The sequence below is a fragment of the Lepisosteus platostomus genome, chromosome 2, assembly GCF_059453375.1.
Source record: "Lepisosteus platostomus isolate fLepPlt1 chromosome 2, fLepPlt1.hap1, whole genome shotgun sequence".
In the NCBI taxonomy this organism is placed as follows: Eukaryota; Metazoa; Chordata; class Actinopteri; order Semionotiformes; family Lepisosteidae; genus Lepisosteus; species Lepisosteus platostomus.
In genome coordinates, this window is record NC_142612.1 from 19,392,662 (window position 1) to 19,681,019 (window position 288,358).

General features: G+C 37.1%; 1 long non-coding RNA gene across 1 annotated transcript; it reads left to right on the plus strand.

Moving 5' to 3' along the window:
* The first annotated feature begins 10,930 nt into the window (after positions 1–10,930).
* LOC148676121 (uncharacterized) lies at positions 10,931–160,338 on the plus strand. Its single transcript, XR_015940857.1, has 4 exons — positions 10,931–11,058; positions 11,571–11,632; positions 159,948–159,974; positions 160,266–160,338. It is a non-coding gene; the product is annotated as an uncharacterized LOC148676121 (long non-coding RNA).
* Positions 160,339–288,358: the final 128,020 nt, after the last annotated feature.

Below are 288,358 nucleotides of genomic sequence, written 5' to 3' on the forward strand. Positions count from 1 at the left end.
ATGATCAGGCAGGCGAAACAGCCCTACACAGCCCTGCCGCAGTACACGGATATAATCATATCATTATTAATTTCTTGAGATACGCAATTCCATATTATATTCCCTTTTAATCAAATTCTAAAAGTATGCTTGTTGACTCCGGTATCACGTTAGTTAAAGACTTCGAAGCTTACAATGTTTAGGGAGAAATGGAATACCGGTGTGTATTTTTTTCTTTAAAGTACCGAGACCAGCCATATACTGTATGTTTATGTTAAGATTTCCCTTCAGTGGTAAAATTAGATATGAATATTCAATACTTAAACGGGCACAGTTAAGACATTGAATATACATATACATATTGTATACATTACAGTTTGCATACGGTAATATGTTTATGTTACGCGATTAAAAAATAAATAAATAAAACTGGAAGGTCCAGCACCACCATTATGTTTATATGGTTGTTTTTGTTGGTTGGTTGTTATTATGGTTATTAATAATACGATCTATAGTTGAAATCTGAGCCTAAATAAAAAGAAAAAGCAACTGATTAGGTTTATGAGCAATCTAATTACTTATTCGTTTAAAACGCTATATAAAATAAAGTTTATTATTAATTTGCTGGACAGAGCGGTGAACATTATTATGCATAAGACAAAGATAACGATCCTGATCAGTTTAGAAATCTGTGTACGCTGTAAGGTTTTTACTTCTTAAACGTTTAAAATACACGTTTTGAATAGAAAGAAATCCTCTTCCTGGTACAGTATGTATAGCAAACCAGCACGTCTTTTTTCTCCAATCAGAGGGGTGTCAGATAGTGTCAGCCAATCACCATTCTGCGTTGGGTAGCAACGGGTGACTGTTCTCAGGCGGAAGATGTAAACAGCTTAATGTTCGTGTTAAATAATTTTTTTAATTCAATTAAACGGGCACAGTTAAAACATTAAATATACATATACATACTGTATACAGTACAGTTTGCATACGGTAATATGTTTATGTTACGCGATTAAAAAATAAATAAATAAAAATGAAAAGTCTAACACCAGCTGGATTCGAACACACAACCTGCCAGTTGGTAGTCACACACCTAGACCAGTAGGCTACAAGACAGCTCGCATGATCAGGCAGGCGAAACAGCCCTACACAGCCCTGCCGCAGTACACGGATATAATCATACCGTTATTAAATTCTTTAGATACACGATTCCATATTATATTCCCTTTTAATCAAATTCTAAAAGTATGCTTGTTGACTCCGGTATCACGTTAGTTAAAGACTTCGAAGCTTACAATGTTTAGGGAGAAATGGAATACTGGTGTGTATTTTTTTCTTTAAAGTACCAAGACCAGCTATATACTGTATGTTTACGTTCCAAAATTAATATCGTTTATGGCCTTCACACGCGTTACAGTATGCTCCTATTCTTTTTATGCTCAGCTACTAAGATTTCCCTTCAGTGGTAAAATTCAATATCTACAACGGGCACAGTAAAGACGTTTACAGTAAGTCTTTCTACGACAGACCAACGGACCACGAGTGCCCCTGTCGGTCAACCAATCACGCACCGCGGTACCCCGTGTCATCATACCTGTGGTACGTGTCTGTACCGCTCACTTTGAATGGCTGCATCTGTAGCTTTTATTCAATGGATGTTCAGCCTGAGCTTTTTTATTATGTGAAACCTCAAAAGGCACTCACTGATCAACACAGATCAAAATATTGTATATTATTTATTTGGACATTAGTAAGTAGTGTGGTGCAGGTGTAAAGAATCTTAGATAATTTATGTGTACAGAAGACCAGTCATTGAGGAAATTCAAGAGTAATCTTGTTACTGTAGCAATGTCTAGCTGCCACAGAACTGTTCCTGTGGGACCATCCTGAGGTGACAACATTCTAATGGGACAATATATGTCCTCATCATGTTTGAACTGCTTTCTTGCAATATAGGAATGTGACAGTTAAACTTGCCAGATTTGAACCACATTATGTATCTTTGAGATGAGATTGGATCATACACTGTATAACATCTACTGTAGAGCAGTACAGAGACTAGTGAACAGGCACGTGCTTGGTGAGGATCTGTGAATCTAGAGGAAGAATGGGTTAAAATCCCACAAGACATGCATGTACAGCTTATATTGCTTCCAGTGGTGGCCATGCATGCATACAACTCTCCTGTGACCGTCACACCACACTCCCTGTTGGTGACAAATGGCATGATCAGTATAAAGCATTTTCTGTTCAACAAAACATCAGTGCATATCCTGCAAAGAAGATTTTAAGATTTTCTTGCTCATCATTGAGTGAATCTGTTCCAATTCTAAGTGATTATTGTTCTCGTGCCATTTAAAATGGAAACAATAAAAATGGTCAAATGCATGCACAATAAAGTAAATTAATGAAAAAATAATATATATCTTACACAACAATATATGTGGATACTTGTGTTTTTAATAAGTGCATTTTACTTAGGGTCTTACTGTGCAAATGTAAACTGTTTGGAATCAAGTATCTAAATTCTTTATATATGCATGTGTCTCCCATCTACTCTCACTGTTTTAGGAACAGACAATTAAAGTATTTTAACGTCACTAGGGATGCAGGACAAACTGTGTATTTTATTAGCTTGTCATGTTTAACAATGAGTTGATTGTTAGTGAGTTCGTTGTCACTGTTTCCTGTAATGTCTTATGATACATTAATACTTTTTAAGAGGGACTGTCACCTAAAATGCCTTGAGTAAAACAATGTTAAAAGAAACATCTTTTAACATAAAATGGTATGACATTTGTAAACTTGTGTCAGTAGAAGTGCACATTTGATTTTCCATGGGTACTGATGAAAACTTGTGATAACTTCTCGTAAAGGAAGATGACATTTGTGTGCCATTTACTGGCGATAAATCATTTACATTTAGCTGTATGAATCTGCAGTTGGATTTTTTTTAAATAAAAAAAAATCTGACATTTCTTTTGAGTATGTTTTAGAACATTACTCAGAGAATCAATGCATTTGAACTGGAGGACTCATTCTCCTACAAATTATTATGCCTGAGAATAAAATTCAAAGATTGAAATGGAGTCAGAACATCACAACTCTTCAATGATAGACACTGTATATATAGACCAGTCACAAATGTCTTTGTACCCTAACGGCTGTCCTTAAACACTTCTGTGAGAATATGGCAGTAACAATGTATTTCCTTTCCCAGAACTCCCTTCTAGATTATATTTGCTGGGAATGGAGAGTTTTACAGCCCACAGCTGGTGATTTGGTCCCAAGAATGATTAAATGCGATGCTGTTTATAATTTCATAGAAATGAATTAATTCATTTTATAGTTACCTTGTATGTATTTAAATAGAACATCACCTGCAAACTGTATATATATTGGATAAATGTGAAGTGGTGTGAAACCATTATCATAATTCTGTGTCTTTTTAATCTAAAATCCTAAGATCTTGGTGAGAAATTCAATAATATGTTTTTCATCTTTTAGTTTTTAATTTATTTTGTGACTGACTGCCGTAATTTAACACAGCTCCCTACTGTCTTTCCTCTTCAAGATGCATTGTTGCTCTTGTTTCATTTGCAGGCTAAATTTCCTCTCTGCTGACATGGTTTTATGGTGAATCAGCTCATTAACACCTGTGACACAGGATATCTGGTAATGAATTAACCCCTAGTGTTAGGCTTCATGTCATAGAGTCAACCATCTTTTCACATACGGAAGAACCCTCTTGTATCTGACATATAAGTCAGTTCAACATTTGCAATGAATAACATTTTTTGAAAGGTTATTTAAATTCAACACAGATAATGAAAAAAAATAATTGTACACAGTTTCTTAAATATTTATAATGTATATGATAAATCTCAGATTCCATATGGAACAGAGTCCAACAGAGTTCTGGATATAGATAAGATCACTTCATTGGTCATATACAATTTCTTGTATTAGGAATTTGTCTTTTCGCATACCCCAACTTGCTCTCCATGAGACACACAGACAGGGAGAGAGAAGCTTGGGGTCAGTGCAGGGTCAGCCATTTATACGGCACCCCTGGAGGAGTTGGGGTTAAGGGCCTTGCTCAGGGGTGCAACGGAGTAGGATTCCTCTGCCGGCAGTGGGATATGAACTGGCAACTTTCCAGCCACAGGCGCAGATCCTTAGCCACAGTGTACCATGATCTTGTTTGATTTTACAGAGCTGCACACAATACAAGGGATTATTCATTATTCAAGAAGAAAAATACAAGAGAAAAACATTCTAATTAAGTCAACTTATGGTTGCATTTACTGTAGTTCTCTATCTATAAAAAAACAAAAATAAATTAAAAAACTTAGTGGAAATGGTGTGTGAACACACTGATGTTAACCTGTCTTGAAGTTTAATGAACATATTGTGGAGTGTTAGATACACTAAAGTTATAGCTCTTTTCATGAATGGTACAATTAAATTCATGTTGTGGTTCATTTTAAAAACATTATTTTTCACGGACTACTGAAACTACTGCATGTATACATTTTCCTAGGGTATTATTATTAACTTAATTTGTTGCAAGAAAGAAAAGTAATAGAAAATTAACTAATGAGCACTACAGTTTAGCAAAAAAAACATATTGTTGGTAAAATGAAAATCAATAGTAATGATTTTGCAGACAAAGCATTGCTTTGTGTACAAAGTTGGAATGTTATTACCATAACCTGGGGTATAAACTACTTGAATGGAAGTACTTGTGAACTACAGTCAGTCAATAATGAGCTACAATTGTTTTGGAAAGAAATGTCAATAATGAAAGAATGTTTCCTTTTCTCCTTCAAAGAAGCTTCACACAGCAGTTCAATAAATCCAAAGAACTCTTTCCTGTCTCAGTGGTTCAAATGTTTTCATTTATTTCTTTCCATTCCTTTCATTTTGATTTTTGATATTTTAGAGCTCTATGTTGTGTTTTCTTATAAAGACATTATTTTTTAATTATATTTTATATTGAATGCATTTTTTTACCTTTCAACAAACCTTACAAATAGAGATTTGCAGTTTCTGCAAAAAGAGGCTTGTATTGACCTGATAGAAAATTAATCATCTTTAGAAATTTATAATAGTTAAGAGATGCACAGTATGATGAATGTTTTTCAGGATAATACATTTCTTTTTGCTTGACATTTATGCTCTGAATTCAATTGTATTATTTTTGAAAGAATGAAAAAGAGTACAGTGCGTGATACAGAAGTTGCCAGAATCACCTTATCACCTTAAAAGCATCTTATCACTTCCTGTACTGCTACTTTGTGTCCAACCCTTTTTCGGTTCTTTCTCCGGAACACTGCACCACTATAAATTCACTCACTCCCGACTTTACTGCACTGGCTTGTTAGACAGGCTGCATTTCCAACTTATGTGGGTGCTATAAAATGTATCAGATGGCCAGAGTGAATGTACCAGAATGACAGAAGTAGGGTAACGACTTGGCAACTGTGTTTGCTTAAGTTATGCATATAATGGCCAGTGCTGGACCCTCTCCTTTTAAGGTCTTCTAGCCATCCTAAAGCCAACAATACAGCAGACAGTGATCTTCGAGGAACTGTGTGACACACTGTTTGAATAGATGCCCGTCAATTACCACACAGTCAGTGGTGACATGGAGGTGTGTGGAGGTGCTGAGATACTGGGAACAGGACCTGAAAGAAAGGGATAAACAGGAAACAAAAGAGAGTGGTAGGAAAGACAAAACACTGTGACATCTGGCAATCTGCACAGAGACAGGGTACGTAAGTAGCCCCTAGGTTGTTTATGTCTGCATTCCTGTAGTGATAAACCAGATATTTCTACCCCTCATTCAAGTCTGGTCAGAAATGTAAAAACTCCAGCCAATGGAAGTACAGAGGGGGGCTCTGTCCTCCTCTGCTTTGTTTTGTTACACATGGCCAGGGCAGGGGAAGTCAAATGGAGCATATTATTTGGGACTGTTGGGATGAAGGGAAAAATAGAAACAAATGAAGTACTGCTCTCGAGTTTTCTTTCTGTGGTGTGGTGAAATGATGTATGCCAGGATATCAGATAGTGCTGATTCGGGAAAGTGGTGTTGCTGAAATTCTTTTTGGGAATGTGACAGAGAGTAGGAGCTTCTTCTCATAGCTGGCGATTACAGTGTTAAGTACAGTAGTTTTTCTGTGTGTTTTTCTTTGAGGATATCTTTTTTCCAAAAAAAATTTGATACAATGATACATACAGAATTGGTATAGCTGTGAATAGCAGGCAGAATTGTTATAGCTGTGAATAGCAGGCAGAGTAAATATTATATGAAAACTACTTGTCTTGTGCTGATCTTGAGTGTTGCACTTGTGGCTCTGGGGAATGGGACAGGCTGTGCAGGAAGAAGGTTCTAGCACCTGTAAAATTGCCATGTGCTGTTGTCAACTACAGGTTCCTGCAAGTTGTCACTATTGTGATATGAACAACAGTGAAATATGGACATTAACGTCATTTTGGAATTAAGATTTTTGCTGTGTGTCAATAATAATATGAACAGTAATCTTAGCTGAGAGGAACGTTTGAGTCTAAACAAGTTCTATTTTGTGTTACAAAAGTAAATTATTGCATCAACTATAAAAAAATAATTACATTGTTCATGAACTCTCTCTCATTGTCATCCTGTATCTATCCTATCATCCAAACAATATAGAAAGAATCATATACTGTACAGTAGAATTCAGGATGTATTTGTTTGAAGAGTTTATTTAGAGCTCAGAACAGACCTCTCACAGTATGGAAAATAGGTCCTATGTATGTAGAAACCTGAAGACTGCAGAGCACACAAATTGCATTTTTTTCCATCTGTTACCAGTCTCATTGAATATTAACAACTTAAATAAAAAAACACACCTTAACGCAAATATTATCTACTGAAAAATATAGTTAACTGTAAAATGAAACACAGACTTGACAAATTTCTTGCAAAATCTGTGGGATTTATCATTCAGAAGACTGACACTACTGTTCAGCTTCTTTGCCATGTAACACTATTGCTTTCTGTGACACTACTGATTTAAATGAAGCATTAAAACTGTTTTTTTACCATATTTATTTCATTATTGTTACTGATATTTGTGGCAGAAACAGCCTTTTTTAAACATCTTATTTGGAAGTTCCAGACTTTAACTATGGATCGAAATGATGTGCAATATTAACCCAATAATGGGATTTACATTTTATGTAACACATCAGTGATCATGAATGATACAGTTTAGAGGAGTATTAATGACTTTTGTGGAAGCCTGTAACTATAGCAGTTAATTTCCCTAAAGGAATTTTTTGTGGCTTCAGCCCTTTGGGCACTGGGCCCAACTCCCAATGCATGTCATTAACTATGAGCTACTGGCCTCCACAGCAATCGTTAACTCTTAATTACAGCATTGTGAATTTAGAATTCTTAGAATATTTAAAAAGGAATTACAAGTGAACTCCACATTCCATAGGCATTGTCCTTCTATCATTGTACATATTTTAAAATATAATGAAAATGTATTTATGCATCAGACCAAATTATTTAACACACTGTGTTTCCTGAATGTTCGATTCAACATGTACAGTACAAGGCTTGTATGACTGAATGTTAATAACTTACAGATAATGCCCAATAGTTATGATTTAATGAATGTGACAGTAGGCAATTCATTTAGTTGCTGCTTCATTTTGCTGGTTAATCTACTGATATGTGTATAAATGTGGTACCAGATGTACTAATATTTCACCACATTAAGAGGAAATATTAAGCAATAACATAATTAATCTTTTGTTGTCATAGCCATATAAAATTGGAAATCTAATTAGAATGAATGAGAAAAAAAAAGTATGTGGTGTAGTTCAGGAGGTAGCTTTTTGAACGTCTATTTATATCTTGAAATTCTATGGAGTCTTAGCTTTGTAAACTGAAGGAATTTACTGAAAGATGACTGAAGAAAGAAATTCATAAACCCTGTATGCACTGCACTTATTAAACATGTTCAAGGATTACCTGCTTGAGAGCAGCTGTGCTGTACAACTCCCATATTGGGAGTTGTTTGGAAGTTCAACTAGAAGCTTGATTTTAAGAATAAAAACCATAATATTGTTTTTTTCCCTAAGTAATGAAAAGAAAGGCTCTGTTTTCTGGCTTTGTTTTGAGGATTGCTTACTGTGCTTTACAATCCTAACTACTGACCTGGTTTTCTTTTCCCACATCATTTATATGTGTAAATATTTTATGTATTGTGTCAAATAATCATAAAACATCAAAGCCTATTAGGTTTTGCATCTCTTTCTTGCATGTCTTAATCAGAAAAAGGACAATGTGAGCAAAATGCAATGAATGTTGGTTGATCTTGCATAACAGCAGGCCCAGAGGCACAGCAAAGCACAGGGCTGTAAGCTAAGTGCCTTCAGCTGGAAATGTGGCAACCCTAGCAGAGCCAACACCCTGGAGTGTCTTATAAAATAAGTTGCTGTGTTATAGAAATGAAGATGTGTTGACTGTTTGTATTTAAAATGTTTGTTTCGCTCATTAAATTCGCATACTCACAGTAATAGTTCCATTAAATGAAATGAACATGATTTTTTTCAGTGTTAAATTGTATCTGAAAAAAGATCGTACTATGAAACCAATAACAGGTTTTAGAATGATTTGTGTCCCGAGTTAAGTTTTTACTAATTTGAAGAAATCCCTGGCTTCACTTCTTATTGGCACTTACTGTATATAATTCACTTATTCAAGGGCTGGTCACAGTATTTGACAAACTGACCAATAGGTGTCACTACCTGCTGTATATCAGCTCATATGAAATGCTCTTTTTGCAATAACTAAAAACACTCCTTAGCAGTAAGCACAACTGCTCACTTACTGCGATATCTTTGATGAAGATGCCTGAAAATAAGAGAAGCTTGCATGTAATATGTAATCATTTCAGTACCTATGATTAACTGTTCATTCCTGGTTTGGACAAAACGTTTTTCGATTTTGCCCTTTGTCCACTTTCTAGTCACAGAAAGTCCCAGTCCACCTTTAGAGGTCATTCAAAATGACTTATTCTTTATTGTTGACTTCTTGAACAGTTATTGATCAATTGAGAAAGTAATGCGCTGAAGAAAGGCAACTCTGGTCCTTGGGTAAGTTGGATAATGAGACATGTTTTTCCAAATAATCCCAAAATTAATTTAACCAGTCACCTGCTTAACCAGGATGTTTATGCTTCTTTTTTCTTTTTTTCCTGTTTCATATTCTGCTAAAGGTTTATGTATAATTAATAATTTTTTATTAATGTGTTAATCGTTTCTCAATTAAATTGTTTCACATCTTTGGAAACGGATGATTAAATTATTACCTATGAAGCCCCTGTAATAGGGCCAGGGCACCTTTTCAGTATAATACATTACTTTTGCAGTGTAACATATTTTAGTTTTCCTGTTTTCTTTGTTTTTTAAACGTTAAACTTATTTTGTTCATTAAAGTGTTCAGTCTCAGGATTTAAGTTCTAATGAAAGATATTGACTTTAGAAAATCTAAACAATATTGTAATATAATTGTAATATACAAAATATACTTTTAATATAAATAATGGGACATCATTGAAAGTGGTAAATATTTTTGCAAGTCACTGTTAGCTGACCATCAAAAGAAATATATCACTCTATAGATGTATGCTTTTGGAAAAATAAGATGCATTCTTTTGAATAATTTGATTAATTGATAGTTCATGACTGATTGTGATATACTGTGCTATTTTTGACTGTTGGGTAAGCACTACATCACTAATGTAGTGATGGAACACAGGTGATGAAGGGATTTAACCTGTTGAATGTTCAGTCTGGTGAAAAGTCACAAAAGAAAAATATAGAAAAGATCCAGTTATCAAGAGAGCAATGGCTTTGTGCCATTGGTATTTTGGAGACTAGACTAAGTGCATAGGCAATTACTGCCTGGAATGTTTTCACAGCCACCAAAGTCTAACCTGGAAAGATTTATTGCCAAACACGGTCTGTGAATAATATTCCATAATCTGGAAAAAGTTCCAATGTACTGTAAGTGAAGATAATTAAAATGAAATCTCCTATGGTAACCACTTCTCCTTTCATAAGGTAGATCATTTCCATATCCAAACCACGGTAGCTCATTGTGCCACAGCTACATTCCAGGTGTACATTTACAGTGTATAGATGGATGGACTGGAACATTTGGGAAACAGTACCTTGATGTACCTTCTTATATAAGACGGCACTATAATTGATAATGTATTTCAATGTGGTTGGCCGCAGACTACTCCTAACACTATGCCTAACACTAGAACATTTTTATACATAACACATAACAGATCTATATACTGTACAGTACTGTAGGTTCTGACACGTTTAATTCACCTAGGTTATGTCACATTCCTAAATTCTGTTTACTGTGTAGTACTACAAACTCTATGCCTTCTCATCTTCTATCTTTTCTGTTTCACTGGAATGCTGAGTATACATTAATGTTGTATACTTTACCATCACTCTCTGTAAGCCAAGGTTCAATAACTCTAATAACATCAGTCCTGACTATTAGTATACACTAACTATACAGTGTTGCATAATTTCCTTAAGGCATGCTATTGAATATCCTTTTGAATTATTTAAATATTTGGTTAATATTTAGTGCCTGCCAATGGGTTTTTGTTGCATAATTGTGATGTGATGTGATCTGGTTACTTGTGTGAATGTTTAACTAGTTAAAGCTAAAATTTTAACTTTAGCACTGCCTCTAATACTAACCCCTACCCTAGACCTCAAGTTAACTGCACTGTAAATGATTGTTCTTACAGTATATGTATCTGTGTATGCAGTAGTGATAAAAAGTGAGGAGTGATATAAACCTAGTAATTGAAGGATGGGGTGCAGTGTCAGCATGTGAGCTACCGAGGAACAAGCAGAGGTTAATTTCATCTGAAAAGTAGAAATAAGAAAAACAACATTTCACTTCTTCAGGTGTGAGAGAACAGGTTTGCTGGGATATGAATTAAAGGAGAACAAAAGAAGACCATGTGAAAATTGCCACTGCAGGTGAGAAAAAGTGTCCAAACGAATGAAAATCTGGGAATTACTTCCAGGTGAAGTGTGAAAAGATGAGGTTTGTAAATGAGTTTTAGAGAAAGCTTATAAGGTTTATAGAAATCAGTCTAAATGGAAGATGTGATCTTAGTTTCGGATCATCTTTATCTTCTGAAGACTTTCTGGAATAAAAGTGCTGGAAACATGGAGACAGAAAGGTCAGTGTAATCATGACTTGGAGAGGTAAATAAAAAAAATGAAATGGAAAATACTCACTGCTCTGATGTGTCTCTTGAAAAAACAGTCTTCTTACTATCTTGCCAAATGCAAAAAATTAAAATCACTTTTAATTAAAAAAAAGTAACTTAAAAAAGTTCCAGCTGACAGTTATCCAATAAAATAGAGAATATTTTACACATTTATAAAGAAAGTGACTATTTTTGGCTCAGGCGACGGCCAATGAAAAAAGAGCATATTTTATTTTCCAAAACCAAACCCTTAAACTGCTCTCATTTTTTTTATAGGAAATATCCTTCACACTGCATTTACAGGGCAAAGGCAATTCCATGGGAATTCCTCCTCTTAGGTAAGAGGAAAAAACTGTATCTGTCAGCTTCATTTAGTATTTTTCTACAAGGCAATTCTTAAGTTAAGTTACTCATGACATGTACAGCCTTGTGGTAATGTATGCATATCAATGCTGATATTCTGAAATGATTATAGAAACAATATAATAATTATAAGACTAAGCTGGGTAAATATTTGGAAAGCATGCAAGTAGCAACGTACACTTTAGGCACAGGTTCTTATGCTTCAGGTGAAATAAATACAGACTAACATCACATTCTGCATAACTTTTGTTGTGTGGAATTTAGTTTTCCAATTAAATTTTGAAGAACTATAAATATTAAAGGAATATTGCACCACTGTTTTTTACAGGGTCATTTGATTTAGGTTTTCTCATTTTTCTCCACCTTATCCAAAGGCTGATCGATGTAAAGCTTGTGCCATGTAGTGAATACATTTATAAAAAGAAATGGCTGGATTTAATGGAACAATTAGACATTGGGAAGTGCTTTTATGGCTTCTAGGAGTCAAACAAAATAAAAAGCGATCTCTGCACATGGATAAGTATCAAGCCACTCAACATACACTTTTATAAATACAACAACAATAGGTCCACAGCAAACCAAAAACTCTAATAGTATACTGTATACAGAAATAGTATAGAAAGTCTTGACCCTCATTGCACATTGTACTTTGTTGTTTTCCAGCTTCCCTCCCCCTTAGAATAAACACTACTTAATAAGCTCTGCCTGAACGAGTTGCCTTCAGGATTTGCACAATGGTTGGTTAAAAGTGGTTAAATGTTCATATTGAACACACATGTCTTTGTAAGGTTGTATACACCTGTCTGTGTGAGTTCCCAATAGACCTTGCTTACTTAGCAATATGAAGACAAAGGAGCTTCCTCAACAAGTAAAGAACAGAGATGTGGACAGACACAAGTGAGGTAAGGGATATGAAAAGATTTCAAGGGCACTGAGTATACCACAGAGAACTGTTAAATAAATTACCAGGATGTGGGAGACAATAAAACTACTTAGAATCTTCAACAACCAGGTCATCCTCAAAACTCAGCAGCTAGGCAAGAAAGACATTGGTCGGAGAAGTAGTCAAGTTGCTGAAAACAAACCCTTGAAGACCTGCAGTCCAGAGTTAATTGCAATGAACTAAAAGAAGCGTACTTACTGTAGTTCTACCCATGGTAAGCATGCAGCTCTATGCTAAAGTAGTCCACAACAGTAGTGCTAGACCAATTGCAGTGAACTTGGCCGCAGCACTGTACTAAACCTATACTAAATTGTAACAAACCCAAAGTAACAGCTGCTGCTCTCTAGAGGTAAAAACCAACTTTTCATATGGTTTGAACAACTTAGTAGTGTACTAAGCAGAACGCTGGATCACATTAGATTGTTCCCGAATATAGTGGAAATCATATTGTCACTATGAATTGAATTTTAAAATCCGCTGCTTGGGAAATTGTTGTAGTATTTAATTAATATTTCTTTCAAGGTACACCACATCTATTATAATGAAGAATGAATAAAAAATAAAGAATTAAGTTTATTAATATGTGTGATAATTAATAAAAGTGTCATTTATTAATAATGAACTTTAATGTATATCTTTATTAGTAGCTGTATTACAGCTAATGCATGTAAAGCCTTTAATATGCTACAGTGCATTTTCAGATATCTTGGGGAGTGATGAGAACTGAAATTAAGTAAATACATATTTAAATGGGGTGTAAGTCTTAAATCTGTTCTGGGTGTAAACTGAATAAACGTGTTGTCTTTAAATTGTGATGGGAAATTGTGATGGGATCTGTGGTTTGCAGGGAAAAGCAAATATATTGAGGAGTTTGGGGTACAGAGAACCAGTTGTGTTGCTAAGTATAAGGCAATGATAAATAAAAAAAAACTCTTATGAGCATCTTTTTAAAAGTGATTTATGACAGTTCTTCAGGACACTGTCACCTCTCTGCCCTGCAGCTGTGTCCAGTAATAACAGTGTTGGAACAGCCGGAATGTATCCAATGTCTTGGAGATGGAACCGCTGGCTCATCCCAGTCGATAGGAAGGCTGTGTAAGGCTACACGTGCCACAGTGATAGTGACTGAATTGAATTTTTGACTATTGACTTAATGGACTGATTCACAGACCAAATGAGAGGCAAGGAAAAATTCAGAAAAAGTAATAATTTTAAATTAATGTGGCCTATTTACTTATTAACTTACTGATCAAATTAATTGAAATGTTTTGATGCAGAGCCTGCTGCAGTTCCTGCTAATTAGAACAACAACAACGCTGACCTCTTAGCACCATACTAAGTACAAGTTCAGCTGGTCTCTAACTTTGCTCTGCACATTTCTTTGTTGCACTTGAGCTCAGTGATGGAGTACCATATTAATTAGTCAGCAACTTAGTACACAGCTTCTAGCTAAATCCAAAAGTTTGTTGCAATTGACCCACAATGTCTCAATTGAGATGGGAGAGTTAGCTCAGGTTCTCCGCAAATCTGGGGTGTATGGTACAGTGGGGGTGGGGGGAGCCACATTTGGAAAAAAGCTTTGATGAAGTCCTGTCTTGAATATGCAAAAAAGCATGAAGGAGTATATGAAACAATGTGGAACAAACATTGTGACATAAATGTCACAAACTTCAGTTATTAGGCTTTAATGCCAATTGTTATGTAGAGCAAAATAAAAACAATGCTCATCACTCACAAAATGCCATTCCCACATTGAAGCATGGTGGTGGCAGCATAATGTTGTTGGGTTGCTTTTCATTTGCAGGGGTTGGTAGGCTTGTCAAAATAGAGGGCAGAATGGATGAAGCAAAATGTTCCTAGAGCAAAACCTGGAGCTGTCTGCAAAGGATCTGAATGGGACAGAGATTCAGATTTAATCAGGACAATCATCCCAAACACAAACCTAACGCAACCCTTGTGTGGCTTAAAAAAAAGTATTTGAAAGTCCTTGAGTGGCCCAGTCAAAGTATAGGTCTACAGTAAATCCTATGGAAAACATGTGACAGGAATTGAAGATTACTGTACACATCCACTTGGATTTTCTGTTTTTCATGAAGTTTTCTTTTAAAGTAAAAATGCCCCATAAATTACTTAAGTATGTTTTGTTAATTGTACAAAAAATCATGTTTAAATGTGTTGCAATCGGGGGGTAGTAATGGCAAAAAGTCCAAGGTGGGTCAATACTATCTACACCCACTGTACAGTATGTGAATTAATCTGCCCTGGTATAAATGGCTGATCATTAAATCAGGATTACAAAGATATTAATAACATAAAGGTTAAAACACAATCACTATAACATTTGTTATGGGCAACCATTTTAATTAAATCAGTATTCTGCATTCTCAACTTTTACATCCTTGAAGACTAATAAAAAAACAGTTACTGTTATTAACTGAACTTTCTCAAACCTGTTGGAATAATAGACTAGTTCTGAAGATTTGTAATGTAAAGGCTGAATTTATACTCATCTGACAACATACTGGCCAGGTGTGTCATTGGATAGTTGAAAATACTACTGAGAAATGGGACTGAGCTGGTTTCATCACAGTTGTATCCAATCTCCTTTAGCTGGCTTAGCACCAAAACTATACTCTCAGAATAAGAAAAGAGAGGAAGTATTGCTTAGCTTTGTGCTAAAAATATCTCTCAGGAAAGGCTAGCGCTGTGCTGACCTTGGCTTTCCAACTGTTTGAGCAAAAGGTTTGGTTCCAATTGAGTGAAACAGAATTTGGGAGAAACAGTTTGTTCACACCAGAGTTCAGTGCGACTGCTAATTCATATATGTACAGTACTCTGATATTTAGGCTTGTTGATAAAAAGTCCAACTGTATTAACTTTGTTGTTCAGTCAAACTTACAATTGGTTCATGAGTTGCAAGATTTCTCTCATTGCAGGGAAAGCCTTGGGCAGAATTCTGTTTATGTATGGAGTCACTATCTCTCCAAGCCTGGTGTTTCTTGAAGCTCAGACAATGGTGGTAGCAGCAGTCATGTTGTTTATGGCTTTACAATACCTTTGAAGCCCAGTAATCAGGGATTGGCTGTCATAATATCAGGTGTAGTGATTTTCCCATCCCGCAAATTCTTCATTGGTTGGTAATAATTTGATAACTGAGAGAATACCTCATTTAATGTCGGCTGGGTAGAAGAATGCTTCTTCACTTCCTACACTGGCTTTGTTCCTGACCTCAACAGGCGATGACTGCATCAGTGCTGCAATATGCTCTAACAACGAGCTAGAGCACTGCAATTATCACTCCACCAACTTCCACCCATCCCTCAAATATACAGTTAACATATCTTCCACTACTCTTCCATTTCTGAACATACAGTAATCCATGACTCTCTACTTCTATCTATTACAAACCCACAGATTCAAACAAGTATCTCTTGTATATCTAATTTCACCCCACACATACAGAAATAAAAATGATCTCCCTTTTTCACAGTACCTCAGGCTCTGACGACTTTGCAGTGACGACATACTGTAGCCCTCAAAATGCACTCGTTTTTCATCAACAGAGGATACCCCAGATACCCCACCCATGTTATTGACAAGGCTCTCACCCGAGCATAAAACACCCCTGGGATCATCAACTCAATTAGGAACTCTCAGCCTCACAACCAATTAATTAATTTGCACTTCACACCTCTCTTTACCTCTCTCGACTTCACACTACCTGAGTGTCCACTCTGCTTCTCTCCTGTTGTGGCTTTCTCTCCAGTCTCAGCATTTGTTCTCCCATTTTTTATTAACCACTGCTTTTCTTCTCTTTCTCACACCCAAAGAAGACTCCGCAGCCAAAACGTTGAGTTTCTTTCCTTCTCTTTTCTGAATGGAATAAACTTTTACTTGTTCCTTTGCAGCCTATGCATGCTGATGCAGCTACTGTACCTACTTGAACTACCTCATTTAATGCTCCAGTCTAGTTGTTCTCCCTTGTTTTTGGAGACTAAGATGTGTGAATGTTGGGCACTTCATTACTGGATCAAAAATGGATTCAAATTAATAATGTTCAGGTTTCTGTTTGAGTCAGACATGCTGTTTGTCATGGAGGCCGATCTCAGTTGATTCCTAAAGACTTGAATCAAGGTTCAAGGCAACAGAAAGAATTATAGAAATTTTAGGTCTTAGTGTACTAATAAGCCATATTGCTACAATGTTATCTATTTTGTCAAAATAATAGAGTGCTTTACTATTATCTGTATTTTGTTGAATATCCTCAAAGAAGATTGCATGACTCCTTAACTGAACTGTTCGTTTAAAGGAAAATAAATGTGGTGAATAAGTGTCAGGCTATTTCATGAAGCAAATTTTTTCAAGTGTTGTTGTGTAAGTTTGGCACTGATAGTAATGGCAATCGTCTTAGCAAATAAGACCACTTACTATGTTCATTGTGGAGCTGCCTAATACTTTACGAAGCACCTGTTTGTCCTTTTGTACTTCAACAAATTTTTTCTTGGAAATAATGATAGCATTTCACATTCAAAAGCTTCATCCCTGCCACCTGCTGTGGAATACAAAATACCCATAAAAAGTGAGTTTCATTATCATAGGTTGCAAGAAATTAGAAATCAGATCAGCAAGTCGGCTAAGGTCAGATTGCCATTTGAAAAAAATGTGGTTAGAAATGTAGCTTTACTATATTATTATCTTACAATTTTCTTTTCTTACATTTTTTTGACTAATTTCTTTATAGTGAAAGCAATCTTTTCTAATTGTCTCCCAGAAGAGTAATCTTATATTATTCACATCTGAAGCTGTGAAATTCATTTCAACAGGGTAAGGTAAATTGCACTATTTCTTTTAGAGGCAATGATTTTCACCCATTTGAGGTTCAATGTATATTCAACCATGGCCACCGTCGAACTAATTTAAATCTAAAAGAAAATGAATCTGACCCATGATTTTCACGACAAACCTACAAATCATATCACCCCTCTTGCTCTTTGCATATATAAAAAATGTTATTAGTTTGCACTTGACAGCATCTTGCCAAAGAGGGTTAGAGGATATAGATAATGTATATAAATGTGGCATTTATAAGCCTAAGTCAATTTCATCCACTCATAGCCTTACATATTGATTCCACATACACCTTCAGTATAACCCTTTTACAGCTCTTGACTTTCTGATTTCACCTAAGCTCATCATTACATACTTCTGAGGCAGTGCTGAGACTCTATAGGAATTAGGTTGGTTAAAATAATCTAGTGGATCTCTGATGATTCCTGTGACTGAATGGGTACTGTGAGCATGAATGTAGGCTGGGGCAGCCCCAGAACGTTGGTGAGGATGGGCATTTGCATTTGTCCTTGGTTCTCCTAGGAACCCTTTTCTACCTCAAAATTGGATTTCTTCTGCACTTAATTTTTTGTTGAATTTTTTTGCATATCAAATGTTCTTTATATCCCAAGAGCTTTTCATTTTCTGCCTTTTTACTACTGAGCATGTTTAAAAAAATAGCAAAGAGCATGCAACAAGAAAATGGTGGCAGGCGCTTGCTCCCTAACCCCAGATGGTTTATATAACTTAGTTCAGAAAATAAGAACAGTTTTTCACTGAAAGCCCACTTCACTGAATAGTTTTCACGGAGACATTATAAGAATACAGAAGCAAGAGTTCCTTGTTTTTCCCATATGGGAAAAGCTTTAGTTTAAGTTCCTCATTGGTTTAGTTAGCAGAGTCTTCCAAGTGACAGAAAACATACAGTTCCTTTCTGAAGTTGCAGGGTTTTCTTACTAATATTAAAAGAAAATTCATGTTTCCGTTGGAATGATACATTCACATTAAATGGTACAATATTATCCACAAGCTACGGTATTCATTCTGTATACTAATACTGTGGTAGATTAGAAAATCAATTTACAGGTTTAACAGTCTGCCTAAAGCACATGGCGATTAATGCCACCAGATCAACAGATATTTCACTCTGCATGATTTTTCTCTTTTTCTCTATAGCTATATACTTCAATTTTTAATTAAATACAATTGACAAGGAATAAAATTGAAGCTGTCGATTTCTCAGTTTCACCAGCTGTCGTTTTATTTTCTTTAATAATTACAAAAAGATTTTTATTTTATAGCAGAAGTATTAATTGAGAATTTTATATCACTTTCTTTTGTTAAGGAGTTATAAGATACCATATTCATAGGCCTTTTATCACCACACTTTGTTACAACCTTTTTCTGTGGTGAGAGAACAACTGAAAGGTGTCATGTAATGTAAGAGTGCAGTAAATTTAAGAGTTATGACTGAAGCTCAAATGGCTATTTTTTATATTTTGTTTCTCTTTTTCCAAAAAGGGTGGCAAACTTATTACACTATAAAGCTGCTGTTTCTCTGTCATTAAAATTAGTTGAGATAGTGTATGTGTCCTTGTTAGTTAAAAGGTTGTCTTGAACCTTTGGATAATGCTCCCATTCATTACCAACACCAAAAGTTTCAAGTAGGTTGTCATGTAATCCACCTCAAGGGTACATAATGGTACATAAAGAAAGAAAACAGTCTAAACTAAAGAAACAAAAGCTAGAAATATGCAGAAAACATCACAAGAAAGGCTAAGGTGCAGTACATTGAGGATTCTGGTTTTAGAGTGTTACTTCAGTCACCTCACAGTACTGATCACACAGCACCAGCTTTCCATTTCTTCGAGCAGATGAAGGAAAACCTCCAAGGCCAGAACTAATAACAACAAAGTTCAAGTGTAAAGGGTGCAGGAAAGGTTCAGGGCACTACCCTATATCATTTCATTATAAGGATATCCAGGATCTTGTGAGATGTTTGCAGAAGTTGTGTTGATCTGAAAAATAACCTAATTGAAAAACAGAGCAAAACTCCTTGATGGTGAAGTGCATATGGTGGGCTTGTGTAACATTTGATGATTCCCAATTAGAAATACTGTAATGCAACGGGGATCAGGTGGGCGCTCTTGCCACATTAGGTTGGCCCCACACCAACAGGGGCTTGAACCTGGGACTCCCGTGTCACTCCACAGGGACCCAGCCCGGTGAGCTAAAGAGAGTTCTCTCTCCAGCCCAGTAGCTGTAGTCCTGTTATTACAGGGAAGGGCGGTGACATTACCGCTCTGGTAAGCCGGCTCTTACACAGTATGTCGGCCATATGCGTTACACTCTCCCCCGCTTAACTCGCCGTCCCTGGTCCCATGGTCACATCCACAGTGTTCTTCGAAGCAAGCCATATTATTATCATAATTTCCTAGATCATTACAGGATTTCTATTAAGCTCTGACAAATTAACTAAGAAAGCAGTCATTAGCTATATCTGCTATTTCAACTCTGATTATTTTTCCCAATGTGTATGATGACAAAATGTCTGATGATAACCACTTCTTTCATTTAACGTACATTAGTGACTTCATTCTAAAAGACTGCATTAAAAAACTGCATTCTAGTGAATTTGGTAGCCTGCAGGATTCCCTGACCACTGTGCCTTTTGAATGTCTTTAATGCACCTGACCATATTGATTCTGAATCTATTTACATAGGTAACATTACTGTGCCTTAATACTCTTTTTCATACACAGTACTGTACCCTCAACAGTTCAGTTTTCAGTACCATTTTCTTTCTGAAATTCATGGATTCATAAGAAAACCATTGATTTGGGCATACCATTCAGTTTGTTTCTAGGGTCTGAATTTGTTTCATTTAGGTAGTGTGCTGTTTATACCAATGTCATACCATCCAACATAAGTAATCACAACTGGGTTTCAAGTTCATTTTGGAGAAAGCCTGTCTTTTGCTTGTCTTTGGATGATCTGCAATCCTAGCACCAGAGAACCAGCAATAGTATTACCAGCTTACCTACCAGCTTATGTTGTTTGCAGGGTTCCGAAAGACAGTCTCAGACAGCAACCATTTTTTCTTATATTTTTTGTAATTTATACTGTCTGAACATGTTGTGAGTGATCTCTGAATTTCAATCAGGATGGTGTCCTGGGAGTCCAAGTATTAACTATTGTATATGTTTCAGATTCAGAAGTGGAGCAAACGTTTTTTTGGCAAAATGAGGTCCTGTAAGGTGGCATTGTCTTGAAACAATGCTGTATTCTTCATCTTTTGAAAAATTGGGACTACAGTGATGTGAAAAAGAAAGTTTAACCCTTATGATTCTGTCGTTTTGCATATTGACATATCTGACCTTCATTTAGTCCTCAACTAGCCTAAACAGTAGATAAATCAAAACTCGTGTGACAGATAACACACACACACATTTTACTTTGTCATTATTTATTAAACCAAAACAATCAGCCAACATTCAGTAGCCTTGTGTGATAAAGTAAGTGCATGATGTCTGAACCCCCCTGAAGTAGCAATGAACTAAATGTTTCCTGTAAGAATTTAACAGTCTCTCACGTCGCCTGGGAGTAATTCTGGCCCACACCTCTTAAAAAAGATTTTTCAGCTCGGTGATGATAAACGGCATTCATGAAGAGCTCTCTAAGCCAGTTCCTGTTGCCATGCCATTGTTTGGGTTCTACAGGTTGCAGGAAAAACCATTTTGCCGGTTATATTTAATTTTGACAATGGTGAACAACCTTACTTTACTCTGTGTGTGTACCCACAGAGCAAGCAAAGCTATTCCCAGTTTCCAAACTATTTCAAGTTTGTTTTCGTTTGAAACCAGATTCATTGCCTTTTTTGAGATAGTGAATTGCTTGTGTATGTGCATTATATGTGTGTGGATACCTCACAGTGCCAAGTGATCTGTAAAAGGAGTCTCCAGTCACAGCCTGGGTACGAATGCCAGCCCGTGCTTAGTCCCATGGGAAAAATCCTTGTCCAATAATAACATTTAATTGATATACTACATTTGACATTTTTATTAATTTTATTTATCACAATATGTTAACTATTACATTTATATTAAAAATAAATATATGTCTGTTTCACAAGCAGAATTACCCAGCAGGATATATAAAAATAATTTATAAATTAGGACATTGCGAAGTTGATGTTTTTTTTTTTCAGGTTAACTTACATATTGAAATATTCTGTATTTGCCTTAATGTTAATTTAAGTGAAAAGTAAATAGAGCAGAACATTTTATTTAAGTGAATGTAAAAAATATATTATATTGTTGTGGCTTTAAAACCATACAGTATCATGCTGTATTTAAGGACGAATAAACAAAAACAACAGTAAAAAACAAAAGAGTTTGTTTCTCCTGTGCTGCTGTAGTGGAGCTGGAAAAAAAGTGCTTTATCTCAGGTAATCATTGTTAATCATTTCCTGCATCAGTTTTGACTAATTTTAGCTCATCTGTTTACAAAACTGCTTTAACTTGGTGACATTTAAGGAGTGTTGTGCAGGACTGTTCCCATGGTTGTGGCCTCACTTCTGATAAATAAATTTGTTTTAGTAAGGGTCTCTGAGAAGCCTATAAATTAAATAAGAAAAATCTGTTGATAAATTTATGTTATTTTATATTAGTCAAGCAAACAAAAACTAACTTAATCCACATATGGATTTATGACAGATTACTGGAAAAAGGTCGAGATCAATGTATCGTTCAGTTTTTCCGTTGCTCTCTATATTCGCTTGGTCAAGACTTGAGTACATTAGCAACGGTCACTAAGGGGCAGGGCCCTGGATAGGTCAATAGCAATTTTCTCATTTTTGTGGTTTCAGTATATTGCACTCAAAACAGAGAGTGTGAAATCTTTCAGGTTCAATTTCTTCTCAAGTGTAGCAAACTTGTTGAAACTGCCATAGGAGAATTAAAGAAAACTAGTCATACTGGTCCTTTGACCACTAGAGAGTAAGCCCACAGCTGTACCACCCTTTCAACTCACAACTGGTATCCTACTGAAGCTAAGTAAGTGTGAGCCTGTCTAGTGCCTGGATGGGAATCACTGCCCTCACTGAATCTCACACTGCAGGAGAGAACTCGGAGAAAGTGTGTCATTTTCTAATTGTTTATCCAATACAGAATCATGTTTGCCTTGTGATCCAAGCAAGCTCCCACATGCTCATAACAACTATGTACAGGAGGCTACAGTAGTGGGGTTGACATGCTTTTCCCCCATTTTCCAAAATATATCAAAGCGTTTCAGGGTTTTTCACCTGCATGAAGTTTATTTTGTAGAAAAAGTAAGGAAAAAACTGAACTGTAGATTGTTTAAGTAATGGATTTGGAAAATGCATAAGGTAATGCATTTCAGTCAAAGAGAAAACACCTCACTAATTTAAAATAAGGTGTTGTATTCAGATTTGAAACTCCAGCCTCATTGTTCTAACTTTGCGTGTTAAGTGTTGTAAAATCTGTATGTCTGGAAAATAAGTTTTTTACAGTCAGTCTTGTTAATGTGTTTTGGTAAAAAATTACATCTCAATCTCCAAAGTCACATGGATTATGAAATTTGAGACTTTTGATGTTGTTCATGTATGGGAAGTTACAGGACTACTTCTACTTCTGAAGTAGGATTGTCAGATTTGGTTTTATTTTCACTTTGATCAAAATCATAAACAGACAAGATTAATTATTAAAAGTGATAGTTTTGTGATTAAACCACTTTTATTAACCCTTTATTCTTTACCTGATCATGTGTAAAATGTTTCCTAGTTTGAGTGTTTTTTTTTAACAAGCTTTTCATTTTCTATTGCAACAATCATTACAACAAATATAGTGAAAATAAGTACGTCAAAACGTTTCCGAAAAAAACACAGGTGACCAAGTTATATTAGATGCAGTTGTAGAAAATGGAATACCATACCACAACCAGCTAAATAAAAATATGTATTTAACGTTTGATGTTCAGAAGCATATTTTATATTTAGCTTTTTTTAACATTGATTTTAAAAAGTATAAAAAGTATAACTTTTATTGTAGGAAGCTCTTGTTTTCACAAACATCTAATGTACCACAAGTGCCAACTATCGATTGCCTTTGGCCAGTGAATCACAATGATGAAGTATGCCGCAGTAAAGCGCAGCCACTATAATGCGTTATGGGGTTTTAACACGCATTCTGAATGGCTACATCTGTATCTTTTGACCTAGGTATGATGTGTTCACAAACCTGAATGCTCTTAACCAAACTGACAAAGTTTCTGATTTTGTATACAGGTAGAAGCATTTCCTAAAGATCAACTAATTATGCGCACATGTTTAGCGGCACTTGATTCCAATTAATGTACCTTCTTAACTGATATTAAAGCAGTAAGGATGCACTTTCATTTTCACACAAAGCTCCGCAACGTTGGGTGATTGTTTGTTTAATAAATAATGACAAAGTGAAATTTGCCTGTTATGAGATTAGATTAATCTACTGTTAGGACATGCTAAGGACTTGGTGAAGGTCAGATACTGTATGTCTTATTCTGTATGTGAAATCACAGAACCTTAAGGGGGTGTGCTTACTTTTTCACATCAATGAACCTCCATTTCCCATTCCATTTGGTGCTCTGCTGATTTGGGATGCAAACCTTAGTGAATTTGAAATATGTCAGTTCTTTAGTGTAAAGAGGCGGAAACTCTTTTGCGACAGTGGAGAAAACCTCTGACTATACTCCCTAATCCACAGCGCGTGGGAATGCACAGCTACAACACCTGAGGCTCATCAGGTTTGCTATTTAAGATCCCCACGAGATTGCGGACGTAGTTCAAGCCCTGAACTAGCATTCTAACGAAACGGCTACTAAATTATTATTTTCCCTTTAGTGTATATAGGGAAGAAGTCATGTCTTATGATACGACTACACACCGGCACATGCTCCCTGACTAAGGAAAAGAAGAGCTCTGCCAGTGCTCAGGCAGTCCACCCAAACCCACACGATGACATCTTTTTTTCCTTCTCTCACCTTCACCTCCTGCCCTTTGCCCTACTCTGAAGGACTACCCTGTACTGTATGTTTATAATTTCCTCAATAGTGTTGGATCAACTTTGTCCATCCTTTTAATTGTTTTCAGGTGCCTGGCACATGAGATGTCAGTCAATTGCAAGGCACACGGTAATATAGGGACAATTTAGAGACACAAGTGTCATAACCAACATTTCACTGGAATGTGAGAGGAAACCAGTATTCCCATGCCATGCCCATGCAGACAGTGATAAAACATACAAACAAAAAATTCACACAGAAGGTAATTCAGTCCAGATTCGCAGAGAGGAGCCAAGAGCTCTGATATAGCAACATTAAGCATCACACCAGCATGCCTCCCTTGTTTTGAAAACTGACTTTGAAATTGGTTTGGATTTCATCAGCACAGTAAAATGAAACAGTAAGCTATGCAAATGATAATTACAATAATGAACAAAATACATGTTTCAAAGGAAATGGACTGGCATAATTTTATTTAACAAGCTTTATGAACTTTCATAGCTGCATCATATGCATTGAAGCAAACTTTTTAATTCTACCATTACATTCTCATCTACAAATGCCATTAATGATTAATGCTTGGGTATGTGATGAATAGAAAGGGTATTTGTCAACATGCTTTTCTGATTATGCATAAATATAAGGCTGGACAAAAGATGAGATTATTAAAAGTAGCTCTTGGCCGATGGTGTTTTTTTTATCAAACAGATAATTTATGTACATGTGTCAATTCATATGTCTTTAATAGTAGAAGCACTGGCATCATGGAATTATTGAATTATTAATGCTCCTTTAAATGATTTTTAACAGCTTTAGTGATATCACTATTGGGTTAATATTCTACCGGCAATGCTACTTAATAATAGACACTTAACTATAAATTAGCATTTCACTGTCTAACCTTGTGATGTGACTGGCAGAACCTGCTGAAGTGCTGTAATTCTCATGCACTACAGGAGGCATGGTATTATCCAAATCCCAGCGGTACTAGAATGAATTGATGAAATGACCGGGAAGGCCTAATTAAAGCTGTTCAGCTCAAATGTATTGATGTATTACATCTATTATACCTTGGTTCGATAGGTCTGCCCTGTGAGTGCTGCCACAGCCAGTAAAGCAAACTAAACAAACTGAATAAATAATGCTGAAAGCTGAAGGAAAAGCAGTAGGGTCCTGATAGCAGGACAGAATGTGACAAGTGAACCTGTAGATTTATGAGTCTATAAACTTATATGCATATTCTATGTGCCTACTGTGCTGGGGAAAGAATTTCAGGTGCTTGCTTTAAGGCTTCAGATGCTCCTTGCAGCTACATAATCTACAGTGTAATCTTTCAATTATGAAGAAAATGTAACATCTCTTTTTTCCGCCTTTTCTTTTAAGGCTATTTTTCAAAAGGACTGGGGGATTCTAATCTTTAAGCATTAGCACACCACCACTAATGAAAATGACTAGTGGGATCCAAATATTATTAATGTAAGTAATGTATGAGTCACTGAATTATGAAGACTACAATATAATGGAGATGAAGCTAATAGTGGAAGGTATTGCTCTCAAGGGTGATATGGAAGGTCACAAATTATGTTGCCTAAAGGCAAAAGTAACCCATGGAGGTTCTACATTGCAAAAAGTAGATGAATGTGTGTTTTATCCATGACTATGTGTATATACCCTGGGTTTTGTTAAATATAGATATATTTTATACAGATTTGGGGTTATGCCAAAAAAGACATGTTCCACTTAAACTAAGCAATACTTCACATGCTCTTATTGTCAGTGTACTTTGAAATAAGTACTGTATGTGCTTACGGTACTGGGTCACTATCTCTTTGTATTTCAAACTAAAGTTTTCTATGTATTTAAGACATAATGCAATTTAAAAAGTGAGAGATCTTAAGTGAGAGAAAAAAGGAACAGTTTTTAATTGCTAGAATATGTTTTGTTCACAATAAATGTAAAATGACATTTTATGCATGTTTCATTAAACATGTGGTTTAGTAGTGTGTGGATAACACTGCTTAAAGCAACGTTTCATATATATATATATCTAAGGAATTGCAGTACTCTAGAGAATGTGCTGCAAAATATATTGACTTCTATTGACCTGCAGTTTGTCATTGTATTTTATTGTAACTACTGTACATTTTCCACATGGATATCATGAATGTTAATAATTCTGAAGTTCATTGTTTTCTTGCTGATACATTACAGTACCATTTTTATGGTACAGGTGTCAATTTGTACCGTTTTGTATTGTATCTACCTGAAATCATGTAGTATGTAAATGTGAAGAAAAATGTCAGAAAAAGACACCATGTGTTGAAAGTGTATATAAAAAACATGTCAAAAACCTTTCAGCTCTTGCTTTTTATAGCAAATATTTGCTTAAGTTTTCGTATTTTAATATAGTGTCCTGATTTCATTTCATTTCATATCTTTTCAGACAGTATAGTTTTTAATTTAACAATGTGGGGTTTAAGCAAAATTGTTTCATTATGTTAATCATGATGGAAGAACAATAGAATGTCACTGATATTCTTTCATCTGCTGTGGAAAGACTTGGATTTGTTTGGTCATTGAAAAGAGCCACACTATGCTTTCACATATATATTTGTTTCGTGGAGTGTGGATTTCATATTGACCAAGGTTTTACACCTAATATGGAATGGATAATACAGCACAAATATAGACCTGGTTATAAAAGATTATCATAATGTTTTCCACACATTATTTCCATTTAAACAGCAAAGTAAATGTAATGGGAATGTATCACTTTTGCATTATATCGCATATTAATTTTTGTAGAAACAAACACTATTCAAAGTATATTGATAATTGACTAATTGCCCTGCTACTGTCCAGGTTACTGTTTGATGCAGGGTAAAGTTTCTCACAAGGACCAATGGGTCATTGAGAAGCTAAGAGTGCAGTGTGGTCATGATTGTTTGACAGCTGAGAGATAAGAGCACTACCTCATGTGCCAGGCCTCTGAAAACAACTAAATACGATTGACAAACTTGATCCAGTGCTCCTCAGAAATGATAAACATGCAATACATTCCCTCAGAGGAAGGCAAGGGGCAAAAGGTGAAGGACAGAGAAGGAAAAAAAAGAGTTGGAATCTTCAAATACCCATTGGAAGCTTTGGAAACATAAATAAAATGAGTGACAAACGTATTGTTTTCCAAGGTGGAACCTGTTTCTTAAAGGTTGGTAAATAAAAAGGGCAAAAATAATTTTATCTGGACTCCAGTGGCTAAAACTGTGTAACTGTGCTGGTTCAGAATGCTATAGATTGTTGGCTTCTGTGTTATCAAATGACTCTGACTGGGATTGCTGGTTCACAACTGGCTGGCTGCCACCAAGGTTTGATAGCATTAAGTGAACTAGGGTATTCGGTAGTCAACTTACCATGCAACTCCAGCCACCCTGATTTACTGTAAATTTGTAATCTAGCAGCATTGTCAGTAAGAAAGGCATACAGTAAGTCTTGTAATCGATGCTAACACTCCTGTCTGATGTAGTCCCTGAATAATAACAAATAACTCTAGCAATGCATTTTTTTAGGAAATCATTCTTGGTTCCTCTTTCTTCTATGGAGTCAGGCAATTTTGTCAAATTTTGTCAAAGTGACAAATTTCAGACTTTTAAAATGAAAAAGACTGAGCCAGTTTAAAAAATCTTAGAATTTGTGCTAATTATTCAATGGTTATTTATATAATTATAAAGTTTGTTGTAATCTTTGATATTTTCTTTTGACATTGTTATAATAATGTTTGGGATAGCTTTAATAGCAAGCAATAATATTGTTCATTTTTTAAAATTCGAAAGGAAAAGAAAAAAGACAGTGTCTTGGCTGTGGTGTCTTCTTCAGGTGTAAGTGTGAAGAAGGCCCTGTGGCTGAAATGTTGTTTCCCTTTTCTTTTCAACATGAAACAAACCTTTACCTGTTCCTTTGCACCCTATGCATGCTGACACAGCTACGTATGGGAACTTTTAAAATTAGTTTAGTGATTTGCTTAGACTTTTGAATTCAGATTTTCTTTATCAACGTTTATGTTATATACAATAGTTGTGTTATTTAATGCGTAAGTGATACAGTTAGAAGTACAGGTTTCTTCATATTTTCTGTCAAATTTATTATATGACAAATTCATAAAAGATTATTATTTGAGATAAGTCAACAAATGAAAAGAAACACTCTCAAATCATGCCTCTAAACAACTTGATAACCTTACAAAGATACATGGCATGATGTGTGAAGTTATTAATCATTCACAAAAATTGGGAAAAATGAGGCAATGTCATTGCTTGAAATGGCTGGATTTAACAAATGCTTCTGGCATTTTAAGATTGATATTTCAGGACTAACTGAAAGATGTTTTTAAGCACCAAAGAGAACAGATGTCAAAAACAAATTCTGGCTTACCATACCCAGCAGTAAGATTTGAAATGTTGGGCAATAAATAAAAAGAATTGCTGAAGTATAAAAAAATAAAAGTTTTATCTAAGGTCTCTAAACAGTTCAGCATGTGCTCTTGCTGCATGCAGGTATAATGTCTTCCTGAGACAAGTTGTCTGATGGGATCATCTTTATTTGCCAATCACTTGAGCTCTCTCCCAGTGTACAAACACACTGTTTATTAAGCAAACTGTGACTTGCCCCTTGGGGCATTTGAACAAACCAAAACCAGTAATTTTTACTAGCAGTGTTACTGGAGTAATGGTGCCCTTTCATACTAAGATCAGACCTCATATACAGTACAGTACATTTATCAACACAATGTTTTCTACAAATGTTAAATGCGCTGTTTTAGTTTTGTTAGTTTCGCACAAATTGTAGATTTTGCAAAGCATTTATACTTAAGCATCTGTCGACTGGAAATCATGTAAAAGGCCATTATTGGCTGAATAACCATTTTGAAAGAATGTGACTGCACGTCTCTGCACTGTAAAATATTTTTTTCAATTTATTTTTCAAATGTTTTTTTCTTGATTTCAGAATTTTGCATGTTTGAAACATTAAAGCAGTATGTTCCACTGACTCTCACTTTGAAAATTATGTTATATAGTAGACATTAAGACTTCACTTGAACAGAACATATTTTACATATATTTTATCACAGTCCTCCTAGAAATATTATTCTTGTGCATGATCTATCTAATCTGAGCTATCTAATTTTATAGCTATATATAATTAATTTTAACAATGGAGCAAAATTGTTCATTGAAATAATAATTATTTTCATTTTGTCCCCCCGACATTTATAAATCTAATAAAGCAGACAGCTGGAGAATTTTGACAGAGAACATTTTGTAGACATGTAATTGAAGTTCTCTGAAGTGCAATATTGTGGTTTGTAATCTAATTAAATGAAGTTCTGAATGGTATTAATAAGGGTAGGTGTAGTGTTGGCTAACAAATCATTTAATAAAAGTCCTGAAAAACTTTCACACTGAAAACTGTACACAGCATTAACAGGACTTGCAAGCAGGAAAGTATGGACTCTTACAGTAAAAGTCCACACAGGTCTTGGTTCTTTTTAACAAACCAGAAATGAAAAGGAGGCCATCTTTCAAACAAGAACATAAGAAAAATTCTGTTTTGTGTTGTAGTCTTACATCTCTCTTGTGTCTAACTTGTAGATTTAAATTTAGGGGAGGAAGTTACTATACTTACCCTTACACTCTACACTGTCTTCATTTTATTTTATTGTGATCAAGCACCATAACAATTATATAGATGCTTTTGTCTCACAAAACCTGGTGTCTTGGTTTCAGATATTTTGCAAACCACGGAACATAGGTGAAATAACACTTATGATAATGATTATTATGAAGATTTTCTAAAGTAATACGAACAACCACCTTTATATGATTTTGGACTTTCGTGTAACATTAAGGCGTTTAGGTAAAGCTAAAGTAGAAGAAAAAAAATTGAATATAAGAAATATACAGTACAATAATAAACAAGAAATAAAAAAGTAATAACTAAAACTATGACAGACACCAATCTGAATGCATATATGTTTATTTTTATTTAAAAGGATAGTTGTTATTCTCACAAATCCTTTTGACTCTTGAGAAGTATGAAATACGTGCTGTATAAAGGATTAATTATAATCAAATAATAGATAGGAAATGGGAGCTTATTGAATGAAATGATAACATAACCTTTCTACACTTCAACGATAAGCACCAAAACTGTATTTACAATGTAAACATTTATTGAGGATTAACTTTAAGTAATTTTGTAATTTGTTGAAACCACCTAAAAAAGTATGTTATCTGCAAATCCAATTTGCCAATTTCTGTAACAAACAAACAGATTTGTTGTTGAAAATCAAGTGTGATTGACAAACATACGGTGATGGCCGTAATTTAACTTCAGTACCCTAAATGATCTTTAAACATGATCTCAGAAGCCAGGCAAGATAGGGCCTGATTAGTACTTGGATGGAAGAATGCTAATGTAGCGGTGAGGCTTATTAATAAGGCAGAATTAAGTGTTTCTGAGCTTTCCCAAATTAGGCCTAATTTCTCTGTTCATCTCTGTGGTGCAGCCACAGAGAAAGAATTCATGCAAGCTGATTTAAGATGTTTTCTTGTGATAAGAAACCAGCTCCCAAAGGGGGATGCACTTAGCTAAGCCTGGCTATCATGATCAATGGTCATCCATTGGCGCCTATCTGTCTAGGGAGTGCGAGTTGGACATCTGGATTGCATTCCTAAGTGTCAGGAGTAAGTGACTCATATCTCACCTTGATCAACCAATCAGGGACTGGTAGGGCCGAGTAACCCACGTGGGACTCTGATGCCCATGGAACTTTCAGCCAATCAATGAGCTGAAGTTCCTCCAGGTAAAAACAGGCAACACAGAGATTCAACAAGATTCAGAAGGGATTCTGGAGAGGATTCTGTGGACTGTTCTAAAGGGAATTCAAAGGAGAATTCCAGGGCAGGACGGCCCAGGAGCAGAAGGCTCCCAAGGGCAGGACATCCTCGCAGCGCGCCTCCTGACCATCCTGAGACTCAGCCCGGACAACCACGGAACGGCCAGTGTGTCCGAGTGCCAGAACTTTCCTTTGTTCTAAGAGTCTAGAGTGGAGGTTGCCAGAGAGTAACCAGCAGCAGGCCTCGTGAACAGGTCGGAACTGTGGACAGCTGAATCACTATTCAGAACTAGCTCTTCATCATAAACGAACTGGTCCTCTTCCTGACTTGCTGGGACCCACAGTCATCTTTTCTCCTGTGCACAAACTGTGCTAGTTAAACAACACCAACTAGTCGGTCAGTGAGCATCAGCAGCGCACCGTCGCAAGCCGCACAGCACAGCCTGGCACGGAGCCAGAGAGCGCGGATTGGACAGCAACAGCCTGCAACTGTTTCTTTGTGCCCGCAGGAGATCTGAATCCCCAAAGATTGGATGAGTATTCAACTTCAGTGCATTACAGCTCGAGAATTCAATTGTTATCCCAACCGGTTGATATAAATTTAATTCCTAAGAGTTATGTACTTGTTTGAGTATCTAATGTAGAAGTTATAACTAAGTTCATTTACGAAACGGTCTTAATGAATGATATACTGAACGTATGTCCTCTTGATATGTGTAACACTTCGTAACTGATTGAATATATATCTTTTGTATTCTGATAACCCTCTCGATAAGATCTGTTAGTTTAAGGCATATTCTATGTATTAATAAATGTATCCTCGTGTATTAGTACCTGTGTGAGTGCGTTGTTTGAGTTATGTCGCATGGTTGGACTCTAAAGCCATCAAAAGAATCAACTTTGTGATTTACTGCTACAATTAATAATTGTCTCAGTAAATGCCCAAACCCTACAGAACTGGTGCCTTCAGAGAGCCACTAACATTACATATTTGGCGTCCCTGAAACGGCTATGAATCACTACACTAAGGAAAATCAACCAAGTGCTAGACATGCTGGATCAGTAATATGCACTCTTAACTCTTTAGGAGGCACCACCAAAATTCCATTAGAACATGTGGAGTTTCATTCCACACTGACTGAATTTCTTTTCAGCATGGAATTAACCTCTACTTCCTCCTCGGTAGCCTGTATACTGATGCAGCTTCCTCACAAGCCTAAAGGTTCCATTGGTACTATTCATAAGAGTAGGCACACTAACCCTCTTGTACATAATTCCTATTCAGTCTTGTGCAATTGGACTACCTACATTTCTCCCAAGATGTAATAGAAAACCTTTTCTCATGCCTCATCCTGATCAGGTAGATAGCTGCTGGCATAGAATGGCTGAATTGAGTTTCTTTCTGCATATAAAATGAGTTTGAATTCTTCCTGATGAAAGATACTGTACAAATTCAATGGAATATAATTATAAGTTTGTTTAGTGTTTCTCCTTCTTCATGTTTTGTTTTAAGATTTTTTCTGATTTTTCCTAAACTGTTTTGTTAAAAAAGCTGTGATATACGTAATGTATTTCTGTATTACATTTATTTCATTTCTTCATACAGAATCTACTACATAGTACAACCACGAATGCAATCTGGTGAACAATCTGGAATCAACATCTTATAAGGGTAGAGACAATGTAGACAGGCAAGGTCATTTGAAAAACCAAAACATTTTTTTTTGTAAACTGACCTTAATCTACAGTGAACTTTTTGGCCATTTTATAAGGTTGGTATTAGAAGCAGCATCTGAATCTGCGTTCTCATGCTCTAAAAAGCATCTGTCACAGAAGTGAAGGACCTATCCATTTGGAAGAGCAGCAGTTATGGAACATGTATCCCTCAAAGGGATCACTAGCACCTGGCACAGTTAAGCACCACATGGCATGACACTGCCTAAGACACTTGGGTTTACTCAAGTACAAAAGAACAGCTTTAAATACTATAATGATAACATAAAATATGCACGATAAAATTAATTGTGTATCTTATCTATTTTGCTCTGCAGCAAAAATGTATTTCTTACTTTAGTACCATTACCAGAATTTTTGTGTCGTCTTATTTTATAGAATGGATTTAAAAATCATTACAAATGTATGCAAATGAGGCTGACTCACAATTTGTAATGCTATTACATCAGAAAGTAATACACCTTACAAAGCCGCAGCTGTTTTTGTTCTGCTATGGCTTTAAAACTAAATAATTGATGAGTGTGTATGTTAATTCAATGTATTTAATTGGATACTTGAAAGTTATATTAATATTTTAGTAGGAGAATATTTTTTCTACTATATTTCCCAGCTTTTCTTGATAAATCTTTTACATTTCCTGAAAGACTTTTCTGGTACAATTTGTTTTCTCTTGCTCCTGGGTGTACTTTAAGTTACTTTAGTAAATGGTTCCTGCTTTTTAGCCTGCAGTCGGTGATACCATAGTGGTAATGCAGCATTAGGTTTGCTTCCTAATTATGTATGTTTTGAAAGAAAAAGATAGAAAACACCTCTGGTCATTTTAAATATTTTATTGGACAGTATCAAATGTACTGGTATAGTGTGCCTTTCCTCTGTTCTGGAAGAGAATGTGTTAATGCAGTTGATTTGCCTATTTGCAATAAACCTGATTAATAGCACCATGCTAACTGCAGTCATAAAGCTCTCTGTCAATTTCTGCTGTTTATTTGGTACTATTTATCAACAGGCTTATAGATGCCTCTGATGTTATTTTCAGCTTCTTACACTTTATGAAGACTCTATGCACAGAACATTCTGTTTTAAAATGCAGAATATTTTTTTCTTTTAAGCTCAAGCTTAGTTTAATTGAATATTTAAGCATATAATGTAATATATAAGGTCTACCTTTAATTTAAATACTGTATATAAAATATCTTATACCTACCAGTTTGAGTGAAGTCAAAGGAAAATTTAAAGGTTTCAGAAAAACATCTGAGCACATAGACCATAATACCCTGAAAGTTTGTGTTCCAAATAAGCAATTATAAATCATTTTTTCTGTTTTCAAAAAAAAAACATTTTAACACTCGAAAACAACAAAAACAAAAAAGGCTTCTAACATAAAAAATGGGCATCTGACCATGCTGATACAGTTTTTACGATTAATTCCCCTATTTATTAAATTAATTAACAATATGTAGATCCAGTAGTGACATTTAAAAAAAATGCTAATTATTTTTCATTGTGAGAGAACAGCAATGAGAGTACCACTATCACAATATTTTTTGGCAAATAAAATGCTGTGGTGTTCTATTTTCAAAATAAGCACATGTACAGGCAAACTGGGAGATATTCCTCTTGGCTCCTGACCAAGACAAAAAAAAACTAAACAAAAATGGAATGGCTGGAGATAGCTGATAGTAAGTGAAATTATTTTGTATAAAGGTTTAATAAAGGTCTTCAATTCATGTTATACGACTACAGAACAATCACTATTTTGTGCTTAGTGCCCAAATAAGCAGAGCTCAAAGAGAAACTTAGGAAAAAAATCTCCCTATGGAATACATAAATACAGTTAAAAAATATTCACAGTTCAAATATTAAATGATGTAATCAATAAAACATATTCTTTTGCATGTGTATCAATGCATAATAAAACTGCTGTGGAGAAGGCAGTTAATTAACTTTGCCATTCGTTCTTTCCTCTAGATACACTGCTATTGGGCATGGCCCATTTGTTTTGATTCCGAATGAACTTAATGTGACCATCTTCTATTCAGATCACATGACATCAATTCAAACATACACACAGGAAAGTTAAACTCCACATAATACTTTATAAGTATTTCTGTTACATTTGTTTTTGTTTCATTGTGGCTTTAATTGTTCTAGTTTTGTTCTAGTTTTCGATTACTACGAGATGTTTTGGAATGCGTGGGCTTCAGAAAGGAAAACATTTTCTATGACTGAGTTTCTGTAATTTGGAGAGAGCAGGTTCCTAGCAGCTAGCTAAGCAAGCAGGAATCTAATTTCTTAGCCTTTTCCATACCACCCACCACTGTGAAAACTTTGAAGAAAGAAACAACAATGTTATTTGGTGAAAATCATCTGAGGGTGGGTCAGTAATCTCATAGAACAAGGTACATTAGCCACAAGGTTTATATACAACTTTTAAATAAAGTCCACCTTGACTTAAAACTCAAAAGTCCAATGTACTTGATCCACTTCTTCTTTAAACTGTCTATACTAGCAAATCATTTCAGTTGATTCACTCTAGCAAAACTTCTGTAGTGCTTTGAAGCTTTATCATATGCTGGTTGAAGTTGCTTTGACAAACAGAGAAGTATCAGACTTTTTGTAGTTTCTTTGTTATGAAGTACCAGCACATCTTTCCTGAAGTTTTCTGTCCTTTTCAACTTGAACAATAACTCAGGTTTTTCATGATGTTTCCTGCTGAAGGTTGATTGCAGAACTTCTTGGATGCTGCCAACCTGTTTCACTTGTGTGTGCACTTCATTGACTCTTAGTTGATCACTGTGCCCTGGTGATGTATCTTTGTCTCATCATCTGTAATAAGATGATCATGAAAGTTTGCTGGAGCCCTCGTTCAAGTGCTCTAGGAGCTGTTTACGTGAATCCTAAGTTTACAATCCCACCAGTAGTGAGAGACCTAAAACAAATACAAATGCTTGCAGATAATCATTAAAAACTTATGTAATCAAATTTTTTAAATTATTTTGGGAGATCAACCCATATGCAGTTTGTTTACCAGACTTGGGCAGGGATGTGACAGCCCTGTGCAAAGATTTTGTCAGATACACTTTTTAAGGGTTGTTCTCAACTAGCCAAGGAAATAAGCAGGTAGTTGTTTTGTTCAGGGTAAAAATGAAAGAATAAGCATTGGAGTGAAAGTGCTGTGATGAACCTAACCTTTTCAATGAATTTATTGACTCAACCTTGTGCTTCATGCATTTACAAGAAACAGGCTGATAAAAAACTGGTAAATCACAAGTTGTTTTTTTCCTGTCTTCAACTACTGTGTACCTTTGTTAAACACTTGAAGTGTCAAAAACCAGTTAAGTAGATACTGTACAATAACAGTCTTTAGTTTTGCTTATCAATTTGTCCATTCACAGCTATAAAAACACTCAAGATGTGTCATGTTTACCCAGATGTAAGGATGGCTCATGAAGCTATTTTTATTTTAAATGTATGTACACACTACACAAGAGATTCTATATTTAAGGACATTAACCTGGCATTTGCAAAGTTAAGCTAAAATGACTGTATACAGTATATTGGTTTACTTCACAGTCACAGCATACTTGGAGGGTGGCTGATAGATTGGACGTGAATGTAGTGAGTTTTGTCAAATCTGAACATATTTTATATCATTTCACAATGTTTGACAAATGGGAACAGAGTTATTTGTTTGCAGATTCCTTTTATGTCACAAGAAACTAATATTTTCTTGCTGAATGCATCTGTTTAATAATCTGTAGACCATGAAAATCTACGAAATATAGAAGCTTTAGTTATGATGTGGAAATCAAGGATTTTATCACTGCTTAATGTACCTAACTTTCTAAACAACATCTTATAATGAATCATTCACAATGAAAACAACGATAGCGTAATGGGAGTTGGTCCAGGTTCCCGTGAAGCGTAGTTTAGGACCCTATGCAGATGGTATAATCCGGAGGGGAATGAGAAACACAGGGAAAATAGGACTAGGATAGGGGCTGGAAGAAGTACAGGGGGGCTGTGGAGAAGGACAACAGGGAAAACATGATGAGAAATCAGGACGGGATGACAGACAGGGGGGCATGATGACGGTAATCCGGTGCTCAAGGGGCGTGGCGCAGGCAAATAAGTCCAAAGAGTCCTAAAAGGGAAACCAGGGCGCAGTACAGGGTCCAGGTACCGGGAGAACCATTCAAGACAGACTAAGTTAAAATCTGGAACGGGATCCGGAGCAGGAACAAGGGATTAAAAAATCCGCTCCAAGACGCAGACTCAAACGGTCAGGATGCCGTTCTGAAGCCTATGCCATTGGGTCTCTCCTGGACCCACTGGTAGGCTGGCTTCTGGGCTTCTGGATGTCCATCTTCCAATGCTGAACCAGGAATAGCAGGAGCACCAGGCTTAAATAATAACAGGCAAAACAGGGGGTACAGTAGGTGCACGTAATCAACTAAAATACGAAAGGGTCAGAGCACCCTTAAGAGGAGGGATGACGATCGTAACAGATAGTAACAAAAATACATACTATAAAAACAAATGTAGTGTATAAATGTTGAATGGTAAAATAAAATTAGAAATTATTCATTGCTGTAGGGAGTGATTAGGATGATGGATACAGGTTACTTTATTTGGTAGCCAAAGTTCAAATCAAAGAATTTGTGATTTTTTCAAATAGTTGAGTTGAACAAATACAGTGCAAAGTGAAATGCTACAACTTATTACCTTCTTCTTGACATTCTTTAAAAAAAAAACTAAAACACATAATTAAAATGCACATAACTACTGGTCTGATGAACTTCCAATGTAGAACTTCATTCCAGTAGCTTGATGTCTTGCTATAACCTCAGTACTACATGGGAAATGGTGCACTTTTTCATTCACTGCTCTGACACTTTCACCAGTGGGAACCACCAATGGCCAAGCTGCAAGGCCCACATTGCCTTACTATTAAATTAGCATTCATCAAACATTTCTATCTGTGAACACTATAAAGTAACCTGTGCTCTGAAAATCCCACCCATCACATTTCTGTAGACACCTTTGGTTATTGAAGCAGCAAGTTAGTAAACCAGCACTCACCGCAATTGGCTACAATGAGTTCTGGTTACTGTCAGCAATGTCTTAATCTACTCTCCAGATGGGAGTCTTTAGAAGTTAAGTACTGTAGCTCAGAGGATCTTAGAATATTCCACTGACCAGACGGAAGCAGGTAGAAATCAGGATTTTGAAAACTGGTAGATTATTACTTAATTATAGTCTATTCTGCCATATAACTACATCAGAATAGCCACCAAAATCTAGCTTTAGAAAATAACCCTTGAAATCTCAACATAGTGTTAACTTAAATACTTCTTAGGTACCATTCACCTGAAGGCCCATCAAATCTTCTAAATTGTAAGAGGTCTAATCCAAAAAACCCACAAGTGTTGTCCCAAGAGCCATTTTTTTCTCAAATAAATAAATATTAGAATAAAAACATTGACAATATTAGAATTAGAATGAAGACATTGACAAGTCATCTTTAGGGAGACAGATCATTCAAAGCAGCCATTAAAGTAAATGACAATGTTTAATAAAACACATGAATGTGTCTCTAAATGTTAGATCTCATTTTTATAATGCTATACATTTTAAATTAATTGAACAAAAACTAATGAAGCTGTTTTGGTACTGTCTTATAAGAAATTGAATTATGCTTTTGTAATCCATTGCAAATAGCAATTAAAGAGGGTATTAGTTCCCTGTTTTGTTGCAATCCATTCAGAATACAAAAACAAAGCAAAAGACCAACACGGTCTCCTTGAACAGATTGCTTTTGCAGCCTAGTCCCACCCTGGAGGGTAATAAAATATTTTAATGCAAGTAGCTAATTAAACTGCTAGATAGTGAGTGACTTTAATTTTTGTTTTTGTAGCATCGCTGTCTTGCAGAGCTGAAATTCTGAGTTCAAATCCAGGCCTCTGACACTATGTATAAAGTTGGTATAGTTCTCCCCCTTTTTGCATGACTTTCCTCCATGTACTCCAGTTTTGTCCCACAGTCTCAAAACATACTCCTAGATTAATTGACGTCTGGGAAAATGGGTGTGAGTGTGTTTATGTCTGTATGTCTGCTTTGCAAGGGTCTGGCCCCTGTTCCTTCGTGGTCCTAAATGTGAACAAGTGGTTAGAAAATGGATGGATAGATACATACGGTATAAATGACACAGATCTGCAAGAAAGTAAAATTTTCTGCAAATTCAAAACTTTTAAGAATAGTTGACTCTTCAAGATAATACAAACAATAACAACACAAACAATAAAGATGCAGAAATTAAGAGAGATAACACAAATGACATACAAAATAAATTGAAACATTTTATTTCTCAATGGCCTGTGCAACAGCAGTGAAACATGCTGCAGCCGAACATGAAACTTTCTTAGGACCTACATGGACTAAACTGTTTTATCATTATCATATACTGTAGGACATTACATCAACCTTACTTTTGGTTAGCGTTATTATTAGTATTAATATTAGTATACTTTCTATGGCTTATGCATGCCATTGTATGCTTTCTAAAAACCACTATCATGATTGCTGTTTGTGTGTTTTACACAGTATATATTTAAGAGAGAGAGAAAGATGACATCAGTAAGAGCTGGAAAGTGCTCAGAGACAAATCAAGTATCTTAGTAGATTAAAAAATCAAAGCTAAGAATAATTATGTTATCAAACAGTTATAAAAGAACTAATTGAACAGTAAAATACAACCAGCTCAGAAGAGTGAAGTTAATTTCAAAGTAGCTTTACTTAAATTCTACTGAATCATCATTTTGGCTATTTTTAACAAAATAATTGAAATCTAAGGCTTTTGTGCCCAGCTTGCAAATTTTTTTAAATCTCTTGATGAATCCAAACTTCTTCCTGTAAGAACATGTTGTACCCAGTGCAGAAAAAAAAAATCATCAAAAGGTCAACACAGAACCATGAGATTTTTCATTAGGGGTTATTTGATTATGATTATTAAACACAAGAGAAGAACAAACCAATCTGAGTTTCCTTGGTACAGGTTAATACTAGACAGAGGAGAAGAATCTGCATAAAAATATATAAAAATACAGACCTAATATTTGCCAATAGACAACAGTTCTTCCACAACTGTACAACTGAATTGAAAACCTTTTTAAAGGTTTCTATAGTTTTCCGTTTCAAAACTTAAAGAAAAATAGATATCAATGCAGATTGAATCACATTGTGTCCTGTAACACAAACTCCTAAAAATAATTAAAGTAACAATCACATTTTGGGAGCTACAAGAATAGTGTTTTTTTTTAAATAAAAATAACTTGGAAGCTGAACTGTAAGTTGAGCAAATATCCACAATACCCATCTATATTAAGAAAGCCTGTCCAAGTAAGGGTTGTGCCCCCTGGGAGCTTTCCTGGAAGCATAGGGCGTAAGACAGGACAAGATCCTGGCTGGGATACCGTTTATCTGCTTATCTCTCTGCCAATATAAACATAAACACTCTGTACAACAGTAGTCGCTTTCATATATTCAGAGTACAACAACATTTCTTTACTTAATATAATGTCTTTCATTAAAGTTTCATTCTCAATGCACTTTACAATAAAAAAATACTTATATTTTAAGTACATTTAGAATTAAATATAGTATATAAATATAGTAATATAAATATAAATATAGTCAGAAATATAGTAAATTAATAATATGTTAATAAATCAATTATATAGTAAATTAATCAGAATTAGAGCGCAAGAGAACATTCCACAGCAATGGAGCAGATGTTCTGACAACACTGTTTCCCCAATGTTTTGAGGTTCGATGTTGGATCTCAAAACATTGGGAATCTTGAAAGAAGGATGCAGTTCATAGAATGCAAACAATCTGTAGGTGTGTAAGGGCTTCATAATTCACTGATATGCTCAGGAGTCGAACAAATCAAGGCCTTTTGCATTTTATTCTGAAATGTACAGGGAGCCAGTATAAGAAAATTAAACAGGTAATACTGTATAGGTCCATGCATTCTATTTCCAGACTGTAAAAGCATGTTTGGATACACCAGCAAGCACTTCATTACAATAATGAAGCCTGGAAAAGGCAAAAGCACGCATTAGCTTGTCTACATCAGATTGAGAGATAGAAATGGATATGCACATTGTTACAAAGATGAAGGAAAGATACCTTCACTTCACCTTCATTGGGAACATGAAATTTAAATACAAGATATTAAAGGCTTAGATCAATAATGATACAAGGATTCCTGAAGTAGGCACTTGGACTGATTTTAGGACCAACCAAAGTAGTCAAAGATGGTGGAGTTGATAAGGAGACGTAATTAGCTTAATTTGAGTTTTATTAAAGTTACAGAGTTAAGAAATAGATACAAGAAACCTTCACACTTCATCTAAGACACTGATTCCCAATCATAGTCCTTTTGGTTTCCCGTATCTACTGTCTTTTATTCCAGTTGAGCACTAATTCACTTGTGTTAATTCACACCTTTAGTTGATTCTGCTTGCTAATTAGAAGACAATTTTTTTTGTTTTTACATTTCAATCTGAGTCTCAAAAACACCCAATTTCTAGCATATTGTTTCCAATAATTTCAGCACAATTTTAAGCAGTCTCTCCTCAACATGCTTACCTTTTTTTTCCGTCTAAAGAACTCTTAATAGGTGACCAATTTATGATGAGCAGACAGAGGTGGTAATCAAAATATATCAAAACATTTTCCTCATTGAACTATTTTTTCTATTGTAGAGACTGAATTGGTGTTATTTCAGGCAGCACACCTGAATGAACACTGTTTATACTAATTGCAAATTCCATAATGTTTAAATAGCTGAAAGCAAATTTAAAAATATGCCCCAGGGAGAAAATTGAAATCAATTAGCCAGTGATTAAAAACTCAGCTGAAACAAAACTCAAAAGATACAGGAGTCCCCTGGCACAGTGTTGGGAACCAGTTATCTAAGCAGGTTCACAAAGCAGATCAGGATTTTTGCAAGTATAAATTTGGGTGTTATCAGTATAGAAATGAAAACAGGTGGCATACCCACTAAGAGTCTGACCTGGTGGTAACATTCAGCTAATAAGCAGGATTGGACCAAGAACTGAGCCCTGTGGAATGCCAGATGTGTCCAGTTTTGTAGGGGATGAACAATGCCCTCTTTGGAAAAAGTAGATTTTACCCACAATAAAGCAGTTGTAGTAAAACTAAGGCCCTCTTTAAACTATTCAACAAGAACATCTCACCAGGTTAAAAACTGCAGGTTGTGAACACTCCAGATGGTGAGCACCATCTGAGATGATAAGAAAAAGTCTAGAAAAATGGTTACTGAAAAACATGAGAGAATTTTCATCAATTTAACAAAGATTACTAATAATATATTTGACACCCAATACAAAATTACAATGGTACTTGACAGAAAAACCTAATATAATTTCCCAGAAATGTAAGTGAATCAATTTTAAGTGCAGCAGTTTGCGTTAGTGCAGCCTCCTACACACTGATGGCAAGCAGGCGTTCAACACCTGCTTCCAATTACTAGACACTCAGTAGCCATCTTGGCTCAAGGCCCCCATCACGGTTTCAGCCAAGATGCTGGCTTCATATGGAGGTCTCTTCTCACACTCTCACACATAAATGCATAAATAAAGTGTCAGGTTTCTTCGGATGTCAGAATAATATAATCATTAATGATTAATTTCATTGTGTTGCACACTTGTTGAGTCAAATCTAATATAGAAGCTTTTCGGCTTCAAATTCTCTGAATAAGAGTGTTATTTTGTTTCTAAGAGGAAACATCATTATATAATTTTAGGAATATTGTGAATATTGTGTCTAGAAATGAATGGGTATAAATCTCTGACAAGTATGACCTTCTTATGAAAAGATAAGTGGCCTTCTTCAAATGCATAATTATAGTAAGTATTTTTAAATCTCTAATATATAATGTGAAGCAAAGCTGAGCCTTTTATTTAATCTATTGTTTTTATAATCAACAGAGACAAGGGAGGTTCCCTAAAGGGATTATATTAGATTAATGCACAAATATATCCTGGATGAGTTTTTGCAGATGAGCTGCCTTCATGAAGACGTTACTAAGATACTGACTGTATAAACATGTGCTCAAATGGCAGGAGCAAGTGAAAACAAAGGACTCCTTGATACATTCAGACATTAAGAAAAGCATCTATTCACCATTTTGAGGAATTTGCCCTCTCAAACAGCCGTACTTCAATTCACTTAGATTCATGAGAAATTACATTAGTTTTCTTGTCCAGGTACATTTTTTATTGGACATAATATAGTTTATTTTTTGTACTCTTCATTTTTTATTTCCAGTCTGAAATCCATCCCATTGTTTATGTACACAGATTTTATGTCAGGTCTAATAATATGACAGTATATGTGGGAAGTTCATACGGTACTAACAAAATTTTATATTTTTACTTTTTCTAAATTTGTCTCAAAAAGAGTTTATTACCTTGTATATAAAACTAGAAATCCTCTAGTAATGTGACCCACACTCACAGAGAGCTGTATGCATCTTGCAGGATGTTATTATGTTATCGTATTGTACTCTATAGGAAGAGATCTATCTCTGAAGACCAATCTTTTTGTCTTGAGTTTTTCACTACCCTGTAGCACACTGTTAAATGTTAAACTTAATTTGTTACAGTGTTTACATTGATTTTTGTTGTCTTTACATGAATTCCAACCAGGCAATCATTATTTTTAGAGCAGCATTTTAAGAAGTTGTAGACTACAGTATGTAGGCAAATTGCCCAGACCACCTTAAACAAAGATTCAAAAGGTACTGGCATCTGTTACGAAGCGTCTTTCATGACCTTATGCAGACAACACAATCTGGAAGGGAGTGAACACACACGGGGAAGATGAGAAACTCGGCTGCTAGAGGAACCGGGGAGGGCGTGACAAAGGTGCTCTGGGGGGCGTGGTCCAGGTGAACAGTCCAAAGGGGAATCCAAAGGGAAGTCCAGTGCAGGCAAAGGTCCAGAGCCGGGTGATAAATCCAAGACAAACAAAACAAAGTTAAAAGCCGGAGCGGGATCCGGCGAAGGGTCGAGGGGGGGGGGAACGGAACCACACGCTCCAGGTCCCAGACTCGGCTGGTTCAGGAAACCAATGCAGAGCCCAGAACAGAGTGAGCATCTGGCTTTTAAAGGTGGGCTGGAACAGGGAGCAGGTGCACAAAATCAAAAACCGTTTCCCATTTGGGAAACAAAATATGTTTGGCAAGAACTACAAAACAGGGGACCCCCTGAGTGGTTCAAATAGTTAATGCATTTGATCATTTAGTGCAGACTGAGCTCTATGATCATGGGCTCAAACCTGGGTCTTATAGCCAGCACTCCCCAAATGGTGGTGTACAATTGACTAAGCACAGCCGAGGGGAGGCTGGGTTTAGTTGGCCAGGAATCTGTGTGATACAATGACCACTGAGACCTCCTGGGAAATCACAGGTATGTAGTTGGTGAGGGGCACTGAAATATGAATGAGGCAGCAGAAGTGGAAGCTCAGTAGAAGTTTATTTTAAACTCAGAACAGCAGTAACCTCTTTTCCCAAAGGGTTGTGAAATTATTGAATAAACTACCCAGCCATGTTATTGAAGATGATATTCTGGCTTCCTACAGTATCTGAAAGGGCTGGATAAGACACTTGCCACTAACTACCAAACAGGATAGATGGGCAGAATCGCTCCCTCTCATTTGTAACCTTTACTATGTTTGTATGTATAGGAAATGGAAATGTCATTCTGTCTATTAGAAGGAACACCATTACATTCTAGGATGGAAGACTAAAAGCAGCATTTGCAATGAAATATGAATGTTTCTTTTAATTCAGATATACCTCCATGTCCTTGGTCAAAGTTATCTATGTCAAGCTGATGAGCTCTAATTACAGTGAAACAGCAGTTTGTGGTTACTAACTTTGACTTTATATGTGAAAAAAGGCTAAATATGAAGTCATAAGACAGTTCTGTCTCCTGTAACATTGTGGTTGCATAAAGAAGTAATTAATATTCATATCTATCTATCTGCTTGCCTGTCCCTTCAAAAGCAAACCTTATGAAAAGGCAGAATTTTCATCTACCAATACCCTTGAACCCAGAATGAATATGAATAATAATATTTGCAATGGTGGTGTTTTTTGGCTGCAAGTTTTCATAAACTTTAGCACTATTAGAACTTTTGTTTAGCATACCTGCAATATTTTCTTGTTTCAGACTAATAATAATTAATAAACTATAATATTATTGTCAAACTACTGTACTGTACACCTGAATATTGAACTTGGTTCATGTACGTTTTAGGCACTCAAAAAGCAATTTAATAACAACACAAAGTAATTGATAAATGTAGATCTTTAAATATTAAATATTGGTGGTTGAAAATATGATAACATTTTCATTACTTAGTGTGCACACACAAAGTTGCACAAAACAAGAAATAACATCAGCTATCAGCAAATGTGTATTCACATTAAGAGAGGTTAGAAGGTACGTTTAAATGTTTAATTCTAATTATAGTCAGTCTTTAAACAAGTTTTAGTATAGCCAGTGTATAAAAGTTACATACAGTAATTACACTACCCCAGTTTTCAGGAAATACCCAGCAAAGTCACAAAATTTCCTTTCATAATCAATTTAATGATGGAGAAATTAACAGACACTAGCTGACAAACCAATATTAACAAATACATATTACAAATGTATATACAGAGACATTTAGCAAAATAACTCATGCACAAGACTCAGAACATGCAAAACTAGTATTTTAAGCTTATATTTGATAGAAGTGAACACTTGCACTAGATCCCCAGCGATGACTACCCCAATGTGCTCAGAGGTAGACATACTGTAATTTTTTATAATAGTAGGTGAAAAGGTTTCATAAACTATATAAAGTACCACTAGTGAACCTAACTACTGGACAGAAAAATATACTATAAACAGCATATATTGTGTCCACCCTTACAGTAGGTGTGACTGGTTTTATTGTCTTTAGACAGATGAAATCCCTACAGAGCCAACACAGAGCAGTGATCACAGAGCAGTGATTAGGACCCTGGACTCCTTATCTGAAGGGCTGCTCCTTCACATTCATCCACAAACATTGTTCTGTTGAATAAAGCACCTTGCTTTGTTTTTGCTCCAGTTCACCCAGCTGTACAAATACTACAATTGCTGGGAATAGCACTGTGATGGACCTATTTTTCCATCTATACAGGGGAAGTGCCATATTCTCAATCTGTTTAATGTTAAAGAAGTCAGGGTGAGCTCCTGTGTGGTGAGCCTTAAGGTCAAGTGTAAGCTTTGGGCTTGATGGAGCCATTGTGAGTAGTAGAATTCTACAACAGCTGTCATTTCAGCGCAGTTCCAGGATTTGTTATCTACAGTAGGGCAGGTTATTACTGCAAACAAAAGGACTGCTGAAACTCTGTGAATTTTCTTAACATTCTATTATGTAGAGAATGGTATTAGTAGAAAATATATTTTAAAATCCTACTTATTCAATTAACTGCAAGATTAGGGAAGTAAATAATGATATGTAATGGAAGTGATAATTTATGGTATTTATGGCCCACTTCAAGTGCATTAAAATCAAATCTGGACTGTCATAGCACATGAGGTAACACCCCTGCTGTAGAGTGTTCTGAAAAAGTGGTCACACATTCTGCGTGCCTCCTCAGCTGCCCAATTCCATTGTGTTAAAGTTGGAAACCACACAGAGATTGCTCTTTTGAACAATCTGATGGATCAGCTCACTCAATGTCCTCTGGTAAATCATGCAAATGTTGTTACAGGAGTGATGTGGCAGGCTTGCATTCCAGCCTTTCCAGCATCACTATGTGGTTATTCGGTGCCTATATATTTTTTATTTGTTCTCCAAGACTATGTCTATTTCTACATCAATTGCTTAATATTTAAAATCTGAGTACTGAAATCCACGACTATCGCTTCAATCTGTGATCGCACTCCTGCAATCTTTGTTTTAATGAGTACCGTCTGCTTCTCAATTTAGATAATTTAGGAAGATTGAATTATATCAGTTTTCTTAATTGGAGAGAGAGATGTGCAAAGAGCACTGTAGGTCCCCTTTCAAGTCCTTGCCATCTTGGACAGCACACAAACAAAAAGATAATAAAGAAGATAGGGGGAATACACTAATAAAAAAAGGTGGCAGGCAGCGATAGCACTAACCTCATCCTATCATCCTGGTATGGCAGTTATGTTATCTCCATTCATTCTACAACAGTAACATCTGCCTAACAAAGTGACAACTACTGACAACTTTACTTACATGTTTCAACTGTATACTGGGCTTGGCATCACTACAGTTAACATTTCATAAAAATATTATATAATACTGCCAATTTTGATAAGGAGAAGAATCTGAAATTTCTAGGATTTAGACATTTTTCATCTACAGATGAAGCCATTCAAAGTGCGCGGAACAGACACATACCGGAGGTAATTGGCCACGGCGTCGCGCATTTTGACGCAAGATGACGCGGGGTACCGCGGTACGTGCTTGCTTGACCGACAGGGGCACTCGTGGTCCGTTGGTCTGTCGTAGAAAGATTTACTGTAAACGTCTTTACTGTGCCCGTTGTAGTATTGAATATTCATATGGAATTTTACCACTGAAGGGAAATCTTAGAAGCTGAGCATAAAAAGAATAGGAGCATACTGTAACGCGTGTGAAGGCCATAAACGATATTAATTTTGGAACATAAACATACAGTATATGGCTGGTCTCAGTACTTTAAAGAAAACATACACGAAACATGGTTTCATTATTACCAGAATCGGTCTTGAGATATTTTTAACTTGATTTACAGTATTTGAGAGGTATGACACCGATACTACGTAAATACTGCTCACGTATATGTTTCTAGGTTTATATTATGCATTTCATACGGTCAAATTATTTTTGAGCAACTGATAAGAAGCGCGAAACGCTATGCCCAGGGCGTTTTAGTTTCGTTTTGTGCGGGGACTCTGCTTTAACTATATCGCCGTGGATTGATTAGAGATATCAAGTACATACAAGTCATTTTTTAAATGTTGTAGTTCGTCTTGTAAAAATGTTACAAGTACATCATCTGTCAACAATTACACAGGTTTTGTTTCCATATTGCGGATTTTGTTTACGTAATATTATTTTCTAATTTCACGTTGTGAATATATGATTTGGGCAAACAGAGCCGCAAAGAAGTACATTATGGGTTGTTGTTTTTTTTTGCAGTTTTATCTAGAACAAGCGATGCTTAAACCTTTGTCTGATTCTTGTGAAACTATGCACACGACAGTTACCTAGGAGTTGACTTCAGTGATGTCACTGATGGGATGTTTCTAAAAATCCATCCACTGTAAAACGTCTTCTCCAGTTGTCCTGCATATGTATTCGCTAATGAAGCTGTGTGTTCTGAGCCTGGTTCTCTACATTTCTGTATGAACCAGCTTAGATGGCTAAAGACAGCTTGTGTTTAAATTGAGTGTAAGGTAATTTATGCTTCTAAGGTCATGGTCAGCATTTATTATTGTACTGTGCTGTAAACTTGTTCTGTGCCTAATTACATTATTTTATAGCTTTATCAAATCTGTACATTGTCTGTCGATAATGTTTCTGTAGTGCTTTTTCAGCACTCAGCATGTGACCGCGCCAGGTGGCGCTGTGGGTTAGGTTCCTGACTCCCATGTCACATGGTCTGTGATCGAATCCCATGTAACTATGACTTTATTTTTTAACAAACATTTCTTTGAAAAAATGAAACGTTTCCCTTGGTCAGAGATTAAATAAAACCTCACTCGCACCAAACAAATTTATATTTCTAAATATCACAACATGATCGAATGTAAGTCTTTTTAATAACAATGAATAGTCACCTATGCGTTACAAAATAAACATTTATATTGATTTGAATCGCGTTTTGATTTAAATCTTAAACGCATGTTTAAATATATGTGTTTAAAGGCGATATACTGTATAAAAGCGCTGATTCTTATGGAATGTGTTCCGCCGGGGATTCAAAAAATTTATTTTTTTTAATCGCGTATCTAAGGAAAATTGCAGTATAACTTTGTTCATGCACAAACAGTGGCATGTTACATTATTAATTTGGGTGTCTCCTTTTGCCAGAAAGCTCTAAATTGCATTTTGAGTGCGGTTTTTGACTTTTTCTAAATTGTAACCCATAAATAAAGCTGATACAGTTTAGACTTACTGTATTCGAAACTGTATTACAGCAGCACATTGGACAATGCAACGTAAATTGCAAAAATGCACTTGGAATCTGTCCAAGCCCTACTACAAAAATTATTTAAACTGCGACACTTATCATTCATCTTTAAATAAACTTTATTTTATATAGCTTTTTAAGCGAATAGGTAATTAGATTGCTCATAAACCCAATCGCTTTTTCTACATAAACACAGCGTGATTGCTCTCTGAAAATGCTTTTTCTTTATATTTAGGCTCAGATTTCAACTATAGATCATATTATTATAAACTTTCTTGGAATAATGTCTTTTATGTAAACCATGTTTGCTATTAATTCATTTAGGGCTAGAATACGTTCATTGTCTTCCAATCGAGTTGAGTTGACATTGGAAGCTTGCCACGCCCAGACTGTTACACCAACACATTAGCATGTTAAAGCGATTTCATTGAGGAGCCTAGCTTTTTAACTAGTAAGTACTGTACTTCCTACTTTGAAAATACCTGTGAAACTGGTTTAATTCGTCACAGCCAGCACTCCCGCAGAGAGGGGGGTTGTACTCGTTAATGTCCAATGACATACAAGTGGAAAGATTACAGATTTTAATCGTCTTTTTTCTGAACCAGGGAAAATCTGATCAGGTTCAGAAAAGGTTGTTTTGAGTGTCTGAACATTGTCTCTTTGCACCTGTAGTTATTTGCAGCTGGGAAAGCTAATGATTATCATCTGGGAATGTAACTGAGATTTTTTTCTCCATAATAAGCAGCTTTGCAGCAGGTTATTTGTTTTCAGTGCTTGAGAGGTATTGGAATGCTGCAAGCAAACATGCAGCTGTAAAGTTGAGCAGTTTTTAATGTCATGCTCTTAAGAAATAAAGCCTTTAGACAATTAGGAGGTACTGGTATTCACAAGGTAGAAGGTGGTGTTTTCAGAGGCCTAAAGGGAAACTGTTATACCTAATGATTAAATACTTGATGAGACATTTTTTTACTGTATTGTTTATGTATGATCTGTGTATCTCAGCTGAAAACCTGAGATAAAATAAGATGTATGCATCTAAATAACTGGACCTCAAATAGCAGACCTTATGAGCAATACTGTGTGTATTTATTTTAAATATTTATAGCTCCTCTGGAAAGTTGTTGGGGGAAAAAAAAAACTGATGTGCTGAAACAGTACAATTAAACACGCTCTGCAGAAAAGGGGATGGTTGTTAGGTCAGCTTCAGTTTTACACATACAGTACACATTTGATTTCATTAAAATTATGAGGTACCCTGTATCTGCAGGACTCAAGAGGCTCTCAGTCATATCACTTTGATGTCTCCTAGATGTTCCTAGATTCTTATTGTAAATAAAAGGAACAGCATACAGTGGGACTTTTTCAAAAACGGGGAACAAATTTCAACATCTGACTGCACCGAGCACACAAATATTGGTTCTAGGCTCCTGAATCACCTTTGGTCCCTGGATCATTGCTTTTAACCATTTACACAAGGTTTTTACTGTAAAGCACTTTCACAGCTCAACATAAATGGACCTTCTGGGGCACAGGCTTTAAAGGAGCTTTTTTAAAAAAACAGACTTTGCATTTCCTGTTATAAGCTATTCTTTTAGCATATGACAAGCATGCCCTTATTATGGCGATATCCTCCTAAACATTGGAGAAATAACTCTAGAAGTTCAATTAAAACAGAAATGCTTCAAATCACTTGGGATACAACAAAAAAGTGGCATATTATAAAGTGTGTTAAAAATGTAGTTAGTTTGTTTTCATACCTTAGATTATAATAAAACCTCACCATTTAACACCAACAGGTGTTTTCTTGAAGTCTGCTAGCTTCAAAGTTTATGGTTTGGCTTTTGTGTATAATGATAGTGAACTGCATTGGAAATGTAGGAAAGTAAGCATTAATAAGCAGGAAAATTAAACCAACAAACATCTAAAGTACTGGACTATATTGCAGATAAACTACCGATCTACCTTTTAAGCCTGTACAACCTGCAGAACTCCAGCTTTAATTGATTGGACTCAACAGCCTAAGTTTTAAGGTTATCCTTACAAGTGTGGAAAAGCATGGGCGTAATGTTGCAGCCTTCACTGTTGTTTTAGAAGTTGTTTTTTCCAGCTGTACATGAACATTTCTGTCTTGAGTCTTTCTTAACAATATGGTGTAAACAGTGTCTGGTTTCTACTGTGATTATTATTTCATTACTGAAGTAGCCTATTGATATTGGCACAGTAATTTTTGTTGTTATGGCTGTTTTCATATTCGTAGTTTTCTTCTGTTAAAACTTAAAATCTCTCACATTAAATTGGCTACAAATGCAAGAATTCAACCAGATATTCTTACTTGTGCAATGTATACTGTTGCATTGCAGTAAGTTAATGTAGTTAGTCCATAGTCAGCAATCTAAACTTTATTGTTAAGCTTTAATGAGTGATGTTGTACCAGTAACCTTTAGAAATACTATAGTACTTCACAAATGCTTTGTGTGTTTGGAAATCTTTTGAGTAAAAGCCTTATAAAAATAGGTTTAGTTTTTACAGGACATCACAAAGAAATAGGATGGTATAATTCTTATAATTGCTTAGTGATTGTATTTGGAAGATTATGGACTAAACAGACTTCAGGGATGCCAGTGGATCATTGTGCTATTTGGAATTATTCCAAAAATCAAGTGACCTCTTTGCTGTAGTATTTGTAGTATTATTTATTTAGTATTAATAAAGAATATATTTATTAAAGTCGTGCGATGTGTAAGCGGGATATGTAAAATAATGTAAAATAAAGTTTTTTATTATTGTTATAGAGAAACATGATCAGATTTTCCCTGGTTCAGAAAAAAGACGATTAAAATCTGTAATTTTTCCACTTGTATGTCATTGGACATTAACGAGTACAACCCCCCCTCTCTGCGGGAGTTCTGGCTGTGACGAATTAAACCGGTTTCACAGGTATTTTCAAAGTAGGAAGTACAGTACTTACTAGTTAAAAAGCTAGGCCCCTCAATGAAATCGCTTTAACATGCTAATGCATTGGTGTAACAGTCCGGGCGTGGCAAGCTTCCAATGTCAACTCAACTCGATTGGAAGACAATGAACGTATTCTAGCCCTAAATGAATTAATAGCAAACATGGTTTACATAAAAGACATTATTCCAAGAAAGTTTATAATAATACGATCTATAGTTGAAATCTGAGCCTAAATATAAAGAAAAAGCATTTTCAGAGAGCAATCACGCTGTGTTTATGTAGAAAAAGCGATTAGGTTTATGAGCAATCTAATTACCTATTCACTTAAAACGCTATATAAAATAAAGTTTATTTAAAGATGAATGATAAGTGTCGCAGTTTAAATAATTTTTGTAGTAGGGCTTGGACAGATTCCAAGTGCATTTTTGCAATTTACGTTGCATTGTCCAATGTGCTGCTGTAATACAGTTTCGAATACAGTAAGTCTAAACTGTATCAGCTTTATTTATGGGTTACAATTTAGAAAAAGTCAAAAACCGCACTCAAAATGCAATTTAGAGCTTTCTGGCAAAAGGAGACACCCAAATTAATAATGTAACATGCCACTGTTTGTGCATGAACAAAGTTATACTGCAATTTTCCTTAGATACGCGATTAAAAAAAAAAAAATTTAAATCCCCGGCGGAACACATTCCATAAGAATCAGCGCTTTTATACAGTATATCGCCTTTAAACACATATATTTAAACATGCGTTTAAGATTTAAATCAAAACGCGATTCAAATCAATATAAATGTTTTATTTTGTAACGCATAGGTGACTATTCATTGTTATTAAAAAGACTTAAATTCGATCATGTTGTGATATTTAGAAATATAAATTTGTTTGGTGCGAGTGAGGTTTTATTTAATCTCTGACCAAGGGAAACGTTTCATTTTTTCAAAGAAATGTTTGTTAAAAAATAAAGTCATAGTTACATGGGATTCGATCACAGACCGTGTGACATGGGAGTCAGGAACCTAACCCACAGCACCACCTGGTACGGTCACATGCTGAGTACTGAAAAAGCACTACAGAAACATTATCGACAGACAATGTACAGATTTGATAAAGCTATAAAATAATGTAATTAGGCACAGAACAAGTTTACAGCACAGTACAATAATAAATGCTGACCATGACTTTAGAAGCATAAATTACCTTACACTCAATTTAAACACAAGCTGTTTTTAGCCCTCTAAGCTGGTTCATACAGAAATGTAGAGAACCAGGCTCAGAGCACACAGCTTCATTAGCGAATACATATGCAGGACAACTGGAGAAGACGTTTTACAGTGGATGGATTTTTAGAAACATCCCATCAGTGACATCACTGAAGTCAACTCCTAGGTAACTGTCGTGTGCATAGTTTCACAAGAATCAGACAAAGGTTTAAGCATCGCTTGTTCTAGATAAAACTGCAAAAAAAAACAACAACCCATAATGTACTTCTTTGTGGCTCTGTTTGCCCAAATCATATATTCACAACGTAAAATTAGAAAATAATATTACGTAACCAAAATCCGCAATATGGAAACAGAACCTGTGTAATTGTTGACAGATGATGTACTCGTAACATTTTTACAAGACGAACTACAACATTTAAAAAATGACTTATATGTACTTGATATCTCTAATCAATCCACGGCGATATAGTTAAAGCAGAGTCCTCGCACAAAACGAAACTAAAACGCCCTGGGCATACCGTTTCGCGCTTCTTATCAGTTGCTCAAAAATAATTTGACCGTATGAAATGCATAATATAAACCTAGAAACATATACGTGAGCAGTATTTACGTAGTATCGGTGTCAAGACATACCTCTCAAATACTGTAAATCAAGTTAAAAATATCTCAAGACCGATTCTGGTAATAATGAAACCATGTTTCGTGTATGTTTTCTTTAAAGTACCGAGACTAGCCATATACTGTATGTTTATGTTCCAAAATTAATATCGTTTATGGCCTTCACACGTGTTGCAGTATGTTCCTATTCTTTTTATGCTCAGGCACTAAGATTTCCCTTCAGTGGTAAAATTCCATATAAATATTCAATACTTAAACGGGCGCAGTTCAGACATTAAATATACATATACATACTGTATACAGTACAGTTTGCATACGGTAATATGTTTATGTTCCTAAATCAATCTCTTTTATGAGCATGTGAAAGGCATGGTGAATCGATTCTCAAAAATTACTGTACTTTTTCATGATTGGAAACAAATGTGTGATTGCGAAATGCTGTGGTGTTACTTTTACAAAGACGGTCAATGAAAAAAAGAATGTTGACCAGGGCAATACTTTGAGTTTACACTTACAGCTTGTCCAAGGTCATTCATTATTAATACTATTAGTAATATCTTCGTTAAAGACTTTGATGGCGACAGCTCAAACATGAGAGGTTGAGCTTTATTAGCTCCACCTTGCGGAAATTCCTGATACTATTATTTTGCTCGTGGTATTTACCGGTAACTCGCGGTAGACTGCGTACAGCGTACCGGAAAATAATGAGGTATCACCCGTGCATTTTGAATGGCTGCATCTGTACATCATCAAAAGTTTTAAATGACATGTTGTCAGAAAAACAGTCCACATGGCTTTGGATTTTAATAACCAAGAAAAGGGAAGATCAAATATTTTGTTTTAGGATCCATTTAAATTTTTGTTTTGATAAAGCTAGAAAAAAAAAGGTTTATTGCCAAGGTTTATTGAGAATTGTGAATTTTTGTTAAGGGCTGATTTTCAAAGCAGTACTTCAAAATTTTAAAATGTAGATTTTCAGAGTTAAAACAACTCTAATCCATGTTTTAGCGAAACCTTTTATTGCAAAGTAGACATTTAAATAAAAATACTCAGAAGAGCTTAGATGAGATAGACTCAGTAGGACTGAGGTGGTAGGGCATTTCAGTGCAAAAGCTAGTTGTGAAAAAGCAGCATTAACAGAGTAAGTCACTGAAGGGTAAATGTAATCCATGGTCATTATCTGGCCTAGGCAGGTGGATAATTGGCACAGCAGACAGTATAAAACTTGTTGGTAACCCATCACTTGTCACTAAGATTAGGGAGCAGTTTTACATTTTCTAGTATTCCTGATTTCTATTTTCCTTAATTTTTTAACTTGTTCTGGCACATTTGTAAACAACTCATCACTGGTGCACTTTCAGGAAATATAAAAACTTCAACTCGAACACAATTTGAGCCATATAAAAATATAGCAGCCCGACAGTGTCTTAAGATTTTTGATGAACTGTAACTAAAAGAATAGAAAATGGAGGTGCATATCAGGAATTTTCAATATTTAGGAATTAAAATGTGAATTAAATATGAATTAAAAAATATGAAATGCATGACAATGAAAACTGAAAACTGATTTATATTCTTAAATGCACAATGTTCAAATGTATTAAAATCTTTAAAATATTTAAAAAATACTTCAATTTAAATCCTCTAGTAATTTTAACATTGTCTGGTAGTTTCACAAGCCCTGGAAAGTTTATAGAAGCTTCTAAAAGTCACTTGGATTGCCAGTGGTTATTACAACAGTACTTAGCACCATAAGATTATGGGGCATGGGAGAATTTCCAAAGATGATAATAATAATAATAATAAAAATAAACTTTATTTTATATAGCACCTTTAAAGATGGCTTCTCAAAGCGCTTTACAGGATGACAACAGCAATAAATAAGAAGAATACAACAATAAATAAGAAGAATACACAATATAAAACACAATTACAAAATATAGAGGACACCATGGATGGTGGTACTAAGAAGAGCAGAGGGGTAAAGAACGGAACCAGTTAAGTAAAGGCTTTTCTGAAGAAGAGGGTTTTGAGTCTGGATTTGAAGGAGTTTAGAGAAGGTGACTTGGGCAGAGAGTTCCAGAGCTTGGGGGCATAACAGGAGAAGGCCCCGTCACCCATACAATGTAGACGGGCTTGGGGGACAGTAAGGAGAGCATAATTAAAAGAACGAAGGTTGCGAGGTGGGGAGTAGGGTGATAATAGTTCAGACAGGTACTGAGGTGCCAAGCCATGCAGAGCCTTATAGGTGAGCATGAGGATTTTAAAGTCTACATGGAATTTGACCGGAAGCCAGCGCAAAGAGTAATGTGAACACTTGCACTAGACCTGGTCAGGATTCTGGCTGCTGAATTTTGGACATACTGCAGTTTGTTCAGAGTAGGACTGATTAAACCTAATGATGCTAACCCAATACCTAGAGTAAACAAGGCCAAAAAAAGAATTTTGACAAACTATAGCAACATTAGGATGCAATGTCTCCAAGACACCGAACACAATCAAGTCTTTTGTCTATAGCACAGAGCTCAGAGAATTCAGATAAAACAGAGGTTTTTATCATACAGTAGGACCAAAAAGTGTGTTACAAAATGATGCTGTTCTTTCCCATTGTTACTGGCCATACTGTTAACACCACAATTTCAGGGCTTAATTTAGAAGTAATTACAACGAGACATAACTACTGTAAAATGGTTGCTTGTATCACACTTTACCACCTTTCAGCTGGGATAAAATGGGGCTTCAAGGGTTTTAACAAGAACAAGGAAACACAATTACATTACCCCAGTCTTTTCATCACTCCTCTGGATTCTTATATGATACTGAATGGATTTCAAGGTTCTATTTACATACCTGTACATAACCTTAAATGTTCTTAAATGGTCTAGCCCCTACATAATTTAGTTACCTGGCACTCACATAGATACAAACAAGACCACTACACACTTATGACCAAATTTTCTTTATTGCCTTATTTGAATTATGCTCAGTGAACATACATGAACATTAAGGAACAAGTAATAGGTTTATTATGAAAATGAAAGGGGACAAAAACCAAAAATAAATAAAAGAAAGATATATAGGGATCAAATTTAAAAGCAAACCCAAGGAGAAAACAAAAGACCAGGAAAGTGCTTATATCTAAAGGCTAGGAGTACTGAAAACAAAATACATGAGATAGAAGCTATATTAGTAGGCAATTATGATGTTATTGGAATCACAGAAACATGACTGACAGAAAGTAATGAAAATGGATGCAACATTATTAGATACTGTTACAGAGAGACAGGAACAACAGAAAAAAGGGAAGTAAAGCACAACATTTCAAGTCAATAACACAATATGTTAAGGCTCAGGCTGGAATATAGCCTTGAGGAATCAATGGTTGCAGAATCTTTATGGATCAGGCTCCAACGTTATAGTTTTAAATTTATGCTATACCTGTAGATCACCAAATACACATAGTAATTATAGTTCAACACTGTAGTATGAAATTAAGATTTTTAAGTATGTACAAAAGACAAAATGTTTTTTTTTTCTTTACGGGAGGCTACAATTTCCCCACATGGGTTGGTAAAAACCTACATGTGGAAAAAAATGGAAATAGTTGACATGGTTAATGATGTCATGCTTTCAGAAGTGTACGTGCTGTATGTTTGTCAAGCACCTACAAGGGGAAATGTTTGTATTGATCTTGTCTTTTCAAACAAACAAGTCAATCTAGAATCAAGACTGAGGAAAACAGAGGTGTGAGGACAATTAGGGAACTATGATCATTATTAACGGTGCACATTGAATTTTACTATGAAGCTTACAATTTCATAAATAGGACAGGATACATACTGTATTTAATTGGTTTGAGAATGGATGGCTAAGCTTTAAAATTGATTCTGATTCTGCTTGAAGTACAGAACAAACAAGAATAAGTAAATCAACAGCCAAAATGCAATATCCCAAATGGCTCAACAAATAACTGAACCATTTTAACTCTGAACAGAGAAGATAATGTACATATGTGATCCAAATATTTGGAATCCTCAAAGACATTGTCAAAGTCTGGCCAATGGTCTCTTGGTGGAAATACAAACCAGAGGACACATGTGGAGTCTACTTCTTTATGAAAAGGCTTATGAGAATATTAAGCAATCTGCCTGGCCTTGTTGTTGAAGATGATACCATGGCTTCCTTTCAGAAACAGCTGGATGACATTTTTGAATCAAATAGCTACTAAATGGAAGTTCTTTAATGAACTTCAAGAGGGATAACGACAAATAAAATCATTTCACTAAGTTGTCTTTAATCACAATCTTTACCAACTTTTGCTATATATATTTTGCAAACATCACATCTCACAGTTGGTTGGATTCATATTAGAACAGGGAAATACTCTGCACCTTGCATTAGCTTCAAGATTTATTTGTTTGTACTGTACATGGGCCGTATGCCAAAATACAAAAATCAGAAAGAAATATGTATATATACCCTACAGATATATTCTACCTGTCTCTCTGTTTGTCTTGAGTATAATTCAGAACGTGATAAAACTTTTTTTTAACTAAAACAATGACAAAGATGGGATAAAAATAAAATTCTCTGCATGTCTCTGGATAACTTTTTTAAACGGATAAAAGTAAACACCTAAGATAGGTACAAACTCAGCTGTGTCCTTTTATAGATATTTGCTGTGGATCTCCAGATCTTCTCAAATAAATTTTGGATTGAGTATGAATTTCTGGTTTCTCACAATGGGCCTGCTGTTTTGTTTTCCTCTGCTCCCGCATTTTCTTTTGCATTTCCCATTACTGAAATCCCTGACATCAAAGACTCATTGCAAAGGACTCTCTACAGTCATGATATTCCCTTCAAAAGCAATGCAAGACTTTTTTCTCCATCTACCTTTCTGAGGTCCATACCAAATAAGCTTTGTCATCCAGCATACTGTACTTCCCCCTCCAGCTATGATATCATGCATCACAGCAGCAGGACTGCAGTTATCAAAATGACCCCCGGGCTACCCCTGATGCCACCTTTAGGACCATCCATTCAAAATCCCCCCCTGTTTCAATTTCTCTTATCATTACCTGGTTAGAGTCTGTCTCTGTTTTTTTCTGCTAATAGTTTATTATCCCCACTGCTACTGATATTCCTGCTTCCTCTTGTTTTCCTCATTCTCCTGCATCAATTTAATTACTACTTGTCTTAAACTCTCATCTGCTTCTATACCCAGCATTCAACATCGCCCAATTGAAACGTCTTTTATGCCTCCGTGTCTGGATCTCTCCCTTTTGGCCCCTGCTGCTCCTTTTGCTACCTCCTTAGCCCTAGGTCGATCTGTCATCCCACCTCTAGCTCGGTTGTCTGGTGTTCTATGGCTTCTAATATCTGCTTTTCCTCCTGCTACTATCCCTGCTATCCAACATTTTTAGTACCTTTCGCTCCATGTTCCTTCCATCTAATCTGCCCCTTGTCTGTCCAGTGTTCTATCTTATCATCAGGTATCCTATGCTTCTAATGTCTCCCTTGCCTAGATTCTAACTACTCTCCATTAATAAGAAAGGTCTCATTGTGTCCTGTTGGTCCCTTTTTCACCCCCGGTTGCAGTTCCGCGTGGGCTCTTGCCCTCGCCACCCCACACTGTCGGTTTGTTCTGCAGCACCTGAGCACGAACCCAGGTCTCTGGCTTAACGCAACAGGAAACCAGCTGAATGAGCTAAAGGAGACCTCCCTCAGTCCAGGAGGCTGAGGTCCCTACTACGCACAGGGAGGGCGATGACGTCATCGTGCCCAAACTAGCTGTGCTACACCTGCACAATTTCAACAAAAATCTGGATTCTCCAATTCACGGGGAATTATTTTGAATAGGCGTGACCTTCTTAGCAGCTCATCAAGGTATTCTTTTCACCTTCAGAGATTGTCACTGGTCTTGAGAAGCATACACCTGAACCAATTCTGGCATTCTGAAGCAAGCATTCTGGCAGCTTTCCATACTTTGCTTGTACATTCCTTCTGTCTCAGTCTCTAAATTGGGGGTTTTGGGATTCACTTGTTTCTCTTTGTAGTTCTGACCCTCCTTTTCCTATGGCCAAGAGGCTTAGCCTTAACCAAGTAAATTAAGCCAACATTTCCATTCATCTATTTTCTAACCCTTTCATCCAATTCAGGGTCACAGGGGAACCAGAGCCCATCCCTGCAAGCAACAGGTGCAAGGCAGGGTACACTCTGGACTGGATGCCAGTCCATCGCAAGGTGGACAAAAAGACACAAACATGCTCTCATTCACACCTAGGGCCAGTTTTTCCAGAAACTAATTAACTATTTGTTTTTGGACTATGGAAGGGAACCAGAGCACCTGGAGCTAACCCATGTGAACAGGAGGAGAACACACAAACTTAACACAGACCCGAAGGTCTGGAATTGAACCCAGGGTTTCAACTCTGTAAGGCAGCAAAGCTAACCACTGCTCCACTTTAACACCCTAAGACAAAACTTATCATACATATGTACTCAATAAACATTCACAAAATTATTCTTGGATATCATTATTCCTCATTAAATGGAAGTTCCTAGCTGAACCTAGGTAAGAATAATGAAAAAGCCAAGCTCATTCAGCTGTTATTAATTAAGATTATGACCAACTTTGTGAGATAGATATATAGCAAAACACCTCTTCTTGCATTTTTTTCCATCACTCCTCCATCCCATCTCCAACTTTGCATGTACTTTTTTGTTAACTTCTTTCTCTAAATGGTGTTCCAAGCCTCCTTGTCCTATGACCAGGAAGTTCCATCTTAAACAAGTGGATTAAGCCAAACTTTAATTTACTTAGATAGTAAATTAGAGTAAACTTTAATTTACTCATGGGTTACATGAATTTAATTAGTGCCCCTTGTTTGTAAACTTTCTTATGTTCTTACATGTTAGAAAATTGACATGCGGTTTGAATCAGTTAAATTTATGTGTTCATGAAAACTTCATGAAGAACAATTGGTAAAGAATATAGCACTTTCTCTATATTAGATGATTCCTTTGTCCTTACATACATTTCAAATTAGACCATCAGTCAAAGCCGTCCCATTCAGATCAGTGGAGTTAACCCAGCTACTTGACAGCTGCTGTTTTCTTTTGCTTCTTTTGAGTTGGCAAATCCAGTGTCACTAAAGGCAAAGATATCCATAATTTTACACTTTTAGATAGTAAGCATTTAGTCTTCGCATGCTGCAGACAACACATCAGGATTTCTATGACTGGTTTCATCTTAAATGATTGCAGTGCCCCTCTAGGTCTTCTAATGGAGTGATCCAAATCAGTGAACAATCACTGAAAAGAGCATAGTTCTTTACTGCTATTAGGACAGAAAAGGTTTTCATTAAAAACTCTGAGTTTAGTATTGATCCTTAGAAAGGAGGAATGCTGGGTGCAACTCTCTTTCTACATAGCATGTTAAAAGGCTGACCATTTTTATTTCTGTTTAAATCTATACACACATGTCTTGAAGCTGATTGACCTTTCTATGCACATGGAAAAAGCTTAATTCACTTTCTGCTGGAGGAGTATATTTATTATTGGTTTAAAGTTTTTAGTTTTCTTCTATTGATATTTTAAAGGGCCTTTCTTTGATGTTTACAGATATTTATGCTATCAAATAACCCCACATTTGAAATTTACCTTGAGGCACTGTTTGGTGGCTATTTGGACAAGGAAGTATGTATAACAGTGCATTTCCAGACTCTGTAAAATGTTACATTTAATGTTATACAGTATATATTTCTTACGGTTTTAATATTTAAATGACAACTTTCAATATAACACCACAATCTCCATTTTTATTTCAAAAGTAACCTGTTAATTTCTTATTCATGAGTTTATTAGCATAAGATTAAATATATTCAGCGTACATATTAAATTTTCAGCAACAATCTGTTGAAATTAAAAAATGAAAAGCAATATTACCTCACTCAAAAACAATGACAACATAAATGTCAGATTTAGTTTTTGGCCCTGTGGGTGAGTTTACTGATGAAAATTAGTTTGTAGGAGAACTGTCAGTGAGACAAAGTCAAACTTCTCCTAGATACTTCAGTTTTGGTTGTGAACCTAACTGTAGAGGAATAACTACTTTATTGGTCCCAGTTGGACTATATATGGATCTGCTCCCCTTAATAGGGTCTATGAGTCTAATTTAATTGGGTGAAATTGTAACTTTCATGGCTTCAGTAGACCGGTACTTTCGCTAGCATCTCATTAATGCCAAGCACTCAGCCCTATGCACATGTTATCTGGGATTGTATAGGCATACTGTCAGATAAGGCTTTTCAAAGGTTATGTAAGTGTGATATAGCACCTTGTCGGTTGATCTTAACACTCCAAATTGTCTCAGAACAGCAATGTTGTACATTGAAACACTTTTGGAACAAAACATTTAGTTAAATATAACTTTTACTGTTTTCACAAATGTTTTTGCTAACTTTTAAAGGTAGTATCATTACAAAAAAAAGTAATCTTCCCCAGGGATCTTGATTAGAATTATCCCATTGCACTTTGTTCAAATGTGATTTAATTTCACCTGAGCTGTATGTCAAATTCTCCATCTTTTATTCTTTTTAAGGTGCACTATCAAATCTACAGTGACAAAATCCACAAAAAGCAAATATATACTATTTATTATATTTTATGTGTGCAAGGTTCCAGGCACCCTTATTTCTTTAATGGAGTTAGTTAAATGTCCAGTGAAAGTTTAATTTATAACATAGCCTTCCTACCCTACTTACTATCGAATATATCTTTATTTCAAATTAAAACAGCAACACAATTCCTTAACGACTCTATCTGATAACCATATCATATAATAAAGTATAATGATAAACATTTTCCATAGATTGTACTTCTTATTCATAAAATACAAAAAGTTTAATGACAAGTCGTTTGGTAAAGTTAGAAGAAAATCTTTAAAGATTTAAAAATAAACTGATCAAAAACACTTTAGGAATAAACTGCTATTTATGCCATTTAAGAGCTGACTTTCTCATGTAAATGAGAAATGGATTAAAACAAGGAAGTGAGGGAATGGGCAGATTATCTTAAATCATTCACAGTGTGACAAACTGCAGGATAAAAACCTGGGAGTCCTTTTCACAAAGCAGGTTTAACTAATGCAGAATTGTCTCAAATTATCCAGATAGAATAACCAAATAACTGAGATCAGGTTAACTCCACTTTCCAAAGGCAAATTCTGGTCTAAGGTATATGGTTAAGTTATGGTTAAAGCAACTCAGGCTTACATTATCTGACTAACTGCATGTTCACACTGCACATCAGTAGGCAAGGAGGCTTAAGCCTCAAATCTGCACTAGCAAAACCATGGAGAAAAAAAAAACTTGCGTCTTCATCCATGAATTATGGCTCTGTATGGAAAAGTATATCTGTTGTAATAGAGAGGACCATACTGTGGCTGCTACAAAAGCCAGAGAGCATACATAGCAAATAATCACCAAATATTGAATGTTGAAGTTATTGTATTATGTAATCCAATTAAATATCTCAAGATAAAATAAACTATGAAAATTGTGCAAGCACACCTATTGGCATTACTTAACTTACATTATTACCATTGAAGTGGTGCTCCTTTTTTGTGTAATTGTACAATATTGTTTTTATGCAGTAATAATTTATATATTTAGAGTTACTGGACCACAGTGGGAGGACCTGGCAGAAGGTCAAGATAAAATACAAGAAAATCATCCACAGTAGTACTGTACAATACATTATAGTGCAATCCTCTGCATGAAAATATTCTCTAATGTTAGCTAACAAGAAGAGGCTTGAACAGAATAAGACTGTAAGAGGAGGAATTAACATCATCAACACAAGAAAGAATGTATTGTATCTAGGTGAGGCTTCCCCACCCCACAAGTTGCAGAAAGTCTTAAATATTCAAATTCAAATTCTTTAGGCTGGAGATTTATTTATGCTTTTTATATTTAAGTTTTATTTTTTAGCTGTACATTGATGCTGTGAATTGATTTTCTGTTTAAAAAATCAGCTTTGTCTGGCCCTGTGAGGTATTTAATGAGGTTGTCTGTGCAGTTCAGAGCACCAATTTTATTGGGAAATACTGCAGGAAATGTTCAGAAATGTTCGCGGAGCATAGGTACAGAAAACAGAAGCTATATTTACAGTGGATAGAATTATATTAGAATATTACCAACAGTTGCATGGCATACTGTCATCTTACTGAAGCGCTTCATTTTACTGAAGTTGCAAACACAGTAAAAGACGGCACCAGTCACAAGGATTCTCAGTCCTATCACTGGGTCTGAGTTACTTTAAACACTGAACTATGGCAAGCAGTATTAACAATGGGCTTAAAAGATTGTGAATGTAAAGTATACTCTGTTTGCTATAACAATATCTTTCAAATAACAATTATCAACAAACTGTAAAGGACTATCTCTAAAGTTTCATTTTCTCTACAAAGCTCTTATGTCAACTGGATCCCTTAAGAAAAGTGACATCTATTTTTGCAGGGGACCATTTGGTCTGTTAGTCAAGATTTTAACTTCGAATTCAGGTTAAGTTTGACTTACCCTGGACTGGAGAAGGCTAAGAGTTATAGCAAGGGTATGGTGATATAGTCAGAGTAAAGGGTATGTTGCAATCGGCAATTTGCATTAAAGCGCATTGCTGCCACCAAGGGAAAAAAAATTGCCCCCTTATCTCGTAATTATGAGAGAAGTATCTGATAATTATGAGATAACAAATTACCTCGTAATTATGAGATAGCAATGATAACTTCAGTGTACAGTATATACAACATGTTACGGTTTACTGAACGCATCTAGAAGCTACTGTGAACTTGGCTGGCACTTGGTGTAATGATCGTGTCAATGTTCAGCGTTGCAGATTTTGTACAGATTTACTTTCGACTGGGGCTTAGTCATAATGAAATATTGCACTTTTTAGCAAATATGAACAGAATCATTTATAAGCATGATGATCAGTTTTGTGATCAGTATTTACTCTGGAGTGTATTCTTGGCAAAATCATTTATAATTTGGGGGATTATGATTATTAATTTTAATTATTTATTTCTTGACTTATTTCTGATTTTCTCCCTTTTCGTAACCCCCATTTGTAACAATATACAAAAGTTTCCTTCAATAAAACTAAAACACATCATGCTTCGAAATAATATTTTACCACATTTTTTACAAGGTGGTTAATACTGTACAAAATGGATAGAGATAATATATAGCCCTCTTTATTGTTAATCAATTCAAAATACATGTACAAGTAGTCATATTTTATGTAAATTTTTTGTCAGTGATCTTCTCTCTCTATTCATACTCAAAATCCCATGTAATGAGGACGTTTTATCTTTTGTGAATAGACTGGCTTTAAATCCTTAAATATCCTCTCAAAGTTCAATTGTAAAATGTATATTGAAATATATACAGAGGCAGGTTTAATTCTTTGGATGACAAAAGATAATTTTGCACCAGTAAAGATGATAAGCAAGAGTATAAACCAGCTGTGTTCAGCTAATAACAAATAAAATGATGACAAAGAGAAAACGTAGCATCTCTGATATGAGTGACCTTTATCTAAGCACTAAATAAACAAAAATGAAACGAGGAAGCCATTTCAAAGTTGCTGACAGGTAACACAAAATAACCTTGAGTAAAAATTATGTTTGCCTGTTTAAAGCATGGTATTGAAAATTGACCTCCATAAAATATTTTGTATATTAGAACAGGCCAAGGCGTATATCTTTCTTTACAAAGATGTATAGTTCTTGTCTATACTAGACTGTCATCAGAAGGCTGCGACATAGATCACTGTCTATGTTTATGTCAGAAATTGCTTATTTAAAAAGTAATACTCTCATCTATACAGACCCGAGCTTCTCTTCATGGTACAGTAAATATCATACTTTATGGATCACAACCTCGACTTCATTGTAGGAAATGTTTAATTCTAATTTATCTATTCTATTTAGCTTCTATGTTATGGTCATCTAATACTGGTGCGAGCTCTTTATTGTCTCACATAAACCTTTTAACAAGTATCTTATTTCTATTTAAAGAGGGGATTAACGCCATTTTCTATTCTTTTCATCAACTCCTTCCAGTAATGACCTGGAAACAACCTTTGTTTTTATCTCTTAAATCATTTAGCCCAATTAACTTTTATTGCTGTTACTCTTTAATGCTTATGGAATAATGAAAGCAGATATCATGTTTTAGTCCCTAATTTTCTCCTTCTTCAATGTTTGTCTAACAATGTAGGGTTCTGTTAGAAGTGAACTAAAAAAATCTACAATATATACATGTTATAAAAATTAATAATAGCAATATGGCATTAAATGTCATAACCTTAATATAATAAAGACTGGTCATATTGATTGGATTTTGTGTAGAGTTTAATGAAAGAAATTTAAGATTTTATCTGAAAATGATCTTTTTATACAGATTTAATGTACTGTATAAAAACAATTATACCTTTCCACTTAAGTAATGGCATGCTATGATTAAAAATTAGAATAATAAGTACTTTATGTGTTTATGACAACTGATAAAATTCAAATTTCTTGTTGACATTTGTTACACATGCTAAAATAAGTGCTACAGGGGACAATATTGTTTCTGAGATTTTGCAATGTGCCCAAAATAAGACCCCAACGTTCTTATTTTGTTTTACTTTGTTCACTCATTTCTAAAAGTTGTTTTACCATTAGAGAATTGCAGTGAGATGGCCACAATAAGTTGAAACTTGTGTATTCTGAATTGGATGCCAGATATTCACAGGGATGATGCACTCATCAAGATGTATGTAATTATGGTAGCTTGAAAAACCCTATAAAACTACACAACATGCCTTTGGCATGGAAAATTTCCAGAACCCCTGTTGAAAACCCACTGAAACCTGAGAAGAGCATATCCTGTAAACCCCACTCAAAGCCAGATTTAAGACCAGAATCCTTGAGCTGCAAGTCAATACTGAACTAACCTTAGTATGTAAGTTTATATTACAATTGAGATTTTCCTAAATTTTATAGTACACAATTTTTTTTAATTTTTAAGCTGGATACATTGTATATTTGTATACTTTATATAATACAGTGCACAGTAGCAAAGTGGTTAGCATTGCTGCCTCACACTGCTATGGCCCTGGGTTAAATTCCTGGAGTGTTATCTATACCCAGTTGATGTGTTCTCCCAGTGTTTGTGTGGGTTTGTCAAAGGCATCCTGTTAGGTTAATTGGCTTCTGGTAAAATTGTCTCTGTGTGCCTAAAATTGTCTCTGTGTGCCCTCCCATCCAGGGAGTAGCCTGCCTTGGACCACTGCTTGTCAGGTTAGGATCCATATCCCCCATGACCCTGTATTGGATAAAGCTATTAGAAAATGGATAGATGGAAGAATGGATGTATTTCAGTGTTGGGACATGAATTGTGAACCCTTTGTGGTACTTGGTATTCTCAGATGTTTCAGATATAAATATTTCAGATATATTTATATTTAAATCATCATAAAAATCTCAGTAAAAATGAAGATAACCTAAATAAACATATAACACAAGGACATCAGATGTATTTAGATTATTTAATTAACAAAACAATCCAACAGTAAGTATCCTCCTGTGAATAAGTACGTGAACCTTTAAATGAAGTTTTTGTGGAAATGTCAAATGGACATTTCCTGTAATTGTTTATTAGTCTGTTCTGTCAGCTTTTAGTTATTTTGCCTACACCTCACATGACTGCTTATACAGTAAGTCTGTGACATTTGAGGTTTTCTTTGTAAAAAGCATGCTTTTGAAGTAAAAACCTTTGTAAGATCTCTTGCTTCAGGTCCTGCCATAACATTTCAATAGGGTTTAACTTGGACAATCCAAAATGCTAAATTTCTTCTTCTTCAGCCACTCTGAAGTGGACCTGCTTGTATGATTATGGCTCATTTTCATCTCACGAATGGCCCTATATTTTATTCCTGAATAATCTAATGCAAAGACAAATTCATATTTTCATCAATAATGACAGAACCCCCAGGTTTTGAGGCACTCAAGCCATGCCAAACCATGATACATGATAACATGATGCTGGATTTTTTTGCTGTGGCCAAAAAGTTCAGCTTTATACCCATCTGCCTGAGAACACTCTGTCATTACCATCCCGTGATGAAGCTGTGGTGTCCACAGACTTCATCGCCTCTCTCCTGCTTGCCCCGCTGGTTGCTGAGGAGACAAAATACTTGTAGCACCGGATTGCAATGAGAAGTCTTTCTGTATCAGCTGCTGTGGAATATTTACGTCATGTTCAGTTTCTCCTCAGCAATCTTGCATTGCATTGTCAGTCCCTGTCCTGCCAGTCCTGCATGCCAGCCCTGTCTCTAGCCCACACTTTCCCACTAGACTTTGCTTTAGCCAGCCACCCGCTCTTGTCCTGTTCTGCCGGTCCTGACTCTGCACTGGACCTGGACCTCAGTGTGCGCATCATTCAGCCCAGTCCCAGGTGCACCTCCCCAGTCCTGCCTAACACTGCCTGCTCAGCCTGGTCCTTGGAGGAGACCCCCCATGAAAAGCACGTGCTCCGTACAGCCTGGTACCTGGCATGCCTCCTGCACCGCTCCAATAATATGCACCTTGTCCTGGGCTGGGTCTAGGTGCAGACCAGCCAACCCTGCCCTGTCCCTGGTTTTCCTTCCTGCACTTCTCCCAGCAAAGCAGAGTTCATTCTAGAGCACATCGACCACTCCCCCTGGACTGTGACACTCTTGATCTTAGGTCTAGAATATCATGGTGGTGTTACACATTCTTCCAACGGTTGTATAAATTGTCCAGATGCTCTTTGGGGAACTTCAGACAGATTGCAATGTTTTGTTTGAAACATTCATTTCTTTCTTGTTATTCTCCTGTGAAAACCAATCATTCTGTATTTTCCTGATGACTGGGGTATGAACACTGACATCAGACATTGATGACATTGATAACATTAAATGTTACTCTTGGGTTCTTTGTGACTATGTGGTTCTTCTTGGGGAGATCTGGACAGGACAACCAGTCATGGGTAGAGTCACCATGGTCTTGAATATTTTCCATTTGTAGACTGGCTAACAGCACACGGTTGGAGACCCAGATGTTTAGAAAAGTTTAGGTACCCTTGTGATCACATGTTTCAATTCAACTAATTGTGCAGCTCATTAAGGTTTCATTACAAAATGTATCATTGCATTGTTAAGCACCTTGGGGCAACCTTTTTGTGAAAGGCACTATATAAAAATAAATTGAATTGAATTGAAATTGAATTAAGGTAATAATATGCACCTAAATTAAATTAAATTCTTTGTTTTAGTTTTTTGCTTTGAATGTGTGTAAGAAGTTATGTACAATATGTGAAAAGTATGCTAGGGTTTTATTGTATTGCATGTTGTTGTGACTGTTTTGTATATTCATCTTTTTTGTTTCTGACTGTTGTTCTACTGAATGACTTAATCCATTCAACCATTTTCTAAACGCTTTCTCTAATACAGAGCTGGAGGAGAGCCAGATCCTATCTTAGCTAGCAACGGGCCAAAGGTATAATACACTGTGAATGGGATACCAACATATTGTAAACATATTTGTTGTACCAATGTTGTTATACATTGCTCTGAAATTCCATTAAAGTTGAAATCTGAAAAGATACTATATTTTTTATAATTGGAGATATTTTCAGACTGATCAGTTTTAATAATGTACCACATGCTTTTCAGGTTGATGAACCTGTACTAATGTATCATACACAAGAGTAATTGCTTTCAATTAACTTAAGGTCATTTGTTAAACTAATGATACAAGGCAGGATTGTACATTAATTTGATCCAAAGAGTATGGTATTTCTTCTGACTGCATACCTGAGATCTATGATGCACCTTTTCTATAAATAGTTGCTCTTCAAAATGTAGAAGCTATGAACTTTCTCAAAGAGATGTTTACAGCTACGGTATTTACAATGATGTCAGAAGGATAACCACTTTGCAGCAGAAAATCTAAAGCATAGTTGTTAAACAGCAAAAGCACATTAAAATAAATAAGTACTTAAAAGTAATGAGTAATCGTTGCAACAGAAAAGAGGCTTGGACTAATTTGATACTTGAAGTGTTTATCAAATTTATGATCAAAGGCTGACCATTTAAAAGGTTCTGATGGTAAAAAAAAAAAAGCAGGTAGCAAACAAGAGAATTAAGTATACTGTCACCTCTTTCCATTTCACCTTCAAATAGTTTTAACTTGAAACATATACTGTATAGCCTGTTTCAGACAAAATAGAACTGTGCACAATAGCACAACCTTCACTCACATGGATGTCATTATCTGAAACTACAGTTGTACTGTCACTAACTGCATATCACCATCCCTAAACAAAACACATCAAGGTTTAGAACACAAAGCATTTTGCGCTTCAAGTGTTTGCAACAGAATTGCAACTGGTGAGTTTCTCTATAGAAACCGATAAGTTCTAGGGGAGAAGCTGGGGATGTTCCGCCCCTTCCTCTATCATTCAATTTTCTCTTCCCTATTTAAACCAATACCACACTAACATACACGTCTAAAGATTTGAATTCAGGTCTTTTGAGATCGGAGTGTTAGACCTGTAATGGATCGCATGCCTATTCTCTGCCGTTCTCAGACCACCTTTCTTTCCTCCTGCACCTTGAAGATTCTCTAGTTGGTCGTTTTCGCGTTAGTTTGTCTACTTCCTTGCATCCAATTTAATCCACCTTGCCAACATTTCTTCCTCCATTTAGCCTCCCGCATTCTGCCGCTCCACTGCTATGGATTTGCCATCTCGTCTTTTAAAGGACTGGCCTCTTTCAAAAATCCTCAAATCGCTCTTTAACAGATCTATTCCTATTTCACCTCAGACCGTTTTGATATTTTTTTCTCTACTCTTATACGATTCCATCCCAGATGAAACAGTTCTTCCTTCTCCCTCCACTGTTGTTTCCTCAGCTCCACCTACTGCAAAATGGGCAGCTCCTCCTCATTCTCTCGGCTCTCCACTTTCGCCTTTTCCTCCTGCATAGCCGCCGATTTCAGTAGATAATATTTCTATTTAAATTTCCCAGCAGATTTCTCAGATCCTCCAATCCCCTTTGTAGCCGGCATTAAGTCCCATCTGCTTAAATTTCAACTTTCCCCCTTTCATCCCCGCCTGTCTTTCCCCCTACCCGACCCTGTTTTAGATTTCACCCTTAGCACAGTTACCACCTTAGACTCTATGCTGCTCTCAGGCCACCCTCATTTTCCTTCCTTTTTTCTGCCACCAGGACCTTGAAGGTGAAGATTTCTCATAGGAGTGAGATGAAAATGTCAGCTCTGAATGCAACTACTCAGTAGTAGAATCTGGAGATCTTTGCTCTTAATCCTGGAATCCACATCTTCTCACGTTTAACTCTGGGCAAATTTATTTGGAATTTCTCTATTTTCAGGAATGTCATCTGTTCTTTCCACCCTCTCGAGCACCAGGAATGGGCTACTACTGCTGATCTTTGTTTGTTACAGTGGTTGTTTGATTTATGCCCAATTAAATTGCTATTCTAGCTGTTTTCCAAGTGCTACAGGATCTTCCCTCTGGGATTCAGCTCTGCCTCACATTTCAGTCTCTTAATGTACTCTCCTCGTTTCTTTAGAATTGGAGCTGCCACCTACACTGCCCGAGCTATCTCGGATATTCAGCTTATTTAAACATTGAGCCATTGTCCTCCTCCACAATCTACCTTCACATCAACACCACTCTCTCAGGCATTTCAGCTACTCATTATCTATTGCTAGTATGCTCAGAGTAGGGACATCTGTTCCGCCGGGACCACTAGAGGTTTTCCCCTGAATTGGCATGAAGGGCATTTTTCCTTTCCACTGTGCTCACACATACAGTAGCTTGGGTGTTGGGAGTGAAAGTGTTGGTCCAGGGTCCATCTTTGGGGGGTAAATGTAGTTCACTTCCTAGAGTGCAGGATGGCAGCACTACCTTGACCCTTTCTGGGGAGATTCTGAAACGTAAGCCAGAGGGGACCCCTGGGCACATTATTTGCGGTAACTTTAAGTCTTGTTCCCTCGGTCCCCTGAGGGCTCATCCCAGTTGCGAGGCATCACCTCAGAGCGACTCTCAGGGAGTCAGGGAATTTCTTTTGCTTCCTTCTCAAGCAGCTTTCTCTTCATTCTCAACCCCTCGTGCAGCGCCCCTCAAAGTGATTCCCCCAGTCAGGGGTTCTTTCCCTTCCCCCTTGAGGGATTCATTCCCAGTCGTGAGGCAGTGCCTCTCAGCAAGTCAAGGGGCTATCTCTTCCTTACCTACCCCTGAGGGTCTAGCTCCCAGTCGTGAGGCAACGCCTCTCAAGTGACTCTCCGCGAGTCAGGGGTGTTTATGTTTTTTGAAAATACAGTTTTTACAGTCAATATGTTTTTGCAGAACCTTCTATATTTTGTAGCTATATCTACGTTACTGCCATTTTAAGCTTGCTTTTAGTCAGTAAGTAGCGGCCACATATTGCATTTCTTAAAAGAATATATACAATTTAAATATGTAATAAGAGGCATTAAAATACATAAATGTTATTATTTTATATAATAGAATCATTTGTTCTGTTGCTGCTTGGTATAGATAGGATATATAGGAGATGCCATTAAACTAACATATTAATTTTTTCCTCAAGCTTTCTGTCTAAATGCTGAATCAAGATAATAAAATCACTGTACTGTAATGTTCAACAAATAACCAGGCTACCACTGGAGAGACAAGACTGGAAATTATGGGCAAGCATATAAAAAAATATTTTATACCGTTTCATCTCAGAAAAGCAGCTTGCTGAATAACAAGTGAGGTATTACATTAATGAATTAAGGAACAGGTGACTCACTTATATGTGCTTCAGTTAGTGTTTCATTAGCACATCGTTAAAATTAACTCTTAAAGGTGATATAACTGCTCAGAGGAGATGACACCATGAGTGATGATATTATCTGCTCTTCCTTACGCCATTTTCTTTTCATTTTACTGTTCAAGGTTTTCATAATGTGCCATTAGCTCTTAGATGCATGACTAAAACCCAGCTGCCTTCCAAGAATCATGATGTAACGTATATTGTTTTGAAGAAAAGAAATAGCTAAAGCTAAAGTGAAATAAATTCTTAGAATACGGCCACATGCCTTAAGTTATTTCATTTATGTGGAAATGAAGTAATTCTGGTTCAGTAGAGAAACACATTTTGACTGAAGGGCTTTAATTGCTTTGCTGTGTATATAAAGAGTTCATTTGAACAGACTGGAGCTCTGAATGCTCTCGTGATGCAGACTGATTTTTTTTTAGATAGCTTATGAACAGCTTTGATGAAGCTTTCCTTAAAACAGGTAAATTTTCTTTTCTTATTCAAAGCACTGTAATGAGGTGCTTTATGCCACTCTTTTTTTTAAACCTTTACAGTTCATAGCATAGCAAATACATGAATACCCTACTTGTACAGTTTCTTTAAAAGTTCATAAAAATGTCTATTGGTTCAATGCTCAGCCTGGTCTTTGAAAGTTCTTGTGAACTTGTCCCTTTTCCATTCCATTTGATCTAAAAGTCAACAATTTAAAAAAAAGTAAGATACCCAGAGGTTGTATGGCACAGAATTAATTCTGTTTTATGTCTTGGACAGTGGAGGAAACCTGTAAGAGGGATTGTGTGTCAGTGTGAAGCATATCATAATTTGCATTAAAATAAACAAATGTTTTTTCATCTCTTTCAGAACAAAACACTGACAGGTATTGCATGTTCTAAAGTTAGCAAGTTGTTTTAAATTTAGATTTTTTTTCTAAATACTGTATACAAAAGTATTTGGTTAGTAACCAAACACGTATCCCCCAAACAATCACTATATGTTGTAAATGCATGTTAAACATGACAGGTGTGGGGGATGTAGTGTCTCACTTGTATGTTTTCAAGACAACTGCCTTTTACTGCAGTGTATTGCATTGCATTGTCACCACCATAAAACAAGTTATTCCATATCAGTTAGCTTTGTACAGTCTTGAACATTAACATAAAAAAGTGTTGTAATTATAAGGAGCATCAAATTATTGATGTACTGTATGCAAAAATTTAAAAAGTATATCTCTTTTGCAAGTGATATAAAAAGCAAAGTTCTAAAAGATCCTGTTTATAAAGTCACCAGAAGGTTTAATGAAGACATATTAAACAATTAATGCCGGTCTATATACCTATTACAAATGGGATATAATATAATGTAGCTAAATGTGGAAATAACAGCTTTCCAACTGAACATTAAAATGTCTGCTTCCATTTAAGACTCATTTATAGGTCTTTACCCATTAAGAGTGCATTAATACTGCAAGTGGAATTGAAGGACACTGTGGAAAGTACTCTTCTAAATATTAAGTATGGGTGTCACTTAAAAATATACTGTCAGCAGACAGAAGGATTAGTTCCATGTCAATTTTATCACATTCAACTTAATGACGAAGAAGAAATCATAGTGAGTCATGCACAAAATCTCTAATTTTGAAAAGAAAATGTTTGCAATTAAATAATTGCCTGTTCTGTGTTAGGGGATTTATCATTGCCTGATGAAATTCTGTAACCTGGAGTTCAAAATTGTTAACAATTTAAAATGACTTACGAAGACTATAGTCATGACATCTATCCAGTGGAAATCCATCCAACAAAACCACAAGTTCTGTATGTTTGATTTTGTGTTAACAGCTATATTTCATAGCTTTGTTCTCGGAGTTATCCTTTTTATATTATAAAATATATAGCATTTGAACATGATTAAGAGTTCTGATATCTAATAAGACTCTAATTTCAAGCATGTTTTTGAAAAAGGATGTCTATCATTCTGTCATTTCTTTCCACAGACATATTATAGGGAATTAATCAATAAGTACAACTCAGTTCTGAAGGTGTCTATACTGACAAAGGTACATTACCCCTTTTCCTGTGCTACCCAATGGAAGCCCGTTTCCGCCAGGGAGTAAAAAAAAACGTGCTATGGTATCTTGCAATTGCGACTTTGTATCTCAGAATTCTGACTTTAAATCTCAGAATTCCAACTTTATATCTCACAATTGCGACTTTATATCTCGCAATTGCAACTTCATATCTCAGAATTGCGACTTAAAAACTCAGAGTTACAACTTAAAAACTCAGAATTGCGAATTCAAATCTCAGAATTACCGCTTTATATCTCACAACTGCGACTTCTTATTTCACATTTGCGACTTCAAAATGGCCCACATTTCATTGTCTGTCCTTTTGTTATTATAACGGATTCAGGTTCTAGGGCTTGTGCCCTTGCTGCTCCCACCCTAGTTCGTGCCATACTGCATTGGCTCGAACCCAGGTCTTGCCAGCTGAGCTAAAGACCTTCGTTTTTAAGTAAAAAAGGAATTGTACCAAAATTATTTTGGATAGATTTCCAAAATGTTATTGTTAAACATTTAAAGGTAAATGTTAAACTTAAACATTTTGATATTTTATATTTTCATATTTAGATCCGATTTGGATAAAAGATATGTTCTTATTATTAATCTGATAATTATGTTGGCGAAATACTTCATAAACAAAAGTAAATGGTCTAATACTGCTCCCTCTATTAACGGTTTTAAAGCACAATCACTTTTTTACTTAAATTCTATTAGAAATTTAAAGAATCAAAAGGCAAGACATACAATGGAAATATGTAAAAAGTATAAGTTTCAGCTTTTATAATTGTGAATTCCTCTGGATATGAAGTGTCTATTTCTGTATCTTTTTTTCATATTCTGTCTCCTTTTTTGCATTTCTTGTGTTTAAATAAAAACTTTTTTAAAAAGCCCACCGTCCACTATTCCATCCGGGTACTATGGAAGCCTCACTGCGGAAATGAGATTCCATAACAACTAGTGTAATTTGATTTTTATGAGGGCACTATACAAAAGTCTTCAGGCCTATGGATCCTATGATCCTGTATGATTTTTGAATATAGTGTAACAGAACGGCTGACATACAGGTTGTACGATCTGGTTGCAGTGTGGTGACAGCACCGCCCTCCCCTGTGCATAACAGGAATGCTGGCCGCCGGGGCTAAAGTGATCTTTAGCCCAGTTGGCAAGCCAATGCAGTGAGGCATGAACTAGGGTGGGAGCGGTGAGGGCACAAGCCCTAGAACCCGAATCCATTACAATAACAAGAGGACAGACAATGAAACGCGGGCCATTTCAAGGTTGCAAATGTGAAATAAAAAGTCGCAATTCTGAGTTTTTAAGTCGCAATTCTGAGTTTTAAGTCATAATTCTGAGTTTTTAAGTCGCAATTCTGAGATATGAAGTCGCAGTTCTGAGTTTTTAAGTCGTAATTCTGAGTTTTTAAATTGCAATTCTGAGATACTGTATAAAGTCACAATTCTGTGATATAAAGTCACAATTGTGAGATATAAAGTCGCAATTGCGAGATACCATAGCGCATTTTTTTTACTCCCTGGCAGAAATGGGCTTCCATGATACCCTCACTCTGCATGTGGAATTGATATTTTATTAACTTCATCCATATTAACCATTTTCAAAAGAAAACCGCATCTACAGTATATCTCCATGACTTTCAAATCTACAATTACTGTCTATTAACCATTCCTAAAACAGTATAGAACCTGTGTTGCAGAAAAGGAAGCAAACCCCTTCATGCACCTTTTTTTACAATTTAAGAAAAATCATTTTCACAAATGTTAGTCTCGTTATTGTCTCCTTACAGATTTTATCCATTAGGATTGCTGCAGGTGAACAACTGGAAAAAAAAACTACATGAATCACATCATAGGAAACCTGGGATAATAGATGGTTCATCAACATTTGAATATACCCTTAATTTTTCATTTGAAGCTGGAATCAAATATTTAAGCAAATACTTCCCAGTGCTCCTCTATATGCAAGAACAACCATTGCTCACTTGACTAAAACCTGCAAGCTTCCCTTTTGGGTGTGCATAAGTAAAATTAATCTGCTAAACAGGACAGCCCAAACATGTTAGAAGTCACAGTTCTGGTATTTTACTGAAACAAAAAGTTTATTTCAGGCAATTTAAACGTATAGCCACTCAAAGACAAGAAGAGGTATAAATAGGGGAGTAGTATGACCATAACCTAAAGTAAATTGTGTGTAGTGATTTATTTATATTGAGAATTTATAGCTGTGTCATTATGAAAAGCATTAATCCTTGTCATTTGCCCCCACCCTCAAGCTCTGTTGTGTCTACCAATCAATTTTTATTGCTTTTCACAGCAGGTGTATATTTCCCCAGTCTTATTTATGTCCATGTGAAACGGTAATTTATATAAGCTTCTGTATATTAATACAGCTTATGTCTGACACAGTAAAAAACTGAAATAAAGATATTTACTTTTATATTCGTATTATCAGTGTACTTTCTCTCACTAATAAATCACATTAACCTACTATGGGTTCGTGAATTATTTAAATCACTGTTTAAGACTTTCGTGAAGCCATCCAGAAATAGATTACAAAATGAAAGTAAAATAAAGGACGGAGTCACTTCCTGCATCTTGTTTTGTTGAGCAGCCTGTGGATACACCTTACCCATCACTTTACTGAACTATTATGTATTTGAGCATTGGTAAAGATAGTAGTGAATGGGCATTTGATTTCCAATTAGTTAATGTTTTTGGCAGCTAGAGAACCTATCACAATGGATAACTCTACTTTTGAGGCTAGATATTTCATCTTTTAATGCACATGACCTTCAGGTTATACAGTAGGGGATGTCTGAGTGCATAACCAGCCTCTTATCCTTGATTACCATAGCTTTGAAATGATCGTCCTTGCCATAGCACATTCTTGGAAAAGCAATCATTTTCTTCATACACATACGGCGAGCTTAAATACACTTTCGAACAGAATAAAACAAATTGAAAATGGGAATTTGAAATTATATATAAATAATAGCTGGATACAAAACTGTGTACATTTATCTGATACTATCATTTGAGCATGTGAGAATACAAGGAATTGCTAAGGACTTCGCATGAATATCTCATGTACCATTCACTAACTTTGCTCAAGACTGCCAATCATGCACAGTACATGCTTTGGACATGAACATAAAATAGAAATAAAGTTATTCTTTAATAATTTAATGTACTATATACACGTTCAGAAAATGTGGATGCTTAGAATTGGCTGTTAGTGTTTAATCAGGATATTAAAACTATAGAGGTTCCCTGAGATCTGATAAAACTTATAATAAAACTTGATTAATTTCTCATTCTATTAATGCTGCATCTACAGTAACTATGGGACTAACATAAAGCTGTACATTCTACCTCTTCCACACATGGTTTTTAATTAGCTGCTTTTCCTGGCAGCTTTTCAGGAAAAGCAGCACAGAATACAATATGTTTACAGGTGACGTCTATCCATTTGTGCAGTGGAGAAACCTTATCCCATGGGCTGCTTTGTGTACTTTCAAACAGAAATCCTTTGTGTAAACAATATAATGCTGTCTAGCACCTAATTTTATACACAGTCTTCGGTAATGACAGATTTATACTGATGGATAAACTGAGATATTAAGCTGTTCAGACACACAAATATTTTAACTTTATTTTTGTGATTAGATTTGCAACTTATTTAAACAGTTGCGAATTGTCGCTGGTCCCTATCAGGAAACCTCACTCATGTAGCTCAAAAGCTAGTAGTCCCCTGGAGTAAAACTAATTTAAAACAGAAAGGTATTTTATTCTCTAAGTTTTAAGTATAACACCACATTTTCTATAAATCTTTATATACATTCTATCGATAACAAAATGGCGATCATCTAACTCAGTACAAGCTCTCTTTTAATATTGAAATCCATCCCCCCTTCCCAGCTAATTAATTTCTTGAAGGCACAGTTAATAAAAAAAAACAAGTAATAGGTTTATTCCATGCTGAAAATAGAAGAAAGAAACCACGATTTTCTGGCTGTGGAGCCTTCTTCGGGTGTGTGACACCACACGTCTAAAGAAGGCTCCACAGTCGAAACGTGTTTTCTTCTCTTTTCAGCATGGAATAAACCTATTACTTGCTCCTTTGCAGCCTACTCATGCTGACGCAGCTACCCACCTGAACTACGTTAATAAAGAACACAGTATGTAACCTTGCTTCACCAACAAGCTACCAAAACACATTTACACACACATCAATGTTTCTTTTTTTTCTCTTTTTTTAAATCTTAATTTATAAATTATTCCTTTTAATTTAAATAGGATTTCTGGGATTGAATCTTTGAGAGCTGCAATTGACCAAATAAAAACATATTTATAAAAGTTATTTAATCATATTTTATTGTGAATACATATTTAAAATCTGAAACTGAACCGCATTTTTCCCCGATAATTTTTCCTCAGCTTCAAATATATCATGGAGTAGATATTATATAAATACACATAAGCGGCAATTTTCAAAAAGCAGAGTGCATTTTTGTTTTAAAAATTGAATATGTACAATAGAAATGCTTGAGTTAATATTTTCACACATACTAAACAATGTATCCTGAAAGTTAGCTTTTTTCTGTAAAATGCTGTGTTAGGTTCTGCTTATTCATAACACTTCAATTGTATTTACTGGTTTTAGAGGTCTTCCCTTGCATGAAGTAAAGAGCCCATAGAAACAAGATAAAGGTAATTAGAAATAAAGAAATAATCAGTCCATTAATCTAGTTTAAACATTTATTAAATTGAATATATCATATCCAACTTCAGACCATATGAGTTTGCAAGAGAATTCTTTAGTTGGGTGTTGTGTTTAAGGCATGCCAATATATATTTATTATGTAAAATGATGTATTTATTCACAAATATAAATGAATTATTTAGAGGTTTCAATTTGCAAGATGCTTAATACAAAATTATTTTGTAAAAATATATTACCTTAATATTTATATTTCCTTAGGCTCACACATAAAATCCAGTTCACCAGCTGAGTTGTAGTAATCATTTGAATTCAACCTTCATAGGCAGTAAATTTCCTTACTTTAATCTAAAACTATAAACATGTGAGTGAAAGCCTTTACTGTATGAGGAATTTGTAAGACATTTTTAGACATATTGTTTTCTGTGTAATTTGAGAAGTTAGGGTTAACACATCTGGAATTTGAAATGTGTTTTTAGTCAATTAAAACAGTTTCAGTATTAAGAGCATATGAGAAAGTTTGGATCAGGTTTTGGTTTTATATTATATGCTTTTTGTTTGGAAAGCCTTTGTAGCCTTTTCTTGTCTTTTTGTTTCCACTGATACTGTTGACTGGATATTTTATTGATCAAAAATAATATGTATTACAAAAAGAAAATCTTACCCTCTCTGCCAAAAATAATGCAGCTAAAAAATATTTTATAGCTTCAAGAGAGTTGTTGGGAATATTATATTTTGCTAAGATCCTTATAGCTGTGCTGTATATTAAGACAAGACTATTTCTGAACAGAAACATTATTCATCATAGCAACTGTGAGTACAATACTTCAGAGTATCAGTACGAATAGTGAATTCATGGTACAATAGCCTTTCTTTTGAAAAGGAGCAAAGATGTATGTAGAATTAGATTTATTTGTATTCAGGAAGATGAAACACGCATGAAAAATTATTAGTTTTTTTTTATTACATTAATGCTTTGTCTTATTTTTGCAATTAATGTATTTTCTATTCAGAAGAAAAAAGAACAGACCTGTGTGCTTTAGGATTGTCATAAAGAAAAATACATTTTCCTCCAGCCTTTTCTTTAATTTTTGTTTCTACATTCCCTACAGTTATTGAAGATTATTTGGTTTCCTAAATGTGATGAAGAAATCACATTGCCTTAAGAAAAATGGGCTAAGCTTGTCCTTTGGGCTGTTTTCTGACAGATATAGGTGTTCATAAAAGGAACAGAAGCTCAAGTTAATATCCTTTAGAGTGCCGATATGTTCTTCTTTTTTATTGGCAACAAATGTAATGTGCCTGGAAGCGTTCAGTTGGTGAAACTGATAAGCAGGGGGGTCCCAAGGCATAACTAGATCCAAAGGTACATTATCTAAAACTAAGCATAGAATACAGTATTCTTCGGTCAAGTGGAATTAAAACTTTCATTTGATTTTCCTAAGGACAGACATCTGTATTCCAAAAAGGAAAGTGATTTGTGTATTCCTCTGCATTTTTTTTTATTAATCAAAAAATATATATTCCTTTTCTCATGGAAGTGCCCTTATGCAAGATACCAGTGCCCTCTATTTTAATACATACATAGCAATGATTATTTAATGGCCAACTAGGTATTTAGCAGAAATGGTTTTGAAACTTGTTTTAATAACTGAAGACCTACACTAACCTATTGGTTACAGAGGAAAATCAGCATTTTCTTCTGTAACTAATCCGTATTGTGCAAATTGGTTATTTAAGTTGGTTTGCTGAAAACAAGGTTTAAACAGAGTGTGTTGAATAAACAGCACTCATGACATACAGTGGATTCAAACATGAGCTCCAGTGTATAAACCTCAGACTTCAGCCGACATATAATGTTGTCTCATGGCCTATAAGGTCTTTTGTGAGATTAATTCTGATATTGAACCGTTTTTAATGACATTACAAACTAGGAAGTGAATTAAAAGTTAAACTTTATTTTCCTGATGTTACACTATACAGCAGAGATACTCTGTATAGTATAGTTCAGGAGCGATTGCCTGCATGATGTACTGTCATCTTAATTAATTTATATTTGAAATTATTTTCAAAGACCACTCAGTTAAAACATGCGTTATCACTTAGTTAAACTACTTTTCATTTCGCATACATTTCACAACTGTGCCTTTTCTGGAAACAGCTCCCTGCACATATTTGCAATGATTTAACTTCATACAGTATATTTAACCATATAAAATGATATGATTAAATTGTGACACCATTGTATACTTCCCATTTGGTTCTGCGATTGCTTATTTCTTTCCTATAGAATATACTACCTAGAGAAATTACCATCAGAACTAGGCTTGTGATGCACCATTATTATATGTTTTCCCCCTTTCTTAATCACATTTCTATAATAGCACCACAAATGCTTTTCTTTATTATTATTCTTATTGTAGGTGTTAATCAGCACTGATTTTATTGTTCTCATTCACAGAGATGTTAGAGACAATAACAACTAAATATCTAAAGAAACATGTGGTACCCATCCAGAAAGCTAAAGAATTCAAGTGTTTTCATTTTTTTTTCTTGTACAGACTCTTGAATGTATTGAGAACAATGGCTGAAAAAGGGCCTGATCATAACATGATGAAAAGAGTACAGCAATTGTTTTTATATATTGAAGAAAAACATACTGTATAATTTGATTTGGGTCAATTTAATTTTTCATTTTGCAAGCTTATTTCAGAAATTGTGCTTTTTTGGGTCTCCAAAAGAAATTGAAAACAAACTTTTGACATACAAATCTACATCATTAACAAACCATCTTATTTTAAGCAGTAGATCTTCAGAAAATCTAGAGTACTGCAGGGGCCAAGCAAAGCATCTTTCTCAAATGTGAAGAAGTCAGGGCTCGAGACTCAATTTCATGCTCTGTAGACGTGTGTTGCTCCTTGAAATCATTTTAAGTCAGGGATTTCAAGGTAACTGAGTCTCTTGGAACTCTTAAGATATGTGTCTATCTTCCTTTCTTAGTCATCTTCCCAATGGATTTGTGGGATTAATAAGAGGAAAGTGGACATAGTAAACATATATGGGCATTATAGATGCTAATCTAATGATTAGATTTAAGGAAAGGTCAGGTAAGACAGGACGATTTACCTTGAGCAATTAGATTGTAGTTTTTTTGAGAGTTTGTGTATTAAATGGTAATTTAACTTAGTACTACATTATAGAAAGAAATTGAAAAGATTTCATTCTTAATATTTGAAAAACATTTTGATTTAACATGTACATGTGTCCTCACAAAGATATTTGAGGGGTGTCAGGGGAGAGTTTATGCTGAGACAGATGGACTCACTCTACCTTGAAGGTCAAAACCAGGGGGTTCATTCTGGGAAGCCTTTGTTGCAGCTCAACTAGCAAAGCAGCAAAGAGTTACCTGGTCAAGGACACTGAGGAGGATGCTTGCCTGACACTACTGAGCCTCCTGCCCTCGAGGGGCACAAACCCTAAAACCCCTGGGCAGAGCTGGTGTCCCCTAATGATCCTGCAAAGCTAATTCCTTCAAAGAGGGCTCCAAAGGACAAGTTGATCAATTTCCAGATAAGGTCATATGTGAGAGGCAAGCTTTTAAAACAAAAAAACCCTCTTTATTTAGAAACCTTATAGGGATCACAGTTTTAAAGCAGTACAGGATTCATATGGCGATACTAAGGAAGGCTAAGCAAGTACACAAAAAGAGAAAACAATAAGCTTTCTGATTACAAGAGTCGTAAAAAAACAATTTTAGGTATAAAGCCAAAAGCTTTTTCCTAGTACCACTGGCCCTAATATAATCCTAGTCAGAACAGTCTGACCTTTAATCTAACTAAAATAAATTCAACCTTGAGTAATAGATGAATCTACTACTAAAGCAGTACAGAGAGAATTTCCCCATTTATATTATTTTACAAGTCCTTTCTCTCAACAAGACCAAGAGTTCATTTTTTCTTTTGCAACAGCACTGGGGCTCTTTTCAGGTCTTGATGTTATCTTCTGCCCATTTAAGCAGATCTTCAAGAGTCTCTTCCTGTTATGCTGTTCTAGTTTTCCTCTCAGTGTTCAGAGCAGTATCAAGTGGAACAGGGGACTGAGGCACACCACTGGTGCTTCTGATCTTCGCACTCCTTTGACATGGGGCATGTTACGACTATGTACTCCGGGGTATCTTGTGGGGGTATAGGGTGCTGCTGCTGTGTGCTATCTGGTCCCTGTATTTGCAGAGTAAGAGCTGTGTCCTCATTCTCTGACTTAAGTCAAGCCCATTCATGGTAGGCACTGGACTCTGTCGAGGCTGCGTCTTGTCTCCTCTCCTGTTCGTGATTTTCATGGACAGGATATCAAGGCACTGCTGAGATTTAGACTCCAGGAGTGTATCCAGTTTGGAGACTTGAGGGTTTCATCTTGGCTGTTTGTGGATGATGTTGTCCACCTTACCTAGACGTTTAGGTACCTAGGGGTCTTGTTCACAAGTTAAGATATGGGGGATTGTGAGATTGACCAGCAGATTGGTACAGCAACCACAGTTGTGTGGACACTGAAATGAATTGTGGTGGTTAAGTAGGAGCTGAGTTTTTGGATGAATGCTCTTGGATTTCCAATCAATCTATGTCCCCCCCCCTCACCTATGATTAGGAGCTTTGGGTATTGACCAAAAGAATGTGATTGCGGGTACAAGTGGTGAAAATGACGTTTATCCATAGGGCTGATTGGCTTACTCTTCAAGATAGTGTGAGTAGCTCTGTGATCTGGGTGGATCTTGGAGTAGAGTCAGTGGTCCTCAGGATTGAGAGGAGCTGAAGGTGTACTAAGCATGACCCATGGAGAAGAGACCGTGGGGCAGACCCAGGACACACTGGAGGAATCTCAAATGGAGTGCCCAGGAGGAGCTGGAGTCAGAGGTTGTTGATAGGAGGTCTGGACAGTCCAGCTGAGTTTGTTGCCACTGCAACTCTCACTAGAAGTAAGCAGTTATTACTTAGATGGATAGATGATAATTTGCAAAGTTTTGCTTCACATCACTATTTTTATTTGATTTTGTGATGATAATTGATTTAAAAGGTGATTACTGCACAATGGCAATATCTTAATACAAAGGCGTTTCATTGTTTTCCACATTTAAATATTTTGTATTTTGTGAACATATTATTCATGGATACAATTAAATAAAGTTAAGTCTGCAAGTATGTTTGTCTAACATCAAAAATATGTTTAATGCAAGACTTTGGTAAAATGCATAAATTCAATCAGGTTTACACTATCAGTTAGCTGTCTCACTTAATGCAATTGCAGATTAAGGGATATGTACTGCAGTTGTGCATCATTCTGCATGGATCAAGTAATAGGTTTATTCCATGCTGAAAAAAAGAAGAAAGAGAACACAACGTTTCGGCCGTGGAGCCTTCTGCATGGATATTTGTCTTGGTCATGCTACATTACTGAAGAGAAGGCTGGTCATTTAAGCCATAGAGATACAGTACTGTTAGCTTGCATAAATTAATATATATAACATTTGGACAGTATTGTCTGACTGGAAGCTGTAGTCAGGGCACATTAAACTTATGGCAGTCTTTATTTTCTTCTTTTTACTGTTACACATTGTTTGCTATGTGGTGATCAACATGTTCCTTTCATCTTACCTTCACACATTATACCTCTACATGGGTGTGGCACAATGGATAGTTGAAAAGACTTTGTGACAATCTAGAGTACATTTGAACAGATACTGAACATAAAAAAAGACATTTAAAGTATACAGTTTTTGGAAATCTATTAAAAGATTTTGGCTTCATTTTGAAAAATTTCTCATTCATTACTAACTGAGATACTTTCAAATGACTTAGGTGGCGTAGCTTGAATAACTTAAGGACAAACATAAATCTACTGTACATGCACATTTTGACTGTAAATATTTGTAAAATTATCAGTATTTCCAATGTGCAGAAACATGGTTGCCTTAACATGGGTAAAAAAACTTTGAAATACAAAATAAAACGTGTAATCTAAATGTTTTTGCAACAGTTCAACACTCAAAATAACAAAGAGAAACAATTAACGTTACATGGGGTTTATGACTCCAGCTTATTTTAGATATGACAGAAATCAGGACAGTGTATAAAGTACAAAATAGGTCCATTTTACAAGCTCTACTGCTCAAGTTCTGTGAAATTGATGTCAGAATGGGGCATTTAGAAAAAATGCAGCACAGAATAAAATCCTGTCCTGGAGCTTTTACAGAAATATTAGGAGGTAGGGTGAGTATAAGAGAGGGCAACAAGCACACTGCACAACTAAAAATACATTATAGAAGCGAAGGAGGATAGAGGAGGAGAAAAAAAAACAGACTTAAAGACAATTCCTGCTACACAATCTGGATTGTATTATTCTATACCATGTGTTTCTTTGCAAAATTATTATTTTTCTGAAATGGAGCAGCAATAGCTATAGGAAAAGTAAAAAAGAACGGCAGAAATATAGAGCATATTCTTGTAGGTTACAATGCAAAACAATAAGCAATGAGATAGTACTGTACATTTGCTAAGTGCTCTGTTTCTTAGATTTGTCTTATTATTACAATTATTATTAATATTAGTAGTAGTAGCAGTAGTAAATCTGTGAAATTATTGGGAAATCACCAAAATAATGTGTTCAGAGTGGTAGATTTGAAATAACAAGAAAAAAGAGATAACTCCACTGGTTCTACAGTGGAAGATTGTCACTCTCTAATGACTCCATTTTCCTGTATGGATATTTTTAACATGCTTTTGAACACCATTCTCCTATCAGTAAACCTAATGCAAAGTTAATTATCTTCTTTGCCTTTAACAAGAAACATTAATGAAAATGGACATCTGAGTAAACAAGTTTATGTACATTATAAGAGATGCCTTCAACCAGTACATACTGTAGATTACATAAAATGATTTCTGTTTTGTTGAGTCAATCACGATTTTGTATTAGATTATAAATAATCTGCCCCACATAATTATATCAATTAGGAGAAGTGCTTTTTATCTGAGTGTTGTAAAAATCATTTTACAACAGCACACATTCTAAACAACAGAAGCCAAGAAAAACATGAGTGAAAAATCACAGATAACTGACTTGTGTCAAGAGTAAAACTAAAATATATTTTAAAACATTTAAAAAAGTAGGCTCTTGCTCCTCTGTGGCCTTGTATTAGATAAAACTGTAAAAAAATGAATGTTTAAAGAAAAGAAAGTCACAGAGTCTCTTGAATGATTTCGGCAGTGAGTTCTATAAAGATGGTCCCAAACAAAAGCAGGAACTCATTCTTCAGAGCAAAAGGGCAATAATCCAAACAGCTCATATTAAGTGATGAATTATACACATGCTACAGTATATATCTTAAATCTGGAGCGAGGAACATGAATGTTCACTCTAATATTCATGGGCAACCAATCCAATTTACAGAGGGCGAGAGTTATTTGTTGTAGTTTTAGCTAGCACACGATCTGGACAATTCTAGCCAAACTGAGGCAAATGTGGCATTTTGGAAGTTATCCCAGTAAGTATGGCATTACAGTCTAATTTTGATGTAAGTAAAGATGTGTGCCTCAGTGTCAGAAAGGCTGAGAAAGCATCTTATAAGATCAGTGATACAAGGGCTCAAGTAAGATTCAAATAATAACACATAGTCAAATGTGACTGTCATGAGAGCTGGTTCTGACTCCCGAATGTGTTGTTTAGGACCCTATGCAGATGGTATAATCCAGAAGTGACTGGAATAGGACATCAGGGGAAACACGGCAAGAACAGGACAGTATTACAGATAGAGGGGTGTGACGGCTGTGATCCGGTGCTTTGGGGGTGTGGCGCAGGCGAACAAGTCCAACACAGTCCAAAAAGAGAAACCGGGGTGCAGTCCATCCAAGACAAGGACGATTAAAATCCCTGGGAAGGGAGAACTCAAACAGGAACACAGAGGTTAACAGGATGAGGCCAGGCCCTCCGAGCCCCAGACCCAGATGGTCAGGACGCCGTTCTGAAGCCGGGTGTCCATCTCCCAGATGCTGAGCCGAGAGCTACGGAAACTTAAGGAAACACTTAAATAGTGAACAGCAGACAGGGGGCAGGTGCACGTAATAACAAAACTAAAATACAAAAGGGTCGGAGTGCCCTCTAGAGGAGGGATGATGATTGTGACAGTGACTCCCTGTTTTCTAACATCCATGAAGGGTTTAGTCACCAAATTCACCAGTTTTGTGAATTTGATATTGAGAGTCCATAAAAAAATTCTCAGTTTATAAGACTTGGTCTTCATATAAATCTACTGTAAGTGACTTCAGCATAGCAGTGAAACCAAAGTCCAAGATTGTAAAAGTTCTAGCAAAGAGCTAGATCCGAACTTTCTGGAAAATTCTGAGTAATTGGGATAACAGCAAAGAATTACAGATTGGATCCTCATAGCCAAATTGGAGCTAAACAAATTTAAGGAAGTACCAGTGATCACTAGACACTTTTCTGCCACTCCAGTAGGATGCCATGATTGACAGTATCAGAAGCTGCAATTAAGTCCAGAAGGAGAAGCACATAAAGTGACCTGGAGTCAGTAGTCATCAACAAATCATTAACTACTTTTACATGGACTGTTTCTGTGTGGAGTCTCTATCTAAACCCTGACTGAAAAGGCCTAGAGAACTCATTAGATGCAAGGTGAGATTGTAATTGAGCTGCCATCACCTGTTCCAGGATTTTTGCAAGTAAAGACAAAGAGAAAAGACAGAGCAATTGGGGATAGGTTGGTAGTTGATAAGTACTTGGGGGTTCTAGCCAGGTTTATTTTTAATACAAGTACGAGTCTGTTAACAGCAGAATTTAAACCTGCAGGAACAAGATCAGTTTTCTAAGGCTCATTGATGAATTTAGTAACAAATGGACAAAGAGTGTAGGAATAGGATCCAGGAAACAGATAGCAGGTTTTATTTAATCTCTGTCATAAGGGCGGATTCACAACATTAAAACTAGATAAGCTCAAACCTGTGAGAGCAAGAGAAGGCATGGATGTCCTGACTAGAGGTGGTGAGGTCAGACAGTTATTAATATGATGTGTTTCATTGTGAAACGAATGTAAAGCAATATGAGTTTGTACTAATGATACATTGCATATGCACTCAAACATTATTAAGTAGTGAAATATAGTGGGTTGATTATTCTAATAAATTTAGAGAATTAAAACTGAATATTTTATTGATAAATAACAACATTAAAGTGCAACAATAATTATTTTAATATCTACCCCCCAAAATAGTGTCCTTAACATAAAAAAATATTTTCAGCTGTTGAATGTCAAAATTGCCTTGGAGCCATTAGGGTTGGAGTAATTTGCTTCCAAAGAGTTCTCCAAAAACAGGACAGAGCTCAGCTCTCTCAGCCAAAGAAACAGGACTTATCAGCTTTTGCTGGACTAAATCACCCATTAACAGGCACATCAGGAGTTTCTATGTGCTGCTAGGCCAGTTCCAAACTTACAAGCAGGAAGGCTCAAGAGTTGTTTTATACAAGAGGATAATCCAATGCAACCTTTGCCACTTGTGTTTTTAGACACCAAGATATGGATATGGAAGCAGATGGAGTAAAGTCTGTAAAATCAGCTAAGTGGTAGGGTTACAGACCCATGTAACCAAAGTAAATATTTTATTATTTATTTTTGATAACTGCTCAAAATAATACAAGACACAAATGTTTATCTTGGAATACTGTATATCAAAATATTATGTGATGCAACCATCAATATGGCTTAGGTACTTCAGTCTCTTTGTTGCGAGGTACAGTATAACAAAAAAAAGTGCATGCACAAATACAAATTGTAAGATCATTGGTAGTAAAATACAGTGATCCTGGCCATTTTGACCACTTCTGTCTGATCTAATTACCCACTCAATAAAAAGAAAAATTGCAGGAACAATGATGTCTATCGTTAACTTTAGAAGATTGCTGCAGAAGATTTCACTAACAGACTAACCAACCCTGATCAAAGGCTTGGCTGAGAAAGGATTCCAGTACTTGGCCACACCCAACAGCTGTATGCCATATATGATTAATTTAAAACTCATATATTTCATATTTGTAAAATGAGTTTGATCAACACACATATCGTTCTAGCGGCACAAATGTTTTTTTTCTTTCCCTTAATTATTTTTAGCATTGCATAGTTATACAGTATATCTTAATGTAAGGAATTAATAGATGACATTTTAATTCAGCCATGACAATGGAATGCTGATAAAACTGTTTAAATCTATTCTAGTCTGTTTCACACTTTAGTCCTTAATGAAAGTTTTACAATGATTTACTAGGAAGTGGCATTGAAAAATGCATTACTGTGTTGTAGAATATGAAGAGGCTGATGTTCTAAAATAAATGCTAGAAAAAAACTTTTAATAATCCTATTAATACAAAAGAATTTATATTTACAAAGACAATGCAATGGAGGTTTAAGTTAATGTTATATTTTTTTTCCTGAACACTGATAACACTCAATGCTGTACCTCGAAGAGCACTATAGACAAACTAGCTGAAAAATATTAGTCCCATATTTTAGTCCCAATATTAGTCCCATTTTAAGTTGAAAGGGTAAAAGATATTTACTAAAACTCAATTGTATGTAACATGCATCATCATATTTTTTAACTGGTGGCACAGGAAGTTGTGAACATCATTTGTGCAAATTTTGTAACTCTTTTGAGCAAAGAGTTAAACTAATGTAAAAAGAAAAAGTTCTAAAAAATAATACATGTAGTATAAAACACACAATTACGTTTGAACACCAATTCTTCAGAGAGGCACCAACGTCTTTACAACTACATTATAAAGATTAACAATAATAAGCTTATATTAAGCCTCAGTTAAAAATGTGAACCTAGATGTAGGAGCAAGCATAAATTAATGCAAAAACAGAAAGCTTTGATTAATCAAATAAGTAAATATGCAATTAATTTGCTTTTGATTTTGCAAATTGTTTGGAGAAGGACCAAGTTCTCTATAGCAACATCATCCATAAAGGTTAAGAAATATATATTTTTTTTATTGAGCTCCAATTAAAAGTTTGAATAGAGAAAAAATAGTAAAATTGAGTAAAATGAACTTGAATCACAAAAAGTAGGGTTTGGACTTGACATGCATCATGCATAGAGTAACTGGCTTAATCATGTTGATATCATTAGTTTAGACTCACCAATGGAAAAGGTTTGCAGTCAAATCAGTCTAATCAAATCATAAGTCCCACGTCAATTCACCCTGATTTTTTGTAAACAATGCTCATTTGGGTAAATAAGAATAATTTTCTTATTTGGGTAAATAAGAAAATGCCTTTCGAAAACTATTTTCTAGATTTTTTATTCCTACTGTCAAATACATTTTCACTGTATTATAAACCAATTTGGAAAAACAGATCTGCCTTCTAGAGTGTAATTACACAAACCACTTTTTAAGGAATATAATTGAAAATACTTTATAGGGAAAACAACATATTCAACTTCATGAGAATTATGATAATTTTTCAAACATAAAATAATGACATGGCACTCAAAACATCCAAAATACCACAAAAACTAGATTAATTATGTAAAAACATTTCATATTTTAATCTCATTTTACTGTTCTGAGGCCAACAGTAACAAAATATAATTTGTAGCAATTATAATCTTTTTTGAAGGAGGCAAGAAATTCCTTGATGTGTTACAGCTGTTTGATGAATGCTGAGGCACCCAGCTTTTTACCTTGGGATTCTAAGTCTTGATCTGCATGTCCCATGTGTTACAACGTTGGTTTTCATAATGTGCCCTGGTGGTGCTGGTACGTACATTAGATGTTAATAGCTTGTTTCTGGTCACTGGGTCCTCTGCAGGGAAGCTGACAATTGAAATGCCACAATCCAGCCACTTGTAACTGACCCGGATAACATTGTTGTCCATATTCCTGGGATTCCTTAGTCTCCTTATTTCTGGGGATACTGGAAGGTAGCTTGTAGTAAAGTTTCCTCAAAACCAAATTTAGCTGCTTTTGTTCCTTCTTTTTTAATTTCATCAATGATAGTCATGGGCAATTCACATTGATGATGTCGGTAAAAGTCTATCGTTTCAATTTCCTGTTTCTTTTCTTGGATCAAGATTATACTGTTTTTTCTTTTGGACTAAAACTAAAACAATCGATACATTGCATATTGTATTTATTTTTAATGTTATTATCACTACAAGTATAGTATGCTGTATTATAACTGTGAGAAATATTCACACAATGGTGGATATGTATTTTTATTTTTATTTTTTGTTGCATATTTTTGAGGATGGAACAATCAATTATCTTCCTTATTTCCTTACACAGAAGGACAGCAGGGCTTTGATATTCTTTATTACAAAGTTGTAGGATTCTTCTTTTAGAGCATACTTCAATCTGTTGTTTCCAACAGTTTGTTTACTGAGAAGAAGTTTTATTGAGTTTATTGAACTCAATAAAATTGATTGAGGTCAATAAAATTGAACTTTTATTGATGTTTTATTGAGTTGTTTATTGAGTTGAGAAGTTGCTTCACCTTTAACCAACAAGTCCTTCAAGGACCTCAAGAGTTGATCCCAAATCATAGCTTTTTCAACTGAAGTTCTTTGCGCCAATAAACCTTAAATCATCATCATAATAATAATAATAATAATAATAATAATAATAATAATAATAATAATAATAAACTTTATTTTATATAGCGTCTTTAAAGGTGGCTTCTCAAAGCGCTTTACAGGATGACAATAACAATAAATAAGAAGTCTACAACAATAAATAAGAAGATTTCGCAAGATAGGACACAATTATAATTACAACAATACAACAATAACAATAGAGGAGACCGTGGAAGGTGGTATTAAGAAGAGCAGAGGGGTGAAGAATGGAACCAGTTAAGTAAAGGGTTTTCTGAAGAAGAAGGTTTTGAGTCTAGATTTGAAGGAGTTTAGAGAAGGTGACTCTCTAATATCCTTGGGCAAAGAGTTCCAGAGCTTGGGGGCATAGCAGGAGAAGGCCCTGTTGCCCATACAATGTAGACGGGCTTGGGGGACAGTAAGGAGGGCAGAATTTGAAGAGCGGAGGTTGCGAGGTGAGGAGTCAGGCGATAAAAGTTCAGACAGGTATTGAGGTGCCAACCCATGTAAAGCCTTATAGGTGAGCATGAGGATTTTAAAGTCTACACGGAATTTGACCGGAAGCCAGTGCAAGGACTCCAGGATAGGAGTAATGTGAACACTTGCACTAGACCTAGTCAGGATTCTGGCTGCTGAATTTTGGACATACTGCAGCTTGTTCAGAGTAAATTTAGATACCCTAGGGAGTAGAGCATTGCAGTAGTCAATTTGAGAGAATACAAATATGTTGATCAGCTTTTCAGCCACAGTTAATGATAGCATAGGGCGTAGTCTTGCGATATTTCTAAGGTGAAAAAAAGATGTTTTGACAGTATGCTGTACATGTGGGTCGAATGTTAAGCCAGAATCGAATATAACCCCAAGGTTTTTCAATTTTGATTGAAGCTCAAGTACATGGACTGGCTTTACGAAGTTGGTGGGGGGTACCAATAAGCATGACTTCAGTCTTGTCACAGTTAAGATGAAGGAAGTTTTGAGTCATCCAAATTTTTATGTCAGAGATGCAATTAGATAGAATAGAGACAGCCAAATCAGTGCCGGGTTTGGTATATTTGAGTATCGTCAGCGAACTGACTTTCCCGTAAAGTCATGTTAAAAGTTCATTTAAGCAGGCATAGAGCAGAAGCACTATGACAAAACATAATTTCATACTTCCTCAGGATCTTCAATACAGCTTTACTCAAATATTTCAAACTCTTCAGTTAAAGAGTCTTTATTTTCTGAGAAAACTCTGTGTTTGTATTGTTTTTCTGTGAATAAACTTTCAATGAAGTGGTGCTCAGATGCACATGTGGACTAGTGTTTACGGAACGCTCAAAAGGTATAGTAACGTGCATACGGCTTAACCCCTGCCCATTAGTATGCACATACTGTATATGGAGCAATTCTTATGAATACTATTGTAAAGAAAACTTCTATAAACTCTGTGTATACTGTATTATAAAGCGTATAGCAAGTGCTTCTAAATTCTGCTTAAGTGGATTGGAAACATGCCAAAATATATACTAACTTTTTGTGTCCTTTCCGTTACTTAGGTTTTATTCAGTCTACAGAAAAGGAAATAAAACACTTAAGCTATTAAGCAAAAAAGTCATTCAAGACCTCTTTTGTGCAACTCAAATTGAAAATGATTTGAAGGCCTGACTCTGTCTTGTTGTCAGACCTCTCTATCACAGATCAAATCAAACCTGCAGCTGCATTTCACTGCAAGACATTCAATTCTTGGCAGGGATATTTTCACTGTTCATAACTGTAGTCTTTAAATTTGAGGACAGAAAAATCAATGGAAAAGCAGATGTAAGAGTTCACAGTTTTTCCAAATCACCCCAGACACTAGCCTTCCACTAAATGGTCTGGTATGTCATCCATGTGTGAAAACTTCTGAATACATGTTTGTGAAAATGCAACTGTAATGTTTTATCTTGTCTTGAGAAGCAAATGCAATGCAATATCTTTGATTTGCAGTATAACTATGTTTTATCAGCTGTCGATGTCAAGATCTACGTACAAAGAAGGTAGGAATGATTGGCATGTTAGATGCTATGTTCAGTAGCATAAAGATTTATGTCCACACTGTTTGTATAAGTTGGCAACATGTTTCAAAATCTGCAATATTTTTTTAATTGAAAAGAACATATTTTTATTTATATATTCATTTTCCAAGTGAAAGTTCTGATCCAGTTGGGCTTGGAAGACATTGTTTGGCCACATCTCCAGTGTGTGGACATGCTATGGCCTGTAGGATTTTCTTAATTTCACACCCATATTACCTTTTTAGAAACTAAAATTCAGTAGATTGCAGAGCTTGTACATTATTGTATTAACTTAAATGCTAATGCTGAATTATAGCTTGTAGTACTACCTAGAATAAATAACCAGTTTCATAAAATCTAATTAGTATACATGCAAGCTATATTAATTTTTTGCTCATATAAAAATAAAAGATATGTACAGATGCAGCCATTCAAAATGGGTGAGGTATTTCGCGGCATACCCCGGTGGGCGTGTCGCGGTATCACGCAGTTCACGTGTGTCACGTGGCTAACTATCCGGCGTCGCCTTGTAAAACCGCCAGGGGGAGCTTAACCTCTCATGTACAGCATTCGAGCCTTTAATTTTGAACTGTGTATTACAGCATGTTAATCATCAGTCATTCAAATGTTGGTATATTTTATGAAAGCAAGATTGCTCAGTTGGACAAAAGTACACAACCTACCTTTATCAGAAATATTTATGCATCAAAGCCTTTACTGAAGATATTACTAATAGTATTAATAATGGATGACTTTGGACAAGCTGTATACTCAAAGTATAATTTCTTTAGCACATTTGTACAAGCACTTGGAATCTGTCCAAGCCATACTTTGTCAGGCATTTTGTTTTACTTCAACGGGGCATAAAAACTTCCTTGCTTTTAACAGGGCGTTTCATAATTTCTAGCTACGAGAATGATTTAAAATGCGACACCTATCATTCAACTAGAGCTTAAAATATCACAAGGATCCTCAAGAGCACAGCAAAGAGTGTATTAAAAGACACTTGTATTTATCAACGCTTTCTTTTCCGTATACCAGATTTTATGGAACCACTTCAGAGGGGTGTCAGCCAGTCAGATTCCAGGAATCGGCACTTTAAAGGAAAAATACACACCGGTATTCCATTTCTCCCTAACGATTTTAAGCATCGAAGTATTTAACTAGCATGTGAAATAGCGTGTGAAAAAGTGGTCGTTTTAAGCTTTTCTGCTAATATAATATGGAATCGCGTATCTAAAGAATTCGTGTGCTGCGACAGGGCTCTGTAGGGCTGTTTCGCCTGCCTGTTCATGCGAGCTGTCTTGTAGCTTACTGGTCTAGGTGCGTGACTACCAACTGGCAAGTTGTGTGTTCGAATCCAGCTGGTGCTGGACTCTTCATTTTTATTTATTTATTTTTTAATCGCGTAACATAAACATATTACCGTATGCAAACTGTACTGTATACAGTATGTATATGTATATTTAATGTCTTAACTGTGCCCATTTAAGTATTGAATATTCATATCTAATTTTACCACTGAAGGGAAATCTTAGTAGCTGAGCATAAAAAGAATAGGAGCATACTGCAACGCGTGTGAAGGCCATAAACGATATTAATTTTGGAACATAAACATACAGTATATGGCTGGTCTCGGTACTTTAAAGAAAACATACACGAAACATGGTTTCATTATGATCAGAATCGGTCTTGAGATATTTTTAACTTGATTTACAGTATTTGAGAGGTATGTCTTAACACCGATACTACAGTGCTTAAGTACTGCTCACGTATATGTTTCTAGGTTTATATTATGCATTTCATACGGTCAAATTACTTTTGAGCAACTAATAAGAAGGGCGAAACGGTATGCGTTTTAGTTTCGTTTTGTGCTGGGACCCGTGGATTGATTAGAGATATCAAGTACATACAAGTCATTTTTTAAATGTTGTAGTTCGTCTTGAAAAAATGTTACAAGTACATCATCTATCAACAATTACACAGGTTCTGTTTCCATATTGCGGATTTTGGTTACGTAATATTATTTTCTAGATTTCACGTTGTGAATATATGATTTGGGCAAACAGAGCCGCAAAGAAGTACATCATGGGTTGTTGTTTTTTTTTTTGCAGTTTTATCTAGAACAAGCGATGCTTAAACCTTTGTCTGATTCTTGTGAAACTATCCACACGACAGTTACAGTACCTAGGAGTTGACTTCAGTGATGTCACTGATGGGATGTTTCTAAAAATCCATCCTCTGTAAAACGTCTTCTCTAGTTGTCCTGCATATGTATTCGCTAATGAAGCTGTGTGTTCTGAGCCTGGATGTTCTGAGTGTGGATTTAATTTCCCCAGTGAACAGGATGTGCATTTATTAATTCTAGAAAAAAAGCCTTTCTTGATTTCTCTAGTTCTTAGTTTCTCTAGTTCCCTTTAAAATAAACTATTATTCCACAATGCAGAGTATTACATGGCCAGTATTTACACATGATATTTGTGATTTAAAGAAATTAACACAAGCAGCTTTTGGAGATTTAAGTGTTGGCTGAGTTATTGCAGGATAAAAGACTAGAGATGTTGGCAAGAAGATAATTTGGGGAAAGCTGAGGAATACACTTATAACAAGAACACTTCCTAATGGGGTTAGGCATACTTTTAATGAAGATGATGAAGTTAACAGACTAAATGTTTACATAGATACTGAAATAAGGATTGTATTTTAGATTATGTGTAGTTGCTAGCGTTGAACTGTGTGTTGGATGCACATGAATTTAAGGAATGGGCAAACATAGCTGATGCGGATCCACAGAGCCAGCATATTAAGATGTTTATAATTAGAGGCAATTTGTTTAAATAACTAGGTATGGATACTGATGTGCAAGAGAGGTGGAAAGGCTGTTTCCTTAAGCCAGCACTATAAAATGTTTTATTCTCAGTGAGATGCTGCCATTTCATAGTGGGTTTCTAACACTGTGTATAGTTCCATCCACACAGTGCCTTTACTTCCATCCATTTCTAATCTCTTTATCCATTACAGAGGATTTGGAGCCTATCCCAGTAAGCGATGGACACAAGGCAGAATACACCCTGGACATAGCGCCAGTCCATCACAGGACAGACAGACACAAACACACACACACCAGGGCCAGTTTAAATCTAACCTCAGAACCTTTCTTTTCAGAAGACTTAGTGTCTGTATCTGCTTCATTTTCTAATTTTGGTAGCACCTCTAACTGCTTGTCTTTCTTATATGCATTTACTTTGTAATCTGTGGTCCTTTTATCTGTTTTTACATCTACTGTATTGCTTTGAGATGCCACCTTTAATGGTGATATATCAAATAAAGTTTTTTATTATTGTTATAGGGAAACATGATCAGATTTTCCCTGGTTCAGAAAAAAAGATCTAAAGTATACTAGTTTGTCACTCTTCTCATTCCCTTTGCTAAATGACTTTTCATACTAATCTGATCAATCTAACTGCCAGTTTTCTGTGCTTTCTCTATCCTGCTAGATTTGCAATTATTCTGAAAATTTTCATCTTGAAATAACTCATTTCTAAATACCTTTTTCACTGTTAACATCTTGCAGCAACTCTGCAACAAAATATACACTCTGACAGGTCATCCTGCTACCAACATTAAATAAAACAAATCTTAAGATTTCTATATTTATGTCTTTATTTAGTGGTTTCATTAGTGACAAAGGCTAAACTTTCTTGGAAAAATGTATTTTATGTGTTGCGGAAAAAACTGACTTGCTTTAACAAAATATGTTTACAAATCCTTTCACCTGGCATTTTCGTAGTTAGAAATTATGGAACGCTCTGTTAAAAGCAAGGGAGTTTTTATGTCCGTTGCAGTTCTTTTGCAACATTAATATAATTATATCGTTATTAATTTCTTGAGATACGCGATTCCATATTATATTCCCTTTTAATCAAATTCTAAAAGTATGCTTGTTGACTCCGGTATCGCGTTAGTTAAAGACTTCGATGCTTAAAATGTTTAGGGAGAAATGGAATACTGGTGTGTATGTTTTCTTTAAAGTACCGAGACCAGCCATATACTGTATGTTTAAGTTCCAAAATTAATATCGTTTATGGACTTCACACGCGTTGCAGTATGCTCCTATTCTTTTTATGCTCAGGCACTAAGTAAAAGGAGATGCTTCATATTGCTTGACTAATTTTAAAAACTAAGTTATAAATGCAGACGCTCCCTCGGTGCGCTGCTCTGGTGCGCCGGCTCTTACACAGTGCCTGTCTGCCGTAAGCGTTACAATATACATACCCAACACTGCTTGTACCCATCTGTCATGCAAATAAAACACCTTGAATTGAATTGAATTGAGGGGAGAGGGGGGGGATACTAAAGCCAATACTGGCTCAATGGGCTTTGACGTGCTAATGCGTTGGTTTAACAGTCCGGGTGTGGCAGGCTTCCAATGTCAACTCGACTCGATTGGAAGACAATGAATGTATTTTAGCCCTAAATGAATTAATAGCAAACATGGTTTACATAAAATACATTTTTCCAAGAAAGTTTATAATAATACGATCTATAGTTGAAATCTGAGCCTACTTTAAAAATAAAGGAAAAGCATTTTCAGAGAGCAATCACGCTGTGTTTATGTAGAAAAAGCGATTAGGTTTATGAGCAATCTAATAACCTATTCGCTTAAAACGCTATATAAAATAAAGTTTATTTAGAGATGAATGATCAGTGTTGCAGTTTAAATAATGGGAGTCAGGAAACTAACACACAGCGCCACCGGATTTAATAACGCAATAAAAACGCTATAAAATAATGTGACTATGCACAGAAAAAGTTTACAGCACAGTACAATAATAAATGCTGACCATGACTTTAGAAGCATAAATTACCTTACACTCAATTTAAACACAAGCTGTCTTTCTGTATGAACCTCTAAGCTGGTTCATACAGAAAATGTAGAAATGCATTAGCCTGATTATGATTAAAAAACACATAATTAAACACGCGTTTGTGATTTAAATCAGAACACGATTTAAATCAATATAAATGTTTATATTGTAACGCATACTGTCCAGCCTCCATTTCTCTATAAAAATTTACTCTGTTGCACACACACACACAATAGAAGCAGGAACCGCTGCCAGAAGGGAAGAAGGTGACTATTCATTGTTATCAAAAATGACTTAGAATCGATCATGTTGCGATGTTTTGAAATATAAAAGTCAATTGATTGTCCATAATATCGCTATTCTATTTTTTCTAAGAAATGTTTGTTAAAAGAAAAGTCCAGCACCAGCTGGATTCGAACACACAACCTGTGCGTTGTTAGTCACACACCTAGACCAGTAGGCTACAAGACAGCTCGCATGAACAGGCAGGCGAAACAGCCCTACACAGCCCTGTCGCAGCACACGAATATAATCATACCGTTATTAAATTCTTTAGATATGTGATTCCATATTATATTCCCTTTTAATTAAATTCTAAAAGTATGCTTGTTGACTCCGGTATCACGTTAGTTAAAGACTTCGAAGCTTAAAATGTTTAGGGAGAAATGAAATATTGGTGTGTATTTTTTATTTAAAGTACCGAGACCAGCCATATACTGTATGTTTATGTTCCAAAATTAATATCGTTTATGGCCTTCACACGCGTTACAGTATGCTCCTATTCTTTTTATGCTCAGCTACTAAGATTTCCCTTCAGTGGTAAAATTCCATATAAATATTCAATGCTAAAACAGGCACAGTAAAGACATTTACTGTAAATCTTTCTACGACCGACCAACGGAACACGAGTGCCCCTGTCGGTCAACCAATCACGTACCGCGGTATTTTGCGTCATCGCGCGTCACGATGCGAGACGCCGTAGCCAATTACCTCCGGTACGTGTCTGTACCGCGCACTTTGAATGGCTGCATCTGTATGTGTCCTTAAGTGATACACATGATGAGCGATCACATACTAGAGTGATAAAACAATTCTGTTCTTCTTCATTTAGTCAGGTTCATGGAATAAAACTATTAACGAAAGATATAGTGAGTGTTAAACCATAAAGCACATTGGCAATACTTGATTCCACTACTGTCCATTTTTGAATTAAGATTGCCTCCCTTTGCTGTGTTTTACATTAGAAATTACTCTAATCTTTGCATAGACTCCACTTATGCGGTTGTGTAGACAGAAATGATCAATTCTAATGTAAATGCTGACAACCATTAGTTTTCTGACTTGTTGTATATTGAATTACTGTAGGCAGGATTCCCTACAATGAGGAGAGAAATAGTTAAATGAAATATACAGCTCACTTGACATGCTTGTAGAATTGTTTGTCCTGACTTCATATAGTCTGCATCATTGGTCAAAGTATTGATTGATTGCTGGATTTGCCTTTGCACTTAACAGTTTGAGCATATCAGCACATGCAGATGCTGGAACTGGTAAATGGGAACACACCTGCATCTTCCCTGTTTCAAATGCTACTCTGTTACTTTGAGAGTAGTTACTTTAAGTAACTCTTCATCTTTTCTGCCTCTATGCCTTCTCTACCATCTTGGTTTGAGGATTTACCAAAGAAAAGCTTTCAAACAACTCTTGACTCATCAATGTTTTATTTGAGTCAATAGACAAAATTGAACCCTGAACTGTTATTCTCTCATCTATAAGCTGAACACATCTGATTGTGTAGCTAGGTGGTCTCACAAAAGGACATTTTTTTTGCTTTTGTGTCACCATTCCTCTGTTGGAAGGCTTAGGGTGAGTATTGTTACAATCATTGAGGAAACATACTGTATTCTGCTGAGTGTTACATTTCCAATCAAGAAATCCTCAGAGTGCATTCAGGTTCTTGTTGTGAAGAGGGAGAGAAAATTTGCTGAATTTTCTCAAGAGTTGTGTTCTTTTTTTGCATCATGTGCAATCCAATCTTTTTTTCACTTATTGAGAGTGTCTTTTTCTTTCTTTATCTCCAGATCATATGTTTTGACAATCACCATTCTTAATTTGAAAATTATTCATTTTTAGCCTCTCAATAAGGCAAATAATAAATATAGCATAACTATATTATTTTAGCCATAACTATTACATACTGTAGATTATGTTATATGTTAGCAGCATACAGTGTATTTATGATATTGAATACATTCACACTAACTGGGATTATTGCTCTATAAGAACTGATTAACATCTAGTAACAAAGTGTTCTGGGTTAAGCAATATTACTGACCTACAGACTTCTAACTCTTTTGATATCTGAGTCTGTAAATTCATTTCAGACTTGGGAGATTTATAAACACCCTACATAAACCCAATTATGTGGAGGAAATTAGTTAAATTAATGCCAAAACAAAGCTTTAAATAACAAAATAAATCTGCAACATTAAGTTACCTTATTATTCTTTGGAGAGGGACAAAGGTCTCCGTAATTATATCACACACCTATTATGTGTTAACTGGTAATAAGCTTTTACTGTGATTCAGTTAAGAACAAAATACAGAAAACAGCAAACATGAATTGAATGAACCTTAATTTCAAACATTAGAATTTGGATTTTACATGCATAACAGACTTAATCACTTTGACATTTTCAGATAAGTCTCATCAGATACAATACGTAAAATATTGCTCTCAAATTAGTCTCATCAAATACCAAATCAATTGACAAGGTTTAATTCCTACTGTAATATTAGTGTGTGCTGATGGGGGCGGGGACCTTTAAAATGTCTATAATAATTTGTATCCCTTATTTTAGAAAGCCCTCTTTCAAAATCAGACCATTATGTCTGGAGCCACTAGATAAGGCAGGTTTTGAGAAGTTAACACATCTGCTATCTTTAGCTATCTAAAAATTATAGCACACTAGAAGAGAGCCAAGTTGCCAGACCACTAAGACTGGATATTTCTAGGAATTTACAGAGATGACTAGTAGCCTACAGTATGTGATCATGTTGTGTACTTTGAGAGTTCAAAAATTAAGGGAGAGCCGTGCTTTCATATTTGTGGAGCTCTTTTTTTTACCTCTTGTAAATCTGCTAAGCAGAGTTTGTGCTAATTGTGCTAGTTGTCCAGTAATTTTAACAAATCCTAATTAATGCAAAACTGAGATGGAACTACAGACATGTAAGAAGGATGTGCAAAGGTGTGCTTCAAGGTGAGATACTGATACATACTAGCGGAAGTGGGTCGAATTAGAATTTGAACTTCTCCCAAACATGTTGGGTTTCTTTTTAAATCCATTCATAAGCATTTTTATAAGGGGCCAAATAATTCTTATTAGCATCAGATTTGAGAATAGTTCCAGCTGTGGAGCAATATTTAGTTTATGATTAAAGTATCATTCACCTTCGTAAAGATTTATGTCCACATCTGAATGCATCAGGATGCTCAAAGTTAGAGGTCTAGTGGAAGGAGCTAGAATGCACAATTTTGAGCTCTGAGAATAGTTTCTGAGTTTCCACAGTGTTTCTGTAGTACGTTTTTGTAGTATGTAATTTTTAATAATTTACTTCACTACAAAAATTGTTCATAGAATAATAAAGTATTTCTGTGACCCTCAGCTCAGTATCCCCTGTCTAGTGGGGCAGTGTTATTTAACTTTTAGAAATTGCTTGTACTCAAACTGGTTTCTGGACTGACTATTAATTTGAAATTATTTTCACTAAAATATTTAACTACATCTATCACCTCTAACACCCCCAGTCTCTCTACAGAATGTATAAAGACAGTGACCATAAATCTTACATCTGTTTATGTGTGTTTATCTCTAAAAAAATCATTTGATGATCCAAGTAGGAATGTTATTCTAAAGGAAAATTTTCAGTACTTTTAATAGCCTTTCTCTAACTCATTTTCATGCAACTGACTTCTTGTCTTCATATTATTCATCACTTTCTGTGTTCTAACTGCACCCTAATATGCTTCAGGGGTTTCTGGACTCAACACAGACACACAGAGATTATTTAGAAACTAAATTCTGAAATACAGTTTTCATTACAGAATACAACAGTTCTCTTATTTGGGCAAACAGAAGGTTATAAATTTCAGTGTATGTTTTTTTTTAGGATTGTAAGTGTTTCAAATAAAGAATTTAATAAAATACTTAAAATATTACTAATATTAAGATTAATTATGCAAACCATTTAAACACACACAATGTGTCACCTGACTTAGTTACCCTTGAGTTTGCAGCTCATAGATACAGTAATGTTGGGGAATCCAGTCATAACCTTTGTTTTCAAAGTAAGAAAAGGTTTTCTCAATGTGCTTAGGTGTTGCTGGTATGGACAGCTGTATAGCTCATTTCTAGTCATGCTGAAGATTGAAGCCACTGGATGTGACCCACAAAATAATTCAGCTTGGACTTGGAGAATCAATTATTCAGAGATTAATGTTTCTGAAATAACATCTGTATTTCTCAGAAAGGGTATCAAATTTGTTCATGTTCTCGTATGAACAAACGTGAGTTTTGTTGATAATGTTGCTTGTGTATAGTTGTTTGAGTTCCTTATTTAAATTAAAAACCTGTTTATTTTAAGTGATCAGCCTAATAACTAATAAGGGGATCACAGGTGCTCTTCAAATGAATCATCTGGACCTCTACAGCAGTGGGGCTTTTTCAGTTCTGCACATCTTATATTTCTGCATTTCTATTATTGTGGTTGTTAGACAGGGAAAGCAAACAACCCAAATCATGATGAGATTGAACATCTCTGGTGTTTAAATAAGAAAATAAATCTGCAACATTTGGTCTGGTGTGTATCCCTTTTTTGTTTCATGAAAAAAATGGATTTAGGGCTCATTCAGTAACATTTGATTGACTGAAACTATTAATGACTGCTGGCTCTGTTTTTTTTTCATATTTATAGCTCCAAGTGAGTTGCACTGGATGCATTCTTTGAGTTTTTTTCTACATTGGAAATAACAGTATGTCAAAATAAGTTGAGAGAACATCCTGATCTCAATTGAATTATAGTTCAAGTTCATATAGTTATTGAAAAGAGTGGGAAACATGGTGGCATAGTTGTTACCATTGCTGCCTCACAGTGCTGGGGCCCTGGGATTAATTGCTGGAATGCTATCTGTACGGAGTTTGTATGTTCTCCGTGCATTCACATGGATTTCTGCTGGGTACTCTGGTGTCTTCCCACAGTCCAAAGACACACTGGTATGTTAATTGTCTTCTGGGAAACTTGGTCCCAGGTGTGAGTCTGGGTGTGTCCTGTGATGTACTGGCATCCTCTCTGGGGTGTATCCTGCCTTGCACCAATTGCTTGGTGGGTCAGATTCTAGTGTTCCTGCAGCCCTGAACTGGGTGAAGTGCTTGGAAAATGGATGGATGGATGAATGATAAAAACATATATTGTATGTACTCTCTATACTACTTTCTCTACATTCCTTTACAAAACTTGTCAAAGAAGAGTAAAGAGATGGATAGAGATGAAATTTACAATTCTGTGATGCTTCGTTATTTTTAGTTTTGCATAAAATAACACAGGGAGTAAAAATCCAGACTTTAGTTTCAAGAAACAGAGGGAGTTACACTGTCAGGAAAAAAAAAAGTTACATTTTTATAGGTATTTTCATTTTGTAAAACTGCACGCTTTTTAATTTACTTATTCATTTTTTATGAAACTCTTGAATTATAAACTAGAACCTTTAAAACTACTGACCTACTGTACAATATCTATTTGTACAATATGTGATTTTATGATTTTTCTTTATTATGTGAACTACTGTAAGTTAAAAAAAAGTTGGAGCTGTATGTAAGTTATGTATGATCTTTTGCATCCAAGACTTTACAAAATGAAAATAATGATTTCTCACCCGTGTAATAGTACAGAGATTGTTTCTTTTTTGTATGGGACCATAACATTTTGAAAATGGCACAGGCACCTTGTTTTGTATGAAATACCTCAAAACAACCTTTTGAAAATGCCAAAAATCAATACTGCATATTGATTCCTTGATGATAACTAGCATTATCTTTATAAAAAAATGAATAAAATCATAAGTGCTAATCAAAATGTTGCATAGTGCTGGACATGTGTATGCAATGTGCAACTTAAAAGTGTTGATTCATAATAATAAACAGAATTTATTTGCTTCCACAACTTAAACATTGATTATGTATAAATATATGAAAGAGAAACATGTATACAACAAATTGCATAGGTTCCAGTACTTACGCCTTTTTACTTCTTCTAAGTATATATAACATAGGTATGTGACAAACGAGCAACATTGTTCTATTTTACTGTACTTTCAGACATTTGACTTGTAGCATAGAGACAGAAATACATTCAACTCAAATTTTCTTTCAATCAAGAGATGTTCAGGAATAAAACCTAGAAGACATACAGTATGGTTCCCCTAAAACCTTTGTAGTGTGCTCTCTGAAGGCACCAGTTCTGTAGGGTTTGGGCATTTACTGGGACAATTATTAATTGTAGCAGTAAATCACAAAATTGATTCTTTTGATGGCTTTAGAATCCAACCATGCGATATAACTTAAACAACGCACACACACACGGGTACTAATACACGAGGATACATTTATTAATACATAAAATATGCATATAAACCTAACAGATCTTATCGTGAGGTTATCAGAATACAAAAGGTATATATTAAATCAGTTACAAAGAGTTACATATATCAAGAGGACATACATTCAGTATATCATTCATTAAGACCGTTTCGTAAATGAACTTGGTTATAACTTCTACATTAGATACTCAAAACAAGTACATAACTCTTAGGAATTAAATTGATATCAACTGGTTGGGATAACAATTGAATTCTCGAGCAGTAATGCATTGAAGTTGAATACTCATCCAATCTCTGGGGATTCAGATCTCCTGCGGGCACAAAGAAACAGTTGCAGGCTGTTGCTGTCTAATCCGCGCTCTCTGGCTCGGTGCCAGGCTGTGATGTGCGGCTTGCGACGGTGCGCTGCAGATGCTCACTGGCCGGCTAGTTAGTGTTGGCTTTAACTAGCAAAGTTTGCACACAGGAGAAAAGATGACTGTGGGTCCCAGCAAGTCAGGAAGAGGACCGGTTTGTTCCTGATGAAGAGCTAGTTCTGAATAGTGATTCAGCTGTCCACAGTTCTGACCTGTTTACGAGGCCTGCTGCTGGTGCTAACCTCGGGTGGATCCTCTGGTTACTCTCTGGCAACCTCCGCTCTAGACTCTTAGAACAAAGGAAAGTTCTGGCACTCGGACACACTGGCCGTTCCGTGGTTGTCCGGGCTGAGTCTCAGGATGGTCAGGAGGTGCGCTGCGAGAATGTCCTGCCCTTGGGAGCCTTCTGCTCCTGGGCCGTCCTGCCCTGGAATTCTCCTTTGAATTCCCTTTAGAAAAGTCCACAGAAGTCTCCCTGAATCCTCCTGAATCTCTCAGGCTCTCTGTGTTGCCTGTTTTTACCTGGAGGAACTTCAGCTCGTTGATTGGCTGAAAGTTCCATGGGCATCAGAGTCCCATGTGCCAGTCCCTGATTGGTTGATCAAGGTGAGATATGAGTCACTTACTTCTGACACTTAGGAATGCAGTCCAGATGTCCATCTGGCACTCCCTAGACAGATAGGCGCCAATGGATGACCATTGATCATGATAGCCAGGCTTAGCTAAGTGCATCCCCCTTTGGGAGCTGTCCTTGGAAACCTTATGAAAGGAAACCTTAAATCAGCCTGCATGAATAGTTTCTCTGTGGCTGCACCACAGAGATGAACAGAGAGATGGGGCCTCCTTTGGGAAGCACAGAAACACCTAATTCTGCCTTATTAATAAGCCTCGCCGCTACACCTTATATTGACAACGATGAGATCAACCTATTTTGTTCAAGGTGTGGATTAGGCTTGTTTTACAAACCCTCCCACACACACCCTTAAAACTAATACTAAAACCTAGGCATTTTCACTTGCAGTTTGTTTTATTAATTTCTTTGTCTATGTATTCCAAGATCAAGGGAACAAAATGCTAGTAGCACAGTTGATAAAAGATACTAGAGTGAGGGGTAATTTTCAGCAGTGACAGATTAACATCTATCTTGAGGCTTTTAATTTAAGATTTTCAGGGAAATATTACCTTTGCTGTATGCTTATAGAATATGATGAGTGCAGCTCTCCCTGTTCCTGCTGGGATTCATACCCAGTTGCTCAGAACACACACAGGGCCACCCCTTAGACAGTGGATAACTTTGCCACCAGCTCCTCTCCCACAAGATAATTCTACACAACAGTAGAGACTAGTGTGGCTCCAGTGTCCGCTCTGCCAGGATTCAGTTACAGTCACTTGCGGTCCCAAAGCCACATAAAGCCACTCTCTAGACAGCACAGAATTTTGCTACATCTTGGTCTTTTTCTGCAGCTTCCTCAGAACTGTTACGGTACATTGTCCAAATTTCAGTGGGGGGGAGGGTGTCACCTCTGTAATTTGTAAAGTTCAACTCATCTTGTTGCATTTGTGCATTAGGCTTTGAAAGAAGGAAGAAAAGGCTTCTTTTTTACGAAGTGTTTTGTTATTATATGTCTTATTACTGTATTGAAGACAGTGTCTCAGTTTCACATGGTATGTGGCTGGGTCTAGGTACCCTGATCAACCCTTTTGTGCTGGGCCAATGACAAACTTTTGTTAAGTGTGGCCGGTTTGAGGTTCTTGTCTTATATCAAACTGGTGCTTAGATTAATGTGACAGTATTAGGCTACTTTTAAAAGTAACTCATATTAAAATGTTATTCCAAAAACACTGTTCCCAGTGATAATACTACTACTACTACTACTACTACTACTACTACTAATAATAATAATAATAATAATAATATTGCTGTTGTTGTTTTTTAAGTGTCCTTAAAGAAAGAAAAAAAAATATTCTTTACACACATTAATTATTAATTGATAAAAGTATGTGTTATTAATTACTGATAAATTTATTACTATTTGAATGTTACGTAGTGATTGGTACAGTGATTTTAACATCATTTTTATGTAAGTCGGATTAATCAATTAAATACTGTAGAGTTTTTTACTCATGAATTAAAATCTCAGCCTTAGAGTCCCAGTCACTGTGCTTTGTATTTGATTGTTTGTTTGGTGCTTTTGTGTAGCAGTGTTTTACTTATTAAAGTAAAAGAAAAAAGTTGAGAGATTTTAAAATTTTGAAATGAGAGCTGGCCATTAGGCCACTCTGTCTTGAATTAGTTGACAGGTACTGTGTTTCACCATAATGAATAAAACTAACATCCAAAGTAAAAAAATGGGGTGGAAGAAAACATTTATGTAGGTGGACTATCTGATGAAAATATAATAATGATGCTTTGAGCTGAGAGGAGTTCACTTTAAGGACAGATGCTATAAAAAGCAATTACATTATTTTTCAAAGTTTATTTATTGAAAGTTACTTTCAAAGAATGAATCTGCCATTCTACCATCTAGTCAGAGAAGGGCAGAAAGTCACTAGTATTTTTTTTATTATATTTAGTATTCATATTCATTTTTGAATTACAAATTATGCACACACTTTTTATAAAGTGAATATTTTGAATTACAAGTAGAAGGCTCAAATGTAAAACTTTCAAACATAAAAGAACTCAAAAGATAGCAAAAACTGAAAATTCAAAACTAAAATGTTTGGAATTAATAAGTATTCAGACACTTTGCTATGGCAAACCTAAATTAGGTCAGTCGTACTAAATCTGGAAAATCACACAATTAGTTAAGTGGCCTCAAAGGTGTCCAATAATAGTTTTTCATGTATTCTCATAAAAGATTAATCCATTAAGAACAAGGAGCTTTCAAAACAACTCAGTTTTAGAAAAGATCTGGTACAGATCTAGAGGTATGAAGAAAGTTTCAAAGGATTTTCTCTTTTGTGCGTGGCAAAATCAATTATTAAGAAGAAGAAGATTTATTGTACCATCCAAATACTGCCTAGATCAGTCTATCCCTCAAAACTCTGCAGCCAAGCAAGGACGAAACTGGTAAAGAACACCTCTGTGAGGCCATCGAACTTTGAAAGAGCTAGATAGATTCTTGGCTGAGAAGTGAGTCCCACTTTGTGAAATGATTGGGATATCATTGACTCATGGACATTTTCAGTATTTAAGTAAGCAATATCCCAGACACTCCACAAATCAGGCTTGTGTGGCAGAGTAGCATGAAGGAAGCCATTACTGAAAAATACCCATCTCAGATCACTCATGTATCCATTTTTAACTGTTTCTTCCAATTCAGGGTTATGGGGAAGCCGGAACCTATCCCAGCAAGCAGGGGGTGCAAGGCAGGGTATGCCCTGGACAGGACGCCAACCCATTACAGGGCAGGCAAACAGACACAAACACAGACACTCATTACAATCACTCCTAAGGCCAATTTTCCCAGAAGCCAGTTAAACTGCCAGTATGTTTTTAGACTGTGGGAAGAAACCAGAGTACCTGGAGGAATCCCATATGAATGTGTGGAGAACATACAGACTCCATACAAATAGTTCTGTGTCACCATGCTGCCTATCTCAGTTCATTTAAGTTGTAAATGCCACAGTATATTGTGTATATTTATGTAGAGCAGTACTATGGCCTAAAGGTTATATTAAAATAATAAAATAAACGTAAATAATGTCAAAATGATTCTGAATAAATAAAGCTGGGACATATCTAGTAGTTAAAGGCAAAAGTAGCTGTTGGTATTAAATTCACTGAGATAACACTGAGTTGTGATTTGATAAGTGAAGCACTGAAGTAAAATATGTTTAAGCAAATCAGCCGTGGTTAAATATTCTGTGCTTGTCTACACACAGTGTGGAATGCAATGGTGGCTTCCGAGAATTCAAACACTATTCTCCTGGGGAATGGAGGTCAGAAGGTTGGAATGAAAGGCTGAATCAAACCATGACTTTTTTGCCTTAAGCTAAAACAATATTTTTTACAGCCTTAGAAACATATTAGCATAGTTGTAAAGCAAAAAGGCCCTTCAGAGGAGCTTACATTTGTGTAATGGTGTAAAGTGCAGCTCACAGGGAGAGACTGTTACAGTTCTGCAAAATTTGTCTGGTTGATAGCTGGGAATTTTCTTCGTCCTCTGTTATGTAAACGTTTCTCATTGCCATTCTCTTTTTACTCTTTTTACAGTCTAGTTATTACTCTTAAATGATTTGTGATGGATTACACAAATAGCGTCCATTTTCTAAACTACACAAAGTTGTGGAAGGTGCTGGAGCCTTTCCTGACAAACAACAGGCTCAAGGTATGGTACAGTACATCCTGGATAAGACAGGAATCCATTGTAACCATTACACAAATACATTTTTTACAAATACAAGAAAACAATATGAAAGTAAGTATAGTAATTTTAAAGTAATAAAAATATACCTTTAGTGTGCATATGAGTTCTGGGATTTTAGAGTGAAAGTTGTCTTTATACTCATACAGCACTCAAGCAGAATAAAATAACTATAGTATAGAAGCTCTACAGTACAGAAAGGTACATGCAGTTACTGTACATGACATGCGCAATACACTCCAATTTCAAAACCTCATAGAAGCTCCCGTATTCAGCCCTCTGTATGGGGAGTTGAAATAATGTCAAGAGTTCTTTTCTTTCAAGAATCAGTAAGTCTGCTCCTACCAAGCAGGGTCCAGCAATAACTGCTTCTTTTGAAAATCCCCCCAGACAAAAGTTTTCACTTGTTCCCATCATGTAATAAGTCCAATAAGTTAATTGAAACCCTGCAACCCTGTATTGGACAGAGTGGTTAGAAAATGGATGCGTGGATAATACTGAACTAATTATAGTTAAGAACGCATACTAATCAGGGTGGAGGACTATAGAGACAATCTCAATACAAAGAACACATGATTCACCTATAGAAAAGCTCCAGTCAGAATGCACAGAATCAAAACATGTGTAATGAAAGTAGGAAAAGTAGTGTACAGATGCAGCCATTCAAAATGGGTGGGGTATTTCGCGGCATACCCCGGTGGGCGTGTCGCGGTATCACGCGGTGTCACACAGTATCACGCAGTATCACGCGGTTAATTGCGCGTCATTTGACGTCAACCGGAAACTATCCGGCATCATTTTGTAAAACCACCAGGGGGAGCTTAACCTCTCATGTACAGCATTTGAGCTAATATAATATGGAATCGCGTATCTAAAGAATTTAATAACGATATGATTATATTCGTGTACTGCGACAGGGCTGTGTAGGGCTGTTTCGCCTCCCTCTTCATGTGACTTCCCTTGTAGCCTACTGGTCTACGTGCCTGACTACCAACTTACGGGTTGTGTGTTCAAATCCAGCTGGTGCTGGACTTTTCTTTTAACAAACATTTCTTCGAAAAAATACAATAGCGATATTATGGACAATCAATTGACTTTTATATTTCAAAATATCACAACATGATCGATTCTAAGTCATTTTTGATAACAATGAATAGTCACCTTCTTCCCTTCTGACAACGGTCCCTGCTTCTGCTTCCTGCTTCTATTGTGTGTGTGTGTGCAATAGAGTAAATTTTTATAGAGAAATGGAGGCTGGACAGTATGCGTTACAATATAAACATTTATATTGATTTAAATTGTGTTCTGATTTAAACCACAAACGCGTGTTTAATTATATGTGTTTTTTAATCATAATCAGGCTAATGCAACATAAATTGATACAGTATCTTTGTCTTCTAAGTATCTTAATAAACTTTCAGCATAGCTTTCTACCCGTTTAGATTTATATTTCTTGGGATTTTGGGATCAAATGTGGAAGGATTAGATTGTAATCGTTTTTATTTGTCAAATACGTGATTGTATTTCTGAATGTTATGTTACATCTACAGTAGTTCACTGCTTTAAATACATCGAATTAAGAAAGTTATGTGTAGCACTTTAGATCTTTTTTTCTGAACCAGGGAAAATCTGATCATGTTTCTCTATAACAATAATAAAAAACTTTATTTTACATATCACCTTTAAAAGTGGCATCTCAAAGCAATACAATAGATCGAAAAACAGTTAAAAGGGACCAAAGTAAATACCAGACAAACGCAAACGCGTTTTTAATAAAATGCTTTTATTCATTCAGCAGAGAGTGAGAGGGACATCCAGCAGAGAGAGACACACACACCGGTTTCCATTGACAAAATTGTTTTTTTTCAATTCCTCTTGTCTAACAGGAATGTTTTGTTTGTGGACAGACTGTTAGACTAGAGGAAAAGAGCGCCTCCTTCTACGAAGCATTATGTTGATCCGATCACGAATTCTTTTCTAGTCGCACGAAGTAAGGGTTGTAAAGCGTGAAGTAAAGCGCTGATTCTTATGGAATGTGTTCCACCGGGGATTCAAAAAAATTATTTTTTTTAAATCGCGTATCTAAGGGAAATTGCAGTATAACTTTGTTCATGCACATCATTATACAGTATCTCATTTTGTATTTCGATAAAAAAAAATCGTTTGTCCACAAACGTGAGACTGTCTTTCTCAGACTTACATTCCCGAATCTCCCCCGCCCCGGTCAACAATCCTAGGAAGAACACGAAACAGCCTGTTAATAAAATTGTTACAATTTTGTTCAGTCAGTTCTTCCTCCCAGAATTTATAGATCGCATTGATCAGTTCCTGCTTTGTGACGGGCTTAGCAGTTTTTCCGAACGTAGTCTTTCAACGAATGCCAAACCATCTCTATCGGATTTAGATCTGGGGATTCGGCTGGAGTTTTCACCCAGTTCACTCCTTCTGCTATAAGCCTCGCCCTTGCTGCTGTGTGTTTCGGATCGTTGTCTTGAAAGAGACGGTGCCTTGATCCAAACTGCTCCCTGATATATGGGGCAGCATGCTGTGTGACCACGACTTCCTCGAAGAATAAACGGTCCATAATTCCTTCGAAAATAAGAAGTGGTCCCGGGCCTCTTCTAGATATACCCCCCCAGATGTGAACCTTCAGTGGATGTTTGGGCTTTGGCTTGTCCACATATCTCCCCTTTTTGCAAAATGCCATTGTTGAAAACTGTTCCAGAGCCACTGTTGTTTCGCCGGTAAAAAGTACATCCTGAAATGCCTCCCCCTGTTCAATCCATTGGGGCGCTTGCTTGAGTCTTTCCTCTTTGTTTTTTAGCCTTATCATGGGGCATGTGGGTTTTTCTGTATCTCCATCCAAGCCTCCTGCGTACTCTTCTTATCGATGTCGGGCTAATGTTCGCACCGAGGTCAGCCCATAGCCGTCTTTGGACTTGCATCGCCGGTAGCTCATCATTTTCATCAGTCAGTTTGTAGATAGCTCGCACAATAGGACTTGAAAAAAAAGAGATCAACAGTTAGTTTTAAAAATAATGTGCGTAGTTGTATTTACATGCAAGAAAGGTATTTTTAGAAATTTATTTACCTTTGAATTGTCCTCGGTTTAGATTCTCTTTGCCTCCTCTCCCCTTTATAATGCCGTCTCACTGTGCTTTCAGAAACGAAGATGTCCATCGAAGCCAACTGCTGTACAATGTCCCGTGTTGACTTCCCGTTTCTTTTCATCTTCATTATTTGGTGTGAGAGAGTCTTCGTGATTTTGGTCATTGTCCGTCTCCTTACCAAAGCAATACAGTGGTACAGCTTGAATTCTGTACCTATATACTGTATGGTATGGTACAGATAAAACTTACACCATACCGATGAGCTAATACCAATAGGGAAAGACACTCCTATTTTATTTAAAACACAATACGCCAGGAAATGTGTCTGATGCATTAGCAAGTTAAAACAATTGGGTCGAAAACCTGGGCGTAACACCATTTCCTTTTTCTGATCACTCGCTTTCTGGATACACGTCTCACCTGTCCTGTTCTTTGTTTTCCTGGTTTGCTGATTATGCCTGCTGCGGTCCACTCCTACCCTCACACCTAAAGAATACTATTTTAAATTTCTTGGCGCAGTTCATTAACCCTTGTATGTGCTGTCCGCACCCAAAATGCAATTTTAAAAAAGTCATAAACCGCGCTCAAAATGCAATTTAGAGCTTTCTGGCAAGAGGAGACACCCAAATCAATGTGACATGCCACAGTTTGTGCATGAACAGGGTTATACTGCCTATTCCCTTCGATACCCGATTAAAAAAAAAAAAATGTTTTGAATCCCTGGCGGAACCGGGCATCCATATGAATCAAGTAACAGGTTTATTCCATGCTGAAAAAAAAGAAGAAAGAAAACACATTCCATAAGAATTGACTGAGCTCCGCTCTGTACCACGCAATGATCCCCCCGGAGTCTCTGCCCCAGGTTATTTGGGTTTTTAGACAGAGGGTAAAAAACTCTCTCTCTGGCTTGACCTCCCCCTCCATGGGTATTGTCTGTTTTTTTTGTTTACAAGGCTCGCCAGCTAATGTGAATCGAAACCTGTCTTTCTAGCTTTTAAAGTCGTGCGATGTGTAAACCACAATTCAAATAGAGAAAAAAGACCTGACTGACAAGATTTAAGATGTGGCTGTCAATGTTGGATTAAAAAAAACACATTGCCCGACGTTTGTTGCATTGCTTGAAAAATAACTTTATTTCGAGAGACTGGATAAGTAATTCAAGTGTTTTTTTTAACTTCCTAAAAAACAACTAATAATTTAACTATATGTGCAAATGTTTTATGATATGTCGCTGTTGTGAATGTCTGTGGACATGTGCTGGCTGGACAGGAGGCTCCACTGTACACAGAGAGGGGCGGGAGGAGGGGACAAGCCGATACATACTCTTAGAGTTTGATTAATAGGGAATATAATACAAAAATATAGTACTAAAAATAAGTAGTTCAGGTGGGTAGCTGCGTCAGCATGCGTAGGCTGCAAAGGAACAAGTAATAGGTTTATTCCATGCTGAAAAAAAGAAGAAAGAGAACACAACGTTTCGGCCGTGGAGCCTTCTTCAGGTGTGAGCCAAACTGCTGTGATCATTTCTCACACCTGAAGAAGGCTCCACGGCCAAAACGTTGTGTTCTCTTTCTTCTTTTTTTCAGCATGGAATAAACCTATTACTTGTACTAAAAATAAGATACACTCTACAGACATTCACAACGGCGACTGTCAGGAGATAGGACACAGCGGCTCAGGCACCCGCTGAATGGAAAAGGGGCACTTTAATGTTCTGTATGGCTAATACTAAAGCCAATACTAATATTCAATACTTTAATATTCTTTTCTGTATGTTTAACAATAGTGGGTACTGGCCTAATTCGTCCCTGCTCCTGTTGTTAGGTGTTAATGTGTTGTTAAGTGTGAATTTGTACCTGTTTCCCTGAGGTCTGGCTTTTTTTCTGGAAAACCATAACTCTGGTCTTGTCCAGATTGACTGTCGGCGCCCAGGTCTGACAGTGCTGCTCCAGCAGTGCCAGGTTCTGGCGCAGCCTCTGTTCTGTGGGCCACAGCGGGACCAGGTCATCTGCAAAGACCAGGAACTCCATTTCCATAATTAATGCAGATCAGTAAATCAAGGGACAAAGCAACTATTGCGCCCGGGTCCTCAATGGACTTTGACGTGCTAATGCGTTGGTTTAACAGTCCGTGTGTGGCAAGCCTCTAATGTCTCCTGACTTCGGCAAAAGGCACCGCCTTTCATCTGGAGACAATGAACATTCTACCCGTACATGTGAATATAGCATAAATACACCAAGGGATTGGGTGAGCTCCCATCACAAAAAAAAACTGCGAACCTGCACTACAGCGACCACAGTACAGTATGGAGACCAAGACCTTTTACGGGAAGAGACGGGGTGCTTCTGCCGCCCCAGCTTCCAAAGAGCGAAGGGTAAGCAAATACAGCAGACTTCATCTGAAATACGCGATTACAGCGCATATTACAAGGTATTATTGCCGTTTTGAATTTTAAATTCAATTATAATTATTTCTTCGTAGCCTGTTCTTCAAGAAAACACCGCACGGGCAAAACGATCTTCGAAATCTACCACCAGGACAGTAAAAAAGAAAGCGGTAAGACGGAAAAAAAGAAAAGTTTATTTTGACGTCTGTTCCGCGACTGATGAATACTACTGTGTGACTTTATTTCTTACATGAATTATGTTATTTTGCCACAGGCCGTGGGTCTCTGCTCTCGGCCACTGGCCAGGGTGCCAACCTGTAGAAGAAGCAGTGTGGAGACATTTCGGCAGCAGCGGGAGCAGTACGATGCATTACTGGGGAGGATTGGGAGGCTAGAGACACTCCTGAAAATGCAGAGGAAGGAGACAGTATGTTCCAGCAGTCAAACAGTTGAGCAGCTGTCTCCCGAAAAGTGCCTCTCCCCGCCGCGCAGGTTGCAATGCACACACCGCCTCAGGACACTCCATCCCGGCCTCTCCGCTCACCACCGCGCAGGAATTTGTTGATGCTGTCCCCGCCGTCTATCTCCCCCCAGGAATTCACAGGCGCCAGTGGGACGAATAATTCTCCCAGATGTCCAACTGCTACCCATCACTCAGGAGATGGAGTGGGGGTTGTACTTGCAGTGCATCGGCATAGACGGGAAAGCAAGAGCCGACCGCTACGCCGCCCTCGTGTTTCGAAATCTTGTGACTTTTGAAATTTACTGGGGGTGGACCACGTCTGTAAATTTCGATGGGTCCAGAGGCAAAAGTGCCTTGCCTTGCAATCTCCGGGAAACCATTAGTAGCATGGTGAATCGGAGATTCTCAACCCTTACTGCGTGCGACTGGAAAATAATTTGTGATCGGATCAACGAAATGCTTCGTAGAAGGAGGCGCTCTTTTCCTCTAGTCTAACAGTCTGTCCACAAACAAAACATTCCTGTTAGACAAGAGGAATTGAAAAAAAAACAATTTTGTCAATGGACACCGGTGTGTGTGTCTCTCTCTGCTGGATGTCCCTCTCACTCTCTGCTGAATGAATAAAAGCATTTTATTAAAAACGCGTTTGCGTTTGTCTGGTATTTACTTTGGTCCCTTTTAACTGTTTTTCGATCTACTGTATTGCTTTGAGATGCCACTTTTAAAGGTGATATGTAAAATAAAGTTTTTTATTATTGTTATAGAGAAACATGATCAGATTTTCCCTGGTTCAGAAAAAAAGATCTAAAGTGCTACACATAACTTTCTTAATTCGATGTATTTAAAGCAGTGAACTACTGTAGATGTAACATAACATTCAGAAATACAATCACGTATTTGACAAATAAAAACGATTACAATCTAATCCTTCCACGTTTGATCCCAAAATCCCAAGAAATATAAATCTAAACGGGTAGAAAGCTATGCTGAAAGTTTATTAAGATACTTAGAAGACAAAGATACTGCATCAATTTATGTTGCATTAGCCTGATTATGATTAAAAAACACATATAATTAAACACGCGTCTGCGATTTAAATCAGAACACGATTTAAATCAATATAAATGTTTATATTGTAACGCATACTGTCCAGCCTCCATTTCTCTATAAAAATTTACTCTATTGCACACACACACACACAATAGAAGCAGGAAGCAGAAGCAGGGACCGTTGTCAGAAGGGAAGAAGGTGACTATTCATTGTTATAAAAAATGACTTAGAATCGATCATGTTGTGATATTTTGAAATATAAAAGTCAATTGATTGTCCATAATATTGCTATTCTATTTTTTCGAAGAAATGTTTGTTAAAAGAAAAGTCCAGCACCAGCTGGATTTGAACACACAACCCGTGAGTTGGTAGTCAGGCACGTAGACCAGTAGGCTACAAGGGAAGTCACATGAAGAGGGAGGCGAAACAGCCCTACACAGCCCTGTCGCAGTACACGAATATAATCATATCGTTATTAAATTCATTAGATACGCGATTCCATATTATATTCCCTATTAATCAAATTCTAAAAGTATCCTTGTTGACTCCGGTATCTCTTAAGTTAAAGACTTCAATGCTTAAAATGTTTAGGGAGAAATGGAATACTGGTGTGTATTTTTTACTTTAAAGTACCAAGACCAGCCATATACAGTACTGTATGTTTATGTTCCAAAATTAATATCGTTTATGGCCTTCACACGCGTTACAGTATGCTCCTATTCTTTTTATGCTCAGCTACTAAGATTTCCCTTCAGTGGTAAAATTCAATATCTACAACGGGCACAGTAAAGACGTTTACTGTACTGTAAATCTTTCTACGACAGACCAACGGACCACGAGTGCCCCTGTCGGTCAACCAATCACGTACCGCGGTACCCCGCGTCATCTTGCGTCATGATGCGCAATGCCGCAGCCAAATTTCCTCCGGTACGTGTCTGTACCGCTCAATTTGAATAGCTGCATCTGTATGCGTCTCATACTAGTATGTAACACATGGGGAAATGTCAGTCTCTGCTAACTGATTAATGTGAAACTATTTTGGCACAACAACAATATTAAGGGTATGATGATCACCATTTGATAAAATGTTTTTTTTCCTCCTTGGAACCCTCCCCAGTGCAATAACATTTTTGCCAGGAATACCTGGCTCCCCTCATACAACTTCTTTAAATATCTTTCTACAATCAACCTCAACAATAGTGATTTTATTTATAAATGTTATTCAAGAAACTCTGCTGTAACAACACAACTCAATGAGGAAAAAATAGCCAATAAGTTAAAATCTTTCACTGCCAGTGAATGAAAGAAGGAGTTGTGCTGCTAATACTGTAAGTACTGTACTATATGTGGTCAAACAGGAAGTACTTAATTTCTTGGCCACTCACCCCCATCTCAGGCAGCTTCATAGCAGTTGTGGTTGAATTCAGTGCCTCAAGCTACCTGTCATAGACTTTTTCAGTCAGTCAGACTGAAACCAGTCAGACTGAACCATTTCTGATTATTTAAAAATTATCTGAAGCACTGATGCATGGGTGTATCTCTAGTATTTGAAATTACATTTTATGATTATGTGGTTTGTATAAAAAAAAAACTTTCATTTGAAGAACATAAGTGTTTCTATGCACATGGAATTTGTAAGCCTCTATGTGAGAGTGTGAATGGCTTTATTATTATACAAAGCTAAACTGAAAGGACAATCCCATGGTAAGTGAAGAACAGCAGTTCTTCAGTTAGAAATACCACATTAGTGTCTGATAAAGAATGTGTTTTGTATATTTTGTTTGACTAATGCAGAATTGTCCAGCACACTCTTGAATCCATGCTGAAGACAAATTCAGTCAGAGCTCCAAAGGGTATATTTTCTACTTATTATTAAATGAATAAATGCATAGAACCAGGATACAAGTAGTATGTTTGGAAATAATAAAAATGGCATTGAAGGTAGGGAGTTCTGCACATGCACTCTAATTATATTACTTATTTCAAGGGCAGAGTGCAATGAGGCAAAACTAGGTTTCTCCTCTTATTAAACTTGTAGCAGTTTCCATAGCAACTAGCAATGCAGGGCACTCCCAACCCTGTGTGAATGTGACTTTTTTCTATGTTTTCCAGTACATTTAGAAGTTATGGTGTTCCTTTTCATTTCCGGAGACCACTACTTCCATTTTAATTGCAATTGAATATTTATAGGAAATAATATGTAGATGTGATGTCAAATCATGTAAAGTAACTGCAGGATATAAATAATATAAATAAAAGGTGACAAAATTCTATGATTGATCCCTGTAGGTTAAGATGGATTTTAATTATCAAAACATTATCAATCACATATTAATTAATTCAAGGACACTAAATAAGCATATGTCAATCAGTCAGAATTACTCCTTTAGGTTTCTTAGTTCTGACTGAAATTTAGGATGGGTAGCACATACCTTAGATAATGGTCAATATTTGATTCGGATTCATTGGGTGCCCTTTTGAGGATTAGCATTGTGATTACCAGTGCTGACCCAGCACTCATAATATTACGGGAAGTGTACTTGAGAGGAATATCTAAATAGTCTTTTATATCCCTGTGCAGTTTACCTTGTGATTGATGTGATTCTCAGAGGCTGTAAGAGACATTCATTAACTGTGTGCCCTCCTTTATTAATAATACTAAGACAAGGACATGATCTGTTTGGTCTTATTCTTAATGTGGTCCCTAAAATATTGTAAAAATTTACTGAACACTAAATTGCGTTTTATTACAACTCCCCATGACCATTTTTCATCAATTGTTAATGTATTGCCAGTGCTTTGGATGTGTAGAAAGGTGGAATTCACTCAAGTGCCCTGTTTCTTTTCTCTACAGAGAAAAGAAGAGTTTATTTTCAATTAACTGACGTGACTCTATTTCTTATTGACTAAACTGGTCCTATATACTTATTTACTGCTTAGACCAGCTATTCGTTAATGAGAACATTTTAAGTACAGTACAGGTTTACTTCAGGAACATACTCCTATAGTTGGAGAAGACACTCTGTACTGCCTACCATCAAGACCTTGGACTTTGCAAATTGGAATGCTCTCCAGACACCCATTTAGTCCCCTTCCCAGAGGCGTTTTCTGGCCAATATTGCCTAAATACCACTGGATGTAAAATAGCTGTTTCACAATCCATATAAATATAACCAACATACCTCTTAACATGCAATAATATTCAGATGTATACAGTATGTACCCAAAAGAAATGAAACACTCAAGATTTCATAAAATATTTCAAATAAATATATATTTTACAAAGTCATGCAAATGTAATAACACCAACACCAACCAACAAGTGTAAAAGTAAGTAAGTACAAGTAATTTCCCTGAGCATTATCACACTTTTAATCATTCCAAGAGAAACCAAGTGATCTTCATTGTTCAAGCAGAGTGCACTGGTATCTTTCACTGTTTGTGTTTTAATTAAATCTTACTTTTTAATGGCTGTTTAAATTCTTAATCAGTTCATTATGGTAATTTTAACTCAACATAAATTTCAAACATAGAGGCAAATGGCGATTACATAGAGGCGATTTTACAAATCAGTTGATTGAGCTCAGTATTTTGTTATTCTTAGAAAAATATTATTCAGACATTCAACAACAACCCTATTTGTTTACTATTTAAAATATAAATTACAGTATGTGCCCAAAGGAATAAGATGTAAACCTCAGAAGGTAGCATTTTCATTGTGCATCTATATATATTGATGGAAAAGAAACTCAACATTTTCTGGAAATAGAATACGATAGTTATAGCTTATGTACTTTCACAAAAAGTTGTCAATTTGTTTTAAGCCCTCTGACCAGCAATACAGCTTGTACAGTGAGGCATTGCAACTTGCCAATCACACAAAAGTTCGTTAGGTGGACTTTTAACAAACTTGGTCCACGTGAAACAATGCCTGATCAGGTCACTTTTAAAAAGACCTTAATTCAAAGGCAAGGTCACTGCAAGAAAAAGGCCACACTTAGTCAGTTTTCTGTGCATTCCATAATACCTCTAATGTCAACAGAAGCAAGGGAGAGGGCCATTGGCATGCTGCAGCCAGGCATGTCATGTGCCAGTGTTGCCAGACACTATGGAGTGAGCCGCTCCACTGCAGTGAAGGTGTCAGCAGACTGGCAGGACAGATGACCATCCAAAATCCCGTTGCCTGCAAGTGACCACACCAGAGCAGGACCAACACATCAGACTGGCCCATCAGAGAAATTGTTTCAGATCTGCCACCCATACTTCTGCTGAAATTGCCAGCAGACACAATGTCCACATCAGTGACAGGACAGTGAGGCTCCATGCTGCTGGCCTTAGAGCAAGGCAACCTGTCAGAGGTCCTCTGCTCACACCTCCTAGATGGGACACCCAACTGGCTTGGGCCAGACAGGGGCTGTGAGAGACTCATCAGCAGTGGCATCAGGTCGTCTTCATGGATGAGTCACTCTTCAGCCTGTTCCATGCAGACAGGACAGCCAGGATTTGGAGGAGGAGGTGCTGCGTTTCTTTTTTCCATTAGTATATATATATATGTTTTCTGAACATTCTGTATACAGTACATTGCTTTCCAAAACTATTCATCCCCCCTGAAAAGTTTCCATATTTTGTAGTCATCTGAGCTGACACTTTCAAACATAAATTGATATCTAAAATCTTATGCTTAAATCTGAATGTATTGATTAAGTATTCCACCCCTTAACTACAGCAGCCCTTTATCAGTTCAGGTGAAAAATAATAGTTTGAAAGGTCACAAAAGTGCTGTAATGGTCTCACCTTGTGTAATCAAATTGGTTTAAATTAACCAGATGATTACATTAAGTCATCCCTCCAAACTTAGCAAAGGAGCAAGGAGGAATCTGATTATGGGTGCCCTATGAAGACAATCATGACTTTAAAAGATTTGCAAAGTTCTATTCTTAGTTGGTCATCCATTGCCAATATCCTAGTCCCTCTGCCAATAACCTGGAAAAAAATTGAAAACAATACAGAGCCATGTTAAGCCTAGAATAAGATATACAACAGACGTGACATACTGTACATTTAATGGTCCAACAAGACAATATGTGTGCATTTTGTTCTAAATTCAAAGCATTATGTAATTTGCAACTCAATACAGCACATACAATAAATGATCTTTGCATGATCATAACAATTTTGAATAAAAACAATCCATTTGAAAATGTTGAAAATTACTTTGAATTCATAGAAATATGATAGAATTGGTACATACAAGACACACAGTAAAATGAGCCTAGTTTTAAATGTACAGGATGGTATTAAGTTAAGTCTGCAAATCATGAAAGCCTATCCATGTTTTGGAGAAAGAACTTATAAAATGGGTTTTTTTCTCTGTGACTTTTCAAATTAATATTTTATTACTTGTTGTTGTTAGTACATACAGAGTGCCAAGAAGAGAGGTACTGTAAGTCTATATCACAAGAAACACACAGCACCTGCTGATATACAGTAAGAACAACTGATGGTAGTCTTGCAAAATTTAAAAGGTGTGGAACTGGATGTTTCCCAAAATAATAAAATAATATAAGTTTTAGCAAAATATGGCCAAATATAAATCTAAAAAGACAGAAAACATCCTAAAAGGTGGCCAACCAGTAAAGAGTCATTTTGCATACCCACTTCTGCTGAGATCATAAATGTCAAGAGCAATTTCACTCTTCTCTTCATTGAAGTCATTACAAAAGAATTTGATTGTTCTGTGTTTGTATAATGTAGTTACATTTTAAAAACAAGTAAATCTGATTATTTTTATTAATAAAAACATAATTGATGTTGATCTTATAGTTTCTAAGCTTCTTCAGTTCAGAGCAATTAGAAGAGTACTGCTACAATTAGAAATGACAGAATGCATCATTGCACAGCTGCTTGGACTGTGCTGTCTCTACATTAATTAAGAAAAAAATCAATTTAATTTTCCTTCATAGTTGCTGGGAACCAGAGACCCCTTAAGTAAACATTGTACAATTGAGAATATTAAATACGATCAGAACCTTCCTGTAGTTAAACCAACATGTTGCTGCAATATTATAAATATTACAAACTATGATGCAACAAAGAAGAATTAGTGCAATATTTGTAAAACTATTCGTAAAAAGCTTTGAAGTGAAGGATTTCTTAATATACTGTAACACATTCATGAACTATTAATAATTTCTGGTATAAGATGTGTACAAAAAATAAAATAAATGTTATATAATCATCACAACATTGATATAATCTCTTGGTGCTGTAGTTGCTTCTTGAAAAACTGGGTTTTAATATAAATGCTTATAGACCATTTACTATGAGAAGTTGGCTGGTGACTTTCACCAGAAGTGAAGGGCTGTAGTTAAGTTGTACAGATAGAATTGTGAATTAGGGAATCAGTGTCATAATAAGATCTGTAGCTAAGATGCTCTTCAGCTTTTGACCAAAATGGTCAAAATGCTTCTTCTCAGGTTGCCACGATCACCAGCAAAAACTGATTTTACTAGAGTTGGCTTCTGCTGACCTTCCACAGACAACTCTTGGTACCTATGAGTGGCCTTTTGTTACATAAATGATAAATTGTGTCTGTTTCTTATTTGTAGATTCCTTTGGGATTAGTATCTTTAAAGAACAAACACTTTTTCAGGCTGACTTCAAGAAAAAAAAAACATGATAATGAAATTAAATTTACAGTAGAGCTACAGACCTTGATCAATCATGAGTATTTCTACTGTACATTGTCTTGATGTCCAATTTTTCTTAGCTGGCCCAACTTCAGGAACCACTCAGACTATTAACTGTAGTTGGTCTGCTTTTTAGTGTCTAACTGATCTCAACCAAACCTTGTTTAACGGAAAATAACTCGAGTGTAGAGCTTGTTCCAGACTCCCACAACTCCGAGAGCTTTAGAATTCACACAATAGCATTAATTTTTTAAACAATACTAAAAAAAATATTATCAATTAAAATTAATGATAATTAAGATTTGCAACATACCTACAGTACAATTTTCAAAAATGTATGCTAGTTCATATTACATATTTAAAATATTGTAAGACATAACATGCTAGTTGGTACAACATTCTACCATTTCTACCATTTCTTATCTTAATTCAAGAAAAATACAAAACACTTACTCCTACTTTTAATCATTCTGTTTATACACACTCACACACAAAGAAATGCAATTCACAGGCCTTTGTGTCATTCAATCAGTGAATGTACCTGGAGTGCAGGAGTTGTCCTATAACTCAAACGTCCCAGGTTTGATCCCTAGTTCATTTGCAAGATGTCGCTCTGGGAGACCTCAGCCTCTTAGACCAATGAAGTCTGACCTTAAATGACCATTGTGGTAAAGACAGTAATAAAAGACTATAATACTACTGTGAAACCAGACAGTGAATCTGAAAGGTCATACAGTTCTCTTTGCTAGGATTTTAGATGGTACATGACAGATGGAGTTTGTAAAATATTATTGGATCTTCAGGCTTTTATTAAATAATCTTTCAGAGGTGTGAATAAGGTCAGAAAAGGCCAGCTTCCAATTTAGCCCTCAGTAGAGAAACTTAGGAGCTATAATAGTCCTGGACTGTACCGTACCTTAACCCTCAGTTTTCAAAAAGAATTGTTTCAGTATGGTTAGAACAGCAGAACTTAACCCAGCTGCTTTCTGGTAAAAACTATTGCAACCACTTTTTCCCATGAATGTTTATGTAAACATTATGCTTATAAACATTATTGGGATAATAGCTCAAAGCACTACCTTGCTTAAAGCATAATTTTCTATTTCATTATTCCAACTTATTGTTTTCACTTTACTCTTCAAAAATCACTTAACTATGAGCAGAGGTTTACGCATGGTAATTTGGTTTAATTATGTACTACCTTAAGAATAACAAGCAATGATGTGCAACAGTAAACAAGCAATTACAATGTATTGGGATGGCTCCTCACAACATTTTCACTTGTCTGGGTTTTCCTTTTTTGAAATATTTCTATAAGCATTAAATTCACCTTTCAACTCTAAATTACTGGACTCCACAGAGTATACAGTATATTAATGATTTTATTTTTCTTCACTGTTCAGTTTTAAGTCTGTAAATATAACAATGTGTTTTGTTGCAAATCATATAGCCCACATATAGCAATGTTCTAGGTTAACCTTAGCATCAACTCAGGACTGTTTGATTCACGGAATCGTCTGCAAGCCACAAATTGCTGCCAGCCTGAATAAATCTAAACATTATTTTACATACAGTACTGCTAGTGACTTCAACAGAAGCCTTTTAAAATGTCTAACTGTCACATCTAGAACCAGTACTTTTTTTTAGATGTGAGGCACAGCAAAGATAAAGAGAAAAATGAAAACACTAAAGTAACAGTAAGCTTAAAGTTACAGTACAGTACAGAAGAGCATATCTGAACATTGTCAGCCGCTTGTGCACTAAAAAGGCTAAAAAAGAACTGCTGTAGTTCTACACCTTCATGTCTTTCTCTGAATGTTATTATAAGGTTCTGATATAAACACTGATCTTTGTTCTCCTTTCAAGGTTTTCCTTTTTCTGCCTCAGCAACTATTGTTTTTATAGCTACCAGTTTTTTCTGCATCTGATGACTTGTGTCTGCACTCCACCAAGCAAGTCAGTCTGATTCTTGGAATTTCCCTCTCAGAATACTTTTGTTTGTGAAGGGCAAACATAAATATATAAATATTGATAGAACATTTTCTTTCCTCTGAGATATGTGTAACACTGGGCTTTTTTGCAATGAGGGTGTAACAGTGACATAAGGCTCTGGAACCTGAAAGGCATTGCAAACCCTTTGGGTTACATGAACATGGCTGTGCTCTGGGGGCTGAGCGATGCCTGGAAGTGGATCGATTCCCCCTGGAGATGAATTGTATCCCATAAATTTCTCTAAATCCCACCGATTACTTTTGGACTTTTCATGTAAAAGAACAAGGATCTAATTGTCCAGCCTATCAGCCAGACCTTCTTGTTTCAGTCGTGCCTAAGGTTAACTTTTCACACTGTCTGCAGCCTACTGGCTAAGAAAGGAATGAGCTCGCCACTGTGAATGTGAGGAAAATGTTCCCTAATATTTTCAAACTAATGCTAAACATTTGCAAAGTTGTAATTTCTTAGGGGGATTTCAGTAAAAGTTCTATCTGACCCTTTAATTTATTTTCCCAGCACATGCCTATAAAATCACAATGTGACATTTCATAAAAGTGGGTTTTGGGGAAATGATATTTTTATAAAACTTTTCACCCAGATGGAAATGCAAATTGGTCCAGAAATAGAAGGCCTTACATGCTGTTTGTAGAGCACTGTTTGGGAATTGAAGAACACTGAAATTACAAATTGCACCATATACACAGGATAACCACATCTTGAGTTAGTTAAATTAACCTCAGACATGCCAAATACTGTAGGGACTACTTATATACTGTAGTTAAACATTCAGGAATGTAGATGAAAATGATCTATATAATATAGTTATTTTCCTTATTGCATTTGTTGTCTTTATTTCATTTTATCAGGTAGGAATTCACTAATTTTCCCTTGGAATACAAAATAAAATGCAAGGACACTCTCCAGAAAAGTACATCTGTATTTTTATCTTCAAATAGTCTCTTCGTATTTCAAATGGAAAATAAATGCAATTTTTTGGACAGGTAGCACTTTGCAGTAAATTAAGTAATGTATTTGAAATGGTGTTTTAAATGGGAAACAGGAGAACAGTTTGAATAATTCAATATACCGGTTTACTGCACATTAAGTGAAGAAGGGGATAAAATATCATTTGCATCAGTAATACATTAAAGTTTTTTATTACTTCAACTTTTACTGAAATTGTCCAGAAATTCAGGGATGGCAGAGCCCAAATGTTATTACTTTTAAGTGCATTTTTTAGATGCTTCTGTTCCTTAGAGATATTCTATAAGCAGGAAACCTAAGTGTAAAATAATAATAACCAAAGGACCATCTTAGAATGCTCTTTCATAATGCCCCCTTATACAGTACATCTCCCACCTTCCTGAGTATTTGAAAGAGACCTCCTTTCAGATACTTCCACTATTCCCCCTAAGAGGGAGGTTTTAAATCGTTTCTTGGAAGCTATAAGCTGATTGCAAACAACAAAAGCTGGTGAACCTCCAGGCTTTTAAACATTCATGAAATACCGAGACAACCCCAAATCAATTCCTTGTTTTTCATGGAAGATGTGGCTAATTGCTCCATGAGTGCAACATGAGGGACAGCTCAAATTATGATTGTAACCACCCAAGTTAGATCATTGTTCACAAACTAGACTATGCCAGAAGAAACTTAGTTCTCATAACATCACAACCATTCTGCCTCACCTAAAGCTTTTGATGGATTGTTAAGCTTGACATCAAAATATAACTGGTTACCAACAGCCATAAAAAGAAGGCCCATAATAGTATTATAAGACAGATATGAATAACAAATAAAAATATCTACCTGTAAATGCCCTAATTTGGAAATCTCAGTACCGTTTTTGATTTTATTTTATTTTTCCATAAGTACATTCGGTAATCATTGCACCTGCTGTGTAGTTTCATGTGCTAGTTACAAGGACCTGCGGATAGTAGCAAGCTGAAACGTATTTTCCCTCTGTTTTGTTTGGCATGTGAGCTTCATAAACAGTTTACCTTTGAATTCTGATAGGTATGTCAACATACGAGGTGCTGACATTTCAATGTACAGTATGTTTCTACTTTGTGCTTTTTTAAAGAAAGAGGTATCAAAGGCATTATTTTAGTACTATTAACAGATTTGCAATAATCTAAACTGCACTTCAGATCTCAAGGCAATTAATGTCAAAGATCTGCCATGAAAATGTAAGAGTCTTCAAACAGGTTTTTCTAATGCCACACATCAGGGACATTGTCATGACTAATATGGTTGACTGCCCTACACATGTACTATCCAGCTGTTGATGATTTCCCAGGAGTAACTGCAACATCGTCATCTCCCTGCTCTGCTGCTCAAAGGTAAAATGGATGTGAAAAGATGCTGAACAAATCTAAATTGTATGAAAGGATTTCTATTATACGGTACTGGTACTGTCATATATATTGCCCATATACACAGTCAAGTACAGTCCTAACAGTAAATATTATAGGGACACTTGGATCGTATAACTCAATTAAAACTAAGAGATGAAAAATTAATAAATCTACAGGTTTTAAATATAAAATATTGCCTTCAAAATGTAATGAAATGTTTTTCCACATTTTTATATTTCTTTGAGAATGTACAATCTTGTTTGCAATCTTTCAGGCATAGTGATATGAAACATTATAATGCATTGTCATCTATTTTGGTCTATTATCCAGGTTTTGTTCTATGGCTCTTTCTCTCTTGTCTGGCTCATTCAGTTACATTTCAATGGCAACTAAATTAATTTAACTCTACTTCAATGCATGTATAGAACAAAATGGCATGGTATTTCTAATTAATTCCTAGATAATTAATGGACATCAGTAATGGTTTATTTTCAGTGGCCTGCTGAAGCTGGGTAGCACTTTGCAACCTGTCATGCTGTGTCTTTAGTGACCCATAATCAGTCTTGAAGGTGTATAATCTAAGATAAATCAAGAACATTTACAGTTTTGGGACCATGAGCTGCTTACTAACTGTGCATAATCTGTCGCTGAGTGCCTTTGGGTGCTTTTTCTTCATAGGCTCTCTACCTTTGAATTTTGCTTGGACTTCTCCTGGTTGCTCTAGTTAAACTGAATGTACAGTATGTCCAAAATCGATTCTTTTATAGCCTCTCACGTCTCCAGAGTGGCATTGCACAAAAATGTAAGAAAATATCAATTTTTCATCTGAGAATATTACTGTCTCTTAAATTGCAAAGTCCCACTCATGCTATTATGTTACACATTTAGTTATTTCCAAATTTATGGTACAGTAGGTACCGTATACAAACAGGTATATCATTTTGATATATATCATAAAATTCAAAAGTCTTCCATGGACTGGTGTCTCATCCAGAGAGTATCAGCTTTCTCAGGAAGCAATATAGTGCTCTCCATACCCTATTCTATTGTTTTAATGTGTGCAATACTTGGGTGATACAGACTTTATGCTGTAAACAGTACAATGAGTTGCTACAATACATTTTACAAATAAGCTCCAGAGTCATTGAAAGGGTAGCCTGTATGTACAGTTATATGTACAGAATCTAATATTTAGTATTTCTAAACATGGCAGATGGATTGCACTGAAAAGATTTTTTAGAAAAAACAACATGTATAATGAAAAATGTTTGCACTTAACACCTACTTCTAAAATGATCTAATAACACAGAATTTTAACTTAAATATATTCATTTCAAATAAATGAATAAATGCTACAGAATCAAAATATACAATGTTTATGTGGAATGACAATAGATTATACAGTACATGCATTCATTATGGGAACTCATAAAGAATTGTTGTATTATTTTCACTCAGAATATACCATGTCAGATTGTATAATTTTTCACTCAAATACATGTATTTACCAAAAACCTGTCATCCTTTTGTCCACATTGTGTTTAATACTGCAGTTCGATGGCTTTCAGTTGCAGATATCTTACAGATATTTTTTTATTTAATTGTCTATGTGAAACAGCTGTGTAAAAAAGCAATTACAATCATACCAAGACAAAACTCAGATGTTAGGCAGGCCATAAAGCAGATATGAACATCAAACATTTCACTAAATTTGACAAGCTTAAAGACAAATGTATTATTCCTGACAATATCACTGATGCCTAACCAATAATGCATGCTGTAGAATTTCTTACCAGAGATTATTGATTGTCTGTCACCTATTAGGAAAAAAAAACGTTTCCTACTATTTTCATTGAAGAAGCTGCTGTCATTGATACCATTTTAGAATTATTGCTATTTTTTAGGTTTGTCATTGCATCAGAACAGGTGGCTTACACAAGATGTGAAGGCGTATTTTTTTATTTCTGTCTCAGCCAACAAAACCGTTGATGAAGTTTTTGTCATGTTTGATCAATTTAATAATACACGCAGTTGTACAGTTAATGAAGTGTTCATTTACTTATAGATATTCATCCATCCATCAATCGTCTAACCTTTTCTTCCAATTTAGGGTTGTGGTGGAGCCCATCCCAGCAAGCAATGGGTGCAAGGCAGAGTACACCCTGGATGGAACGCCAGTCCATCCAACAGGGTATTCAAACAAAAATTCTGACACTTACACCAGAGCCAATTATCCCAGAAGCCAATTATCCTACCAGTATGATTTGTACATAGAGAACACCACAGCATGTGAAAGAAACCCACTCTAACTCAACATACAAGCTTCACACAGATAGCACCCCAAGTCTTGCATTGGACCTAGGGCCCTAGTGCTGCAACACAGCAATGCTAACCACTGCACCACCGCACCACCCTATATACTGTATATTCAATAAGTATGAAATTGAATCTATAAAAAGCCTTATGTTTACTCTGCTGTTGAAATTTGCAACAGATTTAAGCCAATTTTACACCTGAAAGTCCCAGAAATAATAGCATTATATTCTCAAAATGCATGACAGGCAAACACATGTTTTTGGCCTGGTATCATTACTTTTTAACAATCTGTTACAGCCCCTATTATCATACTTGCCACTCCAGCAGGTTTTCCCCTTTCGTCAAAGTAATAGACTGCAGAAGTGTAGTATTCCACTGGAGTGTCAAATACACTTCTATTAATTAAAGACCACAGGAGCACATGGTGCAAGAACATTATGATACGACTGATGTATCATAAAAAAATTCTACCCAAAAACAACAATAGGTAATGAAAATAAGAGTCATCTTTGTAATACCACCACAGCAGCTAAAATAATCTGTGATAGAAAATGAACTCTAACAAAAAATGAAAGAATGTGAAATAATGTTTTTTGTCAATAGGAAATGTGAAAAGGTATAGAACATTTTAAATATACTGTAACCCAACTTGCACCAATTGCTTGCCAGGATAGGCTCCGGCTCTCCTGAGAACCTGAAATGGATTAAGCTATTAGAAAATGGATGGATGAAAATACAATTTTTGTTTCCTCTCTTTAGCAAAGGTTTCCTCACAGCATCAAATATATGCATCAAATAAGGTCATTTTGTGCTAATATGTATTTTACTGTTTTTGAAGAAACGTTGACACCTGAGCTTACAGCAATTTTAATTGCTTGATATACAGTATACTGGATTTTTATCTGTCATACAAAGAATTCACACTGGGAAGCATTATAACATTTTTGGATATTCTGTGCTTCTTGTTGTCAGAATGAGTACTAATTTCATGAATCCCTCTGAGAGCCTTGTACTCTGCACTAAGTGAAGTTGGGCTGGAGTCTTGTGATAGGACTTGTAGCCTTCATTACTTAAAATTTTGATTTACATAGCTCCTGTCATGTGAGATTTCCTTCCCAGGGGCCATAATGTTCACCATATATTTAAAGTGGTGCAATGATATCATTGTCTACGCTTAGATATGCCTTGAGCTGGTGTGGCACCTTTTGATGAACTGCCTGACAACCATTGACATTGTAGAATGTCAGTATAAGATTATATTAGGTAACATTTCATTTTTGCACAAAAGCTATTGATTTATAATATTTGTTCCTATCATCATTTCTAATACAGTATTTATAATTGCAAAGAGAACTCCACTTATGCCAAGCAGTACTTGAACGTAACTTTTAACTTTTTCCTTCTCTCATACTCAATCTTCCTTCAAAGATTTGACTAGAACCTTTCATATTGCCATCTTTCTTCCTGGGAACCTATAATATACTCGCCTGGATTTATAACTGGCTGATTTCTCCCTTGTGACCAATGTGGGCTTCTTTGCCCATTCTGGGGGAAATAAATCCCCTCCAAGATTTATATCTTGCTGTTATTAACAGACCCCTCGCAGGGTGGTAGAGAGAGAGAACCTTGTCCTGTCTAGCAGTCCCTTGGTTCCCTTTTGGTCACCACCTTTGTCCCACCTTCTTTACCTTACCAGTGGTCTGACATGGCAACAACTGAGTGTGCCACTACGTTAACTTTCCACCTCCTCAGCATTTACTAGTGCCTATCCCAGTGGCGTTAGGATGTCTTCTTTCAGATAGATGTCCAGTAGTCCCTTTAATCCTTGCTGATAGGGAAGAGCCATAAAGCTATCAAGGCTTTGTAGGGAGAGAACTCCTCCTTGCTCCTGATTTCCTTGTATTTGGAACTTCCCAGCTCCTCTGTGAGTGCTCTCTTGCTACTTACTAGTCAGCCTATACTGTTCACACACTGAGACGCACATATCAAGTAGACAGCCAGCTACCAGCCTGCCACAACTGCTGGTTTTCTCATGGATGTTCTCCCTTTAAGGGTCTCAGATGTTATACGTACTGTACCACCTCTTTGCTGCTTCTATGCCTTTCTTATCTGTGTGCTTTATAAGGTACAGCTGTAGACCGCAACTGCATTTTTGTGTCACCTGCCTTTTCCCATTCATATTAATAATTCTACAGATTATTTTTTTCCTCTAAGAGATTGCGAGGTTTTGTTTTCATCTGTCAAGTACAGTATGTGTCTGTTGTTACACACATTAGCTGCTCTTCTTACATATATTCAGCTACAAAATACAATGAGTGTTTTCCATGTGTGTTTTGAATTTTTTTATTCAGAAAGAAATAATAACTACCAAAAAAGGAAAAATTGATTAAATAAGCTTAGATATTGATGACCGAATAAAATTAAGTGCTGCTGCGTGCCCATGTTGCATGATCTCTATTAAGGTCTCATAAACTCTCATTCAATCATTAAATTATTGGGGCCTTCTTAGTCTTAGTTCCAGGAAATATGGAAACAAAGGACATTATATATTTGTATTTATATTTCACTTATTGTTAATATATGTTTTACATTTGTGTATTAGTTGTTGTTTTTATGTGTCATTCCCAATGTTGATCCACAGTGAAGTCCTTGTCTAGTGTCTGTTCTGTCATTTTGTGTTGTGGCACAGACCCTGACTTACCTCTAAAACTTTAATTTACATGAACAATAACCTTTACAACAAGAGTAGCCTGAGGTGGAGATTAGCATATTTAACCTGGCACTCACAGTGTAGCAGATGCATCCAGTATAGTCTTATTATTTGTAATGAATGGATTGTTGTCTGTGTACTGCTGCACCATTTATAGTTGACCAGCTTCCTTAAAACTCTCAATAGGAAGTTCCCTGGAGAAAATTCAGTTTATAATCTTTGCTGAATGTTTTGTATTTTCTCTTTTATACAGTACTGTTTCCTTGCGCGAGAGATCTAATTCACACTTTTTGCACTTTATATTTGTATTTGGCCTCTATTCATGTGACTTCTGTGAACACCCCTGGACTCACTGCCAGACAGTTTAGTCACACAATATCTATATTTATACAGTGTAAATATAGATATAAACACACTGTACATAAATCTGTTCTGTTGTAGTCTTTGGCATGTTGACTGCCAAGATAGGAATAGCAACATTGTATGACTTCTGGCAGTTAATATTGTGGAAATCCTTTTTTGGATGCAAGTGATAAAAATATACATTTCTATTTTGGCAGTAAACAAATTGCACAAAGCTACATTTATTCATTACAAATTTAACAGAAATAAGATAATTCATAAATAAATAATGTTAATTCTTTGCCATTAGCCAACTAAATTGATTGAACATTCCATAGAAAATGTGGTCAAATGCCTCAATTCGGCAATATAAAGAATGTACCCTAAATATAGCTTAAAAATAAGCACATGATATATCTTTCCAGCAGTGCAATTCATTATTTTAATTACTTTAATTAACACCTATGATGAATTACACCTTCAATGATTTTTACAATTTGTACCCATGATGAACTTTCTGCATGGTTTCTTTTCAGTGGAAACAATGGTCCTCTGTCTTTGGCAGCCATATTAACCGTCTGGATTCGAATCTATAGACAGAAGGAATATTTTCCACAGACGTTATTGTGGGAGTATTTTCATTCATCAACTTCTTATAAAGACTTTCATATCTGAGATTTAATCATTTTGCAGCTCCATCTCTACAGGAAAACTGTAGTTGAAAACTGTAGTTAAGTCTACATTTTGATAGCAATATTCAACTTGGTTAGTGAAATAATTGTTTAATTAAATCAGCTACTGTATTTATATACTGTAGGTCTGATAATGTTAGTTGTCATTATTGAGTGTTTCCCCCAATAAATTCTATTTGTAATGATTTTGTTCATAAACCCTTAACTAGAGAATATTCATGTTCTGTGCTCATGCTAGAAATGTTTATACACAAGGGCATTTTCAGCAAACCAAAAGCTTACTTAAGGCTCTAAATTCTCTTCTGGTCAAGAAGTGAGTATCTGGATCTCTAAAAAGGTTTAAATTTGAACCAAAGGATCACTGGATATCAGAGTGGATTGATACCATCATGTGAAAAAAAAACTGATTATCACAGACTCGGCCTTAGGACGAAGATATGGTGCTTAATCACATGGGGTCATCAGATAGAAGATCACATATTTATTTGTTATAATTTTATTGTGAAACCGCCAGAATTCCAGATCACACTATACAATTTTATCCTAAGCATGTTTTTTGATAGAGGGATTTGTGTATAGTCATCATAAATACTCTAATATGCATATGAATTGCTGTTTATTTTCCACTTTTTTCTCTGTATAACAAGATGATATAGATAATTTGTTCATATTTTGAGGACATACTTCTAAAACATTATTTAGTAATCTATCTCATGCATGTGAATATGAATGCAGTTCAATATTACTCTTATGTAGACTCCATTTGTTATGTTGATTCCATTTGCCACTGTTCTCACATTTACAGCAAGACCCACAATGATTAAACAATAAAAATTCAAAATGATTATGCTTGCTATCAAATTAAGTAAGAAATGCAATTAATGCTTTTGTTTTTCATGCATATTGGAAAAACTGAAAGCCAGTGTATTTAGAAATTACATCTTTTGCTCTAGAATCATATCATGCACCTTTTGGGAAATATATAAAAAGATTAACTACCTCTTTCTGAACCTAGGATTTGTTTAGTCGAAAAGCATCTCCAAAAGTGATACCTTTTTATTTATCAATGGTGTAACTTACAATCGCTATCCCTCAAGTTACATCTGTTTTGGAATTTAAGTGTCTTGAATTCTCTGCAGCTTGCCTCAAAATAGTCATAAAAATACATGTAAGTTCTTAATCATTACTATTTTAAACATCTAAAGTCAATTTTATTTTTGTTTGGACAGAACCAATCCACAATAAAAGGACATTTGAATTTTGTGAAACTGGGTCTAAAATCCATAACCACATCTTATTTATTCTATGTGCTTATCTACTTTAAAAAAAGATTACTTTTCATTACTCTCCTGTGAATGAGATTCAAGTGGCAGAGAGCAAGGCTCAGCGCTGCTGTTGTTGGTTGAGCTACAGTTAAATCATTGTTCCCCTTCAACAGCAATTCTTGTAGCTTGTCAGGTGTTTATGATCATGCAGTTTTGCTTGTGAGAAACTTTTCCAGTTGATGTTCATGCTGCTGTTGGGAATATAACGTTTTTGTCATTAATATGAAGCAGGTGGTGCTGGAAGATTTTTTTAAAATAAGCCTTTTTTCAGTTTGTAATAACAAAATACAGTAAGCAATTGTATCAATATGTATCAAATATTGCATTCAAATTTTTAATTTCTGTGGGACTGATTTCTTCATTTCTCAGCATAACATAGTTATGTTTTTTCTCCAGTAAATTTAAAAGAAGGGATAAGTGTTTACTTAAAAGTTCTTAAACAACTTACTTTATTTTAAAAAGCTGGGATTTTTAGGGTATTATAGATAAAAACATGGATTAAAGAAGGAATGAAAAAGGCTCAATAATATGGAAGAAAAAGAGTTGTTTCTATTTTTTTATTTTAATACAATGCTATCTTCTGTGCTCACGCATTCCATTTACTGCAGGAGGAGCAAAATGTCTTGAAGGATGTTAGCAGGAAAAGTATAAGAAAATACTATACAGTAAGCACTACCACTACTAAAGCTCATTATATAAAATATTATCATCACAGGCCTGCTCAATTTCTCCTGATTGTGCATTGGACAGCCTTGTTTATATATACATGTGGGAATAGTTACTCGCCAAAAGCAATATAAAATTAAGCTGAAACAGCAGAAGAAATTCATTTCAAGGGTAATATTGCTTCCTGATAATAAGGTAGAGAAGGTTGTTGGTTCTTCAGGACAACAATAAGTCAACACTTTTGTAATAGTGCCAATAGGTTGTAACAACCACCACAGTTATTGTATTCATGATCTAAAATAATGGAATGAGTTTAAAAGAAGCTTTTCTTACCACATAAATATAAATAGCTCTTTTGGAATATAGAGAATATTTTAATGGAACTCCCACTACATTCAGTAAATGTCACAACTTCAATGCTTTTGCTAAATATTGTGACAGAAAAGTCTACTTCCAAATTGTGAGAAGGCTTGTTTGAGAAACATGAATGGCTTTAAACATTTATTTTTATAAAAAAACATGATATATGTACAGTATCTCTGATCTCTTCAGTTTTCTAATATTGTAAAGTATATACACGTTATTCCGTGTAGTTCTGGTAAAATACTTTCCAATATCTTGAAAGATAAAGTAACCTGTTTCTTTAGTAAATGTAAGTCACTTCCAAATTGTAGAAATGATTTAGGAGACATGTAGGACATGTTTTACTCTATGTAAGAATAGTGCTTCTCTTTGATTGACTTAGATTAATCTTCAGTCATCATGCAGCTTCGACTTGTCAGTTTATTCTCAATTCTCAGCACCAAATACTTAATTAGATGAAGTAAAGGCACATATTCAGCACTTATAAAAATCAGTACTGTATCATTTTTATTTACATTTTATTAAGACACACTGCGTGACTCAGAATGCAAAGAATACTTTACAGTACATTAAACTAAAAGGCGAGGATAGGTTTTGAGTTAAAACATCTTTGGCTGTGCTTATATAATATCCTTAGTTTTTTGTGTGGTACTTTACAGTATGTATTTGTGTTTGGACTTCATGTTGAATACCATGGTATCAAACAAACTGTACAATATTTGATATTTTTATTTATTATATTGTCACATTATGGTTCTGAGCAGATGTGGTGGATGTATTACCTTGTATCTTGGTTTCTTTTTCATGGACATGGTGTCTTATGTTTGTTGTTCATTACATGTTACATTACATGTTATTGTATGTGTGAAAAACACATTTATGATTATAAAATTAATGTCATTGAAAAAATACAAAACTATTTTGCAAATTATTTTGTTTAAGCTTAGGAAGTTTTAAATTTTGATAGATGTTAATCACAGTTACATTTAATACATTTTCTATAGTTTTTGTGATTAACCATTCTTTTTATTAGTTCACTTGGAAAACCCACACTTTGACTCTGTGAGCTGTCCTATTCATTAAAATGTATGATTTCTAAAATTAGCAGGGAAGTTTATATGTGTTGTTGTAACTAGGAAAGACAACTGTATTGCGTGCTAGAGCTGGCTGCTATGATAAGTGATTCTGACTGGACGCCACTTTGAAGCACCTTAGGTCACTGGAACAGACATTTATTTATTCACTGAATTTAAAAATAGAGGGAAATGGTTCAATCGTTGTTCTAACACTGTCATTTTTTTTCCATCTAATTAATATCTTAGTATTTTTTCCCAAAAACATATAGCTAAGCAATCATTTTCTAACAGCAATAATTAATAATTCGGCAATAAGGTAGAGAAAACTATGCAGAATAAATAGCTCTGACAATATGTTTGATTATATTTTCTATGTTATTATTAGGCAGAGATGTGTGCAAACAGCAGTCAATTTATCAGAACACTTTTACATCCTCTTGGGGCCCCTTTGTCAGTGCCAGTTTTTTACTTAAGGTACTTAAGTAGAGTGGCCTCAATTATATACAAATTTAATTAACTTAACATACAAGTCTATTGTACACCGACCACAAAGAAACTAAGACATTACAATGTTTATTTTTTAGCAATACTAATATTAGTCATTGGTCATCTGGGTAAGCCATTTCATTAAAACATGCAAAAAGGGTGTGGTAATAAAAAACACAATATTTTTCTTGAGCATTGAACACTTGGAATTTTTTGGATAAAGCAATTCTGATAGAGCAGAGAAAATATTGGTTTCTGATGATAAATGTATTTTTGATGTTCTGTTTTCTTTGTGGAAACCACCCTTTTGGTATTGGCACCTTATTCTCATTGTGCTTGCCCAGAATCACAAAGATGTCAAAATCATCAGAGCAACTACACCATTTTATCCATTCACTTTTGTCTATCAAACTGGCTTCCAAACATCACCTGCATAAGAAGCAATTTTGAAGTACTGAAGGATCAAAAAAAGGTATTTTGAAGAAGCCTAGGTAAAACCTCTGAATTCCTAAGGTCACATCGTCTTAATTATAATCCCATTTATGCTAATGGTACTCAGATCTACATCCATACTAAACCTGACAATGATGTGGCTGTCTCTCTAATTGCATCTCTGACATAAAAACATGGATGACTCAAAATGTCCTTCGGTTGAACTGCGATTAGACCGAAGTCTGCTTCTTGGCAGCAATGCAGTAACCCTATCTGTGGATGGAACTGCACTTGAATTTCAATCAAAATGGAAGACCTTGAGAGTGACATTTGATCTAGGCATTATGTTTGATCCACATGGGCCATATTGTCAAAACATCATTCTTTCCCATCAGAAATAATGCCAGACTACTGTATGTCCTATGTTGTTGCTAACTTTTGCTTAAATGCTGGTCAACACTTTTGTCTTTTCTTGTATTGACTACTGTAACACCCAACTCACAGCTGTATCTAAACCCACATTGATCAAACTACAGTATGTCCAGAGTTCAGCAGCCAGAATCCTGGCCAGGTCTGGTGCAAGTGACCACATTACTCCTGTCTTGGAGTCCTGGCACTGGCTTCCTGTGTCGACTTAACATCCTCATGCTCGACTACAAGGCTCTGCATAGCTTTGCACCTCAGAAACTGTCTGGGTTACTATTGTCCTACTCCCCGCCTTGCAACCTTCAGGCGTCTAATTCTGTTCTCCTGTTTGTCTCCTGTTTGTATCTGTCTTCACTCTCTGGGTGACAGGGCATTCTCCTGCTATGCCTCAAAGCTTTGGGACTCTAAGGATATTAGAGAGTCACTTTCCCTAAGCTCCTTCTTTTTTTAGAAGGGCTTTTATTTAACTGGTTCTGTGTTCCCCTTTACTTTCCTACTGTATTCCATACCTCATCTAATATCTCCTTTCAATGTGTATGTTTTGTTGTTCTGTAAATTGCTTTGAGAAGGCTCTTTTAAAGACGCTATATAAAATAAAGTTTATTATAACAGATGATCTGTATGTGAATTGTGCTTTATAAGTTACCACTTTTATTTGATTCTTAAGCATGTTTTACGTTTTAAGAATATTTCATTCAGAAATGTATCTTATTTCATCCCAAATTAATCCCACAGTGCTTTATATACAGGAAGGGATCCATTACCGAAACACAGCTCCCACAAGAGTGAGATGCAGCAGTAATAATACATTAGAGTCTCACTACATAGCAGATCAGGTCTCACCTGGAAATAGATAGATAGATAATACTTTATTAACTATCTATCTATCTATTTCCAGATAGATGAGAAATTGCTTTATCCATTGAATTACGAGGAAACTTTACTCAGGTCAAATTTTTAAAAAGAACAAAAATGAATCTTCACATGTTGTCTGTTGTGCAGGTCTGTTCAATTGGCCCCTCTTTGTACCAAGACAATTGTACTGTACCTTATATACCAGAAAAGTAGTGGGTACAGACACAACTTTATTTCTGACTGGTCTGAAGAGGTTTAATGCATTTTCATTTAATTACCAATTGATTGGAATTCACCAAAGGTAGGATATCCATGTGTTTTAATGACACTGAACAGCTTAATTATTTACTAATGTTATTAACATGTTAACATGTTAATGACATAGCAATCATTGGCCCATTTTCTTAACTAGGAAATCTGCTTATTGCTAAAAAGACAGCATTCAATAAACATTACTAAAGTTAATTGTCAATTAGTTTACTTTTTATTTGAGAACAACACAGAGCTCAGTTTCATCCTTGTATCTTGTGTCTTGTTTATAAATTGAAAATTCATTTGTGGATTTCACCTTGTACATGTTTAATAAAAAGTGTTGGTTTTATCCAATGATAAATGTGTGTTGTTAGTGTTGTTATGCAATAATTTGTGTAAGTGATATAGCAGAATGTATATGAGTGTATATGAGAGTTAGAGCAAAGAGAAATAAAACAGGCATTTGCGTTTTCTGCTTAGGGACTTGAAATAGGGTAATATTAACAGTTACCTCTTCAGCTTCAAAATACTTTACTCAAGAAATTAAATATTCTATAAAAAATCATTGATCTTTCATGGCTCTATTACTTCTGACCTGAGTTCTGCCTTTTGTAAGATGTCAATAATATCTTTAAAAATGACTAATTTACTAACTATACCAGAAACTCAATCAATTATATAAATTACGAAGAGCAGGGGACTTAATACAGACCTCTGTGGTACTCCACTAATTAGATCAACCCAATTTGAGTATCTGTATTCATTGTTTTCTGTTTATTAAACTAATCACAATCAAAGAACATGAAATGAAATGGGGAGAATAACAGATGGAATTTGCATTCAAAGTAAAGACAAAATTGTGTTCAGAATCAAACTGGTGGTTCTTGGGTTGCGTAGTTGACAGGGTGCTGTAGTTTGATTTTTTGTATTATATACTCAATTGCAGTAGGTGAAAATAGAATGGAGTGGAGCTACAGTAGTTCTTAGGGTGGGAGCCAATTAGTATCATGTGAAACAGTAGAACATGAGTAGGAGATTTCTGATATGTATAGTATACATAAGTTAATGGAAGGGGCTATGTTCTGATTTCCTGGCAAACTTCCTTTTAAAATTCCATCAATGGTGATTTAATCATCTATTTCTTCCACATCTGAACATTGAGGGGAACATATTTATCAATAATATATAAAATAGTTTGTACCATACCAGTAATAAAGACAGATTTGATTAAAAATGTCTACAAGTATTTAGTGTTTTGGTTGTTTACCTTTACTTTCTTCTACAGTGCAGTAACCAAACCATGAGCAGGTAGTATAGTATTCTGTTGAGCTATGATTTGCAATAGGTTTCATTATTCAAAATTTCAAAATAAATCTCAATTTTTACCAGCAGATGTTTTGCAGAAGTACTCCATGTACAAATACCTTTAATTCCACACATTTGGTTATGAATGAAGATTAACTACTTGAAGTACAGTTGCAGCCATTCAAAACAAGCAGGGTATGCTGCGGTAAAACACGGTAGGCGTGTTGCAGTATACCGCATCATACCGTATGCAAATTAGAACATGTTAATAGTATCCGGATTCACCTTGTAAAACCGCCAGGTGGAGCTAATAAAGGTTAACCTCTCCTGTACAGCATTTGAGCTGTCACCAGAAAACGTCGGTTTCGAATCCCGATCACTGCTGAGGGACAATCTTTATTCAATTAAGAATTTAAGTTGTATACTCTTTAGACTTTTAAATTTAAACAGTGTATTACAGCATGTTAATCATTAAACATTAAAAAGGCGATATATTTTATAAAACCAAGATTGTTCTGTTGGACAAAAGTACACAACCTACCACCTTTATCATAAATATTTTAATTATGCAGGAATATTTTATGCATCAAAGTCTTTACCGAAGATATTACTAATAGTATTAATAATGAATGACCTTGGACAAGCTGTAAGCTCAAAGTATTACCCTGGTCCACATTCTTTGTAACCGTCTTTGTAAACAAAAATAGTTTATTTTTTCATTGACAAAAAGTAACAACACAGCATTTAGTTTATCCGATCACGCATTTGTTTCCAATCATACAAAGTAATTCTTGAGAATCTCCGATTCACCATGCCTTTCACATGCTCATAAACGATATTAATTTAGGAACATAAACATATTACTGTATGTAAACTGTACTGTATATTGCTGGTCTTGGTAGTTTAAAGAAAAAATACACACCAGTATTCCATTTCTCTCTAAACATTTTAAGCATCAAAGTCTTACATGTTGTTATTTGGGAAACGTTTTTACGTGCTCCTTCTGACCATATTAGGATTATATACTTTGTGAAAAGTGATAGTCTTTTAACCTTTTCTGTGAATTCGCTTGTTATCTAACAAATGCATACTTTTAGAATTTGATTAACAGGGAATATAATATGGAATTGCGTATCTAAACAAATTAATAATGATATAATTATATTCATGTACTGTCTGGCGGAATAAACTGAAGAGGTTAGTTAATGCGACACGGAATTATCAAGAATTATCACCTCTTTTTACACTTGAGAACAAATGAGAACATTCCACTCAGTGGGCGATGCATTGTTATCTGAATCACCTGCTAATTCATTTTACACCACTGGACGACAAGAGAATGTGACTGTACTGTATCTGTACAGAATGTGTGTTTCAATCAATACAGTAATTGATTAAAATCGCAATCCCATGTTTAATTTTTTGATTCACAATCTGAAAATGAAAACCACGGTAAAGTCACCTTGAATTTAAAAAAACGATTTTGGCACGCCTGTAGCATTTTCACGAAACCTCCTAGAGTTGTGAGAACACTTGCTTTGTGTTTAAAGTACATGTGAATGTTTCACAGCCTTCACTTTGTTGTTTTTATGCCATTTTTTTTACCATGCACGAATATTCCTATGTCCGTATCTTCGCAAGGGAATCAGTGTGAATTTTAATACTAATTAAATGACCGCGGGCACTTTCCACCCCCTCTACATTCTCAGAGTAGAACAGACTAACCTTCTAATGAAAGACGGTCCACCCCCCACGGACAGGAAAAGTGCCCACTGGCACTTAAACTTAATATGGTCAGTAACAGTAAACAGTAACATGGTCAGAAGGAGCACGTACAAACGTTTCCGAAATAACCACATGTAAGACTCTGATACTTAAAATGTTTAGGGAGAAAGTGGAATACTGGTGTGTATTTTTTCTTTAAACTACCAATACCAGCCATAAACAGTCTGTAATGTAGGGATTTCTATATGTCTTTATTTAGTGGTTACATTAGTGACAAAGGCTAAACTTTTAGCTTCAGTAACGCGTACGCCGTATGGCATACATGTTTGTTTTGGGTTTTGCTTGTTCACATATCTCCCCTTTTTATAAAACGACATGGTTGAAAACTGTTCCAGAGCCACTGTTGTTTCATCAGTGAAAAGTACATCATGAAATGCCTCACCCTGTTCAATCCACTGGAAAAAAGAAACGGAACATAAAGCGTCTGATGGTCATAAACGATATTTATTTAGGAACAGCATCAGAGATATGTTTTTAGATGCACTGCATCAGAGAGAATATCATAGTATGTTTTTTTTTACTCCCTGGCGGAAGCTGGCTTCCATAAGAATCAGTATAGCTTCTGGGAAATACATTTTTCCTGCATTAAAGTTAAACTCGTTCAGAGCACCCTACATTACAAACTCCAAGTGTTTCATTTTGAACTGAAGACCCTCACACCTGAAGAAGGATACCAGCCGAAACGTTGCAGGCTGATGCGGCTACCCACCAAAGTAAATGTATTGCAGTAAATGTTTATATTATTATATCTAATTTTTAATTTTTAATTTCTTTGAAAAAATAAAACGTTTCCCTGGCTCAGAGATTAAGTAAAACTTCACTCGCACCAAACAAATTTATATTTCTAAATATCACAACATGATCGAATTTAAGTCATTTTAATAACAATGAATAGTCACCTATGCATTACAATATAAACATTTATATTGATTTAAGTTGCGCTTAAATCACCTTTATTTAAAACCCATAAATAAAGCTGATACTGTTTAGACTTTTAATTATTTAAAACTGTATTACAGCAGCATAATGCACAATGCAACTTAATCGCTATCTTTGTCTTCTGCGTAATAATGTTCACCTCTCTGTCTAGCAAATTAACAATAGTAATAATAATGAACTTTATTGTATATGGCGCCTTTAAAGGTGGCTCCTAGCGCTTTACAGGATAAATCTTTCCACTTGTATGTCATTGGACATTAACGAGTACAACCCCCCTCTCTGAGGGAGTGCTGGCTGTGATGAATTAAACCGGTTTCACAGGTATTTTCAAAGTAGGAAGTACAGTACTTACTAGTTAAAAAGCTAGGCTCCTCAATGAAATCGCCTAAACATGCTAATGCACTGGTGTAACAGTCCGGGCGTGGCAAGCTTCTAAAGTCAACCCGACTACGGCGAAAGGAACCCTTCTTTCATTGGAAGACAATGAACATATTCTAGCCCTAAATGAATTAATAGCAAACATGGTTTACATAAAATACATTTTTCCAAGAAAGTTTAGCCTTTGTCACTAATGAAACCACTAAATAAAGACATACTGTAAATATAGAAATCTTAAGATTTTTAAAATACATGACTTTGCTAAAAATTATTTAAAAGTAAAAACGATTACAAATGCCAGCAGAGAGAGAGAACAGGGGAGGGATGTTGGTGTTGCATAAGGGGTGGGGCTATGGAAATTAGGTCTATTTTGGAATGTGGAGTTACATGTTCTGGCTGTTTGTGAATTATCCTTGTTGAGTATGGAGTGTTGAGGTATTGATTTTGTGTAATGCTTTATGTTGAAAATTGAGGTGGATTTTGTTTATGATAAAGAGGATAAACTGGGATGGGAGGAGGGTTTGGTTTTGCATAAGGGGCGGGATTATGATAATTAGAGGAATTTGAGAGAGTTTAATGGTTTGATATATTTGATTTTGTATTGTGGTTGTTATCTATGTTTTTGGTTGGTATTATGTTTATATGGTTGTTTTTGTTGGTTGGTCGTTATTATGGTTATTAATAATATGATCTATGGTTGAAATCTGAGCCTAAATAAAAAGAAAAAGCATTTTCAGAGAGCAATTACACTGTATTTATGTAGAATAAGTGATTAGGTTTATGAGCAATCTAATTACTTATTAGTTTAATACGCTATATAAAATAAAGTTTATTATTAATTTGCTGGACAGAGTGGTGAACATTATTATGCATAAGACAAAGATAACGATTGATGTTAAAAGACATTTAATTAAACACGGGTTTGTGATTTAAATGGGAATGGGGGTGACGGGAACTCTTAATCTAAATAAAAATAAAATAAATAAAACAGGTTTAGATAGTTAATAACCACTTTTTATGCACGAAACACGGGTGATTTTTCTTCCTCCTGATCAGTTTAGAAATCTGTGTACGCTGTAAGGTTTTTACTTCTTAATTAAACTTTTAAAATACACGTTTCGAATAGAAAGAAATCCGTCTTTTTTCTCCAATCAGAGGGGTGTCAGATGGTGTCAGCTAATCACCATTCTGAAGCCCTACCATAATCTCTGGTATAGGGAGACTCCAGAATTTTGTCCGATAGTTTATGTAGATAGATGATAGATACTTTTATTGATCCCGTGAGGGAAATAAAGTAAATCATTTTCATTTTAGGAAATTATTAAATGCTTGGTTAAAAGCAAAGGAGATTGTCTGTTATAGTGGACATAAAAACAAGAGTTTGCAGTGTTATTGGAAACCCAAATCTAACAAAAAATCACTGGCATTATATCCTAGAAGACACAGACCGGCGCCAGACCGGGAGAATGCCCGCAGTGTAAAAGAAAATGCCTGATGAACTAGAGATTGGACAGTTCCCAAGTGCTTGTACAATCGATGGAAATGTTCAAATAAATGTGCAAAAGAAATAAACAAAATAATCATTTATTTCTTTATCATATTGGCTAGCTAATGTCCTCTCTTTGCTAGTTAGTGGCTGTGTTTCTGCATAGCAACGGGTGACTGTTCTCAGGCGGAAGATGTAAACAGCTTAATTTTCGTGTTAAATATATTTTTTTTATTAAAATTCATTCTATACAGCAATCGCATATTTGGGTACCGTTTCATAAAACTTTCATGCTTAAAATGTTTAGGGAGAAATGGAAGACTGGTGTGTATTTTTTCTTTAAACTACCAAGACCAGCCATACACAGTACAGTTTACATACAGTAATGTTTATGTTCCTAAATTAATATCGTTTATGACCTTCAGATGCATTATGCTCCTCTTCTTTTTATGCTCAGCTACTAAAATTTCCCTTTAGTGGTAAAATTCCATATAAATATTCAAAACTAAGTGGATTAAAATGTGCACAGTAAAGACATTAAATAATTAAATCTTTTCACTACCAACCAATGCACCACGAGTGCCCCTGTAGGTCATTTTGGCCAACCAATCACTTACCGCGGTGCCCTGCGGTGGCTTGTGGGTAGTTTACTGTACCGCAGGTTTGTACCATGCATTTTGAATGGCTGCATCTGTAGGTTAACAGTCATGCAAATGAAGGCAAAAACAAAATGTCCTTTGAATTGCAACAATTAATTATATTATGTATTTTAGAAAAAATGTAACTTGCATGTTTGATGTTTTGTATGGAAAACAGCTGGAGAGTGAAAATATGAGCTTTCTGTTTGTGGACTTTGTTACTTTGATTTTTTATTGATTTTATTTTACACTATATTTAAAGTGTTTTAGAAAATGGTCAATTACAATAATAAAAAAACAAATCAATAAACAAAAGGCAGTCTTTAATCAATAAATGATATGCTTATTATTTAAATTTAATGTTTAAAAATACTTTGCATTTTACAAGAACAAATTATGTGGGTAGTATAAAATACAATGAAAGAAGCAATCTGATTTTCTGTAAATGATTGTTACTGCTGTTTTAATTAAACTGAACTATGCTGAAAAATCAAACAAGCTCAAATTAAGTTACTTGCCTAAAGTCATTCTTTCAGACCTCTCTTAACCCCTGTCAAAACATGCTGTATTCATTAAGCATTGATTTCAAAGATCTGGATAAATGGACTAATTTACCTTTGTCCCCTAAAGGGGCATATTGATTTTTATGAAAATGAATTCAATGCTCCACATTAATTAAGTTTGTATTTCAGAACAAAGCCTATGCTGAATGAAAAGTTCACAGACAGCTTTTCAAACAGTATTGCTAATCTGTAGGTATGTACATGTGCTTTGAAAATCTGCTGTTTCTTCCATTAGTGTTACAATTTAAAGAGAAAATATTGCGATATCCTTCGTTAGACCTCTATAAGCCATTTACAATATATTAATCTGAACAATATTTAATATTATAACTACTATATTAATATTATTAAATTATCTGCAATGAACGTTTGCAATAATTAATAAACAACATAATGCGTTAAGTTTAAAAAAAGCCAGCCAGACATACACATCATGCATATATTCTAGTACAATGTATAAAAGATTAATAGCAATTTTATTGTATTTTATCCAGTAACCCCAGTACCCTTCATAAATAAATAAGACACTTTTAGATATTGTAATCACAATACAGTAGAAAGTCAATTAATTCTAACCTGGACAGTTCAAAATAATTTATATTTACAGTGAAAAAATTTAATCCAGTCATGTTTGTCATCATTAATCAAATGAAATTATATTCTCAGTTGCAGTAAATCTTAACAAATTAGGGCAAATTGTCTTACCATAAAATGGCTGCGTTGAACTGCTATCCTCATATTCTGCTAAGTGTAATGTAACCACAAAACTAAAACTTGTGATTTGCCATTTTACATTAGTCAGATATTTAGAATTTAAATAATATTTTCTTTTACACTTCTGCCCTGTATTTTGGGACAAACTCCAGGGTTCCACAGTCATTAAAAGGAATTGTGGATCGATTGTTCTGCACTTTTTTGTGATATGACATCAGGGTCATTTTTATTCAGTGTATTTAAAGAATGTGCTTAATGCAATGTTTACCAAATGCAATAAAAAGCAAAGGAATTCACAATAAATGTCATTACAAAATGACTCTAAAGGACAATCTCTTTAACAGATGTTAAAAATAGAAGTCTTTCACTGACAAAAAAGAAATGAAACTCAACAATGCATTATTAGTATTCTTGAACACTGAAACATTTTCACTATGAGCTTTCACTTTGTCACTGAGATACCTGCAGCTTTTTTTAATTATCCAGATTCTGCCAAGTCAATGCCCAAGGGATGAAGAGGTCACGTTAAGTCAGAAGTGAATGTTGACTTTGACAGTAGGTTAGATTGAAGGCACGGTTCCTCAAGACTTTGTAAGAGTACATACATGACTTTGCATGTTGTACAGACAGAGTGAGAAAAATATCTGTGTGAGACTAAGAGAAATGAAAAACAAAAGGTAGGATGCCACACAGAAGTACATTATTAATGTTCTCTCAGTTTGCTCTATTGCTCAATGAGATATTTCTGAAACTTAGGTAAACGTTCATGATCCATGTCTGTTAATTTTCCTACAAGTCCAGTAGCAAAAATAAAGAGGTAAAGAAGATCTGACATAAACATTAATCCTGACCAAGAAGGTTATAAAGCAGTGAAACAGTGAAATACTGTATAAACACAACTTTAACTGGAATATGTTATGCAGTAACTGTTACACATACTGTAAGTGATGTAACCGGAGAAACGCAAAAGCATTATTTTCATAAAGCTATACAATATTTTTCCTAAATGTTACATGACTGTATGTGGTTATAGACTGGCCATTAAAGATGCACCTTAGTTGAAAATGTTAGATTTAGTTGGATGCTTGCCGGCTCAAAGCCTGGACACATAATTGTCCTTCTGTTCCAGAGCTAGAACCACAATTGTAGCAGACACAGTTGAGGTAAGAACCATCTGCATTGATTAGTGAATGCTCATGTTTTTTTTTCTGTAGGCACAATAAATGTTTTCCATGTGAATTTATTTGTTATGGAACCTTTATTAACTTACACTACATAAACATTAAAATACAGCAATATTACTAAATAGCTAAAATAACTGGGGAGCATGGAGATTTTAAGTTGTCCAGGCAGCTTAATTGATTGCTGTTCAATCGTGCAGATATTAGTGAACTAATCTCAGCTGCTGGTCACATAAACCATTTCACAGTATACAAGAACTCCTCTGTTTTTTCTACCATAAGCATGGAAAAAATGAAAAAGGAATACTCACAGTAAGATAAATGCTATTAGAAAAGAACCACAGCATGTCATTTAAATCAGGAAATACATGTAAAGTAGAACAAAACATCAAAGCTTAGCTCAATAAAAAGTGTGTGTTTGAATAATTATTTACCAGTGATATTCTTCTGTTTTCTTTGTCTTACAGAATGCTGAAAGTGTTTATTTTTCCCATATTAACTGATATACATATATTGTGGGTTATATTATTATTTGGTTTTCTCACTTTTAGTCAGAGGGTAATAGCAGTTGCTTAGTAGATTCATTTCTCACTTAACAATGGCATAATAAGGCATAAGTAAAATTTTCTGAAGACTTAAAAATAGAGAGCTTAAATAATTTATAAAATAATTTTGAGTTTTTAGAGATGAGAAGCTATGGCTTGTTGTGAAATTATCTTTTATTATAGAAGGAATTGTTTTTTGGTAATCATACTGACTTTTAGAAGCAATTCACAAAACTACAATTGGCTTCCTTGATACACTGGATAAATTCCATTTTCAGCTGTTCACTGCATCCCAGGATAATGCCATAATTTGCAGCTGGTACAGTGTAAGCAGGAATACATCACTGGAGCTAACACATCTACAATCTATTTCTTGTCCAGGTTTTCCCTAAATTGTAACGGATTAAAGGAATAGACAGATAGGTAAAAGGTAATGAAAAATCAGATGTAGGAGAGGACCCGGACACCTGTAGGTACAGTATAGTTGTATAAAGTATTGCTGGATATTATTGTGCTTAGATTTCATTAACAAATAAATGAATGAAATGCAATGGATGAAAAAAATCTGTATATAAAAAAGCTCTCAGCCTCTTGAAAAATGTGGAAATGTTCTTCGGAAGATTGTGGAAGAGGTTTTGACTTCTCTGACAGCCTTTAATGAGTTGCAGGTGCAGTTTCATGGCTGCTCCACTCTGCATGCTGCCTGTTTCCCAATGCAGTGTGCACTGGGGGGTATTGCCATACATCTCACATTTCACTTCTGCCTTTCTCTTACTTCCACATATGAAGCTGGCACACTTCCTGCTCATCCTGGTGTCAAAGCAGTACAATACGAAGCTATAATTTCTGACAAATAACTAACAACATTCTGCAGTTCATCTGCCCTCAATTGTGTTTCTCATGGTCAACTGCAGTACATTAAGTATCTTTCTTTTGTCATAAAACATAATCCTTTCAGCATCCCAAGTGTTCTCCTGTCATAAACTAACTGTCCTTCTCACACAGAAAAGTGTAATTTAAAAATGCACATAAAAGGGAAAAAATAAGATATGCTTTAAACAAATTACTTTTAAATATTTGTTAGCATTTTATTTCATATAGTCACACCAACTACAATTTAGTCTTATTTTACAGCTTAAACAGATACAAAATGTAGTGAAAGGAAAGCAATTCATATACAGTACCATATTTTTTTCTATCTTTAGAAAGTGAAGCAAGTGCGTTGTTTGAGCGTGAATCTTAAAATCACTCCTCTATTTTCTTCACTATGTAGAAGCTTTGTTACAGATGATCATCCATTCACTGTTCAATGTTTAATCTTTTCTGTTACTTTGTCAAGAAAGGATATCAATATATTACTTAATATATTACTGTGTTGTTTTGGGCAATTGTAAATCTGGTTATGATGCTCTTCTCAGTATTTGTACTTTTGATTTTTATTCTTTTTAAACCTCAGATTTTAGGCTTGGTTCCCAGCTAGATTCACAAGATTATGGATTCTATGTCTCTCTTTGTCAGCTGATGCTCTCAATCATTTTGCAGCTGCTTCCATTTAAATGCAAGCAGCCACCTCTCCCTGCAGCACTAGGTCAGTGCTATTTGTAAATGCACATCACTGAAAGGTGTTAACGATGAGGAAAGACAGATAGACATGTGGGAGAGGACTGTGATACCTATAGTTATTGACAACCTAACTGCCTGTATATCAATCCACATGTTAGAATAAGATAGCATACCTCCTGGCAATTTTAGACCCAAATAAAAGGGTGTAAATGAGAAAAGAGCATCTGCTCCAATGGGGTTTGTTCAATCTCTGAGGGCAAGTCATTTTCTAAAGCAGCTTCTTGAAAAATCCCATACTATCAGGACATGCATGTACTATACATTCTAAGTACACAGAGATGTGAACGCAGTCATGAGTATTGTTTTGAATTACAATATGTGCTACCCATTTATAAATTTGAGTGAAATTTGTTTAAAACAAAAACCTAAAACCCTTTTAGGATTAAAAAAAAATTGTGTTTAAGGGTTTTTAGCAACTTCAGGCCTTGCCAGTCACTAGAGAAGAGCTACAAGTAGTCTTGATAGACCTCTAAATATAGAACACAATAAGTTCACTAAACAGGATTCATGTAATTGTAATTCTGTATCATGAAAGGACTGCAGAACTGCTGATCTAATCCACAAACTATTAAAAGTATTGCTGCGTAAAAAGGAAATTTCTATAAAGTGTTAATTACATGTTTTTCCAATACTTTGAATGATATAAGAATTAACATGAGTACTGTATATATTTTTCCCTTGTTGGTTGTGTAAGGTTAGAGAAAATAGAGTCACAAAAAAGGAACAATCTTTGGTGTATATTTCTCTGTTTTTAATAGTAATAGAGTATAGCAGTATGCAGGCTGATGCCATTAACTATTGCCAATATGGATGTATACTGTGATTCCACTGTATTCAGGTCAGGTGTAGGGCTGTGAATAGGGAACTAAAAGGTTCTCTGATCAACTTCCAGATAAGTCATGATTCTCGTATTAGCATAAGATGAGTAGTAAGAATCTGGAACAAGTTACCCGGCCATACTGTTGAAGCTGATTCCATTTATTAGGTAGTAACAAACAAGTAAACTAGATGAGCCAAATGCCCCATCTCATTTGCAAATCTTTTTATGTTATTTAAGCTCTGGGCAGAGCATCAGAGTCTTCATCAGAAGCACAAATAAGTGCCTAACCTGCAGATAGCTTCAAACTTACAAGCACATAGAGAGCCCTGCCAACACTTGCCCTTATATAAATGTATGCTGTCGTGTCTCTGCAGACCGAAGCCCTGCGGGCATACCAGAGGATAGCATGGAAGTTGCTTGCAGTCTAGGTCACAAATCAGTGCCACTTCAACCAGAAAGCAAGGCTGACCCATTTCTTAAATTGCTGAGAGAAGAGATGCGTGAGTCAGATGGCCTACAAGCCACAGGCCAATATAATGTATACAAAAATGCATTTAAAAAGTAATAGTATTTGTTGTTAGGTTAATTATTGGATTTTACTTCATTCTGTGAGAATATTTTGTAGAAGTGAGGGAAGTAGTTTTTATTACTGGTTAAGACGACAATTTGAATTACTTGTGCTTCTGCTTCACCATGGCAGCCTAAGAAGGTGGAAGGATCTCGGATGCTATTATCGCCTCGTTCACTGCAGTACTTCATTTTGGTACAGTATCTGCACATATTGTGGAGAGAGCAGGAGGATCTAATAATATTTTTTGTTCCAGGATTTTCAGCAGAATCCACCATCTGCCCTTCAGAGTCCTGAATGCCTGCTTTGCAACCATTCATTCCCAACCCATTTTGGCATTCATGTTTTCTTCCTGAGGGGAGATGGCATGCACTGCTATGGTTTCTCACCTATGAGAGGAGAGGGTAGGCAGCTTAAACAAATAAAAGAGAGGTACTTTTCTTTTCAGCTACCCACCAGCTGTTGTGCCTTTGAAAATAGTATGACAGAAATGCACATACATTGTTGTGCAAATTTTATAGATTTTTTGCATTGTTTTACTTTCTCACTGTTTCTCGCAGAAACAATAACATAGATCTGGATTTTATCATTTGAAACACAGCTGCATTTTCAAAAACTGACATTGGCTCAGCCCAGAGTGCTAAACCTTAACGAAATTGATATTGCTGCTTGGGAATCTTGTTGGAACCTAGGGAAAATTAGAAATTGTTAAGTACTGCCAAATCCTAGAGGAAAACCTGCTTGAGTCACACATGAATCCAAACTGTTTGAAATTCCTTATATACTCGGGACACTGTTCAGAAAACAAGGCCAAAGCTACACTGAGAGAGTTTGAGAAGAGTTACTATCTTTTGATGACCCTGTCAAATTTATGACTTGAAATTAAATGCAAACTTTGTGGTGAGTTTAGAAGCTCTCACATTTTAGATTTTGCTAACATTCAACCTCTTTCACATACTAATAACGTAATAACAATTATTGCTAAAGGTGAATACTTTTGCAAGACACTGTAAATATATTATGATACAATGTGTAGTAACATACATAATATACCTGGGAAAGTATAAAGTAAAATCAAGCAAGTAAAATCTTGCAAAAAGAAATTAAAAAGACAATGAGGCTTGCATTTGCTGCCTAAACAAAATTAGATGGTGTATATAGAGGAGTAATGTAAGCACTCCAATGGTGTGTATTATTGAATAGTGCATTTAGGGAATTACTGTATATTAATAGTTGAAGAATTAAAAAATTAGTACAATACAGTTGAAAAATGTTGAGTTAAGAGAATACAGGTGGTGTCCAAACAGATGAGTCTTGAGTATGTCCTGAAAAGTGGTACTAAGCAGTTCTGATTTGCATGAGCAGTTCATTCCAGTATAAAGATGCAAGGGTAGAGAATGAAGGTCTGTGGAAGTAGAAGAGCATAGAAGGGATAGAGAAAGTTTAACTGAAGAGGAGTACCACAGAGTGTTATTAGCCTATATTGTTTTTTTTTCCTGTAAATGTCAATTGATTTTTAGTGGTTAGCATTGCTGCCTTGCAGTGCTGGGGCCCCGGGTTCAATTCTGGATCTGGGCTGTTTTCTGCTATCTTGTATGTTTTCCCTGTGTTCATGGGGGTTTCCTCCAGGTGCTCCAGTTTCTTCCCAGTGTGCAAAACCATACTTATTTGGCCTCTGGGTAATTGACCCTGGTGTGAGTGTATATCTATGAAAGGCTTCTGCTCCCTTGTGGCCCTGAATTGGATGATGTGGTTAGAAAATTGATGGATGTTTATTGATAATGTTTTTGCCAACTTTTTTTAAAGATGCCTGTAAATTAATTGCAAATTGTTATTCATAACACTGTAATTCATAGGTCATGCCAATAAAATTGTTTAAAATGAAGAGAGAGGTAATGAAAAAATCAAACGTCTGGAATTAGCTATTGAATATAACCAACACCCCTTTGCTTCCCTTGATCACAGAGCAGAAGCTACAAGACAAGCTCTAGGCCTCAGTCCAAGATGGAGTCAACAATGAGATTTTGAGACACAACACACATGAGCTACAGCAAGTCCTGCTCAAATTCTTCATTCAACCTATTCGTGAGATGTTGATGTTTCCCTGAATCTGGAATCAAGGAATAATCACTTCCATTTATAAAAGTTGAAGCACTCAACCCACATAACTACCAGGGAATCTGTGTGAAAAGTATCTTGGGAAAGGTGTTTTATGGTATTCTGAATGTCTAAATACTGGCCTTCCTTGCCTAGCATAGTGTCCGGTGTAAATGTCATTTTGCCTTAAAGTAAACTACGACATATCCATGACATTTACCCTGTACACAGACTTGTAAACAAACATACACAAAGAAATAAAGAAAAATATTTGCTTATTTACAAACATCTTTAAAATAGTGTAGGGGGTAAAGTATACAACATAAATAAATCAATGTAGTCAGAGATAAGACAAGCAGTAAAAACTGGAATTAAACTAATAGGATTCTTTACCCTGTAGGGAGAGATGGGGCTTTAGCCTGAGCCCAACTTTAAGAAATCTGTATCAATGAACTAGCAGAGGTGTTGGAACAGTATACAGTTCAGGGTCTCACAACATAAGACAGACATCAAGTTACTACTCTATACCAATGACCCGGTCATGCTGTCAACCACAGAACAGGGGCTGCAGCAGAGCCTGGCACCGCTGGAACAATATTGTCAAAGCTGAGAACTTACAGCCAACCTGAGTGAAACCTGACTAATGGTTTGCCAAAATAAAGATAGCACTTAAAATCAACAGCACATTGCAACACACTAAAAGATCTTACCTTAGTCAAAACTTAATCTGGGAGTTTTGACTTAGTGGTGAAAGTACTGAAGGTTCATGTTCACATACAGACAAAAACACTTAACATTTCATGCAGGTCAATACCCACTGCTAATAAATATAGACAGAATAATAAAATATTGGCCACACTTAAAAAGCAGTAATAGAAATTCTAACACCAGAAGATCATGCTCAGCTAAAGAACTGAGCCTATAGAAGAGCCTGCTTAGCCAGCTGGTCCTGAAGCTCAATGTCCTGAGCCACAGAGACATTAACTATCCTTGGGACAGCACTGCAGAAATCACAAATACTCAGAACAAGTAAAACAACACTACCTCAATCACTGAGTGTTACAACCCCATGTGTCTAGGGGTAAAGGGGTGTAACATTCAGGATGGGTTTGGATGCAAGTGGCTTTCTGGTGAGGGACTTAGGAACCGTGACAAAATTTTGTGGCAAAAGTGATTTATTTACAAAGTTAAAAAAAAAGTGAAAAAGTGACCAGTACGTATTATAGGACACAAAGAATACACAGGGAAAAGGAACTTGAGCGGTGCAAAGAAAAAACAAAAAACAAAACGACCCTAGCTAATACAGTGACGGTTAGATCTGATCTCACTAACTAAAACAAAAAGGTCTTCTGCGTCTTCACGCGCCCTAACTTCCCTACACAGACTAACCAGAAAGTTGTCACTCCCTCCTAACCTTGTGTCTACACAAAAACAAACCTATGTGTGCACAATATAATCTGACGACCTTACCTTTATCTTTTCCCCTGGTGTACAACAGGTTTACAATTAACAATAACACGACACGGAATAGGTTAGCAGATGAGCACAAGCAAGGTAAAAAGGAAAGTAACAATTGGGGGCAAGATAATAACAAAACACAGGTAATCAAAACCAACAAATAAACACGAACACTAGTGAGCAAATGTGAACACGAGCCGAAGCAAACCGAAGTTCAGCATAAAGCTCTCTAGGTCGGAACGTCTTAGGTATTTGAACTTGAGGTCTGGTTGCTGATTGGCCAGGAGTTTATTGATAATTATGTCACAGCTGCAGTGATGGTGCAGTGATGGACCAATGGGGTGGGGGGTGTACCAGAATACAGGAAGACAGGAAGCTGAAAAAAAGAAAACAAAAACACAGACACGCACAGGGACGTAACACTGAGACACATGGAAACACAATCCAAATTGGAATACCCTCAAACGACAACACACACTGACTAGTGTGTGACCAGAGAGACAGCAAAGACCCTAATGAAGTACAGGCTATGTGACCACAACCTGGCCCTAGAAGCTGTGTGACACAGACAGACCTGGCTTCTTTAAGATGACAAGCTAGTCTGCCAGCAAGGAAAAGTAGTTTGCTGCACTACTAGATACAATCCGGGATTAGACATGCATTCTTCTTTAAAATAATGTAATGTCCTGTCATAGCCTGAGGAGCAGACAGTGAGCTTGTCAAATGTTTTTTTTTGTTGTATATGCTTGTAAATGTATTGCTAATTGTTGTTTTGGCATCACTGTTATTCATTGGTCATACCAATAAAGTTATTTTTAATTTTGAATCAGAGGAACAGTAAGGGACAGCTTGAGAGAGGGAGCTGCTCTGTTCTTAGTGCCCTGCTGATCTATTTTATATACATGTTCTTTACACTGTAGCTGTTAATTACCTGTTGCAGTTGTAGTTAATTGTTTTCTGCTGTTATGCTTTGGTAAAGCTGTAATGGATCAGTCATGCCAGTAAAGCCCTTTGAATTGAATTGAGTGAGAGGGGGTGTAGGGAGAGATAAGGGACTAAAGATACACAGGAGCAGGATGGGTTAGACAATGGTAAGTGAGAACTAGGTTTCTGAATTACAGTACATGTTGCAATAAGGAGCCAACAGATGGACTAGAGCAATGCAGTAGCATAAGAAAGCTGCAGTCAGTGTGAGTAGATAGCATTGCCTAGAAAGCCATCTAAAATGGAATTATAATAGTCTGGACAAGAGAATAAGGAGAAAATTCTGTGAATGTTGCTGGAGAAAAAGTAAGTAACGGGACTATGCCAGAGAATAATGGGTTAGAGCTAGAATGGGGAGGATTGAAAAGTAACAAGTTCTTGATGGAGGAAGGAAAATAGAAAGGATGTGTACAGGTTGAGATTAAGATAATGAGCACATCCATGACCAAATGGTTGTGTGAAAATCAGAGACATGGGAAGAGACATACTGTAAGTATCAGTGCGTGAAAAGAGAGAATGATTTGTGCTATATTGGCATGAAGAACTGTGGGAAGAAATGAGAGGCAGAATTCAGGCCTCTTTCATAACAGAAACAAAAACAGCTTCAGAGTACAGAAGTATCAGTGAGTAAGGAAATACAGTAGAGGTAGGGGAGTAGCAATTGGAAAGAGGTGAGCAAGGAGTGGGTCCTGAATTCAAGTGATATGTTGAGGGTAGAGCAGTGTCAACAATGTGAAGAAGATGATTGTTGGTAAACTGAAAATAGTTTGAAAACGAAAAAGAGTAGAGAACAATAAAGTTCCAAGGCAGTAGGCAATTTCAATTGCTTCCATTTTTTTTCATCTGAGTGCACCTTGGATCTGGCTGAACAGAGCACAGAGGACAGCCAGGGATGGGAAAGGGGTCGGGGGGGGTTAGATCAAGAAATGAGTTCACGGAAAGAATCAAGGGATGTGATAAAGTAAGAGTAGAAAAGTGTGTGGAGGTAGCAGAGAGTGCATTAAGTTATATAAAAAGATGATACATAAATACTTAATGGCATACAGAGTGGCTGATTATGAATTTTGCTTAAAGAATATTTACCAACTTATATACCGTACCTTACTTTACCTTTGCTTAACAAATTATTATTTTGTGTATATACATGTGTGTTGTTTATTTGTGGGTATGTTGTCTGCTGATGTAAAACAAAATGCCCCCTTGGCAAGATTTTCTCTCTCTAATCGTCACCCAGAACGCATCCAGAACAGGTACATTGATGTCCAAAACCCACTGCTCACAAAGTCCCAATGATGATTGCAGGGAGCAGAAATTGGTATTTAAGTTGCAACTTTTGTCTCCATTGCCTGGGGCAGACTGTACTTGTTATGCATACAGTGAGCCATTTGTTTGCCACTTATCTGACATGGATAAAGAGGTGGAAATGTGCTTGGGAACAAGAGAACAGTAGAATGGTGTAGGTACTAAAGAACTATTTTTGTGGACATTAAATATGCTTCTAACAACTCTGCTTTCTGCTGCAGTAGACAGTGTGAATTTGAATTTGTGTACAGGGGCAGATGCATTCTCTTCTGCAGTGGCACAGGTTTACAGACTTACAGTACATTAATGGTGACTCAAGATCTACTCTAACAAGTTCCAACCACAATATAATTCGTAAAACCATTGTCCTAAAACATTTAACCCACTTCTATCCTGCAGGTTTCCATTCCAGCACAATTCTTAATGCAAAAAAATAATTACTGACTTAATTTCTCTTTAGGAGCAGCTAAATTTAAGAAAACTGTAAAACCTGCTGGAATGTGGTCCTCTAGAGCTGGAGCAGAGGACCCCTGTTTAAATCTGAAGCCAACTGTAACATTAACTTTGATTGTCTTTCACAAACTGAATAGAAAGGTTAAATATACAGGATACATACTGATAAAGAGTGAAAAGACAAGGTGATTTTTTTCTTGCACAGTATGAAGGCAATGTTTTCTTTTCTAAAATTGTTTGACGTTTGAATGATCCAGCAGGATGGCAAGAGTGCAACTTATCTTTTTGTGTTACAGAAGGGTGTACACTGGGAGTTTTATTAGGTAAGTAAAGAAAAATGAGAGGGCTTTAGGGTTTAAATATAGAGTGCTCTGGAATTCATTGTTTTACAGAAAATCTTAATGAATGGAACTCTCTGGAGCCCCTGCATGAAGCCTCTGACTTGCCACTGTCTGATATGTTATAAAAAAAAAATACATGCTATTTTATCCTGTTTTATTCTCAGCTAAGCTTTTAAAGCACGCTCCATTCTATTAAGTCTACTTTTACCCTGTGTCGAAAGTCCATTGTGCAGCTTTGTGTGCAGCAATAGTTACATGACACTTCTCCTACAGATGCATTAAACAGGAGTGGACCTGCTCCCAGATAAGGATCATACATGCCAAACCCTTTCTCCTCTCATACAGTAAGTCATGCTTCTCCAAACAAAGATAACCAGACAATACATTTAGCTTCATAGCCAGATAGTTAAATAGTAATTTAATATTACTGAATATGTTTTTGCGCTTTCCTTCTCTTATTGATGTTAGACCACTTAATTTGTCTCAAATATATTAACACAAAATATTTTTTATATGCACGTGTACTGTATATATCAACAATCAGTATACCGTAGACCCCTGGAGGTTGAAGGAATAAGCTCATTCAATAACTTTAAATAAACTTAAATAAATTTGTGTGTAACACGGCACATGTGTTGTGTAATGAGAAACATTTGTGTTAAGTATGAATGTAAGATGGCAGCTATTATCTTAATAGCAACAAATGAAGCACTCCTCACAATAAAAGTGCTGTTCTTAATATCAGTAACGCACATTTAAATATCTATTTCATGTATTCATATCAATCAGGTAATTAGCTTAAGTACAAGATGTTTCTTTTTTTAGTACAGAACAGCATAGCAACATGCTTTTTGAAGCACACAAGCAAAATATCAAGAGAAAGTAGGTAGTGAATTGTACATGAAAACCCTGCTAAAATCACTTTCAGAAGACAATAAAAAATTCAATACACATCAAAATACTTCTAGTTTGCTTTCTAACACAAAGAAATCTGATTTTACACAGGTCACAGACTTCAAATAAGCATCAGCAGCTTCAAGGCCAGTTTTATTGCATAATTACAGGCAGGTATGTTCCATTGGAAATGTCTGTAATGATCCACTTTCTGACTAGTCTTTTTTCAAAGGGCATTCTGGAGAATGTTGTTTTTCTTTCATTGGCTAAATGACATATTTTGTATTTGGTGTTAACTACAAAAATGTGGTATCCTACATACACACATACGTATTATTATTATTATTATTATTATTATTATTATTATTATTATTATTATTATTATTATTATTATTATTATTATCATCATCATCATCACAGTCCGGCTGTGAGCTGGTAACGGCTTGCAGTTGCCATGGGCAACTGCAACATTCCCAATAGTACACACCTGTCTGCCCAGCCTTTGAGGACAAGATTGGGGTATTTTTCCATTTCACTGCCTGCCTATCGATCAGGCAGTCAATCTTACAATTAATCACACTATTTAAGGTTTGGCTCACCATAGGACCAGTGACATTGTTGAGGTTTCTCGAGTTAAGTGTTAGACTGTCTTTCAGTTACTAAACTTGACCTTACTTTACACTTCAGCCGGTCTTTCGACACAACTTTAAGGCAGACTCATTCTAGCCGGACTGTGGCACTAATTCTGAGCTGCCTCATTCCAACGGGCATTCGGCATTCATCCCCTTAGCTTTGTTCCAGCCTGTTCTACAGGACCAATTTAGAGCTGCCTTATTCCAGACAGTTTATTCAGCATCATGCAGAGCTGCCTCAGTCCTGCCGGTACTGTAGCACTAAATCTGAGCTGCTTTTCTTCAACCAGTTATTCAACATCACGGCCTACTCAACAGCACCATCTCCGAGCTTCTTCTCACCAGCCAGTAACTTGGCTTCAACACAAAGCAGACCCACTTTCATGATCTTGCCAACCTGTCTACCTTCCTTTCAGCTCCTCTCAGCTTTCTCCACAAAGACCCAAGCCCTGACTGTCAGAGCGCCTGTGGCACTGTGCTTCAGATATCTGTGCTATAACATTTAAATCCCGGGTTATAAAAGCAATAGGTTATAAATACAGAATAATTCCTGTACATGCTGTAAACATTAGGTAGCTGAATCAGCATGCATAGGCTGCAAAGGCACAGGTTTTGTTCTGAAAAGAGAAGAAAAGAAACACAACATTTCCACACCCAAAGAAGGCTACAAAGCTGAAACGTTGTGTTTCTTTTCTTCTCTTTTCAGCATGGAATAAACCTTTACTTGTTCCTTAGCTGTATACATTTAGACATCTTTGCTATCAGAAGTTAACATAGTGACAATATAAATTTAGACATTATAAATTGCAAAGTGTTACTAAAGTTATTTAGTATTTAACTATAATAATTACATACACTTGCACTGTATACTTGTCATGTAACTTTTTTGGAATATTTCCTGAAAGCAAATTGGATTATTTTAAAAATGGTGCATTTATAATTGACTATAGCTAGCAGTCAATCCTTGACAAGATACATGCATAATCCTGGGTCTTTAATTTTTTATACAACTGGCAGGCTAAATTAAATAGATATGGCTGCCTCACCAGTCTGTTATGTACATATGTTTAATGCTGATGACAGTTCAATTAGTCAACGCAGCAAAGAAATATAATTGCTTCTCTGAGATTTATCAAATTAGGATAGCCCTAATCTCTTTGGAGTTACAGTATTTACTACTTGTGTAACAATCCAGTTGCCTTCAAATAGTGAATGCTATGTCAGGAAAAGGAAATATACCTGTTTCTACAGAATATATATTCCACAGTATGCAGAACAGAGTAGTTTGCTACATATTATTTTATAGTTTGTCTTCAGACAATATATATTTTTTAAAGTTTGTTTTTGTTAAACTAAACTGTATGTATATTCATGTATCTTAAAATGAATAGATACAATGTAATTTTCTCCATATTTAGAAATTTTCTGCAGTTTTTACACTAGTTATGTGTTTCATTTTGAGAGCTAAAAATAGTTATATAGAATAGTTATATAGAAGAGAGAACCTTTCTTTTGTTGTTGTTCTTTCAGGAAAAAACGATCATTTTTAGTTTGTTGTTTTGGTGTACTATCCATTAGGATACTTTGCCTTTCTAAACTTTCATAACATTGGCACAGTTTTCCTATTGTGTTACTGTGCTCATACCCAGCATTTATTTAGCTTTGTTATGGTTTGCAGCATGCTTTACCATGTCTCTGTCTCTGTTTTATCCCAAATCACAGAGCTTTAAAAGGTATTTTAAAATTATGCTTATTTTTTTAACAAGATATTTTAGAGTTCCGAGAAATGACCAAGCCAGAACAACAAATTTGTATTCAGCATCACAGAGATTACATGGTCCGTTCACATGAGACTGTCAGACCTAAAGGCACTCAAGTGAGTGATTTGATGTTAACAGAAAAAACTAGGACAGGAACTAAAGAAATGGAGAACAACTGGCACACTTGGTTGGTACGACAGGTGATGCCAGATGGGGAACTCTGATGCGTTTCCCCAGAAGAAAAACACAAATCTGGGAACTTTGCCAAATAGATACGGCTTATTTGACCAATGATAGTGGTTTCTAGAAAATAATTTAATTTGTCTGGACTAAATGTGGTTTAATGAAGCTTTAATTTGATTAAACTAGCAAAATAAATATATCGAAATGCATTAAATGACGCTTTAAAAAAGATTTCAATTGTATCACAATACATTCTATTTATGGTACACAAACTATGGCATGATTTATGAATATTTAAGGCCTCAGCTTAAATCAATGTCATCTTTAATCAAAATGCTAATCTTGAATTACTTAAATAAATCTGTCATTAGGATATTAAATACTTTTATTATTCAGGGCTCCCAGATGATTTAATCGGATTCTGTTAATTGCAATGCACCTGTCATTTTAAAGGTGAAACATGCTTACTTACCTTTTCTGTATGACCAAATGTCTGACTATACATTCAGCAGTCTGGTACCTCCATACAGCATGTAGCCAACAGCTTAACCATAACCTAGTCCTACAAAACTATCCCAAAGATTAAACTCCAATGAAACTATGTTGTGTCATGAGTGATTAGATTATTTAACCCACTGAATGTCAAATCAAGTGAAAATTAAGGAATGAAAGCACAAAAATGGATCAATTTGTCTGGTACATCAAGAGAATGGAAACTTTATACTTTGGGTATGCTGGAGGTTTGACAAGTGCAGTGACACTTGCCATCTGGGTTGTTCACAGTCATCAGTCTTCTAAACTGGCAAAACATTACACTCTCCACATGCTGCTTGTGACAACTAGAGAGTTGCAAATGTGACAGTTGTGCCATGGATGCCTGATGTGCCAGATCTGAGCTTTCTTTGGTATGTGTGGGATAAGCAGGAATGCCTTGTGGTAACTAGGGCATGGAGACCAGTGAACAGAGACATGGCTGTCTATGCTCTAAGAGAGAAATCCCAAAAGACAACATCTGCAACCTGGTGCAAAGCAGGCTTCACTGATACATTATTTGTATTGCTTCAAGTGTTGGCTGCACACACCACTAACCTGTCATCTTGGTATTAGACTCACCTTTAATCAAAAATGTTGATCATAAATATTTATCAGAGAAATTAATTTAATGAATGTTAAACCTGTTCAAATAAAACAGATTGCTACAAAAATGATGAAATGTGTCATTTTCTGATAACTGGATTTTCTGCAGTTGTATTGCAAGTGATCCTTTCTGGAGAGTGGAGTGTAGAGTATTTATTTTTCTATCAACAGATCTTGCTACATTGGTTGAGTTCATACTGGCTCTTCATAACCGACAACTACTAAACTTCCCTGCATTACAAACCTCCGCTGGTAGAGATGATTCTTTTCACTCCAATTATTAAAAGTGTCCAGTTAGTGGCTTAGTAACACTGTTTATTTTAATAAGGTAGATCATTCTAATTTAATGATAAAAAATCTTCCTTGTGACTGGAGACTGTTTCCAGATCACCTGGCACTCGTGAGGTATCTACACATATACATACACACACATCCACAAACATTTCACTATCTAAACAAAGGCGATAACTCTGGTTTCCAACATGAACAAACTAGTCTGGAATTACGGGAATAGCTTTGCTTGCTCTGTGGGTGCACACACAGAGTAAAGTAAGGCTGTTTAGGTATTATCAAAATTAAACATTAAATAAGACCAAACACATGTTTTCCTTTGTTTTAGAAGTGAAATGAACCAAACTGGCGATCAATGTGTGTTTCAAAAAAAATAAATTGTTTGGATTTCTCACCGGCAAAATGGTTTCTCCCACAACCTGTAGGACCCAAACTTTGGCCAGGCAACAGGGACCAGCTTAGTAGTGCCTGTTTCAGGGTTGCGCATGCATAGATTGATTTGTAAGAAGATACCATTAAGAGGGGGTACTATTTTCTTAAACAATATTTATGTACATAAAAGGAGTAAGATATTTTATTTTTGGTAATAATATGTTCATTGTTTAGTTCCGTACTTAATGAAGAAATGTGTATATCAGAATTCTGATTATTATTTTGTTAAATTATTTTTGCTTTATAGTGGGATATTCTGGGGGGGGGGGGGGGAGTTTAACCTAGAACTCTTAAGATACGAGGGGGGATATAGGAGACAGTTGGTTTTGGAGTAGAGTAGGAGTTGCATACAACAATCTTTTTTTTACAACAATTAATATATATTTTACTATATATTTTACTGTACTATAGCTTTGTTTTTTTTCTCCTGGCTTGTTTGTGTTTTTCACTTTAGTTTTTTGGGTGTGGACTTTGGGAACACAGTTTCTCTTGTAGTATCCTCTCACGAGGCACCAGTAATGTAGGGGTTTGTGCATTTACTGGGACAATTATTGATTGTAGCAGTAAGTCACAAAATGATTCTTTTCATGGTATTATGAATGCTATTTTATGGTATACCTTGCGGGATAACTCAAACAGCGCACACACACAGGTACTAATACATGAAAATACATTTATTAATACATAAAATGTGCATATAAACATAACAGATCTTATCGTGAGGGTTAGCAGAATACAAAAGGTATATATTCAATCACGAAGAGTTACACATACCAAGAGGACATACATTCAGTATACCATTCATTTAGACTGTTTCGTAAATGAACTTGGTTACAACTTCTACACTAGATACTCAAAACAAGTACATAACTCTTAGGAATTAAATTGATATCAACTGGTTTAGATAACAATTGAATTCTCGAGCAGTAATGCAGAATGTTGAATACTCATCCAATCTCTGGGGATTCAGATCTCCTGTTTGACACAAAGAAGCAAAGGCAGGCTTGTTGTTGTCCAATCGGCATTCTCTGGCTCGGTGCCAGGTAGTGTTCGGTGCGGCTTGTGGCGATGCGCTGTTGATGCTCTCTGAAGACTGGCTAGTTAGTGTTGGATGAAACTAGCAGAGTTTGTGCAAAGGAGAAAAATGACTGCGGGTCCCAGCAGGTCAGGAAGAAGACACGTTCATTCCTGATGAAGCGCTAGTTCTGAATAGTGATTCAGATGTCCACAGTTCTGACCTGTTCACGAGGCTTGCTGCTAATGCTAACCTCGAGTGGATCCTTTGGTTACGTGCTGGCAACCTCTGTCCTCGACTCTTAGAACAAAGGAAAGTCCTGCACTCGGACACACTGGCCGTTACGTGGTGGTCCGGGCTGAGTCTGAGGATGTTCAGGTGGAGCCCTGAGGCTGAATGTCCAGCAGGCGTGCTGCAAGAATGTCCTGCGCTTGGGAACTGTGTTCCCTTCAGAACGTGTCCTGCGCTTCCCAACTGTCCTGCCCTGCGAACCATTCCACAGGATCTCTGTGTTGCCTGTTTTTACCTAGAGCAGTGGTTCTCAAACTTTTTGGACCAAGTACCACCCCTAATCCAACCAAAGCATCCAAGTACCACCTACAAGTCATCATCTCATAGGAACCCCAGAAATTCTTAATGACCAACATGAGCACGCATACATATAATAAATATTATAATAATAAACTTTATTTGATATAGCGCCTTTAAAGGTGGCTTCTCAAAGTGTTTTACAGAAAAAAACAGTAACAACAACAAATAAAAATAATTAAAAAGCACCATTTCAGTGAGAGGGGTGAGCCTGTTTAGTCGAGCAAAGCAGATGTGAATTTATTTTTCGAGCCTTGATCCAATTCACAACAGAGTCTAACAGATTTTAAATCGTCAGGCATTTTCTTGACTGCAAAAGTCTCGCGGTGGATGTTGCAATGCGCCCATTCATTTCTGCAGCAACCTCTCTAATTCGTGCAACTACACTGCTGTGTCAGCTTGTCATCGCTCTAGCACCATCTGTACAAACTCCGACACATTTTATCCAGTCGATGCCATTCTCTTCGATAAATTCATTCAGAAGCTGAAATATGTGCTCTCCTGTAGTTCCTGTAGGTAGCAGCTTACAGAACAGAAAGTCCTCATGGGACATGCCCTCAAACTCGTATATAAAGTAAAACGAGCAAATTGGCCAAATCGACTACAGACTCATCTAATTGCAGTGAAAAAACATCTGCTCATCTTAACGCACTCTATCAGCGTACTTTTGATATAATCCTTCATTTCAATAATTCTATGAGTGACTGTGTCTTTTGGGGGGGCAGCAGGTCGAGCTGTTTAGCAGCTTTTTCTCCACACATAATACGTGTCAGCTCTTTTGCCAACAGTTAATAAGGTTCTTCAAAAATAGTGTGGGGCTTACAGATGCAGCCATTCAAAGTGAGCGGTACAGACACGTACCGCAGGTAAGATGACACGGGGTACCGCGGTGCGTGATTGGTTGACCGACAGGGGCACTCGTGGTCTGTTGGTCTGTCGTAGAAAGACTAACTGTAAACGTCTTAACTGTGCCCGTTGTAGATATTGAATTTTACCACTGAAGGGAAATCTTAGTAGCTGAGCATAAAAAGAATAGGAGCATACTGTAACGCGTGTGAAGGCCATAAGTTGGAACGTAAACATACAGTATATAGCTGGTCTTGGTACTTTAAAGAAAAAAATACACACCACTATTCCATTTCTCCCTAAACATTGTAAGCTTCGAAGTCTTTAACTAATGTGATACCGGAGTCAACAAGCATACTTTTAGAATTTGATTAAAAGGGAATATAATATGTGTAAGAAAACCGGCTCAGGGACGCCAAATATGTAACGTTAGTGGCTCTCTGAAGGCACCAGTTCTGTAGGGTTTGGGCATTTACTGAGACAATTATTAATTGTAGCAGTAAATCACAAAGTTGATTCTTTTGATGGCTTTAGAATCCAACCATGCGACATAACTCAAACAACGCACACACACAGGTACTAATACACGAGGATACATTTATTAATACATAGAATATGCATATAAGCCTAACATATCTTATCGAGAGGGTTATCAGAACACAAAAGATATATATTCAATCAGTTACGAAGTGTTACACATATCAAGAGGACATACGTTCAGTATATCATCCATTAAGACCGTTTCGTAAATGAACTTGGTTATAACTTCTACATTAGATACTCAAACAAGTACATAACTCTTAGGAATTAAATTGATATCAACTGGTTGGGATAACAATTGAATTCTCGAGCTGTAATGCATTGAAGTTAAATACTCATCCAATTTCTGGGGATTCAGATCTCCTGCGGGCACAAAGAAACAGTTGCAGGCTGTTGCTGTCCAATCCGCGCTCTCTGGCTCCGTGCCAGGCTGTGCTGTGCGGCTTGCGACGGTGCGCTGCTGATGCTCACTGTTGGCTTTAACTAGCAAAGTTTGTGCACAGGAGAAAAAATGACTGTGGGTCCCAGCAAGTCAGGAAGAGGACCGGTTCGTTCCTGATGAAGAGCTAGTTCTGAATAGTGATTCAGCTGTCCACAGTTCTGACCTGTTCACGAGGCCTGCTGCTGGTTACTCTCTGGCAACCTCCACTCTAGACTCTTAGAACAAAGGAAAGTTCTGGCACTCGGACACACTGGCCGTTCCGTGGTTGTCCGGGCTAAGTCTCAGGATGGTCAGGAGGCGCGCTGCAAGAATGTCCTGCCCTTGGGAGCCTTCTGCTCCTGGGCCGTCCTGCCCTGGAATTCTCCTTTGAATTCCCTTTAGAACAGTCCACAGAATCCTCTCCAGAATCTTAATGAATCTGAATCTCCCTGAATCTCTTCTGAATCTTGTTGAATTTCACAGGCTCTCTGTGTTGCCTGTTTTTACCTGGAGGAACTTCAGCTCATTGATTGGCTGAAAGTTCCATGGGCATCAGAGTCCCACGTGGGTTACTCGGCCCTACCAGTCCCTGATTGGTTGATCAAGGCGAGATATGAGTCACTTACTCCTGACACTTAGTAATGCAGTCCAGATGTCCAACTGGCACTCCCTAGACAGATAGGCGCCAATGGATGACCATTGATCATGATAGCCAGGCTTAGCTAAGTGCATCCCCCTTTGGGAGCTCTCTTTTATCAAAGGAACCCTAAATCAGCCTGCATGGTTTAGAACAGAGAAGTGCCAGGCCACCACTGCGTCACATAGCTGCAAGCGCACCTCACCGTGCCAGGCCACCACTGCATCATACAGCTGCCAGGGCACCTCACCGTGTCAGGCCACCACTGCGTCACACATATTTCAGCGCCATATATTTCATGGATATTATGGAATATAATGGATGGATATCTTAGTTATCTTTCTAGTTCACAGGTTTGCATGCATAATTTAATTTTGAAAGCCACTGAGACATCAGGTACTACTGTTGTATTTATGAAAAAGAAACAAAACAAAAAACATACTAACAACTGTGCCATCCTACTCCTTAGTTAATACATTTTATTATTCATAAACAGTTAACATTGTTAGCAAAATATTTTGAATTATATTTAACCCTATTTTTTCTTTAGTTTTGTATTTAACTTATTATATGATAGTCAGACTTAATGTATATTTGAACAATGAAAATATATTTTTACAAGATTTTACATTAAGCACTTAAAATTAATATGGTTAATAATAGTAAACTGTAACATGCTGTAACAAGATCGGTTAGACTGAGAAGAAAATGCTTTCAGAGAAAATGTTTCAGGTGTGAAGAACATAGCTCTCCAATGCAATTTCAACCAAACCTGTTCCCACGCACCCTGCCCCCACTACCATTAGAATATACACAAACATTTTAGCGTTTCATTCTGAGCAGAAGACCCTCACACCTGAAGAGTGCTGGCTGTGACGAATTAAACCGGTTTTACAGGTTTCAATCACAGACCATGTGACATGGGAGTCAGGAAACTACAGTAACACCGTATTTGATAACGCTATAAAAACGCTATAAAATAATGTGACTTGGCACAGAACAAGTTTACAGCACAGTACAAAAATAAATGCTGACCATGACTTTAGAAGCATAAATTGCCTTACACTCAATTTAAACACAAGTTGTCTTTAGCCCTCTAAGCTGGTTCATACAGAAATGTAGAGATCCAGGCTCAGAACACACAGCTTCATTAGCGAATACATATGCAGGACAACTAGAGAAGACGTTTTACAGAGGATGGATTTTTAGAAACATCCCATCAGACATCCCATCATATTCACAACGTGAAATCTAGAAAATAATATTATGTAACCAAAATCCGCAATATGGAAACAGAACCTGTGTAATTGTTGATAGATGATGTACTCGTAACATTTTTTCAAGACGAACTACAACATTTAAAAAATGACTTGTATGTACTTGATATCTCTAATCAATCCACGGTTACCAGCACAAAACGAAACTAAAACGCATACCGTTTCGCGCTTCTTATTAGTTGCTCAAAAGTAATTTGAATGTATGAAATGCATAATATAAACCTAGAAACATATACGTGAGCAGTACTTAAGCACTGTAGTATCGGTGTTAAGACATACCTCTCAAATACTGTAAATCAAGTTAAAAATATCTCAAGACCGATTCTGGTCATAATGAAACCATGTTTCGTGTATGTTTTCTTTAAAGTACCGAGACCAGCCATATACTGTATGTTTATGTTCCAAAATTAATATCGTTTATGGCCTTCACACGCGTTACAGTATGCTCCTATTTTTTTATGCTCAGCTACTAAGATTTCCCTTCAGTGGTAAAATTAGATATGAATATTCAATACTTAAACGGGCACAGTTAAGACATTAAATATACATATACATACTGTATACAGTACAGTTTGCATATGGTAATATGTTTATGTTACGCGATTAAAAAATAAATAAATAAAAATGAAAAGTCCAGCACCAGCTGGATTCAAACACACAACCTGCCAGTTGGTAGTCACGCACCTAGACCAGTAGGCTACAAGACAGCTCGCATGAACAGGCAGGCGAAACAGCCCTACACAGCCCTGCCGCAGTACACGGATATAATCATACCGTTATTAAATTCTTGAGATACGCGATTCCATATTATATTCCCTTTTAATCAAATTCTAAAAGTATGCTTGTTGACTCCGGTATCACGTTAGTTAAAGACTTCGAAGCTTACAATGTTTAGGGAGAAATGGAATACTGGTGTGTATTTTTCCAAGTATACAGCTTGTCCAAAGTCATCCATTATTAATACTATTAGTAATATCTTCAGTAAAGGCTTTGATGCATAAATATTTCTGATAAAGGTTGGTTGTGTACTTTTGTCCAACTGAGCAATCTTACTTTCATAAAATATACCAACATTTTAATGACTGATGATTAACATGCTGTAATATACAATTCAAAATTAAAGGCTCAAATGCTGTAAATGAGAGGTTAAGCTCCCCCTGGCGGTTTTACAAGGCGACCCCGGATAGTTTCCGGCAGAGCGTCAAATGATACGTGACACCACGTAATACCGCGTGACACCGCGACACGCCCACCGGGGTATGCCGCGAAATACCTCACCCATTTTGAATGGCTGCATCTGTACCTGCTTAGCAATCCGCAAGCTTGCATTTTTCAGCGTTTCCGTTTTTATTTCCGTATTTATTTTAAGTTTTTATTTAATGCGCATGGGAGCGAAACACAGAGACGCTCTGTGTATTTTCCTCAAATTAACTTAGAACAGTTCTTAAATATTTTTCTATTATCTATCACGCTTTCCTGTGCTCACAAGATTACCAGCATTCGTAGCACGTATTTCTATGCATTCCTTTGCTTACAACATTGGCATTGTTCCCAAATCACGAACATTCTCCTACCTCCCTGTTTGCTGGAGATACAGTAGCTTTTTTTAAATACAATTGGTCACTTGCGTCCATAGCACGCATTCCTATAGAGTGGTATAGAATTACAGAGTATCTCTTGTGTCCACTGAAGTATAAGCACGCACTGTATCGTAGTACGTAGGCTGCCTATTCGACACGTATTAAAATACAAAATATGAAAACCCATCCCAATTTTTCAGCGCACACAACACAGTTCCAGGGTCATTTGGCGTACCACCTGGCGGCACTCAACGTACCACTGCACGTACGCGTACCACAATTTGAGAACCACTGACCTAGAGGAACTGCAGATTGTTCATTGGTTGAAAGTTTCATGGGCATCAGAGACCCACGTGGGGTTAAATTGCCCTACCAGTTCCTGATTGGCTGATGATGAGTAACCATGCCCTCTGACCTTAGGGTTGTAAACCAACGTTGAATCAGACTCTCCCTTGGAATCTCAGACTTTAAGGCGCCAGAGATTAACATTTATTAAGGTTGGTGCAGAATATCAGGAATTGGGAGTTGCTCCTTATCAGGACACTATCAGCTAGAAAAACCTTAATTGTTAACCAAATGGAATGGCCTCTCTCAGTATCAAGCACCACTGAGATGAAAGAGAGAGGGACTGGCAAGGGGGCAGAAAACTTAATTCCTGTATTTTCATAAGCCTCACCCCTACACTCTTAATAAACACCATTGCACGTCTTTGCAATTGTGGCTGTGCCATTGTTATTGTTACATTCTATCTATGCCTCTAAACGCTTCAAGGAGGAGACTGTGACATTCCTATAATTCCTCATTATTATATGTGAATACATATAATATATATCAGCCATCAGGCAGCCTATGATAAGTGATAATTAAGGTCGATGGAACAAATATAGAACCCTTAAAACCTTCTGATATCCTAGCTGCAAAGCTATACTAACGGTAACAATCACCACCTTTAGAGCATTCTCCAGCCTTAAATATCATAATATTAAAAATGAAGTGAGATGTACTGAGGGTTGGGTTTGTGAGAAAGCCTCCATCTTGACTCAAGGTTAGACTGTGAGCCTGAGTTTTGAGACAAAATGGTGGCTTTCTCACATAGGCATCTATGGCTTTACCACACTCCATCTTTATTCAAGAGTCATATAAATAAAAAGCTAGAGCTCTAAGAAAGCACCATGCTTTCTAAATTGATTTAGAATCTCTAAGGGGCAGTAATGGTTGAGGTATGCAGATTAGGATTCAATGATTGCTACTGTAGTGCTTATGAGATATATCTCGTACAAATCATGCTAAGTCTGCTTGGCATGAGAAATTTCAGTTCATTTCCTTAAAAAACACAAAATAACACTACAAATCATGGATTTTATGCCAAGTATTAACAACCTGTGTCACACTGCTGGTTAATGAGACACTCAGACATCAAACAACATACTACTTCACAGTGATAATCTTATCAGACTGTGCTCTCATCTCTGCAAGTGGCTTTGGTGAAGTGGCCCCTCCTGTGTACCAGAGCAAGGGTAGAAGAACATTCACACTCACTTAATTTATTGTACTTTATTGTACCATATAGTTTTAATACAATGCAGAGGTGAAAAGAATCTTTGTACAAGAAACTTTCAGAATTAGTATACATTACACTAAGTATCTTAATACTATATGGGGAACTTGGAATCCAGCAAAACACATTATCACAGCATTATGTTCTGATGCTGGTTCTGATGGTTTCAAAAGTACATTACCTACTTTTACCTGTTTTCATTACTCACCTTCTGGTTGAAAGTATTATTTTACAGTATGACATTTAGTTAAATCAAATATAATGCAAAGTCATTCATTATTTTGTACTATTTAGGACCATTTTTATGCCTTTGCAAGAATGTAGAATTCTTCAGGTAAATGCATTTACTGACAATAAATAGAAATAGTTTTCTCATGTAGCTGACATAGTAGACTATTTCCGTTACATACTAAATTATTCTGTTTTGAGGAAATACATCTCTCTCTGCAAGACAACATGCAAACTCAAGGATAAAGCTGCCATTACCCTTACTAGAAATAAGTGGCTTTTCAATAATGGACCTGTCATATGACAGACGTCTCGATTCAATAAACACTTTAAATCAAGGTGTAGAAACATATAATGTAAGATCTTTGACAGTTGAGACACCATTGAGATGATTGTTTTTAATATGGTTTTAAAACTAATTAATACATTTTCAAGATCAATAAAAAATAATTTTCCAGAACAAATAGTTAAATTATATCCAGAACCTTAATTTTTGTTTTGATCAAAAATGAATGGAGATTATATATTAATGTGTCAAAATTTTGTATTCTGTCTCATGCTTGCATATAATTCCAAGGAAATATTTCAGACTGTTATTTTCTGATAATGACATTAATGTTTCTGCTTAACCTATTTATTCTATGCTTAGGCTATAGAGTTACCTTTTGCAGTTATTATCAGATGGCAATGCAAGGATTTATAGAGTTTATTACTTATCTTTGCCTCACACACATACGTAGATAAAGTATTAGTACAACTGATCCCAGTAGTCTTGAATCACCAGAGATTGCTTCCTTCTTCTATTTCCATTTCACTTATGTTCAATTTTTTAACAATTTTTGTCGGTTACTGTAGGCAGAACCCACTGTTGTCACTGAATTGAGAACCAGGGTGAGTCTATCCAGCGAGGATTGCATCATTTAACCTTGAAAGCAGGGATAACTGTACGGTTTTGTTTTTGTAGATCTCCTTGGAGCCCACTGATCCTCAGTAGAGGAAACACTAGGACCTCATTCTTCAACCTCCTCCAAGACAAGACTGAGTTTAAGGAATACAGGTTTATCAGAATGCCACAAGATTTTCAGCTGTGCACTCCATTAATTAATAGGGCTTGATTAAGCATCCTTAGGGTAACCTTCTCTTGGTCTCATGAAAGTGTGGTCCACCTTTAGGGATAGAACACTAAGCATACTACTTAGCAAGTATTCCACAAACATTTGTAGCTGTTTTATTCCAAATGCTATTCCACTTCCCTGTTGTTTTGACATTGTTTAAGTCATTAACACTAATCAAACACCTCAAGCTTGTTCACAATTTGCTGTCACCAATCCTCTTTCTGAACAGTTTGATAATAATAATAATAATAATAATAATAATAATAATAATAATAATAATAATAATAATAAATGTTTTAATATGTGTGTTACCTTTTTTGTAATATGGTTTATTTCTAATCAAGATATCACAGTATTCATTAAATACTCTTATGAATGTGTTTGTCATTTGGCCTATCTAGCACATTTTGGATGTTATTAATTATTTGATCAATGGCTCTGACCAGTTTATGAAAGATGCCAGTACATCTGCTTCAACAGTGATAATTGCAGATAATACAATTTTGATATGATTTTTTCTCATTTTCCAAATGACAATATTATGGAATAGGGATAGTATAATATCTTATTGTATAATGAGCACTGCAATGAACTAATGAAAACAACAGTCCTTTGAAGTATAATTGTAAAAAACATACTGTAGCAAATATTCATAGTTTGGAAGCTTCTCAGTTCTTACCTATATATAATCCCATCATGATCTTCAGTAACACTGTGCATTGGAGTTTTGTGACAAAATAGTTTTTTTTATATTTGTAACAATTCCCATGAGAAAGGAGAAATAACTCTTTACAGCAGCTTCCAGTAAAAACAGAAATTCTCATCAAGAGATGCTGTGTGGAAGTGTCACTCTGAAAATGATTTCCCCCAAGCAATAAATATGAGCACATTGTAATAATGGTGCCTATGTAAGGGTACACAGAAATTTAGACCAGAAACACTGTTAAAGTACATCTTCAGAAGAATTTTTGAACAATTAATAAAAAAAAAAAGATTTTGTCCTTGTCGACTTCTCCTTGTCATTTCTAAAACTTTATATTCATGGCAGATGATGGGATTATATACAATGAAGTGTTCTTGATTTTTTACCAAGATTTTTATTTTTTAAAAAGAGTCTATACTGTATCTTGTAGTAAATTAAAAAGTTAAAAAATACTTATTTTTCACCCAACATAACTGTTTATTTAATGGAAATTGTAAATAAGCACCAAGATTTTGTTGGTTGATTTGACACACTACATGTTTTTATATTGTATGGTAATGTTTGGCAACTGTGCATTTTAGAATATAGGAAATGCTAAAGGCTAAATGAAAAACCTTCGACATTCAGTATTGCAAAGCCCAAGCAAGACTGTCAAGTTGTGCCAGTTTTTGCTGAATTGTGGGGCTCTGCTGTTGCAATATTAAATAATTTCCACTGGGGTTTAACTTAAACAACGTTCCTCTAAATGTATTTTTTAACTGAAACAGGCACCTCACACAGCACTCTTGAACAAGCTGGACTATGGCATGAAATATTTAATGCACTTCATGCATTACATGTTCAGTTTGTTTAGATTAAGTCTGGTATTCAGGGGTAAGGTACAACATAACCAAAAAACACTGAATGTTTTTACTCCCACCTCTTTATGTATTATCAAAAAATAATTGTGGATATTAAATGAAGAAATAAGTTGAAAAACACATAATTTTCTTTCACAGAAAATACTAATAATTTTTTATTCTTATATTTCATTTTCCTGGACTTTGTAGGTAATGTGGACTCCCTTCCAACATCACCAATGTGCAGCAAAGACCAGGATGTTGTGACAGCAACCATAGTGCAGCAGTACACTCACCACACACCAGCTATCAGTGGGGAGGATATCATAGATGGTAAAAGATTGGTAAGGCCAGTGGGAATTTTGTCCTGGACACAGGGATGCACCCCTACTCTTTTAGAGGAACGTCCTTGGGTTTTTAATCTCCACAGAGAGTAATCATCCAAAGGACGGCACCTTTTTAATGTTCCTGTCACTATACTGGGGCATTAGGACTCACAGAAACTGCAGGTTGAGCACCCTACTGGTCCCACAACAACTCTTTTTCTCTAGCTTTTTCAGGCCAGGGTACTGGCCAGGCTCACACCTGCTTAGCTTCAGAGGTTTGGCAGTTGTGAGTTGCAGGGTGATATATGTTATTCATGCTCACTTTAGTTTTAATTGAAGAACAGTGGCAAAGGAGAAAAAAATCCTTATTCAGAAATTTAAAAGTGCTTATTTATTTGAAACTCAGATAGATGACTGCAAAGATAATGCAGTATGGTTTGTTTTGTGGTTGTAACGATAGACATAAAGACAAAGCTGTGTATTGGTATCATATTAGTAATAGTAGTAGTAGTAGTAGTAGTAGTAGTAGTAGTAGTAGTAGCATTACAATTTCTAATTTTTGTCATTTTGAGTAATAGATAATAAAAACATATTATGCTGTATACCCAAAGTATTCTACTTACTTTTCATCCTTATAGAACCAAGTTTGCATTTACTTTATACTGTAGGTGTTGTGCAGTAATATTGTAATATTACATATCATATTATATACAGTATCATTCTACTAAATAAACTGACAGATAATTAACCCCTAATACAAAATATCAAGATTAACTACCTGTAATTACTTTCTTTTGTTTTAAGAAAAGGGCAATATTATCATTCTTACTTGGAAACATTCAGATTTATGTGTTTTTGAGGTATTATATGTTGTCTCTGGATTTAATTATTAAACATGTAAAAGACATCAGGATAAAGGATCACATTAGTTAAATTGCTGATAAAACATAGCTAGAGCTAACAGCCAACATACCCCATAAAATAAGAACAATAGAGATCAAGTTTGAGAGAAAAATATGAATTTAGTAGATACAACGCAAATGTAAAAGGAAGAAAATTCTACATTAATATGCAATAAGTATCACAGAAATACCAAGAAAAAAAATGTACATTTTAAAGAGATGCATCTCTTATTATCTATAAAAAATAACGTTTTGATATATATAAATTGAAGACAGCTATACTGATAATGTACATACATTTCTGGTCTTTATTAAACATTTCTGGTGTTTAATAAACTGGATGCAGAAGTCTTGGAGAATTCAGAAAAGAGCAAATAGGATCATTCAAGGACTTACATAACAAAGAATACTGTTTATAAGAAGAAATTAAAGAAACCGGGTCATTTTAATCATACTAAAAGATGACAAGGAGGAGATGTGAATGAAGTTATTAAAAATTGTAAAGGAAATAAATAAGGTTGATTCAACAGTTATTTTAGCATAAGCTCAGCAAGCATAAAAAGGAGATAAATGGAAACCTTTTAAAAGTAAATTCTGCAGTGATCCTAGAAACCACTTTTTTTACAATTAGAAGCTCATGAAACAATTACCAAGTAGTGCAGACTAACAGACTGGAAAATTTCCAAATTACGCTTGACATTGTGATAATGTACCAGTAAAGGAAAATGGCAAGCTCTAATGTGGAAAGTAGCTGGCTGTTTAATGTAAAAAATAAATAATAATATTGCAAATTAAATATAATGGTGAAATTACACAATATATATTGTTCATGACTTTAGCTATAGAAAAAAATATTCTTAGCTATTAAATTGATCAGTGCTGTTTGCTTTCATAACCAAAGAAGTGGATTTTAAGTATACATGTCTGTAGTCCTTAATCTTATTTCATGGCAGATATGATGATAAGTAGAAGAGTATTAGAATGATTCTGTGTGAGATCAACAGAATTTTGACATGGCTATTTCAAATATTCCTGATTTTGGGTGCGTGTATTCACATTATACATAAGGGATAATTTGTGAAAAATATTTTTAATGAATATCACAAATACTTTTTAATCCAGGCTTCCTTTAGGACATAGTACACTAAATTCTCATGCTGCAGATGCAATACTAGTGTCATTTTAGGCCCATGTCTCTTTGGATACCCCCAACAAATTTAGTTAATGATTTTGTAGGACTTTATGTATATTAATTTCTGATATTTTAAGATTTTAATTAGAATCTTTCAAAAAGACAACATTTTATTATTTTTATTTATCAATATGATGTTTTATAGATGCTAATCTTTGCTCAGAAAATTGCAGACTGGGACATCACATTGAATAGAAGCTATGATCAATTATATTACGGGTGTCTAAGTTGAGGTGAATGCTTCAACTGGGATTAAGTAATTAGTGGAGTAACATATGAATCTGTATTAGAATCACAGTTCATAATTATCGTCAAATTAAGTACATTTCAAACATAATGTTGGATGTAGAAGAGTAGCAGGATTACAGTAAGTGCAAATTAATAATCAATTGTAAAACAGTGGTGCAAGCAATGACATCTAGATAAAGGAAGTCTGCAAAAATGATGTTAAGGAAATGTAGTTTTTTTGTCCATGTATTCAGCTAATGCACAATTTAAAACTACATGCTATGAAGGAGTCAATTCCTCTTCTGTTTTAAATAGACCTTTTAAAAGGACTTAAAATTATTTTCAAAAATCTAAAATTAATAAATGCCACTAATAAAATCCAACGTTTGGAAATATTTATCTTTTATATTAGTCTCTTTATATAAGCAATCAAAAGATATACAAAAGGCTTAGGAGGGGGGGTCTGCATGAAAGCAAGATTGAAATCGTTTCTGAAATACAAATCCCCTTCTGTACAGGGACAGAAGAAGAACATTTTTTATTAAAATTCATTAGATATCTACAGAATGATGCATTTTGTGGAATGAATCCCAGCAGAATGTCTTGTTCACACACACTCATACCAAGGAGCCAGGATTGGTAGATGTCACCTGGGGAAAAACCCAGTGTTTGAAAAGAACTTTTGGTTTGTTTCTCTCTAGCTTTGCAGTCATTTTATTGACATGTTCATTTTTCATTACACCTTAAAGTGGTATTATAAAAACCATAAACTAAGTTGTAAACTGCACCATATATCTGGCTTTACAGCATAAAAAAACTTTTGGTGCAACCATCAAGATGTAGGACATTCTTCTTAAATTTTGTTGAGGGTGATTTGTGATTTTTTTTTCACAACCTTCAGTTTATTATTTATATGCCTATTTATTTCTGAGACACAAAATTTGAAATGTCAAAAAACTTTGCAACAAAAACACACAGAATGTTCAAAACCACTGATATACAAAATACCACTCTTTTGTATCTTTTCACAAATTTTGTTTAAATTATATAAATTATCTGCATTTCTAGAAACTTTAGCATTTTGTTAATGCTCAGTTATGCACAGGCTAGAATGCGGCAGAACTGTATACATGAGTCCATACTGTGAGACTTATGGTTCAATTAGTATTTTTGTGAAATACCTACATATGACCATATGAAGCAGAACACGAAAAAAAAAATAGATTACAATCTTGTTTGAATATTTGATTCAACCCTTTATTTTAGGTTTACATGAGGGAGAGAGGCGGAGCAAGAGGCAGGAGCAGGGGACAGACAGAGTGGCCAATCAGACAAAGTGGTCAATCAGGTAGTGTGAAGTCAAGATAGGTGAAGAGAGGTGTGAAAAGAAACCTACAATGAATAGAGAGAATTTAGAAGAAAATTAGTCTGTCATTGAGAGAGGGGGAAAGGTACAATCCTAGCTGCAGGATAATTTAAGTTTCTGTAGTCTTTCTGATGTTGGAGTTAGGAAAACCAGCTTTGAGAACATAGACGGAGAGATTAGTGTGATCATGGCCATCAGAGGTGAAATGAGAAAAATTAGGCTTGGAGAAATCTTTAATCTTCACAGGCCTAACATGTTCTCTGAGGCAGTCTCTGAGTCTCCTTCCTGTTTCCCCAATGTAAATGGCTGGGCATTTACTGCAAAAGATACAGTAAATAAGGTTGCTGGAGGTACAACATGTCATCAGAGTGATCCGATGTGTAAATTGTTGTAAATAAATACCTGTTTGTCTTGTAAATTTGTGTCTTCTTAATGATCTGCTATCTCTCTATGGCAGAAAACAGAAAAGTCATGTGATGTTCTTGTGTCTGTTAACACTGAAATACTATAAAATTTAAATAATATAAAATACTAGTAAGACCTTATTAAGAATATCATGTTCAAGTTTTGACAGTTCTTGATGTTGCTTGTCTTAAAATGTTTAAACATCATTTCGTCATTGAAGAAAGATGGGCCAAATTGCTTCCTTTCATTTGAAAACGTTTCTCATGATCATATATTTCAAGTTAGGACCAATAATTTAGCACTGCTGTAAAATATGGACTTACAGTATATTTCCCCTTGCTGAGGGAGACAAGATTAAGTAATTAGTTTTTTAATTAGTGGTCTGAAGTGTATCTGATTAAGTGTTGAAGTGGCTTGTTGACTAATTAAATTTGGACTGCAATCTACCAAAATTGTAATACAGTGCACTAGAGACTGATCATTTTATAATTTGTATATTTAACCAAGACATTAATTTAAGGCAGAAATATCAAGCTTAATTCTTGTCATTTATCAAAGGAAGATGACTTTTAAAATTCAGTTTTCACCAAATCATTGTCAATATGTATTAATAAACACAAGGTCATCGTGCCAAAACAAATTAACTTTAAATAAATTCAGTTTAACTAGTTTAATTTATTCAGGTCAAGAGAAATGTTTGTGTATTTTTTTTACATTTTTTGTTTATTATCTTAATTTTAAGAGGATGGTTTGGAGAAATGTTTATATAATTATGCTCTCTGTTCAGTGACCTAAATTAACACCAACATTTTTTTTATACGCTGTTTAAATCCTGAATTTTGTCAACGTACATTTTTTCTCACTTTTGTAGATTGTCATTTATTCCCTAGACAGTTTCAAATTTATTTAAATTTAGGATCAGGTATATTGTATCTAAAAAAAAAATTAAAGCTTGATTTGTTGTTTGATTTTACATTCTATCATAACGTTTAACACAGCAATGAATCATATTTTGTATTTAATTTTGTTTCTTTACACACAGAATCTGCTATAGCACTTCTCATGCATCATACGGGGCAATGTACTTTTGAGCCACAGATGCTCAATTTTGTGTTTTTCTTCAAAAGGGGACAGGGTTGTGTAATATATTTTTCATTTTATATGCACTTTATTTTTCACCTCTGGGAAACAAGTTCAAAACCATTTCATTGAGTGAGGGGGGTTAATAACTTTTCAAGCAGTCTCTCAGACAGGGCATAGATTGAACGGGCATAGTGACAGAACTGCCTTCTTATCCCCATGGGTGAAACAATTCATCAAAAGGCCATATGAACCTAAATTAAGTTATCATTGTAGTCCACTATGTCATGGACATTGGACAATAGTAAAAAACACCCACGGTGGGTTTTGATCATTCTACAATTTGCCTCAGCTTTGACAGAGCAAAAGGCTGAAGGTTTAGAAGGCTAAGTATCAAAAGTGATATAGAACAGTTTCAACAAGATAACTTTAGACTGAGTGCAGTACAGTATTAGTGAATGAAAGTGCTACATTGTGCAAAGCATAGTATTAACTAAAGAAAAAAAAGTTATGGCCCAGGGCTTGAAACTTGTAAAATACCCAATTACAACATATAAATACATATTGAGGACCTGGTCTGCAGTATATTGTAATTATTATAAAAGAGCAGAATGTTACTTTTTCTGGATTAAGAAGAACATTAAGACATTAGTGAAATTAGACAAAATGTTTAATCAGGAATGTACACACAGAAACATAAATAAATACTTAGAATACAGAATACATATAAATAGTAATAATACTAGAATAAAATATCTAATAGAATAAAGAATACATATAAATAAACAGACTAGATGTCCAAGACTGTAAAAATAATGTTTTAAATTAACCAAACAAAAGTGAAGAAATAAAACCGGGATAATATTTTGTGGTAATAAAATATTTCAATGTGCAGTCACATTATGTGGATGAGACTAGCATCCCTGCTGTGTGGGAACTAAGCCAGTTCTTAGCACAGAGTCCCTGTGAAGGAATCCTGGGAAGTGGATCAGTCAAAAATAATCACACATGTCCAAATGGTTTAATGAGAGGTGACTGTCCAGGCTGTGGCAGAGCTGTGACCCCTGCCCTCTGCATCTTTGTATAGCACACACACTGAAACAAATATGTTTGTTTGATCCATGTCGTTTTCCACTGCTGTGTTACATTTGTGTCAAGGATGCCCATTTTAATCAAGAAAGATTCACTTTTGTAGTACACTGCTAAAAGAAACATATGTTATTGTACTAAAAGATCAAAGTTAAACAATTGATTTTCATGGTGTGATATGTAGCCTGGCAGGAATTTCCAGGCACTTGTGCTGTAAAAACTATGAGAGGCATAACAGACACAACTGCCATTCAGCTACTGTCTTCATTTGGAAACTGATCTGATAACTGTCAGTGTTGTTTAAGGTCTGCCAAGAAGTTACTTGGACTCAGATTAATATGTAAATTTACATCTTTGTCATTGCTTTGAATTTCATTTTATATTAAACCTAAACTGATTAATATATCATTCTAATGCATCGTGTATTAATCAAGCTTGCAGCACATATGGGTGCTCAAAATTCTCATACTCCTTTGTTAAAATTTTAAACACTTCATTAATTAATTGTAGGTACAATGTTACTTTAAAATGTTCACTTTACCACCAGTACAGCCTTTACAATTAAAAAAAAATATATTTTAAAAACATTATTTAACCCTTCTATATGAATCTGAGTTTACATTTACATTTATACATCTGTATATTAAGAAATCTAATTCTAAAAGTATATGATATTTTTGTTTTTGTTTCAAAGTTAATAAACAATAAGCATGATACATGGATTTATATAGTCTCATAGTATTTAAAGATTTAAAAAAAATTTTGAAAGTACCAAATAGTACAGAGTGATACTTAGTACTTGCTTCAGCCCTTAGAGGGACAGAGTGTAATAATTTTATGTGGTTCAAAAGGATACTGCTACAACGGCATCACTCACTAAGTTTCTCAACAGAGTTCAAACTCACAAGAAGGGCAGTTTCTTGGCATTGCAGGCTGAACTAATCCAAATATGGGACTGGGGCTTGTAGATAAATGCAGGGTCTGATAACATATGGTATATGCATATTGCTAATATGACAAAATGTATACAAAGTGTAGCAAAGCTGCGGTTGGGAGCATGGGTGAGTCATCAAGGGGTGGAGTCATTTTATTCTGGAGAGCCACATTCATTGGTTCTCACAAGTATAAAATAGCGGAATTGGCTATAGCTGGAGACTCCCCCTATATGTAAGCGGTTCCTGAGGCAGTCGAAGTTGCCTTTCCACAAGCCCTCAAGGTTGGATGAAGCAGTGAGTATAGCGGGATAATATTGATAGCAGCCTCGTCGTTTTCCAGGATGGGACGCCGGTAAAGAAGAAAACGGTTAATGAGCGCACCTGGCCAACCAGAATCGACCCGGGAGAGGTTATTGCCACTGCTATCTGGGAAGGGTTACAGGTCATGGAAAGATAAGGTTATGGTTCATGTGGAAACCCCCCATGCTACCCAAGAAAAAGGGGGCTTGTCCACAAAAGCTAATGATACATTTAAGTTTCAATTAATAATGTATACCATAGTTGCCTACAGAAAAAAAATGGTTAGTGTTTTGAAACCTTATAAAAGTAATATTATTTTGGAAATTGTTTCAAGAATCATGAATTTTTCCACAAATTATCTGTACTTCTCTACTGGTTTGAGGTTTATGCAGATCAGGCATTTTAGGAGGGATTCTGACTTAGAGGTGTTCAGTCACAATCATACAGATGTTAGATGCTCACTGTTACGTCCCAGTGTGTGGTCTGTGTGTGTTTTTTTGTTATGTTCCACACTGCTGACCTTTGATTGTTCTCCCTTCCCCATTGGCCCACCATTACAACACTGTTCCATTTGACATCATCATCAGTCAGCCTCTCAGCCAATCAGACTGCATCTTATTCAGTACATAACATGGAGGTTTTCAGGAAGGAGAGGCCTTTTGTTTTGCTTTGCTTTGCTTTGCTTTGCTTTGCTTTGCTTTGCTTTGCTTTGCTTTGCACTTTCATTTGTTTGTGTTTATCCTTGTTTTGCCATTACCTTGCCCTAACGTGTTATTTGTTCAACGTTTGTGTTCTTTTGTACCCAGTTCCTGTTGATTACTCTCGTTTTCCCTTATTTGTATTCCTAGTTCACTTGTGTTTTTCAGTGAGCTTTTGTGTATAAGGTTAGTTTAGGTTGTTGGGTACATTATACACACTTAGTTGATTTTTTATTAGTAACACTAGTTTAGTACGGGTGAGTGCCGTTTGTCTTGTATGGTTTTGGGTAGTCAGTGGAGGTTAGCTAGGGTGTTGAAGACGCCGAAGACCGTGGGTTTTCTTTTGTAGTCAGGTTAGCTTTCCCTCACTTTCCTAGCCAGCTCCATTTTGTTTATTATTTTCTTTTCTTTGGCACCACTCTAGTTCCTTACCCTTGTGTGTTATCGTGTCTTACCAGTCACTTATTCAACTTAAAATAATCACTTTTGCACCCACCTTTGTTATCACACTTCCTAGTCCCTCACCAGAACCCACCTGCTTCCAAAAATTTTCCTAAATGTTACACCCCTTTACCCATGGACACTTGGGGTTGTAACACTTACCATTGGCTCCTCAGCCAAGCATATACACCCAATGTCTGAACCTGTGGTTACTCTTGTACTGAGCAGGATACTCAGACTTAAAATTCAATGTGAAATATACTAGAAAAATATTAATATAATTTAATACCTTATGAAGAAAGATGTGAAGACGGGGGTTTGAATTTAATCCTTTCTGTAGGGGGTTTAGACTTCTAAGTCACAAGCTGGGGTTTATGGCAGGAAAGGGGGTTAACTGATAAGGATTGCAGATGCAAGCTAGGAACCCCCCTGGGTGTAATCTTAAGCTGACCATTTGTCCAGAACATCGTAAACTGGCCAAATACCATGAACCCCCCTCTTTACCATCAGACCGAGTGACGTCAGAAACGGAGAAGAAAACACTATATAACCCAAAAGTTTGTACCAGTACGTTGAACAATACTTCGGTTTTGTTGTTTCTTGCGGGAAACAAGACTTCGGCTTTATTGTTCCTTGCATGCAATAAACTCATCTGTTTTACTTCATCTCGGGATCAAGAACCTTATTCGTTCTGTTACAACAAATTTGGCGTAGTCGGCGGATGCTCCAGGAGGCGCAGAACTTCCCATCGGCAGGAGAGACGGTCAGCGCACACATAACTAAGAGGTAAGGACTCCTCTTTTATTTAAAAGTCCCGACTCTCTCTGACCGATTGGGAAGTCTCTGCTCCCTGCGAGAATCGCCCGAGATGACGGAGTAAACGTGAGTTTCTGAATTCCTCTGGCCCGGGGAAGACACCGGTGTATGTAATGGGTTGTTAGCTGTAAGCCCAGAATTTGGTCTGGCAGGGGTTCCGCGGTATTGTGTACAGGCGTTCGAAGCTGGTGTATGCCTTAATTGCGCGTGGAGTTTTTGAACGGGTTTTGGACCCTTACCGTGAAGTTCAGGACTGGTGTGGGCCTTAATTGCGCCTGGAGTTCTGAGGCTCAGGATCGGTGTGGGCCTTAATTGCGCCCTGGGTTCTAGAGCAAGTGGTGCATTAAATGCACGTAGTTCAGGACTGGTGTGGGCCTTAATTGTGCCCGGAGTTCTGAAGGTCAGAACTGGTTGGGCCTTAATTGCGCCCGGAGTTCTGTGGCTCAGGATCGGTGTGGGCCTTAATTGCGCCCGGGGTTCTGGAGCTGAGTGGTGCATTAAATGCACGTAATTCAGGACTGGTGTGGGCCTTAATTGCGCCCGGGGTCCTGAGATTAGCTACGCCTTGATCGTGCACGGATTGGCGTGGCGTGTTTTTTTGTTTTAAAGGAAACAGGAGAAGAAGAGATAGATATATATGTATGTATGTTTTTGGTGTTTTCCTTGTTTGTGAAATACATATACACACGCACGACACTAACATAAACACATCTCATAATAAAAGAGCAAAGCATTAAGTAGCAGGATTTAAAGGACGTTGAGACCCGAGAATCGCCCTGATTGAGCTCAGTGCGTAAGTCCACCCCGGGGCAAAAGCAGCGATGCTGGCGTTCTGGGGATGGTGAATTACTGATCAAGAAAGGGGGTTTTCGAGGTCTCGTTCCTTACCTGTGAACAGTGTGGTGTAAGTCCCTAAAGTCTCTGAGAGGCATTTAGATCTGGAGGTAACAGACGCCCTTAGCTGAATGAGTGCAGTAATGCACAGGTTTTTCCAAGTGAAAACATCCCCCTACTGAATGAGCTGTTACCTCACACACGACAAAAGTAAATCTTAAAAAGATCGAACATGTGTGCTAACTGATGGTTTGAGAAAGTGGTAGAAGGGTCCGTTTATATATCGGAAAAGTGTAAGTTGACGGGAACAAAAAAGGGGAGAAAAATATGCGAAAAGTTGAGTTTGTCAGAGGGAGTCTGGGGCGAAGACGCCTGTAAAGAAAGCATATGAGTATTGATTGGCAAAAGCACAAGCATGTAGCTCCCACCCTGGTGCACGGCCGGCACCAGTGGTGGCAGATACATGAGAAAAAAAAAGAAAGAAATTGGGATGTGACTTAAAAGTGTGTTTACGGGGAAAACAAAAACCCGGAAGAAAAGATACTTTACTCGCTACGAAAGAGTATAGAAAAAAAAGCTAAAAGAGGCAGTACAGGAGAATGAGAAACTAAAGAAGGAATTAACTCCTGGTCACGCTGCACTGGTTAATGTGCTACAGCAGGCGACTAAGTTATATCCTGCTCTCCCACAGGGGAACAAACAGGCAGGAAACGAAAATAATTGGGATCAATTCCCACAGTGGCCATATGGAGAAGGGGGGTCTGATTGGGATAACACTTGGTATGAGTGTGATAAAGACGGATCAGGGTCTCCCCTGTTAGAGGGAGGGCGCCTGCAGATCTGTACTCTCACTCTCAAAAAAGTGGGAAAGGACTTGATGTAGCAGGGGCTGGCGCCGTTGATGACAGCGCCACTCTAACACTGTCTCGCACCCCGTCGAGGGGGTCTGCACTCGCACCTACCTTCTCTGATTCCCCCATACGATCAAATCCAAAACCGGAAGATATTGACCGGTGGGTTAAAGCACCGCACCCGAAATTAGAAATGCAGCGAACCTGGAGTGCGCTTCAGGAAATAAAAGGATTAATGTAGAAGTAAAACAAGAATACAGCACATTGTAGTACGAAGAGAAAAATATATTCTCGATGTGTATGTGTGTTTTATGAATTTGTGTGCCGGCATGTATGTGTGTAACTGTGAGTTTTGGTATACTAAATGACGGTGTGAGTGTGTTTTGCCAGCGGGACTGGCTAGAGACATAACTAAAGAGACTTGACGAAAATCAGCTTAAGGAGATTGGAAAATATAAGAGCGTCTGAAACGTAAAAGTACAGTACAGGTGGACGTAAAAGTAGTTAAACAGTTTTTGTATTTTTATACAATTAGTTGCAATAGTGGAAACAATTTGGTTTTATTCGAATGTCTCGAAACCAGACATGCTGAAACGCTGTAGGTTTAGAATCGAGACTGGGGAGAATAACGTCTTGTGAGAAAATCTGTTTACCTAACGATTAGATCCTGTAAATCCCTTGTAGCCTCCCTAAGTCTGTCCCAGTCCAGTGGTTAAAAATGTACTGTTAATGGAGTGTTGGTTTCTCTGTTAGGGGATACTGGAGCACTACTGTCATGCTTGTTTCACTCCTCTGTTCAACAGTGTGCTATAGATTAATGTATATGGGAAGACGGCAGGATGCCACAGGAGTATTGGGACAGCAAGTTTTACTTGCCGAGTACCAGATTTTAATGGGTGGTTTTATCCCAGATCTATTGGGTTGGAATATTATGCATTACAAAGAATGACTATCCAGAACAGGGTATCACGTGGCTTCAACTGACTGTGATCACTCAGTATGTTGATGGTATTCTGAGTGCTTCCCCTGACGAGGAAACCCACAAGTCTGAGTTGCTTCAGCTTTAGAGTGTCTAATAGAAGCAGTTATGATAAGGCCCATTTGTGTCTAGCATTGTGAAATTTTAACAGGGCCTGGGTGCAATGTTTTTACGGGGTGCACAACTCTTAACAGATCTGCTTAAGGGGGGAGTGCAGTACAATGACAAGATTGCCTTGGTTCCAGCAGCAAAAGCCGCCTGTAATAATTTGAAACAAGCTCTCTTACAGGTGCTGAGACTGGGGTTTCCTCAGAGGGATCAACCATTCTTTGTATGTAAGTGTGGAAAAAGGGTTCTGGGCAGCTGTGCTGACGCAGGAGCATGGAGGTAGGCACTATTATACCATTAGATGCTGTAGCCAAAAAGTGGGGGACTGTGAAAATTTAAGGAAATGTAATACTGTTTACTGATGGGTCCTCTCTGATGCATGAGGGAGAACAGAGAACAGGCTGAGCTGTTACAACAGAATTCAAGGTGCTAACAATTGGAAAAATGCCCCTCCACTGCCTCAGCGCAGCAAGCCAGTTAAGAGCACTGATGGGAGATTGTAAAAAGAAAGATGTTAAAGGGTTACTGTATATGTATATAATGTATGTATTTGTTGCATGTAGGCCACAATTCTGGATGGCTATGGAGAAATAGGATTCTCTCACAACGGCAGGGACTCCAGTTGAGAATACTGGGCTTGTCTCTGAACTGATTTGTAGTTTTACACCTGCCGACAGAAGCAGCTTGAGTAAGGTGTAAATAACATAATAAATAAAGAATTCCAGTAAGGTAACAACCATGCAGATGCAGATGCCAGACGAGCGGCACTGGGAAAGCGGGAGTCTGAGACCCCTGTGAAACCTCTATTGGGAAAAAGGGAGAATTCAGGTTGAGGCCTTTAATAGATGTTTAATAGTGGTTAGAACAAATGTGTAAAGAATGTGGGGTTGTATGATGATGGGATGTGGGCTGGCACATACCCAAGTGTATGACAAAGATGATCCCGTGGTACGGACTGTCCTGCCCCTTGGATACTGATCTAGGGGCATACTACACTGGGAAGGTGTGCCAGCCTCACTAGGGGTAAGTTGGAAGTCACATTGCCCCCATCACCCACAGTCTGAAAGACCAACTAAGGAAATATCAACTGAAGGAACACCGTGGGTGGATGCTCTACCTGCAGTCCTGTGCGGTTTGCGGGCTGGAGCAAACGGAACTGTGAGACTGAACCCATTTGAGATCATCACGGGCAGCCAAAGAAACTCCTTGGAGGCCAAGTTTGGCTAACGCACTGATGAATTTACTAACTCTCTATTAAAGTGTTGTAGGTTTGTTAACTGAAGCGGTGCACAGGGCTCCTGAACAGGTGCTGGACGCTTGGGGACCTCCAGTAGAGGGGAGACACGACCTGATACCTGGCGAGTGGGTTTAGGCGAAGAAGAGATACCCTGCCAGACGTTGCAACCCTGCTGGGAGGGACCATATCAAGTGCCACCAACTACTGACTGTGCCATCTGAGTGACAGGATGAGATCGCTGGATCCGCGCATCGCACTTTCACCGACCCACGGCACCAGAGACTGAGTGAACAGAAAGAAGGATGTTGTTACCGTTTCTTTGTCTGATGTTTCCTAAGACCAACAGTGTGCTTGTTAGGCCTGAGGAGCATTACTGGGAATATGGTATCAATACATTCCGGGTGTTGGCATATCTATTCAGCCAAAAAAATTATAATCGGAGTTGGGTCAATATTGCTGTTCCAAGATCCTGACGATAGATCTCCACATGGCTGAGGTCTGCGTTTGGGTCCTGGGGTAGGACTTTATGTATTTGTAGGATTAGGATTGTTTTATGTGTATAATTGTAACTATCACTTGTACAAAACATGTATCACATCTTGCTATAACCGTGGAACGTACAATGTCATGGCAATACATACCTGTTCGGCAAGAAAGGAAAGATCTGCCCTGACATTGTATGTATAAAAATAGGCTACACTGACGTATGCCATATTTTATAAGGGGGGAATGAAGAAAGATGTGAAGACGGGGGTTTGAATTTAATCCTTTCTGTAGGGGGTTTTGACTTCTAAGTCACAAGCTGGGGTTTATGGCGGGAAAGGGGGTTAACTGATAAGGATTGCAGATGCAAGCTAGGAACCCCCCTGGGTGTAATTTTAAGCTGACCATTTGTCCAGAACATCGTAAACTGGCCAAATACCATGAACCCCCCTCTTTACCATCAGACCGAGTGACGTCAGAAACGGAGAAGAAAACACTATATAACCCAAAAGTTTGTACCAGTACGTTGAACAATACTTCGGTTTTGTTGTTTCTTGCGGGAAACAAGACTGCGGCTTTATTGTTCCTTGCATGCAATAAACTCATCTGTTTTACTTCATCTCAGGATCAAGAACCTTATTCGTTCTGTTACAACACTTATATATTATAATACTTGGTTCTAAAGCCTTTTATAGGTGGCTACTTTTAATTTTGTTAGGTTATGAGTTATCAACAGTAAAAAAAAACTTGAAGAAACATCCTATATGTGTCTTAGTAATAATTAGGTTGTTCAATTGCCTTAATCCATACTAGAATTAAGGCCTTTGCCTTAAGATGTTACAGTATGTATTCAAACTAATGTGATTTGTGCTTTGGAGCACCTCCTTCTGATCACTTCTTTATTTGCGAGCCATTCTTAGCTGATTGTACAGTATGTGTTATAGCCTTGTTTTGACACATAGTTGCATCAAATTTACTTTTATCTTAAACTGTTATCTGTAGTTCTATTAAATATGATGGAATGTTACTGTAGCGGCGAGGCTTAATAATAAGACAGAATTAAGTGTTTCTGAGCTTTCCCAAATTAGGCCTCATTTCTCTGTTCATCTCTGTGGTGCAGCCACAGAGAAACCATTCATGCAAGGTGATTTAAGGTCCAAGGACAGCTCCCAAAGGGGGATGCACTTAGCTAAGCCTGGCTATCATGATCAATGGTCATCCATTGGTGCCTATCTGTCTAGGGAGTGCGAGTTGGACATCTGGATTGCATTCCTAAGTGTCAGGACTAAGTGACTCATATCTCACCTTGATCAACCAATCAGGGACTGGTAGGGCCGAGTAACCCACGTGGGACTCTGATGCCCATGGAACTTTCAGCCAATCAATGAGCTGAAGTTCCTCCAGGTAAAAACAGGCAACACAGAGAGCCTGGGAGATTCAGACAAGATTCAGATTCAGATTCAGATTCAACAAGATTCTGTGAGAATTCCAGGGCAGGACGGCCCAGGAGCAGAAGGCTCCCAAGGGCAGGACATTCTCGCAGCGCGCCTCCTGACCATCCTGAGACTCAGCCCGGACAACCACGGAACGGCCAGTGTGTCCGAGTGCCAGAACTTTCCTTTGTTCTAAGAGTCTAGAGTGGAGGTTGCCAGAGAGTAACCAGCAGCAGGCCTCGTGAACAGGTCGGAACTGTGGACAGCTGAATCACTATTCAGAACAATCTCTTCATCAGGAACGAACCGGTCCTCTTCCTGACTTGCTGGGACCCACAGTCATCTTTTCTCCTGTGCACAAACTTTGCTAGTTAAAGCCAACACTAACTAGCCGGTCAGTGAGCATCTGCAGCGCACCGTCGCAAGCCGCACAGCACAGCCTGGCACGGAGCCAGAGAGCGCGGATTGGACAGCAACAGCCTGCAACTGTTTCTTTGTGCCCGCAGGAGATCTGAATCCCCAGAGATTGGATGAGTATTCAACTTCAATGCATTACAGCTCGAGAATTCAATTGTTATCCCAACCAGTTGATATCAATTTAATTCCTAAGAGTTATGTACTTGTTTGAGTATCTAATGTAGAAGTTGTAACCAAGTTCACTTTACGAAACGGTCTTAATGAATGATATACTGAACGTATGTCCTCTTGATATGTATAACTCTTTGTAACTGATTGAATATATATCTTTTGTATTCTGATAACCCTCTCGATAAGATCTGTTAGGTTTATATGCATATTCTATGTATTAATAAATGTATCCTCGTGTATTAGTACCTGTGTGTGCGCGTTGTTTGAGTTATGTCGCATAGTTGGATTCTAAAGCCATCAAAAGAATCAACTTTGTGATTTACTGCTACAATTAATAATTGTCTCAGTAAATGCCCAAACCCTACAGAACTGGTGCCTTCAGAGAGCCACTAACATTACATATTTGGCGTCCCTGAACGGCTATGAACCGGTTTTCTCTACATTTATTTGGCGTCCCTGGGTGGGCGTGGCAAGACTGAAATGAGTCAACCAAGCGGAATAATTCAATATAAAACGCCGCGGGTTTCATACACGACAATACAGTGTGCTGAAAGCCGAAAGGAAAAAAGTTCCCCTTGCTCTTTAAGCAGTGCTTGATTGTTTTGTGATCTTTTGCAATCTACCGGGTTGATTGCATACTTGATCTTGTGGTTTTCTGTGGTAAAACTGTGATTTCGTACTTAAAAGTAATACTCTTTAAGTTTAACGATGGTTGCTAAAAGGTCTGAATTCGAGTCGCTATTAAGCACTCTCTCTAGCAGCGACAGGTCTGACCACGATCTCTTCCATATCTCCGTCAGCGGAGAAGCTAGAATAAATCTCCATTCTCTGAGAGAGCTAGCGAAGGACATAGAGAGATTTGACCCCGCAGTGTCAGAGAATAATATCGAGAGTTATATTCAAGACCTCAGGTATAACCTGCAGTACCTGCCAAACGCCACAGAACAGGAGAAAGTGTTTCTGGTTAGAAAAACTACCAGCAGAGCTGTACATGAGTGGATGGCTAGGCAGATGAAAGAAGTCTGTAATGACTTTGAGCAGCTTTGTCAAGCACTTATCGAAGAATACAGTGCGTTTATTGACCCGACTGCTGCGATAGCCGCCGCTCTTAACATTAAGCACGAGAGAGCAGAGTCCCCTCGCGAATATTACGAGAGACTTAGACGAACTTATTTTGCAGGGCGAAATGATGAGGGTTGCGAAGAGAACACACATTTCAAGGGTTTATTCATTGCGAATCTCCACCCGTCAGTCAGAAAGATGATCTTAATGCATACAGATGCACAGACCATGAAAATGACTGATATCAAGAGATTCGTGCAGAAAGCCTGGGAGTATGATGTCCAAAGTCGCTCTGAGCAAAAAGTTGCTAAAGCGACTGCGTTCGCCGTCAGAGCCAGCAGGCTTAATTCCCCCCTGCTCGAAGGAGCACAGGCTCCTGAGCTGGCTAAGCCCCGTTCCAAAGCACTCACACAGGACCGCACCCAGCGTCCTAAGTGCCATGAGAACACCGGGGGAGGGAAAGGGCTAGAAAAGGCTGAACAAAAGGATTCAGTAGCCGCCCGCCTGGCCAGGCTTGAACAAGCTTTATTAGGACAGGGACAACCGTTCCCCAAGGCTGCCGGAAGCGTGAATGAGCTGATACTCTCCACTGGAGGAGGCGGAGACCCGCCCCCTCTCCCTCCCTCAGTCTATCTGATTGAGCGGAAGAGTTCCTGCCTGGATAAGGTCAGCCACTCCCAAGAGTGCTGACTCCACCCCTGAAGTCACAGAGCAGGCAGTAAAACAGAGAGGAAAAGCAGGAAGCTTTTACCTCAAGGCTGCCATGGGAGATGTCTTACCCAGTGAGACACTGATTGATACTGAGGTTGAAAGGTGTTTGATGTCACACGGCAAGCTCAAACGGGTAGAAAAAGAAAAGGGCATGCGACTCAGAGAGGAACCTTTGGTGGATCACCAGAAAGGCAAAGTGTGGAAACAGGTCAAGGCTCCTAAGTCTTCTGTACAGAAGGAAAGGGGGGCCAAGAGGCAGACTGTGCTCACACAATGCCCACCGAACACAGAAGCCCATGCGGAGATTCCTTCTGTTCCCTCTGGACAAGAAATAAAAATATTTTCTTGTTCCCCGAATATACAGGGAAGTCGTGTCCCGGCCGAGGTCTCAACAGCCTCCCTGCCACAGGAGCGGTGCTCCAAGCAGCCGCCTGATCCACCAGGTAAAGCACACACCTTTTACATCCCTAAAGAGGAGCAGATCTCCCCACCTGGCGATGAAAAGGAGCTTTCCCTGTGCACCCTGGCACCCAAGAGGGGTCAGGACCACCACCCCGCAGTGGTGGAAAGGATCCAGATGGCAGGAGAGCAGGTTGGTGATGTAGCCCCCACCCTTAGCCCTGAGAGGTCCTCTATTAGTGAGGATCTGCTTGAGCAGCTGTCACAGGGCCACCGCCAGGTGCCCCTGGTGCAACATTCACAGGTTAGACAGGAGGTCCAGCTGGACGCTGAGACTACTGCGCTGTGGACACACCTGATCCCAGATGCTGATTCCCTCTGCTTTGACCCAGGGAACCTGCAGTCAGGTAACATTATTTCTCACGACTACCAGGTAGTGAGTGAGACTGACCTGATTGTTCCTGCCTCAACGGCAGGGTTTCCAACACACCCAGTCCCCCAGAAGGGACAGGGAATGAAAGCCGAGCCGGTTTTCTTACAGCCACCAGCTCAGTCTGTCAGTCTGAGTCTGACCAACAGTGGTTCAGCCAGACTGGAGCTGGATGGTCAAGTCACCCGCCTGCCAGTGCAGGACATCGCAAAGAGAGGTGTCAGAATCCCCGCCTGCACTGACATGGGCCTGGTGAGTGATAGTGAGTTCAAAGACAGTGAACTAGCTATCCCACTGCGGGGGCAGCTCCCTGAACCCCTAGCGAGGGAAGGGGGGAGCGAGCAGGTGTCCTACACCTACCCCCAGAAAACGATTGGAAACATGCCGATAGAGGGATTCCTCAATCAGGAGGTGTGCAGGGTGGACCTGAACAGTGAGAATAGGGTAACAATCCCAGATCACTCAGGTGCTCCAGATGACCACTCAGCCGAGGGTCAGGCATGCTCCACCGCTGCACCGCCCCCTGCAGGGTTCCTAGAGCACAGACATGAACAAATCGAAAAAGCAAATGCCCTGGAAAAGGAGGAGCAGCATCAGCAGCTGCGTCAGATCTCCACAGATTTCCAGGATGTTGGTGCCCAAGATGCCACATGGCATACTGAGAAAGACACCATGTACACGCTGCGCCAGCTTAGAAAGGCAACAGTCACTCAGAAGGAGATGACTGGGATCAGCCACCCGAAAAGACTTTTGGGAGGACTGATTGCTGCCGCCACTGTTGCACGTTTGCTATTTCTGGTAGGCTTGTGTGCTACTGGCACTCTCACCCTGACTGCCCCAAGAAGGCAGGTGTCAGAGATGCCAGAGGGTAGTGACAGACTGTATCAACAGCAGCAAAAGTTGGAAAGCTTAGGGGAAACCCTACAGGCAACTTCCTATGCAACAGGGTTAAATCTTATTCCCCAACCAGTGGACATGATTGTTGGTGTTATACAGTGGGTATATGCTTGTGTGCAACAGGCCAGAATGTTGACACAAGACCTGTTAAGGGAGTTTAGTGCCACTGTAGCCAGTCTAACCATGGCACAAATCCCAACCCACTTGATTCCACTCTTCTCAGTAGAGGAGTATGTGACATTAACCCCATCGCTCATAGCTCACCCAGAAGGCAAACCAAGATTGAATTCGGTTCCAAATCTTGAGATGGGTATGGCTATCAAAGCTATCCATTGGCTGTGTCTAAACGATTCACCAATGGAGGGTGTAAAGCTACTAACGAGCAGAGGGAGGTTAATGGACCCCATGAAGAGCAGGTGGGAAGTAAATGGCTGGTCAGCACACCACTGTCACGGACGTCCAAAGGGACTAACCGTGGGGAGCAGGAGAGCGGAAAAAGACCCATATGCGTAGCGGCGATACGGGAAAAAGGCCCGGGCTCATAGTGCAAAGAGTTCAGGAATGCCGTATAGAAACCTATGCCCTCAGGGAGCGGACGTGGGGCGCCCTGGTGCTAGGCGGGTCTCAGGACATCCGAACGTCAATGCTGAGCGAGGACAGAGTGCAAGACCCGGAAATATATAGCCCAAGGGAAAGAGAGGGACAGGAAGGACAGAAGACCGGAAACTAGGGACAGGACAGAGAAGGAGCGCCCTCTGGCTGCAGAGGGCGTGACAGTACCCCCCCCTTCATGGGCGGCTCCCGACGCCCATACAAATAAATAAGCTGCACAGCACTGGGGGGAGGAAAAACCTCATTTAACTGAAAGGAAACCTCCGGGAATCCACGGCTGAGAGCTACCCCTTCCTCCGGGGTATACACCTTTATTGGGTGGAGGAAGGGGGGGTAGAGAAGAGCTCCGGAGACTAAAAACAAAAAAGTACACAAGCACAAACCCAACAGACAAAAACCTGGGAAAGACCAGGGAGACAAACCACACTAGACAGAACACAAGCACAAACCCAACAGACAAAAACCTGGGAAAGACCAGGGAGACAAACCACAAAAGACAGATAGGAACCAAAAACAGGTAGGAACCAAAGTTCCGAGACACAGAGAGCAGGGGGGGCCAAAAAGGAGGGGAAACCAGGAAGAAAAAAATCAAAACAAAAAGGCAAAAAACAAGAAAAAAAACACAAAAACCCCGGGGAAAAATACCGCAGACTGGGCAAAAGGCACGTTCACATTCTAACGCTGATATCGGAGTGAACAACCTGAGGAAAGCCAGACCGAAGTCCGCTCACAGACACAGATGCCCGGAGTGATATCCAGCGAAAAGAATGGAGGAACGGCGAATGGGCACGTTCACATACTAACGCTGATATCGGAGTGGGCAACCTGAGGAAAGCCAGACCGAAGCCTGCTCACAGACACAGATGCCCGGAGTGATATCCAGCGAAAGGCATGGAGGAACGGCAGAAAGCTTACCATTCTATCACTGATATCGGAGAGAGCAAGACCAGGAAGAGCCAGGCACGAGAACCCGCTCCAGACACAGAAGCTCGGAGTGATATCCAGTAATAAGAATAGGCAAGCCAGCTCAACATTCAATCACTGATATCGGAGTGATCTACCCGAGGAAAGCCAGGTACAGGACCCGCTCACAGGCACGGAAGATCGGAGTGATATCCAGTGATTAGAATAGAGGAACTGAAAAAAAAAAAAAAACAGCCCAGAGAAAAAAGAAAAAAAAACTGCGGCAAGACACAAAAAAAAAAAGCGCCGCTCGCGGGGTCAGTAGGTGGCTCAGCATTCTGTCACGGACGTCCAAAGGGACTAACCGTGGGGAGCAGGAGAGCGGAAAAAGACCCATATGCGTAGCGGCGATACGGGAAAAAGGCCCGGGCTCATAGTGCAAAGAGTTCAGGAATGCCGTATAGAAACCTATGCCCTCAGGGAGCGGACGTGGGGCGCCCTGGTGCTAGGCGGGTCTCAGGACATCCGAACGTCAATGCTGAGCGAGGACAGAGTGCAAGACCCGGAAATATATAGCCCAAGGGAAAGAGAGGGACAGGAAGGACAGAAGACCGGAAACTAGGGACAGGACAGAGAAGGAGCGCCCTCTGGCTGCAGAGGGCGTGACAACCACATTTAACTGACACTATGACTTGTGACGGGCATGATACAGCTACCGCAATGCAGCTACCTAATCAAACAGTTTTCCTGTAAGTTCCCGAGGAGGCCATAGTACAGCATGGTAACTTAACACTGTACGGTCTGGAACCAGACGATATAAGACCAAACTTGAGGTCTTGGATGCCTTCAGGTGCCACACTATTGAATTGGATAGAAATCCAAGAAACAGTAAGCCCTGAAGAGGTACAGGTAGTTAGTTTGCTTTAATGGAACAAACCTCCAAACCACCCTAGCAGATACCCAACACAGGTGTTGTGGTTTATCGGGGGCTGGGAACAGGAACTGTTGTTATTGTAACACTACTGCCGAGTAGCCGGATCATGACTGACAGTGTACTCTGAATGCTGTACTCTTGCATCAAAATGTACTCTGGCTAGCATGAATGAGTCAAAGGTAGCATGTCAAAAGAAAGGAAGTGACTTCTCCCCAAATATCTACCACATTACTGAATGGTTAATTATTCAGTATCAGTATTGAAGCATGAATCAACAATGAACAAATAGAAAATACTAGGAAGTACTGAGAACAGTTTTAACATAGTTTGTAGGAGAATAAACTAGCCAGTCAGGAAGTCAAAGCTGATACATTGTTTCATCCTTGGATCAATCAACTGCTGAAAACCAAACAAGCTAAATACAGTAGGTCAGATTGCCTTCTTTCATTTGTAGACTGTGGAGACGCAAGAAGTCATAGTGCAGTACAGTGTAGTTTTGAAATAAGTCTATTACGAAGACCCTCCAGAGAACTGAGATTACACCAATGTACTCTCATTCACTCAGCACCAAAGAACAGGCATGTCTGAGTGCTTTTTATACCTTAGATATAGATATGAACAGCTGTCTGTGTTACCAAGAGGTAGAATTATTTTAAACATGAAGGAAATCTAATCTCCTGCAAGATATTACAGAAAAAAACTGTTTTGAATTATAAAAGATCACAAATTATGTTAGAATAATATTCTTCTGCATAAAAAAAGAAGATGTTTAACTAGCATTAAATACAATTAGCTGTATCTTAAACACAGAGCTGATTGTGGGCATTTATTTTTAATTATTATTAGACTATTTTTAATTTGCCATGGTATGCTGGAGTTTATAAATGCTTCATAATGTAGTTGTCAACCTGGATCTTTATCAAAAACTAATAGAAAGACACCAGCTACAGCTTTGTGTGGCTGATATGTAAATGTCATATAATAATAATTTGCCTTACACTTTAAATATAAAAGGATAGGTTTGTATCTGGATGGTATTTCATTATAGGCTGAGGAAACCGAGTCAGGTGAATAATTATGGTTTATTGTGAAGGAATATAGAGTACTATATGCTGAACTACAAAAAGCCAGTTAGATATTCCTGAAATAAAAGCAGTCTTAGATTAGTGCCAGTTTTCATCATAAGAGCCACGCAGCCATGCTTTCATCATGAAAGCTAGTACTAGCCCTCTTAAATATGACATAATAGAGAACAAAAAGAAGTAAAAATTCCAAACAACAATGTTATGATGGGCTCAGGTTTGTGCTGGGCTCAGGTTTTTTTCAATATGAAAACACGAGGAAGAAGGAGCTACAGTATATAACATTAATGTATGGTACCACTGTTTAAGGTGTCAAAAAAACAGCAGCCTGAGAGTCGTAAATAAATCCAGGTACAGGTATAGACAGGCAAAACATGAAAACAGGAGGCAGCAAGGTGGCATGAAAGCAGATAGTAAAACACAGACCAGATACATAGTAGCAGCAAGAGGGGTCCAAAGCCAGGTGACACTAAATGAAAGCACAAAAGAGAGATACACATGCCAATGTCGGGATGAAAGGTTGGTAACTTGAGTAAATCACAGTTCAAGGCACCAAGAGAAAGGCTGGAAGACAAGGTCAAAACACAACAGGGTCAAGAATCTAAGCAGAGCATAAGACAGGTAACTAGAAGGGAGGAGGTGATAACCCAGTAGCAGCCATATCACTCTGCAACTCACAACTGGCAACCCACTGAAGCTCACCAGGTGTGATCCTGGTCAATACATGGATGGAAAAACTCAGGTTGCTGCTGGAAGAAGTGGTAGTGGGGCCAACAGGGGGTGCTCACCCTGTGGTCCATGTGGGTCCTAATGCCCCAGTGTAGTAATGGGGACACTATACTGTAAACAGGCGCTGTCCTTCGGATGAGACGTAAAACCGAGGTCCTGACTCTCTGTGGTCATTAAAAAATCCCAGGGTGTTTCTCGAAAAGAGTAGGGGTGTAACCCCAGCGTCCTGGCCAAATCCAGGCCAATCATGGCCTACTAATAATCCCCATCTATGAATTGGCTTCATTACCCTGCTCTCCTCCCCACTGATGTGTGGTAAGCTTTCTGGGGCACTATGGCTGCCGTCGCATCATCCAGGTGGATGCTGCACATTGGTGGTGGTGGAGGGGAGTCTCCATTACCTGTAAAGCGCTTTAAGTAGAGTGTAAGTATATATATATATGTGTAAGCAATTCATTCATTAATTAATACCCAGAGATGAAGTAACAAATTGCTGTTGGCTTCTGATTGTAGGTTACCTTTTATTATACTCATGCTCATAATTGTAACTTAACTTGGCAAAATACTAGATTGCATGCCAAGTTATCTAGAGGTCACTGATCATCACTATCTCTATGGTGCCACTATGCTCACCACACATTAGCGATCAGTGGGGAGGAGAATAGAGCAATAAAGCCAATTCATAGATGGGGATTATTAGGAGGTCATGATTGGTAAAGGCCAATGGGAAATTTGGCAAATACACCAGGGTTACACCCCTACTCTTTTTGAGAATAGACCCTGGAAGTTTTTATGAGTACAGAGTCAGGGTCTCAGTTTTACATCTTATCCGAAGGATAACGCCTTTTTATAGTATAGTGTCCCCATCACTATACTGGGGTATTAGGAACCACACAAACCGCAGTTTGAGCAACCCCTACTGGCCCCTCTCACACCTCTTCCAGCAGCAACCTTAGTTTTTCCCAGGAGGTTCCCCATTAAGGTACTGACTAGGCTCACACCTGCCTTGCTTCAATGGGTTGCCCGTTGTGAGTTGGAGGGTGATATTGCTTCATCTAATATTTCATTGTCAAGACCCAGTTCATAAATAATGTTTTTTTAATCTGATGTTGTTCAAGATACTCGGGGTGTTCCACATGGTTCTATCCTGGTACCTTTACTTATTAGTATTTACATGTTGTCTTTGGGGGCCAGTTTATTTACTGTCACAGACATAGGTATACTCAGGTCTATTTGCCGACCAAATCTGATACTACTGCTTGGAGTTTCTACACTTTACAAGTGTCTGTTTGGAAACAAATGAATATTCTGCAGCTAAACTATGACAAAATTGACTTTATTCTTTGTTGATGACTGAAATCACACCTTTGATATAGCTGGGGACCTAGGTAATCACATGTTGGGAACATAAAAGGCATATCATTCTTCCACTTGGATAGCATTTCCTTGTTAAGATCCTTACACTTCTTCTCTGATGCTGAAAAATTGATACATGCTTTTATTTCATCATGATTAATCTATTGTAAAGCCTTACCTACTGGAAAATCTTCTAAGCTACTAAATAGGTTTCAATATGTCCACAACTACTGTATATACAGATGCAGCCATTCAAAGTGCGCGGTACAGACACCGCAGTACAGATACCGCAGGTAAGATGACACGCGATACCGCGGTGCGTGATTGGTTGACCGACAGGGGCACTCGTGGTCCGTTGGTCTGTCGTAGAAAGACTTACTGTAAACGCCTTTACTGTGCCCGTTGTAGATATTGAATTTTACCACTGAGGGAAATCTTAGTAGCTGAGCATAAAAAGAATAGGAGCATACTGTAACGTGTGTGAAGGCCATAAACGATATTAATTTTGGAACGTAAACATACAGTATATGGCTGGTCTTGGTACTTTAAAGAAAAAAATACACACCAGTATTCCATTTCTCCCTAAACATTGTAAGCTTCGAAGTCTTTAACTAACGTGATACCGGAGTCAACAAGCATACTTTTAGAATTTGATTAAAAGGGAATATAATATGGAATAGCGTATCTAAAGAATTTAATAACGGTATGATTATATCCGTGTACTGCGGCAGGACTGTGTAAGGCTGTTTCGCCTAACTGATCATGCCAGCTGTCTTGTAGCCTACTGGTCTAGGTGCGTGACTACCAACTGGCTGGTTGGGTGTTCGAATCCAGCTGGTGTTGGACTTTTCATTTTTATTTATTTATTTTTTAATCGCGTAACATAAACATATTACCGTATGCAAACTGTACTGTATACAGTATGTATATATATATTTGATGTCTTAACTGTGCCCGTTTAATTGAATTAAAAAAAATTATTTAACACGAACATTAAGCTGTTTACATCTTCCGCCTGAGAACAGTCACCCGTTGCTACCCAACGCAGAATGGTGATTGGCTGACACTATCTGACACCCCTCTGATTGGAGAAAAAAGACGTGCTGGCGTGCTATACACACTACCAGGAAGAGGATTTCTTTCTATTCAAAACGTGTATTTTAAAAGTTTAAGAAGTAAAAACCTTACAGCGTACACAGATTTCTAAACTGATCAGGATCGTTATCTTTGTCTTATGCATAATAATGTTCACCGCTCTGTCCAGCAAATTAATAATAAACTTTATTTTATATAGCGTTTTAAACGAATAAGTAATTAGATTGCTCATAAACCTAATCACTTGCTTTTTCTTTTTATTTAGGCTCAGATTTCAACTATAGATCGTATTATTAATAACCATAATAACAACCAACCAACAAAAACAACCATATAAACATAATGGTGGTGCTGGACCTTCCAGTTTTATTTACTTATTTTTTAATCGCGTAACATAAACATATTACCGTATGCAAACTGTACTGTATACAATATGTATATGTATATTTAATGTCTTAACTGTGCCCGTTTAAGTATTGAAAATTCATATCTAATTTTACCACTGAAGGGAAATCTTAACATAAACATACAGTATATGGCTGGTCTCGGTACTTTAAATAAAAAAATACACACCGGTATTCCATTTCTCCCTAAACATTGTAAGCTTCGAAGTCTTTAACGTGATACCGGAGTCAACAAGCATACTTTTAGAATTTGATTAAAAGGGAATATAATATGGAATCGCGTATCTCAAGAAATTAATAACGATATAATTATATTCATGTTGCAAAAGAACTGCAACGGACATAAAAACTCCCTTGCATGGTTTCATTACGACCAGAATCGGTCTTGAGATATTTTTAACTTGATTTACAGTATTTGAGAGGTATGTCTTAACACCGATACTACAGTGCGTAAGTACTGCTCACGTATATGTTTCTAGGTTTATATTATGCATTTCATACGGTCAAATTACTTTTGAGCAATAAGAAGCGAGAAACGGTATGCGTTTTACTTTCGTTTTGTGCTGGGACCCGTGGATTGATTAGAGATATCAAGTACATACAAGTCATTTTTTAAATGTTGTAGTTCGTCTTGAAAAAATGTTACGAGTACATCATCTATCAACAATTACACAGGTTCTGTTTCCATATTGCGGATTTTGGTTACGTAATATTATTTTCTAGATTTCACGTTGTGAATATGATGGGATGTCTGATGGGATGTTTCTAAAAATCCATCCTCTGTAAAACGTCTTCTCTAGTTGTCCTGCATATGTATTCGCTAATGAAGCTGTGTGTTCTGAGCCTAGATCTCTACATTTCTGTATGAACCAACTTAGAGGGCTAAAGACAGCTTGTGTTTAAATTGAGTGTAAGGCAATTTATGCTTCTAAAGTCATGGTCAGCATTTATCTTTGTACTGTGTTGTAAACTTGTTCTGTGCCAAGTCACATTATTTTATAGCGTTTTTAAAGCGTTATCAAATACGGTGTTACTGTAGTTTACTGAGTCCCATGTCATATGGTCTGTGATTGAAACCTGTAAAACCGGTTTAATTAGTCACAGCCAGCACTCTTCAGGTGTGAGGGTCTTCTGCTCAGAATGAAACGCTAAAATGTTTGTGTATATTCTAATGGTAGTGGGGGCGGGGTGTGTGGGAACAGGTTTGGTTGAAACATTTTCTCTGAAAGCATTTTCTTCTTGTAACCGATCTTGTTACAGCATGTTACAGTTTACTATTATTAACCATATTAATTTTAAGTGCTTAATGTAAAATCTTGTAAAAATATATTTTCATTGTTCAAATATACATTAAGTCTGACTATCATATAATAAGTTAAATATAAAACTAAAGAAAAAATAGGGTTAAATATAATTCAAAATATTTTGCTAACAATGTTAACTGTTTATGAATAATAAAATGTATTAACTAAGGAGTAGGATGGCACAGTTGTTAGTATGTTTTTTGTTTTTTTTTAACCCAATCTCCGGGAAACCATTAGTACGATGGTGAGTACGTAAGCGTTACAATATACATACAGTACCCAACACTGCTTGTACCCACCTGTCATGCAAATAAAACACCTTGAATTGAATTGAATTGAGGGGAGAAGGGGGGGATACTAAAGCCAATACTGGCTCAATGGGCTTTGACGTGCTAATGCGTTGGTTTAACGGTCCGGGTGTGGCAGGCTTCCAATGTCAACTCGACTCGATTAGAAGACAATGAACCTATTTTAGCCCTAAATGAATTAATAGCAAACATGGTTTACATAAAATACATTTTTCCAAGAAAGTTTATAATAATACGATCTATAGTTGAAATCTGAGCCTACTTTAAAAATAAAGGAAAAGCATTTTCAGAGAGCAATCAAGCTGTGTTTATGTAGAAAAAGTGATTAGGTTTATGAGCAATCTAATTACCTATTCGCTTAAAAAGCTATATAAAATAAAGTTTATTTAGAGATGAATGATCAGTGTCGCAGTTTAAATAATGTGAGTCAGGAAACTAACACAGCGCCACCGGATTTAATAACGCAATAAAAACGCTATAAAATAATGTGACACAGTACAGCACAGTACAACAATACTGACCATGACTTTAGAAGCATAAATTACCTTACACTCAATTTAAACACAAGCTGTCTTTCTGTATGAACCTCTAAGCTGGTTCATACAGAAAATGTAGAAATGCATTAGCCTGATCATGATTAAAAAACACATAATTAAACACGCGTTTGTGATTTAAATCAGAACACGATTTAAATCAATATAAATTTTTATATTGTAACGCATACGGTCCAGCCTCCATTTCTCTATAAAAATTTACTGTTGCACACACACACACAATAGAAGCAGGAACCGCTGTCAGAAGGGAAGATATATTCAAAATATCGCAAATATCGATCATGTTGCGATATTTTGAAATATAAAAGTCAATTGATTGTCCATAATATCGCTAACCTATTTTTTCAAAGAAATGTTTGTTAAAATAAAAGTCCAGCACCAGCTGGATTTGAACACACAACCTGCCAGTTGGTAGTCACGCACCTAGACCAGTAGGCTACAAGACAGCTCGCATGATCAGGTAGGCGAAACAGCCTTACACAGTCCTGCCGCAGTACACTGATATAATCATACCGTTATTAAATTCTTTAGATACGCGATTCCATATTATATTCCCTTTTAATCAAATTCTAAAAGTATGTTTGTTGACTCCGGTATCACGTTAGTTAAAGACTTCGAAGCTTACAATGTTTAGGGAGAAATGGAATACCGGTGTGTATTTTTCCTTGTGATATTTTAAGCTCTAGTTGAATGATAGGTGTCGCATTTTAAATCATTTTCGTAGTTAGAAATTATGAAACGCCCTGTTAAAAGCAAGAAAGTTTTTATGCCCCGTTGAAGTAAAACAAAATGCCTGACAAAGTATGGCTTGGACAGATTCAAAGTGCTTGTACAAATGTGCTAAAGAAATTATACTTTGAGTATACAGCTTGTCCAAAGTCATCCATTATTAATACTATTAGTAATATCTTCAGTAAAGGCTTTGATGCATAAATATTTCTGATAAAGGTAGGTTGTGTACTTCTGTCCAACTGAGCAATCTTGCTTTCATAATATATACCAACATTTTAATGACTGATGATTAACATGCTGTAATAACAGTTCAAAATTAAAGGCTCAAATGCTGTACATGAGAGGTTAAGCTCCCCCTGGCGGTTTTACAAGGCGACGCCGGATAGTTAGTCACGTGACACACGCGTGATACCGCATGATACTGTGACACGCCCACCGGGGTATGCCGCGAAATACCTCACCCATTTTGAATGGCTGCATCTGTAGATCCTCCTGTATAAGACAAAAACATAAAATAATTGTTTGAAGATGTATTCATGCCCTTTTACTAGATAGATAGATACTTTATTGATCCCGTGAGGGGAATTGCAGTGCAAAAAAGAAAGAGAACAGATGTAGCAGTAGATGTGTAGATGCGTTCAGTCCAGAAACAGGTCACTGTTGATGTTGCCTCTGCCCTGACGCAAGGTGGATGCGTTGTACAGTCTTATGGCAGAAGGCAAGTATGACCTCCTGTAGCGCTCCCTGTAGCACCGTGGATGAATCAGTCTATTGCTGAACCTGTCAGGTAGTCAGTGATCCACGAGGTCATGGAGGCATCGACTTGCATCTCCTCCAGCTTCCTCCTTAGAAGTAATGGCTGGATGGTATTGAAGGCACTGGAGAAGTCGAAAAACATGATCCTTACAGTGTTGCCAGCCCTGTCCAGGTGTGAGTAGGCCCTTTGCAGCATGTAGATGATCGCATCCTCCACACCAACACTGGGCTGGTAGGCAAACTGTAGGGTGTCCAGTGATGAGCTGACCAGGGGTCTCAGGTGGGATAAGACCAGCCTCTCCAGTGTCTTCATGACGTGAAAAGTCAGTGCAACTGGTCTGTAGTCGTTGAGGACAGAGGGGCGCCCTTTCTTTGGTACCGGGACCAGGCATGATGTCTTCCAGAGCACCGGGATTCTCTCCAAGCGCAGGCTCAGGTTGAACAGTCGCTGGAGCACTCCGCTCAGCTGATCAGCACAGGCCCTCAGAACTCTGGGACAGATGTTATCTGGTCCTGTGGCCTTACCCTCGTGCAGCCTCTTCAGCTCCTTCTTCACCTGGTCAGCCGTGATGGTCAGCCTGGCCTGGGGGATGGTGCTCATAGTGCTTTCAGTGCTGCAGGTGTTAATGGCGGAGGTGTTGGAGAGTGGCAGCTGTGGGGGATGGGTGGGTGAGTAGCTGTCGGGGGTTGTAGCTGTAGGTGCTCATAGTGCTTTCAGTGCTGCAGGTGTTAATGGAGGGGGTGTTGGGCAGTCACAGCTGTGAAGGGTTAGGGAGCGTGTGGCTGTGGGGGGATGGGTGTTGAGCCACAGAGGACCCAGAATCAAACCTGTTAAAGAACTGGTTCAACTCGTTGGCCATCTCCAGGTTCCCCTCTGTTGCACCCCCAGCCTGTTTGAAGCCAGAGATCTCTCTCATGCAGCTCCATACATCCCTCACCCTATTCCTTTGCAGCTTGTCCTCTACCTTCCTCCTGTAGGCGTCCTTGCTCTCTCTTAACTTCTGCTTTAGCTCCCTCTGTACACGCTTGACCTATTCCTTATCTCCCCTCCTAAAGGCTCTCTTCTTGTCATTCAGAAGAGCCTTCAGGTCGCTGGTGATCCAGGGTTTGTTATTGGAAAAGCAGTGTACGTCTTTGGTGGGGATGGTGTTGTCTACGCAGAAGTTAATGTAGTCAGTGACACAGTCCACCATGCTGTCTATGTCGTCACCATGTGGGTCGCACAGCACAACCCAGTCGGTGGCCTCCAAAGCACCACGTAGATCCTCCATAGCCTCCTGAGACCATCTCCTCACAGTCCTCATGGTCACAGGTTGGCGCTGGACAATAGGCGTGTATAGTGGTGTAAGCAAGACAAGGTTGTGATCTGATCTGCCAAGGGGGGGAAGGGCTGTGGAACTATATGCATCCTTAGCATTGGCATATAATAAGTCCAGTGTTTTGTTTTCTCTGGTGGAAATAGATACGTGGTTAAAGTCCCCTGAAATAGCTATAAAAGCGCTAGGGTGCTTTGTTTGTAGCCTGGCTGTGACTGTGTTTATGACGTCACACGCTACCTCTGTATTTGCCGTAGGTGGAATGTAAACAACAACAAAGATGGCGCATGTAAACTCCCGCGGCAGATAGTACGGACGCAGTCTTATGGCTACCAGTTCGATGTCCGGGTTACAGACGCGCTCCTTAACATGAGTATGTCCAGGATTACACCATCTGTTGTTGACAAGCACCGCGAGCCCCCCTCCTTTCCTCTTACCGCCGATGGTAACGTTCGAGTCCGGAATAAGTTCCTGCAGCCACGTCTTGGTGAAACACGTGATACTGCATTCACGATACTCCCTCTGGCTCCTCACCAATGCTCCCAGTTCGTCCATCTTGTTCGCTAAGGACCTCACATTTCCCATGATGATCGAAGGAAGGTAGAGTTTAAATCTCCTTCTCTTCGCCTTTCGCGTCGCACCAGCCCTACAGCCTCGGCTTCTCCTCCTCAGCTCCTCCGGCACCGATGGCTTCTCTCCAGTGAGTAGAGCCGGACGTGCTAGCGCGATCAGCTGGTCCCGCGTGTAGACAATGCCTCTGTGGCTATCGGCATTGCAACCCGATAGCCACAGAGGTCCGAGTATTAGAAAAAACAAGAAAAAGTTTCTCAGCTTCCTAGTATCCATCATGTTGTGATCGCAAATCTAGTTGCCGGCTAAGGTATGAAGAAAAAACACTAACACACTAGCATTAACTAACTGAAAGAAACAAAAAGACAACAAAAAGACAGTTGTTGCTGTAGCAGGCTGCCACTAACACGGCGCCATCTTGAATATGAAATGAAATATCTAACTCTACAATTAGTAAAATTAACCAAATATCTATTGATTTTCTTAAATGGAGTCCACCTGTGTGCTATTAGGGTGTTTCACTTAAGTTCAGGATACATATATCTATCTTTGGGAGGTCCCACAGTTGATTAGTATAATTCTCAACAAAAACTACACCATGAAGACAAATGTTCTTTCAAAGTAAATATAAGATAACGTTATTTAGATGCATCAAACAGGGGAAGTGTATAAGAAAATGTCTGAGGCATTACATATCCCTTAAAGCACAGTAAAGTCCATTATAAAGAAATGTAGAAAATATGGCACAACTACGAAACTGTGAAGAACAGGGTGTCCTCAAGAACTGGGGATCCAGACAAGAAGACCACAAGTCTTTGTGTAGGGGAATTGTTGCTTTTGTTACGCAAAGCACATTTGTCAACTTGAAAAAGAAACAGGATGTTTTTTATGGGGCAATGTGCACAAGTAGACACAGGTAGTTCATGTTACGTCCACAAAACAGCATTGAAAAGTCTACCGTCTCACATGCAGACTGCTGGAATATTGGAAAAATATGATTACTTTCACATAACAGAAGTGAACATATATCTAAGTTCTTAAATAAACTGTCACTATCCATGTGTTTGTATTCCCACGCAGGGTTCTTAGGCTGGGGTCAACTGATCAGAAGATCAAAATTGAAAGATCTGGTGGTCGTGACCTTGCTGTTTTTGTATGTCAGACTGACGTCACAGCCACAAAAAAAAGGCACTATACGTAAATGTAAAACATCCACCCCTCCTAACCACACACTTAGATAACAAATTGTTTTCATCACATCCAGTAATTAAAGTATTGAGTGTGTTGGTGCCTGTAAACTTCCTTGTAGATAGTCACATGATCACCTGAAAAACAAGGCACTATATCTCGGGAATGGAAGCAGCACAAAACACTACTTTCAATGGCACAAACCGGCACAAATGCAGCACTAACTAATGAAACTGCCCCGGTTCTCCTATGACGTTGTAGGGGGACTAGGCAAGGTCATCCCCTGAAAAACAAAGCATTATATCTCGGGAATTAATACACCATGAAAGTTACTTTCAACAGCACAAACCGGCACAAACGCAGCACTAACAAATGAGACCTGTTCGGTTCCCCTAAGACATTGTAGGGGTGCTGAGTGATGTCACGACCCCAATAAAACAAGGCACTATACCTCGGTAATGAAATCAGGAAAAGTGCTACTTATGAATGATGGGATAAGTTGATATTTTAAATTCTATTATACATGCTTACCTAAAACATTTCACAAATTTCTACCTAAACACACAACAAAGAAATGGACTTAATAGATCATAATAGATCATACATACTGTAGATTATACATATGGCAGGCAACCTTTGTTCTAAAATGTCACGCTTGTCAAAAAACTGTAATTTTTTTCTTTATTGTAACTCAGGCTAAATCACAACCTTGTAAAACAGTATCTGAAACAACAGTGGTGTGTGTGACCTTTTCACCTTTCTGTGATTAATTCTGTTTTTCACTACCTTCTAGAGTAATCTCAATTTGTCAGTAGCCACTTCTTAATTCCAATACATTGAAGTACATGACACCATCGAGACCTCCAACATATTATCCATAAAAAAATACAACAACATTGAGTGACAGCTCAATTTGCCATTCCAATTCTTTTCCTCTATGTCAGTCTAAGATTTCTAAGGAGGAAAAAAAACTAATAGTATTGACAACTTTACAAGTGTAGCCAGACTTGGCTTGTGTCTGTTAAGAGCATTATGTTCGCTTCAATTTTCATTCAGAACAATAGCAACACACATTTCACAAAGGACCTGATCCATCCAAGATTAATCGTATTCTTCTTATTATTTTTATCTGGAAAACTGTTTTAACAAATGACTACATCTCATCTTCACAGATAGGAATACAATTGCCTTCATTGATTTCTTGTACATCTCTTGATAAGTTGGCAATACATGAAGCGTTTAGCTTTTGCTACAGCAGACTCTGAGTGTATCATCCATCCTATATGTAAATTAATTTCATTACTGAGGTATTTGCAAGAACGCCTGATACTGAGCCATAAAGATTGCACATAATCAGTTTTTGCTTTGACACACAATTCAACATTTAAGAAATACAAGTAGTAGATTATTTTCACACTTGTTGTATTTAATGTCTGTCCTGCAGTACTCTAAAAAACATTGGGACAGCAAAGCCAAAACTTATTTTTGATCTAAAGTCAAGCAATTTGCATTTATGATTGTGAGATTACTATGAATAAGTACAATATAATATTTTATTTTCATGCATTTGGTCAAAAACATACTTTGTATTCAGCCTAGTGATTTCAAGTGACCATAAGTATTGTGATAAAATTCCCTTAAGCACATTTCAAAGTATAAATGTCAGTATTTTATTGCAAATCTCTTTTGAGGAACTAACTCAATGAAGAGTGAAACCTATTGAGATCACCAAACTTGTGTAATCATTTAAGATCCTTTGGGAAGTATTTTCTGCAACTGTATTGCTGGTAAACTGACTTTAGTTTTTTCAGACTTTTTAGTTTTTTACCGATCACATACAAATAAAGTAAAAAAACAGTAGCTTTGACTATAGCTAAATGTCTGTGGCAAGAACAAAGATAGAATTTGGAATAAGCAGAGCCATTCAAGAACATGCTTTTTTTCTTCAACAGCAATACTTTATATATATTTACTGACTTCAGATAAGAAAGAAATAAAGTAGCCAAATTATTTTGAAACGGTGTTCATCCATATACCGGTTCAGAATATATATTAAAATAAAGCCGAATAAAATAAAATAAGCAGAACAAAACTGATATAGAGTTTCTAGAGCACTTTTCAAAACTCATAGCTGAGAGGAATATAAGGCAGAACTAGTGACTAACAGTAATGAAACCTATTTCCAAGCATAAAAGAATGCCACCAGGGTTTAAAAGGCAAAACAATAGCCTGTTGATACTGCTTTGTTTGAATGCCTAGAGAAACTGCATGGCCAAGCCCATACCAATTGATAGTATCTTAAACCCCCATGCTTTGCAAAGTGAAAATAAGAATAATTTGCCTGTGTACTGGAAGGCAAAGGAGTAAATAGAATAAATGTTTCAATAGATAACATACTGTAGCTGCCATCATAGGCACAGTGAGTCTCATGGTACAGTACATAACGCAATTCACAATTGCTGCCAATGGGTCTCCAGGTGAATGCCTTAAAATGCTGACTTGTGAACACAAAAACATATCTGCATACATGCTGGAGTCTTCTACTGTGATACAAAGCAGAAAACAATGCAGGATTGTTGCGTACCATTAACACAGAAAAAATAATTTCTTCATTGTTACAAATCTAAGAGTAAAAGGGCATCCATGCGAATGAAACAGCCATGTCCGAGTCTTGAAAAAATGATAATGCCAATATCACTGGACTGCCAGGTTTTACTTCAACAGGATGCACCTGACACTGTGGGAGACACAGTCCATTGAGGACTTTGGTTTTGAGCTGTTACCTAAGCCACTTTATAGTTCAGATCTCATGCCATCAGCCAACAACGTCTACATGTTAAAATAGCATCCTTTAGTTTTGGCTAAATTGTGGGGGTGTGCAAGGGTCTTATTGACATATTAACTTGAAAAATTAACTTACCACATACTCCATGTTACACTCATCAACAGTTAACAAAACATTAAGATTTCTCCCCCCAAATTTGAAATACAACAGGAATTATAATTCAACATATAAAATAAAATACAATTTATAGAAAAATAGAAAAACTTAAAGTGATGAAAATCAAAATAGTATTTACTTGAATCCTGACAATTAAAAATAGTAAGAAAAGTGAACATACTTAAGAGAGCAATGAAAACACATAAGAATAAGTTAATGTAAAAATATGCAACTAAACACCCAACTGTGTGGAGAGACACAAGATGTGTGAGGGACACAAGACAACAACACAGTCATGAGTTGGGGGAGACCGTTTTTTGCTATGGGCGGAAATGTGTATGAGCAAGGGTCTTTCTGTTGCTTTAAGGTTCGTACTCAATATGGAAACTGTGTATCAGTGATGTCCCAAACTGAATAAGCCAGGGTCATGTTTTGCAAGCATGTCTTCCAAGAGTTTAAAACTTAAAAGACACAAGTTAGCAAACCTCTAAGATAAACCTGTACCAAGTACAGAGATTTAGATTTCCTGCTTGACATAAAGAAAATGTCATAATTCATTAACACACTGAATGATTCTACAGCATTATGACTTTAAACTACCTAGTGACAGCAAACAAACATTTGTTCAAATGTCCCAATAAGACTTGAAATTACTGTAGATACCATACCTGAAAATCGTCATACTTGAAAATACATTCATACTTAAATAAGATTTAGTATTAATATATAGTCATTACTTTGTTTCTATACATTCCATTTTCAGCAAGAACATCTATTAAGAATAAGAAATGAGGTTAGACAATATAATTGAAATACAGTATATACTTGTTGGTACAAAGTAGGTGTAATAAATTAAATAATTCCATAACAGGAGATACTCATTAAAAGATATAATAAGCCTCTTTCTGAAACATGTCTAAACATTTATACAGTATCTCACCAGGCGGTTTAAAAAAAATATTTTAATCAAGTTGCAAAGTACCACATTTCTGTTCTCAAAATTGATCAGAAAGATGTCCACTTTTGTTTAAAGAAAATTAGTTTCAACACATTAATTAATTACTGTCCACTGCCCTTGTTAAAATTAAACTATTTAGTCCACATGCTTTTAAAGTTAGTACACATCGATGTACAGAGCTCTGTGATATTAATACAAACTTTCCTGAATTAAAAAAATACAAAGAAACTCTTTTCCTCCACAGAAGCCCATTTCAGCCTTCTCCCATGAGCTCCACTCTGTCCATGACCTTGTCAGGGCTCTCATAAATCACTTCTACAAATAGGTCCCCTACTCTATTTTTCTGTACTTCATTTGGACCTCCTTTTGGTTCTTAAACTTCTAAACATATATCTTGGGATTTTAATCACTTTGTCTGGATATGGAGCGGAGGCAATGATGGACAGGGGGGAAATTAAAAGGAGAGGTTTATCCTTACTTTTGTAGACTAAGATTTAAAGGTATATTAAGCAATTTATTTTCACCATAAAATATAATGACGTGTTTGTGAAAGTTATTGAATAGATAATTATCTAAAGGCTATATATTAACTTGTAATAGTGATGCATGAGAACTTGTAAGCTTAACTTTTCATCCACTTATTTTTTTCATTAACCTTGATGAACATATTCCGAGGAGCATAATTTTAAAACTGTTGTAGTCCTTGCAAATGATTCAATTAGATTTCATGACCCAAGTTCAATTTAATAATAAAGAACAATTTCATTTGCAAAACAATGGGATACTCCGGGAGAACAGGTGAAGGTGAAAAGATCAATCTTAACAATAAAACATTATTACTGTAATACAATAGATTGTAGCAGTAATCAAAATGCATTTGTTTTCATCTGCATTTACCTAACATAATTAAGACAATACATAATTTGTTATGGATTTTTATTTTTAATTTCTAGTAGCATATTCCAAAAAGCAAACTTTACAAGATAAATTTAAAAAAAAATCAATGCAAAACAATTAACTCAATATATTCTTTGTCAATCTCTGGGTTTATTTGATGGTTAGAATGACAGCAAAAAATAACAGTGAAGTATTGAAAATGAAAGCAGTGTAATACTCCGATAAAAATAGAATTTAATGTAGTTTGTAGTTTGTTCTAGAACTTTAAACAACACTTCTGAGTTTATCTACAATTACACTTCATTCCAATTCCTTTCAATGAACAATACACTGCTGGTTACTTTAAATCATCATCCTATAAAGGTTTACTTACAGCTGAGAAAGGTTTTTACTAAATGTACATCCATTATAATGAGTGTATATACTGATTGAAAGAAGAAACACAACATTTTCTAGAATGAGAATACTGTAGTTATAGCTTATGTACTTTCACAAAAAGTTGTCAATTTCTTTTAAGCCCTCTGACCAGCAATTGAGCTTGTACAGTGAGGCATTGCAACTTGCCAATCACACAAAAGCTTGTTAGGTGGACTTTTACCCAACGAGGTCCAGGTGGAACAATGCCTGATCAGGTCACCTTTAAAAAGGCCTTAATTCAAAGCCTAGATCACTGCAAGAAAAAGGCCTCACTTAGTCAGTTTTCTGTGCGTTCCATAATGCCTCGAATGTCACCAGAAGCAAGGGAGAGGGCCATTGGCATGCTGCAGGCAGGCATGTCATGTGCCAGCGATGCCAGGCACTATGGAGTAAGCCGCTCCATTATTTCCTGAGTGCAGAGGGTTTCAGCAGACCAGCTCGACAGATTGCCGTCCAAGATCCGGTCGCCCACGAGTGACCACACCAGAGCAAGACTGACACATCAGACTGGTCCATCTGAGAGATCGTTTCAGATCTGCCACCCGTATTGCTGCTGAAACTGCCAGCAGACACAATGCCCACATCAGTGACAGGACAGTAAGGCTCCCTGTTGCTGGCGTTAGAGCAAGGCAAACTATTAGAGGTCCTCTGCTCACACCTCCTACATGTCACACCCGACTGGCTTGAGTCAGACAGGACAGAGGCCCATCAGCAGTGGCATCAAGTCCTCTTCACGGATGAGTCACTCTTCAGTCCGTTCCACACAGACAGGAGGGCCAGGGTGTGGAGGAGGAGTTGTTGCGTTTATTTTTTCCATCAGTATATTTATTCATGATACATGGCCTTCAGTGTACAGTATATTTCAAAAGTCATGTATAGAATTCACTCACAGCAGTCTTTAAATAATGTCTTTTTCAAATATTCTTTTCCATTTGCCTTTTCTTCCTAGTATAGTATTATTTGCTATGAATGCTTGTGATTAAATATGTATAATGAGGACTTGAGATTCATTGGTGCAGACAGATACACATGACTGTTTGTATTGTGTGGTTATTTTCTGTTACATTGCTTTGTATTGTATTTTCTTAACTTAAAGATCTATTTTAAAGTCTTTAGTAATTTACATGTGAGGTGAAATTCATAAAAAATAACAAATTTTGTATTATTTTTTTAAACCAAGCAATCTGTGTGAAAACTATTATAAACTGAGAGCAAAGAACCTGAAGCAAATGAAATAGTTATGTGCCTTTTGTGGTGATTTGAAGAAACATGGGAAAGAGAGTTTAATCTAATTCACTAACTAGACTTATCTTGAATGTTCATGAAACATTTACAAACTAACTTTGTTGATTTTAAACATACAGTGTAGATTTGTTAAATAGTTATAATAAAAAAATAACAGAATTATAGAAGTAAATTGGTTTTTAGGAGTTACTGTAAAAACTCTTAATGATGATTTAACTAATGAACTCTCAAAAGAATTGTGTATTCTGTTGATATAAGTATGCTTTTGAAATCTAATATACACATATACAATCAACAGCACAGGTCCCATGACTGTATAAGATTTATTGAACATAGAAAGGATAAGCAATTCTGGAAGTCTTTGTGTTCTGGAAAAACAAAACATTATTTCATTCATGTTTTAGCCATGAATTGCATGAACGTTGTTGTTAATGATGGGTGATACAACAATATGTGGAAATTGTTTAGAAACATATGTTTGGGTCACCCTTAAATTCTTTTTATACTCAATTCATCCAGTTTATTTGAACATTAAAGTGTAGAAAGGCAGTAAAGGTTTGAAACTAAATTGAATGCTCACTCTGTCAGGGACTGTTTGTACCTGTGATAATGCTATAGACCTCTTTCCCATAGAGTCATATTGCTTAACCTTAAGGCATTTTTGACCTCCTGAAATTTGGACCTGTGTGCAAATAACTGCAGTCCTGGGTATATGTTGTTGAATTTTGTTAATTGGTACCTGGGTTCACACCAATCTTGTTAATTTCTCATAGGGCCTGGACAGTCATCAAGCAGAGTCTGAACTAGAATAGATTTTATATATTTTATTTTTTCTTCTGATGATACCATGGCCCCAAAGGAGAAAGGACACTGGCATCCATATCACTGCAGCTTCATATTACTTATACTATTAAATATTACTATTTAATTATGCTTTGCTATGGATGGAATGTCTAGGATTTAAGCATAATATAACACTGACATATATAATAAACTGTATATAATTACTGAAACATAAAAATTCTATTCTATATTAAATTTATTATTTTAATAACTGTTTTATCTTGTCTGACCTGGTTATTCCTCGCAAAGAACTGGATAGAGTACATTACCATACATGTTGAACATCAGTATGGTGGAACAGGCAGGCAAATCATTTATTAGACTATATGACATTTTTTTGTGTATTTATATTAAGGATTTTAGGCATTCTTCTGGCCAATGTCATAATTGTTTGGTATCCAATTATTTTTTAATGTTTTTTAACAGTAGCTACAGTATGCACATTTGCTCTGTAAATGCACTCCTAAATGTATAGTTCATAAAGTTATAAAGTCTACAAGATGTACTGTATAAGGTATAAGGTCTGTACATGATGTTCAGATGTCACAGTGGTAACCCTTACAGAAATAAAAGTATTAGAAACACTCTATACTTAAAACAGTAACTTCTACTACATACCCCTCATTCTTTAAAGTCTATGAAGGTGAAGCAATCTGCAGGTCTTACTGTACAAAGAAGAATAAGGTCAAAATATTATCATTATTCTGTATGGTCACTTATATTTTATTATCCTAGTTATTGGTCAGTGACCACTTATTATTGTTATGCCATTATAACAAAGTGTATTGCAATATGGCTATATATAGTATAGATTTAATATATATAGTATTGTAGCTCCCTTGCCTGGTGGTGAGGAGGAAGTGCACCTAGAGGCTCAGGGTACCGCAAAGCAGGCTGGGAGTTGTAGCCGGGGGGAATCTGAGGGTCCGCACGATGACCAGCAGCTGACCCTGCTCATGTAAATAGACTTATGTCAGTTTAAGTGTCCTGTGCAGCTTAGTAAAGTGTGTAGAGCCTGTTAACGAGTTACCACCCAAAACCTGTGTACTGTATATGTTCCGTTGGTCCCCTAATATGTGTTTAAATTCTGAGGTTGGTGTTGTTGTAAAGGTGAATAAAAGCAGTTGCTTGTTTCTCTGTCACGTCTCCACTTGTCCTTTGTCCTGCACAATCCCGTAAGCGCTACAGTATATTAATCAAGATTAAGTAATTTTTTGAATATTTCACTCATTCAAATTCAAAATGAAAAAATTTAAGATCAAACACCCTGCAGATGACATCTAATGTAGGAAAGTGCAAAGGTAGAGAAACAAACTGACAAAATAAAATGGGAAGCTCTGTATTGCCAGCCAAATGACCAGTTTGGGCTTAAAAGAAAAGAAACTCCCACAACAGCACTCTTCAAATGCAAACAAAACTGGATTTATTGCCTTCGAAAAGTGATAAGAAATAAAATCTCGTATGAGCACCTCTCAGCCCAACTTCCCTCAAAGGCAACATCCCTCTAATAAACTCTCCCAGTCCCTTTTATAACTCCTCCTGTCCCAGGGCCATCCTCTGTTAAAGGGGCTTGCTCATATCTGGTGGAGAATTTTTAAACAAATAAAGTACTTAATACAAATCCAGAATAACCAGTAAAGTTTAACAAAGTCATGCAACAGCTTTTGTACATTTAAACAAAATAAATAATCATTCATCAGTTATTTATAGATGGCCTACTACCTTTCCCTTTAAGATCAGCAGTGTTTTTAGTATTGCTGATGTGGCAGTGTGGGGAACTACAAACAGAAAGGTGACTGGTGGCCATGTTGCCCAACACAATACAATACTCCAATGGGGGACACTGCAGTGATTTTAGGGAAAAGAAAAAGGTAAGTATCATTCACACTTCATACATATCACATACATACAAGAAGGGTACAGGAAAGTATTGGAGTATTTCACATTCATCTGGGAAAAGAAAAAGAAACAGTCACCCTGTCACACTCTGGCATTAAAGTTACTGTATGTTTCAAGAAAAAAAAATCTTGACACAATCATTTTCATTTTTTAAGCTACCTGTATGTGGGAAGCAATAAAAAGCAAGCAGAATATTAGGGTATACAATATACTTAAAGGCATGTACTGTATATAAAAACATGTCCTAATCTGACAGTCTAGGTGACCAATATCTTTTTATTTTCAGAGAAAAGAGCATATTAGGGCTCCTGATCCAATAATTTTAAATCCTTAGATTTTGTAGAACTTTTGAATTAGCATCTGCTATAAAATAGTTTTGTTGGTAGTAACTGTGAAGTTATGTGAAACATTTCCTTTGATGCTCAGTGTATTGTAAGCATAATACTAATATAAACTTTATATTTAAAATATTTTGTCAAGCTATATTAAAATATAAAGATACTACACTACAGTATATCTTATTGTATAGTGTAAAAGTAATAAACCTACACATTGTGAAGTTCCAATATAATCAACTTAATATTTGAACGTTTATTTTCTTATTACTTAAACAGGGTTTCAATACCTGTGTTTTTCACAGGGTGTACTTGACTCCAGATTATTGCACCATGATGAGTATTGGTTAGTTTACTCTCCATAATGTCTTTAAATTGCAAGTGCACTATTTGCATCAACACACTATTTACATATTGTTAGTCAAAATCTTCTTGTCTCAAAGAAGAGCAGACACTTAAACAGTGCAATAAAACGTTTCAGTATTCAGGAACCCCTTGAAGACAGCAATAGCTCCTAGCAGTAATCCTGTCTGTCTAGACAAAGGATGCTGTCTATCTACAGAACTACGCTGCAGTATGCATAACTTTGCTCCTGGGTTGGCCAGCCATAGAAATAATCACATAAACAGTAACTCCCAGTATGCTAGGGTATACTTTCTTAAAAGCTGCTGGGTAGGATAGCATGATCAAAAGGGGGGAAAATATACAGTAGCAGTTCAAAAGTTCAAATACCTGACAGAAACATCATGGTGTTTAGCAATCTTTTCAGAAGGAATAACAAGATGTACCTTGCTTGGTGAAAAATGTGCCTCAACACAGAAGAATAACTGTGCCTACAGTAAGCAAGCATGACAATATCCTCTTTAACATTTTTAATTAATTCCCAAGATGACTAATGCAAAGAAAAATCACACTGCTCTACATCATGAATTTGTAACTGGAAATATTTATTCTGCAGGTTCCAAAAACATTTATCAGGGTTTCAGTTGATCTAGATCCTAACTTTTAAAATCTGGATAATAAAATCTATAGCATAGTTACCATACATTGTAGTGACAAATGAAATAAGCCTTCAGAAAAGTAGAAGAGTAAAAAGAAAATTCTACATAATCTGCTGATTATATCAGATCCAAGGTTATGCTTCGTTCAAACAATGGCACATCAACAGTTACTGCTTTGAAGAAGGATTAATATTTTAATCCAATTTGTTTCAAGTTACTTTTAAATTAAAGAACATACAGTAATGTTTCCACAATTTCAATCCTCTATTATTATTTCTAAAATTTACTGCTTAGCATTGCTTTAAAAACACAATTATACTTTTTAATCCAGGTAAACCATGAAAGGTAGCCACTCCATGCCATGAATGTACAAAAATAATTTTCAAAAAGAATATTTGAGAATCTGGGTCAAGCGAAAATCTAGGATGTAATTTAACTGACAAAGCAGAAAGCTTTAAAAAAACTGAGACAAAATATTTGAATACAAATATATTATTTAAGAATAAATATGAAGGAAATATAATAGTAGCAAGCTGACCATTACAATTTTCATGCTGAGTCTCATTTCATTGACTCATTTATTCAAAGGCCTTCCAATCACTCTTTTGCTGCATGTTAGGGGATGTATTCACTGCTGTAGCAATTTTAAAAAAATATCTAGACATTAATATATTATCATCACCTTCATAAAGTCTTTATATATAATATATTGTTACAAACCTAGGGGGTGTTAAGATATAAGAATCAGGTCCTGACACCAGTTTGGTATGCATAAAAATTATAAAGAATAATAAGTCCAGCTCCTAAAGTTAGGAATTACTGAGCATCACACAGCAAATGCAGTATGTCTTTTATTTTGTTTGTTAATGGCCAAAACTTGCATAATTTTCTTATAAATAAATAGTACTATCAACATTACATAACACACAGTATGCAATAAACACGTGTTCAATTCTGTGAGTTCCAGAGCCAATACCTTTTACAGTCATCTGACCTAATGCAGATTTTGTCTTTGTTCGATCAGTTTTTGATTTTTATCCAAAGTAGTAGATATATTGGATAATGCCTGGACAAAAATTGGGTAACTATATATGTGTAATAAAAGTTATAAATGTTATAACAATATTTGTTGTTGGGTTTTTTGGGGGATATGTCTTTCTATTGTGCACTTGGTTTCAGATCTGATGTCTGTACTATTTATACATTCCAAGCTATTTCAAGATGTTATGTGCTTATACATTCAGGGCAGAAATTACCTTTGAAGGGCTTGGGGTTAAGGAACATTTCAGGGAAAGAACAGAAGAAGGCAAAGCTTTCTCATCCCTGAAAATGGAAGATTAAGATTTTGCAAATTATAGAGGGATGTTGTGGTTTTCAAACCTCATGGCTTTCCCTGTGGGAGGGGAGATTGCACCTAAAAGGCATATATCTAAAGGATATAAAAGAGCTGGCTGCATGGCCCTGTGGTGCATAAGTCTGCTGGTTAAAAGAGACCAGGAAACACTCCCCCAAAAAAGAGGCAAGTAAGGATAAGCTCCTGGAAGGCAGTTTAGGAAAAGGAAGTCTTAGATGCTTTTTTATTAAAAACAATTTATTAAACAAACAATTAATTGTACTGAATTTAAAACTGGTATTTGAACCCCAAAAATCTACAAGCATGATGTTGATTTTTTCACTTCCAGATTTCATTTTTTAATTTTAGAGTTGTTATGGCGCAGTGTGTAGATAGAATAGCCGTGTCTTGCTTACATCCCAGTGAAGGCATGAGGAGTTCCGAGGGCTGACAGAGACAGCCGAGCAGAGTTGGAGTTGGGAAGGGAGGCAGGGATTGCTGATCAGGGTAAGCACTAGCAGAAGGGCTGATACAAAACTGAAGTCCAGTGCCGCTGTCAGGGCAGGGCAGCTGAACGGTCAAGCAAGGCTGGTCAACAGGAGGTTCGGCACAATGCCACTGGTCCTGTGCTTGGCTGGGCAAAAGTGGTACCAATAGGCCATGTGCATTTGAGACAGATTGACGCATACGTGTTTAACAGTTCATGTAGGACAACAGTTTATTTGATCAATTTAATAGTAAGAAGGATGTAACATACAGAGTTTTTCCAGTTATAATTGTAGTATTGTATGAAGTATCATTTTTACAAAAAAACAATAAACAAATGAATAGGCTACACGATCCATCCCAAGTAAAGAAATGTAACATTATCTTAATGCTTCCCCATAGCAGGCAATAGCCACAATTATATACTACCTGCCAGGGTGTACTAGTTAACATAAATTGTGGGAAGCCATGTACAGAAACTGGCTAGGATAGCTCAGAGATGCTGTTTTAGCTATAGCAACTACGCATCCCAAAAACCCACTTGGTGACTTCCTGACAGCATTTACACCCCTAAGCTGCCTGGCCGTGGTGATGTCCTGCAGGTACCATTCAGCACTGGTGCTTCCCTGGTGAAGATCTGTAATCACAGAAACATGCTGAGAATGAACTCACATGGCATACCGAATTTAAAATTAGATCTAAAAAAAATTGAAAATACTGTACCATGGGAGAGTTTCCAGACACACAACCTTCTTATCTATTATCTGAAAACTTCTTATTCCTGGTAAGAGTCACTGCAACCTGGTCCCTCTCCTGGAAGTACTGTGTGTAAGTCAAGACCATAGATTGGACTGGACGCCACACTTCACTGCAGGGCACACAAACACACGCAGACAATCGAACAGCAATAATCAACCTAGCTGGAAGGACTTTGGGAGGTGGGATGTGAAGAACCTGGAAAACCTGACAAAATTCCATGTTTCCTTCATGGGGAAAATGCAGACTCTATACAAAAGCATCCTAGCGCAATATCAAGCTCAGGATCCCAATGCTGCATTTGACTGTGCAAACTCCTGCCACATTTATCAGGAAATCCACAACCTGTTCTTTTATAGCAAAACAGTATGTGTAGTCTGTTCGGTTAATATACTGCCACAAAGAATCATTGATACATTCCTACAACTTACTTTACAGAAAATCTGAATTGAAATAGTTATTGGCCTGAAACTATAGAACACAATGAGCAAATTGAAGACATGCATATTATATATAACTTATATACAGTTCTCCTTTCATTGCTGCATTGCTCATAAATTAAAAAAGAAGCTGCAGCAAACTGCACATCAAATGTGGGGAGGAATGCACTTTGTCAATCTTTATAGATAAAATGAAAGTTTTCATTTTTATGAATTTTACTTAACAAAAAACGTACCACAAGAATACATTTCTTCTATCACCATGAGTATTACCCTCTCCAAGTGCCTGCTAAAAGGTCTGCTAAAGGACCCAAATAACTATATTAGAAGCCGCATAGGCTTTGACTGCATCAACAGCAGCACTTCAAGCCTCCACCATCCTCCCCCAACCCCACAATGATTTCAAGATCCAATGATGTTAGGGGAGGGAATGCAGAGGCCCTGAGATAAAAACAAACAACTTTTAAAGTTTAATTCTTTCTAGCTATCAAACTAGAAATTGGCAGGGGATGCTAGCTTGTGTCTATTTCTGTGTATACTGTTGATAGAAAGTTCAATCAGCTGGTTCACTTCTGTGGTTCTTAAGTCAGAAACACTACTTCAGTTTTCAGAGACCAAACTCACTTTTTATCACATTGCCAATACTGGCTTCACAAAAAATATTTTAAATATTGCCATCCATGCCATCAAGTGTGCTTACAATTTCACTGTGAGGTTGAACTGTGAATTATCTGTCAATTCTTCTAGCAAGGGTAACATTTGAAACATTTCACTGCTACTCCTGCTGTTGCCATCAATTTGCCTTTTAAGGGGGGTTTCAAACTTGTTGTACAGTTGTAAAATTTGGACACATCAAGCCTTCATTTACACATTCAGCTGACTCAGTTCTGTAAACATATCCGTGTATTAAGCCCTTTTTGCTAAGAACACATTCCATAAAATAGGCAGCTGGGTTTGATTGGTTATATACAGTATATCTATGATGTTCTGTGCTTCACAATCATGTTTAAAAAAAATCATATCCCTGGGATAGCCAACTTCTCTCACAGTGAAACAAGGGAATGAAATGCATTAAATAAATTGTGTATTTCATCATCTATTCTTAGTAACATTTATTGCATTTACAAAAGTACTTTTCTTCAGGTAGTTTGTCAGCTACAAAGTCTTCATCTAGCATACAATGAGTACAAGGTACTATGGTTCTCACTTGTTTTGCATATCAAACTAGTGTTTTAGTGAATCTTACAAATGCCAATAACTGAGCATCATTATAAGTGCAAGTTGATTGAACAATTTGTAATACAACTGCAACATGAATGACAAAAGTTATTTTTGTTTGGAAATATTTAGTTTGGAAATGTTCTTTTGTTTAGAATCACCAATTGTTTAATATTCACCCTATTTGTGTTTTTCACTTCCTGGCTAACAGTTACAAACTGTCCAACTGGATGGTTGGGTGACTGAAGAAGTATAAGTAGACTCCTTCAATCCATCCACCTTCAGTCATTTGTCTTTTAACGCACTGATAGCACAGCTCCCTACAGGATATTCAACACTGACTTGTTTAGGTTCAGCTCCTGGGAGCAAATACATAATTGCTGCCAAGCATAGGCTGGGCTCCCAATGTTGAGATGGAGGTTGTAGAGGATGGAGATAAATATTGCAAAGTTGAGAGAGATTTTCAAAGCTGATGATTGCCAAAGTCTTTGATTCTGGGATAGGATCTTCCTCACTGAGATTGGAGACCTCACTCTCAAGGATGAGATCTGGATTCCTGCAATCAAGATCCTACTCCTAAGCAAGAAACACCTAATAAAAGCAGAAAAAGCCTTAATTTTGCATTATTGCATATAAATACATATGTATTGTGGTACCATGGGGGTAGAAGACACCACATTGCGCATGGACAGGCTCTCAATCTCCCCTGTCACACCCCTTTATAAGATCTTTTGTGTTCCTTTACTTTCTTACACGCACTATCCTCCAAGAGTAGTGATCACACTGACCCCCTCATCAGGATAACAGGAGACATGACTGCACATTCTGTTACTTCTGGGTCCTTTAACTTTGGAGTCTCAAGTTCATCCTGTTGTCCTCACTGCTAGTAACCTCCTGCTCCCAGACCCCAACACAGAGCCTCCTGCTCCTACTCCATTAGGTCACTGTTTCACATATCAGTGTCTCAGACTCCCAGCTCCACCTCGAGCCCTGACGTCCTCTTCCTAACGCCACCAGATTGGGTTACACAAATACACACTACCTACATCACTGAGTCTCTTCCGCACTACACACAGTGCCAAGACCCAACACACTGTCCCTCTTTAACATGTACACACACACACACACACACACGCATTCTCAACTTTTTTGGTGCCTCACTGTCACGCTCTTAGGTTACAAGCTCACAGCTGCCAGCACACCTCACACTGTGTCCAGCCACCACTGCACTACCTCCCAGAGAGTGCAGCTAGATAGACCCCACTCCCTAACCAAATACCAATGTATTGACAGGGGGAGGGTCCCTCTTCCACACAACCCACTCTGGCCCGCACATCCTAACTCATTCATTCAGCAAACATGACAGCCCTGCTCTCACATCCTAGCAGGATGCTGTCTCTTTAAATCTTTCAATGATCTCATAAAGCGCCATTTCTTCCGTCACTCTCCTCGCAGACTGGCGTTTTCACTCTTTTCCTCGCAGGCTATTCCTCTCACAATCTCCTCTGGAATTGTCATTCTTCTTCACCCCCTCACGGGGTTACTACAGGGGATAATCAAGACTTTTCTCACTCATACTGTACATGGCAGCACACCCTTCTAACATCACCCTGACTAGTAGCATCTCACACCCTCTACTGTCATGCTTTAGCTCACACCCAGCTCTCTCACAGCAGCACCTCTGCATTTGTTCTCTCACTACTGCAGCCACAGCAAGGCCAAGGTCCTGCTGAATCTTTCCCCCTTTAAAACACTTCTACACCTGCCATTCATTCACGTAATCACGTCAGGTGTGGTTTCCATGGCAACGTGTCTTCCTTAATCTGGGACTCCGCCCCACACACCAGACACTCCCTAAATTCTACCACAGTATTTAAAGAAAAGGTATCCAGGAGGATGAGACATAGAAAGACTTTTTAAAAGTTCACGTAACCATGGATCTCCTTAATACTGAAAATTTTGAACACCTCATACTGCAACTTTAAGGGCAGGTTGAGGATTATAGAAAAAGCTTCAGTTTCCCCTTGAGCCAAAATTTGATTTGTCATTTTGGGGGAATAATGTCATCTGAGAGGAGAGGTGCATAATGTTTTTTGAACCAAGAAAATCAGATTCTACAACTTTGTCACCCTTTTTAAAGATACTCTTTAATGCCACAAGTAAACAAATTGCTAATCAGAAATCTAGATTTCTCAGTTAATCTTATAATTATCTGCTTAATCAAAGATTTACTAATCCTAGTTTTAATTTTGTGGACCATGTAATGGTGATTAAAACATAATCTTGGATTAATCTTATTTAGATACTAAATAGTCTTTATTTTAATCTGTTTTGGGGCAGTTTACCACTGTTTCATAAACCTGTTTCTTGGAAGCACAATTTCAGCAAGAAAGTAAAAAAAGTACATACATTCTGAATAGACAATGTTATGAAATACAAAGGCTTGCTAGTTACAGAAGGGGAAAAAGAAAAGATCACTACATATGAAGCTGAATGTAAGGCTGGAGATTTATTTGAAAATATAAGAGAAGCTAGCCAAGAGCAGAAACAGACCAGAGACTAAGCCACAGATAACAGCAAAAGAAAAGAAGGAAAGAGAAAAGGTTAACAGCAGGGAACCAAGGGTGGGCAAAATTGAGGCTCAAATGTGCTGGTAGGTGCTGCACAGATACCGCCAGCTGAGCAAAGGCTAGATACAAACAGTGATAAACCAACAAAACAAAAATATGGGAAGCTGTCAAAATGCTAAAAAATGGAAAAGCAAAGGCGCATATGACATCCTGACTAAAGAGAAGTAAATGAGAAATACTTTCATTGCTGTGTTCCCAGCAAGAAGTTACATTGCAGGAAATACAAATATGTGTTTTTCTCCAGAATGCATTTCTGTAAATACACCCTTGTCTTGAACTCCACGTTTGTGAGGTGGTCATCTGATGGAAATACAGCATGGCAAGCTGAATAAGTATCACAGGTGAAGTTTATTAGCCAAGAAGGGTTTGCCAATGTAAATGCATATTGTATAAATATGAATACATATGTAGAAATATGAACAGCATGAACAGCTGTTAGAATAATTTAAAAAATTTAAAGTCAGAATTTTATATATGGAAGTGACTTTTCTAGAAACATGGTTAATAATAGAAACTTCTTTTAATAGAAACTATTAAAGAAGATGCCAAAGAAAATACAAAGCAAGATAATAACAATTACTCATTTAAATAAATAGTAAGCTTTACCAGCAGTAATAACATTTGAGTTTTAAAACAAGAGTGATTAGATCTTTCTATAGTTCTCCTTTTTATACTGACCTTTGTCAGGCTCTCCCACTAACAACAAGTCAGAAAGAGGAAAAGTACTTCTGTTTTACAGTAACTCTTATGAGTTACAAACCATATTAATATGCAGACACAAACATAAAATACCCACACTTTCACTTTTTTACAGGAAAGTGTTTTCATACTTTTTGTTTAAAATATGTAATGTATGCTGTCTTTCAGAATATCTGCATATCTCACTATAGTATTTTAAAAAATACATATTTAGCCACTGTCTTATGAAAGCAGTTTGTTTTCCTGACCACACACACTAGTAAAACCTGTTCTCCAGACCTAATGTAGTGTGCCTATTGCTGTATCATATAGAGCAATGTCACTCTGTCTTTTTCTTTTTCTACGATCACTTTTCTTTATAACAATACAGGTCTCCCTCTCCAACCATTGGATTGTCTTCTTTACCATGGGAAACCTTTTCCCATACACTGTTCTGCCTGCGGAACCTTTTAAAAAGCATTTGGCTTCTCCCATAATTCAAGATTCTGTAGCCATGTTCCAAAAGTTACACCTAAGTCCTTTCATCAGAACCGCACTTTTGTGATGTAGAGCAGAAATGGACTTAAGGTTCGCAAGCATTTGAAGTTGCACCGTAATAAAAAAGGTATTGGGATACCCTTGCATGACATCACTAGATGGTTATGGCTTCCTGTTAGTCAAAATGCTTCCTGTTGTTGCTGCTTTCACGATGCTTCGTTCCCAGTGGCTAAGTGCGCGCTGGCAGAATTCTTTTAAGACTGCACCATGAGAAGAAGATACAAGCTTCTGAGCTTGATTGCACCAATTTTTTTTTTATTATATTGGCAATCAGCTAACTAGCTAGCTCTTTAATGTTAGTTTGCTAAAAGAAATATACCAACAACAGGGGAACAGGTTGCAAATACTTGCCTAAGGTAGTAATGAAAGTAAAATTATTATACCAAGAGATCAATGAGACAGTGTGGATCTGGCATTTTGCATAGTTTGGTTTGCTAAATTAGTTTTGTGCATTTCCTAGTCACCCTGTCAAACTTTATCTGGCTCACTGAGCCAGAAAAAGCTACAACAAACAAGTCATGTATACAGTAGATATGGGCTCCGAAATTACATTCTATTTGTTTACATTGTTAGTGAATTCTCTAATTTTGGAAAGCATCTGGGTGATGTTCATGCCATAGCTTCAGTATTCCTCTTCACCCCTTAAATAGTCATGACTACAATTGTGTAAGGAATCCCCAATGAAGAGATATGTGGATCCTGTGCAGACGCAGGAGTAGGTAGGTGTCGAGGCAGGCGAACAATCCGGAACATCTGATGAGATCGTGGTCGAGAAGGAGAAAGGTGGCTCAAAATCCAGGAAGTACTAATAGAGGCGAACAATCCGAATCGAAAGGCAAGGTCCAAGGTCGAGAGGCAAAAGGGGAGTCCAGTATCCAGAAGAATGCGAGGTTCAGAATAAGCGCTAGGTAGAGCTCTCTATGAGTAGATTCAATATTGAGCAGCAAGAAGCGGGTTTGAATGGCTTAAATACTGCTGCCTGCCGCACGGTAGGCATGTGGTGATGAGTCAACATGTGCAGCGGTGCTTGTAATTATTGCCCTGCTGCTGGCACTGGTTAGCTCTCTTGTGGGCTGGTCTGGGCAGGTTGGCGGTCGTGACAAATTGACTTACGTAATAGGTAAACATCGGCAGCCAAATAATGAGGTAGGTTTAGTTGTTTGGAAAATTTATGCATGGGAGTTTACTAACTGCAAAATATAAGACTACTTAATATGATATTTGGCCTTGATACAATTTTGTGTATTTTGTGGGTGGCACAATGCATTACTTATATTTTTTCCACACAGTCCAATCTTTTAAATTGTTGTACAGGTTTTCTGGATGGTTAGGTATGCAAGGCTGAATCGAACCATTCCTGTCCTTCAGGTATACTTTGATGATGAGAAAGACCTTTGGCCTGACTACCGCCTGACAGGCAGATCAAAGACAGGCCTGATTGACATACTGCACAGGGATCAGGGCCATGGTTGGGAACATAGTCTGGAAGTCCTCATGTTTGTATTGCCTATAGACTCTCCTATAGAGGTACAGCATGGGCTTTCTATATGCCAGTCAGTGGTCAGTGAAGGCAGAGTCATTTGCTATCCCTGGTTGGTTGTGGTTTTGGATGCCTGGGCAGGCATAAAGCTTTTGATAAGGCTGTTGGTGCAATTGATGGATGTCACAATCACACGAAGCCTCCTAAGCAGAACAAAGAGGACTATTTGAATTACAAACAGTTCTTCTCCATCCTGTTACAAGCATTCTGTGGATTCATCAAGCATTCAGACATTTCCTCAACATGTTTGCAGGGTACCCTAGCTCTGTTCATGATGCATATGTTTTTAAGAACAGTCATGTTTATATCAATTCAGAGTATCCACTACCAGGCTTTTTTCTGCTTGATGATAGTGGGTATCCCTGCATAAAGACACCCATTGCAGTCATCACACCCTTCAAGCTGCCCCTTCAACAAAGGATACAAGAGAGATTTAATCCTTGTCACTCATGGGCTCATCCAATTATTGAGTGGGCCTTTGGGATAATGAAGATTTGATGGAGGGAAACACTATTTAAGGCATTGGAGGTAAAAGGCTTTTGCACAGGTCAAAGTTAGTGCATTCTCACACAATATCTGCCTCACTCATGGAGATGGTATATATGCTATATACATGTATATACAGTGCCTTGCGAAAGTATTCGGCCCCCTTGAACTCTTCAACCTTTTGCCACATTTCAGGCTTCAAACATAAAGATATAAATTTTTTATTTTATGTGAAGAATCACCAACAAGTGGGACACAATTGTGAAGTGGAACGAAATCTATTGGATTTTTGAAACTTTTTTAACTAATAAAAAAATGAAAAGTGGGGCGTGCAAAATTATTCGGCCCCTTTACTTTCAGTGCAGCAAACTCACTCCAGAAGTTCAGCGAGGATCTCTGAATGATCCAATGTTGTCCTAAATGACTGATGGTGATAAATAGAATCCACCTGTGTGTAATCAAGTCTCTGTATAAATGCACCTGCTCTGTGATAGTCTCAAGGTTCTGTTGAAAGCGCAGAGAGCATCATGAAGACCAAGGAACACACCAGGCAGGTCCGTAATACTGTTGTGGAGAAGTTTAAAGCCGGATTTGGATACAAAAAGATTTCCCAAGCTTCAAACATCCCAAGGAGCACTGTGCAAGCGATCATCTTGAAATGGAAGGAGTATCAGACCACTGCAAATCTACCAAGACCTGGCCGTCCCTCTAAACTTTCAGCTCAGACAAGGAGAAGACTGATCAGAGATGCAGCCAAGAGGCCCATGATCACTCTGGATGAACTGCAGAGAACTACAGCTGAGGTGGGAGAGTCTGTCCATAGGACAACAATCAGTCTTACACTGCACAAATCTGGCCTTTATGGAAGAGTGGCAAGAAGAAAGCCATTTCTCAAAGATATCCATAAAAAGTCTCGTCTAAAGTTTGCCACAAGCCACCTGGGAGACACCCCAAACATGTGGAAGAAGGTGCTCTGGTCAGATGAAACCAAAATCGAACTTTTTGGCCACAATGCAAAACGATATGTTTGGCGTAAAAGCAACACAGCTCATCACCCTCAACACACCATCCCCACTGTCAAACATGGTGGTGGCAGCATCATGGTTTGGGCCTGCTTTTCTTCAGCAGGGACAGGGAAGATGGTTAAAATTGAGGGGAAGATGGATGCAGCCAAATACAGGACCATTCTGGATGAAAACCTGTTGGAGTCTGCAAAAGACCTGAAACTGGGACGGAGATTTATCTTCCAACAAGACAATGATCCCAAACATACAGCAAAATCTACAAAGGAATGGTTCACAAATAAACGTATCCAGGTGTTTGAATGGCCAAGTCAAAGTCCAGACCTGAATCCAATCGAGAATCTGTGGAAAGAGCTGAAAACTGCTGTTCACAAACGCTCTCCATCCAACCTCACTGAGCTCGAGCTGTTTTGCAAGGAAGAATGGGCAAGAATTTCAGTCTCTCGATGTGCAAAACTGATAGAGACATACCCCAAGCGACTTGCAGCTGTAATCGCAGCAAAAGGTGGCTCTACAAAGTATTAACGCAAGGGGGCCGAATAATTTTGCACGCCCCACTTTTCATTTTTTTATTAGTTAAAAAAGTTTCAAAAATCCAATAGATTTCGTTCCACTTCACAATTGTGTCCCACTTGTTGGTGATTCTTCACATAAAATAAAAAATTTATATCTTTATGTTTGAAGCCTGAAATGTGGCAAAAGGTTGAAAAGTTCAAGGGGGCCGAATACTTTCGCAAGGCACTGTATAGTACTGCAAAAAACCATACAATGACAGTCCACAGAAGACAGCAGAACTGAATGGAAATAATTTTATTTTTTTTCCTGGTCTAACAAGAATTAAAACAGGTTAGCAACATTTGAAAATGGCGAAAAAAAACTAATGAATAAAAAAATAAAACTTTAGTCTAAATTCTGACAGCATGTGTTTAAATTTTCATTCTGGTCCACACAAAACTGTATCACAGTGAAACCAAAAAAACAACAACAACAAAATATTAATATATTTCAACACCTTTATACACACAATTACTAAAATCAAAGTAAGCATACTTAGTTTAGCTATTTATTTTTTGTGAGTCGTGTGCTCCACTATTTTCCCAAAGAAGTTCAGCATTTTGTCCATTTATTCCTAAAATTGACATTTGAAGCCAAGCTTCATCTCTTTAATCTGCCTCTTCTGATCTCATCTCCTGTCTCTCATGGTACTTTTTAAGGTAGTCTCCCAATGTCTCACTCTCCCTGTAATGTTTTCTGGGGCTTTTTCCTGTACTCTTGGCCTTTACTGAAGGCCCTGGTCTCTCTTCACTTGGCTCTTGTATGGTATCTCTTGGGGTTTTGTTGAGGGTCCTGATTAGATGTGCCTGCTGTGTCTGTCACTTCCTCAGTAATTGTGTCTGTTACCTCTGTGGTGCACTGTGCTAAGATAAAAAGACACTAATAGGCCTAACTGAGGGCCTTTGGCCAATGACCTCATACCTCGCAGCATAAAAAGCCATAAGGTAGCTGTCAGCTCATCTGAATCATTACCTGACCTGGTCTTAGGCAGGGTCAAGTCCTGTTGAAACATTCTCAAAGAACAAGATAACATCAATACTGTGAACATCTGTCAATTACATACAATATTCCATGAGAATTATTTTGCATATTAAGTAAAGACATTTAAGCAGTTGTAGGGCAATATATACTGTATAGACTTTAAGAGATATATAACACAAATATCTGCTACATTTCTGATGTACCTCATGTTTTCTTTTTTAGAATTATCCAATTTTGTTTGGCCTGCTGTGAAGTCAGTTGTTCCTTCAAGCCCCTAATCTTGATTATTTCACTAATGGTTAGATATTCAAGAGGATAGACCTTACAAAGTTATTTAGTTACAAAGTTACCTTAACACTTTCATGTATATTAACTTAATTTGTTTTTTCTCCTCTCAATTTTTTTTTGCTGTTCCTGGTCATTTGGAATGTTGCATTTTCTGTGTTGTAGACACAGAAACTTGCATAGATTTGTAGGTTGCAGTTGGTAGTCCACAGAGAGATAACTATATTTTTTAAAATGCTATTTTATCAACCAAATTCACTTGATTTTTATAAGTAAGACGTGCCTGCATATCCACAGCTGTGACCTGCATTATTTTGTCCTCAAGTCAGTCTCTCAGCATCAGCAATTTCTACATTCTTGTCATTTTTAGATTTGTTATCAGGGGGAAGAGACAGGTTGTTTGTAATTCAATACACTACTATTTTTAAAGTTCAATTTTAACTGAATGTATTCAGTAATAATGTCATCATTAGTCATCTTTACAGCCTGATCCAATAAGGGGTATGTGGTCATGCCTCAGGAGCATATATTACAGTAAGATTCCTGTATTGAACCCTTGAGAATAAACAAATCCACATATAACCCAGTTCTTCCCTATATTGTTGCATAACTCACTACAGTATACTGTACAGTATGTACAGTTAAAAGACATAAGTAACAATCCCTTATACGATAAGTAAAGTACTAATGCATTGGCTTTAAGATACTTTAAATAACATTGATTGACTAAATCAACAGTAGTTACAAACTTAAAGTAATCAATTAAAATTAACAACATGAATTCCTCCTCTGAATCCTGAGGATGCCTGCACTTTCTTCTCTCCATGTAATTAGCATGCTCCACTGTTTTTAAACAGGCAATAAAACTGTCACCCTGTAAAGTGATCTTCAGCCTGTCATTCCCCATGCTGCTGACACAGAACAGCAATTGTAAAAATACAAAAACAAGACCACATTGAGATGCAGCGTCTGAGTAGAGGGCACGTGGATAGGTAGCTACAGTAGTAGCTTACCCACTAGCTAGATTAATTTCATGACCATAGTCTGAAATAACCTGAAATAAGATCAGTCTCATCCCATTCTAATCTTCTTCCACCTACAGAAGAAAGACCTAACCAGACGGAATCGCGAATAAAATAATTTGCAAATGTTAAATTCACAGATGTTGAGACTATTTAAAAATAATTGAAAAATAAAATAATTGAAAAACTAATAGTGGTTTTATTTTAAAATTAATATAATCTTTAAACAAATTTATGCTGAAAACTTAAAATTTCTTAATCATTCAAGTTACTATCTTGATATTACTAATAGTTGTGCTCTACATAAGTAATTTACATAGACAAACTAAATCACCCAGAAGCACCATTCCACTTTTAACATGCAGTTTCACACATTCTTAGATTAAATGTGAAAGAATAATTTCAATACCTGTCATACAGTAAAAGCAGTAAGTCATACAATTTGGCAAAGTTTGTAATCATTCATATTTTTTTTGCTAGGAAAAACAAACTAATGATTTCCTCAAGCATGGAAGGTGAACACATTTTATAAACATATTGTACGAAAACACTAACTGTAGTGTTAACCACAAGAATGATTTATGGTACCATGAGACTATTCTGTTGAATTCTTCCAATGGGTAAAGTAATATGTACTGAAGCTATGCAGAAAAAATCAGAATTCACAATGTCTGTGATGCAAATAATAATTATGTTATTATTAATTAATTTTGAATGTTTTGTGAATGTGCATGGCATTAGTAGAGCAGCATTGTGTTTACCTAACTCTGCATTTTGAGGAAAATATTTTAAGTGAATTCATATACAGCTGCATATTTCTGAAGTCCATTATCTGCCAGACTGGAGGTTTCTTGGTGGTGGAAATTAAACTTTATAAAGAGTTCAGAGGCGTCAGGGTGGTATCAAGGATTAGAAAAAAAAGCTTTTTGCTTATACAAGCATATCAACATGTATGAAAGGACCACAAAGTATCATAATAGAAATGCCCATCCTTGTTCTTTAATGCCACAGTGTTTCCGATAATATATAGCCATATAAATTATAACCATATAATTCAGTTGAGAACAAATTCTTATTTACAATAATAGCCTAGCTAAAAGGTTTAATCCATTGTTATGCAGTAGACAAGCAGAAAAAGATAATGACCCCTAAATGCAGGATAATTTCTCCTATTGCAGCCGACTATACCACCGAGCAATTACGAAGGTGCTAGGACCCTTTTTCCCTGCACCTGATTCTTTTTTTCTCCCAGAGCTACCAGTGCACCCACAAACCAGACAAGGCAATATCCTACATGATTACACTTTTTATTAAGTTCATCAATCTACCCATGTCACAGGACCACAACTGTTTCAATAATTGCCTACCTGACACACATTATGCAACTTATCCACAAGTGAGTACCAGAACCCCATATATTCCAGTTAACAAGCCCAATATGTCAAAGGCAAAGTCCAGCAGCATTATTCTCCAAAACCTGCTCTGGTCTGTGACCTGGTGTGCCTCCTTCTGCCACACCAAAGGAAGGGATTAAACCCCATGTAGTCCTAAGCATCCTCCTCAGTCCTTTCTCAGTCCTGAGCTATGTGGTCCAGCTTTGTGTAGGGGAGTGGGAGATGATACTGGAACCTTCCTCTACTGCTCTCTGTAGAGTCCCTGGTGTCTGAATCCTCTCCTGGGTGCTTTGGTGTAAAATGTGCTTCCCTCTCAGTCTGAGGCCTAGATAGACATATCTCTCAATCCCATATTGTCACGCTCCACACTCTCCTTCACAAACGGCGTTCCATTCCCAAACCCACTGTTTCACAATCTCATTCCTAATTGAACCCATCACATTCCCACATGCACAAGATTCCACAAATTCTCACTCTTGAACCAATTATCCAACCACATCCCTTTCCTTTCAGTATTAAAAGTTCCCTCACACACCAACCCATGCTCACTATTGAGAAGTCTCCAGTAGAATTCTCTTGTGCATGTTTCTAAACCTTTTAGACTGATCTGCTGGTACCAAATCTTTGTCCTGCCTTTTGACTACGCCTTTTGGATTTCGTTTTTGGATTGTCTTTTGGATTTTCCTTTTTACCGGACTCCCTAATTGACCTAGCCCCTGGATTTAGTCTTTCTCCTATTCTACCAATTGGTTTCCTGACATATACGTCACATCTGAACTGTGTGGAAATTAACAAGTGTTTGCACAAGGAAGACCCTTGATCAATGGTAAGCTAGGGCAAGGGATGACAAAAACATCACCCTTACCCTTAAAATCAACACGGCTCCCAATACCTCCAATGTTGTCTCACATAATTTTTTTTCCACTCTGTGACTTAAAGAGCAAACAATAAAAAGTAAATAATATAACAGTATTTGGAAATGGTAGTAAGGTAAAAAGATTTAATCATAGAACTTAAAATATCCTCCTGGTACAAAGGTATACGGTATATTTTCAGTTTATTCTGCTGATTGCCCCTGTGGTAGTGACAAATTGAAAATTCAGTAGCTGGTTTTGGGATGTTCAAATTGATGATGATATAAGTAATTTCCTGCATTTGTACAGAATGTTTCATCCTGAAAGATATGGAGGAAGTTATTAAATGGAGGAAGGAACCCATTGCATCTACCAATAAAGTGAAACACCCATCTGGGTGACACATAGTAGCAATGGTAGCAATTATGCACCAGGAGCCTCATTACACAGTAGATCTTCGGAAGAAGTGAGAAAAAGTGGGAAAATATATGAAAGAATATAGGAAAGAAGTCAAAGTGGACACAGAGGTTATTACCCACACTCTTATAAACAGTGCAAAAGTATCTTTAATTACCAAGTATTCAAAATCATTGTATAATGTACTATATAAAAGCATGATTTCATAGATTGAAGATGCTTCTTAAAACTACAATCTTTTATGAAGATTTGAAGATGCTATCACAGCTTTGTATTACAGAATTGAAATTATTAGGATGTGGAGAATAACAATCAATGTCAAAACATTACAGATGGGTATAAAGTCAATATAAAACAACCTTAGGGTGCCCCTTTAGTAAATGAAAGAGCTTGTGGAACAAATATGTCAGATTTTATACACTGTATGTGGTTTAATATATAATCCTGAAACCATGCAAGGGAATTCATATCAAAACCTATACTACACAACATTTTTAGAAGGATTGAGTGATCCATAGAATCAAATCCTTAGTTAGTCTAAAGCGTGATTTTTGTCAAAAGCTATTACAGCATCATTGAGACACAAAGACACAAGGCTGGAAAACTATGTGGTACAGCAATTAAAACATAGTTGCTTTCTAATAAAGAGCTTAATAGCTTGTTAACATTTTCTCAAACATCTTAGAAAGGCAAGATAAAATGGATGTAGGTCTGTATCTGTTAGGGTCTAATTTACCACCACCTTTGAAAAGAGGCAGAAAAGGGCAGAATTCCAGTCTGCAGGGAGTTCTGCTGTTTAAAGAGATTGAATACGTGGGTCAGTGGAGTGGATATTAGATGAGCATGTTTTATAAAAAAATGGTTCAATACCATTGTGTAAGCATTACTTATTACTGTCAGGTTTACAAAACTCAGCTACTATAACTGATCTAGTAATAGACTGGACTGTAAAACTGAAGGGATTCTGGAGCATCGAATCAGCATTGTTATGTATCGACCTATTGGATACAACTTGCATTAACAAAATACTCACTAAATGAATTAACTCTTTGTTTTTTATCTGTGACAAAATTATTTCTGTAAGTAATAAAAAGTGGTAAATGAGAGGGTAATGATTTGTTCTACATAGATTTATAATGGCTTGTGTGTATTTATTTATAATTTTTCTGCAGAAAAGCCAATTAGTAGGATTCTTAGAGGCCCTAGCAGATCATCAAGATAAATGATTTCACCTTGTTGAAGTTGAAAGCATAGTACTAAACCAAAGGCTGTTGTGATTTTGGACTCTAACCTTATAATTGGTGCTTATTTGTAAACAATATTGTCAAACACTCTTTAAAAAAGATCCAAGGTTTTTTTAATAGGATGAGGGGAATTCTGCTGCTCCAGTTATTAAAAGGGTATCATTTAGAAAAGCCTGTTAAAATTCTAACAAGCACTTTCAGAGGTGAAAGATTATTTTTCAAGTTGCTTCTAACATGCTTTGAAACAACAACCCTAAGATCTTTACAATATACATTTACTTGTCAGGAGTGTAGTGTGCTCTCTGAAGGCACCAGTTATGTAGGGTTTGGGCATTTACTGGGACAATTATTAATTGTAGCAGTAAATCACAAAATGATTCTTTTGATGGCTTTAGAATCCAACCATGCGATATAGCTCAAACAACACACACACACAGGTACTAATACACGAGGATACATTTATTAATACATAGAATATGCATGTAAACCTAACAGATCTTATCGAGAGGGTTATCAGAATACAAAAGGTATATATTCAGTCAGTTACAAAGAGTTACATATATCAAGAGGACATACGTTCAGTATATCATTCATTTAGACCGTTTCATAAATGAACTTGGTTATAACTTCTACATTAGATACTCAAAACAAGTACATAACTCTTAGGAATTAAATTGATATCAACTGGTTGGGATAACAATTGAATTCTCGAGCTGTAATGCATTGAAGTTGAATACTCATCCAATCTCTGGGGATTCAGAACTCCTGCGGGCACAAAGAAACAGTTGCAGGCTGTTGCTGTCCAATCCGCGCTCTCTGGCTGTGTGCCAGGCTGTGCTGTGCGGCTTGTGATGGTGCGCTGCTGATGCTCACTGACCGGCTAGTTAGTGTTGGCTTTAACAAGCAAAGTTTGTGCACAGGAGAAAAGGGTCCCAGCAAGTCAGGAAGAGGACCGGTTCGTTCCTGATGAAGAGCTAGTTCTGAATAATGATTCAGCTGTCCACAGTTCCAACCTGTTCCCGAGGCTTGCTGCTGGTGCTAACCTCGGGTGGATCCTCTGGTTACTCTCTGGCAACCTCCGCTCTACACTCTTAGAACAAAGGAAAGTTCTGGCACTCGGACACACTGGCCGTTCCGTGGTTGTCCGGGCTGAGTCTCAGGATGGTCAGGAGGCGCGCTGCGAGAATGTCCTGCCCTTGGGAGCCTTCTGCTCCTGGGCCGTCCTGCCCTGGAATTCTCCTTTGAATTCCCTTTAGAAAAGTCCACAGAATCCTCCACTGAATCCTTCAGGCTCTTTGTGTTGCCTGTTTTTACCTGGAGGAACTTCAGCTCGTTGATTGGCTGAAAGTTCCATGGGCATCAGAGTCCCACGTGGGTTACTCGGCCCTACCAGTCCCTGATTGGTTGATCAAGGTGAGATATGAGTAATTTACTCCTGACACCTAGGAATGCAGTCCAGATGTCCATCTGGCACTCCCTAGACAGATAGGCGCCAATGGATGACCACTGATCATGATAGCCTGGCTTAGCTAAGTGCATCCCTATCTGGGAGCTTGTTCCTTATCAAAAGAAAACATCTTAAATCAGCCTGCATGAATACTTTCTCTGTGGCTGCACCACAGAGATGGAGGGTGAGATGGGGCCTCCTTTAGGAAAGCATACCAACGCTTAATTCTGTCTATTAATAAGCCTCGCCGCTACAGGAGTATGATGTCAATCAAGGTTGACATACTTGTTGACTTATGGTATACAGTAGTTTATTATGTTTAGTTATATAATGAATCTTCAATATACATTGAAGACTAGGGAGTCTCCAATATACATTGAAGACTTATATTAACTGCCTAGCCTGCCTTATTTTCACTTAAATAATATGTCACAAACTCTTTTTCATTTTGGTAGGTTCCCATGATAAAGCATTGGACTGTGTGCTGGCACAGATACACTGCTGAGATAGCTATCCTCGTAATCTGGCAAAGGTTTATGCAAAAATGTGCTGATATTCTTGGTAGAAGAGAAGAATTACAATAACGGGGAAACTTCAAATTTTTTACTTTAATCAAAGAGTTTTGGGAGTAATTCTCTAACTGAAAGTCATGTACACCAATAAACAAATGCAGGTACTGTAAGTAACACTGGTATTCACGTTTTTTTTTCTTCCATTTCCGGCTGATGATATTGTATTTTATTACAATTTCAAATACAAAACCAACTGAAGTAAATGATGAGTCTCTTTAAAAATAATTTGTTTTAAAATATTGCCTTTCACTTCTTAAAGAATTAATAGGCACAGTACTTTTCTATTCTATTTAGATCTAAAAACAGATAAAATCACTAATCTGAATATACACATAATTCTATAAAAATGTAGAACATATAATTACTAGAATTTCTGTGGAATTCATACACAACCTGAGAACAATATAATGTTGATATCATGATTACCAAGCAATATTAGCAGGATTGATATATGTGGGACACTGTTTAGATTTAAGTCTAGATTCATAAGGAATAACAAAATCCAAGAATCAGGTGTTTTGTGAATGTTTGTGTATTTAAATATAGGTTTTGGCTTAAGCAGCGTGGTTAAGAGGTCACTTCTTAGCCATAGGACATAGCCATAGGAGGAAGTTTTAGAACTCTACAGAGAGAGATGTTAATCGAGGAGTAGCAGCAAAGGTGGAGATGGGGTGGAAGTGGTATGAATGCAACAAAAAATGTGAGAAGAGGTGTTTTTAAGATATATATGGCAAATGTCAGTAAGAATTGTGATTTAAGACAGTTGGCTAATATTGACTTTGTCTGTTGATATCTCTCACAAAATTCAGTTAAGAACTTCCGTTTAAGTTTACATTTTGGGGTCACTTCTCAAACATGCATTGGAAAAGTGGATGTTTTTTATATTGCATTCCTATGTGGTTGTTCCACACCGGGCAATAATGACACATCTTAAATAATTCATTTTTAGTAATTAAATAGCTGCACATCAAAGAAATTATGTATTTTCTTTTCTAGATACTAGCATATTTTGCTACAAACCTGTATCACATTTATACAACAGATGACATGTGTCACATATAGAGTATCTGTCCTACAGTAGGTGTGCTTTTCCAAGAAACCTTCTGCGATTTGATCATTCATCATTCATTATTATAATTATGGGGAAAACACATTACATTGCATAGAACTATGAAAGCAGTATATGTGGAGAAACAGTACAACAACATTAACTGTGTTCTCAACCCACAACACGTAAACCCCCCCCAGCCCATTGCAGAGCCTATCTTCAGCTAATACTGGTCCCCATTCATACAGCTGGGCGGACTGGAGAAATATGGGTTAAGGACCTCACTCAAGGTACCACAGCAGCAGTGTTTGTAGCTGGGACTAGAACCCAAAACCCACCAGTTATGGGTCTAGAGACTTTCCCACTACGCCACTCCATTATTCAATCTAATACTTGCGACCTATTATGAACTTGTTCATAATATTTCTTTAGAGAGAACTGAATCAGGGCTTTTAAATTCATGTTCAGACAGCAAAACCCTAAAAGAAAGAACATAAAAGCCAAAAGGCAGGCTGAATAGAGACAGAAATCAACTGAAATTTAATGAAACGTAACTGCAATGTCTTGTGCAGAATGAATAAAATTTAAGGTAACAGACAAAAGCTCATGGGGTACTCACAGTTTACTGGTACATCAAAAATAAGCCCCATAGATTTTATTACATACCTTACTTACAAATAATGTATTCTTAGTTCAATGTTATCCAAAAATTATTTTCCAAGACTTGGAATTGGAAATTAAATGTCAAAGACAAATATGAAAAGAACAGATGATATACAATTTAATTTAATTTAAATATACTTTCTCCATGCAAGTAAATCCAGATGAGCTAAATTACCTCCTCTTGCTTGTAACCAATACTTGTACAGTAATAATAGGGATTCATTTATATATATATGTAAGACAGACCTTGTAGAAATGGGGAATAAACAGTTGTATATCTGACAAATTTGTGCTTTTATGCAGATAAAATATAATGGAATTTGACAAATAAAACAATAATGTATTACATTTTACTTCTGAAGATGACTGTTGTACAATAGTGTTTACATACTTATGTATTATTGAGTGATGTGGCTTTCTTTGTTTTTGTCTTCAGTCTTTAGCTTTATGTTCTTCCATCATTTCCATCATCAATTAGCCTCATTTTTAGGGGTGCTTTTTAGTCAGTATATAATGGATTGATTATTTTAATATTCTTTCAGTATTGTTAAAGTGAACTTCAGATTTCAGACTGAAAAACATTTTTTCCCTTTGTTCAAATTCACCTCCAAATTTTAGTTTATTAATGTTTTTATTTAATTTCTCTATAACCTTACAGTGTACAATACGCTCAGTATTCCCACATTGATTTAATAATTAATACCAAAATATTCAATATATTTTTAAGCAAAGAAAAAATCAACATCCATTTTCTGGGCATTGATGTACCAAAATATATCATTTTAAGGCATATATTTCCTAAAACAATGTTTTCCTTTAGGTTTTGAATTAGTTTCTTTTGATTGAGCTGTACCTAACTGTACACGAATAAAAGTACAGTATATTTTTCAAGGTATAGGTTTCATGTCTCATGGATTTGCCATTCATTTTGTTAAGCTTCATGTTATTTTTATGTTTTTCTGCAGTCCCAAATTCATCCTTCATGGAGCTTTAGGACACAATGAGGCATAACATTTAAAGAATTGTATTACTTTATCTGGCAGTTTCCTTTTTTTCATACTCAAGTACTGTCTGTGTTTTTCAATTCCCTGTATGAGAGAGCCTTTCTGACCCTCCAGCATTAATTTTAGACTAACATCTAGGCTGAGTCAAAGCCATATAGTACAGACCACCTAGTCCAAGGTCATTTTTCCCAAACCACCAGCTACAGCCGGTCTATTCTCTACAATTCCTTCCCAAAGCATTTTAGTAAGGGTGTAATCTATGTAAAGTGTAAAGAAAAAAAACTATTGTTGGAAACACAGTTTATTATTTCAAGTCACTGTTTTATGAGTTTGTACTTTAAAAATAAGTGAACAGTTAAAGTAAAGTGGAATTGCAGGTTTTAAGTTCCCTCACAGTTGCCAAGTTTAAAAAAAAATGAAAGTCTTATTAAAAAATATTTTTAAAAAGTGGGACCATACAGTGTGGAAGAAGTACAGTCTTTTTTATTGTTTCAATATCACATGAGGTGAATATAGCACATCCCTGGGACTGAATCCTAAAACTAAGATGAGGTCTGAAATCAGAAGAGCTTCATTTAATATAAACCCAAACTCTCTAACACAATAAATGACTGTTGATTAAATATCAAAACTATAGATTTTTTTTCTCTTTTTTCTCTAAACCTTAGTTATACAGATCTATACTAACTAAACATGAAATTAAAGTGCTCATACTGAAGCTTTTTTTATAACAACAAAAAAATAATAGCAACAATATGTTTTACATCAAGTTTTAAAAGATTATTTTCATCTAATAGGTAAAAGTGTCTTAAGCCCCGCAGGTTTTAAAACTCGGTTTCTACATTTAATGAAAACAGCAGAAAGAATGGAATGCTTTCCAGGACTGTAGTTAATGAAGCTGGCATTGCAGTTAATGAAGCTGGCCTTTTGCTTGTTTTTCTATATAAAGTTCTTAAATAAATCAAGAGGAACATTTTATATAAAAGTTAGGCACTCTTATTCAATTTGAAAAGCACAGACATTAAAAAGTTCTAAAACCGCTCAATGTAAGTGTGCACTTAGTCTTAACTAAGTGTCTATGAACATGTAAAGCTCATAAAGCATGTAAACATGTCTGTTTTATAGATCTGGCATTTATTACAATTGTAAACAGTTAAAATTAGAATACGATTTCATTCAAATATATAAAAAATAATTTATGGTATATCCAGTTATTAAGGCAGTTATTTCCTGATGGTTCTTGTAAGCATACAGTATGGATTTTATTTTATTTTTTAGAATTCAGATTCTAATTATGCAGAGCTTAACAATTTTGTCTTATTCACTGTTTTGACCTTGGTCTTTTTTAAGGCATCATAAGCTAACATAGGGCCAAAGTGATTTAATTTAGTTTGGGGACTCACAACAATACATAAATGTCACATTGATATAATTACTATTACTAATATAGAAATTAGTTTTGTGGGTGGCTACATAATATCTTTCTTTTATCTTACCACACTGAGTTCTAAAAAGGGATAAGCACACCCCATTGTAACAATGTGGATGAGGAAAAGCATGGCTGATTGTCTAAACATAATGAGGTCATTAAGTGTGTTAATAGGGATCCTAGGGCTTATTTTAATGAAGCTAAGATTGAGATAATGCATTACTTTAAAAATCTATACTGAAGCAATATAAGCCTGATTTTCACATTCAGAAAATGGTTTTCACAATTAAGCAACCCCTGGACTGATTGCTGTTCCATATCATATGTATTTTGGGTACACAAAATCATACATATAAGCATATGGCATAAGATATTGCCTAGTACACATTTATTCTGGTATTTTGTAAATGGTGTACTGTATATTATGATCTTTTTATCACAAAACTTATGCAATGATTCAAATTATATGTATTAGAGTAACATATTGACTCATGTAATACATTATCACATCACTTTTGAAACTTGTCTTTTGAAAATTGATTGTGGGAAGCGATCTGGAAAACAAGAGTGTACATTACAATCACACAATAAAAATAATAATTTGTATTAATAATTACATAACTACAGTATATTTACAAAGAATGTTGTTCCGGAATCCCTTTAACCTTAAACAAACCTTTGGCCCAATTCATAATTCTAAACATTATGATTAAAACATTTAATCAATATAAATTAATAACAACGCTTGATTTAAAATAAGTTGTGGAAAGACAACCGAGAGATATCTCAGAAGGTTCAATTTTGATTTTAGGCAACACATATAACTTGATCAGCAAAGTAACCATCAATCAGATGAGAAATGTACAGTAAAAGTGTATTTACCTGCATCTGTAAAGAATTGACTTTCATCAGTTTTATGTTCATCCATCAGAGATTAAAAGATTCATATTTGCTTTCCAAACACGTAAAGGTATGCTCTAACCATAGTTTGCTGTGTAAGGTTGTGAGGGGCTCCAGGGTTGTGTCATTTAGGAGGAACTAAATATAATAATAATAATAATAATAATTGCTTACACTTATATAGCGCTTTTCTGGACACTCCACTCAAAGCGCTTTACAGGTAATGGGGACTCCCCTCCACCACCACCAATGTGCAGCATCCACCTGGATGATGCGACGGCAGCCATAGTGCGCCAGAACGCTCACCACACATCAGCTATCAGTGGGGAGGAGAGCAGAGTAATGTAGCCAATTCATAGAGGGGGATTATTAGGAGGCCATGATGGGGTAAAGGCCAGGGGGGAAATTTGGCCAGGACACCGGGGTTACACCCCTACTCTTTTCGAGAAGCGCCCTGGGATTTTTAATGACCACAGAGAGTCAGGACCTCGGTTTTACGTCTCATCCGAAGGACGGCGCCTGTTTACAGTATAGTGTCCCCGTCACTATACTGGGGCATTAGGACCCACATGGACCGCAGGGTGAGCGCCCCCTGCTGGCCCCACTAACACCTCTTCCAGCAGCAACCTTATTGTCTAAACTACCAATGAGACATTGTAGGTAGCAGACAGATGATGATTTTTCTGATGTTCCTAGTCACATTGCTTAAAATCTTTGTAATACAGTATGCTGCAAGCTATGGAAAATGAAAGTTTGTAAGGTATGATATAATTTAAAAAGATAGGCTTTCAGTAAAAGTAAAAATCATTAAGATAATATCTGATTTTTTTTAAAAAATGATGCATATGAAATAAATATTAAGATTACTCTTATTATTTTACACAGTGCCATTATAAGACTTGGATATTCTTATATACATGACAAAGGGAACTGGAAATTAAACTGTTTTGTTTTTAATGTATGTTTTTCTAAGTATTTTGAATACTACTACTATCCACTATAGTAGTAAATAGATGACAAAATATCAATGAGATAAACATGATGGTTGGGAAAGTGTGCTTATTCTGTAAATGTGAAAGGACAATTACAGTATCAACTTTTTTGTGCTATGAGAGAATTAAATGGCATTCTGTTATACATATGTTAATTTCATTGAAGAATAAAGAAGAGTTAAGCCCTTTAAACGAACTGCATTTCTGGAACCTATTCGGATATCTTATGGAAGATACAGTATGTTTTTACTAATGTGTAAAAGCTTTAGTTTTTCAGTGTTTTTAGAAATATAACTGTAACAGAAATACTCACCTTTTAAAGTTCCTTGTTATACACTGACTCCAATGCTTGTTATATGTGTTATCAGTCTAGCCAGGAGGCAGGAGCTTCAATTATTATTACTTTTTCTTTGTGAAATAGTTTAAGGCCTAAATTTGCCACAACCTTACATCACTCTTCTTTGTCATACCAAGAGAGAAAGATAACTCTTTGTAGCATTCCTGATTGACTCTGTTACATTTGTGAAAAATGGAAATGACTATTAAATGTTGCATTTTTTTTACTACAGTTAATTTTTTTTTCCCGGATCTTAATACATCTGCATATTGTGAAAATGCTATTAACCTTCAGAAGGGAGAAAATAATTGGTCAGCTGTGTTGGGCAGTTAACAAGTTCAAATGAGCAATTCAAGTGTAACTTTAGAAGGTTTTATTTTACATTTGTAAGTTAAAAAAATAAAAATGTGTAAATCTAAATAAAATGCTGAAGCATAAATTATAGAATATGGAGATATGTCTGTATTGGTGTAAATGTTGGATACTACCTCATATGGCAGAATTATACCCTTGAGATAACTTATACAGAGCTCCAGCACTATGATATTTGACACTTTACCTTAGTTGTAAAAAATGTTAAATGTTAAATTATTATTATTTATTTATTACACTTATAAATCACTTTTCGGGACACTCCATTCAAAGTGCTTTACAGGTAATGGAGGCTCCCCTCCACCACCAACAATGTTCATCACATACTTAGATGATGCAACAGCAGCCAATGTGCGCCAGTACACTCACCACAGCTATCAGTGGGCAGGAGAACAGCATGATGAAGCCAATTCAAAGATGGGAGTTATTAGAAGGCCATGATCGGATTGAAAGGCCAATGGGAAATTGATTAGGTCTCCCATCCAGGTGTTGACCAGGCTCACACTTGTTTAGTTTCAGTGGGTTGCCAGTTATAAGTTCAAGGTTCATATAGCTCCTGAGACAAGAAAGAGAGAAGAGGGGAAAGAGGCTATAAAAACTGATACAGTGCAACTACACATAGAAATGTTAAGTCATACATCAATTTTTAACTGCTTTATCCAAAACACTGACATTGGGGACCACAGGCAAGCAACTGGGACAAGGCGGTATACAGCCTGGATAGGATGCCAGTCCGTCACAGGGCATTCACAGACACAAACACACTCATACCAGGGCCAATTTTCCCATAAGTCAATTAACCTATCTATATGTCTTTGAACTGTGGGAGGAAACCAGAGAACCTGCAGGGTAACATATGGAGAACATACTGTACAAACTGCACACAGACAGCTCCCCAGGAATTGAACCCAGGGCCCCAGCACTGCAAAGCAGAAATGCTAAGTTTTTTTAAGGTTGCCTAAATGTAATTTGGATTTTTATACTTTTCCATTGTTTATTATATAAAGATATAGACATATCCTCATCTTTGTACACAAAAGTGACAAATAATTTATTGAATTAAAGGTTACATTCTTTCATCTATAATTTACTTTACAGCAACTTATATACAAACTAGGTGGACGTATGACTCAGAGGATGAATTTGAGTAAAGTAATTGCATCATAGATTTTTATCTAAAGAATAAAATAATCAGATATTCCATTTGCATTTAACAAGGTAAAAATGACATCAAGAGATGTTACTGAGTTCAACATCAAAAAGTCAAAGAGAATATTGAGGGTTTTTAACATTTTCTCCTGTTTTTCAAAATGTTAATATCATCATGTTTATGCCTATTAAAACAGGAAATGGGTTTTAAACCATTTGTTTATGTTCCTATAAAAAATAAGGGTTTTGGTATTTTGTAAATTCTGATACTTATATACAATCAGTTAAATTTCTTATTTGTGCAACAGTGGGTAACATTCTTGGCTCCAGTTGTGTTTATTGCAGGGCAATGATTAGAGATTATTTGTTGTGCTCGCCAACGCACTGAAAGGAGTACATGGGGAATAATTCTGTTGCACACACTACAGGCTGATTGGACTTTTAATGTTTTCCTTAAAATAGACAATTAAATAATTAAAAAAAAATTAAATACTATTATGAATGAAGCATTGACTTCCTGTATCAAAACATTTCATTGAAAGAATCACTTTTGCTTTTTGATGATATTGAGTTTTGATATTCTTCTTACAATCCATTTTCTCATGACTTCTTCCAATTCAGGATCACAGGGGACCTGGAATTAATCCTGGCAAGCAATGAGCACAACTAGGCAGGGTACACCCCAGATCTGACACTATCGCAGGGCAGACACACACACATACTCACACCAGAGCCAATTTTCCCAGAAGCCAATTAATCTACAGTATTAGTTTGTTTTTGGACTATGGGAGGAACCCAGAGCACCCAGAAACCCACATGAACATGGGGAAAACAGACAAACTCCATGTAGAGAGCACCCAAGGTCTGAAAATGAACCCAGGACCCAAGCACTGTGAGGTAGCAATGCTAACCACTGCACCAATGTGCTGACCAGTTTTGAAATTCTTGAGATAAATTATTTCTTCAAAAAGAGACAGATTGGATTCACAAACTCTTAAAAAATGGACAGATTGGATTCATGGCCTCTTAAAACAGAGTCATGTTATATTTGGAATGAATACATTGCTTTATCTGTTTTTTTATGAAAATGTATTTTGTTCATGATTAATGCACACTGTGAACTTCTGTATAATCTTTAATCCACTCATTTTTTAAACAGAATTAACTAAAGCTGTTTTTGGAAGTCAAATTTATTTTTTAATTAATGACTAATTAGGAGCATTTATGTGTGGTAGTGTGGTACTGTATGTGTGTTTGTTCGGAGTAAAAGGTATGATAATTTGGTTTGTGGTAAAGAAGAACAGTTGCACAGAACAATGTGTCCCATAAACACATTGAAACTCCCCTATTAAGATCTTTATTGTTACACATGTGACATATCACACTTTGGACTTGTCATATCTAAAAATAGTGAATTATGTTCAAGTTCCATAAAGCTCTGAAGAAGAAAGAAGGACTGTAATACCTGTGCTTTTTATTGAATTAAAATCATGGTTTTAAAGACCTGAGTTTTTGTATACCCTGCTTCTGTTGTTTTACACAATTGAAAGTCTTAAAGCATCTTAAATACAGAAATGTGTTAGTACAGTACATCAATATCCAAATGAAGCATGCTCCATGGAATCCCATCTAAAAGATCTCTACAGTGGGTTTTTGCAGCTTTAAAGAAATGATATTTTAAAAAGGTGATACTGAAAGAGTTAAAATTGTAGACCTCACTTGCATTATGTGTAGTTTGCATTACAGAGTAATTTTAAGTTGTTTTCTCAATTCACTCAGATTGACAAATTTAATAAGATCATCCAGACATTGACCTTAATGTGATTTTGTCTGGTCTAGTAGCCTGTCTGAAAAAATTATAACAGTATTGTTTTTCAATATTTCTGAGTATGTCTACATTGGCTGCTGCAATGTAGTCAGTCTGCTTCGAGATTAGTGATAATACAAATTAAATAATAAATGTAATGCCAACTATTTTCTTTATTATTTGGTTAATTAGAATTACACGTTTCAATGTCTTGCAGCACAACGGATTGTTCAGGATTTTTACTACCTGTACAGTTTACAACTGATGAAAAAGCATTTGGTCCCGCAGTGATAATTAACCAGGTCTTTCTTTAGCCTCTTAACATGTTTTTTTCAAATGTCTGAATAGTACGTTATGTGTGCCTTAAGAGATACAGAATCCTCCTGGAGACATTATAAAAAAATAGGAAACTGAGTGATTGATTCTGATGAATTAAATACACCGTATTTTCATACAGCGATATTTAACACACGTGAGTTTTCTAGGGAAACAGGGATTATGAAGGGACAAGGCTTGTTTCATTAGTTTTTTTAGTTGATGGTTTATTACCAAATGCATTGATTTCCGTTTGTATTTCAAAGTAATTCATATGTAGAGCCTATGTATTGTCACATGTTTTTTTTTTAAATAAACATGGAAAATGAAACAGGAATTATGCTTTGTACTCTATGTACAGTACAAATTGATCATTGTTGGAATAATATTTTATATTTAACTTCACTATAGGAGGCACAGTGGCACATTGGATAGCATTGTTGTCATGCAGGGCTGGAATCAGTTTCTGGGGTACAGGGAGTTAGTAAGTTCTCCCTGTGTTTGTGTGGGTTTCCTCTGGGAGCTCTAGCTTCCTCCAGCAGTCCAATGACATACAGTACAGGTAGGTAACTGACTCCTGATAAAATTGGCCAAAGTATGAGTGAATATACCAGCCAGGTGTATTCTGCCTTGCTTGTGTTGTTTGCTGGGATAGGCTCCAGCTCCTCCATAACCTTGTATTGGATAAAGCTGTTAGTAATGAATGAAAGGATGGGTCTTTCCTTAATTACATTTATATAACAGGTTGCCGTTGGTGATGCCATAGCTGTTCTTTGAATTTGTAAGTCTTCAGAAAGAGAATACTAAATTGGTTGTGATACACTGATCAAGAGCAAGTTATGAATACTTGTATTTTCCTGTGTGTCCTGATGTGATGGTTTGAATTTATAGCAAAGTTGAGAAATTGGGGGAGTAAATTGCATGAAAAAGTGATTTTATGTCTACTAGAAATCAATAAGACAACAAAAAATTAATATATGCACACAAGTTTAAGTATACAACATATAACTTTATTAATGCAACATAATTACTAATGCATTTAATATAAAATTTGTGTTATCACCCAACAAAAGTATTATATACTATGTGACTCAATCTGTCTTGATACAAATAGCTGACCATTCACTCAGGGATTACAAAGGTACTAATAACCTCAGGGGTAAAATACATCCACTACAATACAATGCTTTTGTTAATTGTTAACCTCAAATGTTTCTCATAATAAATCAATTTTACTATTTTATTGCATTATAAGGGAAAATAAATAGTTACTGTCACAAACTAAACGTTGTTGAATGTCTTTGGAATTACAGTTTAATTCCTGAGATTTCTAATATGAGTTTTGAATTTGTAGTTTTTAAATCGCATGGTGTGACAGTTGAGGCTTGATCTGTTGCAGCTCTGTCCAAACTTCTTTGCAGTCTCAATGGCAAAGGTTGAACTCTCAGCTTTAGAAAAAAAAACTTCAAGCCAAAGTAGATTCCACAACAATGAAAATCTAGAGGGATTTCCAGCACTTTAGATGTTAAGATGGACCCGATTTATTTAATCTTCGTTGCCTCACAACAGTAGTTGGTGGGTTTTGCTTTCGGTATAGCAAGAAAACATTGATGAAGCAGACACAACAAATACAATATTCAAAAATGGATACAAATTCACAATCACAAAATCTCAATCATTTGCATTAACCTTATATTTTGAAAACAGAATAGTAAATGAGATGCTCAAGGGAGGCTAAATAACTGAAGGGGGAGAGTTTAAAGTTCATATGACAGTGGGAAAAAAGCCAAGATTGAAGCAGGTGGTTCTTGTAAGTATTGACTTAAAGCATTTTTCCAAAGGGAGGACCTGAAAAGATTATGAACAGGAAGAGAGGGGTCGGAAATAATCTTGTAGGCATCATTGGAAGCATGTCTTGTGTAAAGGAATGAAATGAAAGTGAGTTCACTACCTATTATTTTTTGAAGTTTTGGATGTGATCCTTTTTGGTTTTCCTGTTGTAAAGATGTTCAAATTCCCATACCAAACAGTGATGGAAACTGTCAGAATACTTTGAATTATGGCTGTGTAAAATTGACATAAAGTTGTTAGTTCCCTCTGTGCTTCTTACTTTTCTGCCTGAAAAAGCACATCCTCTGATGTGCCATCTTAAATATAGTGTATATATGTGTTGGTAATCAATTTATGATCATTTCCTATATATGAGTTAAGGTGGGTAGTTGCGTCAGCATGTGTAGGCTGCAAAGGAACAAGTAATAGGTTTATTCCATGCTGAAAAGAGAAGAAAGAAAGCACAATGTTTCGACTCTGGAGCCTTCCTCGGGTGTCAGTTGTGAAACATTGTGTTTTCTTTCTTCTCTTTTCAGCATGGAATAAATCTATTTCTTACACATGTTTCCAAAATTTTGAAGGAATTTGTTCACTTTGACAATTTCTTGGTGACACATTAAAAATTCCAGAATCCAAAGATTCTGAGACACATTGTTGAAGTTCAAATCCAGCAATTTATTAAATAATTTACATGGGTTAATGGTGTTGAAGGATGAACTAAAATCCCCAAAAAGCATAGGAATTTGGCTTCTCCAAGTGCTGGAATGTAAACTGGAGGGCAGGGTTATCACTGTCCTCAACAGAGCTAATGGTCCAGTAGGCAAATCGGTGAGGATCCAACAGGGGAGATGTTCATAGCTTGAGGTGTTTAAGCACAAAATGCCACTGAAGTTAGAGCAATTGATCTGTATTCATTAACGCAGAAAATCTTTGAAGATTTAGCCATAGGAATTATAGTGGATACTTTGAAACTGTGAGGGACTTTCTGCAGGAAAAGGTAAGTATAAATATTGGTGAATACTGGAGCCAGTGTTTGGCACAGTGACTGAGGGCTGCAGCTGACAGTTTGTATGGACCTGTGGTTTTTAATTTTGTTTTTTAAAAATGAAAAAGGCAGAGGAGTAGACAGATTCGAGAATAAAGAAGGCCTCAAATCAAGCTTCTCAAAGCAAGCATAAAACTGATTCTGGGAAGCAGGAGTCATCGTCCAGTGACAGGGTTTTTTATAGGTGTCATTTCCTGAAATTTTTTCCAGACTGATCTTGAGTTGTTAACAACAAATTGCTCTTCCCACTTTTTAGCATAGTTGATTTTTGCTTTCCTCACTGCAGAACACAGTTTGTATTTGGCTGAGATATATTCAGTTCGGTCACCCTTGATAAAACCCCTGTTCTTTGCATAGTGTAGGTCTTGCAATTCTTTTGAAAACCATCGATTTATGTTGTCATATATCTTAACTGTTTTTGTAGGAATGCATACCATAGCTTATGTAAGATGTAACAGTATCAGTATATTCATCTTGGACATTGTTGTAAGTCAGGATATGCTGGTTATCAGAAGGCCTTATCTCAGACACATTCCTAAAGCTTACTGTAGAAGAGCTAAACTATATTGGGGTTTTTGTCCATTCAAAGCAACAGAATATGTTGATATGTGAGGGCTATGGTTATACAGATCATCTCAAGATCTTTATAGCTCTATAGAAATAGGTACTGTTGGAGATCATATGCCAGTCAAAACATTGGAGATTCAATAAGTATTCAGCCAATGTAAAATCTACAAGTTTATAAAAATGTGTAGAAGAAACTCATATTCATCTTTATTAAATCTATATTTTGACAACTGCGGTAACCATCATTCAATAATTTTACAGCAGGGTTATAATGTTGCATTGCATTGATGAAATCCAACAACAGTTCTTATCTGTATTTACCTTGATCTTATATTTATGTGTAAAATGTGTTGTGCTAAAACATTTACTTGAAGAAAAGGAATATGAAAAGTACACTAGACTTCATGATATTTCTACTTTTCCACTACATTTATTACATCAAATATACAGATTGAATAGGTGTTTTGAGATTAGTTTTGATTTCTGAGCATTAGCATATTTTTCTTCACTTTAAAAATATTAATCTTTCTAAATAACTTCAGAGTGCATCTGTTTTCCATTCCCGCAGTCTGAAAAAATAAAGACAAGAGTTTCTTACACAACTAAAGTTGACTTATATGGGTTATATAATTAGAGAACGATGCTTTTAGATTTGAGATTTAGATTGTCCTTCAAATATCAGATACAAGAAAAGAGATAACTTTTAAATCTGTCGGCTTGCATTTAAATTATTATTTTTTTTCACATTCTTCTTGTTATAATGATGGGCTTCTTTAAAAAAGCCGTGATATTGGACATTGTTTGAGTGATAGATGCTTACATGAAGTGTGCCGATGAAAATCCTCTCCACTCTATCACATTTCATGAAAGGATAGTAACCTGCAAGCCAATGACAAAATCTGACAGATAGCTTGTCTTATAGCCTAAAGGATTTGGGACAGATGGCCACCTTAACCTCTTTGGTTGCCTTTAGCAATAAGTCTCAGATAAATGATAGGACATTTTAGAGTGCAGGTTATGTTCATAACATCCCTGATCATGAGGATCTCAATTTATCACAAAGTCTTTTCTATTAGGATGCCTCACTCAAAAGGTCATACTTCCATCAACCAATACATTCATGACTTAAATTGAATCTTCCTCATCTTTCTTTTAATGACACTTTCTTGTAGTTTTACACCGGCATTCCAAAATGAGTATCCAAATATTATGCTCTTACTGGCAAGACCATAAAATACATATTTCAACACACATGGTTTTAGGAAACTTCAATCAATAACCTGGGTGATACACAGGTATCATCTCAACGTGTTATTAGTTTTGCTTCCCTTTCTGCTTCTGTTTGTGCTGTATTAAGGAAAAATGTCAAAAAACTCCTTTCACTCATTTTTTTTGGTTTAATACGTCTAAGGTGACCAAAATACCCTTTCCCCCCTCTTGTTATCAGTTAGAAGTTCAGTAAATTATATTCTCTTATAACCCTGCCTTTACAGTTCATGCAGTCATTATGAAGAATACTTTCTAAGCTTGGTGTTCTTATCCTTGTGACACAATTGACCTTCGCCATTCCTTTCTTCATTAGTTTGACAAATCTGGTATGTCATGGCAGCTGTTTTTTTATCTATCACATTGACATTCTTGTCTCTGAAAACTGAATATAACGGTGCTTGTCCACAAGGTTCTTGTTAAGAAATTATGCTATGTTTGGCTGCCAGAGTGATTGAAGGAATATTAAACACTGTTTATATTTTATTAATGTAATTAAGGGAACATGATAGGAAACTGTTTATGCAGCACTAGAATAAAGATTTGCACATCTAGGAAGTATTCATGAACATAAGTTGAAATTCAATGTCCACAAATGTCCAGGAAAATCTTTTTATATTTATATTTAATATATTTGACCGTGAAATAAACACCATACTAGAAAAACATATTTATAAAGACATACATTATTATTCTTAATAGGCTTATTAATATATAAACAAAAGCTAGAAAGATGTGATTTTTATTTCAATAAGAAATGTCTACTTAGAAATAACAAAAGTGTTTGGTATTTCTTTTACTTATGCTTATAAACATATAAGACATTTACAGGACAGAAGATTTTAATATAAAAATACCTAATGTTTCACAACTGAATATAGGAAACACAAAACAGTGCATCAGCAACAGTTCACTCTGAATATAGAATATAATTAATCCAATTTTGTCCCTGCTTCATTTTGTGTTCTATTAGTTTTCTTATTCAAACTTTCAGGTCACAAATCTAATTTAAAGCCTCTTAACTGGTCTAATGTGGTAATGTGTTCCATCTGTGTGCAGTGTCTAGCAGAGAGTGATAAGGACTGAATACTAATTTTCCTCACGGTGTGCTCAACGTTCAATAAATAATATATTACTAGTGCTCACCATTACTTTACTAGGAAAAATGTCACCTCAAATAAAAAAAAGATGGATGTGAATGCAAAACATGCTAAGAATAACTTGAGTTGTGGAGGTGAGGTATATACCAATATACTAATTAGCTTTATGAATTCATCCATTTTCACTATTATACACTTGATGATAATCACACTGCAGCTAGCAGTTTAGAAACTCAATATATTTATCATATCCTTTATTCAGTATGATTTAATTTTATGTTGTGCTGAATGGTAATATCCCTTTTTTTGAGATTCTGCAAATTGTTTAATAAATTGAATCTCTGCTCTTACTGTTCTTCAACTCCCATTCGATTTTTCACCCTTAAATTATTTTCTCTAAAAACAGTTTATGACATATCACATTAGATAACATTGCTGAATACTAAATATAATTTTAACTGTGTACATTGTCTTCACCTTTACAATTCATCTTTTATATCCATATAAAAAGCAACTTTATTTCAAATGGCTTGCTTCCAGGCAAAACAGCCATACTGTTGATTACAATCAATTTTGACATCTCTGACAAATTTATAGTTCTTATACACTACACCAAGCAATGCACAGCAGTGACTCTACTTTGCTACAGGCATCCTCATTGGAAATGACACTAAAGTTTTGCTAACTTAAAAGACTTAATAGCATCGGGGGTAAAAAACTCATAATTGTCTTTTCTCCCTTTAATACAAACTTCAGTTCAGTTCAGTTTATTTGTCAAATGCACAAGTGCAATTAAATGCTTATTTGCATGTGTGCTCCAATACAAATACATTAAAGGAATCACCAAAAACATAAATACAGAAGAGCAACGGCAATAACAACACCTTAAATTACATACAACTCAGACAAGGAATGTGAGAGAAGAAAAAAAACATCAGTGTGTGCCAGTGGTAGGGGTAGACTTTAGTAATCTGACAGCTTGTGGGAAGAAATTGTCTCTGAATCTGGAAGTTCGTAACTTTACGCTCCTATAACGCTTACCAGAGAGAAGAGGGAAGAAAAGTGAGAAACCAGGATGGCTGGTATTCTTAGCGATACTTCCAGCCTTTCTGAGACAGCAAGTTGTAAAATTGTCCACAAGAGAGGGGAGCTGATCACCACCTGTAACGCCTTCCGGTCAGACAACGAGTGGCTGCCAAACCACGGTGTAAACCCACAAGTGAGCATTTTCTCAATAGTGTACCTGTAAAATGTGGTAAGGACAGTTGAAGATAGACCAAATTTCAACTGTAAAGGCGCTGTTGTGTCTTTGTAGCTCCAGTTAAATGCCGGGAAAACGCTAAATCACTAGTAATGAAGGTACCCAGGAACTTGAAGCTGCCAACCATCTTTACAGCCACCCCACTGATGTGAATAAGGGTGTGGTCCCCATCTTGCTTTCTAAAATTGATGACCAGCTCTTTGGTTTTGCCGATGTTGAGGGAGAGATTATTGTCAAGACACCACTCCACCAGGTTCCTGACCTCCTCCATGTAGGCTGTCTCATCATTACTTGGTGATTCGGCCAATGATGGTAGTGTCATCAGCATATTTGTAGATGGAGTTGGAAATGTGTCTGGCCACATAATCATGGGCAAACCAGGAAAACAGCACACAGCCCTGAGGGGCACCTATATTGATGGTTCTCATGAAAGAAAGCTTTCATGGAAATACATAATCCAGCTTCATAGAGAGGTGCTGATGCCCAGGTCATTAAGCTTCCTGACCTGTCTGGATGACACTATAGTGTTAAATGCGGAGCTGTAATCAGTGAATAGCATTCTGACGTATGTGTCATTATGATCCAAATGAGCCAGGGCAGTGTGGAGAGCCAGGGAAATAGCATCTTTGGTGGTTCAGTTATTCCAGTATGCAAACTGCAGGGACTCTAAGCACTCAGGTACCATTGTGTTAATGTGCCTCATGACCAGCATTTCAAAGCATTTCATTATGGTAGACATGAGTGCTACCAGTCTGTAATCATTAAAACAGGTTGCAGTATTTTTCTTTGGCACATGTATAATGGTAGTTTTCTTAAAACACACAGGAACGGAAGATTGTAAAAGTGAAGCATTAAAAATATCCCTAAAAACTGTGGCCAACTGGTCAGTACTTTAGGACTTTAACTTAACTTGAATGTTACTATAAGTTGTATAATAGCTGATTATACTATTTCATATATAGTCTGATATTTTGCTATAATAAAGTATTAATTTGCAGATTTTTGTTTTGCTAACATGTCTGAGTAGATGCATTGTTTTTACTGTATTATGAGCCAATCTAATTCATAGTACTGTGTTTTAGTCACAAAGGTAAAATATATCCCAATAATTTGTTAATCTATTTCTTCACTCAAAACCTGTCAATAAGCAAAGTTGTTCAACTTATACAAAAAGAACAAGTTAGAATTATACAGGCAGCATATAATAATTCAAATTGACACAGACAAAATGTCTTAGTATTGATGTATTGTGGGTAAGGTAATCTCCCTATGTCAGAGTAACTTACAGAAATTGCCTGCTTCTGCTATGTTCAATACTACTTTATTAAAACTAAATTGTACAGTAACAAAGCTTAGGTATCTGCGATTACTAATTCATGTATTAATACAATGCAAATAACTATTTGAAGAAGCCTATTTTGGCCTACAAAAAACCTAATAATATACACCTTTATCCTAAGTCAGGGAAAAACTTGCATTTTTTACATTATGCATTTTGCAACAATTTGGCTTGTCTAGCATGTCAGAAGTGTGTGAAACTAGTGTGTGAAAAGAATGTGTGTAGGATATGGATTCATTATTTTTTGCTCTGGCAAATATGTGTTGCATAAGAAAAAATCAAGAGTGAAATGAATCATTTTAATATTCAAGAGCATATGGACTCAGTGATGAACTCCTTAATTCAATGACATCTTACAAATGTTTTCCTCTTGTTTTCTTATGTTCTCTCTTTTTTATTTTAATTTTTGTGACCAATCATTAGGTGCTAAGAAACCAGAATTCTTGTTGATTTACCAGGTAGTAGACCTTTTTGATGAATAACCCCCCATCGAAAACGGCTGAGAACAGAGATGGAATAAGTTTTGGTACAACTCACAAAAAATGAAACACCGGACTGCAAAGTTAGACTGTTCTGCACATTGTGTCATAATGTACTTTGAGACGATACCATGCTGTTTATTTGCTGTTGGATCAGCATGCTCGTTTCTAAAGATCACCATGCACCAATCCTCTCATTCTGACCTACAAATTTCCCAAACATGTTTCCTATGTGCAATTGTTTCAAATACTTCCCTAGTACCTTTTATGCTTTAGAAAAGGCTCTTTCAGAGCATTGGCATCTGAATGCCCTCAATTACACATACGTGGGTTCAAAGAAGGGTTGTGATGTTGCTGCCAGGCCATTCTTGATGTTGATGACTGACTAACATTTTTCAGCCTGTGAGTGCCACTCTCCTCATTATTGCATATTTTAGTGTTCTGAGTCAATTGAAGTATTGAAAGAAAAATTAGAGGAACATCTCTTATTTCTTATGAGCATGGCATGTTCCGATATTCTCTACACATTAACATTACAATACTCTGTATAGTATATGTTTATTATTTATCATGTTAACTATTAGTAAAATGTTACAAGTATACAGTATTTTATAAATATATAAACTTTACAAGCATACCAGACATTTCTAATATCAAAGACATCAAATGCAATGTTGCAGCTCTAAATGAGGACTGTATTCTTTTGCTGCTCTGTTCTATTTTACATTTCTGTATGTTATTATGTCCTAGCCTACTTACAAACACTAGACAGAGAAAGACAGAATTTTGCCTGTCTAGTTTTATAGTCTATGTCTATGCTTACACAGCTTTACACAAGGTATACTAGTTTGTTCTGTAGGGAATCATACCAAGTTAATGAAATCCTTCAAAATTAAATATGTGCTCACTCCCTAAAGCTCTTATTCAGGAATGCATGAAATGCATCTTATCTCAGCAGAGGTGCCACATTTTTCTCTTTCCTCTGATGGAAGCGTCCATCATTAAGGCAAAGGATACAAAAGTCTTAAAACTGAATGCAATTTCAAGTGCAAAGAAAATTAGTTGGGTACTTCTTCTTAAGCCAGCAGCTATATCACCTTGCAGCTCTCAACTGGCTACCCACTGAAAGCCAAGCAGAGTGGAGCCTGGTCAGCACCTGGCTAGGAGACCTTGCCCAGCCCCCGTACAATGTCGTAGGAGAACCGAACTGTTCTCATTCGTTAGTGCTGCTTTTGTGCCAGTTTCTGCCATTGAAAGTAGCGTTTATGCTGTTTTCGTTCCCGAGATATAGAACTTTCTTTCTGGGGTGATCACGTGACCATGCATGGCAACTTTGACCTCCAGTAGCCCCGTCTGCCGAACGAAAGCCGCTGGGAAGTTACTTCAACAGCACAACGTGGCACAAACTCAGCACTAACAAATGAGACCGGGCCGGTTCCCCTACGATGTTGTAGGGGGGCTGAGTGATGTCACAACCCCGAACAAACAAGGCACTATATCTCGGAAATGAAAGCTGTAAAAACATGACTTTCAACAGCTCAAACCAGCACAAATGTAGCACTAATGAATGAGGTGTGTTTCATCATTTGTGCTGTTTGTATGGGGGGGACTTCACAGAGCTACTGAATGACTCTGAGTACATGGATTATGATGTGAAAGTGATGACTACAAAACATTATTGATGGACCTGTTATTATTAATATGTTTTCTTCAGAAACCTAGAATAGGGTTTTACTTTTCTAGAACGGAATTTTGAGTTCCTAAGAACATCCAATAATATCCAAAATTAAGGATGGGATAACCATAAATTAGGCTCACTTATCACTTCTATCTCACTAATACAATTAAAAACTGAAATATAAATCCTAGCACCAATAATATGCTTTCAATAGAAGAAAACATTTACTTAATTGCAGCAAAGTGTGTTAGAATCTTCTCATTTGATGGTGTAGTGACAAACAGCACTCATACTCTCTAGTAGATTAAAGTGCTGTATTTGACAAATATGCAATATTTGACAAATACTGTATTACCATGTTAATAAAATAAAAGCTGAATTAAATAAACCAATTATTTTAACACTTAAAATATCAAAAGGCATATTTTCATTTTCTGTAATAATGCTTGGTATACAGATGCAGCCATTCAAAATGGGTGAGGTATTTCGCGGCATACCGCGGTGGGCGTGTCACAGTATCACGCGGTATCACGTGTGTCACGTGTGTCACGTGACTAACTATCCGGCGTCGCCTTGTAAAACCGCCAGGGGGAGCTTAACCTCTCATGTACAGCATTTGAGCCTTTAATTTTGAACTGTGTATTACAGCATGTTAATCATCAGTCATTAAAATGTTGGTATATATTATGAAAGCAAAATTGCTCAGTTGGACAGAAGTACACAACCTACCTTCATCAGAAATATTTATGCATCAAAGCCTTTACTGAAGATATTACTAATAGTATTGATAATGGATGACTTTGGACAAGCTGTATACTCAAAGTATAATTTCTTTAGCACATTTGTACAAGCACTTGGAATCTGTCCAAGCCATACTTTGTCAGGCATTTTGTTTTACTTCAACGGGCATAAAAACTTCCTTGCTTTTAACAGGGCGTTTCATAATTTCTAGCTACGAAAATGATTTAAAATGCGACACCTATCATTCAACTAGAGCTTAAAATATCACAAGGAAAAATACACACCGGTATTCCATTTCTCCCTAAACATTGTAAGCTTCGAAGTCTTTAACTAACGTGATACCGGAGTCAACAAGCATACTTTTAGAATTTGATTAAAAAGGAATATAATATGGAATCGCGTATCTAAAGAATTTAATAACGGTATGATTATATCCGTGTACTGCGGCAGAACTGTGTAAGGCTGTTTCGCCTGCCTGATCATGCGAGCTGTCTTGTAGCCTACTGGTCTAGGTGCGTGACTATCAGCTGGCAGGTTGTGTGTTCGAATCCAGCTGGTGCTGGACTTTTCATTTTTATTTATTTATTTTTTAATCGCGTAACATAAACATATTACCGTATGCAAACTGTACTGTATACAGTATGTATATGTATATTTAATGTCTTAACTGTGCCCGTTTAATTGAATTTAAAAAAAATATTTAACACGAACATTAAGCTGTTTACATGTTCCGCCTGAGAACAGTCACCCGTTGCTACCCAACGCAGAATGGTGATTGGCTGACACCATCTGACACCCCTCTGTTTGGAGAAAAAAGACGTGCTGGTTTGCTATACCAGGAAGAGGATTTCTTTCAATTCTAAACGTGTATTTTAAAAGTTTAAGAAGTAAAAACCTTACAGCGTACACAGATTTCTAAACTGATCAGGATCGTTATCTTTGTCTCATGCATAATAATGTTCACCGCTCTGTCCAGCAAATTAATAATAAACTTTATTTTATATAGCTTTTTAAACGAATAAGTAATTAGATTGCTCATAAACCTAATCACTTGCTTTTTCTTTTTATTTAGGCTCAGATTTCAACTATAGATCGTATTATTAATAACCATAATAACAACCAACCAACAAAAACAACCATATAAACATAATGGTGGTGCTGGACCTTCCAGTTTTATTTATTTATTTTTTAATCGCGTAACATAAACATATTACCGTATGCAAACTGTACTGTATACAATATGTATATGTATATTTAATGTCTTAACTGTGCCCGTTTAAGTATTGAATATTCATATCTAATTTTACCACTGAAGGGAAATCTTAACATAAACATACAGTATATGGCTGGTCTCGGTACTTTAAAGAAAAAAATACACACCAGTATTCCATTTCTCCCTAAACATTGTAAGCTTCGAATGAAACCACTAAATAAAGACATAAATATAGAAATCTTAAGATTTGTTTTATTTAATGTTGGTAGCAGGATGAACTGTCAGAGTGTATATTTTGTCGCAAAGTTGCTACAAGATGTTAACAGTGAAAAAGGTTTTTAGAAATGAGTTATTTCAAGATGAAAAAGAAAACATACACGAAACATGGTTTCATTACGACCAGAATCGGTCTTGAGATATTTTTAACTTGATTTACAGTATTTGAGAGGTATGTCTTAACACCGATACTGCAGTGCTTAAGTACTGCTCACGTATATGTTTCTAGGTTTATATTATGCATTTCATACGGTCAAATTACTTTTGAGCAACTAATAAGAAGCGCGAAACGGTATGCGTTTTAGTTTCATTTTGTGCTGGAACCCGTGGATTGATTAGAGATATCAAGTACATACAAGTCATTTTTTAAATGTTGTAGTTCGTCTTGAAAAAATGTTACGAGTACATCATCTATCAACAATTACACAGGTTCTGTTTCCATATTGCGGATTTTGGTTAGGTACAGTATTATCAAATCCAGTGGCGCTGTGTGTTACTTTACTGAGTCCCAATCTGTGATTGAAACCTGTAAAACCGGTTTAATTCGTCACAGTCAGCACTCTTCAGGTGTGAGGGTCTTCTGCTCAGAATGAAACGCTAAAATGTTTGTGTATATTCTAATGGTAGTGGGGGCAGGGTGTGTGGGAACAGGTTTGTTCTTCACACCTGAAACATTTTCTCTGAAAGGATTTTCTTAGCAGTTTAACCGATCTTGTTACAGCATGTTACAGTTTACTATTATTAACCATATTAATTTTAAGTGCTTAATGTAAAATCTTGTAAAAATATATTTTCATTGTTCAAATATACATTAAGTCTGACTATCATATAATAAGTTAAATACAAAACTAAAGAAAAAATAGGGTTAAATATAATTCAAAATATTTTGCTAACAATGTTAACTGATTATGAATAATAAAATGTATTAACTAAGGAGTAGGATGGCACAGTTGTTAGTATGTTTTTTGTTTTGTTTCTTTTTCATAAATACAACAGTAGTACCTGATGTCTCAGTGGCTTTCAAAATTAAATTATGCATGCAAACCTGTGAACTAGAAAGATAACTAAGATTTTAATACTAATTAAATGACCGCGGGCACTTCCCACCCCCCTACATTCTCAGAGTAGAACAGACTAACCTTCTAATGAAAGACGGTCCACCCCCCACGGACAGGAAAATTGCCCACAGGCACTTAAACTTAATATGGTCAGTAACGGTAAACAGTAACATGGTAAGAAGGAGCACGTACAAACGTTTTCGAAATAACCACATGTAAGACTCTGATCCTAAAAATGGGATTTCTATATGTCTTTATTTAGTGTTTACATTAGTGACAAAGGCTAAACTTTTAGCTTCAGTAACGTGTACATATCTCCCCTTTTTATAAAACGACTTGGTTGAAAACTGTTCCAGAGCCACTGTTGTTTCATCAGTGAAAAGTACATCATGAAATGTCTCTCCCTGTTCAATCCACTGGAAAAAAGAAAAGGAGCATAAAGCTTCTGATGGTCATAAACGATATTCATTTAGGAGCAGCATCAGAGGTATGTTTTTAACTGCACTGCATTGAAGAGAATACCATAGTGTGTTTTTTTTTTTACTCCCTGGCGGAAACTGGCTTCCAGAAGAATCAGTATGGCTCAGAGATTAAATAAAACTTCACAGACATTAACGAAGAGCATAACGCGTGTACTGTATGCACTGCAAGTACAACCCAACTCTCTGCAGGAGTGCTGGCTGTGACGAATTGAACCGGTTTCACGGGTATTTTCAAAGTAGGAGGCGAGATTTCCAGCGAAAGACACCCCCCCCTCAAAAACCCAGTAAATACAGTACTTACTAGTTAAAGGCTAGGCTCCCGACTACGGCGAAAGGAACCCTTCTTTCATTAGAAGACAATGAACATATTTTAGCCCTGAATGAATTAATAGCAAACATGGTTTACATAAAAGACATTTTTCCAAGAAAGTTTTGCCTTTGTCACTAATGAAACCACTAAATAAAGACATAAATAGAAAAATCTTAAGATTTTTAAAATACATGACTTTGCTAAAATTTATTTGAAAATAAAAACAATTACAACCGCCAGGGGAGAGAGAGAACAGGGGAGGGATGTTGGTTTTGCATAAGGGGCGGGGCTATGGAAAGTAGGTATGTTTGGGAATGTGTAGTTACATGTTCTGGCTGTTTGTGAATTATCGTTGTTGAGTATGGAGTGTTGAGGTATTGATTTTGTGTAATGCTTTATGTTGAAAATTGAGGTGGATTTTGTTTATGATAAACAGGATAAACTGGGATGGGAGGAAGGTTTGGTTTTGCATAAGGGGTGGGATTATGATAATTAGAGGACTTTGCGAGTGTAAAATGGTTTGATTATTTGATTTTGTATTGTGGTTGTTATCTATGTTTTTGGTTGGTATTATGTTTATATGGTTGTTTTTGTTGGTTGGTTGTTATTATGGTTATTAATAATACGATCTATAGTTGAAATCTGAGCCTAAACAAAAAGAAAAAGCAAGTGATTAGGTTTATGAGCAATCTAATTACTTATTCGTTTAAAAAGCTATATAAAATAAAGTTTATTATTAATTTGCTGGACAGAGCGGTGAACATTATTATGCATAAGACAAAGATAACGATCCTGATCAGTTTAGAAATCTGTGTACGCTGTAAGGTTTTTACTTCTTAAACTTTTAAAATACACGTTTAGAATTGAAAGAAATCCTCTTCCTGGTATAGCAAACCAGCACGTCTTTTTTCTCCAATCAGAGGGGTGTCAGATGGTGTCAGCCAATCACCATTCTGCGTTGGGTAGCAACGGGTGACTGTTCTCAGGCGGAACATGTAAACAGCTTAATGTTCGTGTTAAATATTTTTTTTTAATTAAAATTCATTCTATACAGCAATCGCATATTTGGGTACCGTTTCATAAAACTTTCATGCTTAAAATGTTTAGGGAGAAATGGAAGACTGGTGTGTATTTTTTCTTTAAACTACCAAGCCATACACAGTACAGTTTACATACATACAGTAATGTTTTAAATTAATATCGTTTATGACCTTCAGATGCGTTATGCTCCTCTTCTTTTTATGCTCAGCTACTAAAATTTCCCTTTAGTGGTAAAATCCATATAAATATTCAAAACTAAGCGGATTAAAATGTGCACAGTAAAGACATTAAATGATTAAATCTTTGCACTACCAACCAATGCACCACGAGTGCCCCTGTCGGTCATTTTGGCCAGCCAATCACTTGCCCTGCGGTATGCTCCGGTGCCCCGCGGTGGCTTGTGGGTAGGTTACCGTACCGCGGGTTTTTACCGCGCATTTTGAATGGCTGCATCTGTATACAGCATGTGTAAAAGTGTGGTATAATGTTTTGGTAGTGTGCTTTGTATGTAAACAATAGTAAAATCTTTATTAACATACGTTTTGGATTTGGTGATATTAAATATCTTTTAATTTAATAAAAAGTATCAACAGACAATAGACACTTTCAACAATAAGTATATAGTATTCAAATTTAAGGTGATAATTTTAGATTGGTCTGATTTCTGAAAACTGAACACCTGATTGACTTTATATATCCTATTGTAGAACAGCATTTAGTGCAGCAAGAATTCATCTTTATTAATATTTTTATAGAAAAATGTATTTCAGACCTCTCTAATTGAAGGTGATTTTAATAGAGGTGGAAGGTTTATTCACAGTACCCTGCTTCTGAACCTTTTGAATCATCAGGAGCATACTGATAGTCACAATGTAATTAGTATTTAATGTTTTACTTATGATTTATCACTGCAGAATAGAGGTCATGACATTTTAGATCAGAGTTGCTAATTTATGTGTGATATCTGACATAAACCTCCACTGTGTAGTTGGCAACACTTTCTTTGTGACACTAGGAAGATCTGATGTCAGTTCACTTCATGAGTTCAACCTTTGTACAAAAGCCAGAGTGGTGTACATTGAGAGAAAAAAACAGGGTACTTTAATTAATTAAAATTAGAAATACAGTGGTGATTTCCAAATATTAAAGAATCTAAAAGAAAAATATTGTCTATTTCCGATTTGTTTTAGTGCTTATGTTTATGTATTGCTTATGCAACCGTTATTCAATTCTTCCATTTTTTCCAGAACACTTAACAGTAGTACAGTAACAGTGAGTATAAACAGGAGTAGAGAGTGGATAATATAATTAAAATAAATAATTAAACCATTATGTGTCATGTATGTATGTCAAAGATATACCTGAGCAGTTGGTACAATTTGAGGCATGTGAGTTTTCATTCTCTGGTACAGCTCTGGCAAAAGAGTAATTAACATTAAACATGCTGTTTACAAAATAAAGCATCTCATAGGCATACTTTCTACCTTCCAAAAAAACGTAGTGGGCTAACTTTGTTATTTGTAATCCTTTTTAATGCCTAAACAGACGAACAAGAAAAATACCAGTCATCCAGTGTTGAAATTTCCAGTGTTGAAAACTAGGATGCCCTAAAGTGAATGGGAATTTATCTACCTACTTTAAAATCCAACATCCAAAGAAGGCTCCACAACTGAAACATTGTGTTTCTTTCCTTCTCTTTTCAGCATGGAATAAACCTTTACTTGTTCCTTAGTAGCCTACACATACTTACGCACCTACCTGCTTGAACTGTTTAAACGTGATTATGATTAACCAGAGTAATTTCAGAGAAAATACCTTTTGATCATTTGTGTTTATCAGTCCTGTAGCTCTGTATTAGGGCTGTAATGGCAAAATTGATAACAGCAGGTAATAATATTTAATTTAAAAAAGTGTTAAAAAATATAAATGTATTGAGGTGTCACGGTTGTCATCCCTTATCTAGAGAATGCTCCTACCTTTTTTCGTTGTGTTTCCAGTTTTATTTCTCCCAGCTGTGTCTTATTTCCTTTTCCCTATTTAAGCCCATAGTCCTGGGCTCAGCTTTGGAAGATGGACATCTGAATACCCGCCTATCCACCGGGCTCAGGAGCAGTCCGAGGGCAAGGCCTTATCCCCAGATGTCCTGACCTACTGAGTCCGGGACTTGAAGCGCCTTGTCCTGTTGTGGTTTTAACTATTCGTATTTCTAGTTCCCTTTTCCCTGTGTTAATCTCGGATGGATCTCCCGGCACCTGGACCTTGGATTTCCTGGACCCTGATTTCCCCCCATCGGACTTTCTTTTGGACTCGTTCACGTGCACTCCCCCCGTGCACCAGATCACCGCTGTCAACACCCCCCTATGTTTCTACCTGACCTGATCCTGCTGTGTCTTCCCTGATGTCCTACTCCAGTCATTTTCGGATTATACCGTCTCGCATAGGGTCTTTACTACACACTTCACGGGAGTCTGACCAAGCTCCCGTGACACGAGGACAGGGTTAAGGTTAGGGATATGGTTATATTTAGGGTTTTAATTATTACTATTACTATTTGCTCATTTCTATTTAATTTCTAATAGAGGTTGTTTTTTATCATGTTAACGTTACTTTATATTTTATAAATGTATTTGGTATATAAAACTTGTATTAGTGCCATTTACAGTCCTTAATCTTTTCATCATTACCTTGTATTGTGTTCTGCAGATGCCACAAAGAAGGGGTCCTTGCAGTGGCCTAATTTTATGCTAATCTGTTATTATATTTATAATTATGTTCAGTGCTTTCAGCTGTTTTGTTGTTTTGGACACAGCAGTGCATTAACAATTAAAAATGTCACTGCAAATCATTGATAATGAATGTTGAAAATAAATTGAGAAAATATGTCTTCCACTTATTAAAATTCACTCATTTAAAAAAAAAGCAATACAATTCACCTGATTCATAATGTTTAACTAGAGGAAATTAAATGTGTTAATTTATGTTTCACATACTGTAGAAGATCTCCACTGATTGTGTCAACTGTCAGAGGACAAAAATCACATTTTAAATTGAACTTTGGTTTCTCAATGAATAATAGTTTTTATCAATTAAAACATGTTTTAAAGTGCAATAAGAATTAACATTTTGTCTGCCATTGTCACAATTCCCTGCCTATAACTCCTTCTCTGTTAGTTCTGTGTTGCATAACATACTGGATAATTCTGCACAATGAAGACTACAACAGAGAATAAGGATATCTTTGGGATTTTTGAGACTCTCGATATTTCTCTGCTAAGGAAAAAGAAACTAATATAACCTGTTTTTAAGAAATTGGTTAAATAAAAGTGATGGAACAACATCAGGAAATATGGTGCTGTCAAATCACGTCCTGTGGGAGAAAGGTATAATAATATAATATTAACACTGTTCATATGTATGATGGGAAATAAAAGTGTGAATACAAATTAAATATAAAAGCTCAGTTCTCAATTCAGGTGGCTATCAGAACAACCCCACTTATTTTTTTGTGATTGCTGCTCCAGTTATTAAGCCAAACTAACCTTTTCATTTAAACCAAAAATTAATTTCCTCTTGTATTAAAGATCAAATATTTATATATTCATCTCTGAAGGTATTTGTCTTTTTATTCAAGTACCATGTCCAGTGGGGTCCCGAACTGTGAATTATTGATCTGTAAGACCTGCTACTGTGATCTGCTGCCACATCATGTTAAAAGTCTCATTTACACTTTATATCCTTCCTCTTTTTATACTATCTCATTACTCATTCTAACCCTGGTCACAAGGTAAGCAAAACTCCACCTTTTTTGGCATTCTGCATGTCACCTCCAGCATTTACCTTTTAAAAGAGAGCTATTATAGTATAGAATATAACAGCTCATGCAAAAATCAGTTTTTCTCAGGGGATCCCAACCTATAAATATTTCTCTGTGTTTAAACACGTGCATTACACAGCATGTATCTATACTTTTTTTAATTTAGAATGGTAATGAAACCGTGCTAGTGATATTTGGTTCCATCTTGAAACCAAATTACAAAACAGTGTAACACATACCCCTACCATCACCATCACCATGGCCAAGACATGCACATTATAGCATGCTGCACCTACAAGAAGTGCAGCATTCCAAAATCCAAGAGAGGATCCAGTGACTGGTAAGTGGAGAGCTGGAGTGGAGTGAACCAGCAGTAATACATAGTCCAAGGCCAAAGTAAACAGGCAAGGGTTGAAGCCATTAGACTCAAAATCAAGATGCCAAAGGAGAATGAAAAAAATTAGAAAACTGAGAAGGGTGCAAAGTTCAGCACAGGAAACAAGCCATACGGTATTCCAAAAATGAAAAATAAAAGCAAGATTCTATAACAGGAAAATGTGTACGTTTTGGATGAATCAAAATATATAGCCAATCAAATTATTTAATCTTTATTTGTCATGATACCCGAATGTTTGCACATTTGTTGAAAACCATGAATGTGTCTATGTGTCTGTGCAGTAGTTCAGTCTGTGAACTACTGACATTTTCTGCACTGTATTATTTCTTTTTTGCATCAACCATGTTTAGAGCACAATGGCAGAAGAAATATTGCAAGCAAACAGTGGCCATTTAGCCCATCTAGCTTGTTTGGGTACAAGTTGCGAATTGATCTGGAGCGTTTCCATTCACCGTTTCTTGTAAATTTCCATATACTGTATCAGCTTCAACATCCAAAGCTAAGCAGTTTGTTACAACTTTCACAAACCCCTTTGTATTCAAAACTGCCTCATATTTGTCATGAAGCTTTGAGAGGACAAAAAATGCATTGATCTTTCACATAAAAATACTATTTATTTTCTGTGACCCTGACTTCATATTTCTGAAGAAACCATTTTTTGTTCACATACAGATGCAGCCATTCAAAGTGCGCGGTACAGATACGTACCGCAGGTAATTGGCTATGGCGTCGTGCATCGTGACGCGCGATGACGCAAAATACCGCGGTACGTGATTGGTTGACCGACAGGGGCACTCGTGGTCCGTTGGTCTGTCGTAGAAAGACTTACTGTAAACGTCTTTACTGTGCCCGTTGTAGATATTGAATTTTACCACTGAAGGGAAATCTTAGTAGCTGAGCATAAAAAGAATAGGAGCATACTGTAACGCGTGTGAAAGCCATAAACGATATTAATTTTGGAACATAAACATACAGTATATAGCTGGTCTTGGTACTTTAAAGAAAAAAATACACACCAGTATTCCATTTCTCCCTAAACATTGTAAGCTTCGAAGTCTTTAACGTGATACCGGAGTCAACAAGCATACTTTTAGAATTTGATTAAGAGGGAATATAATATGGAATCGCGTATCTCAAGAATTTAATAACGGTATGATTACATCCGTGTGCTGCGACAGGGCTATGTAGGGCTGTTTCGCCTGCCTGTTCATGCGAGCTGTCTTGTAGCCTACTGGTCTAGGTGCGTGACTACAGATGCAGCCATTCAAAATGCGCGGTAAAAACCCGCGGTACGGTAACCTACCCACAAGCCACCGCGGGGCACCGGAGCATACCGCAGGGCAAGTGATTGGCTGGCCAAAATGACCGACAGGGGCACTCGTGGTGCATTGGTTGGTAGTGCAAAGATTTAATCATTTAATGTCTTTACTGTGCACATTTTAATCCGCTTAGTTTTGAATATTTATATGGATTTTACCACTAAAGGGAAATTTTAGTAGCTGAGCATAAAAAGAAGAGGAGCATAACGCATCTGAAGGTCATAAACGATATTAATTTAGGAACATAAACATTACTGTATGTATGTAAACTGTACTGTGTATGGCTGGTCTTGGTAGTTTAAAGAAAAAATACACACCAGTCTTCCATTTCTCCCTAAACATTTTAAGCATGAAAGTTTTATGAAACGGTACCCAAATATGCGATTGCTGTATAGAATGAATTTTAATTAAAAAAAAATATTTAACACGAACATTAAGCTGTTTACATGTTCCGCCTGAGAACAGTCACCCGTTGCTACCCAACGCAGAATGGTGATTGGCTGACACCATCTGACACCCCTCCGATTGGAGAAAAAAGACGTGCTGGTTTGCTATACCAGGAAGAGGATTTCTTTCAATTCAAAACGTGTATTTTAAAAGTTTAAGAAATAAAAACCTTACAGCGTACACAGATTTCTAAACTGATCAGGATCGTTATCTTTGTCTTATGCATAATAATGTTCACCGCTCTGTCCAGCAAATTAATAATGTAGCGTTTTGCAGGTTCTTTCTCAGAACTAAAGAACAGTGGAGACGCGATTAACCAAGCACTGGCTTTATTTTACAACCACACCAAAAACCAAACACAGGATCTACACACACATGAGGAGACTGACGAACACGTACACACATTTAGGGTAGTAATTACCTAACAACACACTCTACTTTTACAGGACTACACAGGGCACTAGAATTACTAGGACATTATTTACACAGGCAGGGTCAGCCGCTGGTCATCGTGCTGACCCTCAGACTCTTCCCGGCTACCACTCCCAGCATGCCCAGCGGTACTACGAGCGCCTAGGGGCGCTTCCTCCTCACCACCAGGCGAGGGCGTTACACTGCCCCCACCTGAAGCGTCTGGCGTCTCGCCGACGTCGAACACCCCCCTCAGGTTGTACTCGTATTCGGCCAACTGCTGCGGAACCCTGCGTGAGCGGCCGCTGCGCCGCGGTGACGGCTGGCGATCCACGGACGCCCCACTATCGGCCGGCTCCGGCCCCGGCTGCTCCTCTGGAGCCTCCCCACACGGCTCCTCCTCCCGGGCCCGGTAGGGGGCCAGGCGGTCTCGGTGCAGGACCACCACTCTCCCCCGTGTTCGCAACCGGACACGGTAGCAGACCTCGCCCACCACCCCGAGTACCTCAGCGGGCCCCTCCCACGACGGCGCCAGCTTAGGACTGAGGCCTTTGCGGCGCCGCGGGTTGTACACCCAAACCGAGTCCCCGGGCTGGAAGGCAGGCCCCCTGCAGCGCAGGTCGTAGTACCGCTTCTGCCGGACCCCCGCCTGTGTCAGGTGGGTCCGTGCAAAGCTGTGCACCCGCTGCATCCGCTGCCGCAGGTCCCACTCGTAGTCCGGTCCAGCCGGCGGTGCCGACCCGTCTCCGGGCGGCGGGCCGAAGACCAGGTCCACCGGTGTTCGCATTTCCCGGCCCAGCATGAGCGAGGCCGGGGTGCACCCGGTGGATTCCTGGACCGCGGTCCGATACGCCCAGAGCGCAAGGGGGAGGTGGCGGTCCCAGTCCCGTTGGTGCCGGAACACCAGGGTGGCCAGCTGGGTGGCGAGCGTCCGATTAAACCGCTCTACCAACCCGTCGCTCTGGGGATGCAGCGGGGTGGTCCGCGTCTTAGTAATCCCCAGGCGCTGGCACACTCTGGCGAAGACCTGGGACTCGAAGTTACGCCCCTGGTCACTGTGTAACTCCTCCGGCACCCCCAGCCTGGCAAACATCCCCTCCAGCAGTGCATCGGCCACCGTGGGGGCACTCTGGTCCGGGAGGGCGTAGGCCTCCGGCCACTTCGTAAAGTAATCCATAGCCACCAAGACGTAGCGGTTCCCGGCCTCGGTGCGCGGAAACGGGCCCAAAACGTCCACTCCCACCCGCTCCATAGGAGCCCCCACCTGGTGTTGTTGGAGGGGGGCCCGAGAGCGCTCGGGGGGACCCTTCTGCGCCACGCACACCGCACACGTTCGGCAGTACCGCTCCACGTCCCGGTGGCAAAGACCCCAATAAAAATGGCCTCGGAGACGCTGCAGGGTTTTTTTACCGCCGAAGTGCCCCACACCCGGTTGGCCGTGCACCGCTCGGAGCACTGCCCCGCGGAGCGACCGAGGCACCACCAGCTGCCACCGTACCTCGCCACTGGAGGGTACCCGCCACCCCCGGCGCAGCACCCCGTCCTTTACCTCCAAGGCCTCCCACAGGGCGCAGAGGGCCTTGACGGACTTCGGGTGCGGGGCGAGCTCCTCTCGTGTAGGCCGCACTCCTGCTGCCCTCCAGCGGAGCACCGGGCCCACGTCAGGATCAGCTGCCTGACGCTGCGCCAGGTCTGGCAGGCCCACCCCCAGCGGCCCCTCCTGGGCCGTGGCCGCGGCGCTCACCCCCGCCACGGTGCGGACAGCCTCCTCACGCTGCTCCCGCCGGGCGCAGTGATGGCAGTCCGCGGCCTCGCAGGGGCGCCGCGAGAGAGCGTCGGCATTGAGATGGCGAGACCCCGCACGGTGCACGACAGTGAAGTCGTACTCCTGCAGGATCTCTATCCATCGCGCCATCTGTCCCTCTGGCTCCTTAAAGTGGAGCAGCCAGGTGAGGGACGCATGGTCGGTCCTCAACCGGAACCGGGTCCCGAACAGGTACGGCCTGAAATGGTGGACCGCCGCCATCACCGCCAGCAGCTCGCGACGGGTCACGCAGTAGTTCCGCTCAGGCCTAGTCAGAGCCCTGCTATAGTAAGCCACTACGCGCTCCCCATCCGGCCCCTCCTGCGCCAACACCGCCCCCACCCCCGAGTCACTCGCGTCGGTGTCGAGAATATACGGCAACCGTGGGTCGGGGTAGGCCAGCACGGGGGCCCCCACCAGAGCTTCGCGCAACCGGCCAAAGGCAGTCTCACAGCCCGAGTCCCAGTCAAAACGGCGGCCCTTGTCGGTGAGGCGGTGCAGCGGGGCGGCGATGCTGGCAAAGTCCCGGACGAACCTCCGATAGTACGAGGCCAACCCCAGAAAGCTGCGGAGCTCCGCGACGGTGCGTGGAGTCGGCCAGCCCCTCACTGCGGCGACCTTACCTGGGTCCGTAGCCACCCCTCACGGTCCAACAACATGTCCCAGGAAGGTCACCTCCCGCCGCAGGAGCTCGCACTTGCGGGGGTTGAGCCTCAGGCCAGCACGGCGGATGCAGGCCAGCACCGCCTGGAGGTTCGTCAAGGCCTGGTCAAAACTCCGTGCATGAACCAGCAGATCGTCCAGATATAACACGCACTGGTTCCGCGGGACCGATGCCAGCACCCTCTCCATCAGCCTCTCGAACGTCGCCGGGGCATTGCACAGGCCAAAAGGCATGACAGTAAACTGCCAGAGGCCCTGGCCGATGGAAAAGGCCGTCTTCGGGCGAGCATCGGGAGCAAGCGGTACCTGCCAGTAGCCGCAGCGGAGGTCCAGGGAGCTGAACCAGGTCGACCCGGTGATGTAGTCCAGGGCGTCATCTATCCTCGGCAGGGGGTAGGAATCTTTCCGGGTGACCTCATTCAGCTTGCGGTAGTTGACGCAGAACCTCCACGAGCCGTCTTTTTTTTTTAACCAGTACGGCTGGCGCCGACCACGGGCTCGCGGAGGGCTCAATCACCCCCGCTGCGGCCATCTCCCGGATCTTTTCCTCGGCGGCGGTCCGCTTGGCGTGGACCATGCGTCCTGGTGGGATGCGGATGGGCCGAGCGTCGCCGGTGTTGATCTCGTGTTGGACCAGGGCAGTGCGGGTGCAGTCCTCATCCCTCGCCGCAAAGAGGTCTTCGTTCTGGGCGAGTAGCTGCTGGAGCCGCTGCCGCTGGTCCTGATCGAGGCCCTCGCAGCTCCGCTGGAAGAGGTCCTCAACGGCACGCTTCGCTTCCACGCAACGCTCGGCCCCCGCCGCCGCCTTGTCTGGCCCCCCGGCCGACTCAGGGGCAGGATCCGGCACGCTCGCTCCCCGGCTCGCAGGCCTGGTCTGCCCCGGCGACTGACGCCGCCGCCGCCGCCGCTGCCTCTTGTTCCCCCGGCTCCGGCAAGCCCGCGTCCCTCGGCCTTCGCCGGACCTGCCCTCCACCAGGTGCAGTCGCTCCCCCTGCCACACCAACTCCTGCCGGTCCAAGTCCAACCTGGCCCCCACTCGCTGCAGTAGGTCCAGCCCCACAATGCAGTCCTCCTGGATGGGTGCAAGGTAGCAGGGGTGGCGCACCGTCGCTGCACCCAGACGGAAGGCAAGCACCCGTTTCCCCCGGACTGCAGCGAGCTGTCCCGTCACGGTCCTCAGCCGCAGGCTGGAGTCCTCCCATCCTGGGGGGTTGGTGCCCTCGGTGTCGGGGAGGACGCCCGGCCGAAGTAGGGTCACTGATGAACCGGTGTCGAGTAGGGCCAGGCAGGGTTGGTCCTCAATCCGGCAGTGGAGGTACAGGCCCCGGCTACAGCCGACTCGCCCCACGGTGGCGTGAGGGGCGCCGGTTTTTACAGCGCTCTCCGGAGCGGGGGTTGAGGTGTTCAAGGGCGGCCTTCCCCGCGCTGAGCCGCCCCGTTCCCGTTTCCCGACGCCGATCGGGGAGAGCGAGGTTCGGGTGCCCGGCAGACCCGGGCTCGGTGTCCTCTTTTCCCGCAGCGGTCGCAAATCAGCGTGCGGGGCTGTTCCGCGGCGGTCGCTGCACGGGCTGGCTCCTCTTCCCCCTCGCTGGATTCCTCCGTCGCCGCCTCGGTCAGCCGGCAGGGCGCACTGCGTCTGCTGGCGCTGCCAGTCACCCCGAACACTACCTCAGCCCGTGTAGCAAGGGCCAAGGCCTGCTCCAGCGATGTTGGCGCGGCCAGCTGCACGTGGCGCCGCAGCTCCTCGGGCGAGAGGGCCTTGAGAAAGGCCTGGAGAGCCATCTCCCGCTGCGCCTCCCGGGGGAAAGTTGGGTATCCTCGGCGGGCGAGGAACATGACATCCGCGGCGACCGGGCCCAGTCGCTCTCCTGGTCGGCGCCGCCGCAGGGCCAGCCTCTCCCGCATCAAGTCCGGCGCCTCCTCTACACCGAAGCGCAGCTGGAGGGCTGCTGCCAGCGCCGTGTAGTCGCCTCTGTCCTCCTCCGGGACGTCCAGGAGCACCTGGCAGGCCGCTCCTTCCAGCGCCGCCGCCAGGTGGCCGGCCATCTCCGCCCGGCTCCAGCCATTCGTCCGGGCCGCGAGCTGGAACTGCGCCTTATAGGTCTCCCAAGGCGCCTCACCATCGTAGCGACCTGGTCGCACCCGCGCCGATGGGTGTGGGAATCGCTGATCGGCTCTGGCAGGGAGGGCATCCTCTCTCCGGGGCGGCCGCCCCAATTCCACTGGCGGGACCACTACTGGGTAGCCCTGGTAAGGGCTGTGGCCACCTGTCGCACCCAGGAGTTGCTCAGGCTCCCTATGTGCGCCGCCGATGGGTTCTGCGTCTTCCAGCGTCAGCCGGCGCTTTACGGAATCAGGTAGTGTCTGCCACAAGTTGTTCATTCTGCCCGCTTCTGACACCAATGTAGCGTTTTGCAGGTTCTTTCTCAGAACTAAAGAACAGTGGAGACGCGATTAACCAAGCACTGGCTTTATTTTACAACCACACCAAAAACCAAACACAGGATCTACACACACATGAGGAGACTGACGAACACGTACACACATTTAGGGTGGTAATTACCTAACAACACACTCTACTTTTACAGGACTACACAGGGCACTAGAATTACTAGGACATTATTTACACAGGCAGGGTCAGCCGCTGGTCATCGTGCTGACCCTCAGACTCTTCCCGGCTACCACTCCCAGCATGCCCAGCGGTACTACGAGCGCGTAGGGGCGCTTCCTCCTCACCACCAGGCGAGGGCGTTACAATAATAAACTTTATTTTATATAGCTTTTTAAACGAATAAGTAATTAGATTGCTCATAAACCTAATCACTTGCTTTTTCTTTTTATTTAGGCTCAGATTTCAACTATAGATCGTATTATTAATAACCATAATAACAACCAACCAACAAAAACAACCATATAAACATAATACCAACCAAAAACATAGATAACAACCACAATACAAAATCAAATAATCAAACCATTTTACACTCGCAAGTCCTCCAATTATCATAATCCCGCCCCTTATGCAAAACCAAACCTTCCTCCCATCCCAGTTTATCCTGTTTATCATAAACAAAATCCACCTCAATTTTCAACATAAACCATTACACAAAATCAATACCTCAACACTCCATACTCAACAACGATAATTCACAAACAGCCAGAACATGTAACTACACATTCCCAAACAGACCTAATTTCCATAGCCCCGCCCCTTATGCAAAACCAACATCCCTCCCCTGTTCTCTCTCTCCCCTGGCGGTTGTAATTGTTTTTATTTTCAAATAAATTTTAGCAAAGTCATGTATTTTAAAAATCTTAAGATTTTTCTATATATGTCTTTATTTAGTGGTTTCATTAGTGACAAAGGCTAAACTTTCTTGGAAAAATGTCTTTTATGTAAACTATGTTTGCTATTAATTCATTCAGGGCTAAAATATGTTCATTGTCTTCTAATGAAAGAAGGGTTCCTTTCGCCGTAGTCGGGAGCCTAGCCTTTAACTAGTAAGTACTGTATTTACTGGGTTTTTGAGGGGGGAGGGGGGTGGTGTCTTTCGCTGGAAATCTCGCCTCCTACTTTGAAAATACCCGTGAAACCGGTTCAATTCGTCACAGCCAGCACTCCTGCAGAGAGTTGGGTTGTACTTGCAGTGTATACAGTACACGCGTTATGCTCTTCGTTAATGTCTGTGAAGTTTTATTTAATCTCTGAGCCATACTGATTCTTCTGGAAGCCAGTTTCCGCCAGGGAGTAAAAAAAAAAAACACACTATGGTATTCTCTCCAATGCAGTGCAGTTAAAAACATACCTCTGATGCTGCTCCTAAATGAATATCGTTTATGACCATCAGAAGCTTTATGCTCCTTTTCTTTTTTCCAGTGGATTGAACAGGGAGAGGCATTTCATGATGTACTTTTCACTGATGAAACAACAGTGGCTCTGGAACAGTTTTCAACCAAGTCGTTTTATAAAAAGGGGAGATATGTACACGTTACTGAAGCTAAAAGTTTAGCCTTTGTCGCTAATGTAAACACTAAATAAAGACATATAGAAATCCCTACGTTACAGACTGTATATGGCTGGTATTGGTAGTTTAAAGAAAAAATACACACCAGTATTCCACTTTCTCCCTAAACATTTTTAGGATCAGAGTCTTACATGTGGTTATTTCGAAAACGTTTGTACGTGCTCCTTCTTACCATGTTACTGTTTACCGTTACTGACCATATTAAGTTTAAGTGCCTGTGGGCACTTTTTCTGTCCGTGGGGGGTGGACCGTCTTTCATTAGAAGGTTAGTCTGTTCTACTCTGAGAATGTAGGGGGGGGTGGGAAGTGCCCGCGGTCATTTAATTAGTATTAAAATCTTAGTTATCTTTCTAGTTCACAGGTTTGCATGCATAATTTAATTTTGAAAGCCACTGAGACATCAGGTACTACTGTTGTATTTATGAAAAAGAAACAAAACAAAAAACATACTAACAACTGTGCCATCCTACTCCTTAGTTAATACATTTTATTATTCATAAACAGTTAACATTGTTAGCAAAATATTTTGAATTATATTTAACCCTATTTTTTCTTTAGTTTTGTATTTAACTTATTATATGATAGTCAGACTTAATGTATATTTGAACAATGAAAATATATTTTTACAAGATTTTACATTAAGCACTTAAAATTAATATGGTTAATAATAGTAAACTGTAACATGCTGTAACAAGATCGGTTAAACTGCTAAGAAAATCCTTTCAGAGAAAATGTTTCAGGTGTGAAGAACAAACCTGTTCCCACACACCCTGCCCCCACTACCATTAGAATATACACAAACATTTTAGCGTTTCATTCTGAGCAGAAGACCCTCACACCTGAAGAGTGCTGGCTGTGACAAATTAAACCGGTTTTACAGGTTTCAATCACAGATTGGGACTCAGTAAAGTAACACACAGCGCCACTGGATTTGATAATACTGTACCTAACCAAAATCCGCAATATGGAAACAGAACCTGTGTAATTGTTGATAGATGATGTACTCGTAACATTTTTTCAAGACGAACTACAACATTTAAAAAATGACTTGTATGTACTTGATATCTCTAATCAATCCACGGGTTCCAGCACAAAACGAAACTAAAACGCATACTGTTTCGCGCTTCTTATTAGTTGCTCAAAAGTAATTTGACCGTATGAAATGCATAATATAAACCTAGAAACATATACGTGAGCAGTACTTAAGCACTGTAGTATCGGTGTTAAGACATACCTCTCAAATACTGTAAATCAAGTTAAAAATATCTCAAGACCGATTCTGGTCGTAATGAAACCATGTTTCGTGTATGTTTTCTTTTTCATCTTGAAATAACTCATTTCTAAATACCTTTTTCACTGTTAACATCTTGTAGCAACTTTGCGACAAAATATACACTCTGACAGTTCATCCTGCTACCAACATTAAATAAAACAAATCTTAAGATTTCTATATTTATGTCTTTATTTAGTGGTTTCATTCGAAGCTTACAATGTTTAGGGAGAAATGGAATACTGGTGTGTATTTTTTTCTTTAAAGTACCGAGACCAGCCATATACTGTATGTTTATGTTAAGATTTCCCTTCAGTGGTAAAATTAGATATGAATATTCAATACTTAAACGGGCACAGTTAAGACATTAAATATACATATACATATTGTATACAGTACAGTTTGCATACGGTAATATGTTTATGTTACGCGATTAAAAAATAAATAAATAAAACTGAAAGGTCCAGCACCAGCTGGATTCGAACACACAACCTGCCAGTTGGTAGTCACGCAACTAGACCAGTAGGCTACAAGACAGCTCGCATAAGCAGGCAGGCGAAACAGCCCTCCCGCAGTACACGGATATAATCATACCGTTATTAAATTCTTGAGATACGCGATTCCATATTATATTCCCTTTAAATCAAATTCTAAAAGTATGCTTGTTGACTCCGGAATCACGTTAGTTAAAGACTTCGAAGCTTACAATGTTTAGGGAGAAATGGAATACTGGTGTGTATTTTTTTCTTTTCATGATAGGTGTCGCATTTTAAATCATTTTCGTAGTTAGAAATTATGAAACGCCCTGTTAAAAGCAAGGAAGTTTTTATGCCCGTTGAAGTAAAACAAAATGCCTGACAAAGTATGGCTTGGACAGATTCCAAGTGCTTGTACAAATGTGCTAAAGAAATTATACTTTGAGTATACAGCTTGTCCAAAGTCATCCATTATTAATACTATTAGTAATATCTTCAGTAAAGGCTTTGATGCATAAATATTTCTGATAAAGGTAGGTTGTGTACTTTTGTCCAACTGAGCAATCTTGCTTTCATAAAATATACCAACATTTGAATGACTGATGATTAACATGCTGTAATACACAGTTCAAAATTAAAGGCTCGAATGCTGTACATGAGAGGTTAAGCTCCCCCTGGCGGTTTTACAAGGCGACGCCGGATAGCTAGTCACATGACACACGTGATACCGCGTGATACCCCGGTGGGCGTGTCGCGGTATGCCGTGAAATACCTCACCCATTTTGAATGGCTGCATCTGTACCAACTGGCAGGTTGTGTGTTCAAATCCAGCTGGTGCTGGACTTTTCATTTTTATTTATTTATTTTTTAATCGCGTAACATAAACATATTACCGTATGCAAACTGTACTGTATACAGTATGTATATGTATATTTAATGTCTTAACTGTGCCCGTTTAATTGAATTTAAAAAAATTATTTAACACGAACATTAAGCTGTTTACATCTTCCGCCTGAGAACAGTCACCCGTTGCTACCCAACGCAGAATGGTGATTGGCTGACACCATCTGACACCCCTCTGATTGGAGAAAAAAGACGTGCTGGTTTGCTATACATGCTGTACCAGGAAGAGGATTTCTTTCTATTCAAAACGTGTATTTTAAAAGTTTAAGAAGTAAAAACCTTACAGCGTACACAGATTTCTAAACTGATCAGGATCGTTATCTTTGTCTTATGCATAATAATGTTCACCGCTCTGTCCAGCAAATTAATAATAAACTTTATTTCATATAGCGTTTTAAACGAATAAGTAATTAGATTGCTCATAAACCTAATCACTTGCTTTTTCTTTTTATTTAGGCTCAGATTTCAACTATAGATCGTATTATTAATAACCATAATAACAACCAACCAACAAAAACAACCATATAAACATAATACCAACCAAAAACATAGATAACAACCACAATACAAAATCAAATATATCAAACCATTTTACTCTCGCAAAGCCCTCCAATTATCATAATCCCGCCCCTTATGCAAAACCAAACCTTCCTCCCATCCCAGTTTATCCTGTTTATCATAAACAAAATCCACCTCAATTTTCAACATAAAGCATTACACAAATTCAATACCTCAACACTCCATACTCAACAACGATAATTCACAAACAGCCAGAACATGTACAGTGCCTTGCGAAAGTATTCGGCCCCCTTGAACTTTTCAACCTTTTGCCACATTTCAGGCTTCAAACATAAAGATATAAATTTTTTATTTTATGTGAAGAATCACCAACAAGTGGGACACAATTGTGAAGTGGAACGAAATCTATTGGATTTTTGAAACTTTTTTAACTAATAAAAAAATGAAAAGTGGGGCGTGCAAAATTATTCGGCCCCTTTACTTTCAGTGCAGCAAACTCACTCCAGAAGTTCAGCGAGGATCTCTGAATGATCCAATGTTGTCCTAAATGACTGATGGTGATAAATAGAATCCACCTGTGTGTAATCAAGTCTCTGTATAAATGCACCTGCTCTGTGATAGTCTCAAGGTTCTCTTGAAAGCGCAGAGAGCATCATGAAGACCAAGGAACACACCAGGCAGGTCCGTAATACTGTTGTGGAGAAGTTTAAAGCCGGATTTGGATACAATAAGATTTCCCAAGCTTCAAACATCCCAAGGAGCACTGTGCAAGTGATCATCTTGAAATGGAAGGAGTATCAGACCACTGCAAATCTACCAAGACCTGGCCGTCCCTCTAAACTTTCAGCTCAGACAAGGAGAAGACTGATCAGAGATGCAGCCAAGAGGCCCATGATCACTCTGGATGAACTGCAGAGAACTACAGCTGAGGTGGGAGAGTCTGTCCATAGGACAACAATCAGTCTTACACTGCACAAATCTGGCCTTTATGGAAGAGTGGCAAGAAGAAAGCCATTTCTCAAAGATATCCATAAAAAGTCTCGTCTAAAGTTTGCCACAAGCCACCTGGGAGACACCCCAAACATGTGGAAGAAGGTGCTCTGGTCAGATGAAACCAAAATCAAACTTTTTGGTCACAATGCAAAACGATATGTTTGGCGTAAAAGCAACACAGCTCATCACCCTCAACACACCATCCCCACTGTCAAACATGGTGGTGGCAGCATCATGGTTTGGGCCTGCTTTTCTTCAGCAGGGACAGGGAAGATGGTTAAAATTGAGGGGAAGATGGATGCAGCCAAATACAGGACCATTCTGGATGAAAACCTGTTGGAGTCTGCAAAAGACCTGAAACTGGGACGGAGATTTATCTTCCAACAAGACAATGATCCCAAACATACAGCAAAATCTACAAAGGAATGGTTCACAAATAAACGTATCCAGGTGTTTGAATGGCCAAGTCAAAGTCCAGACCTGAATCCAATCGAGAATCTGTGGAAAGAGCTGAAAACTGCTGTTCACAAACGCTCTCCATCCAACCTCACTGAGCTCGAGCTGTTTTGCAAGGAAGAATGGGCAAGAATTTCAGTCTCTCGATGTGCAAAACTGATAGAGACATACCCCAAGCAACTTGCAGCTGTAATCGCAGCAAAAGGTGGCTCTACAAAGTATTAACGCAAGGGGGCCGAATAATTTTGCACGCCCCACTTTTCATTTTTTTTATTAGTTAAAAAAGTTTCAAAAATCCAATAGATTTCGTTCCACTTCACAATTGTGTCCCACTTGTTGGTGATTCTTCACATAAAATAAAAAATTTATATCTTTATGTTTGAAGCCTGAAATGTGGCAAAAGGTTGAAAAGTTCAAGGGGGCCGAATACTTTCGCAAGGCACTGTAACTACACATTCCCAAACAGACCTAATTTTCATAGCCCCGCCCCTTATGCAAAACCTACATCCCTCCCCTGTTCTCTCTCTCCCCTGGCGGTTGTAATTGTTTTTATTTTCAAATAAATTTTAGCCAAGTCATGTATTTTAAAAATCTTAAGATTTCTATATTTATGTCTTTATTTAGTGGTTTCATTAGTGACAAAGGCTAAACTTTCTTGGAAAAATGTATTTTATGTGTTGCAGAAAAAACTGACTTGCTTTAACAAAATATGTTTACAAATCCTTTCACCTGGCATTTTCGTAGTTCGAAATTATGGAACGCTCTGTTAAAAGCAAGGGAGTTTTTATGTCCGTTGCAGTTCTTTTGCAACATGAATATAATTATATCTTTTCTTGAGATATGCGATTCCATATTATATTCCCTTTTAATCAAATTCTAAAAGTATGCTTGTTGACTCCGGTATCACGATAGTTAAAGACTTCGAAGCTTACAATGTTTAGGGAGAAATGGAATACTGGTGTGTATTTTTTTCTTTAAAGTTCCGAGACCAGCCATATACTGTATGTTTATGTTAAGATTTCCCTTCAGTGGTAAAATTAGATATGAATATTCAATACTTAAACGGGCACAGTTAAGACATTAAATATACATATACATATTGTATACAGTACAGTTTGCATTCGGTAATATGTTTATGTTACGCGATTAAAAAATAAATAAATAAAACTGGAAGGTCCAGCACCAGCTGGATTCGAACACACAACCTGCCAGTTGGGAGTCACACACCTAGACCAGTAGGCTACAAGACAGCTCGCATGAGTAGGCAGGCGAAACAGCCCTACATAGCCCTGCCCAGGTACACGGATATAATCATACCGTTATTAAATTCTTGAGATACGCGATTCCATATTATATTCCCTTTTAATCAAATTCTAAAAGTATGCTTGTTGACTCCGGTATCACGTTAGTTAAAGACTTCGAAGCTTACAATGTTTAGGGAGAAATGGAATACCGGTGTGTATTTTTCCTTGTGATATTTTAAGCTCTAGTTGAATGATAGGTGTCGCATTTTAAATCATTTTCGTAGTTAGAAATTATGAAACGCCCTGTTAAAAGCAAGGAAGTTTTTATGCCCGTTGAAGTAAAACAAAATGCCTGACAAAGTATGGCTTGGACAGATTCCAAGTGCTTGTACAAATGTGCTAAAGAAATTATACTTTGAGTATACAACTTGTCCAAAGTCATCCATTATTAATACTATTAGTAATATCTTCAGTAAAGGCTTTGATGCAGAAATATTTCTGATAAAGGTAGGTTGTGTACTTTTGTCCAACTGAGCAATCTTGCTTTCATAAAATATACCAACATTTTAATGACTGATGATTAACATGCTGTAATACACAGTTCAAAATTAAAGGCTCAAATGCTGTACATGAGAGGTTAAGCTCCCCCTGGCGGTTTTACAAGGCGACGCCGGATAGTTAGTCACGTGACACACGTGAACCGCGTGATACCCCGGTGGGCGTGTCGCGGTATGCCACGAAATACCTCACCCATTTTGAATGGCTGCATCTGTACTGTACAGTTAAAGTATTTTGCTCTCTTTATGAGACCAAAATACAATGTATGTAATACTGTTTTGAGATCATACATATCACATAGAAAAGGAATGGAATATACCTGTATAGTAGAGTATTGCAAATTCAGCATGCAGTAAAATTGCAATTTAAATAGAAAGCAGAAGAACTGCTGCCCTACTCAACTCCAAAATCCAGCCAAAGCTATTTTAATGTAGCTTGCAGTAAAATAAATCTTGCATTTTGGGAAACTGCACTGAACGGTTAAATATATCTATTGTTACTGGTGATGAACATAATTTTTAATCTATACACAATTTAAACACACAAAATACAATTTTTCGGGAGTGTATCAGGCATGAACCATTAAAAATATATATGGCAGTACTCATAGGAATCAGTGATAATAGAAAGCTATTTCTTATTTTTTGTGAAGCACAGTGCAGTGGATAATCCTTGAAATTTATAACCATCAGTGAATTCAAGTCCCCGCTGCAGACACTGTTGTTGTACAGTACCCTTGAGTGAGGTATTTTACCACAGCTATTCTGATCCTCCCAGCTACATACTGTATGTGAGGAATGTGTATTGGCGTGTATTCCCTGTGATGGAAAGGTGTCCCATTCATGGGGGGTCACAGGCTTCCTAATGCCCTTTAATGATACAGATACCAGGATGAGCTCTAACACGTGTGCTTTGGTATTGACTTTACCTTGCTTCACCATCAATAGCATTCACCCGAAGATGAGAAGTTTTAATTCATAATCAGATACTGCAATAACTCCATAGACTTCTTAATATCTACTATTTGCTTCTTAAAGAAAATTACATTGAAAAAAGAAAAAGGTAGAATTATTAGATATATAGCATAAAAGCAACTATATAGAATATATTATGCTGTCAGTTACATCGAAACAGGATGGTATTATCTTTTAATTGATATTCTTTTATTTATTCTTTTAATAGAAGAAAGAACATTACTTTCATCTTTTAATGTCAGCACAAAACAATTTAAATAAAAAACTCAGGTTGATGAACACAAAGGTAATTTACAAATTGATTAAAAATACATAATCAAACACATAATCTAATGAATGTTTACATTTCATGATGTAAATAATTTGCTGTAACATGCCAAGTTACAAGTTTTATTTATCTTATATGTTTTTGTTAATACATTGTATGTAAGAGTTATTTTCTCAGTGAGATTTCCATTAGATAATAAAAGGATAAATCCTGAGGTGACCAGCTGTATTACAGTAAGTGTAAACTGCCATGCTGAAGGGTCATGCACTTTGTTTTTTTAATATAGCTGCCTAATTGGAGGTATCATGAGGCTTTTTCTCTCACATAGAAGTTTATTTTGCCCCTGTGTGGCTATTAATGTTACGGAATCTTAATGCACTTCAGAGGCAAAGTCGATTAAACAGTCTGAAAAGCCGAAGAGATATAAACCGGTGCGAACGTACAAAATCAGAAGCGGAGCCATAAGCCGTAAGGAAGCTGGGAGTCTAAACCAGAACGATAATCAAAGTACCAAAACAAAACCAGGAGACGTAATCAGAGAACAAACCAGGGTCAGAAAGCCCAACACCAAGACATAATTAATCGCAGGAAGACCTTATACTGAGCACAGGTGAGAGTGTGAAGCAGCATTAAATAGGCTGGAGTAAAAGGCTCATTGGAAACCATGCTGGAATGCGAGGTGGAATGACGAGTCCTCCGGGGGCGTGGTGTAACAATTAAAGTGTAATACTTTACAAATATTGCTTATAAGGCTCTATGTTACAGATAATGAAAATGATTTGCAAATTTGGTAGCTCAGTGAACTTCATTTCAGTAGCTTGGTAAGATTATAATGAATACAATAGAAGAACAAAATATGTATTTGTATTATATACCCTAGCTAAGGGAATGGCAGCTAGTTGTGAGGATACCTCCCCACAGCTGATACAGTACATGGATTGAGCTACTTGGGAAGTTTGTTGCAAGGGTATAGATGGGGAGGGAATCTCCTGAACTTCTGTTATAAACTGCATAATGAGGGGAATTTTTAATTTCTGTGGCTTTTAAAGAAATGTTACATATGAAAAGTACTGTACCTTTATGGGGAATTCCTGTTCTCATTTTCTCCATTTTAGATCTGTTAGATTTGTTATGTAAAATTGTGTTAAAGAGAGCTGATGCATATCTGAAGTAAAATGTTTTTTGAATAATATTAATATTTATATTTGAAAACTTGATACATTGAAAAGCGATCTTAACTAAAGACATGGTGCACCAAAAAGGTTCGAGGTTTCTCTTTGTATGGCAGAAGCCTTTTATACAGACAGAATGGATAATATCTAAGTGAGACTTACACCAGTCAGCTACAGTAGGAGCAAGG